Source organism: Leptonotus elevatus, chromosome 5 (genome assembly GCF_054856555.1).
Source record: "Leptonotus elevatus isolate MCC_2025b chromosome 5, RoL_Lele_1.0, whole genome shotgun sequence".
In the NCBI taxonomy this organism is placed as follows: Eukaryota; Metazoa; Chordata; class Actinopteri; order Syngnathiformes; family Syngnathidae; genus Leptonotus; species Leptonotus elevatus.
The window spans coordinates 18,601,750-18,874,500 of NC_141243.1; the positions used below are offsets into that span (position 1 = coordinate 18,601,750).

Below are 272,751 nucleotides of genomic sequence, written 5' to 3' on the forward strand. Positions count from 1 at the left end.
TAACTTTTTTACAGCTGTGTCAGTCAGACAATTCTTAAGTACTTAATGGCTTGTGTCATATCTTTATTCTACCACCATTTTTACCACAGGGTGCTATTTGTAAAGTGGCTCATGTTGAAAATAATAGCAATATTTTGTCATATTTAGCTTAATTTTGTTTTAACTAGTGTGACGTTTTTGCTGTTGTTTTTTTTTGTTGTTTTTTTGGGGGGGGGGGGTGGCACATTTACAACAATATATTATCTTTGAGAACTTAGTTGAATCCAAATGTAACATTGTTAGAAAGAAATGTTAAATGTGAAATCAAAATGCAAAATCTAATTGTAAATATTAAGTAGACCTACACATGTTAATTATTAGTATAAAAGTATTATTATAAAAATAAATATAAATGCTAAAGCCAAATCTACGTTAAATCTAAACAACATATTTTTTTCCACCAGGGACTTGTTCATGGAAGAAAACATTTTTCGTGTACCATCAAATTGGCAACCATTTATCGTCAATGTAAGGTGTTTGGTTTGGTAGGTGGTTAGTGTATTCCCAAATCATATATATTCCCAAATGGAAACTAATCTATTTGTGCTTCTTGTCTTAGAACCGGTGATTGGGGACTTCTACGTTAGCCTAAAAACATGACAGATCAAAGTGAGTCCCCTTGTGGCTGACTGTTGTGGCTACAGGTCATCAGTCCCACATTTTTCATAAAAGTGAAATTCAAAATTCAAAACTATTCCACAAATAAAGTTTCTCCAAACTGGCTTTGTTAGGAATTTATTATTTGTATGAGCTATGTTAAATAGTCGATTTCCCCAAGATGAGATTGTTTCTATTCATTATCTGTCACTATAAACAAACTCTAACCTCACCAAGTTTTGATTTTTGGTACTTCTGATTACCATCATCTTGAATAGGAATGGGAAATAGAATTTTTTTTTAGAGCGATGACATTGCATACAATAACTATACGTTTCTGAACTTTTTCAACATGGCATCAATGCAGACAACAACAACAACGTAGAACCACTCTAAAATTTGACTATATTTCATGCAGAGATGATACTGGGGCTACTTGCAACACACACAAAAACAAGTGACTTGATGAAAGCTTGGCCACTGGTGAAGCCGACCTGTTCTCGGGTGGGATTTAGCTAATGCAGTAGAGGTAAGTTGGAGTGAGGGAGGGCGCTAGCATGTTGTCAAATTCAGATTTTTTAAACTTTTTTGTTAAATCTGACCTTTTCATGTTGTCATTCACTATGAATGGAATGTGTCTGTTACGTGACATGCACATACTGTAAAACTCAACGTCGAGTGATACGCATTGGAGCAAAGTGGGAGACATGGAACAGCAAGTCACGTGGCACACTACAAAAATTAATTTAGTCCCGCATGTAGCTCTCATTCTTGATAAATTTGTGGTAATTTAAATGATGTTGTGCTTAAAATGACCTTTTTTGTCAATATTTGAAAGAAATTGCTCTTATGTGTAAAATATTTTTAAAAAATGGACCAAAAACAAAAGGGTTACATTAATATTTTTGGTCACTATAATTAACCCTCATTGTTCAGGGATACTTTGGTTAATGAAACAGTGGAAGAAAGAGTATTGCAAACTACCTGAATTCTGTGCAAGAGCAGAGTGACTACACCCTCTTTTCACAAAAATGGCACTTCAGAGACTGGCATTTTATTCACCTGTGCCTTTCACAAAGAACCCAACAAAGAGGGACATTTCTGCATGTCTGTGTGTGCACTCACAGAGCAATGTATGGCAACATCTGCGTCAGCATGCAGTGCTTTCTGTTACAGTACAATGGCCTGAGCCCTTTGTCGAAGAGCAGATATTTTACCAATACGAGTCTATGTGAAGAAACAGAAGTCTTTTTGTAGTTGGTGTTCGTTCTTTTATATCTCTTTGGTGTGTGTCTCTGCCCTAAGGCGATGTTGGCCAGACTTGAACTGGGGCCAGTGCTGCTCAGTGTCAAGGCCTTAACTTCAGAGGGTTACTACAACAGATCTTGCGTTAAAGGATCAAATAGAAGAAGAAGTTAGAGAACAAACAGTTCAATAACCGTTAAATAGTCAGATAATTATGATTTTCCCCACTGAACATTACACTGTCTAATTATGGGCAGGACAGTGCTCATTGATAGTGGCTGGTGCAGTGGTTAATAAAATATTAGTGCACCACACAGTGAAAGAAAGACATCCAGCAATTAGTGTTCATAGTCCATCATCGACAGAGGAAGGGATGCACACGGCAGCCAGAGACATGGAACGATTACTATTCATCAACGGGGAGGCGGCGGCTGACATCCAGCGATTACAATTCATAGTCAATAGATGGCGGAAGACCACATGAGACCTTGATTTGGTTTGAACCCGGACTGCGCTCTGCCATTTGAAGATACCCTCACTGCAGCGCGCGGTTAACCATCAAGCTATAACCAGGCTTGGGGAGTAACGGAATACATGTACCGCTGTTACGTAATCAGATTGCAATTTTTTTTTAACTGTATTCCATTACAATTACAGGAAAAAACATGTAATCAGATTACAGGTACATTTATTAAAAATGGGGATTACTTTGAGGGATTACAATTTCTACGATGAGAGAGAGTGCCAAAGAGGGCGATAGAGAGAGAGAGAGAGAGAGAGAGAGAGAGAGAGAGAGAGAGAGAGAGAGAGAGAGAGAGAGAGAGAGAGAAGGACAGAACGCCCGCGAAAGTGGGACTGTTGCTACATGTCGGGGAGGTGGGAACGAATTAACTGACTAATCGTGTCTTCCACACACGGGCAGTTTGAAAAAGCTTCACGGACGGGAGGAGGAAATGGCGACCGGTATTCACTGGAACTTACTCGGAGCGAAAGTTTGAGTTGAGAGTCCAGCGGCATGCTACGCGCTGTAGCTTCTTGCTAACTAGCCCGCTAGCCTACAACCATAATCTGAGTTACACCTTCCAAACAAATCTTCCTCCCACCAATTCACTATTTAAACATCATACACAACATATACACGACTAAATTTGTGACTGGGATAAAAGTTAATTTTGCAGTTGATGTCACACATCGTCATCCTCATTGGATATTATCTATCTATCTATCTATCTATCTATCTATCTATCTATCTATCTATCTATCTATCTATCTATCTATCTATCTATCTATCTATCTATCTATCTATCTATCTATCTATCTATCTATCTATCTATCTATCTATCTATCTATCTATCTATCTATCTATCTATCTATCTATCTATCTAACTGTGAGGTGTGGTTGCTTTCAGTGACAGCAAAAACAGCATATGGCCTTCAATCAATCAATCAATCAATACCCTACATGCTTTTTAATTACACAACGATTTTTGCTATTTGTAGGCTGCCCGGGTCCCTATCACCCGCAAATAGCAGGGGAACATTGTATACAATATATATTGTGGTGATATTTATTTTTAATATGTCTTTATGAGCATACTCAATATTGGCGTAATCCAAAAGTAATCCAGTTATATTACTTTAATAGTATGATACTTGGATTACGTTACTAACAAAAAAAAATTAGCAGGTAACTTGTAACTGTAATGGATTACATCTTAAAAGTAACCCTCCCAACCCTGGCTATAACCCCCAAAAATACATCTCCCCCAAAGTGTTATTTGTTTGCAGCGAGGCATCAGACCAGCCGCCGCACTGGCCAGGTGCAATGTCGCAAGGCACAGTGGAGGAGATTTAAAAAACTTTCGGGGGAACCGGTACAATGTGCTGCTGTGGCCGCCTCACAGTGCATCGCTGTCAGCCACAATTCCTCCAACAGCCTGCTGAATTTCATTGCCCACAAAGGAGGGTAGAATTGTCCCTAGCCGCGAGAACATATGCCGCCTAGGACGGAGTCAGGATGAGCCAGCAGGCACATACTTGAAGGGCAGTTGAAGGTTGACTTCCACTGACAAACCCATGAAGTCATGCAGGTGGAAGGCAGGCTGTATTTGTCCTGATTTTAATTTGGAGCTTGATTTTTTTTATGCATAACTGATACCACAAAGGTGACTGTTGGTCACTCATTGGTCACGCAGGTTTGTCATCACTATGACCACACATGCAAATAATACATTTGAAGTACAGTGAGATTTGAGTCAGATTAGTCAAAGGTAGTATACTGCAAAATGACTGCAAGGAATGTATTAAATGTTGTGCTTTTAGATGGGTTTGGTGAGTTCAAACATTAGCCAGCCCTGACCTTTTTTCTTGCAGTAGGGAGGGGTCATGGCTGCATGCGAAGAAAGCCTGTGCTGACCACAGCAGTGTCCTGGAGATGCAGAGCACCGAAGAGGTATCCCCAATGAGAATGCCATGTGATCTCTGGAAAGTCAACAAGGCTTGGTCCACAGCTGGGCTTCCGGAGAACACAAAGCCCACACATAGCAACACCCTCCTGCTGTGAGAAGCCTAAAAGACACAAGATTCACGGCCAACATTAGATTCTATCCACTGCAATTCTACCCTATGAAATGTGAGCGGACGGAAGGGATCTCCCACAATTCAATTTTCATCACCAAATATGCCATTCCTATTTTTAGCACTTGCTTAATTTATTTTTGTATATCATCATTGTGGTATTGCTTTTACACTGATACAGCAGTTTTATAACTCTTCCGAAAACATTTGAAAAATAAATTGACATCCAGAGTTGATAGATTCTGAAATAGTTTTGGAGCGCCTCCATATAGGCAGGTACATTTGTTAAACAACATCGCAAAGCTCACCTCATTACACTCTCCTGCTCGTTTAAAAAAATTAATAATAATAATAATTTAATTTACACAAAAGATTAAGCTGCCTTTTGCATCAATTTAAATGTCAATAATTATGTGAGCTCCTTTTCAAAAGCATTGGCTTTGAACAAAAGTGCAGGAGAAGCGTCACTAGCAAAGAATATAAAAAGCACAATGTGGGAATAAAACAGGGGGGAGTTGAGCATCAAAGGCAACCATGCACAGCAGGACTGGCATTGGTGTGAACTCCCAACTTAGGACACTCAGCATGCTCTTCACCAATCGCCCCCTTTAGATCAGTCCTGGGCAGTAATTAAAACCATCATTCCCACTGCCTCAGTATCTCATTAGCCACACGACCTCAGGCTTTCATCCCTGCTTTTCCAAAAATATCACTCCACACCAGCAAAGATGAGACTCTCACAACCAAAACACATATGTGAGTATACTGTAAAGCCATGCCCACATTGCCCACATATGCACGTTTATTTCATTGTATTTTTTTTTTGTAAATCAACAAATGTGTTAGCCCGCTAAATAAAAGGCTGTCAGGTGGATGAAGTAATATTGTAAGAAACTAACAAAAACACCATGTTAGTCTATCAAAAGCCTGACATAAAATGGCTCCAGAAAAGTCACCTGTGTGGACTGGAATAGATACAAGGGGGTAGCAAGTAAGGATTTGAGCTTTGTAACCAAGGGTTTACCGTTTTAGACTCACTACGGATAATATAAATTAGCTTTTGGTGAGATGCTGGTCTGCATCCTGACTGCCCTACATATGGAACAGCTGGTGTCTCAGAAAAATTCAGCTGGCGGTGAACACTGGTTACGGCAAACCATTATGTTAAATATCGAACGAAAGGAGCCGATTCTATGTTTGTAGGTAAATAAAATTTTGGAAAATGCTAGCTATGCTATTTATTCAGTATATAAAGTTTGATGATGTTTATACGAGGAAAATTTGCCTAAACCGTTGGGCTAATGTTAGGTCTTGTTGATCAGTTGCTGTCGACATCAAAATGAGATCACAATTCACCTGTTTTCTGAAACGGAGACGTGATTGGCCAATACCAATGGCAAAGTGGCAAAACGGCTGGATAAAAACAGGTGGACTTTGCTGCTTAATTCATATTCCACAAACACAATATTTATCAGAATAGTGTGAGACTAGTGGTGTTGCATGGAACATATTATTGTACATTGAACATTTTGAGGTTGATTGCCCTTTTAAGCACATGTGAATCTCGAGACCTAAACCTATATTTCAATATCATTGACCCATTCATCTCAAATTAAGATTACATTAGTCCCCTCATATGGTGTGAAGGAAACAACAACAACAACAACAACAAATTGATGGAAGTTAAGTGGGTGCTCGACGACCGGGGCTGAGAACCAGTGGTCTATTTTATATTGTATTTCAAAGAGTGAAGAAAACTACCATGTAATTTTGTTGAATGTCATTTTATTATATTATAATTATGTGTATTCACAATTTCAACTTTAATAAGCAGTAACTGACTAACAATATTCCCACTAAGTAAATACTCCCATGCCATGACTATGAGAACTGCTGGTGAGTTCATTTTATTTGAATACATTTTCAGTTAATGAACCAATGGAGTAAAGGTATGCCATGGCTGTGTGAAACCCTTCCATCATTATGGCAAGGCTGTCCATGTAAGAACTGGATTGCCAGCAGATCTCTTGGGCTTTGGCATATATGGCTTGGTCCATGACTATCACCACAGGTGAGCATTCCATCAAGCCGGCAACATCGGATGCTGATTTTGTTAACGATTGACGAGGAACTTAGAAAAATCGACGGACTTAGCATTCCCCGAAGTGGGTTTTTGTTCATCCACGTATATCATCAATAACCGAACCAGAACATTCACTTCAACCACTCCACTTACTTCTTGTGAGTGGTGTGATGCATTCACTAGCTCTTGGAAATGAAACAGCCAAAGAGAACAGGCGGTAAAAGCAACATGCACAGTACACAGGTATACTAACGTGACTTCCTTGAACACTATCACCATTTCTTTTTTTTTTCTTTTTTTCAGGCTTTCAATCGATCTGTTGGGCCGGCTTACATTTGTAGAGGGTTATGTCCTGCTTTAACAATGTTGTAGGTGATCAAGAACTGTAGCGTACTCAAAGATTTAAGAACTACATAAGCAGTGAGCACGACCGTTCAGAGAGCGTTGGTGACATTTTTGCTGTGGTCTGAATGATGTCTGAGTGTGAGCGCTGCATGATATTTTATCATGTTGCATGCAATGTGACCCAGCTGTGTCTGCTTAATTGCCCTCAGATTCTCTGTCAGATGACGGGGAAGAGGAGGAATAGGTGGCAGCGGCAACTTCGTGAAGGCTCTCCTCGTCTGTCAGATCATCAACATGTACAAATACAGTGTCTATACAGATTTATACCCAGGACTGTGTCCTTAGCTCATAAAGCGGGCTCCGCAGTGAAGTACAATGCAATACCTGTGGACATGCCAATGGAATACGTTATGGCACTGCCCTCATATGTTCAACAGTAGAGGCATCATTAATTTTAATTGTGTACCCGGGAATAAATACTTGAAATATAAAAAGCAAATACAAAGTGAAAGGTAACATGAAAGAATAACCCCACAAATAGCAATGGCATTTGTTCAAAAGGAAAAAGCCAACAGAAAAACCAATCAGATTTGCATTGCAGCATCTGCAAGAATCCAGCAGTGTTTGCGACTACGAGACATTGAAATGAGGACAAACTGATACATTTGAAGCTCATACGCTTACACTATCAAAGGGAAGATTTTGAAGTGGGTGAATATCTGTTGCAGTGGTCAGATTTAGCACTTTGGCTGTAGATAAAAGGAAACCCGTCTTCCCATGTTTAATTCAGTGTGAACCATGACTAACTCATATGATACTGGGCTTCTGAAGTCAATTGAAGGCGCCTTCAGTCGCGTATGTTAGAATGTCTTTGTATCATGACAATGTTAAGCACAGGGACAGGGTCAGAACAATATAGAAAATCACAGTGGGTTCATTTCATTCTATATTAGATTAGTTTGACAGTGTAGCAGCAGTGCGTTGATATACTAAACCTTAATCCATTGCATGTCATTAACCTACTTGGCAGGGCTGCCAGGCTGTTTAGTGTGTTTGCTGAAAGAGTGCTAATAGAAAAAAGGATGTCATTAACAGCATCATTTGTACTTCATTCTGCGACTATCAGGCTTCTACCTAAATAAATTCTATCATGAAGGGCAAAAAGAAACTGAGAGAGCATACTCCATTTTGATGCATCGTAAAAGTCTTGTCAGTTTTGGGTCAAGGGTGACCTCTGACCTTTCTTTGCCACACTGATTTGAGATAACACTAAATTTGTATCTATGCCTTGTGCCAACAAAATTGACATTGATTTGTTGTGTTTCCTCCTCAGTGTCATTGTAAGTTAGCTGTTATTAAAAGGCAAACGCAAGCTGGTTCGCTGCCAAATTCAGCTAACTCTCTCTCTCCGCTCTGTTTCTTTGAGAAGCCTTTGATGTTAGCAGGGGGCTTCTGCACTTGCACTGATGGTAACGAAAGATACTTTAAGCGATTCTTTTTTTATCTGGCAAGCTTAATGAAAGATTAATGGGTTTGATATTTCCCCTTGTTTATATTTTATTCAGAAAATAAGCCACGGTCCTTAGAACCTGTTAAAAGCTTCTTGGTCATGATTTTGTGGCCCAGTGAAAGTCTCATTATTGTCATTGGCCTCAAAGACGATGTGATGTGTTGACTGCCATCTTGTTACCTTTAATTCACAAACACAGGGGGGGCTCATGCTTCAACAGATATTTGCTGATGCCTGGGGACATTTGGTGTTATTAAACAGCTCTAGAAGCTAACATTAAAAATGTAGAGGATTTTGGGGAGAACTGCTAGTTTAGCAAAAGGGAAGGGAAGGGTATCACATCGAACCCAGTGTGAAGTTCCAGAAGGTCCTGGGTCTATGGTGTTTCCTTCCTACACGGGAGATGCAACTTGAATTTGTATGACACTTTGAACACACCCTAATCTATTATCAACCTAACTCAACAATTATACATTTACCAGTTTTACTAAACACAATTTGTAAACGTGTCAGTGCAGGATAGAAAAAAAATATGACAACCTTTGGATTTTCTGACTGGTTGAACCTCCTTTGGCAACAATAACCTCAACCAAATGTGTCCTATAGTTGCAGGCCAGAATTTTACAATAGTCAGATGGAAATTTGACCAATTCCTCTTTGTAACATGTTTTCAATTAAGCAATATTCTTGGGAGGTCGGTTGTGAATAACTCTCTTTGCGATATTGCTACAGTATCTCACTCAGGTTGAGGTCAGGAGGCGATGTCCTGTTGCATCAGCCATCCTCTGTTGTGCTTCAATTGGTGGACAAATGGTATTAAGCTCTCCTAAAAAATGTCTTGATAAATGTGGGAATTCATTTTTCTGTTGATTACAGAACCCCGTCCAGCCTTTGAGGCAAAAGCAATCCTAAACCATGATGCCCCTGTTCACCATATTTGACACATATCATTCTGTGATCCTTTAAAAAGAAGAAGATGTTTTGTTCATCATAACATGTTTGTGATTACAAAATACATGACATTTTATGAAGATGTACGTAAAAGGGTAAACCGTCGAAGGCACACTTGAACACACCAAAAAAAGTAATCACTGAAAACAATTTTTGAAGAGTAAAAATAAGTAAAGCGCAGAGTCAGCCATGACCAAGGGGTTAGGATCATCTCCTCACCGGACTCGATTTCACGTCCTCTGCACTGGGAGGCGGACGGTGCTAACCAGTCAGCCACCATGCCGCCTGCTTTGTTCCTAATTATGTATTAATAAAATAATATGTAATAAAATATGCTTATTGTTATTATTAGCACCAACAACATCAGTGGTGAAGGTTACAAGCAGAGGGGTTATTGAGGGACTGGATGACCCCAGTCATGGAGGTGACAGTGTGGAGGTGGTGCTGGTCGTAAAGAAGAAGGAGGAGGAGGAGGGTGTGGTGGTCTTATTGGGGGAGAAAGAAGAGAATGGAGCAGGAATCAACAATAACCAGACTGGTACAGATGTGTGTCAGGCTGCTGTACTCAGACAGTTGTGTTATGCATAGTATAATATAAAAACTGATGGGCCCTAAAATGACTGTCACCGCTCATTGGTTAGTATCCAGGGCCTCACCACGCAGCACAAGCAAAAAAAAAAAAAAAAAAGCCTTCAGTCACAAGCACTGGGGGCCTCTCCATCACAAATTGCGAGGCTGAATTTTGGGCCCAGTTTGTCGAATCTCATTTTACCTAACACGCATGATTTTGGTGAGAAGGAAGAAGTTGTTGTACCCAGAGAAAACCAATGCAAGTACTGGGAGAACATGCAAACTCCACACAGGACGGACGAAGGCCGGATATAGCTCAATGAGTAAAAGTAGCATTCCATGTAAAAAAATATATAAAAAAAAACTCAAGTAAATGCAAAAGACTGCGATTGGCTGGCAACTAGTTCAGGGTGTACCCCGCCTACTGCCCGAAGCCAGCTGGGATAGGCTCCAGCGACCCCCACGACCCTTGTGAGGACAGCGGTTAAGAAAATGGATGGATTGATGGATAAATGCAAAAAAGTTTAATTAAAACTAATCTGACAAATACAATGTATCCAAAAAGTTACTCAAGTGGCTGTTGTAGCTCATTACTACCCTTCAAGCTCATAAGTCAATGTATCATGATATGACCCAAACGTGTCAAAACTGTATATTAGCATATGCATTCTCGTTTTTCAGGATGTAGTTGCAGTTTCATTTGTAGCACTTCTTCATGGACATAACAATAACACTCCTGGTTACAACTTGTTGACCTTTTTTTCCCCTGGCAATCTTTTAACATTATTCAAAAATGTCAAATGAAAACAAGCAAGTACAAGAACTGCATACTTTTCTAACCTGCTGACTAGAATATATGAAGTCATCAGTGTCCTTGGCAGGTTGCATTCCTTTAACTTTGCTCAACTTGTAGCACATTTTCCCCATTTTCTGTATTTTCAGCTTAGTAATGGCCTGTGTTATGTTTGTTAATAATTAAAGTTGTTATCTGTGCACTGGACAGCTTGTGTCAGTGCATGTCCTGCTAATTAGTAAAAATTGTGATTGCAACAGAACTTGCTAACACACTACTGCATATTTATCATTTTGGAAGTGGCTCTTGGTGTAATTTTCCCTTGATTAAAACAAATGTACGAGATGAAACTATTATTGTCTGTCATGCTTCAGATACAGATAGAAAACGGGAATCAGGTCCTCCCAGATGTGAATCTGTTAACACTCAGATCTCAGACATGAAAGTCCTGTATTCATCTTCCTGAAAATGCCAAGTTGTATTTCAAATGGTGCAAACACTATACAAAGCACAAAGCTATTTATGAATGTATTTAAACATAAGTAAGGAAGGTAATCATTAATTGCATACAGTCTGATCATTTATTTATCCCCCCCCCCCCAAAAAAAATGAAAAAAAAAATAATATATATATATATATATATATATATATATATATATATATATATATATATATGACGAAAAAACAAAACAAAACAAAACCATTTCAGTAATAGAGTTCAACAAATGGAAGTGTCTCTGTGTTTGCGGTTGGGCTTTGCTGCCACCAAGTGGCATCAAATCAAACTACATCCCTCAGACCTCCATCTACCCACTGTTCAACAGATTACTGCGCTGAAAAAAAGTAGTTCTGCAAACAATTTAGAAATAACTTTTTTTGTGACGTCCCCTTATACCACAATTGAATAATTTCAGAATAGTTGTATTTTGATTAAAAAATAAAGTCATATTTTATATATTGAACAGGGGTCTATTGTATATTGCACGCGGAATGATTTTGTGAGTTACAAGGCCAATTTAGCAAACTGAAATCACCAGCTCGATTAACGCAACGTGGGAGAAGGTCAGAGAAAGTTTCGTCGATAAAATACATTCTTTTTGTGTAAGTATGCGAATCAAATTATATGTAATGCTTCATAACTTTAAACATAAGTTCCTCATTTTTGTCATCCTCACTTAGTTTGTTATAGTGAGGAATCTATGTTGGGGAATTTTTTGGGTGGCCCAATAAGACTGTCAGATACTTTAAATTAAATTAAGTTACATACTATACAACTATATAACTATACATTTGTTTCCTCGTTTTTGTGGTATTCATTCAATTCGCTAAGGTCAGCAGTGAGCGCATGTTACGGATGATAATGAGCAGGTGCTAACAGGGGCCTACCAACGGCCACAGCTCGAACGACAACGGCGCGAACTTTCTCAAAGCCTCGAATTGTTTGGTCAAGTAATTATCATTTTGATTGATGCTCGTATTTGGCCATTTTGTTAAGCGTGTGCAGAGGACGGTTGTGCTGAATGGTAACTTTTAATATTTACAGGGAAGAAAAAAAAGGATTGAGGGAAAATGGCCAGTCGACCGCCACGCACAAGATCTAGAGGCAGAGCACGTGGCCAGGATCCTGTGGCCCCTGGGGTAAGCAAAGTTCAAATGTGGAACTGAAATAGACGCTAATGAGTGATAATTAAGTAATTCACGTTATAGTGTTCTTTCTAGAATAGCATTTTTTAATTTTTTATTTTAGGTTTTAGCCAGAATCAATATGAGAAAGTGGAGCCGTTTTCGAAGTCCATGTCAACATCGTAATTTAAATTCAGCTCAACAATAATTAAATGTAATGTACATATTTAAAAAAAATTATATTGTTTAACAGCCAGGCTGCTACTTGTGAATTTATCATACACTGTATGTTGTATTTAGGAAACACGTGACATATTAAAATTACATCACTAATGAGCTTAATGAACATTCACTAAAAACGTGTTTACAATGTGTGCATATTTTTGTATAAGGTCACTTATGCAGTATGACGGACAGCGGAAGGAAATGATTGTTGAATGGAAGTGGACGTGACCCAGAGCGACTTAGTGACTTAGTGACTGTTATTTTACAAATTAAAAGTTATTATTGCCCATCGAGCCATGGAATCTACTACTTCGTTTGCCTGTCAGTCGAAGTTGCACATTTAGTCAGGACACGTAGAGCGCGATATTTACTTAAGTTGGAGATCGCTAGTTTGAAAAAACCCACTTAGCTTCTGTCGCTTGCTGTTTTTACCAAGTTAATCAAATCGCCGACTTTGCCGGAATTCACATCGCACGACCTATATCATTATGTAGTCCATGCTGTCTCTCCTCCTTACACCGGGGCTTATTTAAAAGCTTGTCGCTGGCTGGGTCTCTGGGACAAGATGCCATGCTCTCACCGGAGGACATTATACCTCGTAATGCAAAGGTAAAACTTGCTTATCATGCTAACTGACTTAATTTTACACATTCCATTCTATATTGAAACGCTGTAATGATATGGTTTTGTTTTCTAAAGCTATAATTTTTATACTTTGATATTTTTACTCATCTCGGCTCATCATGCCTATTCATAAATTTTCCCTGGGTGTCTGTGAAAGTTGCTCCTTGCTCTGCAGTGCATGCCGCTTGGTGGTAAACCAAAAAAGCTGCTAACAAAAATTATTTTGTCATCCAGCATAATAAACATATCATTTTGGTATACATATGACTGTTACAATAAAAATGCAAGTAATTTAATGTAAAATATTGGGATGTATATCTCTTTGAAAATCATGTATTGGGATACATATGTATAGCGATTCGTATCATGTCATGACTCCTGTATCGTATCGTGAGGTTGTTGGCAATACCCAGCCCTAGTTATATACATGTATGTATCAGTGACGTGCAATGAGCTCTAGGTTTTGGTAGGCAGGCAGTCGCATATTGAGACGCACACACCAATTACAAATGTGTGTGTCGGCAAGCAAGTGTACAACGTATCTTAGGGTGACCATATTTTCATTTCCAAAAAAAAGGACACTAAGCCTAGCCTTGAGATACTTGATACTCAGATACAAGATGCCATACATTCAAACTATTTTAACATATGCCTCCTCTGTATGGGTAGAAAATAAAACCAAAAAAAAGAGTCTTACATTGAAGTCTTACATTTTTTTGCTCCGCCATCTTTTTTTATATATATCTTTTTTACTTTGCGCACTTGCCACTCGCAACACACACACACGCTAAAGTTCTGGGCCACCGTCACAGCCAGCGCGCAGTCTGCCAGCCACAGTAAACATTCCAGTGCACTCTGCCTTCCATTTGCCGCACAACGACAAACGGACAATTTCAAAGGCGCCCGGAAAGAATGTAATAAAGTGAATATCTCTCTGTCAAACAGCCTAATTCCTCACAAAATCAAGCTAGCAATAACAATGCCAAACACCATGTAAAGTGAAACAGCGAGTTAATCGAAACACATCCACAAAGCCAATCGATCCCTTTACACCATTCTTTGTGAAAAGTACGAATAATTCGTTGTCCCTACTTTGCTGAAGATCCGGTAGCTAAGGCGTTGGTCTCACATCCTTCAAAAGGATGGCGTTTTCCCTCAAAAGAAAGGTGTGAAAATAGTTTTATATTCTCCAGAGTGGCGTCGTCTTGCCGCTTTGCTGTGCACTGTGTGTTTTGAATTCATGAATGCACTGTGTGAACATACGTTCGCATAGGAATAATACAGCGACGTAAAAAGGCTGCGTAGCGATCTGCCTATTTGCGTAAAGGACTTTTCTACTAGGTAACTGACCAGTTACCAGATATGTGCGTGAACACATATCGCTACGCGGACAGGGCTGGGAAAAGCACAGTAGCGGGTGTGCCCTCAGGAGGATAATTTTTGCAGCATTTTTGCCTGTCATTTTTAATTGAGGTATGAAAATCATCAAATGTAGTTACTTTTAAACCTATAGGTAGTGTAGGCTTTTTAAAATGAAAGAAATAATTAAAATAAATAGAAAAAGTCAAACGGTTTCAACTTTCATTTCAGCCTGGGGTAGGCAATGCCTACCTTGCCTATCCTGACCGCATGTCACTGGTATCTATCTATGTATGTATTAGTGATGCACCAAATATTTGGCCACCAAGAATTTTGCATTTTCGGCATTCGGGCGAAATAAAATTCAGGCCGAAAAAAGATGTTGTGGTGACGCAAGCAAAAAAATAAAACACTGACCCCCGAGATAGGATAGGCCACCTCAGAGTCCCCAAACTGTGCTTCCTCAAAGGAAGACGTGTCGGTGGAATTAAGGTCTTCTAAGTATTCTCCCCACCGACTCACACCGTCCTGAGGCAGCCCTAATCAGTACAAATGATCAGGATTATTATTTTTTACATAAGTGCCCAGCCCTACTGCCAACTAGTTCATTGTGAGCCGGACCATTGTAAACTGAGGACCCCTTGTTTTTTTTTCTATGATAGGTAAGTATTTTGAGTGTGTGAATAATAATGGATCGAGTCCAAACGTCACATGGATCAGGAAACGTTAAACTGTCATGTCAAATGTTCAACTTTTAATACTCATTGGTCTTGCAAGGCTCAGGTACGAGAACCTGCACCAGAAGTTGAAGCAAAAGAAGAGGGTGGGCTGGTTGGTCGAGGGAGGCAGAAGAAAGGTTCAGTACCTCATCCTGAAGAAGGTACGTTTTCAAATATATGTTGTTGTTTTTTGTTTTTTTACAGGGTGTAGTCATATTGCCTGTTTCAAATCATTCAAACATGTCTTGCTGTGGAATGCAGCTGAGCTCAGACTACATGAAAGTAACCTGATTTGTATGTAGCCCGTGTCACTGAAATTGACGCGGTGCATATTTGCTTCGTGAACATTTCTGTGAACAAGCTCATTCTTGGATCAATGAACGATTTATTATCTCTTGTTAAACTACAAGGAGAAAACCAGGGTAACACTGTAAACAAGCCTTAAATGGCGCAAAAGGCCGTTATTTGACTACCCTAGCTGCCACCAACAGTCGCAAGCCACGTGTCATCAAAATGCGATGCGTGGTTGCTCAATGTTATTCGCGTGCAGTTGCATATGTGATTCTGCAGTCTTTAAGCGTCCTTTCAGGTCTTTAATGACACCCCTGTTGGAGTTAACTGTAAAACTAAACTCACAATAAGAATTACTCACATTGTCTATTCAAATACAAAACATGCTTCCTTAATAAAACATCGCTAATGTTTAAGTGATTGGAGGATTACATTCAACTGCTAATGATAAATTAGCCTCGACGTCTAGAGTGATATGCCTTCAAATAACCAATATTCACACACACACAAAGGTAAGATAACATAGAGCCACTACTTCCCCAATATGTGAAAAATGAGTTAGAGGTCAAATGCAACCTTCTTCTATGTCATTATAAGTGTGTACGCAATGCATGCATGGCATCACACGGCTGCCTCTAAAAGGCCAACATGCTCAGGAACAGTAATTTTCTTTAATTGCTTTTAATTTCTCCTTGTCCTTCAAATATATATTTAAAGTTACATTTCCAAAATTCAAGAAATGTTCCTTTCCTCAAAATACAATGGTACAAATATCCAAATATACACTTCCACATGGCATGGCAATAAATACAATCCCTGAGGTCCCAAGTTAGCCCACTTGTCAACATAAGATAAAATAAATATAATGAAGAGATAAGGGTAATGTAAAGCTTACAATGGAAAACAAAGGGGAAAAACAGCTTAAGGCTTTAATTTCACATGAAATTTAAAAAAAATTGTGTTAAATAGTGCAGGGTTCGACATTAAAGGGATACTTGACTCATTGAGCCATTTTCAACAGTAAGAAGATATTTTGTCTAAAATTAATGTGATAACTTAATTATTCTTCATGAACAATTAATACCTTTAAAAAGTCATTTTGCTACTTGCTGTCGACTGAAGATGACATCGCCTGTGCTGAGGAATAGGTAAGGACCAAACCCAGAAAACAGGTGAGCCATAATTGGTGGTCATCTATTTCCTCAAATCGTCCTTTTCTTAAATCTTTTCAGTCCTAGCAACCATAGTGAATGACAAGAAGTCCTTTGTCTGAACTCAGCATTGGTAAAAATAGTTAGTCCTCAAAATATGCTGATAGCTGAACTTGATGTACTTTAGTTTACCTTGTCAACTGCTAGTACTCACTGATGATCTTGTATTGCAGCTGCTCTTGAGATCTCAGCTGGATTTCATCAGATCAAGATAGGAGAAAGAGGTGGACGCAGAAGAGATTTCCATGATGCTGGTATTAACACCAGGCAGACAATAGAGCATGTCAAAGCTTCCAAGTCTGGTATGTCCCTATTCTAAACCCTCACCAACATTGTTTCATTGTTGATATTTTGACTGCAGACTACTAAGCCATATTCCACAGAGGTGTAAACTCGGGTTGGGTGATGGAGTTAAAAAAATACATCAAGATATTTCAAGGAAATTTGCGGTAACTATATTTTTGTCGATATGGGTAATAATTACTGAACAATATATATATTTGTGATTTGTGCTTCGGAATAAGAGCACTTTTATTGCAGCGCAATTTTTCAGCCACCTTTCTTTACCACAATTGAAATGTAACCAAAGCAACCGTAATGGAATGAAATGGAAATGGCACGCGGTCAGGCTCGCTCCGCGGAAGTGTTGGGATGGCGGAAGTGTTTGGGAGTGTGTGGACGAGTCTGTGGTAAAAGACAAGCGTGTGCCACAGCGGATATAAAAGTGTGTCAAAATCATAATAAACCAATACTGCAGTGCGACCCTCCATCTCCCGGTGGCTCCTTTTGTTCGACCATCGACCGAAAGTTTTGCGACATGCAACGGGAGTTTTCCGCAGAGGTGATTGACCGAAGGAAAAATCTTCCCTGCGGAGGTGACTGGCCGAGGGAAAAATCTCCCCCTCGACCACGGTCAGAATACCGAGCAGGAAAGGATAACACTGTCGAGTGTGCCAAAAAGGACAAAACTGAAGTTGCACAAGCGTCGCGGGAGGACTTAATATTGGAGCAGCGTTAATATTGGAGAAGATGGAAAAAAGGATGAAACGGTATTCACAACTTGCTTTTTTTTTTGCTAAAAAGGTAAGACCTCGTCACAAAAATGCGATAGGATCTATTTATGATAAGCAATGCACAATAAAACTACCACTAACGTCTCGGCACTCTGGGCGCGTGCACGTCGCTGGCTTCCATTTAGCTTTTCACCAAAAGGGTCGCAAATCTGCAAAAAGTTGGTAACTTGCGTTCGGTGCCTTTAAAAAACATAAAGCACATTTACTTAGCAAATAGCCTACAAAGTAAACACAAACTTTCTGAAGTCAGTGGCAAATTGCATGAGTCAAAATTAAGTCCATTATTTTCTCCTGTGTGATTGATCCTTGTGTTGTAGATGCAAAAAAATCCATCAAGGATACGGTAGCAGCCAGTTTGTGGCATCATGCTTTGTACATCGCAGATAAGTGTGTTGTTAAAAAAATAATAATAATTCCCCTTGCGATTGTTAAAGCAGTAGTTATTTTGCTGCATATTAGTGCCGTTATTAGATACAAGATATTTGCGAGCGCCAAGAGCAGCCCATTTAACGAAGGTTGTTTCTAACTTATGAACAGCGTTGTCGTTTGCGTGCAGGAGGCCGTTGCGCGCCGCTGCCCCCGACCCACAACATTCTGACAGCAGCGTGGCTAAGCACAATATTCACTACCGTGCAATATTTTGCTCCCGGGATACTTGGCTACAGTGGCTTGTTAAGACCAAAAAGGCAAATACGTCCTATCGTAAAGTTGGAGCGTATCAGCTGTGGTTTGTATTCGGACTACGAATCGAACCGCAGCGAGTGCGTTTGGAAGTGCACTAAGACCACCTCAAAAAGTGGGTCTAGTTCCGCTTGTTTGGTCTGCACCAGGATTAGTTTGTGTGTATTCAGATCTGCACAAAAGGTCCGGAGCAGCATGGGAAACGAACTGTGATCCGTTTAAAGAAAAACTCTTACTCTTATAACACTTATTATACTTTTTTTGCTGATAAACTGGTGTCTACAAATGCTGTCTACATGTCCTGGTCATTATTTTTACATTTTAGTACATGTTTGGTGTCGCATGACGCCACCCACCAGCTCATTCTCCTACACACCTCCTTAAATGGCTTCTTAGTGAGTTGCTGCTGTCAATCACAGCCAGACCACGCCCAACCCTCTCCCCATTCGCAACCCTACAGGCAACACCCCCTTTTGAGCGCCGATTTCAAATGTTAGTGAGTGGTGTAGCAAGAGTGACTTCCTGGTCAATAATCCTTTAAAGCGGACCAAGCAGTGCAGGTCTGAATACACCCTTGCTCTCATCCATCAATTCACAAACTCGGTGTGTTTTGCAAATACAAAACATCATTCACAAACTAATGCATTTTGTTTTGCACATAAGAACTGTAACTATAAAACAAATACACCCTGCTTCAGAAACAAATACAGCATGTTTTACGCATGCAAAGAAATTTCTTCAGTTACAAAACATGCCCTTCAAGTACAAACGAATCTTTCAAGTACAAAAAATATCCCTCAAGTACAAAATACAATCTTTAAAGGTCTCATATTATTCAACTTTTCAACATACAAAATTTGTTCTCAAATGACGTCTGTGACATGCATTCGTCAAAATTGACTTTAACTCTTTGACTGCCATAAACGTTATAAAACGTTTAGCATAAACCTAGGGAAGGGCGCCGAGGACGTTAAAAGACGTCCCCTATGTTTTTTTTTTTTTTTTTCAAAAACGGGTGCAGGAAAGCCTTGGGCAGCTGTGCTGAAAGTATCAGGCAGATCTGATTAGTCAAAGACTCGTTTTGGCCCCTAGAGGGCAGCGATGACTCTCTTTGCACAAGGTTGGATGGGCCGCCCACCGTGGGCGTCAGTAGAAGACGTGAGGCGGAGCTAGAGTGTTGAGGAGACAATGGCTGATCCAAGCCACAATGGCTTGACTAAGCAACCGGTTACAAGCAGCTCACGCTTGAGCATTTTTTTCAAAGACGGAAAGCATCAATCAATACTAAAAAGCGCATTGATGTCAACGATGATGATGACAACGAGCTCTACGCCAAAGTTGGAAGCTTTGGCGTGACTGTTATGAACACGTAGTAAGCCTCACCGGTAAGCGCGGCTAGCGCGGCTAGCGCTGCTAAGGCCGGAAAACGCGCACAATAGCCGGCCGGGTACTTCTACACAATCGGACATTCGATCGGGCGATGGAGAGTTGGCATCGACCAATGCAGATTGATGATGATGATGAGGAGGACTCCGAGCTCTACGCCAAAGTTGGAAGCTTTGGCGTGACTGTTATGAACACGTAGTAAGCCTCACCGGCTTAGCGCGGCTAGCGCTGCTAAGGCCGGAAAACGCGGAGCTGCACAAGCGGACATTCGATCGGACAATGAAGAGTACCCCGAGTCCAATGCATATTCATCGGAGGAGCGGGTACAGTCTGATCACGGAGAAGACACTGTTTCTGGACTACGATGCCACCATGAATGGAGTGGATAAAATGGATCAGAACATCTCCTACCACCCGGTATAGCAACTGAAGGACACGGGGAAGCGAGACGTAACGAAACCGTAACGTAACCGTAGCATGATCCTGATATTAGACTTGATGACACACTGCAGTATATACTTGCTATTCCCCGGAAAAAAACGGCCGGCAAGAAAGTGGCGCACGCGAAGAGGCAATCTGTTGTGCAAATGCTGTCGCGTCTCTTTGCACGCAGGAGAGTGTTACAAAAAGAAAAACTGTCGTTGAAACATCCACATATTTGTAAATAGCACCACAGTTGCACACATTTGTAAATAGTTTGCCAAATTGTTGTCAAATTGTTACACTGTTGAATGTAAATAAACGTATTTTGCTATCAAAAAACACTTTTTCATTCTTGGTGGTAGTGTTTTATAGAAGTAAAGCACTATTTAGGTGTTTGTGGCATCATTCATGGACAAAAAGAAGTGTCAAATTCACTAGAATGCATGAAATAATATCGTTTCACTAAAAGCTTGATTTCTCCGTATTTTGGTCCAACACAGGCGAAATTGGGTCAAACTAACCATTTTCTATTGTTGATTACTAAAGAACGGAATAAGGTAGAAACAAACTCTTTTTTTCTGATGAAAGATGAAAGTCCAATCTTTCATTTGGTAGTACGTGTGTTTCCATAGTCCAAACAGAACATTTTCTGTGGACCTTGAAAATCAGTCAAAATGCTTAAATCGGCTGGCACTGGCGGCATCCCTTTTCTGAAAACGTCTGGCAGTCAAAGAGTTAAATGTAATATTTTTGCTGTCCCTAAATCAGCCAAAAAGCGCTCTTGTTTAAAACAGCCTGTTTTAGGGGTGTGTCACTTTTATGTATATAGCTGCACCAGGCCATACATACCTTTTTCTCTTGAAGGGGCAGTGATTTTGGTCATGGTAGCCATGTGCTAATGTTGTGAATGGAAACGACTGGCCATGGGAGCAGAAGAAAAGAAAAGTACAAAAATACTCTTTTACACATTTGAGAACTATTTTAATATGTGGGAAAGTGGCATAACGTTTTACCATTAAAAAAAAAAAATAGCATAACGTTACTACAGAGACTATGTTGTAGCATTAGTTTGTGATTGTTTAGGCAATGGTTATTTTGCCGTAACCGGCAAATCTCCCGCGAATGTTAGTTTGCCGTGAATGTCTCCAATTTGCCTTGAATGCTTGTAGACATTTACAAGTGATTATGAATAACACAAGTGTGCACATTTAGGCCACTGCGCGGTCGCAACGTGCAAGCCGTCTCGTTGAAACCACTTAGCTGCCGGTTAGCATCACAAAGTCATGTCAAATAGGTGGCGAGTTGCCAGTCACGGCAAATTAACCACCGCGGATTGTGCAAAATGTTCAGACAACAATAATGTATACTGATTCTAAATCAGTTTTTAACATTCATAGTTGGCAATTAAGGATCATTTCACGATTTAGCAAATTTGTAACTATTCGATTTTCAAAATGTCGATTAATCAAATTAATTAGATTTATTGCCCAGCCCTACTATTTAGCTAAGTGAATGCTCGGCTCGACTGCCCCAGTTTACGTCGCCTCGTACGGCGGCCTCCAGACATGACATGCCGACAGCCATCCAAGGTCTCGCTGGTTGCGCCTCGCGCCATCTCGTCTGAAAGTGCAGCCGGTAGAAGTCGCTTGAATTCGTCAATTTTTACTGTATTCCATTTCCAATGCTGATTAAGTCCACACGCTTATAGTATGCAGCAAGGAAAGTAAAAGCAGCTTAAAACGAAAAAGGCACGGTGGCCGGATCGTGACCACTACGGTTTCTGAGCATTACCGGCTGCTGAATCTGGCCATCTCCGACGCGGTGCCGCAGACACCAAGTAAGCCCTCAGCTGGGGCTGTCATTCCATTTAAGAGAATGGGAGTCTCTGCAAGCGTGCGCTCGCAAAAACCTTTACTCCAGTTACAATATTTATTATAAATATTATAAAAAAAAAATGTTTAAGAGTCAAGCAGACTTCAGCTGGTTGTGTGTACACAAGCTATATTTTTTCCCAGTCGCCAAGCTTGACCAATGGCTAACAGTTTACTTTTCTTTATTTTTTTATTAAAGACGCGCACACACTCAAACTCACAAACTCATTCTCTCAATCAGTAAGCGATCCGGCGGGGCCTGCAGTCAAATTTTGAGCTATCGGACTGATAGAAATTACGTAATTTTTCCCTCCCCAATATCGGTCCGATAATTATCGTGCATCCCTAGTTTGTGTATATCAATTTACTGCTTTTAAAATACTTAACACATACTAGTGAAGGAAAACAAAGCATATTGGATAAATGGTAAATAGACATAAAAAAAAGTATAAATTTTAGTTGTGTTAAGCACAGTGTATTTTCCTAATTTTACTCATCTGATTTCACTACCTTCTAGAGTCAACCTACATTAAAAGAAAGGCTTAGTCCCCAACAAGAGGGAAATATAGTTTCATAATATTAGTGCTACTCTGCATAGTTTTTGGTTACATTTTAAAATGCACTCAAGATTTACAGCATCAGAGTATCACCATCAATTTATTATAAACATGTCTGAAATTATGGTACAAGCTGCAAAATGTAATCAAAGTTCAATGTACTACAATCTTAATTGTCTTCATTATATAATTTTAAAGAATTCAAAAATAGGGATGCACCGTGTTAACTTATTTAAAACTGTTGATAGCAATAGTGCTAACATTAGCTAAAATATTTAGCACGGCCACCAGAATGCAAATGAAAAGTGAAAGCACTCGAGGGGCTCTTAATCAAAGAAAAAAAGGAAGGCGCTGCAGGAGAAAGAGTGGCTCTTTTTTTCGACCTGCTAAAATGCTGGACAATAGTTTACCAAGCGACGCCCCTCTCCGGTGTGCATAATAAAGCTGCCGGTACTCACAAGGTGAAACGCCAGCGATCAGCAAGGCGGACACTCACCCCCACGTTTGGTGTTCAATTCAAACAGATGCCTGCTTGCAGCGTTTTTTTTTGTTTTTTGCTTGCGTCACCACAACATCCTCTTTGACCATCTTCTTTCGGCTTTAATTTTATTTTGTCCGAATGCAGAAAATGCATATATATGCTATTTTAGGCTGAGAATTTTTGATTGCCGAATATTCGGTGCATCACTATTCAAAATGTAAAACTAATGAGGGTTTTAAAAAGCAGCCGCTTATTGGGGTAATATGCACATATCGTCGCTGTCCTGTGAAAAACTTTTGTCATTTTTTTTTTTTTTTACGAGCATTTTAGGGCATTCTACACACTGGGCCATCCAGCAAAATGGATTAGATAATTTTAGCAGGCCGGTGCATGGGAGCTTGTTAGTACAGGGTTCATTTGTCCGGAAAGTTTTCTTTACCGTTTTTGTAACAGATAATAATAATAATATGGCGGCTGTGCCTCGGAATGTAGAGATGGTCGTTCAGTAACCAGAAGGTCGGCTGTTCGAACCCCGCTCTCCCCAAGTCCTATGTCGTTGTGTCCTTGGGCAAGGCACTTCACACACATTGCTTCCAGTGCTACTCACACTGGTGTATGGACGGTGCGAATGTTTGGTGGTGGTAGGAGGGGCCGTAGGCGCACACTGGCAGCCACACTTCCGTCAGCCTGCCCCAGGGCAACTGTGGCTACTAAAGTAGTTTACCGCCACCAGTGTCTGAATGTGTGAGTGCATGAATAAAGCAACCACTGTGAAGCGTCTTTGAGTGTCCAAAAAAGCGCCATATAAATTGAATGCATTATTATCATTATTATTATTATTATTAATAATAGTAATAATTATATAGAAAATGGATGGATCTTTATACTGGAATTACGTGCTGTAGTGAAACGTATGTGTTAACAATGAAAACATTTAGATTCCCTCCAATTTGATAATCAAATCTGTTGTAACGAGCGATGTATGTTGCTGCCGCCGTCGCGGCTGCTTATTGCGTCTCGTGTGTCGAGACCTCTGGGACATGTATTTCGCTGTCGTGTGTCGCCCTCCCGCGTGTCGAGTTTGACATGGGAGGCGACAAGGTACGTATTATGCTTTTATTTTGAAGTTGGCCTTCACAGCTCGTTCCGCGGACTATATACCACGAAAATTATGGCGCTTGATCTGTACGGATCACGGCTCAGACGATCATTTGTACTCGCGCCGCATAACCGGATTACATTTTTACCAGCACACAATCTAAAGTTGGCCGCATTTACAGGTAAATTGGTCGCAGTGTCGAGCCCTGAACAGGGAACGCACAGGGTAACTGACTTAATAATCGTGCAACATAACAAATCGATGATAACATTTGTTGCCAACCCTTCATTAACGATTTTAGCAATTTGTTTTTGCAGTCCTAATATCAAGATTTCACAATATGTTTATTTTCTTACCTGAAATATTTATTAATAAAGAAAAAAATTGGGATTAATAAAGTATCTGAGTGCATTGACTGTTTCAGGAACAACTGGCTCTCCTATTCAGTTGTCAGCCAACTTCTTTCGTATCCTATCCCGCCCTCAATGGGTTCTGTACCAATACCATGTGGACTTCAAACCACCGATGGAATCCCGTCGCCTTAGAACAGCCCTCCTATTCCAGCATGAGAAAGTCCTGGGCAACGCTCACTGCTTTGATGGAGCAATACTGTTTCTGCCTCAAAGACTTCAGGACAAGGTATTGGCAGTCACCACATTGGCAACATACATTTAGCAGCTAACAATCTTGTCCTTGTCGAAAATGGAACAGCTATTAACATTCACTCACACAAATGCATGTTATTTGTTCAGGTGACTGAGCTGTATAGTGATACAAGGAATGGAGAGAATGTGCAGATAACTGTCACCCTGACTAATGAACTGCCCCCAACATCACCAGTGTGTTTGCAATTATACAACATTATTTTCAGAAGGTAGGCTTCAAAGTTTGTTCGAAATGTGGTTAACTATTGCATGTAATTTTTCCACGGAACACTTGGCATAAAATCCTGTCAATACGACACATTTTTTTGCATAAAAAAATAATCTAACATATTTCTAGCTTCTTAACTCTTTGACTGCCAGACGTTTTCAGAAAAGGGATGCCGTCAGTGCCAGCCGATTTAAGCATTTTGACTGATTTTCAAGGTCCACAGAAAATGTTCTGTTTGGACTATGGAAACACACGTACTACCAAATGAAAGATTGGACTTTCATCTTTCATCAGAAAAAAAGAGTTTGTTTCTACCTTATTCCGTTCTTTAGTAATCAACAATAGAAAATGGTTAGTTTGACCCAATTTCGCCTGTGTTGGACCAAAATACGGAGAAATCAAGCTTTTAGTGAAACGATATTATTTCATGCATTCTAGTGAATTTGACACTTCTTTTTGTCCATGAATGATGCCACAAACACCTAAATAGTGCTTTACTTCTATAAAACACTACCACCAAGAATGAAAAAGTGTTTTTTGATAGCAAAATACGTTTATTTACATTCAACAGTGTAACAATTTGACAACAATTTGGCAAACTATTTACAAATGTGTGCAACTGTGGTGCTATTTACAAATATGTGGATGTTTCAACGACAGTTTTTCTTTTTGTAACACTCTCCTGCGTGCAAAGAGACGCAACAGCATTTGCACAACAGATTGCCTCTTCGCGTGCGCCACTTTCTTGCCGGCCGTTTTTTTCCGGGGAATAGCAAGTATATACTGCAGTGTGTCATCAAGTCTAATATCAGGATCATGCTACGGTTACGTTACGGTTTCGTTACGTCTCGCTTCCCCGTGTCCTTCAGTTGCTATACCGGGTGGTAGGAGATGTTCTGATCCATTTTATCCACTCCATTCATGGTGGCATCGTAGTCCAGAAACAGTGTCTTCTCCGTGATCAGACTGTACCCGCTCCTCCGATGAATATGCATTGGACTCGGGGTACTCTTCATTGTCCGATCGAATGTCCGCTTGTGCAGCTCCGCGTTTTCCGGCGTTAGCAGCGCTAGCCGGTGAGGCTTACTACGTGATCGTAAACACGTCCAGGCTTCCAACTTTGGCGTCAAACTCGCAGTCATCATCATCATCATCATCAATCTGCATTGGTCGATGCCAACTCTCCATCGCCCGATCGAATGTCCGCTTGTGCAGAAGTACCCGGCCGGCTATTGTGCGCGTTTTCCGGCCTTAGCAGCGCTAGCCGCGCTAGCCGCGCTTAGCCGGTGAGGCTTACTACGTGATAGTAACAGGCCAAAGCTTCCAACTTTGGCGTAGAGCTCGGAGTCATCATCATCGTTGACATCAATGCGCTTTTTAGTATTGATTGATGCTTTCCGTCTTTGAAAAAAATGCTCAAGCGTGAGCTGCTTGTAACCGGTTGCTTGGTCAAGCCATTGTGGCTTGGATCAGCCATTGTCTCCTCAACACTCTAGCTCCGCCTCACGTCTTCTACTGACGCCCACGGTGGGCGGCCCATCCAACCTTGTGCAAAGAGAGTCATCGCTGCCCTCTAGGGGCCAAAACGAGTCTTTGACTAATCATATCTGCCTGATACTTTCAGCACAGCTGCCCAAGGCTTTCCTGCACCCGTTTTTGAAAAAAAAAAAAAAAAACATAGGGGGACGTCTTTTAACGTCCTCGGCGCCCTTCCCTAGGTTTATGCTAAACGTTTTATAACGTTTATGGCAGTCAAAGAGTTAAAGGTGTATTCGAGGATCTTCTCAAAGTAGAAGCCAAATGTCCGTTTGTCACTTTTTTTAAAAATGCGCATGCCTATGGCCATCCCCCCAGCGCTCCTGCTCGTCCGGGCGAAACGCCCACTGCCACCGCTACCCCTTTGTGATGGTGCTCCCGAATTGTATTTATTTTTTTGCGGGGTGGGGGGGGGGCATTTCTCATGCAACGATAATAGTTTGCATGGCTTAAAGACCCAACCCCAACCTTTGCTTACACCACGGACTGGTTCAAATAAGTTTTTGCAGTTGGGGTGTTTAAAAGATGACTTGATTGCTGCTTTGGTCTGGTGACTGCACGGCTACTTAGTAGTGGCCAAACTACTAATAGTACGCCAGCAGCGTGTGCAAACCCCTCTCGCATTGTCAAGTTTTTCACATGTTGCTCCACTAGCTTGTTCTAATGAGTCAACAGGATTGTGGTGTTAACTGTTTTTTAGTACTTACTTTGCACAACGTCTTCATTTATTCCATGAGATACCGCACCAAAAGCGTCAAAGAAAGAACGTTCATCTTGTGGGAAGATGACGCCAAGTCATGGCTTGTTTAGCTACGCGTTCGGTCATTGTTTACTTATTGTTTCTTTTACTTTCTGTTTACATCATCAACTTGCAAACCGCAGAAGAGAAGGAAAACGTGCTCTGATTGGCACATTTCCCTCGCATCTGATCACTCGCTGATGCTGCCTGCTGCATGTTGTGATATGTCAATTCTTAATCATGTATCACGTAGCACTATTTATATTGCCCTTTGGAAAGTTATATTTTTTATGTAACTGACAATCACAATACTCGAAAGTGAGTTCTTCATGTGTTTAAATGAAAACAAACATAGTAATGTCGCATCCAAAGCATGCACGACGAGTGGTAGTTGTGGTCGTTAAGATTATCCACGCGGAAGAAACGGCGACAAAACATCCTTGAATACACCTTTAAGACTTCGGGTGGTGGCCCAGGAGCCAAATTGTGGTAGCCCTGCCAGAACCATCACTGGCCCTGTATATCGCTCCCCTTCAGCCGATACCACACATTAGAATTTGGTCAATTTAACATACCATTTACTCGCGACTGCCACCTCTGGCCCAAAGCGGAACTGCAGCATTTGTGTCAGGCTCGTCGTTCATGGTATGCGTGTAAGTACGTACACGTACTTAAGTGCATGCCACATGCCCTCTACTCCGCGGGGATGCGCATGACGTCACCCTCCACCCCTCTCCTCCCCAAATAAATTGTGCAGTGTGCCGGTATGCACACTCTACTATAAAGGGAAGATAAAAGCCGATAGATGCAATCAGAGTAAAACAGTCAGGGTTCTTCGTACTCATCTGGGCATTGTGGTGGAGCATGCATGATATAGAAAAAACTTTAATATTACCTTTTTATTTTTTTTTCTGGAGTAATATTACCTTTTTAACTCTTTGACTGCCATAAACGTTATAAAACGTTTAGCATAAACCTAGGGAAGGGCGCCGAGGACGTTAAAAGACGTCCCCTATGTTTTTTTTTTTTTTTTTTTTCAAAAACGGGTGCAGGAAAGCCTTGGGCAGCTGTGCTGAAAGTATCAGGCATATCTGAATAGTAAAAGACTCGTTTTGGCCCCTAGAGGGCAGCGATGACTCTCTTTGCACAAGGTTGGATGGGCCGCCCACCGTGGGCGTCAGTAGAAGACGTGAGGCGGAGCTAGAGTGTTGAGGAGACAATGGCTGATCCAAGCCACAATGGCTTGACCAAGCAACCGGTTACAAGCAGCTCACGCTTGAGCATTTTTTTCAAAGACGGAAAGCATCAATCAATACTAAAAAGCGCATTGATGTCGACGATGATGATGACTCCGAGCTTGACGCCAAAGTTGGAAGCTTTGACGTGACGTGTTTACGATCACGTAGTAAGCCTCACCGGCTAAGCGCGGCTAGCGCTGCTAAGGCCGGAAAACGCGCACAATAGCCGGCCGGGTACTTCTACACAATCGGACATTCGATCGGGCGATGGAGAGTTGGCATCGACCAATGCAGATTGATGATGATGATGATGATGACTCCGAGCTTGACGCCAAAGTTGGAAGCTTTGACGTGACGTGTTTACGATCACGTAGTAAGCCTCACCGGCTTAGCGCGGCTAGCGCTGCTAAGGCCGGAAAACGCGCACAATAGCCGGCCGGGTACTTCTGCACAAGCGGACATTCGATCGGACGATGGAGAGTAGTCGAAAAGCATCGACCAATGCACATTGATGATGATGATGATGGTCACTCCCGAGGTTGACGCCGGAGTTGGAAGCATTGACGCGGCCGTTATTCTCTCGTCATAAAGCCTCACCGGCTAGCGCTGCTAACGCCGGAAAACGCGGAGCTGCACAAGCGGACATTCGATCGGACAATGAAGAGTACCCCGAGTCCAATGCATATTCATCGGAGGAGCGGGTACAGTCTGATCACGGAGAAGACACTGTTTCTGGACTACGATGCCACCATGAATGGAGTGGATAAAATGGATCAGAACATCTACCACTCGGTATAGCAACCGAAGGACATGAGGAAGCCACAACGTAACATCACCGTAACGTAACCGTAGCATGATCCTGATATTAGACTTTATGGCAGCACACACTGCAGTATATACTTGCTATTCCCCGGAAAAAACGGCCTGCAAGAAAGTGGAGCTTTTGCACGCGAAGAGGCAATCTGTTGTGCAAATGCTGTTGCGTCTCTTTGCACGCAGGAGAGTGTTACAAAAAGAAAAACTGTCGTTGAAACATCCACATATTTGTAAATAGCACCACAGTTGCACACATTTGTAAATAGTTTGCCAAATTGTTGTCAAATTGTTACACTGTTGAATGTAAATAAACGTATTTTGCTATCAAAAAACACTTTTTCATTCTTGGTGGTAGTGTTTTATAGAAGTAAAGCACTATTTAGGTGTTTGTGGCATCATTCATGGACAAAAAGAAGTGTAAAATTTACTAGAATGCATGAAATAATATCGTTTCACTATAAGCTTGATTTCTCCGTATTTTGGTCCAAAACAGGCGAAATTGGGTCAAACTAACCATTTTCTATTGTTGATTACTAAAGAACGGAATAAGGTAGAAACAAACTTTTTTTTTCTGATGAAAGATGAAAGTCCAATATTTCCTTTGGTAGTACGTGTGTTTCCATAGTCCAAACAGAACATTTTCTGTGGACCTTGAAAGATCAGTCAAAATGCTTAAATCGGCTGGCACTGACGGCATCCCTTTTCTGAAAACGTCTGGCAGTCAAAGAGTTAAACAACACAACGCACCTTAAGTATCGTGTGCTAACTGCAAAGCTATTCATAAAATGAACATAGACAAATACAAGACTAATTGCTGAAATTGCTGCACAAATCATCAAACTCAATGTCCATGTCAGGCACACACAGCGAAGCCCGCCCAATTTGAAAGTATTTGCGATCAAAGCCTTTCATCTGCTGTGATCGGAACAGAATAAAGCTAGATGCTATGCTAACTGCTACATGTGTTTCTATTGACATATACAATGCAATGGGAGGGCTGAACGATTTTAGAAAAAAATGGAATTGCAATTTTTTTGTGTACAAATATTGTGATTTTGATTTAATTTGCAATTAAATTTTTTCTGAGCTTTTTACTCAAAATGTACAGTAACATTTGCAAACATGACTGAAAATGACATACCATCGAAATATTAAAAACTATTACTCGAATAATGCAAGAACACAAAAGAGGTAGTCCTTTAAAATGGTTCAAGTTTAGGCAAGACATATAGTACTACTTGGCGCCAAGTTTAAATGCAATTATGTGTAATAGTCTTTGTAACAATTTTTTTTTTCATTTTGTTCTAGTGTACATGTCATTATATGTAAATAAATATATTTCCCATACTCTCATATTTTTGCTATATATTTAAAGTGATTGTTTGTTGGGGTTTTTTTACATGATGAATCTGTATGGCATCCTCACCTACAGTGGTGTGCAATCAGCACTGACTTACTCCTGACAGCGTCCTGTGACCCAAGATCTGGTCCGGTTTTGGTCGAGACGAAAGTAGTCCGGCTAGTTGGCTGGGTTCACGGAAATAAAGCGTTTTTCTTCTAAAAACAATTTGTGTTCAAAATTTGCATCACAAAACCGCAAACTAGAAAAAAGTCAGACTCCATTACCGCCAGGCACTATTTTCTTGTTTGTATAACTGCGCGGCGTCGTGTCACGATACCAAAATTTTGACTTCGATACTATACCTGCATGAAATACCTCGATACCGGTACTGAAACGGTACCTCGACAAAACTCTAAAACATCAGCAAAAGCAGCAAAATTAAAACTGACAAAAGAACTTCAAATTGTTTATTTATTTATTATTAATTCAAAATATTGGGATGTATACATGTTAATTTATGTACTTACTCTATATATTTATGTTTATGCTGTATGTGCTTTCACATTGCATGCCATATTCTTGAAGTACTGTATTTGACTGCATTTGATGTCATCCGTTTTAAATATTGGCAATACAGTGGCACTCAAATGACTCAATGTAACGTTGCTTGAGTGTGCATGTCTCTGCTCTTCTCCATTCCGCTCCCAATTAGTCGAATGCGTAATCAAATACTACAAACTTGGAACAAAATAATTCACACTTCACTTATTTTTAAGGTAAGTGTCAAAAATGTGTCACAACCTGTGTCTGTTGCTCTGTCGGTCGTCTGAGCTTTTTCTATGCATTACTGTGACTTCCTACTGTGTGCCTGTTCATTGAACGCACCTTGAGTCCACTGCAGGAATGATTGCTGCTTTTTCTTCTGCTTCTCCGTGAAAAACATTTGCTCTTGTTACAAAATGTTTCCAAAACTGACAATTGAAAACCACACGTGTGTTCATGTGTTTATTGAAAACATGCGTAGGCAATGCCAATGCTGTCGCGTGGCTTCCACTCTGCTTGCGCGCTCCCGTAGAGCCTTAATTAGCGCGTCATACTACTCAACGAGGAGTGGATGGGCAGCGAGCGTTACGCTTGATAAGCTTAATTAGCGCTTCATGCTTCTCAACGAGGAGTGCACGTCCAGCGAGCGCGAAGCCATCTTCCTGCGCCCTCTCGCACACACGCTGAAAGAGGCCTGTCGCTTACTTAAGGCGGCCATGCGTGTATGTTTACCTGCCTTTAAAACAGAGTTGGCGGGCTATCTCGTATTTATTTTTTTAAGTACCGGTACTAAGAAAAAGTGATACAGAGCCGTTTTTTACGCCAAAACATCAAGGTACGGTACTGGTACCCCGTGCAAGACTAGCGCAGCGTACTGCATCCAGCTGACAGACTCGCGCAAATCAAGTAGTTTGAAAGTGTTTACCTGTTGCGAGAGAGCTAATGGAGAGCGAGAGCGATTGGTATTTAATGTTACGATTGTATAAACTTTATAAGCTAGTGTAACTAAGGTGTGGTTTGTAGGGGTAGGAGTCTTTGAATGTCTCACGATTCGATTCAGATTTTTGGCTGTGCGATTCGATTCAGAATCGATTTTCGATTAAGAAATATTTTTGATTCAAAATAATTTGATTGACAATGATTTTTGCTTCAATTTGTAGATGTTCCAGGAATTGTAATGATCTACTCCAGTCTGACTCACTAATGCTAGTTAGTGCCCTACTTGTGGCACTTTTAGCATTCAAAAGAACGGCTCCACGCTGCAAAAAAACAACTTTTATTGGAATAACTTGATCGTGACTTTTTCCTTCTACTCTCTAATGTGGCTACAACTACAGTGTATCAGACCGCGTGGAACCATACTGCCCCTAGGTGGCCAAATTGGGTACAACATGAACAGCGCTCCCAATAAAAGCACACACAAACAAAGGGAAGACAGTATAAAATAATTTAAATAAAATCTATTTTGGGACATTTAAAATCGATTCTGAATCGTACTAAATGAGTATCGCGCTTCTTACGAAAATCGATTATTTTGGCACACCCCTAGTGTTCTGTTCCTGTGTTGCACATTCTGTTTTGTATTCTTATCTCCGGATGGTAGTGAGCACATCGCACGTCTCGCGGTGGAAAGGGACTCATCCATACATTGTTGGTAAGGTGTGCTAATTCGGCTTGCAAGTAAAGTTTCTTGTGTTCGGCTGTGGCCAACAGTAGTTTGTGTGAAGACAAAAAGGTGAGGTTACCAACCACATCTGCTGGCAGCATTCTTTTCAGTCGCACTATATTATATTATTCTATATGTAAAAATAATGCAGATGCATAATTTTTGCGGGCTGTACCAATAAAATGTCCCTGAATCTCCGCACACTTTTCATCGCTTTTTGAGCACTTCAAACAAGTGCACCCCATTTGTCAGTGACAGCCACTCACTCTCTCAGGGCTCCAGCTGATGTGCCACTATCAAGTTGTATCACTTCTCTATCCTTCCTTGCTCTCTGTCTCTGCCCGTTCAAACTCCATCTGACAAATTTCGGCATGAGTATATTAGGGTTCATAAAGATACCCCCTTGGCTCATTGGTAAAGACATTGTCTTCGTTATCAGTGTCGTTGTCAGAGATGTTATCGTGAGTTTTCAAAGTTATAATTACGGTGGAACACGCGTCTGTCAGCTGGATGCAGCGCGCCTTGCAGTGATACGAACAGAAAAGTAATTCTCGGCGGTAATGGAGTCTGACTTTTTTCAGGGATTGAAACCACAACCTCCCAGTCTCAGGGTGGACACTCATCCACTAGATCCACTGAGCTAGTAATCCGAAGCGCTCGAAGCCCGTTATTGCCAACACAAACTTTTTCCACCAACATCGACACAGTGTCATCCTGAAGTCATGTACAGTTGCTTAAAGGTATAGTCCGACAGATTTGTTTTGGCCTGTCCAGGACGTTTCTGGGTGGGGGCGCAGCGTTTTACCTTCAGCCTAGCCGCAGAGGCAAGCGATCACCTGCTGATTTTTAGGCTCGTTTCGCGGACGGAGTTTGATTCATGTATCTTGTATGCATATGGAAATTCAGTTGTGCGAAAGCCCGTTCCTGATCAGTGACTGTTTTCACACTCTAATTGTTTTGTGTATTTCTTTTGAAGGATTTTGAGGATCCTTGGCATGCAGCAGATTGGACGCAATTATTACAACGCCAAAGATCCACTCAACATCCCGCAGCACAGGTACATACTGCTTTGCTTTTAGAACTATTAAAAAAAATTGCTTAATTGGGTTATGTAAAAACTCATTTCCTGGGTAATAATAAATGGAGAAGAGTTAGAACAGAATAGAACAATTGTGAGAATCCAGTTGTGTTTTGATTGAAATCTCTTACCTAATGTTTGAATATGTACATGATTCAGTACTGGGTAAGCACATAACGGTCACTTAGTGTTTTTACAAATAACCTTAAATTACTCCCATACCCACTCAGACTGACCATATGGCCAGGCTATGCCACAGCCATCTTGCAGTTTGAGTCATCCTTTATGCTATGCACCGACGTGAGCCACAAGGTGCTGCGTAGTGAGACCGTTCTCGACTTTATGGCAAACCTGAGGCAGCGGTGTGGATCGCATTCCTTCAGTGATGTTTGCGCCAAGGAGCTTGTTGGACTCATTGTTCTCACCAAGTAAGAAGTTTTTTTTTTTTACTACTCACATAATCAGCTGAAGTCAGCCATTACTAATCATCAATTGACATATGTTTCTTTGTTCTTAACTATTCTTTTTCTACCGATGCTCTGCCATTGCTAGATACAACAACAAAACCTATAGGATTGATGACATTGCTTGGAATCAAACACCGTCCAACACATTCAAGCGGGGGGACACGGAAATCTCTTTCAAGGACTACTACAGAAATGTTAGTTATACAAACTATTTGTCTGAATGCTCTGACTGCCGGATGTAAGGAAATTTAATTAGCCATCATGACGGATGTACCAAAGTGAATGTTCTTGGCCGAAACGATAGTCAAAACACCCCAAAACGTTCATGTCAGTGTGAATAGTATGATTGCCCTGCGGTTTTCCATTAACCTCATTTTGGGGCAGGCAAAAGTCTAGTCTGGGGCACAGCGCCGCTACTAAATGAATATACAGTAACGGAATCTCTGGCACGTTCCTACTCTTGTCATCTTCAACCTGTTAAAATATAAAAGCGATCGGCACAATATTTGGGACTTGGAAAAACAGAACTGCCAGCCGTTATGGATTGTCCGTATTTTGTTACGGAAATCAAAAAACGCTGACGCGTTGTGGCCATAACATGAATATAACGGATATTTTAAAAAGCCTCTAACTCCGGTGACGTAATCCGTTGCTGCTCATTAAATTCACAATGCTGGGTCCTCCGAAGGCCGAATTCGTCGGCATTACGCCACTTTCGACATGAGTTGACAACACGCACAAACTTGCATATGAATGGACTGTCTGAAAATGCGCTACTGACAAGCAGCATTGACAGTCCATAAACTAATTACAGCTACTATTAGTGACTAGTTGCCTAGCAAAGTAGTTGTTTGTGGCACCCCCAGAATCTGTAGTTTTTTTCATAAAGTGCAACTAATTTGGTTTAACTGTTTTAAAATGTTTATAGCAATATGGTCTGGAAATCATTGAGAGCAATCAAGTTCTCCTGGTCAGCCACGTGAAGAGGGTTGCCCCAGGACAAACTCCTTCTGGACCAGCTTTGCTCATCCCAGAACTGTGCTACCTTACAGGTACTCATTAGAAAATGAAAAATGCAGGTTATTAATTCCAAATTCAACCCTCAATTCTAGTGATAATTGAAAGTTCGTAATAATGCAATTTATGTGTGGTAACAGTCAGTGAATTAACGCTTTAAAAAAAATTGCAATGTAAGCAGAAATTAAAGGGGAAGCCCCCCCCCTGCTGTCGACTGAAGATGACAACAGTTGCTCAGGGCTCAGGCAACGACCAACCACAGTTCAATTATTTTCTGAAGCAGAGCTGTGATTGGTTGTTACCTGAGCCCTGAGCAACTGTTGTCATCTTCAGTCGACAGCAAGTGTCAAAATGGCTGCTCCCTGAGATGGATAAAAATGGCTGGATTTTGCTGCATAACTCCTATTCCACAATTGTAATATTCATCATAATGTCATGTTTAAACTGGTAAGGTCACATATAACACATTTTTGTCAAGACATTTTTAAGTTTGACTTCCCCTTTAAACTTCTTTGTCAAGGTCTGACTGATAAAATGCGAGCAGACTACACCATCATGAAGGACCTCAGTATGCACACCAGACTGGTCCCAGAACAGAGGGTAGGACGCCTTCTCAGATTTTCTGCTACCATAAACAAGTAAGTGTACACTATGGTGTCCAACTTGGTTGTTAATCTTGTGGCTACAAACTTCAAAGACAGTTGTCCTGTTCTACTTTGGAATGGTTGCCATTTGATTGCAATAACGCAGAGCTACAAACTGTGATTGTCTGTATTTTGTTGAACACTGCATCGTTACACCCGCAATGCTGATTGTTCCGCATTAAGTGCCATTGGCTATATTATCTGAAAAAAAGCAACCATGTAATCACCTTAAATTTAGACAAAAACAGTATTTACCGTATTTTCCACGACCATAAGGCGCACCGTATTATAAGGCGCAGTCAGTTACTGGTGCTATTTCTGTGTTTAACACACATAAGGCGCACCACACTTTTGGGCGCACGCACGGTTAAACATACACTAGCTCAAACCATATGGTAGCATGCTATTATGCTAAAACATATGCTAGTTTGTCAGTTATGTTTTTAAATGATTAAGTAAATATTTCAATCACGTACTTTTTCATGAATATCGTCCGATCATGATCGGTGACCGATCGATTAGAGCATCCCTAGTTGCCGGGGAGCTGGAGCCTATCCCAGCTGTCTTCGGGTAGTAGACGGGGTACACCCTGAACTTGTTTATTTAGTCAAAGTGTAATAAATGGTGATGCTTTTGGTCATGATAGTTGTGATATGACATTTTCAGGCTGCTTTATCTGTTCTGGGGAACTCTGAAAAAATGATAATTCTGGCTTTAACATGACTTCACAGGGATACTGCAGCACATGGTGAGTTGGAGAAGTGGGGACTCGACTTTGACAAGCAGCTTTTAAACCTGACTGGCAGAGTCCTCCCACCAGAGAGGATTTTCCAGAATGCAAGATCGGTAAAATGCTTCAGAGTTGCATGTATTTGTTCTTTTAAGTTTAAATTAATATTGACACATTTGTCCCTTAGTATGGTTACAACCCCAGGACAGCTGATTGGGCGAAAGAGATGCGTGGGCTTCCTGTGATTTCCTCTCCTCCTCTGAAAAATTGGCTACTGCTTTACACTCGACGAAACAGCAGGGAGGCTCAAAGCCTCCTGGAGACTCTGTACAAAGTTGCAGGCCCACTTAGGATCACCCTAGAAAAAGCTGTCATGTGAGGGCCATTAAGTGTCTTGATACCCATGTAGTTGCATGCATGCAGCGTTTGTCGTTAAATTGTTGCACCCGCACCCTCCATTAGGGTTGAGTATGAAGATCATCAGGAGTCTCTGCTGAGAGCCCTGCAGCACAGTGTCAGAGCTGAGACACAGATGGTTGGTGGAAAAAAAATTCTGTTGTGATTGTACATGACTGATTTACATACAAGTCAGTGTTTTGTTGTTTAAATGTTTGTAAATGATTGTGCTTCCTTGTAGGTGGTGGTGGTCCTCACCAGCAACAGGAAGGACAAATATGACAGCATTAAGAAGTACCTGTGTGTGGATTGCCCCACTCCCAGCCAGTGTGTTGTGGCCCGTACCATCAGCCGACCTCAAGCCCTCATGACTATTGCGACCAAGATTGTGCTGCAGATGACCTGCAAGATTGGTGGAGAGCTATGGAGTGTGGAAATACCTGTAAGTCACAGGCATCGCTACGACAAGATGTTCAAGAAATTTGTACGCGGTTCCCCTGTACCGGAGAAAGTTATTGTTTAATCATGGCAAATTTGTCTGGTTTTTCTGCTTGTTAGGATAGTGTTGTCACAATACCAACATTTTGACTTTGATACTGTACCTGCATAAAATACCTCGATACCGGTACTGAAACGGTACCTCGACAAAAATCTAAAACATTAGCAAAAGCAGCAAAATTAAAACTGACATAAGAATTTCAAATATTATATAAATATTATATAATTTTTTTATTAATTCGAAATATTAGGATGTATACAGGTTAATTTATGTAAATACTTAATATATTTATGTACATACTGCATGTGCTTTCACATTGCATGCCATATTCTTGAAGTTCTGTATTTGACTGCATTTGATGTCATCCGTTTTAAATATTGGTAATACAAAGGCACTCCCATGACTCAATGTAACTCTTAACTCTTGCTTGAGTGTGCGTGCACAGTGCAGACGCATTGCATACATATCCGATACAAAAGTAGCCCATGTCGGATTTGAAAAAATCGGAATTGTACTGTTCACACTGCATGAAAAAATCGATGGGTGTCGTGCTGCATATGGGCAAAAATCGGAATTGAGCTGCAGTGTGAACGTAGCCAAAGGTTGAGGCTAAGCAAGAAACAAGGAACGGCAAAGGAGCAGCTTCAGCTGCCTTTTAAGGCCCCGTCCACACGAAAGGTCCGTTTCAATGTATCCTCACAAGTTTCTTACCATTCAGGCCGTTCGTCCACACGAAGGCGCGGTTTCGGAGCTTGAAACCGATCACTTTTGAAACCGGGTTCCAGAGTGGAAAGATTTAAGAAAAAGAAAGAAAAAAAAAAAAAGATTTCAAAACGCTTCCGTCTGGACACCAAATGCAGGATACTGCTCCAGCGATGACGTAATGGTCACAGCTCAATGACGACGCATTGTCGCTGTTTGATGACGTATGCGCCAAATCTCGCATGACTGCGCGCAAACCGTCAGTCTGTCAACAACAATGGCGGATAGCCGTGTCGTAGTCGTTTTACGCAGCCTCCTTAGCTTGCTTATGTTTTTGCAGCAAAATATTTTGCCACTTTATTCCCACGTTCGGTGTTGTACTTAAATCACCCGCCATTGTCACTTCTCCTGTGTTCGTCTTTTTCATGTTGTCCATGTTCTGTAAAAGAAAAAAGTCCAAAAGTGTTCATCTTCTTCGCTGATTCGTCTACGCTTTTTCGTTAATTTCCTGTGGTTGCGCTAGCTATGTCTTGAAACGCCTCTGTGTGTACGAGATTTTTTGAGGAACGAAGCCGGCTTTGCTTCGGTCTGGACAGGGCCTCAGTCAGCTTGATTACAAATCTGTAGCAGGTGCGTCACTAGAGGATCTGCCCAACGTCACTCAGGCTGCACTGACTAAAACACAACAAGCCTGAGCGCAGACATATGACAAAAACAATATAATATGCCAATTGTTTTCACCGTGTAAAGGAAGCATTTGCATTGCAGAAATATCAGAAATGCGTGGTTGTTCGAAATTGTCGATTAGCATATTTGGAATTGGATTAATCCACAAGTAATAAATATTAGTGATGGCGAGAACCATTTCAGCAATTGGTTTGAGAAAGGGTTAATTTCTTGAAGCTTCATCTGCACACGAGAAACCACCTGCTGGCCACAGTGGCCAGATGTATAATGGCAGGCAGCTGTATCTTAACCGCACAATGTGTGATGCATAGATGATTTTTATGTTTGTTTTGACTGAAGTATTAAGGTTTAACTATAAATTTTGTCAACATGATGTATATAGAATTTATTAATTCACTCTGCGTGTGTACTTTCTTTTTTTCTCACCCTTTCACATGTACAAAGTAAACTTCCGTGAAACACAAAGACACCATAAATACAATCATGGTGAAAATTATATATATTTTAAATCAATGTGACGAAAATGATTTTGCTAAAAGTGAGGCTTGAACCCACTCGTAAACTGCACCGGTATGAAAGCTGCGTGTTTTATCGCTACGCTACAAATGCCATACTGTCTTGTAAGGATTCCTAGTAGTGCGTGCGTTTGCACAGTGCCAGATGACACTCGTTTTCTCTGCTCTCCAACTATCTCACTAAATTAAACGGCTAACACTACTACAAAACTGCAATAGCTTTATCCAAACAATGAGCTGGCGATGACGCTTCAAAAAAACAAAACAAAAAATGCACAATGGAGTGAATGGAGCTGCTGTTTGAGGGGTTCATGGCTCGCGTAACAATCGGAAGCATTTCCCGAAGCAGTCACGTGGTACAACAGCCAAGTGAGGCTTCGGATGTCATCATTTTTTGCTCCTCTCAATGCAAGCTTCGATACACACTTCGGGCATACGCCCACTACATTACTCAATACAAGCCTCGAAGCACCGGCACGTCTCGTAACATCACTAATACATACCAATGAAAAGTGCATTACTTTAAATATTTTGGTTATTGGATTGCATTGAAAAACCTAAAACATTAGTTAGCGGAATCATACTAATAGATGGCAAAACATGAAACTTGAAAATGGTTTCTGAACTTGAGTTATACAATCAAGAGGTCTTGTCTTCTTGTGCAAACATGGAATGTTAGTATTTGTTGTCAGTCAATAAATCCACAGTACTTTGAGGGCAGTAAGCTAATAACCACAAAACCAACATTGTTCCATTAACATTTTGTTGTGTGCAGCTGAAGCAGCTGATGATTGTGGGTGTGGATTGCTACCATGACACTGCGACTGGGAAAAGGTCCATTGGTGCTTTGGTGGCCAGCCTCAATCAGAACATGAGCAGGTTTGAGAATAGACCCAGGACAATGCATGGCTGTAACTGCTACAATGTGTAACTTTTTTTGTTGTTGTCAAGATGGTACTCAAAGGTCAAACTGCAAAGCAGAGGTCAGGAAATTATGGATGGACTGAAGATGGCCTTTGCTGGCAAGTTCAAAATTCAAATATTTTACCTTATGCAAAATCATAGAATGGTTAGTGCTACTATTAGTAAAACATTTCTTTGCAGGTGCGCTCAAAGACTACTACAAATTCAACAAATGCTTGCCATCCCGCATCATTGTGTACCGTGATGGAGTGGGGGATGGACAGCTGCACATTGTGGTCAACTATGAGGTGGCACAGATCATCGACTCCATTAAGTCTATGGGCCAAGACTACATGTGTGTGCTCCTTCAGGTGAGACACTTGAGTGAACATGACATTTTTAAAAACTTTTTTTGTTTTTTTTACTCAATTTGGCCAGGCCCAAGCTGAGTGTGGTTGTGGTGAAAAAGCGCATCACCTGCAGGTTCTTTGAGCACAGCAGTGGGAAGATCCTCAACCCACCACCAGGGACAGTCGTCGACACTGAGGTCACCCGTCCCGAGTGGTACACCGAAGTCTTTTTTCCACATTCAAAATCATAAATGTTTTCTTTGGAAGGACAAGAATGGTTTTGACCTTTATTTGCCAGGTATGACTTCTACATTGTGAGCCAGGCAGTCAACCTTGGCAGTGTCTCCCCTACTCACTACAATGTTGTGTATGACACCAGTGGACTGAAGCCTGACCATATGCAGCGGCTCACATACAAGCTGTGCCACATGTACTACAACTGGCAGGCAAGTCACCTTATTCTTTATATTTAAGACTTCATTCTTGACCCCTCAACAACAAATACAAACAATTACAATGAAATTGGGACGTGGATTAAAAACAAAATACATCCATCCATTTTCTAAACACGCTCATCCTCACAATGATTTTCAAATCCTTTTCAACCGTTATGGAATTGAATTCATTACAGGGAGAAGATATGTATCAAATGATCGATGAATTGGATAAAAAAAAAAATTATTAAAAGGTCTCTAAAAGATTAATCCATTATCGAAAATGTGACCATCAATTATTCAAGCAGGAAAAGTCCTCACCTTTCTGCAAAATTTGGTGTTTTGAAACCAAACTAGGTCACTTACGTGAATTGTGTAGATCCAATGAGAATTTTTTTTTGCGGGGGTGACGAGATTCCGTGTATCAGTGAACTCCGGGTGGGATGGGTACCCAATACGGCAGCGATTCACGTTAAATCAGACAGTGACATGTTTCGAAGCACGTCTTAAGTTGGGAAAGAGTGTGGACTTCTTGGTGCTGAGGCTGAGCGGCAGCTGAGATGTCGCCACCATCAGTTGGCCATATACGGGGAGCACCGCCGCGTCGCCCGCCTCTCCCCAGCGCGGACACGGCAGATGTCCAGCTTCAACCACTGATTCGAATCCTGGTGTAAGGGGTGTGGCCTTACCACCGTTACAATATATTATAGAATTTGAGAACAATACTTACCACGTACTTATACCATATTTATAATTTCATGGGTAGTTAAATCTTGTGGCCAACATTTAGCAGTAGCAAGCATTACATACCGCGTCGGATAATTACACATTAAAATGAGCTTGCCCCGGGTCCCAATTATTTTCATTGTCGTTCAAGTCCTCTTCTGTCATTTTTTGCAAGATGTTACCCCGCAAAGTTGGGTTCGAATTCATCGCGCTGTGTGGCAGGCAAGTTCTTGAAAATTTGTTTAAACTGCACAAGGAACCAAAATAACACTAATTCCATTATTTATCTTCTGTTCTTTTATTACTGCTTAACTTTGTTCTTTACGTTGTTCATTGTAAAGAACTTTGCTTCTCATTTTGTAATTTGTAATATTAATATATTTTGGTATTAACACTTTATTAATGCTATATCTTAATTTTATTTTTATATTTTTACTCAATCTTCTCTGGCTCGTGTTTTAAATTCATGATGTTTTATTGTTTGTCAGATTTTATTTAATTAAAAATAGCGGTTAAAGTGAATGATCTTTTATATAATTATTATTTTATTGTTAAATAAATTGACATTTATTACCACAAACAGAACAAAAGGACAAATCTGTTCAGTACCGGTATTGATACCCCAATACTGACAATTGGAACCAAACCAGTTCAAATGTGAAAGGTTCCCATCCCTACTTGAACATGCAGTTTTTTCAACATCCATCATCGTCCAATAAATGTGGCAAAGATGTTTGCATTTTCTTTAACTGTTTTTCTTGACGCCGTAAAATTTTAAACATTAAAAAAAAACATTTTCTTTATTATCTGGTTTATCTGTATGACGGCAAATTGGTCAACGATATCGCGCATCCCTACTCCCTTACTCCAAGTGCTTCTCTCCTTTTTTACCCGTTTTCATGCCTGATTGTCGTTTAATCATTAAATCTCTTTGTCTGCCATTTTCTGTCTTATGGATGTTTAATATGCTGCTTGCAGGAAAGTAGCAACATTTGTTTTCAAAATTTAATATTAATGAAATTGGGGTGGGACTTAATACGTTTTTCTTCCTCCCACATCTTTTCAGGCTAGGTTTAGTTGAGTATTGTCTGGAAAAATTTATAAATTATTGATTTTGATTGCTGCCTGAAATAAATTAACAATGAATGAATGAATATGCGTGGTTTTAAATCTGAAATCCAAAGCACAAGAACTATGAGGCAGACATGCTAACCAATTGAGCACCATGCTGCAGAGATTTGAAACAATTTCTAACTTGGCTCACGGCAGCTGTTTTCGACTGTCCCTGAAGGCAGCACCTTAGACAATTTCATCCCGTGAAGGAAATTAGATTTGCTAGCTTCATAATTTTTCAAACCTTCACTGCATGACCTGTTTGTTATAACAAGTGAAAGAGGAAAAACAAAATGAGTAATTTTCATTGACGCTCACAACTTTCTTTGTAAATGTTATTCAAAACAAGTCCTCCATTGAATATGATGTAAAAGTCACCATCCATTGGTTTTGAGTCACTTTTGAAACTGACCACTTTAAAACTGACACGTGTACAGCCAGTGGCCTGTGCCATTGACAGCAACAGTGGTCTGTGTAGCTACTGGATATTGTGACCAGTCATCCACTTTACTTTTTTCCCCGATTGAAAGCGGGTGAGTATTCGACTGCACCCTGCCTCTCCCCCATTAAAAAAAATTAATCCTGCAAAATAATCAAAATTTTTAGAAAATGTACCTGTAATCTATTGTATTTTTTTTTGTAACAGTATTGGATTAGTTATTTTTGTAAAATGTATATTCCCTGAATATGTCATGCCTAATAATTTATCGTTAATCCCCAAATATAAAATAAAAAAGTGAAATTAGTTTTTATATTTTTTTCTTTTCCTTTTGGCTTTTCCCTTCAGGGGTCGCCACAGCGAATCAGTTGCCTCCATCTAACCCTATCCTCTGCATCCTCTGCTCTCACACCAACTACCTTCATGTCCTCTTTAACTACGCCCATAAACCTCCTCTTTGGTCTTCCTCTAGACCTCCTGCCTGGCATTTGGAAACTCAGCATCCTTCACTATCTCTCCTCTGGACATGTCCAAACCATCTGTCTGGCCTCTCTAACTATCTCCAAAGGCTTTAACATGCCCTGTCCCTCTGATGTACTCATTCCTAATTCTATCCATCCTGGTCACTCCCAAAGAGAACCTCAGCATCTTTATCTCTGCCTCCTGTCTTTTCCTCAGTGGCACTGTCTCCACACCAACTACACCGCTGGTCTCACCACAGTTTTATAAACCTTTCCTTTCATTTTAGCTGAAACTCTTCTATCACACATCACACCTGACACTTTTCTCCACCCGTTCCAGCCTGCCTGCACACGCTTCTTCCCTTCCTTTCCACACTCTCCATTGCTCTGGACTGTTGACCCTAAATACTTAAACTCCTCCACCTTCTTAGTCTCTTTTCCCTGTAACCTCACTCTTCCACTCGGGTCCCTCCCATTCACACACAGATACTCCGTCTTGCTATGGCTAACATTCATTCCCCTCCTTTCCATGGCAAACCTCCACACTTCTAGGTTCTCCTCCACCTGTTCCCTGCTCTCACTACAGATCACAATGTCATCAGCAAACATCATAGGACATGGAGATTCACCTACCACTACTTTGCAGTACCTCCACTCTTGTAGGTCACCCTTATGTTCTTGCCTCTTCTGGAAGAAAGTATTCACGACAGCCATTTCAATTCATTTTGCAAAGTCAATCACCATCTGTCCTTCTGCGTTCCTCTCCTGGATACCAAACATGCCCATCACCTCCTCATCACCTCTGTTTCCTGCACCAACATGTCCATTGAAGTCTGCACCAATGACAACTCTCTCACATCTTGGGATGATCTGCATCATTTCATCAAGGTCTAACCAAAAGTTATCGTTTTTCCTCCTCCAGCTCACATCCTACCTGTGGCGCATAACCACTAACAACATTGATCATCACACTTTCAATTTGAACTTGAACCCTGCTCCTAAACTTCTAGCCTTGCTCTCTTTCCACCCTAGTCTCCTGAACACACAGTATGTCCACCTTCCTCTGCATCATGTCAACCAGCTCTTTTCCTGTCATAGTTCCAACATTCAAAGTCCCTACTCTAAGTCTTAGACTCTTGGTGTTCCTCTTCCTATGAACACACCTTGCTCCTCGCCTTTTTCGACCAACAGTAGTCCAGTTTCCACCGGCACCCTTGTAGGTCAACAGCACCGATGGCGGTCGTTGTTAACCCGGGCCTCGACCGATCCGGTATGGAAGTCATATATTTGATTTGCATGTTTGATTTGGCCAAAGGTTTACGTCAAATGCCCTTCCTGACACAACCCTCTGTATTTATCCGGGCTTGGGACCAGCACAAGAAGACACTGGCTTGTGCCACCTTGCGGCTACATTTAAATTAGTATTAATATATAATATTAAAATATTTTCCTGAAATGTTGTGCTCAAAGTCCTACCTCAAACCCCCCCCTGACACATAGCAGTAGTTTCCATCATAAAAGAAGCATACCACACTTGGCTTTTTGTGAGATTTCCTCATGAACTCTTTTTGTTTTTAGGGGATCATCGCAGTCCCTGCGCCTTGCCAGTATGCACACAAGTTGGCCTTCCTTGTGGGTGAAAGCCTCCACAGAGAGCCCAGCATGGAGCTGGATGACCTCCTCTTTTATTTGTAGAGGAAGGATGCCTGTTTGGCTGTTTGTTCATACGTTGTGCAAGCTACTTAATTGCATGACCTTTGTAACCTTGAGGTCTTTGTCTGAACCGTTGTAAACAGAGGACCTCTTCCCCTTGAGGTCTTCCACATTTGTTTTCCCTTTTTTTACATGGGCTATTTTCAAGAAATGTTTGCTGTGTAGAAAAACAAAAGACTCTAGGGTATCTGTCTCAGGCTTTTATTCCCTAAGTGTTCAATTTTGTAAGCACACCTAACTCAGTATTTTTCATCTTAGAGGTGGTTGATCTCTTGAGAGGCAGGATGCTTGTTCAGCTGATAAATATGTTATGTATGTAAAATGTGGATTGCCTTGCATTGCGTAAGGTATTTTTCTTTTTGAAGAACCTCGAGTGGAGGAGTTTGAACAGATGCTGCAATGTCTGCCATGTTGAAGAGTTTTGTTAATGTTCATTGAAAGCATAAAAAATGGAGAAGAAAAGTGTCATTTCTTCTCATTCAATCAAACATGTTAATGTTACAAAATATCAAATTTATTTAGAAAAGATTGCACATGCACCCACACAGTAGTTTGAATCCATCAATATAGGCTGATTATTCATATAATGAAGCGAGCTCACATTGCAAACTAAAAGGTCTTCACACCATGAGACACGCTTGCACTGCTTAATTATAAAGTGAATGTACAAAAAAGGCAGTTTGAAAATCAAGTATAAACATTTATAAACAATTTACAAAAGAGCAACAGTCACACAAATGTTTAGAAGCAATGTGGACTAAGCAAACTGTTGGGCTAAGTATCATGTAACACACGTTGACAAATTTCTGAACAAGAAGTGTACACATTTGTCAGATAGTTTTGCATACGTTTGATCTTTTGGCAGTATTTGTCAGCGTCCCTTTTGATGCATGGGGATGGAATAAGGGTTCAATGCTATGATGGTCATTGCACTGTTGTGGGTGGCAGCTAAATATGTTGGCTTTCAACTGATCATACATTCACTACACAGTATAAGGAGTGTGGCTATACAGAAATTTACAGTACTCTTATCCTGCATCTGGGTGTCAGGCTCAAACGTTTCCAATGAAGCGGGTAGAGGGGCTGTAAAGAGGTAGTAGCCTTTTTTCAGTTGGACTCCACTGTCAAGTCAAGCTCCAAAGGGTCATAATACTGCAAGTGCTAATTTTTACTATATATTATGCATATATATATATATATATATATTTCTTTTGGCATTTTAAATTCATCAGCAAAAGGACTCTTGGATGCTTAAATATAAAATCGAATTCTAAAAGGATATTTACCGTAGCCTGGACTTGGAATGCCATAAGATTTTCTAGACAACACAAATGAGACGTTTGCATGAACATGGTCATGCTGTTTTGACAAAAAGTAAAAATAAAATGATTATAAGGCAAGTATATGTACGTTTGACCTATGAGATGGAAGTGACGAGAGCCCCCTGTTGCTTGGACGGTGTGCTTATTTTGATAGGGAAATCCAAAGTTGACACGCTACTTGGGAACTGCTTACGAATGCACAGCAAGCAAACTGACCAGTGCCACACAGTCTGAACGAGCGATATCACATCCCACATCCCACAAGTAACTTGACAAGGCTTGAATAAATGCCACATGTCCACTGTCAAAAATAGGTCATGTTGTCTTATTAACAGCGCCAAGCAACAGTTTCTTCCCTTCGGAGTGCAGTCCTTTTGTCTTTTTGGAGGCGAGCATGTCCATTGGGGCACTGATAGGACTGCAGGATGTGCGGCTGCACTGTGGGAGAGCCTGCTCTTCTGGGCCGACCCCATTTTTCCCACGGAACCTAATGGGAGACCCGTAGGGGACAGTTGAGGGTGTTAAAAAGCCAGCTGTCGGTCACACCATCAGTGAGCTTAAGTCTAGCTCTAGAAGAAGACTAGAAGCACTCAGAGGCCCTGCAGAATACAAACACTGCTTTCTTGTTTCTGTAAGAAGCTGCCCGCAGTAAAGAACTAACTTCCACAATCAAGACATTCCCCAAATAATGGCAGCTCCTTACACAAATACATTTGCGGTTGGAGACAAGAGGGACGTCGCACATTCACTTGTTAGATACAGTACATAAATCTATAGAGACTAGTAGTGATACAACTGGGTGTACAGAGAAATGACTGGTCACGACTCATTTTCTGTAATCATAAGCTAAAAGGCTTCTTCAAGTTGCACTTCAGGAAGACATACAGGGTACAGGGCCGAGATACACTGTGGTCTGTGAGCTGCCGTGTGGACAAAAGTATCGAGACACCTCTGCATCACTTGAAGCTTCATTTTGCCAAGCCTTTTTGGATGACACTATTCCAAAAGTGTGGGAAATTCAGCTTAAGGTCACATTTCAGGGTGAAACTTAAAAGGCACCTAATGAAACCTCAAACCTTTGAAATGCTCATCGTGCTTGCCATTGCTGTTTGCCAAGACTATTTCTATGAATGTGTGGGACGGCCTACTGTGGGAGGGGTCATTGAACGCACCTCGAGTCAACTACTAAACGCGAGTACAGTACTTGATTTCGATGGTTGAATGCAAAAACAATTATTTTTGCAAAACCTTATTTATGAAGCAAAATATAAAAACACAGAAGTGTGTTCAAGTCTTTAAATGAAATTTATGGGTGATCCAGCCCCACTATGTGCGTGTCCCCACTTTGCCTCTGCAGACAGATTATTATACTGTAGTATTCACATGACATTTAATCACATTTTGAAATCAAAATAATCCTCACAAATCAAACTACACTCTAATGCTTTTCAATGAGCGGAGCGCTTGCATTCACAAAGACCACCATTTTGACTATTTGTGAAGTTCGGAATTGAACAGTTACATTTATTTTTAACTGTTTTATCGTATGAATCGCTATGAATACTGAGTGATTGACATACACATATGGCACTAACAATTTGCTTGGTGTCTGGACTAACAAAGAAGAAAAGAAAAAAGATGAGAGAGGTCACGTCACGCTAGCAAGAAGTACTGAAACACTAAAATGTTGGACATTTGCATTCAAAAGAATAGAGGTCACATTAAATTAATCTGTAAAGGTTATATTAGTGCATTTCAAGTTTATGAAATTTCACCTGAAAGCTGAATATTCTGTACTTTTGATGAGTAATTCCTACTGTATGCTTTCAACTTTGTGCAAGTTTTAGAAGCGTGAAAGTTAATAGCCACAAAGGGAAGACCACGTCCATTTTGTTTTTACTGCCTGCAGGTGTGATGGGAAGGTGTCTTGAAACTTTAGGCCTTTCAGTGCGACTTTCTTTCTCCAGAATGTTTGAGGGTTTTGTTAATTAATTAGCATTTGTGCCAATGTATAGTCGAGTTGAGCAGTCTGTAAAGCATCTGAGCACAATTTATAATCCATAACTTTTATAAAGTCCATTTTTGTATTTTTACAAAAGAAAAAAGAAAATCTTTGTAATTCAAATTCCTTTTGAGTTTCATTAATGTATTTGCATAGATGTAGGTTTTACTATCTGCTTCCTAACCCCTATTCTGGCGTATGTCACTGTAATGTGAACATATTGTAATTGCCAGGTGCAGTTTTATCTGTAGGGTTGTGACATCTGAGGGATGGGGACAGTGCAAAATTGCCTTTTAGCTTAGAAGGAGTTACAGCAGGAGACTCATTTGAGGAGACAGACACCGTCATGTACAACACTCGGAGGAGAAACAACTGAAGATACCACACGTCTTGTCTAATGCATTGGCTGGGGTTACTGTCACCTAGCAACGCACGGTCAAAACAGCATGTTGAGATTTTGGGCTAACCCGGGAACAACTCTCACCCTGCCTTGATGGGAAAACGAAGCTTCATGAAGCACTTTTTGACTCCTCTCGATGGCGCTCTTGGTTTAAAGATGCAGTGGAAATGTCATCAATTTCCATTGTTTTTAAACCGAGTGCCATCTAGAGGAGTCAAAAAATATTGCAAGTGCTTCATGAAGCTTCATGAAGCACTTGTGATATACTGCAAGTGCTTCATGAAGCTTCATGAAGCACTTGTGATATTTTTTACTCCTCGAGATGGCACTTTTGGTTTAAAGATGCAGTGTAAATGTAATCCACTTCCATTGCATCTTTAAACCAAGAGCGCCATCTAGAGGAGTCAAAAAATATTGCAAGTGCTTCACAAAGCACTTGTGATATTTCATATCAACAGGAATGGCAAATAAGTGTCCATGTTGCATACCAGAAACTAAGGGGACCCATGTCATCTGCATTAGACGAGGGGGAGCGTAATCTTGGTATCCTCAGTTGCTCACTTACGTGACGGAAACACAGCCTTTAAGGTGTGAAATGAACACTCTTCTTCTGTTTTGCCAAGCAGGTGAGGAAAAGAAATAACATGGTGATGGAATTTCAATAGTTGACAGAAAAATATGACTGCACCTATTTTTGAAATCATTGCATATTTGTTACATAAAAATAACATTTATCATCCCATTTAAAAAATATATGTAATGGTGACAGGACTACATTACAAGAGAGCAACCCCCCCCCCCCCACCCACAACAAAAAAGGCATTTAGAAGCATGTACAAAGGTGTTGTTTTTTTTAAAGAAAATGTTACAAAAAAATCATGCTTGTAAACTTTTAAATCATGCTGGCCTACACACTATGGGGTTGTTTTTTAGTACAGCAAAAGTAATCTTCTCAAAAAGAAATTTAAAACTGCTGTATTTGAGACATAGCAGAGCAATTAACAAAGTTTATACTTTAATTGAAAATGCTTTATAAATTATATATATAGATATACACGACTCACAAAAAGTTTGGCTTTCGGGTGAAATTTCAGGACGAGCCTAAAATGCATTGAGCTGAACTTAATGTGACCTTCTTTAAGCTTTTGAATGCACGTCCAACTGTTAAATGTTTCGGTACTTTTTGCACACGTTGATGTTCTCTAACGAGAAGCTTAACGGCCAAAATTCACGACAGGTGTTTGCTCCTTGAATCGGCCAACAAATGTCCTGGTTCAATTAGAGCTGTCGTCCTCATCACGCTGTTCACATTTTGACATCATGAGACCAAAACGACGCCCAACGATGCATCAACAGTGCTGCGAGTATTGTGATGCTTCAAACAGGATGTTCTCAGATGGACGTGGCCACTGAGCTCAGCAGGTTGCAACAAAGATACTGAGAGAGTCACAAAAAGATGTAGACGTGGACGCCCTTTGGCAACATCTCATGCTGACGACTGCTACATTGTAAACAATGTCTTGAGAAACCGGATGATGAAAGCCACTCCGGGCGTTTTGGGTGCCTCTCACCTCCCTTCTACTGTCACGACCAGTTTGCTCTACATTATTTATTTGGTTGTTACTAACATGTCCTACTCTCATGATATGTCACTAGCGTGAACTTTTGACATTTTCCATAAATAAATTTTACCTGAAAGCCAAATATCCCAAACTTTTTGTGAGTAGTGCATATATATATATATAGATATACGTACACACAGTTACAGAGTTTTCGACATAAACAAAAATAGTTCTGCCAAGTAATTAGTCTTAAAAGTTTTTATTGATCATACAACATCTATTTATTTACACCATCGGCTAAAATGTCCTTGCGCTATGATCAATGAGACACGCCCGCACACACAACAAAAAAAGGGGGGAGAAGAAACGGAAGCGGAAGAGTAAACATAATGACTGAGGCCTAGTACTGCGAAGGAGCATGTACCCTTTTGGTCTTTATCCGTGTGGGCGTGTCCTGGGGGTATCGTGATGGTGAGTCCGTGAGAAAAACCTCAACGTCATCAGGCACTTCTTCTAGAAAGTTGGAAGGAACAAGTCCGTTGTGTCCGTTGAGCTCACCCTAAGGAGTACAAGGATGGTGACAATGTTGAAGCGTAGTTATTTTTATGCTTCTCGTGGTGAAGATGCTTTTTTTTTCTTTTCTTTTTTTTTTGCTTATTACAGTGCTGCACTGTAGTAGGCCCGAATAGTTGGCATACGTCACTGGTTATAAATGTAATTAATTTTGCCACTTACTGTCGACTGAAAACGGCATGACGTGCTAAGGAAAACAGGTAACGACCAATCAAGGCTCAGTTCGCTGACTAAACCCAGAAAACAGGTGAGCCCTGATTGGTTGTTACTTATTTCCTCAGTACAGGTGATGGCAGCTTCTGTCGACAGCAAGTGGAAAATGTGTTTTTAATGTATTAATTGTAAAAGAAGAAAAAATTAACTCATTCACTGCCATTGACGGCTATAAACGTCAAAAATTCATTTGAACTATTTCTTTTAGTTTGATATTGTTTCCACTTTTGTTAACAAGAGTATAAAAACCTAGAATTGTTTTATTGTACATTTAGAACAGATATAAAATGTGTGATTAATCATGAGTTAACTAGTGAAGTCATGCGATTAATTACAATTAAAAAAAAATAATCGCCTGACACCCCTAATTTTAAATAACCTTTCCTTTTTTTTTTTTAATTTAAGAAGAAAATATTATAAACAAATAATTAATTAATTTAATTGTAATTGATCGCATGACTTCACTAGTTTTTTTAGGAAAAGATAAAAAAAAAAGATTATTAAAAATTAGGGGCGTTTGGAAAAAAATGGTAAACTAATAGAAATAATTCAAATGAATTTATGGCAGTTAATGAGTTAATTCTGGACAAAATATTAACTTCTTACTGCTGAAAATAGTCAAGTATCCCTTGAAGGTGTTTCAAGGTGTGCATTGTCCCAGTAGAGGGTGCTAGTGAGCTATAGAAGAGGCTTGGCATAAGTTAAAGCTGAAAACAATCATCCAAACATTTATACAATGATTTTGACTTTTGTCAACTGACTTTTTTGTGTTAATCAACTATCTGAAATAAAAGAAAAAGGAACGTTCTACCTTGTAGCTACCTTGTAGCTAGTTTTGTCAGTGGAAAAGCGACATCATTTATACTGGATGAGATTTCTCCTCTGATGAGACCAAATGTGTTTTAATGTGAAACTGTAAGAATTTCTAGATGTTTAACTTTTTTTTTTTAAATGGCAGTTATGTTTGCTACTTACATAATAAAATCCATCTTCATCTATTTCCCCAAAAACTGTGATGACATCCCCAGCACAGAAAGTCAATTCAGCCTGTTAGGAGGAAAAATCAGCACACACGAAACCTATTACACTTTTGTCATTACAAACTTTGCAAAACATCACGTCTATTTGGGCGGGGGGGGACTGGGAAGTGTGTGAAATGTGTCCTCCAGATTAATGTGAAGCATCATCACATTAATGGACACCAGTGTCAATTGGACTGGGACTATTGAAGAGAGGGTGGCAGCACTTCCGTGGCATCCTCCAAGTAGGACAAACAAGCTAAACAGTCATCGTACAGTATGCGGTGTATGTACAGCATGTCGCAGACAGGTTGACACAAAGACCACAGTGAGGAGGAGAGACGCTAGCTCAGGCAGTGTGGAGCGGTTTCTATTAGTGACCGCCTTGGACTCAGAGCTGTGAACGCCACCGTCTCCTTTGGACTCCAACACTTAAGGAAGGAAAACACACACAGAGCAGACAGCGATACATCCTCCTCGCCCTCACTCACCTCGTCATCTAGTCTGTTGCCCTCATACTGTGTCGGTGGGTGGGAGTGCCAATAGAAAGGTGAGAGTAAGTACAAACCAAGGGATGGGGGAAAAAAACAGTTTCACCTTAACCTTTCAAAAGGCAGATTGACTTGTGAGATTACAGGGTCAATATATAGTTTTCTATATATGTTAACTGTACGTAATACGCAGACCTGTTCAACAGCTTTTCAAGAATGATGTTTAAGTGCAAGTGGTTGGCGAATGTTTCAATACTAATGTCTTTAAAAACTTATTATGCCATTGAAAGCTAAACTATGTTGTTTTATAGACAGATGATAATGTGTGGTCAAGACAATGTGGACAGATTTAAGTGTAAAAAGCAACGTGACAAAATGGCAGTCAGCGTTGAGTTGTTGGAATGGCCACTTCAATCTGAGTATCCCCGTACCCCCCCCCCCCCCCACCACCAAAAAAATGAATAAATAACGCAAAGAAACAGTTCTTTTTTTTTGTCTGAAGTATAGCTGAAAGTGTTTGTTTTTTTCATTTAGTTAGTTTTAATTGGTTTTTACAGCAAGTTTGTTTAAAAAAAAAAGCCCTGTTTTAGTTTAGTTGTAACTAGTTTTAGTATTAGCTTTAGTTTTTTACTTTGTTGTGTTTGTCACACAAAAAAAACGACACTGAGAATTCCGTAATAAAGTAAAGTAAACTACAATTCTCAAACGACTGTTTGACCTTCCTTCTTCTGTATGGGCAATAAAGAAATAAATACTTTCAAAATGAACCCTCAGTCATGCAGCGCATATTCGATATTAATTGAAAAAGATGAAAATGAATGACATTATTGCTACAATTTTGGTTAGTTTTATAACTTTAAGATGCGATTTTGGTTCGTTTTAATTTCTGCTTTTATTTAACTTCATTTACGATTTTTTATTTTTATTTTAGTTTTGTCAACTATAATAACCGTGGGGTCGGAAGGAATAGCTTTTTGGGAAAAGTTTTGGTGTGACATCGCCAATTTGAAATCCAGTCAAAAAACACTTTCAAATTTTAATAAAACTTGATTCTTTCTCAACATATCTCTTTTGGTTCTTTCTGCTACTCAGACAACCCCTTCTCTGATTGGATGTAAGTCTCACTTAAAAATATCCGCCAATAACCACGGAATTCCAAGTCGACGCGTCAAAATATTTCAATATTTCAAATGGTGTCATTTGCGCTAAAAATGTAACTTAACGCAAATAGATCGTTATTTATGAGAAGATCAGCGTGTGCAGTAGAATAGATACTTTGTGTACTTTAGTCATTAATTGACTTTATTTTCTCCCCTGAATTTATTTGTTAAGGTGTTTGAAGTGCTGTTTATATATATATATATATATATATATATATATATATAGAGAGAGAGAGAGAGAGAGAATTCCGCAATGCTGTTGGCCTCTTATCACATTGCTACTGTATATGATGACAGTACCTCGATGTCAATGTTTGGCGAACTCTCTCTTGGGTCGTAGTCATACAGTGCTACCATTCTGCGGGTTGACATCGGATGCTGACGGCCACTCCGTCTGTTCCTCTCTGTGAACAAGTCGTTCCCCCCCCCAAAAAAAGAGCAGCATGAGGCAGTGGGTTGTACATTTGACCACACTATGGGATCTCAATACAGTAAACAAGTCAATAATGCTATCATTTGTGATGCTGGGATCGTTAGTGGTAGGATGTTTAGCAAATACAACAAAAAAAGTGTGCAAAAATACTGGAGGTCATGCATGCAGATGTTCTAACACAGATTTGTATAAACCAATGTCCCCAAGTGGTCAACCTTAAACATTTCTTGACAATAATATGTTATATGTGACCTCACTAGTCTAAACATGACATTCGGATTAACATTTACATTTATGTAATATGAGTTATGAAGCAAAATCCAGCCGTTTTTATCCATCTCAGGGGGCGGCTATTTTGCCACTTGCTGTCGACTGAAGATGACATCACAGTTGCTCAGGGGTCATTCACAACTCACCTGTTTTCTGAAGCTGAGCGGTGATTGGTTGTTACCTGAGTAGACAGCAAGTGACAAAATGGCCGTCCCCTGAGATGGATAAAAACGGCTGGATTTTGCTGCTTAACTCAAATTCCACTAACGCAATATTAACCAGAATGCCATATTTAGACTAGTGGCCCTGCATAGAACATAATATTGTCCAAAAAATTGGTTGACTTCCCCTTTAAAAGGAAGAAAATAGTCAAACTAAAGAAGAACAAGTAGGAAGCAGAGGGCAGGACACAGACCTCGCTTGGACTTTCTGGATCTGCGATTTATTGCGCGTCCATCTTTGAAACGATCACAGTTCACTTCAACAGGAAAGAAGAAAATGAAAAAATGGGAAAAGTTGAGGGAAAAGAAAAGGAGAAGGGTCAGCAGCACAGAATCAACCAAGAGAGGAGATCATAGTGGCAGTGTATAACGTTTCCTCACCTAACTTGTCCACAGGAGTGTTGAGTGGGAGAAAGCCCTGTTTGAGTAGCTGGCCCATCATGTTACCGTCCTCTGTTTGGATTTCAGAGACCATGTTACAAGGAATCAACCCCACTCGGTCTCGGATTTCTGCCCTGTAGAAGCCATCTGTGTCTTTATTTCCAAACACCTAAAGGGAAAAGATAGAGGACGGTGTAGGTAACATAACTGAATGATCGCAGAATCCTTCCATCTGGAAGAAAACTCAACTTTTATAACTTCGAAAGAAGTCAGGAATACTCTGGAATTGAATACATAATTATTGTTGCATGTCATCAAAAGATACAAATTGTAAACAACTGGTAGGGCCGAATTAGAATTTGGCAGAAAACTTACCATATACTTCCGTGCCTATCTGATGTTGTTTGGCATTTATCGGTGAAACGCTCATTAGACAGAAATGACATTTTGTGGCTCTTACCTTGATGACCTGACCCTCCTTGAAAGGAAGCTCCTCGTCAGCAGCATCAGGGTTCGGAGACATGGACAGCGGGTCGTAGTCAAATAGGGCCACAAAGACGCGCGTCACCTCGTCCGGTTCCAATTCCTCAAAGTAATCCATGGAGCGGCGTCCCCGCCCGTGCCTACGTCCGCCATAGCTGTCTGAAACAGAGAGGAGGCCTCTGCTGCTACTACCGGCCTTAAACAGCCACACTGGCTGCAGGGGCAATGAGAGCAGAAGATGTCTGTTTGTTAGAGCCGACAGGGGAGGACGTGACATGCGCGTGTGCAAAAAAGAGCCAAATTGACATTAGAAAGATTTTATTCTACTCAATCTGAATTTGAGAAGGAACAAAGTTGACTCTTTCCTCACACATATGTGCTCGGCTGTGCGCGGGACATCACAGGATACAGAAAAACACGTTAAGCAGCTTTCGGGTGAAGGGAAAACCGAAAGGATGTGCGATATGAGGACAAAACGAGAAGCAAAGCACGCTTGCTCATTGCTGTTTCACTGCCTTATCTCACAGCGGACAAGTCAAAAAGCATGCCTTCCTTGGTTTGGACATAGCGAGGAGAGCATTCCTACATCCAATATTGCTAATATCATGCTTGTGTGCCATGTGTGAAAACAACTGGAAGCAAAAGGGCAGCAGACACCCATACCAGACACAGAAAACACAAGAAATAGCCGAATCGGCAAAGGTTGAGTCAAGGTAACTGGAACATTGTTTGTTTGAATTGTGGCCATGAAAGAAGTGGAAAGAAAAGCAATGGCCTCCTAAAGGTGACCATATTTTGATGACCAAAAAACAGAGGACACTTGGCCTGGCCTCAAGATACTTAAATGATACTCAAAAGTTTACTCAAAGATATTTGAACGTATATAAAATAAAACAAAAAAACAACTCCTTATTCAAGTCTTACTTGACAAATAAATAAATAATGACATAATGATGTCAACCCAATATGCCAGCCGTGAATCCACACCCTCCGGTTTGGTAGCACAGAGCGCAACTAGTGAGCTAAAGTTCTGGAACCAAAACACAGCTCAGCACCTTATATGAACAGTCATTGTAAAACGCTGACATACGTTTTTCTTTGAAAGGAGAAGTTAACCTTACTTTTTTTTTTTTTTTTTTTTTTTTTTACTCGCGACTGCCATCTCTGGCCCAAAGCGTAACTGCAGCGTCTGTGTCAGGCTCATTCATGGTGCGCGTGCGAGTACGTGCATGATCTTAAAGCGACAGTTGACAAACAAAGACATGACTTCAAATGAGGTCAGAAAAACTCCGCCCCTCCCCAAAGAAATTGTAAAGGGAAGATAAAAGCTGATAGGTGCAGTCAGAGAAAAACAGTCAGGGCTCGTCGTACTCATCTGGGCATTGGTGGAGCATGCATGATGTAGAAAAAGCTTTCATGTTACCTTTTTAAACGGCACAATATGTTGTATGTGACCTCACTAATCTAAACATGACATTCTGATTAATATTACATTTCAACGCCTTCTTAATTTTTTTTCCAGATTTTTCAGGAAAAAAAACAATGACTGGCAATTACTTTAAAAGGGTGATGATTTGTGGAATATGAGTTATGTAGCAAAATCCAGCTGTTTTTATCCATCTCAGGGGGCGGCCATTTTGCCACTTGCTGTCGACTTAAGATGACGTTGCAGTTGCTCAGAGCTCAGGCCAATCACAGCTCACCTGTTTTCTGAAGCTGAGCTGTGATTGGTTGTTGCCTGAGAGTGGCAAAATGGCTGCCTTCTGATATTGATAAAAATTGCTGGATTTTGCTGCTTAAGTCAGATTCCACTAACGCAATATTAACCAAAATAGCATATTTAGACTAGTGGTGTTGCATAGAAAATATTATTGTCAATCATTAAAAAAAAAAAAAAGTTTTAAATATATAATAATAATAAAACGCACAAAGAAAACCCGTCTTTCTTTTTTCCCTAAACGCATCACAAATGACAGTCGCGGTAATTTTCACGAATTAATTATTATAATTTTTTTAAACAAAACAAACGGACAACTTATTCAGGTACCGCTATGTTGACGACACAGATTTGTTTACTGAACAAACCAACTCTGTGGATATAACGAAGAAATGGGAAGACATTAAACGGACACTTTGATGTTTTATTAACTATGAAGTGTGGGTTGGAAAGGACTCTAAAGAAAACCTACACCAAGCTACAGACCAGTATGCATACAGCTTGTCACCCACTGGATCACAAGCTAGGGGTTATCAGAACACTCGGGAAAACAGCTGAAAAAAATCCCCACAACAGACAATGAAAAACAGTACAAGCAGACTCACATGGGGAAAAGTCTAATTAACTGTAAGTATACAAACTGGGACTTTATTAAATCTGCCAATTGACAAAAACAGGTGGCGGAATGTGGTGGTCCCATATCACCAGACATCATCAGAAAACAAATGATTATTTTTTGGGATGCCTCACTGGGCAACAACAACAACCCCAGGGAACGCCTGCGTAAACAGAGGGACTCCTCACCTCAAATTTAGATGCGAAGAAGCCTTTTGGATCAAAGTGAAACGTCTTCAACAGACAAAAACAGTCCAGTTTCCTTGATTCAACCTTTGTGGATTACCATAACCTGGATGACTGAGAATCTACACAGACATTAAATAAACCCATAGAAGACATGAACCCTAGAAGTTCTCGATGACGGATATAGGACAGTGAGGGAGGGAGGGATGAACCTGACATTAGTTCTTCATGCTTCTTGTGAATTGTGAAAATTAATGAAAAGCCTTTTTGGCTGATGGAAAGAAATGATTTATTGATGTTGACAACTATGATAGTATAAGACTATGCAAGTGATTCTTTCCAAAAATGCATTATAAGTGACTTGAGACTGTTTCATTATGAATACAGTGGAACTACTAAAGTGCCGAATTTGGTATACTGCAATCCAGATTTTGAGCAAACATTTTAAGAAAAATAGGCCACATTTTCAACTAAGTCAAGGGTCACTTCACGCGAGAGTTCATTCTATGCCGCACAACAGGGCAGCTTATCAATCATTTTACTATTGATAGTGTAACCTAGTTGAACACACTAGCTTGACCATTAATGACTGAAATGATTCCTCTATCTTTAATAAACGACCACAACACTTGATTTCTAATTCCTTTACTATGGAAAAACTTGACCAGCATCTCACAACAGTTTACATTCCACCCTAGAAGTTCCACTGTAAACCAACAAGAGTCATGCAAAATTAAGACTGAAAAGTAGAACCTGATCCTGGGTGTTAGAGAATGGGGGGGGGGGGGGGGGGAGGGGGGTTAGAGAATGGGTCAATAAAAAATAAAACGGTGGTAGCATCAGTTTAGTTCAGCTTGTACAGTTGGGAACAGTTAACCCTGAATATGTCTTGATACCAGCCTTTCTAAGTGGCTATACGTATTATGTGAAAACATCGTGGAGAAATCAGTGTATTCAAGATAAGCAAAAACATAAGATGGCCGCCGTGCACACAAGTTGTTCCTGTACTGTGGACCAAGATTCCTTTCAAATTGAGCATGTGCAGAACAAAAACAAATGTTTTGTTCAATGGAGTTACCTATATTCTGGTTAGAAAAGGGGTGGTCTTTTTCACGTTTTAAAAAATTCGAATAAGAGTATATTGGGGTTTTAGTGCATGTTTACATGGCCTTTCAAAACCAGAATATTGACGATATTGGGGTTTTGAAAGGGTGATTGATTGCATGTAAATATAGTGTAACCCAATAATGAACTACATACTGTGCAATTTCTAGAGAAATTGTGTGTGAAAGCTGAATGTTTGGATGCATGTGGAATGCTTTATTATAAGAATAATGTCAATTGTCATTAAATATAATGGATGCTAAATAACTGGACAATGATTATTCTTTGAAACTTAAGTTGTAATAAATTACGGGATTTGAATTCAGGAACGGCGCTTATTATTCCTTTGCATTATCTACTGGACCATTGTTGCCATAGGAAAATCTGTGACATTGTATGTAATTGTATTGAATAATACATGAAAGCTTGCATTGAATTTGAACATAAGAATATAGAACAAAATAACACAGAAAATTAATAATGAGAAATGACATAAAATATAATGGATGTTAAATAATTTGACAAAGACTATTATTGAAAATAAAGTCTGGTTCAACCGCGATTTGAACCAGGTTCTCCACAGTGGCAGGCAAGTGCACTAACCACCGACTGTTTGTTGTTGAAAATCATGGCTCACTGCGTATAAATATTGAAAATTCATAAAAGCCATATAGAGCTAACATTGATGCTGAATGGGGATATTATGTGTTTAATCAGTGAAATCATATTGCATTTCTACTTGTGATAGTTAGTTGATATACATGTATATCACTTAGCATAATGGCCATGGATGTATTTATGTACAGTCAGAGGTGTGATTTGAACCCACAAACTCCTGGTTACTAGACAAGGCACTTTACCAGTTGTGCCACCAAGGAGTATCGAAAAGGTGGAAAGTGGAAGTGGGCGTGGAAAGTGGGACTTAGAAAAAGTTCCATTTCTGTCTCATTGAAAATTAGTAGGGAAAAGTTGATATTAAATTGTGCGAATACTGTAGGTAATGTGGAATCAGAAAATTAATTCCAAGATGACGTCAACTTTTGAAGCAAGTTGAAATTCGAACGGTGTAAAAAGCAGATGTATTATGTGGGATTACTACAAACCCAATTCCCAAAAAGTTGGGACACTATACAAATTGTGAATAAAAACTGAATGCAATTATGTGGAGTGTCCCAACTTTTTGGGAATTGGGTTTGTATATTTACTGGACACAAAAGTGAGGAGACGAAAAATAAGAAATAATAAAGTTTAGAAATAACGTAAGTGTGTCAGCATTCACACAATTATCAAAAGGATCTAAACTTCAATGTCTCTGAATAATGTGGTGCAATAGAAATGTGGTATTTTGGTATTAGTACTCTAAAAAATGTCCTAATGTATCGAAGCTGAACTAAACTATGTGCTCAGGGGTATTGCAATGCAGGTGATTGGGAGCAGTTGGGGGGGGGGATTGAAGGACTACAGATGGAAAGTGAAGTTGTCAATCTTTCCCTGTCCGTCCATTCAGTTATGCTAAGTTAGTTGAGTTAATGAGCCAACTATCCAGGAAAGAACACTGATTTTACGTTCTCTGCCTTTTTCTGGCATTGTCAAGGGTGAACTCTTGGTGAGAAGCTGCGCCACATACCATATTGATCCTCTGAGGACAGAGATGACCATATCCTTCGCCGAGCTACACTGCCATAGTAAACATCCTCCTTGACAGGTGAGAGGTTCCCCTCACTCCCCTCACTGTTACTGTCCATGGTGATCTCTACAGAAGACACCAATCACAGCAATATGGTCAGAGATTCTCCACACACAGGCAATCTGCTCTATCACACGGCCCACTCAATCATGCTGGATGAAGAAGTTGTCCTAGGGAAGGTTCTGGGGAAGTGGAAAACACAAGGCAATAGGGACTCGCTTTTTGAGCCGTGTAAAACAGCAATGCTTTGCACTGTTGCAGCGGCCACTTGTAAACATGTTGCCCTACTGTAAACACAGCTGAGAGGTGTAACTCGTATTTAACGTTCGGCCAGTCCAGCTCATGACGATGCATCGACTGCGAACGCAGACACCCAACATAAAGGGGCCCCGAGATGTTAATGCGCCATGAAAGTGATGTACAGCTTGGCTCACATGGGGAAGGCAGACACATGGTATTGATCGCAACAGACATCAGTGGCCCTCTAGGTTGGGATGGGACGTCTCCTCATTTGGTGACCTCACTAACCAATGGAAGGGATGGGCCGTCGCTGAGGGGGGGTGCCGATGTGAACCGGCCTCCGCCCTGTATGGTCCAGACGGTTGGCATTTCCATGAGATGGCGAGTTTCCAATGAGCTTTAGAATAAGAAGAGACAAACCGTTACAACAATAAGATAACTACATTAGGTATCATTTGAAACCATTAAATAAATAAATAAAAAATCCCACAAGTTTGTCAAAACAACTTAAAAGCCATAAGAGCAAATGATCCAGTCCATTTGTCCTTAGGAAGGCTAAATTATAAAAACAAAACAATAAACAAACAAGTAAATCAAATCAACCTCCAACATAGCACCATGGATTGGGGTTAGTAGGGCCACATGTTCAACTAAAGACCATTTGTTTGGTTTGTTTTGTTCTGTGCATGTCAGCTCCATGACAAGAAACAAATGATTCACGAAGGTGTTGCAAAAAATAACTCAAGTTTTGCTTTATCTTGAGCACGGTTACCATAGCAATCAAACAAGTACAACAGTATAACAAAATAGGAATGATGTTTTTTGTTTGTTTTAAATTAAGGTGGGTTAAGGAAAAGTCAACCCAAACATTTTCATTACAATAATATGTTCTACGCAGCCCCACTAGTCTAAACATGGTATTCTGATTAGTATTGTGTTTGTGGAATATAAGTAAAGGAGCTAAATCCAACCATTTGTATCCATTTTAGGGGGCGGTCATTTTGCCATTTGCCGTCGACGGAAAAATGACATCACAGTTGCTCAGGGCTCGGGTAATGGCCGATCACGACTCACCTGTTTTGTGAGTTTGGTCATGTGACATTCACAAGCTGAGCCGTGACTTGAGCTATGCTCAACTGTCATGTCATTTTCAGTCAACAGCAAGAGACAAAATGGCCGCCCCAGAGAGTGACAAAAACAGATGGATTTTGCTGTGTTAATCCGCAAACACAAAATTAATTAGAATGCTGCGGTTAGACTAGTTAAGGCGCATACAACCTATTATTGTAATTTGTAAAGACGTTTTTTGGGGGTTGACTTTCCCTATAAGGTGGATTGATTTGTTTATTAACGACAGGAGGACAAGCAATTGAGACATCTATCGGGTGTGTGTATGATGGCATTCTGCAATAATGCTCTGAGCACATGGTTCTGGTGCAAGTCATGAAATATGACTTAAGCAAAGCAGTTTAGCAACTGCTGTCTTTTTAAATGGGACCATTATCCATAAAGACATGACAACTCAAAACGTGTTAAAATGGCCTTTAGGTAAATAAAAGTTTGGCTGTATATAAAAAATAAAAAGCAGAACACCTGTCAGTCAGAGAACAAGCAAAGTAACTTACACAAAAGAACAGACCAACCATGATGAAAATGAAACCATCAAATGATTAGAACGGGAATAATCATGACAAAACACAGACAACATTCAGAAAGCAAAAATGGCGGCAGCTTGCTGATTGTAAAGTACAGCAAAAAGTGCGAGTCACACACCAGCGACTGGTCCCAGTGGAGCCTGGACAAAGACTGGGCCCTAGCCTCCCTGTGAGGGCCGTAATAGACTCTGTCCAACTCGTTCAGCATGGCCTCACTCAGGGCCCCCTCCCGGGAGTAGTTCCGTGGCCCAAAGTGTTCTCGGTTTTTAAAGTCACCGGTGTGGACTGACTTTGCAGCGGTCACTGGAATGTCAGCAAACTCCTCCTCTACACTGCACTGGCGCGTCAAAGTTCTCTTACGGCCCATGGCTAGCGCTCTCCTTTCTACCGGACCTTCACAGTGGATGATGCGCATGGGAGCTCCGTGGGTATAGTAACCTTGATGACCCCTGCCCAGAGATCCTTCTTCCTCACTTCCGCAGTCCAAACCACTGTCGGGACTCTTGGTGTTCTGGCGGCTGGGTCGGCCCGGGACGCGGTCGTCTGTATGATAGTAGTAGCGGATGTCGGCGAAGCGAGGCGAAGAGCGCTGGCGCTGCAAATGGCAAAGGTTGCGACTGGAGGTGACACGGTCGTGCTTGTGACCGTCATGGCTGTAGGTCCTCCGGGCAGTGCGCGGCGTTCCCGGCCGTCCGCCTTCCTCAAAGCGCAGGCGCTGGCCCATGTTGTCCACGCCGTCCGTCTCTTCCTCCACCTCCGGGATGCTGTGGAGACGCTTGCTACGGAGCGACTTTTGCTTTACGACCTCTCTCTGGAGGTCCCAGCAGTCTCTTTCCTCGGCAAGGTCCTGACGCTTATAGTACGCCTCCACGAAGCAAAGTTCCACACGTTTTCGCAGTTCAGTGAGTCAGTTCAAAAGGGTTCAGTTTAGTGTTTTGGAAGGGGAGTTGACACGTGTTTGAAGGTTTTAACACAGGCAGGAAACAACACAACATGTGAATAGAGTAAATGGGGGGGAAAGACAAAATAAAGACATAATTAGTTATTTGTGGCAGAAAAGCAACTCATGCAGTCTCATTCCGTGAAGAGGAAATTGCATGCTCTGAACAGGAATCTGTGAATAGATGGAGTGAAAGCTTACAAACACAATGTGGACAATGTGTTTTAATAACAAAAAAATAAAAAAATATTCATGAGGAATGTGAAATAAAAAAAAACAGGTTGGTGGAAAAAAGGGTTTACTTGAGAGGGGTAGAGAAGAGAGAAATAAATTGTAATAATAAACCAATGAGAAGTTGAGGGCATAGAAATTCCACTTAAGTATAGGGTGACCAGACGTCCCGTTTAAACGGGTCTTGTTTTTTTTAGCCTTGGGTCCAAAGTCCCGGCGGATTTTGTCAGCCCCATTGTTTTGTCCAGCTATTTTTCTCGTCCAGTCAGCAAGCCAATTGTTTGGGCCACCTGCATGTCAGTCATACAGTTGTCATAGCGATTCATCCGATAAACCAATTAAAAATGAATTGCACTGTTAAATCGCTAGCAAGCGTGTTTGCGTCATACCAGAACTAGAACTATAAGCGTCCATGTCTAAGAATCATAGAAAATGTCATCCTACTAGCCTATTGCTGTGGTTGCCAGTCAGACCCAATGCAAGCTAAACTTCACATTTCCAATGTTACAATGTGGGACCGTTGCGAAGTAAAAGGCTTCCAATAGCTGCCGGGACTGAGCAAAAAATAAATAATGAGAGAATAATGGTGAGTACGTTGATTTGTTTAGAACTGTTGAACTGTCACCCAAGGTAGCATTCAGCATTAGCTAAATGCTAAACGTCTTTCATCTATAAATGCTTCAAATATCAAAGCATAAGTCAGAATGAAAAAAAAGATTTGTTGGTTTGTTATAATTCTTTTATTGTTAATGTTTTATGTCATGTATTGTGCTCTGTAAACACTTTGTGACAGATACAGCTGTTTAAAAGCGCTTTATAAATAAAGATGACTTGACTAAAGTAATAACAACCAGATTGACTAGCGATTCATTTGTTATAAATAGTTCCTGCTTCCTGGTGATAATTTATTGCCCCCGGTTTTTAATTTTGAAAATCTGGTCACCCTACATAGTATGCACATATGTAGTAACAATATACATTTGTTATGTATACAGCAATTCCACCTGTGTTGTGACAGAATTAGACTAGCTCACCCCAGCCATTGTAATTCCAATTTGTTTAATGTACATGTAAATGGTAATAGCTTTCACTTCCCTCGTGCTTTGCTACCTTCAAGGAGCTGAAAATATTTTTGTAAGAAGGGGGAGGTCATCTACAACAGTTCGATACAAGTAAGTGGCAATGACAAAACAATGGTGAAATTTGATAGAAAAGAAACACAAAGTAAATACATAGATGAATAGGTTTCATGAACTTCAAATTATTATGCTATATTTTTGTTCTGAAGTTGGAGCAGTTTTCCTCCTGACCGCATGTAACATGAGATTTTGTGACCATTATGGTTTTACATCCACACAGAACAAATGAAGACAGAATTGTACTGATAAGGATAACCAGTGCCAATAGTCCAAATTAAATATTAAGACATGACAGACATGAGCAGAAGTGAATACAGTATTTACATTTAAGTGCTCACTTAAATGAGATTCCCATGTGCACTTGATATGCCATGACCCTTTGAACTTGTACATTGGTATCAATTTTGCTTATCACTCCAAAATGTCCTAAACTAGTCAAACTCAAAGCACATCGAAAATGCAGCGCAACCCAGAAATGCACATTGTTTTAGTATTCAGCCTCCATGCTATACAGATTATAATATGTACTGTACGCAGCCATTCTCATGAGCTCAGCCTTGCATTAAGCAGAATCGGAGGGGGTGGGGGGCAGGATGGCTTAATTCAGTTGAATTAAGGCAGTAGCACTCAGCCAGGCAAAGCCACCGTGGGCCTGGTTGTAAAAACCTTGGCAAAGTGCTGCCGACTACCCGCTACCCTTACCCGGCCATCCCACAATCTGTCCTGCACTGTGTCACTACAGACTCGAGGTGTGCTGTTGTACCTTTAGAGAGTTGTGAGAGTTGATGCTCCTCCTGCGGCCCTCTTCTAATTGCATCTCGGAATAGAGATCTTCCTCGTCCTCCTCCATGATGTCGGACAAGTCGGATCCCCGGCTGCTCTCTGTGTAGTACTCCTCACTGTGGCTGTAGTGGGGGTGGTGATGGTGGTGCTAAGAGGAAATGTAAGAAAAAAGAGCTTTTATTAAAAAAAAAAAGATTGTTTTCTTAATCGTTCTCTCCAGTTGACACAGGATACTCCAGCTAGAAATTACACTTTTCATTTGAGTGCTCAGACCTCTTTAGCAGGAATGATATGCAGGACAGATCCTAGGAACTCAAGTAGCACTATAGCAATAAAGTGAATGAATAAAACTTAAAAGGTTATGAAAGTGACTTTTGAGTTGCTTGTATGCAGGTAGTTGGCTCTCTGGGATGCCTTCGCACCCATCAAGTTTGAAATGAAATCAAGATCAAGCGAGCAAGCCAATCTTTCACTATCTGCCCATTTATGAAAGTTTGTGTGTGTAAAGATATGTGTTTGAATTAGCCAGCGATGGCTTGGTTCGTCATTTACCATATTTGTGTAGGCGGACACATCACTTGCTCTAGAGGGAGTCTGAAAGACTCCCCAAATCTCCACTAGCTGTACTAAAGTCACTATATTTGTTGGAATCGATTTTCCTTTTCGAGCCCAATATCGATTCAAAAAACCTTGAATCAATTATTTTAATATCTCTTTTCCCCATACATCCATAAGAAAATGGAATTTTAAAGGCCTTTTTTTGTATCTTACTGTTTTCTTGAAATTTACTGTTCACGCGAATTTAAAAGTATGTTCTTACATTCATGAAAGACTTGACTTATTGCACTTTAATACAATTCAGAGTCTTTTTCAATAATATTTACATTTATTGAATTAGAATTATGAAAATATTTTCATCTCATCCTTGCTGAATTTTTTAATTTGGAATTGAATGTTTGTGGAGTTTTTATCATGTCCTTGATATTTCAGAAGAATTGAGGTTTCCTAATTAATCTGTATTGGATCGAATCGAATCAGGAAAAATCAAATGAAATTTGTGACTCAAATCAAATCGATTGAGGAAATTAGAATCGATACCCGAGCCCTAGCAAAAGCATACTATGAGCGCACAACATACATGAGAGAGAGGGAATGTTAAATAGTGAAACACATGTACTTTCTCATACTACACTTTACATGAAAAGACTTGTAGGATTAATACCTGTCGTCCCAATTCAGAGCCTCTAAGGAATTCATCCACCGAAGCCCCTCTTCTTCTTGCATGAGGAGAATCATAACCGTCCTCCTCCTCATCAGAGTTAAGTGGATGCAGGGCGTTACCCCGCTCGCTGAAGATGTTCCTCTTCTCCACCTGATAAGAGATATCAGATTATGCTGTGTGTCAACTTGTGTGCTTTGTTTTTCAATAAGGTTTGAATCATTTTCTTTGTCCTTGTGCCGTCTTACTGATGTAGTTCAACCAATATGTGTATGTTGAAGATGACGGACTTGTCTCTTACCCTGTTGCCTTCAGCAAACACTCTCTGGGCAGCTTCCCTGGCCATGGCCTTGGCGATAGTGTTGGGGATGGGGACTCCCTGAGGCTGCGGCAGGATCCTCTGAGGAGAGGGCGAGCGCCGCGTCTGAAAGGGCGGCGGCTCCAAGTTGGGTCCGCGCATGGGAGGCAGCGGGGAGGGGGAGCGTTCCCAAGGCGGGCCGGGCCGCATGCTCGCCTCTTTGGTTTCTGGCTCTCTGGCACTTATGAGCGGTTTGGACTTGGGCACGGGCTGGCGCTGGAACTGAGGATTGGCGTGGGGCGGAGGGTGACAGATGGGCTGCGAGTGGGGCTGGGCTCGAGGCAGAGGCTGCACCTGTGGCTGGGGATGAATTGGTGGATATGTGGACGGATAAGGAGGATGAGTTTGGGAGAGAGCCGGGTGGGCCGGCGGGTGGGGTAAAGTGTGCGGCGGCCCGGTAGTTCGATGCGACAGGCGAGGTGAGCCCAATAGATTATGCGGGATGATGGCTACAGGTGAATCCTGAGATTCTCCTTGTGTTGATAACGTCCTTACAATGATCTCCCTGGCCTCCAGGCATTGGATTCTGTTTACCTCCACTGTCACATAGTCTGCTGTTGGGTACAAGACCTCTGCAATCTGCAAAAAATAACCACAGCGTCAACAATTTAGTTGACATTAATGTAAATTGTATCCGCCATTTTTTTATTTTGTCTCAGTTTTAGTCCTGTTTTGAGTATTTATCATAGTTAGCCAACCTCATCACGTCTTTATTTAGTGGATTTTTAGTCGACTACTGTTAAAATCTAGCATTTCAGTCTTTATTTTAGTCCAAGAAAACATAATTTACTTTAGTCATCATTACAAAAACTGTCAACGTTTTAGTCTAGTTTTAGTCAGGACAATCATTTTACCCCTGTATATTTTTTGTCAGCAGATTATGTTAATCATTTCGGATCTAGAACAATTTCAAATAAAACATAACATCTTTTTTGATGAAAAAAACCCGTCACGCACAAATACAGTAGGTTATATTAACAAGTAGTATATAGTTCCATGCTATGAGCTATTAAGTTAGCTCGCATTAGTTAGCGAATAACATTATGTTCGGATTAACATTATAGTCGGAATGTTATTCAAATTAATGTTACAATATAACTATTATTTACTTAAAAAATATATAAATAAAAATCTTTCACCGTGAATCCACCTCATCTCTCTGTCCCATGTGTTTGTGCATGTTGCTCTTGCGAGCTGCAGATTTGAAAGTGGGTGTGTCACATGACATCATATAATTTTCGTCTTATTTTTGTTCATGAACTAAAATGTCCAAAGATTTTAGACAGTTTTTATTATGTGAAGCACATTTTCGTCTCGTCTTCATTAGTCGACGAAACTGCAGACTGATTTAGTCCCAGTTATTGTTTATTAATGAGGGTTTTAGTCTAGTTTAGTTTTAGTCCGGTGAAAAATGTGCGTTGACAAAATTATTTTTTGTTTAGTTTTCACTGACGAAATTAAAACTACCATTTTGGGAGTAAGCTTTTGAATGTACATGCCCAATTGTTCAGTTTCTGTACTTTTTGAAGAACTTGCTTTCTCTGCCAATCTGAAATACAGAATTCACAAAAGAAGTTGGATAACAGTCCTCTTCATCATGTTTTCATGCCATTACGAGACCACAACAACAATTTAAAGTTGAACAACAGTACGTCGCCATTAAAAGGCTTCAAACAGGATGTTCTGAGAGAGAGAAGTGGCCACTGTGCTTGAAGTGTCACAGAGTGTCATTAGCAACAAGATACAGATTCTCCAGAAAAAAAAAGAAGAGAAAAAAAAGCAATAAGATACAGAGAGACTGGAAGAGCCACATAAAAGCTGCTGTGAATTTTGCACGCCAGCTTCTTGTTGGAGAACAAATAGCAAGTTGTGCAAAAAGATCAGACACATTGAATAGTTGTAAAGTTTACAGTGGAACAAAAAAAAACACATTTTAGATGATAAACATGCTAACATTATTTCCTTCGCCCACAAGGTGGCAAAAGAGCGCTGCCAAACATTTCACATATCCACACTCGAACAACTTCATCAACCCCCGGTACCTTTTGTCCCTTTGTGCATACAGCATAGCCAATTACACTGGCCCCGTTGGAAGTACCAGACGAAGTCAGTGGCGGGGGCTTCCATTTAACCTGCAGAATCCCGGGCGTCTGACCACACTGGACCTGAACTTCCTGTGGAGGGAGTGGGGGCCCTGGGGACCCAAAACAAGGGGATAAATAGTCTTAAAAGATAAAACTAACTTGTTAAGCCCATTCCCCTGATGAGTTGAACTGATGTGAGATAAAGACATAAATGGCCACTAGATGGTGCTGTTTTTCTTTTTATCAATCCATGGACTACTGGAAAAGGAAAAACTGCACAATATGCCGCTCGGCAGTCAATTGCAGGGTACATATAAAGACAGACAACCATTCACACCCACATTGACACTGTCACTAAGCAGGGACTGAACCCACACTGCCTACACAGAAGTTAATAAATGAATCACCGCACCATGAGTGAGTTCTTTCTTTCTAATGTGTCTTACATTTGGTACTGAGCCATGAGTGCTGTTAAAATACCATATTTTGCTACATAAATGTTACATATTGATATAATTTCTTCACTATCCTATACTCACAAAACTCCATGAAAGTTTTTCATTGTAATCACAAAAATACCAGTTTGTTCCTGACAGCATTGCATTCCATTGCATTGCATAGCGGATACACGCTAAAATACAAAACAAGTTTTTATGGCAGGAACATTGTGTAAAACGTTTGACGACAAAAGTAGGAGCTTTATGTATAACATTACGACAGGTTTTAAAAAATCCAGGCGAAAGAATATATTGTCGCTGTCAGACGGACTCCTCACATCAAATTAAAAACAAAACAAAAAAACTCATCACCTGTAATACTTCAGAAAAGCTAATGACTCTGGTTACATCATCTTTCCATCATCCTTTTCTCAAACGTCTCAGAGACATGAGTGATAGAATAAATTAAACGATGAGCTGACTAAGCTGTGTAATAGGTTTAAAGGTTTAACTTACCTTTGTGGTCGTAGTTTGCACTGAAGCATTACAGTCATCCATTTTTAACAAACTGTTTTTACTCAAATGCATCCGACCTAACTATTTTTGACTAAATTGTGTCAAAATAATTAAATAAATAAATAAAATGCAGAGTTTCAATCTTGAGGAGACATGTTGCGCAATAGAATGATAATTTAATCCGGCCCGCGAGATGATTTTCTAAAGTAGAAAAAAAAATGTAATGACGGACCAATTAATCAGCCGGCCACAATCAAAACATATACATTTGTAATTTCACAAACAGTCCTCAGATGAGCAATGCAACTTGTACACGGAATCGTCCTGGATGTCATTAATTTACAGACAATTTAAAGTTACAGTTTGTTTAAAAAAAAGAAGAAGAAGAAAAATTATAGACCGACATAAACGTGTTAAATACGACACAAATTCAATAACTGGTAACACAAATACATATGACAAGGATTAACGTCCTTATGACTTCATTAACTGTGCCACACAATGCATTCTGGGAACAATAATTATGCAGGTAGATTTAACACCTCCGGAACTCATATAGGCAAAGTGTTGCCGCGTTCCATTTGCATTTGTATTATTTTTTGAAACAATATGATTACAGTTGAGCTCCGTAATTTAGGGCTGGCCCACATATAGCGAAAATCTGTGTATAATTGACGGCAAGTGTTTTTAAGTTATATACCATTATTTTACCGATCCGGCCCACTTGGTATTATATATTTCCTCTATGCGGCCCCTGTGCTAATTTGAGTTTGACACCCCTGCTTTACAATGTTCAGGTTGTCATATTACTGTGACTGGTCAGTGCATATCAACAGTATTGGCAATATTCACAGTACTAAGCTTTAGTCAGATTAGTAAAGCTGAGACATAAAGTTTGAATTCTGATTTGTGAAAGCTTTAAGCAAATGTGCTGGATGTGAACGGCATTATTATGCTTGAACATGGCGCTGCAGTAAAATGTGCAACATATGCCCTGTTGTGGTTATGCTGCGTAAAAGGAGTTGAAAAGGCCAACTCTACTAGAATTCAGCAATCACAGCCAGATATCAGATTGCTTGGTTTAACTGTGAGACAAGAGAACACACAGTTGCTTTGCATGGAGGAGTAAGCAGCACACAGTGATTAGATGCACTTAGCAGTGCGTGTCTGTATGAAGCGACACCAGTGACAACACATTCCCACCCACAGACAAAACACAGTCTTGAGACCGGCGGCTTAAAGCACCTCTTTGATTCTATTTCAACTTGTGATATTTAAATTTCTTGTCAGAACAACAAATAGCTTCCCTGAGAGCACTAAATTAATTATTTTGTGCAGTTACTTTCACGAATCCCAGCCGCAGACACTGAATTTATGGCAAGAAACTTGAGGCTGCACTTGGTGACCAATTTTCATTTTCAAAAGTGCCAGTGTTCAAATTAATCCAGTAGCTGAGGAACACATGCCGAGTTTGAAAGTCTCCACAATTTGCCCAGACACTGTCCTCCTTCAACAAAAGTCGTCCACCGCACAGGGAGACCATTTTAACCGCCTCTAATTAAATTGTTCAATGGACGGATAATGTAATGAACTCACAGCAGGTTTTCTCATCAGATGCCAACAGAAAAAGCCCAGCGTGACGCCTCTTACGATTCCCCCTTCTCTATTCATCATCTTGTCATTTCTGCGCAGTATCCTGATTTTCAATCAATTAAAGCCTGGCCTCCCTCTCCTTCCATATCCAATAACATCCCCCTACACACGCATACACATCCCCAAATACGTTCATCTGACTCCTAATTGCCGACTTTCATGTATTGTACAATTTTGAACACTGTATCCGATGAAACAAATGGAAAAACTATATCCATCAATTTTCTATGCCACTTGTCTTCATTAGGGCCGCAGGTGAGCTTCAGCCTTTCACAGCCCAGGGAAACCCTTGACTGGTCGTCAGCCCAATCACAGAGCACTTACAGACACAACTATTTACATTCACTCACACAGTATGTATAATTCATTAGGGTTTGATTTATTAAGGATGCTGCGTGCAAAAACGGGCACAAACTTGATTGCGCATACAAACATGTGGAAGCTGATCTACTAACTGGGTCTGAATGACAGGCGGATGTTACACCTTTCCCACTCGTGTAAACAGTTTTTAAACCCAAAAACATACAGACACAAAAATATCATATATAATATCATATTATCTAATTAGCAATGCAATGTTGGCTTCTAGAGCCAGCCACAAGAAGGTGTCATGTCATATTAGCTGACAAAACTCCTTCCAACTCTGCATTTTCGTTTTGTGTCATTTCAGCGCACAGTGACTATAAGAGTGATGTGCAACCAATGTCTGCATTCGGCAAAACAAGACAAAGCACTTCACAATCACTGGTAGAGCCCTTTGACGGGAATACGCTGAAAGCACCTACAGTGTCTTTGTTTTACAAAAGATGTCTTTAGCTTTATTTATAATAAAACACAAGACACTATGACCTAAAAGTAATAAATAGTGTGAATGCTGTATGTAAATCACTTAGTAAGTTATTCGTTATAAGTAGACGTATATATGTTATACATTAAAGACCTGTATGTTATATTATGTTATACTATATCATACTTATACGTTATAACTATATGTATACAGTATACAATTATATCGTGTATACTATACACGTGTCCAATCTTTTGGCCTGTACTGTACGTAAAAGGCGTGTATGGTATACTATGTTATTCTATAGCACAGTGTTCCCTCGTTTTCTGCTGGAGTTAGGTTGAAAAAAATACGAGCAATGAATGAAATCCGCGAAGTAATTAGCTTTATGATTTACAGCTCTAAAACCCCTCACCCCATTGTTTATACACTTTTCTCATCGAGGCATTTATATTTTCTCACATTTCTCTCTTGTTTAAACATTCTCAATGTTCAAACCTTCATACATTTTATAAAATAAGTACATTACTGTAAATAAAAATTCATACAAAATTGCACAAGAAAAATCTGCGATACAGCGATGCCGTGAAAAGTTAACCGCGTTATAGCGAGGGAACAATGTATATCAAACTTATACGTTATAACTTAAGCATATGTATTAGTATATATGTTATATGTTATAGACCTGTATGTTATACTATACCACACTTAAAAGTTGTAAGTATACATATATGTTATAAGTTAAATACCTGAATGTTATACTATGTTAAACTGCATCGTACTTATACGCTGTAAGTATATGTTATATGTTAAAGACCTGTACGTTATACTATATCATACTTACACATCATAAATATACGTATATACAATATACGTAAACGGTGTGCATTTTATACTGTTATTCTACAGTATATCATATTTACACACACACACACACACACACATATATGGATGGATGGATATATATATATGTATATATATATATACATCCATCCATTTTCTTAACCGCTTGTCCTCACTGGAGCCTATGCCAGCTGGCTTCAGGCAGTAGACGGGGCACACCCTGAACTGGTTGCCAGCCAATCGCAGGGCACACAGAGACGAACAACCATCCACACTCACAATCACACCTATGGACAATTTGGAGTGTTCAATTAACCTGCCATGCATGTCTTTGGCGGCCGTGGCTCAGGGTGTAGAGACGGTCGTTCAGTAACCAGAAGGTCGGCTGTTCGATCCCTGCTCTCCCCAAGTCATGTGCAATTGTGTCCTTGGGCAAGACACTTCACACACATTGCCTCCACTGCATCATCCGTCGGTGCAAAGTGCTGTAGTGCTCAGTTGCTCACCCTGCGTTTGGTGTTTAATGTACCATTCGCCAACATGTCTGTGGTGTGGACGCATTTCAATTTATATTGTGCTTTGTTAAATAAGCCTAAGTATTATATAATATTTTTTTTAATTAATTATAATAAATGCCATGATAATAACAAATTTGCATTATTTTTTTTCGGCATTTCGGTTTTCAGCCAAGCATTTTTCATTTTCGGTTTCGGCCCAAAAATGTCATTTCGGTGCATCCCTAGCATATACACACATTAAAGACCTATATGTTCTACAGTACTATGTATATCATATATCATACATACAGGGTATTTTTTTTTTATTCATACCCACTATGCATATGTTATCCCACTGAAGTACAAAAATCCACAGAAAACTCACAAAACGTCGTTAGTAACTAATGAACACTTACTTTGGTGTGCAGAATAGACAGTACGGCTCATGGTGAGTTAATTTGCAAGCTCACCTGCCGGTTGAGTGCAGAACTCCACAGAGATTTCCCTCTTGTCCCTCTGCTCAGTTGGAAGCTGCCAAGGCACCTGGTGCGTCTGTGCCACAACCTTCACTTTGTAAACCGTCATGGGCTTCAGGTTGAAGAATTGGTATTTATACCCCCCGGCCTTTATCATGTCGTACTCTGCGCCATTGAGGAAGAGCGTGTGACTGTAGTTGCTGTTGCTGGGCATCCAAGAGAGCTCAGCTGAGCCCTGCGTGATGTTGTCCACCCGCAGGTAATACGGCGCCACCACCACGTCTTTTCCCACCAGCATTGTGCACCGCAACTCATCTGACAAGCCGCGCTCAGTAACGCTCTGCACGGAGATCCGGTAGGTATTGGTTGCGAGATTGAGTTTCTCAATAAGGGACTTAGTCCTGCCCCCGTAGGGGACACTCATTCGTATCTCCTTATCCACCAAGACATTGTAGCCACTGATGGGGCCCCAGCCGGGCGGAACCACAGGCGGATCCCAGCCAATGATGATACTCTTGGCTAGTTGTTTTATCAGGTTGATGCGGCGAGGATAAGGCACAATGTTTTCACCGACCTCGTCAATATTGACATCTAAGGTTCCCGTCCCATTGCTGGAGGAGCCCAGGAGGTCCACACCCAGGCTGCTGCTGCTGCTGCTGTTTAGACAGCCGTGTTTACTGTCCGACAGCAGGCTGCTTAAACCTGTAGTGACCCCCCTGCTGCCCCCCAGTCTCTGAGTTCCCAGGCTACTGTGGTTGAGGTTGCCAGGTTCTTTAGCTACTGAGTCCCTGTGTTGAACGGAGGTTGTCTCCTCCTGTATAAAATCCACAAAATTGGAGGGCACGAGCCCCCGTTGGCCATCTAGGAGCTCTCCTAAAATACAAAATGGGAAAGAGATGGTTGGCAATGTGGGTACAATTGAGCTTGTGGAGAATAAACTATATGAGGCACCAGACCTTCATAAAAGCCATCCTCATCCATTGTTCCGTAAACGTAGAGGTACTTTCCTGCCACCAGGGGGAGCTCTGCTTCTGGATGCTCATTTGGCCCATCATAAGGATTGTAACTAGCACAAAATAGGTACATTTCACTCAAATGCATTGACCAGAACAACTGTAATATTTCACACTAAAAGGTTAATTGATTTAAAGATAAAAAAAAAAATTGTGAAAAAGAGTGACTACTATTATACTATTACTGGGCAAGATGACTTGCAAAGTACAGTTAACAGTAATGTTACATTTACAATGTGCTCCCAGTAGCCACAGGCAATCACATTTCAGGCACTGTTAGGTGGTGGGGGTTGACAATATGACAGGCAGTCTGTGATTATGGATGCCTGGCCAGATTTTTAAACTGTCTCAAAATGTGCGACAGCAGTCACAATGCGGACGAGAAACCGAGTAAAATGGGGTCAATGAAACAAAACGTGACAGTACATAACACTGGTGTAAAGTTCTGACGTATATTTTCACTGGTTCTTTTATCTTTAATGCTCACTATACTAATAATAGCAACCAGGAGACTGCATATTCTCAGTTGGACTATTTACTGGATGCCAGAAAGATCGAGTACACAGCTGTGGAGCCTTTTTTGCTGGGTGCGGACAAAGTTCTAATCTGTACAAAGCCCATGTGAAAATGTGTGACCTGATGGTCTTAACAGGTTTCAACCAGAAAAGTGTGCCAGAGTGCAGATAGATAGGAGGACGTCATGCCAGGACAGGTCACAGCGAAATCAGCCTAGCTCAGGTCACCTGTCTAATCATTAAGACTGGTCTGCATAAAAAAAAAACCAAGGATGGTATCTCCTAGATCATTTTTTTTGCACTGAAAATAGTGGTACAATTCATTTTGCCCCATGTGATCCAGTTTTTCTGTTACACCCTACGCGCTATTTTTGGGGGCTGTCGTTTTGGTAGGCTCCGAGGTAGCGCACATGCCAAGCCACGCAGTTAAATGGAATGCTGCGCAGTAATAACTTTTAAGCTAGCTTCCAAGAACAATACCTGAACTGCCAAGGGAGTCATAAAACATACTGTATCTATGAGGCCACTCTAAAAGAGGAGATTTCACCTCACTTCGCTGCAAGGATATTTGCAATTTTTGCGGGGAATCGCTTTTGCTCACAGCCAGTGGCTTTGAAACAGGGTAACGTCTTAGGGCTGGGAAGATCCACTTCGATCCAATGCAGATCCCGATACCTTAATATACCGATACTTAAATATTACAATTATTAACCTTAAAATGTGTATTTAAAAAAGGGATCATCCTGCCAGGATGGCCCCTTTTTTTTTTTTTTTTTTTCTCAGGAAAGTGATATTAGCATGCATTTCAATTTCATCCATCTGTTTTGGAAATTCAGGGGAAAAAACAAATGTGAATTGCTTGACACGTTGATCATCGACATCTTGTTCTGAGTGTCCCATCGATCGAGAGCGGGGCACCCCGCCGTTGGAAGCCTCCCCCCGCTCTGTTCCTCCAAGTGCAGAACGAGCGCTAGTCCAGCCTTGCGCGCCTGCGGGGCATCTTGCGGATGCCAGTGGAGAAGACTCGTTCTCCCGCGCGTAGCCCGCTTTGCGGCTGAGGCGGCCACCTTGAAGCCTCTCCCACGCGCCAACCGCCTCTCCAACTCATCTCCCGCGGGGTACCCCGCGGCTGCCGGTGGAGGACGGTATATTCCCTTATGCACAGCCCGCAGCCCAAGTCGCGGCCCCCAGTCTTGAAACTTGGACGAGGCGGCAGCGGATCCCTCACACCGCTAACCGAATGAATGCTGAATTTAAGCACATTACTAACTAACCAATAGCGGTTCGTTTTTTGTTGTTCCTGGTCCAAGGCTAACATATTATCTAATTGCTAATAGGCTGTACTTTTGTTCATCTCTTTTTTGACTTGCCTCTAAACTTTGGTGGCGCAATGCTGCTCACCCTCTGGGATTAGCAGATTAACATATTGCTGGCTACTTGCAATGCAGCCGCGCTGCACGGCGGATGCGCTGCATGGCAATGTATGGTATCAATTTAAGTATCGCGATAGCACTTAATGGATCAATACTGAGGATCATGTGAACAAGTATGATGTATTCCCAACCGATGTAGTGTACAATCTGTTGTTTGCATCCAAGACTTTCTGGGGTTTAGTTGGCATCTTAAGGCATATTTTAGTGTGAAAGCATTTTTGATTTTTCCTGATTTGTGTACCAAAAAAAGATTTTCAAAAAAAAAAGAGAAAGTCCAATGGGAGCATATAAAGAAACACTATTGAGATATTCTACATTCGAAACTGCCCTAGAAAATATTGGTGGCTACTTTGTTTCCACAGTTTTATTTATTATTGGGGGGGTTTCTGACTGGTGTAATAAAGGCTAACAATACTTGGAGTTGGAGGTGGCCGATAGTGTGACAGTAAGCATATGTATTTCCCTGCCATCTTAAAGTCTGTAATGGGGTATAAATCCAGACCCGGCAGGGGAGCTTCATTGGAGTCTGCCGTGATAATAAATATTCTCCAAAGCTGCCCGGCGTCCACGTTTCATCTGTCTAGACCCCTTGACAGAATGTCAAACTTCAATGAGAATGTGAGAATGGTGAGAGACCCCATCAGAACGTGACGGACATCCGTGGTAAACCGGGAGTCGAAAAGTAGTGTACCTTTGATAGCAAGACTTAAATATGGGGGAAAAATGCCACGTCTCACAACGCTTTGGGAAAACTACTGTGGCCACTGGGAACCTAATGTTAACCTAGCATAAAGTGTTTGTACAGGAATTTATACCTCATCGTTTGTTGATGGCATTAACCCTCCTGTTAGGTTGGTTTCTCAGGAACAGCAATAATGTTCCGGGGTCAATTTGACCCCCAGGGCTTTAATGATAAAAACGTACCCCCAAACAAACCGTTTTGAACAAGTTTCATCACAAAATGTCGTTCTTTAAATTGGGTCAATTTAACCCAGGCTATGAATAATGTTCCATAAGCATTTGGATAAACATTAGTAAATATTTTAATTGAAAATATGTGAACCATTTTAATTGATGAGAAGCATCATTGCAAAAAATAAAATAAAATACTCATTTGTAGCTTCAACTTTAAAATGGGTCAATTTGACCTGGGCTATGTTAAATGTTCCAAAAGCATTCCCATAAACATTTAACATTAATTGAAAATGTGTCAAAGTGAATGATTGTAATTGTCTGTCAATGAGATGTTTCATGCTCATATTGATACTTTTTCAATCTAAAAACGTGTTAATTTGACTCTGGTTATGTTTAACGTTTAGCATGCCAATTAACATTGTTTATGAATTAACTGTTTCCATAGTGCATACATCAAACTTACCCATTCCTTAGTCTGTTGATGTGAGGTTTCATTAAAAAAAAAACATTGCTGGGTCAATTAGGTATATTCTAAATATTTGTCTCAATGCAGCAAAAAACAGCAACAAAAAGTTTCAAAAGCATGTCAACCATCTTCATTGCAAATACGTCGAAATCGACCGTTTTTATTCTCTGTTGGTGCCAAGTTTGATAGCGAAAAGCTAACATTTCTTCTTTAACTTGAAAGTGAGTCATTTTGACCCACAACATAACAGGAGGGTTAAGCAATTGGCAAACTTATATTGTTTTCTTTGATTGGAGTCAGTTTTGTAGTATGTTACTACAGCCCTATTATTATTATTATTATTTTTTTAACATACCTGTAGCGAGCAATACACAGACGGACCTTTCCTGTATACCGTGGTTTAGACCTGGTGGTCGAACCGAGCTCTTTGTCCATCTAAAGAAGAAAAATGCAGTTCTTTGAAAGACATTCTCACATGTATTAAATAGGTCAGTCAGTGGGTCATAAAGTGCAGATAATTGATATCTGGATTATAGAGACCAAGCACTTCCCAAATATGGAAACGAGAACTACTGTAGAGATGCCAGTACTGTGCACTGAACTTTCTAAAACATATTCTGTACATTCTCTCTCCTTCATTCACTGTCCACATGAAGCTGTATAATCTCCATCAAAAACCTCAGAAAGAAGCTTCCTTGCTGAACTGCTGCCTCGACTGCGAGTAAGGAATGTTGGCTTGACAGAGAGGAGCTCCGGTTTGTCTCCACTGGTCTGGAGTGGACGGATGAACTCCGATAACAAAGATCTGCTTAATGGAGTCTCGCTGCCTGCGGATCAAACAAAGCACGCCGTCAACAGCAGAGCTGATTTCACGCTACCTGTTCTAGATGAACATTTACTATTTTCTTTCTTGAATAATAATCATCACAGCTGAGCCTCACCTTTGCCTATGGGGGCTGCCAATCCATTGAGGAGCTGGGACAGAGATTTGTTGGGAGAAGAGGGAGATTCACACACGGTCAAAGGTTCAGTGCTGAGGATGTCAAACCCCGCCTGCAGACGAAACTTCTCCAGCTCTTTGGACAGCAAGTTGAACTGCTCGCTCTGATTCCGACATTTCTCCTCCAGCTCGCGCACTTTGGCCTGATGGCAAAGAGGACATGCGTGAGTCACAAACAAAAAGTTTGGGAAAAGACGGAGGGAGCAAATGGATCGGAAACACAACAGATGGAAATCTAAGAATTCCACACAATAAGAAAATCACATGCTGGACAGCACAACAATGTATTTCATTTCAGTCTCGCATGCATATATGCAAACAGTGGCATTCATTCTTTTAAAATCAAACAAGCAGGCAAACAGAACTACAGTTCTAAGTGCTGAAGCCTCATTTCCTCATTTTTCAGATTCTATTTCACAACGTGTGAGAAAAAAAACAATGTGACGCAAAGGTGTTGTGGATGCCGCTTTAACCACCATGGATTTTGTTGTTGTTGAGCATACCACAGTAGTTCCATGCTGTTATAGACAATTGTTCCACGTAAAGATAAGTACCACACATCAACATGCAGCTCTGTACACCTGTGGTGAGCAGGCACGACACAACGTGCACGTACAACGATCATAGCATCACTATTACATAATTGAGTAACGGAGTCGTAGAGTGAGAGAGTTCTTTTACAGGGCACTTCATTAGAAACACCATAAGAATCTGATGATATCCAATTACACTGTTCATCTTTTACAAATATTTTATAATGCTTAAATGGATTCGGCTTTAATTTAGGCAAGGCAAAAATATTAGTAAACAGCTGTCAGAATGATGCAGCGCAGCGTAACACCATTGCAAGCTCTACAAGCACAATTATAAATGATTAATAAATACATATCTGACAGTGTCAATGAAACATTGCCTTCGTAAATACAGCCCCCCCCCCCCATAAAGCTGTTCTATTGGATCTCATTAGACTGTGCAGGTGTACCAATGTTGCGCCGTGTGAGGTCACTGACGTCAGCCAACCATCTTTTCACTGCTATGAAAGTTTCATTTGTCAAATCTTTTCATCAAATATTAAGGAAGAAGGGCTGAATATTTCTCTGTGATCAATGCAAAGAGAAGTCTTGTTTATACTGTCAGTCATGTTTCTGAGCCGTGTGTGTGATGTTGCTTTGATGGGAAGGGGGAATGTGAGGTGGGTGGGCAGCAAGGTCTGAGGAGAGGCAGCTCACAAAACTAAAATCCTTCCAAATATAATCATAACATGTGTTTATGTCTTTTTTTGGTATGCCCCCCACCCTCTAGAAAGAACAAAATATGTTGCCCCCAAATCTCCGCCACAACAAGAAAGTAGTGGCTGTGCAATTACACTTTATTCTAGTATGGCAAAAAAAAAAAAAAAACATCCTGGGGTAACGCGCCTCCCTGGCATTGCAAAACGCTGCCCCAGGGGGGTGGGCCCCCCTTTTTGAGAAGGGCAGGTTTATGTGAACTTTACGGTTCTAAATCTACACTCAAAAAAAAGTTGGGTCAAAAAACGCTTTTTTGGGGGGGGAGTTATTCATTTAACCCACAGGCTTGGATCAACTACAAAACAACCTTATTTTTTCTTTCTTTGGGGGGTTGTCACCCCTTTTTTTTGTAGGTTATTCATTTGACCTAACTTTTGGGTTAAATGAATAACCCCAAAACGTGTGTTTGCTCCTTTTTAACTCAATTTGGGTTATTCTTGACCCAACAATTTTTAGCGTGCATCATTGGATTGTGTAATTATTTCAGGACGAGCTGGGACGTTGAGCCATTTGCTCTCTAAGTGTCTCAACTGCTGACAGACGATGTTAAAATATCCAGTACATCAATAAAAACAATTTTGAAAATACCTGCATGCTGTCCAGGTGGTTCTAAGCATCAACACGCACACGGTAAAAAAAAAAAAGAGAGAGAGAGAGAGAGAGAGAGAGAGAAAATGAATCACTCATGCACATATTAATAGGAAACCACCGTGAAAATTAATCTAAACTTTAAAAAACACAAAAAGTACAACTACTCATTTGGTAGTTGAGTGTATGAGCAGCTCGATCTGATTCTTGCAGGTTCTATCTTTCTGCTTGCTATACAAAGCCCTGCCCCCTCAGTCCAGAAGCTCACCTCTAAAAGATGGACAGCGCCCTCATGTTCCTTTTTAGCCTCAACCTGAGCCTGGAAAACACAGATTACAGTGCTTCAGATCAGGTCAACATGATTGCAATTAGTTTTCTACTCTTTGGTGCGGAGGGATACAATTATAAAATTGGAATTGAATTTAAAAATGTATAAAACAAGTCAACACAATCCATGCAATTCCCGACGTACATTTACTAACTACAATGTTTGTGAAAAGTTGAATAAGATCATATTATTCCAAGAATAAAATATAATAATAATAATAATGTATTTTTTAGCGATGTAAAAATGTCAAATTTGTGATACACGTCTTACAGGACCTCATCAATTTCTCAGGTACCAATCAGCTGACAGGTTTGTAAACTTAGTTCAAACTGTAAAAGTGTTCATGATGGTAAAGGGGAAGAAGGCTCACTATATGGATGAATAAGTGAAAAAGAGCTAATAAACATCTATCGCTCAATTTTCTATACCATTTATCATGTTCAGGGTCGTGGAGAGCTGAATCCTCTTCGAGCTGACTTCAGACAAAAGGCAGACTAAAACACGTAAAAGCATTCACACTCATAGTCACTCAGTGGGAATCGGACAAAAGATACACCAAAATGAAAAACCCGGGCCAAAACCGAAAATGGGGAAACGAATGCAGAAAAAATGTGGGGGTGTTCTTTAAAAAATAATAAATAAATAAAAAGAGCAACAAAAAAAAAAGCATTTTGCCAAATCTGCCTACGGTTATTAGGGTTTTTCCTGTGTACAAAATTCAGAGGTGGCCACCTAAATTGCTTGCCACCTCCATCTTGAGCCACTGATATCGCTCAACACAGCGCTCCAGCTGTGTTGATTGAGCTCGGCAGGAACGCATTTTAAATGCAGCGATGCGCCATTATAGCCGCTATATCAACAGCAACTGGAAAGATCTGAAGCAACAACAGAAGAAGAAGAAACAGCTTTCTTTTTTTTCTTTTTTTCTTTTTAACTTGAATGTACCGAAGAAGAAACAGATCATGGAGCAACTGTTGCACACGGCCATTTGCTGGTTGAGAGGCAGAGTTGGCGCGCTCCAGCCATCGTCAAAGTCATAAAAACACAGTAGCTATATACAATAAACATAATAGTGTTTTACAACAACGCTGAACTATATTTACAATTTAATATGTACTAGTGGATGAATTTTTAATGATTATAGTTGTATTTGTATTCATATAATTTCTAATTTCTAGTCCCTGATCGTAAAATGGTATCGGTCACCGCCGCGAGTACCGATACCTTAATATAAGACTGGTATGTATCTGATTTTTTTATTTACGTTAATGAAAACAGTCAACATTTTTTGTTTTTTTTGTTTTGTTTTTCAAATTTGACCCAAGCCTCTTTCGTATGTGGATAGAGTCAAACTCAGGAGAATGAAGCCACTGGCGGCCATTTCAAATTGCCACTTGCTAAACTAAGCTATTTTACTAAATGCACTGGTTTCTTTGTGGTGTTTTCATGTTAGTTTCTGTCTCTACGGTGAAAATGCCAACGTGTATGGCATACGGTTGGAGCAATAAGTCTGTGAGAAGCAATTTTCTCTAATATGGTATTGTCAGAACCTTCAACAATCAAATACAAGTAAAGAAACTTGTGTGCATGCGTGTCACTTCACGCATGCATTCCGTTTACATTTGAAGTCACAGTTGTTATAGTGATGTGAACGACTACATAAAAAGAAGGGAGTTAACAAGAAAAAATATATATATATATATATCCAAATTGGGCATCTTGCCCTGCAGTGTGAACATTGCTAAAGTGCAAGCTCACTGGGTCCTTCCGAGCGCTGCGTACGCAATCACGGCTGCAGGAGAAGCAGTACTCGCAGGCAGCCAGCCTTCTCCTCCCGGGCCATTGGCCGGCGGTGCGGCAAGGGAAATTTAACTCGAGGTTCATTTCCCCGTGTCAAGACACCACCTTTGCTCAGTTCAGTGGGCCGATGCCTGGATCATCTCAACATCTTGTTTTGCATCAAGCCTCATCAGTGACAAAAGTCAATTTGAAACCTTTTTTTGACAAACATTTTTTGCATCCCTAAATTGAACTCAAGCTGCCTGACTGAACAAGTTGGGCGAGTGAACCATTACACCATCAGTAATGATTGCTAACAACAAACAAAGACATTTTTCTTCACTCATAACTTTAAAAAGCAGAACAAAATTGTTTCATTCAAGCTCAGTTTGCTTTGTTTCCGCAACCAAACCCAAGACGTGTGCTAACATACTGACCTTTTAGTTCTCAGAACTCAAATTCAATTATTGTGTTCACACCTGACCAAACACCACACAAAGGAGAAAACAAACTAGACTTTGATCTAAAGTTTCTATTTTTCGAGGTTGGAGTTGTTCTGTTTTCGGAGCATAGTTGACTTTTTGCATTCAAGCACCATTTGGCTTAAAATAGCAATGAAGTGCTTGATAGCACTTCCTAATGCACACTTGTTAATGCACTTTGCTGAAGGCAGGTTGGTCTTGATACATGGAAGTGAACATTTCTAGGAAGCTGAATTCTGCTGGGCTTTAGTTTTGCTTTGTATCTGAGCTAGAGAGAGAGAAAACGGTTCTACAACTTGCAGATGTTAGCCATGACAAGCTATTTAGCTGTAATGAATTTCAGTGTATGTCTCTTTCTTCTGTACTGATCAGTAAACGTGTTCTAGGCTGTTAAAGCCTTAAGGGAGGTCATTTGTCAACAAAAATGATTGCGGGCAACGCAAAATTGGAACGGTCTTGGTTGTGTTATGTTTGTGTCTCCAAGTTGATGATGTTAGGCTATTTGCAAGCCATCAGATGTGGCAGAAAAGAAAGTACTTCTTTTGAGAACCGAGAACATCTGTTGTGAGAATATATGAAAGCATACGTTGACTTAACACTTTCATGAATCTATTTCGCAGACAATTAATTTAGGCGAATCCAGAGCGTCTGAAGGCAGATAAGGCAGTAATGAGCTTCTGCTAATGAGCGAAAACACAGCCTGTAAGTGGCCCACTGTGAAGTCGGCGCAACGCTACAGCAGCAACACTGAGCTGCACGCAGAAAGAACTGGTGACAATTATTATCACGTTCGCACTATCAACAATCTCAGCCTTTGCTCCACTCGCTTTGACATTAAAGTCAGCTCCGGTGCACAAAAACAAAAAGCCCAGTACCAAAACGGCCTTGGCCAGCACTTTTGTATAAGCAGGCCTCTAAAAGGTGTCATAACTACTTTGCAATTGGAGTGCACGATTTGCTTGTTTGTGACAGACAAGAATGGTCCTGAAATGTTACAGACAGGATTAAGTAGGGAAGAAAGAGCTGAGGGATGTGGGCACAGTGGACAGCTCTAGTAGTGCCAGGGATGACAAATTGTTGGAAAGATGCCTAGTGAGAGGACTCCTTTCAGTTGACTTTCACTTTTATTGCCATCTATCACGGCCTCGGCTCGCAGAAGAGCTTGTTGAACCCCATCGCTAACACTGACTGAGCAAAAAGGAAGAGCTGTCAGGAACTCTGCAGCTTTTACCTTTGAACAACCTGACTTCTCTTACCTTCTGAAGCAGGTCAATCTCCTGCTGCTTCGCATTGAGTACAGCCAAGGCCTCCTCATGCTCCAACTCGAGCTGCTGCCTCCGCTCCGCAGCCTCACGCATATGCTGTCCGCAGGGGATGAGAGGTTGGAGAAGCAGGGGGGGAGGGAGGGGTATTGTGTGGGGAGGGCATAAAGACGGCTAATGTTAGTGGTACTAAGAGCCAATGCAAAGTGCATCCCCGGCCTTCACTATGCTATACAAGTGTTGCATGCGCGCTCGCATCACACACACGCACAAGCTGGTTAACAGTGTACAGTGTTCTGACATAATTGACACCCGTAAGGATGAGAGCAACATAGACTACAAATTGCAGTTCCCTCATAAATTATGTGTGGATGCTGAGAGATGATGTATCCGAGCCAGAATGCCAACAGAAAACCATTAAGGATGATAATGTTGGTTAATACATTACAGCAAATCAGTCTGTAAGAAGTAGAAGGTAGGGTGACGAGACATTTGGGACAGTCCCGTTTTTTTTTGTTTTTTTTACCAGCCTCATTGTTTTGTCACACTCGTACACCGGTACCATTTATTTGTCTATTTTTTGTCCACTTAGCAACCAAATTACTTTAGGGTGACCAGATGTCTCAAATTACCTAAGACATTCTCAAGTCACAATTAGTTTTTTTAATAGTCCAGACAGCAATGCAATTATTTGGGCCTTGTGCATGTCAATAACACAGTTGTCATAGCGATTCATACAGTAAACAAATTAAAAAGGAATTTAACTGTTAAATCGCTAGCAAGCGTGTTTTTTCGTCATACCACAACTAGAACTACTTCCTGCTTACTGCTTTTGTGTCAAAGAATCATGGCAAATGTAGTCCTATTAGCCTAATGCTGCGGTTGCCGTGTCGGACACAACGCAAGCCGAGCTTTTCTGGCGGCATATGTCCAGTGTGGGCTGGCGCAAGGTAAACTGCACAGCTAGCTTCCAATAGCTGCCAGGTCCAAGCAAAAAGGTTGGATAATGGTGAGTGTGTTGACTTGTTTGGTACTCTCATTGAACTGTCAACCAAGATAGCATTTAGCATTAGCTAAAGTAATACACAACTAAAGATAACCAGATTGGCTAGCAATTATATTTGTTTAAAAGTTACTGGTGAGAATTTTAATAGTCCAGACAGCAATGCAATTGTTTGGGGCTTGTGCTTGTCAATAACAAAGTTGTCATAGCGATTCATACAGTAAACAAATTAAAAAGGAAATTTAACTGTTAAATCGCTAGCAAGCGTGTTTTTTCATCATACCAGAACTAGAACTACTTCCTGCTTACTGCTTTTGTGTCAAAGAATCATGGCAAATGTAGTCCTATTAGCCTAATGCTGCGGTTGCCGTGTCGGACTCAACGCAAGCCGAGCTTTTCTGGCGGCATATGTCCAGTGTGGGCTGGCGCGAGGTAAACTGCACAGCTAGCTTCCAATAGCTGCCAGGTCCAAACAAAAAGGGTAGATAATGGTGAGTGTGTTGACTTGTTTGGTACTCTCATTGAACTGTCAACCAAGATAGCAATTAGCATTAGCTAAAGTAATACACAACTAAAGGTAACCAAATTGGCTAGCAATTATATTTGTTTAAAAGTTCCTGGTGAGAATTGATTGTATATTGGTTTTTCAGCAAAATTGTAGTGTTCCCATTTTTTATTTTGAAAATCTGGTCATCCTGGTATAACAATGACTTCAGAACCAATCTTTTTGATACAACGCTAGGGCATCCTTGTCAAACCGTTTCTTGTCTGTCCAAAATCATGCATTTCATCTTATAGTAAAAAAATATGATGTAACCAAAACTCGACAGTGTATGGGCTGAGAAAAGTAACAACTCACTCACCCTTAACAAAGAAGTTAAGAAGTTGTTCTTAGACTGAGTTGGACTTGACTGAGGGATAATACTCCTATTGAGCAGGGGGGAGAAAAAAAAGCAGCTGCCTAATTACAAAAACACTGTTGATGATTTCACATAGCTGACTTGTGCAGTCGGCGGGAGATCGATGCTCTTTTTTCCCAACGACCCCGTGTCCCACTAGCAATCAGTCCACTGCGTGGGACACCTTTCGCCCAAGAATGCTCATCTCTCAGCATTCACACTGTTTATCACAGCAACCACTATGTGACAACAGTCCATACCAGGTGATCAGCAGCAGTAATCAGATCAATATTTGCGCCAAAGTACGTATGAATGAGGACAAAAAACATCAATACACATCAAGCCACGTTTGCTTCCCCCTTTAGGTAACACAAGGCCTGTCAGAAGTCTCATTACTTGCTATATAATTTGTATCTTCAGCGCGGAGTTGGGTTACATGAAAAGGGTGAGCAAATTCCAAAGTGTGCCTCCTTGTCTGTGATCATCCATAACGTCAATACAAAGGACTGAATGGGGTTCAATATACCTGTCATCCATTCATATGCACCCTCGAGTGAACGTTTGTGACACTATGAAGTGAAAGAAGCCAATGACACATGCGTGCCAGTAGAAGCTCAAGGATAATGTGTGTGTCTGTGACATTATCATCATGGGGGGTGACCCAGTCTTGCTATTCCACTCCGCCTCATGCATCAATCACATTCCACACAGTTGTGCTCTTATAGCCAGGTGAGCATTCATGACTGTAAACATCCCACCAATGAAGAAGCATTCAGAATGGACTGAACAACACTGCTTCCTGGAAAGACATACAGCAGCTGCGATACCTTTGAATTCTAGCGGGGGAGAGGCAAGTGGGGAGAGGGGATGGGAAAAACATGAAATATTGGAATTGAAGGGAGAAAATCCGAGCTTCTACTCTGTCACTGCTCCTGGTCAGACCTTCCAGCACGACACTAGGAGGCAACAGACACGTCAGGGACATTAGGCGAGTATAGCGTATGACAGCCAGAAGGAGCTAGTTTAACGCATTAAGGGGTCGTGCTGGAAAAAGGAAAGGTTCTCTTCAATTGGGAAGCTGAAGAAGATGTACTCATACAGTATGAAGCTGCTTTTCTCACCTTGAGCACCTGCTCTAGGTTCTCCAGTTTGCCTTGGAGCTGGTTTCTCTCCCACAGGGCTAAATCTCTCTCCTGCGTCACAGCACCAAGCGTATCTTTGAGTTGGGCATACTCAGACTTCACCTGTGCACACAAAGCAAGGAGAGAACAAAAGGTTTGACAACACTGCTATTGTCAGTTTTGTTTGTTTTTCCTGGAGAAAATCAATGTTTGGCATAAAGATACATTTTACTTTGGCCTTACGTTGCACTAAATGATCAATACAATGTGAAATGTGTCACTGAATTTTTTAATCGCTCATAATTTGGAAGTACTGTAAAAAAAAAAATACTAAAAATGCCAACATTTAATCAAAAATGTCATCCAAAATAGAATTTTAAGATGAAAAAATGTTTTAGCCCAGACACTTGAACTCACAACTTCTCTACAAATGGTCTTACACAAACATTGATTGCTTTTCATTTTATATATATATATATATATATATATATATAGTGTGTGTGTGTGTGTGTGTGTGTGTGTGTGTGTGTGTGTGTGTGTGTGTGTTAATGATTGGACAAACATGACATTTTGGGTGTTTTCTTGAAAAATGACAATTTTGGAGGTTCAAGGTTTCGGCCCAACACCAGTGATATATTACGCTTTACAACAATACTTAACCATATTGAAAACTACATATACACCAATGGATGAAATAGGGATTTAAATTATATATATATAAAAAAAAATTATTTGCAAATCGTGCACACATTACCAGGTCTATTCACTTGAATGAGAGTGAGCTCTCGTTCACTCAGCAACTCGCATTAATTTTTCTGAATTGCTATCACCGGTGGCATCCAAAGGCCTCTGGCGGCCGCCCCAAATCACCGCCCCCAAAGCGGGGGCCACAAACATTCATGCTAGGGAACAGCTGAGACTCGGGGCTGCAGCCAGACGCTCGCCGCGCGTTAAAACAAGCTTCACTATTTCAACCATTAGTAAATATGAAATTGTGAATATGGTTAAGTATTGTTGGAAAACACAAACATGTGTACAGCCCCAAAAATTATTTTGTTACTTTTTTGGAATGACTCTCTTGCCTGCTTAAAACCAGGAAACGGGCGTGTAGTGGCCTACATCTGTTGGCCAATCAGATTTCACTGATGTCACAGGCTCCTCGGCCTCGAGTTCCATTACGTCAACAGATTAGAAAATAAACGGATGGATGCTTGAGCACATTCAAATGAACTTAGCTTTTAACTTTATATTTTTTCTGCCTTTGAGACCCCCAATGAGTAACAAGGTGAATGCTCTGTGCAGCCATCCTGAAAGCAGCCACGAATATCTAATCAGCCCTTGTAGAAAAGTAAATCACTAACAAAAGCCAAGGATTGCCTGACCAACTTGTGGCGCAGAATGGCGAAACTTAACAAGTTTATGTTCTGACCCATGTGCAGAGTCACAGTTTAAGTACCAACACCTTGTAATCGGGTCCCAGGGGAGTTGCTCTTTGCTTTATCCAGAAGTAATGGGAATCACACCATTTGTATGGAATCAAGAGCCTGCCAAGCGCTTTCCTCACAATCAGCCACAATGATAACAATTCAGGGACAGCTGCCTCAAGAGCTGCCTCATGCACAGTCCCGAGAGAGAGGACATCAATAACCAGCATCCCACTCTTCTGCAACCCCAACAGCAACTATCTGCCAATAAACTCCTTCATGTAATTGCCTTACCGTCCATAGAGACTGAGCTTTTTTGGTTGATTTAGTAGCTCAGTTTTGTGTACTCACTGTAAAAGACTTTTAAGGTCGCTGGGACGAAAGAGAGATGAATGTTTTTTTTTAGAGGATCGGTTAGTGTCACGCGTCAGACATTGACTAGCTATTATTCTATACTGCCCACAAGGCCGAGAAAACGTTTACCATGTTCAGAACCTTCTTAAATAAATTGACATTTAGGAAGGCAGATTCATACCAAAATCTTTAAAATTACAGAAAATGTGAAAAGCTTACATTACATATTGATGTTAAACTCTGACTTTTTTGGGATTAAAATTCAATTGCATTAAATCCTTTTAAAAATGTACATAAGAAAGTTTCTCGCTTGTATGCATGCAAGTTCAACATTGGCCCATTTATAATCAGATATGACAGCAAGTGTTCGCCTCTTACCCTCTCATATTCAGACGATTTGTGACTGCCGTTGAAAAACTGGAGGCTTAAGTGTGTGTTCTCCTGGAAAAAGTCTTGAAGCTCATTCTCCTAAGCATGAAAAGGCAGAAGAAAAACGAATATAACAAACACATATATTGCAGTGCACTGAACTCAGATGCAGTTGTTTGTCTGCATACTGGTGTTAGAGACAGTATTATTACTCATTTTAATAACTGCTCAGTGCTCAGTGTTTCTCAGTGTTTTCTTCTTCTCTTAATTACGTTGTTATATCAGAGAATATTGTATCTTCTTTGGCAGAATAACTTTCAGGGACAAGAGTTAACCAAGATTGTGCCTGCGGGCACATCCTCGCCGGCAAAGAACTTGCTCATGCACAAAAACAATGTGGATAAGTTATTTAATTTTGGTGATTGTTACATCTTGTACAATATAGTGTCCTCATTTGAAAAAAAAAAAAAAAAAGGAAAAAAGAGCCTCTTTTGGTGTTTATACTCTAACAGCCAAGATTGTAGGCTATTTTATAACTTTTTTTTTTTTTATCCAAAAATGAAAGTTGTGCCACTTTCATACGACACTGTGGGGAGAATAAATAAAGAATGCTCAGCTGACATTGAGGCCCCCATGGCTCAATTGATTGTGTTGGTACGCAGTCCCTGGCAAGGTGAAACTTGGAGGACTTTCTACTCTGATGCCAGACGGTTGCATTTAAACATGGAGGATGATCTTTGGGTGTCTTTCACACATACAGTATGCAACATCTGGTGATTATTCAACTCTCCTGTCGTTGAATACAGGTGATTTTTTTTTATCTTAAAGAGACAGTGTGTAGGAAAAAAAATCAATGTTTATTTATTTGAAAAATATATTAATTTTAATAATATGCCCAAAATATGTTCTATCACATCAATGTACGTTTTTATTTTTTATTTATTTATTGTAGTCGCTAATTATATTACATAGGTTGAGCCTCATCTTACAGGAGGCTAAGGTGTTTCACCACCATATTTCTGCTACTGAAGGAGAAAAACTTAGCGAATGTAATGTTTGGTGGTAGGCTTGCAAAGTGTGGTCTGAGGTGGGCATCGTCATTGACTAGAAATGATGATTGATGGAAGTGCCCACCTCTTGGCGTGTGCTTCAGCACTTTTAGCGATTGCTTGATAATGCGAAGCCTTGAAAAAATGCACAGACTGAGCACCGAGTGAAGCATGATTACACGCGGTCCTTCTCAATCCGTGCATTTTTGTGAGGCTTCGCATTATCAAACATTCGCTGAAAGTGCTGAAGCACACGCTCAAAGGTGGGCACTTCCATCAATCATCAATTCTAGTCAATGACAATGCCCACCTCTGTTAGTGTGCATGCTTCAAAATGCACACGCTTCAAATGTAGGACATTGCATTCTTTTAGTTCACCATTAGGTGGCACTAAATTCTACACACTGTCACTTTAAACAGTGACGTGTTGCGCTCACTTGAATTGATAAAACTGTGAAGTGAGTGAAAATCTGATATAACTTTTGAGAAAGAATGCGGTTGTGTGGAGCACAAATAACCTTCATATATGAGCGTGTTGGTGTTTGACATCCAGTATGAGGAATAAGAAACCACGACTAAACGAAAGCCTGAGGACAGCATTATGTATATCCTCACATGTAAGATCTGCTTTTCCGTGAATTGAGGAGAACTCAATTTTAATTTGACCTGAATTAATTGAGCCTTTTATAGCTTCAAAATCCAAATGACATAAATTGCCATGCCTCCTCATAACTATTGATCCCTCAATTTAAAGGCAAGAGGTTGCAAAGCTCGGCACCCAGATCTTTATCAGGGACGATTATCATGGTGAATTCACAAAGCAAAACAGTGACGACGAAGACCATATAATGCGAGATCTAAGAGGAAATGGTTTTGCTGCGTGTTTGCCCTCTAATACTTGGACACATTGCAATCTTTTAAAATACACTTTTGTGTTGTATTGTGTTGAACCTCCATGAGTCTTCTGGGATTACTCAAGTAAGGCACAAATATTTGTGTAATCTACTGTTTTTCATCCTTTATAGTCTGTATAATTACATGAATAATAAATGTGATGCAATTACAGTATATTGGTGGAGTTGCTCCTTATTGTTTATTGAAGTGTGGGTTATGTCTAGACATGGCCTGACTCAGCTTGGTGGACCACAGATGTGTGCTTAATGTCAAGCAGACTGACGGATGACTCAGTGGTGCCATTTAACACACCAATAAAGCCAACACTCCGCTCTCTCCTCTCGCCCTCAAAAGCCTCATCTGCTGATGCTCTGTATGCGCATCCTACATACTTCAAAACTATCCTTATTTATCCTTTCCGTTGTCTTTACCAAATGAACTGGCGCGTCTGTCTGAAGGTTACCTGGGAACTTTACAATCATTGCACCCAACCTTTAGCTAGGCACTCATTGTAAAATGTGATCAATTGGAAAAGTGTGACATCCTCAGAGAGAACTGCAAATCTTCAGACTGAGGCAATTTAAGTATATTTGTGAGGATATAATGCATGCCATGAGGCTTATATAAAAGCGCTGCCAATCACACTTTGAACAGAAGGCGACGTGTTTGCAAACAGCTCGCCGTTGAGGCTAACAGGAACAAGACAGCAGGCCTCCAAGACAGCACAGAGACACACTGCACTCTCTCCACTTGTTGACTTTCTGCTGCTTGCCGCTATTGATCTTTGATTAGCACAGTACATATTCAAGTGTCACTTGCAAAGTTGCCATGGTAAGAGCTCAGACACGCTCAGCTGATGGACTCGAGTGGCACACTTAATTCCCACCAGCGTGGAGCTTCCAGATGGCAACGCCAGCGTTTACTGTCATTCAAACCGATGACGTATGCACACTGCCTGTAGATGAACTTGTCTGAACAGACAGCACCAGTACTTGAAAGAATTCATTAAATTCATCATACTTCTCAAGTCTACATATTACAGCGGAACTCAGAGTATGCTGTTATGCACACATTATAGCCACATGTCACACATTCCCTCCAGGAATTCTCCCAAAGTAATTTTCATCTTGAATGAAATGTTGCAAAATGTTGCATATACGCTCTAAAAAGTAGAACACTCTCAGTTTCAAGTCCTGCAGTGTGGATCAAAAAAGCTCCAACTAAAGTCAAAGACCCACAAATGTTGCAAAGTATGGGAACTGGTACTGGTTGCTGCACTATTGAGCAAGGCACCAAACTTGTAACTGTTTGGCGTTTAACACCATTTTTTGACATATTACTACCAAAATTGAATATGTTATACAGTATACCAGACAGGGTTGAGTATTGTATCATGATACAATGCGTATCATGATACGATATGTATTGCAATTCGTGTATTTCGATAGATACAAGATCTTCAAGGCAAAATGTATCCCAATACTTCACATTACAGACATTTTTTATGAAAACAGTCAAATGTATACCCAAAGGAGTTTTATTACGCTTGATGGCAAATAGTTTTTACTGCCAGCCCAGTGCCTTGTCGAAATGTGTGCACACTGCATAGCAAGGAGCAGTTTTTTGGGGGGAAACTTCGTATCGATACTACGTAGGCCTATTTAAAAAAAAGAAAGAAAATCCAAAAGCCCAAAACAATATTTAAAGGAACACACAAGGAACGAGACGTGGCAGCGACATGACATAAACAATGAACCAACAAGGACTGAAACAAAGCTGGGAACTCAATACACACACTAACGAGAAAACGAGAGACACTTGGACAAGACACACGCGGTCGAGGGAGCTGATTGGATGACCAGTCCAAGTGGACATGATAAAACTTATTGAGACAGACAATGGCAACTGGGACAAAAGGAGAAACATGACAACCAAAATCTAACCAAAACCAAAAGTAACTAACAGGGATCATGACACTCGCAATGATTTATTGCCGTATGGATTTTTTAAGCACACTCCTAATGTTAGGTAGATTTCAGAACTACTGCTTCTGAGTTGTAATATGTTACTTATCAATTACTTTCACTGCAATATCTAAAAAAAATCTAAAGTTTAACATTTCACTTTATTAATAACTACCTTTAACATGGCAAAAAAATCAAATTAAAACAATTTTCATTTACCTACTTTCCATTCAATGTTTGTATTAAAAAATAAAAATAATAATAATTATTATTATTATAATCAAACATTATTAGGTTACATTTAAAAAAAAATGTTTATAAAAATATTGGTCACTAAAAATTATACAAAAAAAATCTTGAAAAAAAACCACATTGTTAATTGGGATTTTTTTTGTTATTTACATTTAAGGTATTTTTCACAATTGTAAACTAGCTTGGAGGGTACACCTTGCCGCTGACTTTCATAAACAATGACGGATTGATAGATGTGCCAATATTTGCATTAGCTACTTGAAGACAGTACAGTCAGACCAAGCAGGAGGTGGGTCTAGACTAGAGGGTTGCAGGGTCGAGGGCCAACCCAAAACCTGAAAAAAACTATTGACTTTACCACCTTTAACAGAAAGCCTTGACATAGCAGTTATAATAATAAATAATAATAATAATAATAAATAAATAACTAATGGACAGTAAAATTGCTTGATTGATTTTACCGTCTTCAAAAAGTGAAATTAGAAGAAAAAAAATCTATATGTGCCCTTGCATCTATCCATTTTTCTGTTTGCTGCCCTCAAAGGAAAAGGTCACTGATTTACAGTATACAGTCTATCCTGTGTATCTCAATGTTCTCATTTCGGCCAATATGTTGGACATGTTTGTTTTTTCTCTCTCTCTCTTTAATGCCCCAATATCAGTTATCAACCCTCAAAATCCCATATCAGCTGAGCTCTAATCAATACACATGGGCAATTTAGTCTTCAATAAACCTAACATATAGGGCTTTGGAATTACATGGAAACTGGAAGGAGAACCCCCACACAAGCATAAGGAGAGCATGCATGTAAACTCCACACAGCAGGCCTGAGGTGAGATTCGAACCCAGGATCACTCAACTGTGAGGCAGATGTATCATTTTGTACTCATTTTCGTCACGGGCCCATCGTAGTTATGGTTTCCCTTGGAGTTTCGTTTTGACTGTGAACCTTATATTATCAACACATCCAGGGATAACTAGCTTTGAAGTCAGAAACCAGCAAATATATATATATATATATATATATATATATACATATATATATATATATATATATATATGTATTTATTTATTTATTTATTTTTTGTTATTTAAGTGTGACTAATAACATAAATACTTGCAATGTCTTTTGTGACATCTCAGTGTTGTTAAATGTGAAGTAAATTTGCCAGAAACATGAAGTGGTCGCACATGACTTGCCTTCGCGGGCCACATAAAAAGATGCTGCGGGCTAGCCCTGGCCCCTGGCCTTGAGTTTGACACCTGCACCTTGCAACATACAACCAGTAAGTAGACCAGCAAACATTTGTCGACAGTGGGAGGATATACTGTATACGCTCCACTCTTTAAAATAAATAAATCCCAAGTGGCCCATAGACTGGGGTTGGGGGTCACTCCATTACACTACTGCACTGCAGAAAAAAAAATATTAATGTAATTGTGTTATTTAGTGTGGTACTCTGTTACATGTTGGAAGTCTGTTTGTGTGTTTACTGTATAGGCATAACTTAAAAATTTAATATTTTCACCTGGGGCACCTGGTTGTTCTTTTAGTGTATAAAAGTTGTTTCTGGTACATGTCATTATTACATCCAGGCTTGAGGAGTAACGGAATACATGTACCGCCGTTACGTAATCAGATTGCAATTTTTTTTTAACTATTCCATTACAGTTACAGGAAAAAACATGTAATCAGATTACAGGTCCATTTATTAAAAATGGTGATTATTTCAGGGATTACAATTTCTACGATGAGAGAGAGTGCGAAAGATGGCGAGAGAGAGACAGAGAGAGAGAGAAAGAGAGAAACTTGGAACTTACTCGGCTTGCTCAAGGACCAAACATTTGAGCTGAGAGTCCCGCGGCATGCTACGCGCTGTAGCTTCTTGCTAGCTAGCCCGCTAGCCTACAACCATAATGTGAGTTACACCTTCCAAACAAATCTTCCTCCCACCAATTCACTATTTAAACATCATGCACAACATATACACGGCTAAACTTGTGACTGAGATAAAAGTTGATTTTGCAGTGGATGTCACGCATCGTCATCCTCATTGGATGACTCTCTCTCTCTCTCTCTCTCTCTCTCTCTCTCTCTCTCTCTCTCTCTCTCTCTCTCTCTCTCTCTCTCTCTCTCTCTCTCTCTCTCTCTCTCTCTCTCTCTCTCTCTCTCTCTATCTATCTATCTATCTAGTTGTGAGGTGTGATTGCTTTCAGTGACAGTTCGAAAACAGCATATGGCTTTCAATCAATCAATCAATCAATAGCCTACATGCTTTTTAATTACACAAGGATTTTTGCTATTTGTAGGCTGTCTGGGTCCCTATCACCCGTAAATAGCAGGGGCACATTGTATAGAATATATATTGTGGTGATATTTATTTTTATTTTGTCTTCATGAGCATACTCAATATTGGAGTAATCCAAAAGTAATCCAGTTGCATTACTTTACTATTATGTTACTTGGATTACATTACTAACTAATTATTTTTTTTTAGCAGGTAACTTGTTACTGTAATGGATTACATTTTAAAAGTAACCCTCCCAACCCTGATTACATCGCACATTTGAATGTGTTGTCTGAATATGACTGTATGCATGTTGAGGTCATCAGAAAATGCTGGTGTGTGTCTTATCTCTAGTACTGCCTGGATTCAGGATTTTGCTGGAATTGTGCTGTCGATGTCAACAGCCACAGCATTCTCAGTTTGGTTAGCAAATTGTTGCTTAATTGGTTCTTTATGTCTACAACACTGTAAGAAAGTGTATCGAGAGGGGTGCCAAAAGAAGAGAATGACAGGGCAAACTTCAGTTTGGACTAAACAAACGGTGACTTTCCTGTCAAGTGGAAGAGCTCTCAGTCATGTTGACTGCTCTGGTGTGTGTTTGTGTGGCGGTACTCAAGGCTCGGTGTAGGAGGAGATAAGTGCTGTACTGGAGAACACGCTGCCATTTCTACATGCCATTTGGGGACAGTTTGTCCTTTGGGGGGCGCGTCGCCTGGCCTCAGTGGGCTGACAACGGGCAGGAGGGGAAGTGCAGCTGTGGGCTGAGAATGTGAGAGGAGCGCTGTAAGGAAAACACTGCTAATGGAGTGTTTATTTGTGGTAGAGAACTACATACAAAGAGAGCTTATGAAAAGAAGAGGGCTTGAGAATGTGAAGGGATGAATTTATAAAGTGTTCTTCATATGACTGCTAAATATCCCCAAGCTGCTTTCTTGGAACCTTCTCTCGCCTTTTGATCCATGTGCTACTCCTGCTTCCTCCGGTTTAACAAAATTAACTTTCATGTATGGGCTTTTTAAATCATACACCTGTCAAGCCACTGAATATGGACTTCTACTAAATGTAAACAACAGCAGTGGATTCAACCAGGCTACCACAAGGCTGCCGGGACCAAACTTTAAGATCCACTATTGGAGCATTAAAGCAGCAGTTAGTCGCCTTCTCTCTCAAACTTGAGCATAAAACGTCTGAGCCAAATACACTTTATCCACCGTGTAATATAAAATAATAATAACAGAAAAATCTTTTATATCTATCTGACTCATGGGATTGACATAACTGCAGAGGTGAAACCCCCAAGATCACATTGTGAAGTTTATGATGTTGTTGTTGTTGATGTAGTGGAAAACATTCTTCACAGTAACATTCCTCTTGATAAAAGCTGTCCAACTAAGTCCAACCAAGAAACGAAAAATGTAAATGGAACGTTGACAATATTGAACAGTTGCTATTCGGTCCATATGTTAAATGCACTTGTAGAGACTCAATAAGGTACAGCTGCATACACAATTACAGGATCTACTGCACTAACGCTCAGTAATGGCGGTATAACGAGTCTAATGATTACATTAATAGATTATATATTTATTCCCACTTGACACAAGGCATTTTGACACAAACACTGCATAACTATATTATTCCATGTATATACACGGTAAAATCCTGTGAATAACATGCACCCATGTATAATACACCCCCTCAAAAGCACCCTTAAAAAGTTTTTTTTTTTGTCTTCTGTACTTGTGGATAATACAGTCCACCCGATATGCTAGTGTCCTTTATTATCAGAATAAATCATATGAATGAAGAGACATTCAAAACATACCAATCAAGTGTAAATGCTTTTAAATCCAGATTAAAAACTATACTTGAAAGTAATTTTTAAATTATGTTTTCTATTTAAAAAAAATTGGGGATGCCTCCTGGACGCCTCCCTGGAGAGGTGTTCCTAGCATGTCCCACTGGCGGGTGGTCCCGGGGACGAGACTGAACACTGAAGACTCTATGTCTCTCGGCTGGCCCGAGAACGCCTTGAGATCCCGCCGGAGGAGCTGGTTGAAGTGGCTGGGGAGAGGGAAGTCTGGGCATCCCTCCTAAAGCTGCTGCCTCTGCGACCTGACCCGGATAAGCGGTAGAAAATGGATGGATGTTTTCTATAATCTTGTTTTTGCACTTCAATTTTATTAAGCTATATATATATATTTAACTTTGCTATTAAATTTTGTTAACTGTATTTGTATATCAGTTGAATGAGCTGCTCTTGACGCTCACAAATATCCATTCCGTTCCGTTCCATTCCGTCTTCAATTCCGCTTATCCGGGGTCGGGTTGCGGGGGCAGCAGCTTTAGCAGGGAAGCCCAGACTTCCCTCTCCCTAGCCACTTCAGCCAGCTCCTCCGATGGGATCCCAAGGCGTTCCCAAGCCAGCCGTGAGACGTAGTCTCTCCAGCGTGTCCTGGGTCGTCCCCGGGGCCTCCTGCCGGTAGGACATGCCCGGAACACCTCCCCAGGGAGGCGCCCAGGAGGCATCCGAACCAGATGCCCGAGCCACCTCAACTGGTTCCTCTAAACGTGGAGGAGTAGCGGCTCGACGCTGAGTCCCTCCCGAATGACCGAGCTTCTCACCCTATCTCTAAGGGAGAGCCCGGCTACCCTGCGGAGGAAACTCATTTCGGCCGCTTGTATCCGGGATCTTGTTCTTTCGGTCACGACCCACAGCTCGTGACCATAGGTGAGGGCAGGAACGTAGATCGACCGGTAAATCGAGAGCTTTGCCTTTCGGCTCAGCTCCTTCTTCACCACAACGCACCGATCCGTCTGTCGATCTCCCGCTCTAACCTACCCTCACTCGTGAACAAGACCCCAAGATACTTGAACTCCTCCACTTGGGGCAGGACCCCATCCCCGACCCGCAGAGGGCACTCCACCCTTTTCCGACTGAGGACCATGGTCTCGGATTTGGAGGTGCTGATCCTCATCCCAACCGCTTCACACTCGGCTGCAGATCACGGCTTGAAGAAGCCAACAGCACCACATCATCTGCAAAAAGCAGAGATGCAATGTTGAGGCCACCAAACCGGACCCCCTCGACACTCCCGCTGCGCCTAGAAATTCTGTCCATAAAAATTACGAACAGAATCGGTGACAAAGGGCAACCTTGGCGGAGTCCGACCCTCACAGGAAACGAATTCGACTTACTGCCGGCAATGCGGACCAAACTCTGACATCGGTCGTACAGGGACCGAATAGCCCGTATCAGGGGGCCCGGTACCCCATACTCCCGAAGCACCCCCCACAGGACTCCCCAAGGGACACGGTCAAACGCCTTCTCCAAGTCCACAAAGCACATGTGGACTGGTTGGGCGAACTCCCACGCACCCTCAAGGATCCTGCTGAGGGTGTAGAGCTGGTCCACTGTTCCACGGCCGGAACGAAAACCACACTGCTCCTCCTGAATCCGAGATTCAACTTCCCGACGGATCCTCCTCTGCAGCACCCCTGAATAGACCTTACCTGGGAGGCTGAGGAGTGTGATCCCTCTAAAGTTGGAACACACCCTCCGGTCCCCCTTCTTAAAAAGAGGAACCACCACCCCGGTCTGCCAATCCAGAGGCACTGTCCCTGATGTCCACGCGATGTTGTAGAGACATGCTCACAAATATCTTGTATCTAATAATGCCACAAATGTGCGTGTCGGAATTTCACGTTTTCCTCTATTTCCGGGTTTGGTTATGCGTTCAGCCCTCGTCATTTTTGTCCAATGGCAGCACAGATCGGCACGAGGGTCGACGTGATTACGCAATATAGTCCACTTGCAAAAAGCGTAGTGTGAATATAAACCGCACTAAATGAAAAAGTCCGCTTTTGGTCCGGACCAAACAAGCGGACTAAAGGACTGTTCTGGTCTGAATACACAAGTCACTGGCACTAAGATGGAAAAACACGGACTATGGGTAGTTTTACTTTCAGTTTTACTTGCTTGTTTTTTGTTTGTTTGTTTTTACTTGCTTGTTGCTTCTTAAAGAAAGTAATTTAAGCACCTTACGAAACCCAATTAAAATAGCACATTACTTGAAGATCTTTGGCGTGTTATCTCAGAGCAACACTGCTCAAGTTCCCTCCACAGGTCTCGCAAATCAACTGTTCTTGAGTGTGCTGCTTGTGGGCACAACTAAACCTGGAAGTGAGAAGTTTTGAGAATTGTTTCTATGAGGGGAAAAAAAGATGCCTGTAAAGCTGAGTCCCTAATGATTGTTTTGTTCAATGGTTGTATTTTACGAAGATAGCTATTAGAACAGTCTTTGATGGTAAATATAGTTTCTCTTTAATGATTTTACTTTAATTCTAAGTAAGTATCGGTTACAAGCTTTGTAGAAGATGTAGAAAAAAGCCATTAATCGTGATGAATTAAATTTAAATTTAAATCCTGACAGCGCTAATATATAAACGTCTTTCATCACATATGAATAGCCAAGGTAAAATACGTATCTATGACATTGACTACCGTATTGTTATGCTAAAAATAACAAGCACATAGTTCAATTTACTCAACTATAGGGCAACAGAAAAAACACAGAGAACAGCACTTGCATACAGCTTGTCTGGGTCATAACGTCACACACTCGGAGTTAATTGCTACCATTTGTCAAATTCTGTCACCGGCACCTGAGAATCAAGCTATCATTACAGGGGAGTGAAACTCATTTGATCAGAGGGGATATTTAAAAGCCCTGAGTCACTTTTTGCCTGCATCCTTTAACGCTGAGGCTGGGGTGTATTCTTCACTTACCAAAGTCTGACATGTTTGATTTTTTTTCTTCACCTCTGCCTCAAGCGCTTCACACTCCTTTCTCTTGGCGCTGATCTCGTTCTCCTAGAAGTAGAGAGAAGAAAACATCAGAGGGCTTTTCGAGGGTCAATAACAGGGCAAAGGGAAATATTACTAGAGAAATAAAACAGAGAAATGAAGGGCAATGCAGTGCAAAATTCAAAGTAAAATTGTTTGGTGTTATTATGTAGGCCTTGTGTATGCCACATCCCCCGTTACCATCATCAGACATGAAGTCACAAAGCCAGATTGCACCTAAAATCCCCTGTTGAATTCATTTCATCAAGTGTTGGCGAGAGCTAAAGTGAAACGTCGTTCACCTCTTTCCACAACATAAATCTGCCTCACTTTCATATGGATGATGACTTCCTTAGTCTGTGTCAGCACCATATGCTTTTCTCTGGAGTGGGCTACAAAAAAAAAAAGAAGTGATGCTTCCATCAAACATGACTGAGTGTTCATTCCTGCTCCAAGGGGACTACATTCAAATACATTTCAAAGGAAGGCACATTGTTGCCTTTTTGCGCGTCCTTTTGCCCTCTGAGTGTCGGCTACGTTTAATAAAACAGGGAGCAGTGAGGTCAGACAACAGGGCGAGGAAGACGTGTGAGGTTTAACCCTTTAATGTTCTATAATCCGGAGCAATTTGCTTACAGGCAACCAACAGAATGGATAGTTGAGAACTGGATATTCACACATGCACACATGCACTCATATGTTTTCTGGATTTAAACTGTAGAGGACAGAGAGATTAGCACAATGTAAGGCAATAGATTTACAGCTCATTTTGATGGACTTAATCTGCGGAATGAAAAATCATCGTTATTAACCTGAATTAAATCTAAGTTGAATTAAACTTAAATGCAAAATAGGATCGTTATGCTGACAGATGTTCCTACAACTCGGAGGGATTATAAACAGCTGAACAACACAATCTAATCAAAAAGTACCCATGTGTACACTACAAGGCGCCATTATATTGAGACTAAATGACGGAGAATTGCACAGCGCCTCCACAGACAGACAGCTTGTCAGCTCCCGTGTGGGCTGGCTTCTAAAGTGAACAGTTTCCACAAGCAGGCGTCATCATCATCTTCATCATACCAATGAATCTTGTACTCGCAAATACGTCCACAAACACACAGCACTTTCGGAGACACGATTGTTCCAAACACATTTGCCAGAGCTCAATTAAAATTCCCTCTGATGAAAGATTCAAATGGCTGCCATTGTGAGTAATGAGCTACCCGCGTAAGTGAGGAGGCGTTTGCAGCACAGCAGATGAAGACGGATGAGGAAGACCATCTCCTTAAACTGGATCAAGCTGGCGCTAATGCAAATAAGGTACACAATGAGAGTGTACAGTAGTCCTTTACGCACAGTGTGGAACAGCAGGCTGAGTTTGTCTGAGAGGCACGTTTTTTTTCATAATGTCACAATCCAAGTTTTTGTACTGATTTTTTATGTTCCTCAGATTAATACGCCATCCTCCAGTGCGAGTCCAATTGTTTCTCTAACAAAACGTTATTGCTCAACTCAACCAGAATGACTTCCAAACTTAACAAAAATTTACAATAAATAAAAAAATAAGACATGTTTGACATTTATCTTGATTCGTATACACTGAGTTAGAGACCAAGCACCAATATGAAAACCCCAAAAATTATGCCACACCGAAAATTGTCTTTAATTACCCAAAATAAAACACAAAATGCACAATAAACTTTTATGCTAAAACATATTTACAACTTCAAACGTATCTTACAAGATTACCCATAAAAATAAATGACTTGCAGGTGATTTGAATTTGAAAAAATACAGCAAAAGCAATAGAACACTTCATAACCAGTAAAAATAGCAATTACTACATTCCTATTAACCATTTTATATGATGTAAAAATATTCTCTCTTTTATACATATTGTGCTAAAAATTGGCATCATCATTTCTTTTGGTGTTTCAATTTTCAGCCAAGTATTTCTTATTTTCAGTTTCGGCCAAACATTTTCATTTTGGTGAACACTTCTGGAAATGTTTGTACACTTATGCTGGCTTATGAACATTATATTAAAACTCTTAAGCAATAAATCTGTTTTTAGAGGGAGGTCGAGGACAGGTTTTCGGGATGTCAAAAAAGAGGCATTTATTTCCAGAAGAAAAACCAAAAGGCAAACAAGGACCTTAGAGTTGCAACTACTCAACTAACAAAAGACCAAAAGCAGATACAAAGTAACAAAAAAAACACACAAGGATAAGTTGGGCAAAGACAGGACAACTGACAAAGACCGAGAAACGCAAACAAATCCAACAAAGACTGCAGGTAAGGAGGGAACTAAGACCTTCGTTGTCACGTGCCCCTGTTGTCATTGTGCTCGTCATCCCGGTCCCTTGTGTCTTCCAATCAGTGCCCTCTGCCACTTGTCTCATGTCCAGGTGTTTGTCATTGTCTCGTTAGTTTGCTTAGCAAAGCCTCAAACAAATCTTGTACACGCAAAAGCATTTCAAGACTTGCGTGTGTCCAAAAGAAGACGGTGAGGACGTTTAACGGCTGTAATGTATATGCCAAGTCTACAGTGGCGCTATAGCGCAGCTGCAGGGAGTTAACGTAAAGCATAGAAGAAGAATCAGCAAAGAAGACGAACACTTTTTTCCCCTAACTTTATTGTAATCTACAGAACAAACATGGCTTTGCATGTATCAAAACAACATGAAAAAGACGAGCACAGGAGAAGTGACAATGGCGGGATATTCAAGTACAACACCGCTTGTTGAACGTGGGAATAAAGAAGAAAAATATTTTGCTGGGAAAGCAAAAGCAAGCTAAGGAGGCTGCGCAAAACGTCTACGACACGGCTATTCACCATTGCTGCATATGGTGTCCAGACGGACGTGTACGGGGCGCGTTTTGAAATCTTTCCTCTCTGGATCCCGGTTTCAAACGTGATCGGTTTCAAGCTCTGGACGAACGGCCTAAACGCTAAGAAACTTGTGAGGATACATTGAAATTGGTTTTCATGAGGATACGGGGCCTAAGACCTATCCAAACAAAACACAGATCATGATAGACAAAAGACAACAAAACAACAAAACTAACCAAACCACAACACAGTCAATCAACCCAATCAATGTATCAATGCCTTTATCGTTACTTCGCTGTTGGCCTTTAACGCCGTCCTAGCATGAAGGGAGTTTGCAAACTTGGACGTTGAACCAGAAAGACAAAGCATTAGCTAGGGGCAGTTCCAGAACACTTATGGATTTAAAACCAAAAGCCATAAAACGTGTTGGGTTCAGTCAAGTGGCCAGTGTACAGCAAGTAAATGAAAGTGCTTTGGACAACATAAGGTGACAATAAGTAAAAGGACAATGACAAACATGTCTTTGTTGCTTCGGAATTGCAACTGTGGTTCAAATGCGTAGCAACATTTTGTAAAAATGATGTTTGAGTTTGATCATTCTCGCAATAACTAGTGAACTCAGGAGGGCTTCCCCTTCACAATATCAGCCTACTGATCTTCAGTAGCTCTGAAAGCTCGGTACATAATCACAGGCGAGTAGGGGAAACCTCATTACACACACTTTGCCTGCCTCTTTCATCTCCCGTGTACAATATGCATAGTGTAAAAGAAAAAAAGGTTAATAATCCTGCCCGGGGTCAATTTGTGTGTGTGTGTACTTAAATGCCATTTTTTTCCACTGGGGGTGATTTTGTGATAACAACAGATATATTGTAATAAAGATCTCAAACAGGGATGTTGATCCACTTATTCCTGGGTGGGTTTTAAAAATTTAACCTCCACTAATTATTATATTGAAAGCAAATCCTGGCAGATGCATCGCTTGCATACTACAATTTAGCTGAGACGTGTTGAAGCATGAGCCAATTAAGTAGGCTAGCAGAGGGGCTACAAATGCCGAGTTGGCACTCCGTCAACAGGGTCTTCAGTGGAGGATTCCCCCCCTGTTACTCACTAATACCCATCACCAGCTCCACTCAGTCTTTAGTCACGTCTAACTGCTGACTACACAGCAAATGGTGCTGGGCCCGGCACAGCAGTCAAGTCCACAACAGTCAACAGTCACTTGCGGTTGGAGATCATTTGAAATGGCAGAGTATGTTACATAACCCCTGCAGCTTAGGACTGGGTGTGCAGCCACAGATGCTAACACTCCACTAATGCTTCACTGGCTATGCATGTATGTGTGTGTTCATCATGAAGACTGACTGAGTCAGAGATGGTCAGAAAAAAAAAAATCACACAGCAATTAATCACCGGCATTTTGTTCCCTTGAGTAAAATTTTACATTTCAACCTTTACTTTTTCATTAACATAGAACACAAAAATATTCATCTGAAGTTGTTATTGGCTATATAACGCTAAATTATTTGTTATTGACACCCTTGCCAACAAAAACAGTAGCTGGTGGTTGGGGAAAAAAATCTCACGTCCCATTACATTTTTTTTTCTTTTTTTTTCTTGAGGGCTCAGTATTATTCATTCGGCAGCCTTCCCGAGTCAGAATGTCATTATCATCATTGCTCTCTATTTTGTGTGCGTGCGTGTGAGTTTGTGCTCTTTAATTCACCTGAAACCTGTTATAAATCCCAGATCCTTCACCTTAACGGGATACTTTAGGGTACCGCCAGAGTTGTGAAGTTGTCAGGAGACCAGAGGAAGGATCAAAGGAAGGAAAGATCAAACTAAGTGAAATCCAACACCATACAGACACCACCTATCACCAACAGAGTTACAAAACCTGAATCTTTCCCCAACCCCAGAAACATGTAAATTCCAACAGATTAGGAGACCTCAAGAGACCAAAGGAAAGACTGAGGAAAGGAAGACATCAGCCTCCACCGATTCAACGACCAGTGGGAGAAGCAAATTCAGTTTGAGTTTCAGTAGATGCTGGTGTGGTGGATCTGGCATGCATGAGAACCTCCACCAAAGAGAGGAGCCGTCAACCTCGTCCCATTAAATCTTTCTGAATGTAATAAATAACTTCCAAAAGTCAACACATACAGACCAACGGACACATCCGCACAAGAAGAAAAGCAGGACAGAATTAAGTGACACCGTAAAAAAGAGACAAAAACAGATTCATGATCATGAGAGGTAGAAATAAATGTAGAGGTGGGCAGGATTCACCGTCAAGCTATGCATCAGTCTGTCACGAGTACAGATGTTTACATATTAAGTTGTTAATTATGAGTATCCTTGTACTGTATATTCCTTGCCCCTTTTCTTTCTGCCACTATCAGCGGGGTGTGACCTCTGAGATCCACCGTACGCACGACCTGCCTACTGATGTGTTTATGACTCTATCACACCTCAACGGGACAGCGCATATGCAGAGGAGGCAAAGGAACAGGAGCAGCTGTGGTGTAGAGCAGCGAGGGTAAAAAAGCAGATAGTGATCATGTAGGATGAAGCAGAACTTTGCCACCGCAATAAAAGGCCTCGACAAAAGAGGAACATGAAAAGGAAGGAAGAGGAACGGAGCAAAAAGGATAAACTGGAATCTAATAATACAACAGTGGGAAAATTAAATTGGAATAGAAGACTAATTTGAAAGAAGAGCGTGTGCATGGGGGTCTCGAGGGAGAGGACTGCAAATCTGATAATCCCACTGAACCAACACCAAGACGTCAGATGAGACTTTGCCTTAATAGAGGAAACGAGACAGTGACTCATTTTGCCACAGCAGACTGATACAAAGACATATGAGGATTACATTGACTGGATTTTATATTTCCCAATGTAGTACTGGAGCAGAACATGACACCAAGAAGGAGACCATACTACTATACTACATGATGAGAAAATATCTGCATTTACTCATTTTATTTTTACTGCTGTAACCATTTTGCTGACAGAAGGTCCACCGAGAACTGTTGACGATTGCTTCTGCGGCCAAGCAAATGTTGGGAGCCCAATGCTGCACTGCTGCCCACACACAGACAAGATTACTCATCCTCAGTTGGACTCTCAGGCCAAGCTTCTGCAGATGGTCATTAAGTTCACCGGGTAATCTTCATCCCTCCTGACAGAGCACTAAACTACGCTAGTTGTAAAATTGTGTATCACCTCAGCAAGCTTTAGTGGTGGCTGATGGTTGTAAAAAAATAAACATTTGACAAAACATCAAGTGCGCCGAGCACATTTGTGTTTGATGGTAGGAAGCATATTTATTTCTTTTTGGAAAGTAAATGTGAGGATTGACTCCCTACACAACAAACTAGTGGCGGTCGATTATTGTTAAGCTTTGCGAACTCTGGCTCAGACACATGCAATAGAGAAAATGCTCTAAAGCAGGGTTTCCTCAACTTTTTCACCTCATGACTGAACGTAAAAATAAAAAATAACTCAAATAAACTATTTGAGAAATTGCGTGGGAATGCTGAAAATGCTATTCGCTAAATGCTAACATTTGAATGCATGTGCTTAAATCATTACAGTGAAATTATAATCCATTTCCTGATATAATAGTCAGTTAGAACCAACATAATGACTCTATGACTCTTTCGGATGTCAATGTTGCAAATGATATTATGTGATTGATGTAAACTGTAATAATGTGTCTGAAAGGAAAAAAATGAATAAAACAAAAACAAACATATGTATTATATTTATTCAGCATTCCCACAATGATGTGTTCCCAAAACCTTGGCATATACAGTATAGAGGTTTGGGACTGCCATAGTCTATAAGGTGGGCTTTCAGTAATGAAGTCATAATTGCGGTAAATTTATGTATGAAAAACACTTCTTGGCCAAGAATGAAAGCAGAGTACATGAAAATGTTGGCCTTCAAACTCAACATGGAAACTAATCCTTCTTTTGTAACCGTGACAAAAAAATGTACTTAAAAGGATTCCATGAAGCTGAATACACTGCAAACACAATACACGTAATAAACTACATTAAAGCATCCGCACCTTATAAACATCATACGGAGCTTTCAATAAACTGCTCAACAAAATATTCAATCATATTTTGCGGTCATTACCAAAAGGTTAATGGAACGTGGCACATGATAAATGAATAATAAATGGGGACATTCCATAGGTCAGACGAAAGAGCAATTGGCCCAGCCACATGTCGGGAATACAATAGCGTGACTTATTATTCAACAGGGTGGCACTGTAAAAGATACAATTCTGAAATTCATTATTTTGTTTGAGACAAACTCAGCATTGACTACGTTTAAATGCAGGCAATAACACTTTTAAAACCGGAATATTGGCAATATATCTAAACACACACAATAAATGGAATATGCTCTTGTTTTTAAAAACCAGAATAAGCCCCTTGGGTTACTACCCCTTTCATAACCGGAATACTGGTTCACATAAACGCAATCGGAACACCTTGAATCAACTGCAATCAATTGCTTTTCGTTCTCTCCTCTTCTTCGTCTCCTTTTCCTCTTCTTCGCTTATTTGTATTCGCAAGGAATCTTGGTCTTTGTAGTCACGACTTGTATGAGCAGCGCCGTCCTACTTGCTAAAGGACCCTCCCTTGAATACATTGATTTCGCCGCTCAGTTTCCACATTATTTTCTATCTCTACGGCGAAAATGCCACAGTTTGTGCCTATATACACATACAGTAAATACAATTATTTCTGGCGTGTAACCCACCGGAAATACTCAAACAGGATGCCCAGAAGCAAAGAAGCACACTTCTGGAGCGAAGAGGAAACCCGACTACTTTATTTAGCGTGGTGAGTGGCATAAATATGTCTTTTATTGAACGCATAGTACGTTAAAAGCGGAAATTAGTTTTTTTACGTAATTACGTTGTCCGCGCGGGGTATGCCAATCGAGCACAAATGAGCATGTAAACGGAAGTAACTCTGTCTGGCACGCATGTAAACGTGTTACCTCGATTGTTTTATAAACCGGAATTCTGACCTTAACCCGAATATTGGCTGCATGTAAACGTAGTCAATGTGAAGAGTAAAAAGGAGCAGTCACATTTTCTTTCCTTCTGTCATGACTAGCTAAATCACATCTCTGTGATGCTCAGTCAGAGGCCAGCACAGAAAGACTCCAAAACATGCTATGATCAAATTAATTCACAGCAAAGCAGCCTGCTTGGACCACAACCAGATAAGCTGATTATCACACACACGCACGCACGCCCACACACACACACACACACACAAACACACGCACATGCTGTCCTATTTGTTCTGATCCAGTGTTATCACAATGCCCAATCACTGACCTATGGAATGTTAAGACAGATAATTATAAAGTAGGCATGATGACACAAACTGGTGGGCCAGAGATGATTAATTGTCATTTGATAATAATAATAATAATATAATAATAAGAATAATAAGAATAATAATAATTTGGGGTGTGCAGTGATTAAAAATTGTAATCGCATGACTTCAATAGTCTTCATACTCGTGTTAACATAAAAGAGGAAAATTGTTAAACTAATAGAAATATGGCAGCATATTTTAATCATTGATACAATAATTTCATATTTCATAAAATTTAGTTAAAATTTAAAAGATTGTAAAAAAAATAATAATGTGATATTGATATGTGCTGAGGTCATATTTCTGTCACTAGATGGCATAATTGCATTTATAAGGCGTTGGTGACAGCTCAGTGCACTCTTTCTTTTCATATTAAGAGCTATCTCAAATTGAACGTGAACTTGTGAAATTCTGCAAATTTTTAATATTGTAAAATACAGCTTGACCCCAGTCTCCACAAATATATGCATTATATTAAATGTATTACTGCAAATTTTTGACGTGGAAGTGTCTGCTGCGTTGCAATTGGAATTCCCACAATACAGGCTTTCCAGGTAAGGGGCCATTAACTCATTGAATCCCAGCCATTTTCATTGGAGCAACCACCTTCAATACCAGCCGTTTTACTGGATTTTGACTGATTTTGCAAGACCCACAGAATATTGTGTTCTTTTGCAATATAAACATGGAATTAGACTCTCTTCTTTCATCAGAAAAAAATGTATTTCTATCTTTTTTCGTTCTTTAGTTATCAGTGTTAGATTATAGCTAAATTTTGTCTAAATTCCAATTCCTGAAAAACAACGTAGAAAAAGAGCTTTTTCTAAAACAAACATTTCAAGCACAACTTGGACTTAAACACTAGTATTTTTTCGTTTTTGACACCTCAAACATCTAAATAATGTTTTTGTGCAATAAAACAATGTTCCAAAAAGTGCTTTTGATAACAAAATAACATTGTATTGCACATAAAAATAAACAATTGACTGGTCTAACTGCAGCTCTGCCGCAGCATCCAATGGTCCAGGGGTCGACGTGACCGGCAAAACAAAACGTTAACCCGGCGGATCATCGCTCGACGGTTGCTCGTTGCGTTTGCTCGACGAACGAAGCGCCATTCCTTGACGTACAGCAACTCCGTCATGCTTTGATGAGCTGATGAGCATGCTTTTTTTAAGATAAAAGCAATCCTGTAGGGTTAACTGTTTTGTTCTGCCGATCGCTTATTTTAACTAACACGCTAGTAGTGACAGACGACACTCCCAGTCCCAATCTACATCTTCTTTTACAACAAGATCCTTGCGTGATACTGGCTGATCTTATACTTGCTGCCACCTGCTGGCCGTTTATTTTAAATAATATTGTAGTCAAGCCTAATCCTTCAGTCAGAACCTGCGCCAGAACCTCCTGTACACTTTTGCGTAAAAAAAAAAGGTTATGAAGTACTGATACGTCATTGGTATGCGCCGACTATGACGCTTATGACGTATTGATGCGTCATATGTATTGAAAGAGTTAATCGTACGTAAAAAAATTGGGTGGCTACTCAAAATGAACACACTCATTTTGATACCCCTAATAATAATATTAGAAAACAGTCCACCAACTGGATTAGCACCTTCGATGCGACATGTGATCTAAAGTAGCAATGATGTTATTTTTCTTCAGTGTAAAGATCGTTGTGAAATGTGATGAGGACACCTTTGCACAAACACAAACTGCTTATTTACCGTCTTCCCACACCCATACAACACCGTCTGTTGGTGTCATCAGCTATGGTGGCTTGTCGTCACCCACTTTGATGCTTTGCCAGAGCCAAAGACTTACAGTATGTTGCTGCATTCTGCAGGGGGGAGCAACTGGATGCAGGAGATGGCGGCTCTCTATCGCCTTTCCATTCATTAAGCGCACGTCAACAGCTGGTGACCAATTAGTGTGTTCTCCAGATGGCAAAACCAAAATACAGGGAGCACACCTTAGCTTTGCATTTCTTAACATTTCCAAGCATGAATGTGAAACCTGGCTTTGACATTGCTCCGTTTAGCTTGACTATAAATGTTTGCCAAGAGCTGAATGACCGACACGGAAAAGACCAGTTGATTACCTAACAGGCTACCTCTGAGTAAAACGATCATAAAGACTCACAGTTACACATTCAAGTGTGGGTAAATAAATCCTATAGGTCATAAGGGGAGGCAGGTGGTTCCCAGGGAGAGATAAAGCGTAAAGCTTTCGGCCCATGGGAAGTTTGGCACAATCAGTACAGAAAATAGATCCCTTCACTTTCCATCTGGGATGCCACTAACAAAGACTTCCAATTTGCAGGCCTCTATAACAGGTCACTTCCAGCGCCATGGAACTTCATGGAACAATCTAATCTGGATCACGTTTTTCTCTCAGACTAGTTAAAAAAAACAAATTTATATTGAAAAAAACTATGGAAATAGAGATAATCCACTCCAGGGTAAAACTGCTGCATAGTGGGTGATTGTCCAAAAAGTATGAAAATATGGTAACCACTATAATATTAAAGGCTAAGAAATATAAAACACTCAATTTAATTGATGCTGTAATCCAAAGGTCACCACACCACAGATGTGATTCACAGTGTTCAGTAACTTTCTTAACAGTGTCAATATATATATATATATATATATATATATATATATATATATATATATATATATATATATATATATATCAATGGAATTATAATTTTTATAACGCTGGTTTTATTTGGCCTTGGACATTCCACTGTACTATGAAAGACCATGGAAGTTGAGGAATGCTCAAAAACACCTTTTGGAACATTCCACAGGTGAACAGATGAAATGGAAACAAGTAAGTGTCATGATCGGGTATAAAGAAGCATACCTGAAAGGTTCAGTTTTTAACAAGCAAGGAAGGGGCGAGGTTCACCAATTTGTGAACAAACAGTGTTAGCAATTAGTCCAACAGTTAAAGGATGTTTCTTAATTTACAATTGCAATGAATCTAGGGATTTCAGCATCAAAGATATAAAATCTCAAAACACTGGAAAAATCACTGCATGTAAGCAGCAAGGCCAAAAACCAACATTGAGTGCCTGTGACCTTCGATCCCTCAGGCGGCACTGCTTTGAAAACCAGCATTACTCTGTAAACGATATTGTCACGTGAGCTCAGGAACACTTCAGAAAACCATTGCCAGTTAAACACAGTTCTTTATTATATCTACAAATTTAAGTTAAAACTCTAGCATGCAAAACGAAAGCCACATATCAACAACACCCAGAAAAAATAGACAAAGTTGAAAAGTGTATTGTGGTCTGATGATTCCAAATTTCTAATTGTTTCTGGAAATCATCAAACGTTGTGTCTTCCGGGCCAAAGTGACAAAGAACCATCTGGATTTTTATCAGCGCAAAGTTCAAAAGCCAGCATCTGTGATGGAATGGGGCTGTGTTAGTGCCCATAGCATTGTAACTGTGAAGGCACCATTAATGCTGAAAGGTACATACAGGGTTTGGCGCAAGATCATCATTGCTCTCTCTTATTTATTTATTTATTTATTTGGAATGTGCGGGTGTGTGTGTGCATATGTGCGTGCGTGTAAGTGTGTGCTCATTAATTCACCTAAAACCTATTAAAAATCCTACACCGTTCACTTAAACCGAATACTTCAGAATCCCGCTAGAGTCGTGAAGTTGTCAGGAGACCCGAGGAAGGATCAAAGAAAAGAAAGAAAAGTGAAATCCAGCACCAACCAGACATCACCTACTACCCACTGGGTTACCAACCAGAATCTTTCACCAACCCCAGAAACATCTAAATGCCAACAAATTAGGGAGACCTCAAGAGACCAAAGGAAAGACTGAGGAAAGGAAGACATCAGCCTCCACCGATTCAACGACTAGAGGAAGAAGCAGATTGTGTTTGAATTTAGGTAGATGCTGGTGTGATGGATCTGGCATGCATGAAAACCTCCACCAAAGAGGGGAGCCGTCGACCCCGGCCAGGACAGAGCAAGCACAACCCCCCAGGTCCCCCAGGCCCGAGACAGCGCCAAGGCACAACCACCGGCCAGAGAGCAAACCCAGGTTATTAATTAATTCATTCATTAACAGGTAGTATCTCTGTTGGGTTGTGCCCATAGAATGAGATATTGTAGCTGGTTAGCTAAATAGTAGTGCATCAAATTTGGTGCCTCTAGACCTCCTTTGGATTTACTTTTCTGAAGAGTAGATTTTTTTATTCCAGTAGAATTTTGTAACGGGCGAGTCCAACGACTGGAACAAATTAGACGTAGGTTTGAATGGAATCATTGAGAAACAATTATTTTTTTGGGTAAAACTTTCATTTTAATGGTGGCCATTAGAGAAATGTGAAGAATATTCCAGCGCTCCAGGACGTCCCTGCTTATTACAGCAAGACCATATATGCGCAACATTCTGCATGTGTTACAACAGCGTGGCTTCAGTAAAAGCATGTGAGTACTAAACTGGCCTGCCAGAAGTCCAGACCTGTCACACACTGGAAATGCAATATGAAGCACAAAATATGACAACACAGATCTATTGAGCAACTGAAGTTGTACGCCAAGTAAGAATGGGAAATAATTCAACTTGCAAAGTTTCAACAATTAGTGTCCTCAGTTCCCAAATGCTTTGTAGTAAATATGCCTCTGGCACCACCTTTTATGGAATGTGTTTTACACAAGGTCCCAATTTCACCGCAATCTGGTTTTAGAACACAATCACACACCTTGCTGCTTTACTGCAGTAAATGTGAAAGAGTTTGTCATGTCACATGCAAGAGGATCAGAGTTTTCGGGGAGTGGGTGTTTTTCGTCTGGGAGTGATAGAATGCAGCATTATCATATAAACAGTGTGAGGTAGAAAGCTGCTGCTTCATGAATGTCAATATCCTCGCTTTTCCTCATCCAGGGATCAGTCACAAACTGCAAGGACCTCTGCACATGCAGGCTGATTAACTGCAGAAAAATAAACACTCCATGTCAATCACTTCACTCACTTCTTGGGCCTTTTCCGCCCAATTTGATTATATAGCAAGTCACCTATTCTCACGATTTGCTTTTGTGTTAAAATTGATAGTGTGAGTCTGTGAGCTATCTCCAAATTGTTCAATTTCCCCTCAACAGCTAGACTGCACAAGATAGACACATATGGCTGTTCCGACAGAACAACGTTGATAAAACTACATTGCTTTTGGAATGGATGAATCAAGCTAACTATAAATTGCTGGAATTTCCCTCCCAGAGACCAGTCCTCTGCCCAGTCCTGTGCCTGGAAACTAACATTTCAAATGAGCACTTCCAATTCTGCTCAAAACAGTGATCAAATAACCAGATAGAATTGTGTCAGAAGCTTTTGACGGCTTCTAAAAGCATCTGGTAACAGTGTCTTGCTAAAGAATAGTTAGCCAAATATTAGTGGGGTGTATGTATATATTTGAACCTGTATAACTCCAACCCTGCAGATAAGGGTGCAACGGTTTCAGATGTTGGTGTACGATTATAGTCTGAGAAAAAACAAACAAAGTGAAAATAATAAATCATAAAATATCAAATTAGGGCCTGGCCACTATATGTACAACAAGTGCACGGTATGTACCCTCTTTTTCTTTCATCTTAAAAAATAAATCATCTTTTTCTTCATCTTTCAATGTCTTTCAATTTCAATCGTACTCACAGGTGAAATGTTCGTCCCATAGCCTTTAAACTGGCGATTTGTGCAGTTTACCGCTACACATGTAGGCATTTTTGCAGCCAAATGCGTATGCCGAGATACGTTTCTTGAGAGTCCCAAGATGGCTGCCCCGCGGCTCCAAAAGTCTCGGGCCGAATTTGTCGGCTGCATGACGTCACTCCCGGCGGGACTCGACAGCACCCACGGACTTACATACGAATGGATTGTCAATGCTGCTGGTCAGTAGTGCACTGACTAACAATCCATTCATGTGTAAGTCCGTGCGTGCTGTCGAGTCCCGCCGGGAGTGACGTCATGCAGTCAACAAATTCGGCCTTCGGAGGACCCAGCCTTGTGAATTTGGACGCAGGCTCGGCCTATGGTCTATCCAGTAAGGTCGAGCCCTGTGTTGTTGTGCGCCCGCGTAAATGGGCCGTGTGGAATCAGAAGAGCTACGAACTATGCCGCATGGCACGTGAGTTTAAACTGACGGACTGTTGTGGGCGGAAATAACCGGTGTTGAATGGCTGCGGTTATATAATCCTGATGTTTAAAAAACACAATTAATTGTAAAACCAGTTAATAGCTGCACCCCTACTTGCAAATTAGACGAAAGCCAAAATAAATGTAAATTTCTGCACCAATTTTGTATTATATGTATTTTGTATGTATAATCACTGTACCCTGAAAAAGAACAGTTCAAATGACTCATAAAAAGCTCAAACAAAAATAACATCCATGCCAATGATGAGTGTTTGTATACTTTTGACCAGATATGTGAATGCTTGTCTGTCTCTGCACTGTACATCAAGACTGCGATCTTACTCTCACTCTCAAGACTCAGCTGGGATAAGTCCCAGATCACACATGACCCTGAACAGTGGGAAATGAATGGATGGGCTCACTTTAAGTACTGTAGCATTATCTCATAGACATGTTGATATGATATCATTAAATTATTGTCATCTGTGCTAAGATTTTCCAGATGCAGTCACAAGAAATTCTGCAATGCTGATACAGATGCAGTTGAATCATGTCATCTATAGACTGGCCAGCTGGTCTCATTTGAGGTTTGGAATTGGGTATGCTAGAAAATTAAGTGGTTGTGGGTCAACAGCAATGAAGGTCAAGCTTATTAACTTAGAACCATTTGATGATGGGCCTGGTTGTACCAGGCACAACTTCTTTGGTAATATCCATCATGGGGCATGGTACAAGAAGACTTGTTTGTTTGTTTGTTTGTTTTCTTTTATGAAGTGCTGGCGGTGGGTGAGGTGGGGGTTCCTTTTTTTTTTTTCTTGCCTGGGGCCCGAGGGGGTCTAGAGATGCAACTGCCTGCCAACACCTGCACAGTACAAATAGACACTTTGGAGTCTGAGCCCGATATCTAGTGGCAGCGATCCACATGTGACAGCAGCGAGGCATTCCTCCACATTGGAGGATGTAAACAGCAGCTGTCCTCTCATCAAAGACGGTGCAAAAGCAACTTGTGAGGATTCAAAGAAGGAAGAAGAGAGGCAACTGAGGAGTTTTTTCCACACACTTTAAATAGTATCTTTTTTTTTAATGTTGGGGGGAAATCACCAGCGATTTAGAGTATTTCAATTAAGAAGGAATCCTTCATCTTTGTACTTGAGATAAAGATCAAATAGTGTGCCTCGTTCTTTTACATGCACTCAGGGATGTCATATTGAGGGTGCAGCACACAAACAAGTGCACTCAATAGGGCAATAAAGCCTCAAATATAGTAGATAAACTAGAAATACGAACACCACACAAAAAGACAAGCGACATTTTTTGCATCAGACATACAATGAAAGTTTCGTGTCTTGTATTTAAACGTCAACAGTTTAACATATGCTGCCATCCATCCATCCATTTTCTATACTGCCTTATCCTTATTGTGCTGGAGCCTATCCCAGTTTGTCTGTAACCAGGATTACACACAAAAAAAAAGTGTGAAGTATCATTCTGCAATTTGATGTGGGAAGTCAACGTTCTCAGATTAAGAGATTACCTTGTGGTGAAAATGAGTTCAAGGTCACAAAATGGTGTCAGAATCATTTTTTGGCAATGATTTCTGTCACGATCTCATTCTTTGTCATTGTATTGAGAGAGAAAAATAGAACAAACTGGAGACCAGCATAGCCAGCCAGATTCCAGTCAAATAGTGGAAGTCAAGTATTTGGATGTGAAATAATCCGGGCCTTGCTTGGCCTTCAAATGTATTTTATTTTTTGCTGCATAAATGAATGTTACAACTCATGCTAGTGCACTGGCACTTCACAAATATTGCATGCAATAACATATAAACGGTCAGGAATTAGGATTTTAACACAGGACACGGAAGTTGAAAAAAACTTGAGTAAAAATACAAAGTAACAACAGAGAGCAGGGCCGGATTCCGATGGCCTTGAAGAAAACACTTGAGTGAGAAACCTTGACTGAGAAACCTCGATGGAAAGATCAGGGCTGGATGCATGGAAGCAACATCAAAAACATAGAAGAACAATTGCATGGAAGAGTTGGGACAGGAAACCTCAACGAGCTGAGAGAAAATGTCGACAAACTGACAAAAGTCTCACTCAGTAACTCCCGCTAGGGCAAGGCACAATTCTATATGAGAGAATAAAGGCCTATATGACAACATAGGAGTGACTAATAAATCATCATCATAAGGGACATAGCAACTGCATAGCAACTGACAACATCCTAACACAATGACCCCATGACCCAACCTAAAAACAGTCACATATCTGTCCCAAAACATTGTCAAAACACAATCCCAGAACAGCACTGCACTTATTGCAAAGTCTGCCAACATTTTTGTAGTACCTGTATTTAATTTGTAGATGGTTGTTCATATTATTATTATTTTTAAAGAACATCTTTTGTTGAGTTGTAATACACAATACTTAGCCTACTAGGCCTTTTCAAAACTTTTGCCCTGATTTTGCTTCTACTAAATATAACAATAATAACAATAATAATGATGACAATAATAATAATCCCAGTTGGGATACTTTGGTCACTGTTCTTGGCACCTAAGGCAAAAGCTTGCTTAATTTTTTTTATTTTTTTAAACAAGATGCAGGAAAATTGGTATGAGTGCTGTGGAGATTTGACTAATAATCATGTGATGTGAATTACATTAATTATTCAAGTCACAATGCACATTTTATTTGTAAGGCAACCGTGTCAGATGATGAATGCTTCTCTTTGAGCACAGTTAGAGGTCATACAAAAATACCGTGATGAATGCCTTACTATCTTGCTATCATGCTATATCGCATTACAGATAAAACCAAGAAAGCCATCTCCTCTATGTATACACCATGGGCAAGATATCCCCAGCTACTAATGTACTGCTGGCTCTTCACTTGCATGTGTACCAAAATATCAAACTATTAAATAGCAAAACAGCTCCGCAGCTTGTTCTTGTACTGACATAATGTACACCAACTCACGATACTTGCTTAAACATCTTTGGGTGCTGGAAGTCAGTGGACAGATAAAAGCCCAAAAATAATGTTGTGATTGTGAATTTCAATTATATTTTAAAAATATTTTTGAAAAATTGTGTTGTCACACTTCAATATTATCAGCTAAAGTCACATTTAGGCTCTCTTTCGAACCTGCCGAAAATCCAAGATCACATGAAGCATCCAACACAATCTTCTATTCACAGCGGCGCGCTGCTGACAACTAAGGGCAGATCATCCTCTCTTCTTGCGCCGGCCTCCACTGACCTGCCTTCACACTCCAGCAAACCGAGAGCACGCCAACAGCAACACATGCACGCGTTTACTGACTGCCTAAAACATGGCTGCAGCGATTTGGTATGCACGCAAATCAGTGCACGGCGCGTTCTGCTTTAAAAAGATATGACGAGGGGATCCGGGCAAAACAGAATAAGATGAAGAAGGGGGGGGGGGGGGTGAGAGGGAGAGCGATTGGTAACTGGCTGCCATTCTGGCCCGGTGGCCCCGTAGCTGATGCACAGCGTTGCGTAATGGCTCTGCATGCATTCAGTAAGAAGTAATGCAAACGGGGCTTAAGCACATGTAGCTGAATTGAAGAGAGCACTCAAGCCTTGTGGGGAAGCAAAATTATTTCTATGCGCACATGCATACGCGGCCGGGATGACGCGGCCATGTTTTGACACAGTGTGCTAAAAATAGCTTCTTCTTAAAACAAGAGGGGGGGGAAAATCCGGATGCCAGTCAAATCTAGACTGGCACAAGGCAGAGAGATCAAGCATCGCTTGGTAGACAGCCCAGCATTGGGAATCAAATCACACAATAACATATCCCACCTGGCACGTGCATGTGTGTGTGCGTGCGTACCTCGCCTCACAGGCTTCACAGCTGCAATCACACATGCACACACACACACACATTTAATGAATTAAAGCAATTAAGAATCTGCATGAGCAACTTTGCAGATCTGTTATGTAATGCTTGGCCTGTAGGGCCGTGTGATGGGAGATGGCGGCAGACAGGCCTGTTGTGTTTGCTGCTACACATACATGGCCATTAATCACGCTCAGGCTCTTTGCTCTTTTTCTACTTCCAGAGAAGCCAAAGCCTGACGGCGGCCAACCTACGGCGCTGCGGCGGCATGTGCAGGCCGGATTTCGGCATCGCTGAAAATGTCACACAATGTTTGCCCGGTGAATGGCGGGCGACCTGGAGTGACAGAATCGAGAAAAACGATAAATGCAAATTATTGAAAGGTTTCTGTGTTTTTGTTTACTTGTTGTTCCTTTTTAATAAATGTATTGATTTTGTTATGTAAACATGTCATTTTAGCTTAATAGTATTTTAGTGACTGTATTGGTATTATTAAGTATTTTATTCTTATTTTTGTTAGGGTGACACTTGTCTGTCAAGCAATCTCGTATGAAAGACCAAAAGTGCCAAAATAAAAAATAAATAAAAGACTAAATTAATAAATAAGTAAATAAATAAAAGTGAAAATAAAAATGTATATATAACATTTCATAAAAAAATTAGATACAAAAAATAAATATAAATGGAAATGAAAACAACAAATTATATATAAATCCATAAATAAATAAATAAAAGTCAAAATAAAAAATAAAATAAAAAACAAGATAAAAAAAGTCTAAATAAATACAAAAATAAAATCCAAGCTTATACATATATATATATACATACATGTGTGTGTGTGTTTTATTTTCATTTATTTTTATTTTTTGTATTTAATGTTTTAATTATATTTTTATGCATGCATTTATTCTCACTTTTATGAATTAATTCATTCATTTAGTCATTTATTTATTCTTAATTTTGGCAGTTTGGTCCTTCATAGTCTCGGGACTGCAGACGAAAATTATCCTTCTGGCAAATTCTGGCATATTTACTGAAATGTATAGTGATATAGTACTGTCCCTGATATAAAAAAATTATTATCTTATTATTAAATTATAAGGGTGCCTTGCTGTTTAAATCTCTATTAATCCGATACATAACTCAAGCACAAAAAATATATAAAAATGAGAGAGAAGATTGGAGGCCCAATGCAAAAAAATACGCTTGAGGGCTTAGCATTGGGGGGGAAGAAATTTGGGAATACTGATACATAGACTACTTGTATAACCAAGCACAGGAGACATAAACAGATATTATGTATTTGGGAGCAACATAAAATAAGGCATCTCTTCCCCTCACTCTTCCTCTCTCCTCTGTGCGAGAGGAGATTTCTGCAGGGTGTGCTGGAGTGTGAGTCATCATCAGTGCACATGGAGAAAAAAAAGGGAGAGTCATTCTTTAAGTGGACGGCTTATGGCAGCAATGCAGCAGCAAAATACTAGACACCCTGCCTTTAAATATGTCATTATAGTTGAATTCCAACACAGATTAGGAAAAAAAAGCAGCACAAGGACACCTCGTTGGTGTTAATATATGTAGTCAAGTGTTATGTAACAGTCAGCCAGCACAACTGCTCCAAAGTCTGAATATGGCATCAGGCATGATTGTGTTGGGCCCATACGTTATCTTTGAATAATAAGTGACTCTTGAATCTGCTCATCTCTCGGCAATGTTACCAAATCGCTACAAGTTAGCGAAATGGAGTAAATGGTAATTAAAAAGAAATCAGTGATGATATAATTAAATTTGTAATTCATTGGAGAATATTCCTAGAAAAATGTGTTTTATATCTGGTCATCTTAACATCGTTACGTTCTCATTCCTGTCATTTTAGCTTGCTTGCCTGGTTACCGTACAAACCAACGTTGCAGTACAGTCATAGTTTTAGGTCAGATCTTGACACGCTGCAGTCTGCAAAGTCAGCATTCAGCATTATATTTTACTGTGTTGGACTCCTCTTAAATTTATTGGTGTTGGACTGGAATGACGTCAGCCTACTATTATAGCTGATGTGGCTAGCGCCATTTTGCCTTGACAACCCCACAGTGTAAACAAGTCAGATAGGGAATACCTAGGGGTAGTCCCGTTTGAGCCTTGTGCCTTGAGTCCCGGCGCATTTTGCCAGCCCCATCATTTTATGGACAAAACTCACCGGCTGCGCACAGCTGCGGTACGGCAGGTCCGTCGCGGACAACTTCCCGCCGTGTCTCGCGTGATCGCGCGCGATAATGTGGCATTTAAAACAACAATAAACACACTTTTGTCTGTGCTAAACACAGAAGCAGAAATAGAGGTGAACTGGAACCTTTGATTTAACCTTTTTTTTTTGCCTTTTTCTCTTTTTGGTTGTCCTAATAAAAAGGATGTGCCGTGTCATATATTATTTTGTGGTTTTCCACCTCCAATATAAACCCTTCCTCGTCCATGTTCACTGGTGTTTAAACCGTGAATAAGCACTTGGCCCGTTGACTCCAGGCCTGGCTACGCCCATTCTGACGTTTACTGACATGATTGCGAAATAGGATCTGTCTTGTGTTTTATTCTGAAAAGTAACCGGTAATTTTATTTTGAAACTGCGTCGGTCTTCCTGTCCCGCTCGATGTGTTCTGTGCTGAACTTTCCAATGTGACAATACGGGAGGTAAACAGCACAGCCAGCTTACAATAGCTGCTGGGGCCGAACAAAAACAATTGGATGCTGATTGAACTGTCAACCAAGATAGCATTTAGCATTAGCTAAAGCAATAACACAACCACTGCTCACCAGATTGACTATAACTAACAATCGCTAATCACTACTTAACAATCGTAAAAGTGACCTTAAAGTGAAACCTTGTGGCACTGGAGGCGAATTTAAGGGCAGCAAATTGTGCTGTTTTAAAGTTGGCACCAAAATCTGGGCCCCCATACAACTCCGGTTCATGAAAGTCGGGGAAACACCCCATTCTCCCCTCACAGATCGATACCCCAGCTCCTTCCTTTATAGCCCCCTCCTTCTTGTCTGCACTCCACATACATTCTTCAGTCAGCACAAGCAAGCCACTTCCCGCCATTACTCTCGTCGCACCCAGCCTCACACACACCAATAATAATGCTTCATTATTGCTGCCTGTTTACATAACACTCAATTTAAATAAAAAAAATTAAGCATTATTATCATAGTGTAAAATTTGTATGTTACCTTCTCCCACACAGAGACAGTGCAAGACTGAAAGACAAGTTCCCTCATATCCAGACAAGTACAACGGGCAGGTCTTGAGAGGTTTGTCCTGGCGGGAGCCAATGTGGCCGCTTATAGATGAGGGTCATGCACCACACTAACAGTGTGCAACCCGATCCCCAAGACCAGCTCAAGTCCATGACGCTACCTGAGCCTGCCGATTCAATTACTGCACGCGAAGTGCCGCTCTCCCAATAAAGCACTATTAAACACTGTAGCTGATATGCAGCATTGGAAAATAAATTAATATGAAGTCAAGGCCAGCATAACAATAGTAGCAAGAGAATGTCAAATTGTTTTGTTTTAGCACCAAGCCATTTGACGATCCAACTTTCGATCCAGGTAATTGTACGAAATTAAAATAACAACAACAACACAAAGCATTTTCTAGTTGGTCCACGCACTAATAATCTTCATAGGCCTACTTTCCATTGAACATTTATTTTCCAGTGCAATTGGCTGGCGATCAGTCCAAGATGTCAGCTGGGATAGGCTCCAGCACACCTGCGACAGGCGATGGATTTATTGTCTCCAAAAATAAAACAATACATAAAAAAAAAAAATCCAAAGTAAAATACACAGAGGAAGGGAAAAAAACTAAAATAGGTATGCTTTTGTTGCCCAGTGATTTTGCTAGCATTGGCACATTCATGACTTTGATATAGAGGGGATTCTGAGGTGGCACTAATTTCACAGGCTTAAAATAGCTGAGCTTATTTAAAAATAGTCAAGCGGAGAGATGCGATCTAAGTAAATGACCCAGAAAGAAAAGCTTCCCCTGGTGAACTCCATAGAAACCTCGCAAGCGAGAGTCGTCGCACATCTGAAACGTGTCAAATCCACAGGAGAGTACATAAAACACAACTATGAGCTGAGAAGAAAAATTAAAAAAAATGAACAAACGTGAACAGAAAGCGACCTTTGGAGCAAGTGCGTCCCAAAATGTGCTGCATGTTTGAGTGGTCAGCTCCTCCGACTCCATGAGAAACGCTGTCAGCCACCGTTGGCCTTTAATTCCAGTCAGGCAGCAATCTAATTAAGGTTACTACTCTGAGCACAAACGAACACTTTCTGATTTACGAGACAAAGCTTTGGAAACAATGCTGGTGACCAGATCGAATAATTATGTAAATGAATGAAATGGGGAAAATAATATAGGGAGGTGCCAAATAACATACATAATGCAAAAAAAATAACAAATAAAGTGCAGTGGCAGATAAAGATATTGATCTGTGTTTGTGTGTGTGCAGCCGTGCTTAGCTCTAACACTGCGAGATTCAAGTATTTAATTTCAAAGAAAATATTGGCGGGAAATTGGCAAGCTTTATGACTACTATCGACTTTGTTTTGTTGCCATTAAAAGTGTGCTATTCCTGTTAACTACAATTGGAATTAAGAAGATCTGAGGCTTCATTGATTGAATTGAAGAGCATCATTGGGCTTCAGTGGATGAATTGCTGTCCTCTTAGCCAATTATATTTGGGTTTTTTTGTAGTGTAGTGTAGAGGATGGTGCATTTCAGAACTACAGTAAGTCTTTTTCGATACTTGCAAAAAAATATATATGAAAATAAACTGTCACCATCATAAAACCTTTATTAACTATGCACTATACACACAACTTACATCTTATAAGCAGTATTTTAATGATGTTAACATTCATACAAGAGTAAACAAAGCTATAGTACAAAGAGAGACAATCCTTTCATGATCATTTTTATGATCATGAAATTTTCTTTTGGCCTATTTTCCCCGAAAATATTGGTTGAATTAAATTGTACGAATAAAGTCGTGTTCGATTTCAGGGTTTTGACTGTAAGTATATTTGAAATTTATTTGAGCAATATACCACTTTAGGGACAGGCATCACAATTGTGCTAACACTTATATAAAAAATTAAAAAATAATAAAAAACCGCAAGCACTGATTTTTTTTCCCATTAAGTAACATTATTTCAATAATTTTGTCACTGTATCTCCATCAGGGGATACGTGCACAGACACATAAATTGTATACACCCACAGTCCGTTTAATCTATCTCTAGGAGAGAGCGTATCAATATTTATGCACTGACTGTGTCCATAAATACCAATGTCCAGTCCAAAAATCAATCTATGCCAGCTACAATATTTTCATCCCCCTATGAAGGTCACGTCACTCCAGAGTACTATGGATGGATGGATGGACAGAGAGATAGCTAGCTAGCTAGCTAGATAGATAGATAGATAGATAGATAGATAGATAGATAGATAGATAGATAGATAGATAGATAGATAGATAGATAGATAGATAGATAGATAGATAGATAGATAGATAGATAGATAGATAGATAGATAGATAGATAGATAGATAGATAGATAGATAGATAGATATGCATGCACTGTATGTACATACAACCAAATCAGTCAATACCTTATAAATGCAGGTAGCCCTGACCCTCTGTTGGTCCGACTAATTTATGTGAAACATACTCTGGATGAGAGTGTAAAAACAATGAGAGCTCATCCGACTTAAATGGATTATAGAAGCTGTCGCACGGGCCAAGAACATGCTGTATTTTCAGGGTCTGGCTCTGTGTGGAGTCACGTACATTATAGATGAAGCAGTGGAGAAGGGGAGTGTTCAGCAAAGTACTATCAGTTACCAGAAGACCAATCTAAATCATGATCAACCTACAGCATGTTTCAGAGCTGCGGGGGCAGAACAGCAACAAGCTCAGCCTTCCCTCCGCCTGCATGGTGCTACAAACTTGGACAAACCAGAATACTGTACATTGCAATGTGGGAAACTAAAGCACTGTCAAAGCAATTCTCATAACGCCGTATGATTTTGTCACTTTGCTAACAGGCTTATGAAAGTCAGATGAACACTTTACGATCTTGTTAAGACCGGTTACATTATTAAAAGGGCACGTTCATTGTGTGAGGCGGCAAAGACTGCCTGTAGCAGATTGAAATGTTAATAAGCTCAATGCAGTGGCTGCATAAACTTGGCCAAGATTTTGCTCTGGAATCCTACGGATGGGCAAAAGATGATTTAGTCCTATTGTATCACACATACACCCAAGTGGGTCAAAAGACATGAGATTCTGCAAACCTGTGGTAATCCTATTAAGCAGCTGACATTTATCAACCCCCCCACCTCACACACACACACTTTATATTAAATTTGGATTCAATTTAAACTTATTAAAGCACAATTTTTTAATAAATACAGTATAATTGTATTTGAAAAAAAAAATTGCAAGCATAAAATGTATAGAAAATTGTAGTGTCATGAATTTTTGAGTGTCCGTCATCGTCAATCCATCAATATTTCAAGCAGAACCGCGTTGTAATCATCAATTCGTCATTTGTCATTGCTCAGCAAAATGAGCGTCTGTCAATTTTTCCGTCATTCAAAGTGCACATCCGTCAATGCTCCGTCATTTGTCAATCCATCAGCAAAATGGGACGTCCGTCATTGACGGATTGCCCAATTTATTGACAGATTGACAATTACATTTACGGACCCCCTTCCAGCAGTGCTTAGTTAGTCAATTTTTCAAAGTTTCCCGTCAATCGACAATTGTCAACAAAATGGGCGTCCGTCACTGACGGTTTGATGGACCTTACGTCAATATTGACAGAATGCCCACTTCTACCGTGTGAGTGTGAGCGGTGGGATACAAAAGCTATGACCATCAGAGTGTGATTATTGCGCTTTTGTTCTTTCAGCATTCAATAAACAGCTGAAAATTGCATCACTGACTGTGGCTCTCCTTTCCCACATTACAAATTATCAATACCGCGATTTCCGCGATCGATAATTATTCAAAGTTCACACCAAAAAAATCACAGCACAATAATCCAAAGTCCAATAATGATGGTTCATCATCAAAGTCCAACAGAAAAATCGCGGCTACAAAAAATTCAGATTCAACACCATAATTGATCATTTATATGTGCATCATAGTTTGCATTCAAAACAAAGGCAATTGAATCAACTTCTATTTCTTTTCTTTAAGTGTTGTAACACAAAGGCTGCTGCTAAGTGTAACTTTTTCTCTATTGTATGGGCTGAGACCTCCACACTAAGTTGTTGGTCTAGATTAGTTCCACCTCTGCGCTTAGTTGTTTCGACCTCTGATTCCATGATGTCAAAGTTCGACAAAAGAGGCAGTCTCAGTCCTATTGTAAGCCACTCGGCAGCTTCAGCCTGCTCAGTCCCAGAGGGAGGGTTTTCTTCTGCCCTTGAGAGGGACATTGTTCATGGTTTTAATTCCCTGCCACTCCTCTCTGAGATTTCTAGTTGGCAGGGTGGCCTTGTTTTTTTTTTCTTATAGCTAAACATGTCACGCTGCATTGGACTATTCATCTGTCTCCGAATGTCCCTTCAAGGTGTTCTGCTTGGATTTCATCATTATCTTCATTTTTCTTGCAAACTTTCCAATTTTGTTGGACCCTCACGGCTTAACATTGTGAATATTTGTTAGTGTTTTTGTTGGAAGTACAATGGAATCTCTGAGGTCGACTACAATCAGTTACGGGATGCTGATCAACCACAGATTTCACACAGAAAATAAGGAAGAATTGTTTCAAACCTTTCAAACTGCCATCCTCATGAACCTCTATTGACTATAAAGTGACTTTGAAGTAATATTTCAACAATCTTAGACATACAAGTGTAAAAAGAATTTAATGACACACAGACGAGCGCAAGCCAGTGTATCTAAAAGGGAGAGTGAACACATCAATCGGCTCCTCTCATTCCCTTTAAATGTTGCGCACTAGTCATGCACTGACAGTCTTGATGCAGCGAAGCACAGACAACCAAATTCTTCAGAATTTATGTGCTCATCTGGGAGGCCGAAGCGCGCAACATGCTCATGTGCACTCAGGCTTGGGGAGTAACGGAATACATGTACCTGCGTTACGTAATCAGAATTGTATTTTTTTTATGCAACTGTATTCAGTTACAGTACAGGAAAAAAAAACGTGTAATCAGATTACAGGTACATTTATTAAAAATGGGAATTACTTTGAGGGATTACAATTTCTATGATGAGAGAGAAAGAGAGAGAGAGAGGAACCGTGCTACTGGAGCTGTACATGTCGGGGTGGTGGGGAACTGGCTAGTCGTGTCCTCCACACGCGGGCAGTTTAAAAAAGCTTCACGAACGAGAGGAGGAAATGGCGACCGGCATTCACTGTTTGGAACTTACTCGGCTTGCTCAAGGACCGAAAGTTTGAGCTGAGAGTCCAGCGCTGTCGCTTCTTGCTAGCTAGCCCGCTAGCCTACAACCATAATGTGAGTTACACCTTCCAAACAAATCTTCCTCCCACCAATTCACTATTTAAACATCATACACAACATATACTCGGCTAAACTTGTGACTGGGATAAAAGTTGATTTTGCAGTTGATGTCACGCATCGTCATCCTCATTATTAGTGCGTGCATGTGGGTGAAATGAGCTGCCATGGGGAATGTTGCTTTCAAAAGCATAATTCGTCCCCTTCATCCCTGTTCCACATTACAGCAACAAAAGCTTTGACTGCCAATTGAAAATCTGCTATATGGACCCATATAACCCCTCAACACCCCCAAAAGCCGTCCACCCAACCCCCAGCAAGCAAAGCGGAAACCACCTGTCAATGCGGCCCATTGCAGAAACCCAAACGACATACCTGAGGGAGGGCAACATCAAAGGCCAATACAGGACCCTGACTCGCAACAGCTGGCAAAGGTGACATGTATGGTTGCCACAGAGGGGACATCAAGTGATAATGCAGAAGACATTGGTTTTGAGTCTTCTGTATTTATATCCTGCACATATTCTATACTTTTGCAAGTTTAGAGATACATTTTCCTGAAACTCTTAGCCAAATTCCAAATCGAACAGCCTTTTAATTCAGAGGTTATACTGCATTCAGGGGCAGAATCAATAGGAGCACACTCCACAATAACCAGTTTACTAAACGATCGATCAAAGACCTGCCACAGTTATAAAGTCAAAACTCCACAGTAGAGTTTCATTGTGTCAGACTTCCACATAACTCCTTGGAGGATTGTGTCCTTCCAACAGTCTTTGATAGATGGGATGGAGAAAAACTACAAAGTGGGCTGCAAGTGGTTGAAGCAGGGATGCAATGTATTTAACAATACAGGTCTGTGCATGGTTGTATATTCTTGCATAACAGTTTTTAAAAAGCGACAAGAATGAAACTGAAGTTATCACGTGATTTTGCCTTTGGGTGAGTGATGAAGTCTTAGAGATTTTCCTGCCTACGGGGGAAGTTGTGATATGACCAAGTATGGAAGGCTTTGACATGAATTGGATAATCAAAACAGAACGACAGCTGAGTGAATCGTGTGGGGAGTCCCTGGGTCAGTCAGCAGCGTTTGAGCGTTAATAAAGAGGGGTGATTAAATTAGTGGATCGTGGATGCCTGTAGCGCGGGTGCCACACGGCTATAATTTCATTACAAGTGATGTAAACGTGAGGCCCCTCCCCCCTCCCCTCCCTGCGCAGGAGGACCCTCACCACATCAATAGATGTGAATGTGAAATCATGGGATGTGCCTTAAAATGAGGAGATGTAACTGCCTCATAACATCAGATGTACTGCCGGTGTAGATTTAATAATCTATTCATGAATGAGACGGAAAAGCTGCCCAATGCGGAACGTGATAAACAGTGTCAGCTGTTCATCATGTAAGCAAACCTCTGTACAGTAAAAAAAAAAAAAAAAAAAAAGAGACGGATGAGAAACCATTATGTCTTGGAATATTAATAAAGTGGATACATTATTAACCTGGGCAATTATGGTAGAGTGCAAAAGAAGAGCTGAGATCTAGTTAACTCAAGTTGTGTTTGTTCAGAAGAACATTTTAGCCCTGACACTGTCTAGACACTGTGTAGCCTGAAAATGACAGATTTTCCCTGTCTGCCTGGTTCATATTTATGATCATCACTAAAATGTGTCTCTGCGTGATGATTTACACCACCATCAAACCAAGTGCGGCTTAACGAAACCTGCAGGCTCAACTCTCGACCTGCTCTCTCACATGAATAGTTATGAGCGTAGAAGTTAACCAGGGAGGAATTGTTCACATCCATTTTTAAGCCTTGCCCCTTTGACATCACGGCTGCTCCAAGTGACATGTTCAAGAAGCCAAGTGATAATTGGACACTTCCTTAGTGGAAGTCTAAAAAGAGATGAGGATAGTGCCTGGAATACCGGTCGTCATTACTTGTCACATTATTTCAAGACGAAGAATGCATACTTTCAACAATTCCATCCTGCTGCGATTCCATGATTAATGGAAACTTAATCTACTATATCTTGCAATCCACATTTTTTCAGAACTTGCCTGTGTTTATCTGGTGGTAACAAAGGGTCACAGCGGACACTAAGCTTCTCAGTTAAGTCCACTAAGGCAATACATGTGATACATAGCAGATAACTTGAACATAATGTAAAGTGTACAGACAGCTGTGTAGGAAGAGACCATTACAAGGGTGTCTCCGTTTTGATGATTGCATCTCCGTCATAGAACAACAGAGCTGCAGGCTAATGGTGCTTGCTGAAGAAGAGCTCCATGCTCTGTCAGTTTTTCATTACCAATTCACTCATTCCTCCAGTACGTAGGACCATGCAATATTGGTAATTACTGACAGTACCCCAGTTTTTCAAGGTCCATAATCATCTATTTTTCCACTTCAGGGAACTAATAACATCACCTCCAACCCATCCACCCCCTCCTCAATACTGCTGTTCTAAGTAGACCATTTCCCTGCTGACTGAGAAGTGAAAAAAAAAAAAACACCAGTATAACAGCACAGCAAAATGCATGAGGGTATCCAAAACATTCTGAGCAACACCAAAAGGTACAAGGAAAATCAGTTCAAACTAATACATTTGTGAGTTAAAAATGTTTTTTCCCAGTTGTAAATATTATTCCAAGTATTAGTTTTAACCATGTTTTCACCATTTTTCAGTCTAAGAACACACTGTGGAGTTTGTCCACGGCTACTTAAGGACAAGACGAAACAATGCAGCAATAATGGCGTGACAATGCCAGAACGTCATCACACTTCTTGTCGTCCAATCAGGTTGCTCCAGTTTCATCTCTTGGAACATCCAATCAGATTGCTGTAATGTCATGCCAAACAGTGTTGACTTTTTTCTTTCTCTCTCTCTTTTTTTTGTGGTCATAGTTGTAGTCAACAACAACAAAATTGTTAAATAAAAATGACGATACGTTACTTTACTTAATAAGTTACTTATTTTAAAAAAGTTACAGCCAAATGTAATTTACAAATGTGCTCTACTGGAGAAAAAAAAGCTTAAGACACTGTAACATTTTGTATTTTGAACTTTTAATTGAGTGATTCAATTAAAACAACTAGAAGGAGCTCAAATGTCATTGTGGTACTTGTACTACTTTTTGAGAACTGCTGATCTAGTGAAGGTGATGCAATGACCTTCAAAAGGTGAATGGAAAGTTTACATATACCCTTTACACAATTTTTATTTTCGTTGAACAAATCAGCTTGTACTACAGCTTTTGCCAACTAAAGTGAGACTATTTAAATGACATTATAACTAAAACTAAATGACAATTTAGTCAAAATACTGACAAAAAAAACAAAATCAAAATTGCCTGATGTCTACAGTTGTATCTTACACTGACTGCAAATGCAAAGATATAGCAGTCAGTCTATCCCTCTTCTGCTTAAATGCGCTAGTGTAATGTAATAGGCAACGTTATGGACCTTGTTTATTTCTTTAACACTTTTGCCAACAAGTTTGTTCGTTCTATCGCTGTATGCTGTAGGTCAGGAAAATAAAGCGAATGTTTGTTGTGAACGAATTAGTTCAATGTCGTATTTTTACAAACACTACGGCTTATAAGTCACGTTGGTCTATTTGAAAGAGATGAAGATGAGCCGTGACAAAATGTTGACAAGCTAATCATCAAGTAGTTATATAACAAGCAGGTGGGGAATTTATAAATAAAACTCACACCAACCTCGTTTTTTGCCAACAGTTACAGTGAATGGTGCGAAGCTCACACGGCCACAGCTGGTGCAACGCAAGATGGCTAAAAAGTTTCAAATGTCGAGCTTTGACACTTGTGAAAGTCTTGCAGAAAATGTGTTCTTGAAACCTAACTTTTTGTTGAGAACCAGCCGGAAACATACAAAGATCATATTGATTGAGGTGTGAGCCACTGTGTTATACTCACATGTCCACAAATAGTTGTTTTTCCATCATTTTGGATTGTCATTACTATGACCATAACATAACCTAATGCAATGAGTTCCATTGTGGCAACTCTGTTATTGTCCCAAGAATGAGACAGATTCATATTATCACAGTACACAAGCACACGTAAACCCCTTTGCAAGCATTACACTGGGGTCTAATCGATTCTGCTCATTCATATTGCAGCACAGACGTGAAGGAAACCCACGAGAATTGCAAGCAGCCTGTGGAAAGCCTGATGAGGACAAGGACATGTTGTTTCTGTAAAGCTGTTGACAATCCATTACATTTCGACAACATGGCCACTGATGCCCTGAGACATTCAAAAACATATCACTATGTCACAGTTTTAAAACTTGGGCAAAAGGTTTCACCTGTACTGACATTGCTTAAGAATATAGAGACATCAGAGAGGACTGTTAAAATAAATAAAACTCACTCTAATTCAGTTTTCCATCATAAATGAGGCACTTTTTCTCATTGGTCTTGTATGTTGTATGTAGCATGGTTGCTAGGGTGACCAGATGCCGTGTTTGACCGGGACAGTCCCGTTTTGAGCGCTAGGAAGCAAGTTTTCACCAACCTCATTATTTTGTCCCGATATTACGCAGGTCACGTCCCGGTGTCCCGTTTTTGCCATGTGTATGTCAATCACTTAGTTGTCATTGCGATTCACGATAAACCCATTAAAAGCCAATTTAACAGTTACATTCCTTCCTATTTACTTCCAAATTCACAAATCCACATCTAATCGGTAGCAGGACTCAAACTGCTTCCTACTTTCGTATCTAAAAATCTTGTTTAGCGCTGTTGAACAGTCAACCAAGATAACATTTAGCTCAAGCGATTTATGCGCATGTCGGCCATCTTTCGTTGACAAAGATTGATTACAGATGAAATTTGGTGACATTTATTGTACATTATATCGTGTCACGGTTTTTAATTTTGAAAATCCGGTCCCCCTTATGGTTGTGGCAGTTAGCATTAGCGCTACTTGGCTGCCATTAGCGCTACTTTACACAGCTATGCCATATGACAGATGTGAACCGAACTGAAACAGAAACGAGCAACATAACAGGAGAGGGAAGAAGCAGCGCAACTGAATGTTGATGATGTATGTAAACAAACATGCATGTAAATAACCATTTATAAGTCTGGAAAACTACTATCGTGTCCATTTTATTCATTGAATATTTACTTGCTATGTCATGCAGCAGAGGCTTATCGCTTAGAGTGACGTTAACCAGACCGACGTTAATGTATTTCAAGCAGTTCTTGTTATCGGTCCAGTTTTGTTGATATCAGACCGTTGAATGTGACATTTTTTCCCAATATCAGTCTGATAGTTATTTGTCCTAAAGTTATCTATTATTTATTTATTTATTTATTTTAAATTGCTGGGCAGTCATCCAGGCTTGATAAGCTCGATCAATTAGGTGTTGGGACACTCGCCGGGATCGATCTGATACCAGGTCATGTACACGACCATTGCATGTAGTTTTCAATGTGAAATAAAAGTACTACTGACCATTCATGTGTGGATTTTCTGAGGCTAATGCAGTAGTGTTCTCCCTTGTCTAAAAATCGATATCAAAGATCGCGACAGAATGAGACGATATCAAGCCCAATTAATTTCAAACATGACACTAAGCAGACAGATTTAAGACCAGATTAAGCTAAGATCATTTCACAAACCAGGGAAGGATCACGATAACTTAACAACACTTGCTCTATTACACCATGTTTTCCATATTTTACACAAAATATTTATTATTCACTGTATTAGCATGGTGACCATTCAGGCCACATCTAACAATCCTGATCTTTAATCAGCATCTTGATGTGTCAGGTCTTTGAAAAGTGAAGCAAAATGTTGTGTGAACATTTCCCCTTGTATGGACTCGGACCCTTGCCCAGTCCAGTATCAACAAGCCTGTATCAACTTTTCATAAGATGAGCTCACCAGTAAGCTCTGTTTTAGCCTGTGGCTTCTCAGGGTCTCAGGGATGAGGCTCAAGGCTGCTCTGCTGTTCTCTAGAAGACAAGGGTTGTCCAAACGCTGTACACTGGGGAGCTGCGGTGGCACCACCTCATTTCTTAGTTGGACCTGGAGCGGGAATAAAGAGACAAAGTTGAAAATAAATCAATACTTCATTTGTGTATTCTCAGGAAATATATTTCTATATTTTTAGGCTTTTTATCGCTGACAAGGCACATTATATCACCAACATGTTTATGAATTTAAAAAACAGTAAAGGTTCACTGCTGCTGCAATATTCCACTGATGATAAAAGATGCCTTGCACTCCAATTTAGTGTGTAGGTGAGTGTTTGCGAAGAGCCAGCAGGTGGTCAGAGTGGACAAACACATCCAATAGCCGCACGTACACAAGCAGTCCTTCATTGATGTTTTCAAGTTCTACCTAAACAGACTGACGCATCTGCTGAAAACAGTTCAAAGTGAACTCTGGAAGCAAATTATTTAAAAATGTGTCTAACAACCAGTTAAGAAAAAAAAAGTCACATGTTTTGCTTGTTATCTGTGCATGTCATAAAACATCAGTTAATTGGGATAATGAATGGCTACCTTGTTTAAGTCCTATTTAGGTTTCACAGAGCAGTTATTTTTTTGTCTTATCACACACTTTTACACACACACACACAAACATCGGCCATGGATGATGCAGCGGGTCAGCAAAAAATTGGGCGAGCAACTAAAGGATTGGCAGTTCACGGATTCCCTTTATTAAGACAGAAAAGAAATGGCGCCACCACGCGTTACAATGACCGTAGCTTCCACTACATAAAAAAAACAAACGAACGAAAGAAGTGCAACACACAAAAACAAAAAAAAACACCACCCTGTGGCGCGGTGCCACACTGCCGATTGTTACAGTGCCGTGTGCAAATGAAAGAAAAATACTAATTTAATCACAATGCAACCCACGCAGGAACATTCTATCCCCATATTATGCCACTTATCCAGAAATGCTGATGTAACATCTGTAATTTTAGCATATTAATATTATAATAATGCAAGGTTTCAATTATTCATAGCTCCAGTGAGGTGGAACCAGATGCGGCTTTTGTGCCATAGTGGCAGAGGTGTAACACAACTCAAGCATGGCGAGCCAACTCTGCATGGAGCTCGAGTCTTGACGTAGCAAACATGGAAACTGCTGGGCCACACACAAAACACAAGATGTCATGTTACTTGCTCAGCTGCGACCATGTGACATCTCTGCCACCACACGAAGGTGCCCACTGCCTACACTATGCAGGCACTTAAAGTCTGAGCTTCCGGTCCAACCCCTGCTGGTGTGACTTTGGTCTGTTTCCTGGCATAGAGGACATGGACAGAAAACAACCTTTTTCGTCCATGCCATCCATTAGTAATGACTATTAATGCAATGTTGCTGCACGTGCCTGCCACTTATGGGAACGAGCAAAGATATTTTTAGGTGCGTGTCCCCAGCTGCACATGTCCAACTCAGGGCCAATGGGCAATTAGTGTTTGTCTCTCATAGCAGAAGGCAGTGCCGTAACCTTCTATCCTTCCTGCCCTATATATATATATATATATATAAATAAAATTATTATTTTTTCTCCAAAAGGAAAAATCTGTAATTCTCATGAGGCATTGCCATTCACATTATATAATTCCAAGAAATTAATAAAAAGTATAAAAAGTGATACAACTACACACAATAAAACACAACAGGGAGAGAGAGAGAGAGAATTATATTAATATTATTTTTTAAAAAATCAAAAATGCTTTTGAAGAGGGTGACCATTTTTTGATTACGCAATCAACAGTTGTTTTTTTTTATCGAGGGAGCGGGGATTGAACCCGCACACCTACCATATCTCTGGTTTGTGAGCGCAGTGTTACCAGTGAGCTAAAATATGGGCTACTGATGTAGCTCATCACCTTATTTGACCACTGAGGAAAAAAGCTACCTAAAAAGCTGTCCTACTTTTTCTTTAAAAAATGTCAAATATTTTTTATATGTATAACATTAATAGCATGCACACACAAAACCCGCCTTTTTTTCCCCCCTACATCCCTCACGATCGACTTCGGAGCAGTCAGTAGTCTACCAATTACGGCGCACTCTGCCTACAATTTGTCGTGCAATGAAAACAGGGGGTTTGGGGGCCGGTGGGGTGCCTGGCGGGCCTGCAGTGCCCCGTCCTGCTGCGTTGGGTCGGGGGCGCGGGCCGTGTTGGGGTGGGGGGCGCTCCTGCTCCTGGGTTTGCTCTCCGGCCGGTGGCCCTGGCGGGGCCCGGGGGTCGTCCTTTGGCGCTGCCGCGGCCTGGGGGGCCCTGAGGTGTTGCGCTTGCTCTGTTCCGGCGGGGGTCGACGGCTCCCCTCTTTGGTGGAGATTTTCATGCATGCCAGATCCACCACACCAGCATCTACCGAAACTCAGACACAATCTGTTTCCTCCTCAGGTCATTGAATCGGTGGAGGCTGGTGTCTGTGGATCTCACTCGGCTTCGTCTGTCCTTCCTTCCTTTTCTCGGTCTCTCCTTCGGTCTCTTGAGGCCTCCCTGATTTTATGTTTTTTGAATTTGTTGGGGTCTGGATGTTTCTTGGGTTGGGGAGGAGTTCTGGTGGGTGGCCCGGTGGGTGGTGTCTGGTCGGTGCTGGATTTCACCTTCCTTGGTTTTCTTTGGTCCCCTCGGGTCTCCTGACGGCGGTGTTCGGTTTAGGTGAACGGTATGAGATTTTTTCTAATAGGTTTTTGGTGAGCTAACAGGTGCACGCACGCACGCACGCACGCACACACGCACACACGCACACACGCACATACACATACTCACCCACACACAAAAAAATAAAATAAATAAATAAAGAGCAATGATGATGACATTTCCGAATGAACAATACTGAGCTCTTTATAGAAAAAAATAAAATATATATATATATATATATATATATATATATATATATATATATATATATATATATATATATATATATATATATATATATATATATATATATATTAAAAAAAATGAGTGTATGCATATGAGTGCATAGTACATGTTTGCTAGTTTACCTCGGAACTTAACAAATGGTGTTAAATGCTGATAGTGCCTTTTCTATTACAAAGTGCTCTGAGGTGGTGAAGCGAAAGACAAGAAAAGTGAACTGACTAAAGTTCACTGTTGATGGATGAGCGAAAAGAGAGGTTCTTACATGGGTGGAAGCGCAAAACGACTATGAGAGCACAGTTTCAAACTAAACTGTCCCGCTTCATTCAATTCTATAACGCAAGCGGTACGTTGTCTGTAGTGTCGTAGCTCTTCAGAAGACCAAGGCAGACTTTGATTTACTCATTTCAATGGTGCCTACACTGCTGGCCTATTCAAACATTAGCAATTGATCCAAGTAATATTTGGAGGAGGCTTGAAGAGCACCACAGAGACTTCTAGCATAAAACGATGTAGCATGCGCTATCACACTGCTAACGAAAACAAATCATTGTAAACGAAATAACAGCAGCCACAACATGCAGTACAGTAGAGGCCAGCTTTTCCCTGTTAATCCACTGTGAAATTCAGCTTGATCAGGACATTAGCATCAATTACACCCTCACATGAACACATAGCATTGACTCCAGAGCACATTAGCTTTCAATTAATCATGCCCAAAGTTAAAAGTGGGTTGGAGCAGCAAGTTTGCCTTGTATTAACTGCCCTATTCTATGTGTGCTGCCCTGCCTAACAATAATGTGCTATCAAAGAGTGCAATTAACCTCCAACAGGCTGTGTGAAGGGTGAATGGCAGACAAAGCCGGTGACATCAGAGGATGCTGCCTGCTCATATTATTTTGGGGTGTGAGTGAGACACATGTCATAGTTGCCCGTTAGCACGGTTTAAAAATGCAGAGAACAAAGCAACTTAAACAATCAGGTCAGGCTCGACAAGACCATGATTTACTAAAGTTTTGTGCGTGTAAACATGATTGCTCAAACAAACAAATGTAGGAGCTGATCTGCTAACCGGGTACAACCAGAATTGCATCTACCAAACACGCAAAATTAATTTTGCCGGCTCTTGGAGGAGTAAACGCATATAGATTAAGTTAGCATGCACAATGTGATTTAGCAAACCTGTGACCAACTCCGATGGCCCATCTTGAAATACCGCAGGTGTAAACTCCACAGCATTGCCAGAAGAGTGCAGACAAAATTACCTTTTAAACTCATGCAGCTTTTTTTTTAAATGCTAAGACTGAATATAATTGTAAAATATCATCTTTTTTGCAATGCAATTTCGAAGCTTCTGAATAATCTAAGGGCTGACTTGGAGACAGTCACAAGAAGGACTCATGCCATATCACCTATGACAAAACTTCTTTCAACACTGTCTTTATTTGCATCTTGTGGTGTATTTATATCAGAAATGTCATTTGGTCCGCTTGTTTGGTCTGGAGCAAAAGCAAACTTTAATTAATTAGTTTTTGTTTGGTGCGGTTCGTATTCACTGTACTTTTTGTCAGTAAACTATATTCTGTAAACACTTCAACACGTGTGACGATCTGTGCTCCCTTTGGACAGAAATGCAAGGGCGGCACACAAAGCAGAAACATAGAAATGGAGGAAAACATGGAATTCCTATGTGCTGCATTCCTGCTCTGCATATTTGTGCTGTAGATGCAAATTTACAAATAATTGTCAAGAGTGTCAAGAGCAGCTCTTTTCCGCAATGGTGTTTCTAATTTTGGAACAGCCTCGTTGATTACGTGCAGGAACCGGAAGGAGACCCCGACCCAAAAAATGCAGACAGCAGCTTGACTAAAGAGGAGGATTATGTATGAATTTAGTACAACATTCTCTAGCGGGCAGTTCACCGGGCAAGTCAAGTCGCAAGCTGTGGTGACAGTGGACAAGATAGACATCTATTGCTGGAGATCTCCAATGCAAGCTGGCGAGACTTCCTTGTTTCTTGTTCCCAAGGACCGCCCCCTCATTTGAATAACATTTCATCCTGACAGTATGGACCAAAACTGCCAAAATTTAAAATAAATAAATGACTAAAAATGAAAATAAAAATGAATATACAAAATATGATTCAAAAATTAAATACAAATGTATTTATTTCTGTATATATATATATATATATATATATATATATATTAGGGGCGTTGGATAAAATCGATCCGGCAATATATCGCAATATTACAGCACGCAATTCTCGAATCGATTCGATATGCGGCCTAATCGATTTTTAAACATCAATTTCTTATGGGAATATTCAACAAAACGTCTTACTTAGGGTTAGGATTCACACATTAAGCATGGAAGAATGTTATATTAATGGAACATTAAGCCTTAATATTTGATTTCAGTGCTGTTCAAACATGAAACAGACTGCAACCTGTTTGTTAAATGCAGTGGCTCAGTTATAAGCCTGAATTTTCAGATAAATAAATAAATACATTTTCATACAAATCTTACAGTGTACATGTACAAGTTTACTGATTAGTATTTTCTAAATTTGAGTTTAAAAAAAATTGCAATAATCAATTTATAGATTTGCATCGGGATAATTCGGTATCGAATCGAATCGTGACCTATGAATCACCAGGTACTAAGCAAGTCACACCCCTAATATATATATATATATATATATATATATATATATATATACACACACAGTGTATTTTGTATTTTTTTATATCCGTTTTTATTTTCACTTTTAGTCATTTATTTATATATTTAGTCATTTATTTATTTTGAATTAGAGCAGTTTTGGTCCTCCATAACAGAGGCTTGTTAAGCCCGAAAAAGACACATGTGGGCTGCAGTTGGTGTGGATCAGCAGTAGCTTGTATTCATACTTGAAGCAAACCGCACTGAGTCCGTTTGGACGAAGACTGAGATCCCCTCAAAAGGTGAGTCTCGGTCTGGTTGTTTGATCCACACCAGGAGTTGTTTGTGTGAATTCACACTTGTGAAAAAAAAAAAAAGGTCCAGACCAGCATGGGAAACGAACTCTGGTCCATTAAAAATGGACCAAACAGTGCAGATTTGAATACACCCTTGGTCATTTCAGCAGATGGAGACAATAGGGGCTGGGGCTCCCCCAGGGCCGTTACATGTAAGCTGCCTAAAGATCTAAACCCAATATTACACATGATGGGCATATACGTCCAATTGCTTTGTGCTTGTTGACAATCAAACAAAACGTGGCTTTTACGTTGCTCTCTGCTTTCCCTAAATGACTTAAGTATTTCTCAGTAATATTTATTGCCTTGCCACAACCAATTCCGTCACTTCAAACTTCATTTTGCTCTTGCAGTGCTCTCCCAAATGTTCCATGGTATAAAAATAAAAAAAACATCAGAGCTACCTAAAGCACAAAACACTCTTTTAAATAAGGTAGTCTCACCAGTTTTACACTGGTAATTATCTTAATCTTAGTAGATCAACATAACCATCAACTACCAACTATATTATGTGTGCTCAATATACTAGATTTAACATGCAATTTAGGATCTTAGTAAATCAGACCCTTAATGTTCTCAATCTTTATACCTATCTTGGTGTACAGTTTGGTGCAGAAAATATTGAGGGTCCAGACCTCAACTGGATCAAGTGCCTTTGGGATGAACTGAAACCAAATTGATCCACAGACGACTCCAACATTTGTAGAAATGCTTTTCAAAATGGTGGAAGCTATTATGCAATTGAGGCAAAATCCATTTCTTTCCATTAATGTTACTTTTATTTTAAGTGTGCTACTAAATTGCCAATGCCGTCACTTTCAAATACAAGCTTTGTAAATGTCGGTCATTTAGTCTTAGAGCAAACATGTTCAACTGATTATACAATGTCAGCATCACTCTCACAAATCCATGAACTCTCCAATCAGTGTTGTCCATCTGAGGGAATGAACAGGCCTAATCAACTTCAGAAACATCAATTATGAATGCCTCCAGATCCCTGAGATGACCTCTGGCACCGTCAGCGACAGTCTGTCTTGAACGTCGGACAGACTGCAGACATGACCCCCTGGCACGTGATAGCAATTTACAAAACACTTGAGCTTGAGAAGCAATTGTGCAAAACAAACATGCACTTAGTGAAAACAAACACACATTTATCTGTCATGTTGAAAGGGTGGATTTTAAGTGTGCATGGACGAAAAAAGCGTACAATTATGTTAAATGTGCTTATGCAGAAGACAAAGTTTAGAGGCATTGCAAATCAGAGCTTATAAGGCACAAACCGATGAATTTGCCCTTACAGCGAATAGCCTCAGGACACGAGAGAGTGTTAAAGCCTTGCTTGCGTTGTCATGCGCGGGACAGTCCGACAATCCGTCCAAGTGACACGGCTGCTAACGATGATAATGCACTTTCACTCTGCTGTCACGGAGCCTTACAGAAGGCATATCTGGAGCCATTTCCCAGTGAAGATAGTGTTACATAACATTGCGCGCCGGCCGGCCCTGCTGCTCATATCACTAAAGCCTCACACTGTGGCTCACGTGCTTTACTGAGGCCACATTCTGGCGCCAGCAGCAGCAGTGTTCCAGCTGTTACTACGACCAAGCTTCAAGTCACTTAAGACCACACTCAGCCTCAATCCATCCACACTCACACACACACAGCTACAACGTCCACTGATCCGCCATGTTCAGCCTCTTTCTACTAGGGGCTCTCCAATAACAAGGAGAAGGTCAAAATGCCAAGTTTTACATTGGCTACATGCATTACAGTAGCGCATTTGGAATGATACCAAATGAGCATTATGCACAAATGCACAATGCATGTACAACAACAATGACTCCATTCCATTAAATTGGTCCTGAGCTAAATAAAATGTAACCTTCACTTGTAATTTCTCAAGAATAGTACACATTTTTTGCTTAGAAAAAAAATCCTTCAAAATCAAAGGGGAGTATTATACATGTAATACACGAGATTTAAAATATATATATATATATATCACATTATAGACATTTACAGTACCAAGAAATTGGTTGTGAAACTGTGCACTTTCATTCCAGTATGGTATATTTAAGCATGTTTCAAAACATAAATATAGTAACCTAATTTTAATTATAACGGCCTCATCAGGCAAAATGAGTCAAAATAAACAAATGAAAATGTCTAAATATACTATTTTGCATGAAAATGGGTTCCCAAGACAGCAAGAAGTATAGTTCAAAGCAAGCGTTTTTCACATCGACTGTATTTAACAATGCTTTAACCTTGGACACACTAGGCAAACATCGGCACACATTGTGCCCTCATTCTTTTTTTAAATTATTATTACTTATAAGCATTGATACATAAAAGGGCTTCCTTTGTCTCACAACAGTAAGGGGTCAACACTGGTGAAGGCTTTCGTCAGGGTTCATAAAAGGTTGCAAATATGTTGCAAACAGTTTTTCTTGTCCATACAAATCAATTGTTTCGCTAACAGTGGCTAGCGTTTGCAAAATAGTCATAAAACTTAGTAAACTGGCGCAAGACATGTTGCTAACGTTCTTTTTTATTCGCCAATGCTAGAGACTAGGGGTGGGAATCTTTGAATGTCTCACGATTCGATTCCGATTATTGGGTCTGTGATTCGATTCAGAATCGATTTTCGATCAATATCTATTTTTGATTCAAAATAATTTAATTGACAATGATTTTTGCTTCTATCTATGGATGTGCAAGGAATTGGAATGATCTACTCCAGTCTGACTCGCTAATGCTAATTAGCGCGCTACTCGCGGCACTTTTCTCACTCAAAAGAACGGCTCCACGCTGAAAAAAAAAAAATGTTTTATTAGAATAGCGTGATCGGGACTTTTTCCTTCTACTCTCTAATGTGGCTACAACTTAACAGTGTATTAGACCGCGTGGAATCACATTGCCCCTCAGTGGCCAAACCGGGTACAACATGAACAGCGCTCCAAATAAAGGAACACAAAGACAAGACAGTATAAAATAATTTTAATAAAATCGATTTTGGGACATTTAAAATCGATTCTGAATCGCACTAAATGAGAATCGATTTTTGGGCACACCCCTACTAGAGACCACATGATACTGGTTCCAATATATACTACTTGAGGAGTTTGCATACGGTCCCAAAGGTTCTCAAACTGTGGCAAACAAGTTACAAATATTTGCTAATCTTCACAATACTGCCCCAAATTGTTGCCATTTGTTTGTCACAGACACTTTCCCAGACATTTGTGAGTTGTCTCATCGCTAAGCTGCAAATGAAAGAGTCGACCCCCTGATTTTTCAGCGCTACCTTTGCAACCATTTGCTGCTCTGTGATAACCACCATAAACAGTTGGGTTTGTCCAAACCATGCCTCGTGGAATGAACACGTGACACTACTCGGGTGAGAGGTGAAACGCCTTCCAAGACAAGCAGGGCAGTCTAGTTGCAATTGATTCAGAATCACTCGATTAATAAACACAAAGAGAAAAATCAAAACAACACGCACACGCTCCAGCTTTATGGATACAAACGCTTGATCAAGCTTTATGGATTCAACACACTGTACAGAAATGCTGGTGTGCTTCCTTCCATTCACTCAGTCTTTTCAAGGCTCTTCTCCCACACCAACAGCACCTTATTCAACCCATTTCATAGTGAAAGTTGAAAACATGAATGTCTTTCCTCTTTGCATAGGGAAGATAAAAGCCACTCGCTGGCAGCTCAGGGATAACCTGCGAGATGATGAATGAGCATGTGTGCTTGTCAAGGTGGGCAGGAGGAGCTACAGTATGAATGGGAGAAAACGTGCTCATATTTCAAGTGTACGTCCAGACTGACACCCCGGAATTGTGTTTTTAGGCGTTACATTGGGTGGCATGCACACAAGCGATAGCACTCTCATCGTAAGCTATGTCTATGTAGTCATGATACCACCCAGATTCTCTTGTGGCTGTCATCCGTGGTTGTATAAATTGTGGCAAAATGCTGATCATGCACAAATGCAATAATTACAACATTCAGAAGCGCTCTTCTCTCCAATGATTCTCTGCAACCTACAGTGTGAAATCGCAAGCCACGTAAACACTGAGTGACCCCCCCCCCCCCCCCCCCCCTGAACAACATGAGTAACAATCATGCTCTACTGGTCTACACCATTGATTTTGCAAGTTAGAATTGATATCTTCAATTTATGAATGCAACTTCTCTTTAGACTTAAGAGAGAATGCCTCTTGGCAGGCGAGGCGGTTTCAACTGGAGCTGACACAACCGCCCCCCAAATCACCTTATAGCATCCATGGACATAAATACAGCCAAGTATTATTTTAAACCCACTGCATCCAAATTTTAATAAGAAGGATCACAAATAGATGAAGTGAATCTGCATGCAAATGAAATGCAATGTCCTCTGGATCTATCAACAAAAAAAAAAAACACACACGTAGTGTTGAAGAGCCAAGTGAAAGGCAGACGAGTCATTTCAAAGAGTGTGAGAGATCCTTATCCTTTTAGCAGCAGCTCTGCCATTCTGCAACACGGCAAGCAAAACACAACCCGGGATTGTAAATAAATAAATAAATAAATAAATAAATAAATAAATAAAACACGGCGTGACAGCAGACGGCAAACGGTGCCATACCTTAGCAGCAGCGCTTAAAAGACCGGTGTCGTGGCAGGCGCTTCCCACAAGGCGACAAGGACAGACACGCAAGCAACAAAATGATGTCTATGGCAGCTCTGTAGCATAAAATGGTTCATCAGTGCACGGCAGCAAGAAGCACAGCCGGGCAGTGCACAGAGAGAGAGAGAGCGAGAGGAAGAGGAGAGAGGGAGAGAGTCAGCCATCGAGCATCATTCAGCTCACACTACCACAGTTGTGCAGCAGAGCACACACATCAACACGCCCCCTTTCTCCCTCTCCCTCTCCCTCTCGCTCACTTTCTCCGTCTCTCACACACATTTAGTCACACAGACTCGAGCATGCAGGGGTGCAGAGGCAGTGCAGTGCACGGCACCACTGAGCAGTACTCCGATACCAGGATGCCTTTCATCTTCCTGAATCGCAATTGCTCATCCTTAATTTTATGTTGGGAAGTCTCACACAATTTTGTCAATTCAGCCTTCCATTCACACTAGGTCCTCCTCAATTGTAATAGCCACTCTCATGACCAGCCATGATTGGGGCTCGCAAGGTCGTTTTAGGTTCTGTTTTGGTTTTGTTTTGTTTTTTATTGCAAGTTTCTACAGGGATTCCTTATGACTATGTCAAGGGTTGTCATGCCACACAGAGTACAACAATAGTCCCTTGAGGGTCATCTTGACAACATTTCATTCACTGATTGGTGGGCCAAATCAATAGGACCATTACAAACAATTGCAAACATCCAATCAAAGATCGGGAAATTAAGTGCAGAAGGGAATTACGAGGGATTATTTTATTTGTATATTCTATTTTTCCCACTGTGGGGCAAAGTGGAGTATAGCAGTGCACCATGACTGCCCTCTGTGGCTGACAAGACAACTGCATTTGTTGTGGGAAAAGCAAGGTGAGTGGCCCAAAAGAAATATGCTTTCCTTAGTGTGGATGCCTAGCAACCATGAGCCTTCCCTCCCCCTCCAGCGGGACCTTCTTAGCAATCTAGTTTAAATCATACAGTGGCCGTTTATCAGTAGATGCACCATAACAACACACAAGCTTGAGTGTGCTTGCTGAGTGTCCTCTGCCTTGTGAATAAACAAAAAAGGGGGTTGGGTGTTACCTAGTGTTGTTTCCAGTCATAGCTGCTTACTCTTTATTGAATGTGCATCCTAGATTCACTATAACCTTCAGCTCAATATGGACCCAAAGTAGAAAAAAGTCAGCATCTCCATCCATCCACTTTCTACACAGTTTATCCTCATTAGACTCGTGAGTGAGTTAAAGTCTTTCCCAGCTGACTTTGGGCGAGAGGTGGGGTATACCTACGACTGGTATGCAACTAATTCCAGGGCTCAAGCAATCATTCACACCTATGGACAATTTGTGGAGATGTGGAAGGAAGCTGGAGTACCAGAGAAAACCTACACAAGTCAAACCCCCTTCACAACTATGTGGCAGATGTGCTAACCACTATAACATCATGCCGCAAATGACTGAATTACAGCTCTGTAACTATCCCAAAATAAACACCTACACTGTAAAAATGAAATAAAATAAAAACAAAATAAAAAAAACAGTTCCCGTTTTTTAACGAGAAATTAATTTTCTATTATTTCACAGTATTTTTCTGGCGCCCCAGCAGCCGGAAAATTACCAGGGGTTTTTAACGAGAAAATCTTTTTCTGTTATTTCACTGTATTTTTGGGTCGCCTCAGCTGCCGGAGATGTACCTTCTTTTTTTTTTTTATGAGAAAGTCATTTTCTGTTATTTCACAGTATTTTCCTGGCGCCCCAGCTGCCGGAAATTAACCGGGGGTTTTTTACGAGAAAGTAATTTTTTGTTATTTCGCAGTATTCTTCTGGTGCCCCAGCTGCTGAAAAATTACTGGTTTTTTTTGGTAGAGTGTATATCTTTTTTGTCCTTTCAAAATAAATGTTAATACAATGAATGCTATCATCTATAGGACATTACAGAAATTGTAGTTATTTTTGGGGGGCGGGGGGTTTAAAGTTGAATTTTAAATTTTATTCCATTAAATAACAGACAAATATTTGTGAAATTATGATACATTTGTGAACGTATTTTAACAATCAATATATGTAGCTATTTCTGTTTTTTCTAATGAGTTTTTTTATGTAAAAGAACAGAAATATTGTGTGTGTTTTACAGTGATTTAATGTTATTTTACATTTTACATGTAAAATCAGTTTATTTTTGCAACAACAAAAAAGAAGTAAAAATTCTGTTATATTACAGGTTTTTTTGTTTTTTGTTTTTTACAGTGTATTGGCCCACCACAGAAAATTGGGTTCGAGAGCAATGTAGCCTATTTACACAAGGGAGTGGAGTGCATCATCTACTTTGCTTCTAGTGATTGTGTTTTTGTGTGATTTTATTTGTGTATGTGTTTTGTAATAATGATTCAATGCAGTCCTGCCCACCTTGGAGTCGGAGTCGAGATATGCAGCCAAACCTCTTCAGACAGCTGTCAAAAGGATGTCCAAGGGCGGAAGTTGAGCTGCAGGCATGTCTGAACTGAGCTGACTGAGGCAGGTTTGGAGGTGTGAACAACTGTTTTGACATTCCCTTTGTGAATGTTCTCGCTTGAATTAAAAAAAATAATTTAAAAAAAAGTTGAAGGTCACCTTCTAAGGAACGTTCTATGTTAGACTATAATTACACAATTATGATGTGTTTTCAAAAATGTTGTAGCCTAGCAGATCTTTTCTTAATGCTGCAATGTAAAAATAAACTAATAAAATATCACATTTAATTTAATCATAAAAGCCTAAACACCCTTACTGTGAGACAATGATCCCTTTACAGGAAGGACAAACATAAGGGTCCAGTCCAATGTGTATTGAGTGTATGGGTGGCAGTTGGGGACCGTGTCAATGCATATCTATGAGGGTAACGGGTTCCAGTTGTGTTGTTGAAATGGACTGTCAGCCATCTCTCTTACCAGCCACCAGCCAGCAATACTTAAAAAGGGGCCAAAAGTGGGGGATTTCCATCACATCATTGGCAGTGCCATTGTTTAGTCATTGATATGGTGCCAATGTCAGTGGTCTCCCAGGGGCCCCTTCAGCTGGGCCCGAGGCAATTGCCTAGGTTGTCTGCCCTATTGTGACACCTCTGCCCATATTGGCAATAACAATGTCACCGGGGGGGTTCAAATAGTAGTAAACATATTCCTCATTTGATCTTCTGTAGTGTCTTGTTATTGGACTTCTGCGCAAACCAATTTGTCCATAAACACCATGTTCCAACATAATCTTGTCCATAAGTGCACTTGGCACCAAGACACCCTCCGCCGCAAGTCAAGTATCGACATGGAGAAGCAGACATTAGCTAACAAGAATACCGAACGCAGAGGTGCACCACTGAGGCACACTGACTGCTCATTTGATGACAGTATACTTGATCACGTTTCGAACTTTGGGGGGGAAAAATGGTGAGAACTTTCGGGTGTTTTTCACTACAAATCTGGATGAAGAGTACTATTCAAATTGTACTGCAAGTCATTTGTGACATTCATACATCCAGGTACAACTACGCTTCCATGATTGTACAATATATTGAAGTACCGTATGGTATAGTGAGCCAGATACGCTAGTGCGGGTACATTACAGTGTAAACTATTTAATGATAACTTCAGAATGAAAGCATTCAGGTTTGACGTCAAAACATAATATGATAACATGGCAAATGTTGTCAAGCAGTTGTTTTGGTAATTCCAAATAATTGTACGGCGGTGACTAATGCTTGTACAATGGCTCTGATTGATTTTCCATCTTCTCTCAGCTTGGTTGTTCACACCCAAACGGTTATTTTCTTGTTGGTTAGACCTCCAAGTAGTGTAAATATATTCTGCTCAGGCAAAACCCAAATCTATAACTGAGTGCAGCCATTTTCCTGCCATTTAATGTATGCCGAATCAGTGTAATAGGAATTAAGATATATCACATCAGCCAAATTTTCCTTCCATTACTTTCACATGCTATCTTCTATATTGTGTTCTATGTGTTACAATACATTTGAAGGAGTGTGTATAGTTGGGATTTGTGGGAAGTCGCAAAATACAAATACGATACTTTATTACTCTACTAAAACAGATTTTTCAGGTATTTGTACTTTACTCGAGTATTTTTAATGACTTTTTACTTTAAAAACAGACATCTGTACTTTTTACTCTTTATTTTGTCGAATAGGTTTGTTACTTTTTTAACCTTGGCAGATGATGTGAATAAAAAAAAAGAAAGAAAGAAAGAAAAAGAGAGAAGTTAAGTAAGACAGTTGCAGTTGAGATCATTGATTGAAATACTGGGATCTTATAAGGCAGGGCGAAAAAATAGGAACAGCTATGACACAAAGGAATTTCAGTGGTAGGCATGCGATGCCTAGGCGGGAGCGCGGGACCTCAGGGTTTGAGTTTACAACTGCGAACGTCAACTGTTGAGCGTTTAGGTATTCCCAATTTTTATTTTACAGGCTTTGGTGAAATTGTTTAGGTAGACAATGTTTCTTCTAAATTGCAGCTACACTGCTCAAATCTGTCTGATTACCACATACAGTAAAGGTAGTTTTCTCACTACTATATTGAGTGACTCGTGCCCTTACCTTAGCAGATGGACAGAGATGACCGTGGTGTTAGTAGCTGCTATATGTGTTAAAATTGTTTGTTTAGCTGCTATAAGTTTTGTTTAAGCTTCAACTAGGTTGTGCCGTCTAGAATGTAAAAAAGTTTGAATGCAGGATCTTGAGGGATTTCAGGGTGAACGCTTTTTTTGTGTTTTTATGTTATGTTGGGGAAAAACAAAAACTGTGCAAGGGGCTTGATCTTATCTAATCTGCCTACTTGTTTATTTTTATTACACTAACTATAAACGAGGAGGAAAATCTAATTACAGTGTACATTTTGTTTGCACAGCACACGGAGAACCAGATCACACACATGCAGGCATGCAAGGAGAGATGCTCGAGGGGATGTTGGTGGTTTGCTCAAGGGCAATTCAACAGTGATTAGAAAGCAGACTAGCATCTCACCGAAAAGACAGGCAGATAGCTCTAAGAGAAAAATAACGCAGAATCCCAGTTTATTATCGTTTGAATGTAAAACGAGCAAATTAAAGACAACCGTCATTCAAAACCAGCGAAAGGGTGGAGAGAACAAGGATGAACTCCATCTCAAGCAAATGCCAAACAATACTGTAAATATTGTGGGATTTTTATCAACAACAACATAAAGCCATCTTTCCTCAGGGCAACCACACGTCACAACTTATTCACGTCAAATTCTACAGTGCTAAAAACGTGCAAACCTTCTCATGCGGTAGCAAGTCGTTACAATCGTAAGTCTCCCTGATTTTACAACCCATGGGAGAGCTTTCATCAGAGGTCAAAGTGTTAAGGACCATAGCAATAAACCTTCGTCCCGACATGACCCTTCCTTGCGAAGCAGTTGCAGCAGAAACAGCACACATGCAAACACACACACCACAATACAATGACAGACTGACTGCACATGGACACTAACAAGGCATTGAGGCTATGCACAAACCCAGCTGCATTTTGCAAATCTTCAAAATACCGCATAGTATTAGGCCTCGTGGTGTTTTAGAGCATTTATTTGTAATCAGAGCAATGTATTTTACCCCAAGCAAATACAAAGTCATGTTAGCGCATACAACACGGTTTCATTAGTTGGAGCCACGGAGTGCAGCACGAGGTCAGATTGTGGCCGCGGGCATCAACAAGTGCAGCTTGTGTCCAGACCAGACGTGGCTGAATTAAAAGCTCGTTCACTGAAGGCTTAACAGAACGCTGGGCTCACCTTGTCTGTGCCTTTCATCCGACTGCTCCTCTTCGCTGCAGGTAACCTTTGTCTCAGGCTCACAACGCACTCCCTCTGACACTGTTTCAGGAGTTTCTCCACCCTGCAAGTCTTCTCACAACCCATTGACCCCTGGGGTGAAAGGGAAGGGGTGATAAAAAAAAATAATTAAGCCTGGTCGCAATCATGTCGCAGAGTGACTACAAGTAACAACCTACCATGGCAGGCCAGTTTGCATGCCATCCCAAACGCTTGTCATGGTCAGCTGTGCTGGGTGGCCGGATGATGTCATAACTTCAGATTATAAATATCTGTATCCAGCAGGGTTACATAATGAAGGGATGTTGGATTATTGTCGGTACACACAGACAGCACCGACCGCACAGCTGGCACAAGACTCACATTCAAAACAAAAGCAAATTAAATGTTACATGGCTTGGAATATTACATCTGGGTTGTTAATAAATACAGATTTGAATGGAAATTAACCAATGCAAATTCGATTTTGGATGTTGCACACGTTGGGTGTTTTGGGTCATTCGTTGTCTTGTTGCAAGACTCATGATCTGCGATTGAGACCGACCGTTTTCCGACACTGGGCAGCACATTTCTCTCTGAATACCGTGATAGTCTTGAGATGTCATTGTACCCTGCGCAGATTCAAGAAACATTGTTCCAGATGAAGCAAAGCAGCCCTATAGAACATAACAGAACCTCATCCATGTTTCACAGTAGGGACAGTGTTATTTTCTTGGTGTGCGCCATTTTTGTGTCTGTAGATATAAACGTATTTACATTGCCCAAAAGCTCCAATTTTGTTTTATCTGACTATAAGACATTCTCCTAGAAGTTTTGTGAAAGGTCAACAAGCAGTTTGGATTTATTTGTTTATTTATTTATTTATTTATTTATTTATTTATTTATTTATTTATTTATTTATTTATTTATTTATTTATTTATTTATTTATTTATTTATTTAATGATCTATTTTCAACATTGGTGTTCTCCTTGGTCTTCGTCTCCCATTGTCCACTTTGGCTCAAACAATGATCATATTGTGATCATAATGTATTATCTGCCTCTTTGTTATACATTTTTTTCATCCAGCGAGGTTGACTAGAGTCCCGAGGACCAAATATGTGCAACTGCTGTCATAGGTACATCAAGCTGCTTGGAGATAGTGTTTTTGTCTTTAACTCTAAGGTGTTTGTCTATAGGTTTCTTTCTAATCCCCTGGGACAAGTCTCTCCTTTGCGTCCTCGTGCCCATGCACTCACAGAAATATTTCAAGCCTAATTTAAGATTTATATAATTTTTTTACATGACAATTTCCCATTTACTGTTTTTTCCTGTATAGATCATTTTAACACAAACCTACCAAATATACTTTATATGATACATATTCATTAGTCTAATAAAGCCTATTTATTTGAATCGCATACTCCTCATCTTTATGTATTTAGTATTAATAAAGTATAATTACAAATATATAATAATAATGAGATCATTTAATTAAAATACATAAAGTATATTGTTTGAATTACATAATAATCAGGTTACCTATATACACGATAAATATACTGCTATGTAAAAAACTAACTAATTGTTTACATTATTATGTTTTGGGGATTAAACTGAAAACGTAAAAAAGAAAAACGAATTGTACTTTACTAATACTAAATACACAAACCTGAGGCTTATGCATTTCAAACAAATGAAATGGGAAATTGTTATGTAAAAAAATTACATAAACCTTAAGTTAGGCTTGAAATATTTCTGTGAGTGTATAGTGTTAACACACCCTGTCACCAAACAGCACAGTTACTACTTGTCACCTTTTAAACAGGATGACTGACCACAAGTTTGAAGACACCTGTGATGGTAATTAGAGGATTCACCATGGTTGAACATGACACTATGATCAAATAATTTTCAAACTTTTCTAGAGGGATGCCATCATTTTTTGTCAAGGACTGTTCAACCACTTTTCAGAGCAATGTCTCATTTACATTGGTTATTTTTATTTTTATTACATTTTCATTTATTATTACTATTTCTTTTATCATCTTGATTGTTTGTTCGTTCATTAACAGAGAGGTACAAACAATTTTGTCTATGTGTGTATGTCTATACAGAAAATTCAGATTTGTCATGGATGTTTACTGTATGAAATCAAATAATGTAACAATAAGAGATTTATTGGAAATAAGCTTCAACATTATATCATGTTCATTTTTTGCCTACAGTCATTATGCTTCCCATCAATTTAGTGGAAGAGGATCACTCACGCAGGCTCGCAGCATTACAATAATGGAAGAATACGCCGTTATTGTTTGTTTGTGTTCATCCACATAATGAGTGTTTACAAGCAAGGCTGCAATCTGGTGATTACAAATGTTGAAAACCGTTTGAATGTGGATATGGATGCATAACCTGTAAATCTCACATTCCAGTCGCACTTTTAGATTTAGTTAGTGAATCACAACCAATATTCATTGTACAACATAGTGCCATGTTTTATTCACCAGCATGTGTCAAACAGGAACTGTGCAATTTTAAATTATGTGCAAAAAATGGATTAAAGAAAGTCAAAGAGCTGGCCAGGAAACATGATAGACAAAACAAAAACGTTGGCAAGCAGAAAAAAAAAGAAAAAAAAAAGACTTCACCGTAGCTCTCTACAAATTGATTTACTGTGTAACCTAAATGCATGCAGTGTGTTTATTGAAATTAATGATTGTCCTCAACATTTTCTCAGTATTATCACCCTTCTGAGATTGAGTTTATGATCTAATTCAGAGAGCGAGAACACTGTGTGTTCCTTCTCTCACTATCACTAATCATGTTAAATGAACTGAGATAAGCAATAAGACGGTTACTTGCAAACAGCAACCAGTTATTAAGGCTGTTCAACAATAGCAATTTAGTTGTTTTAATGTTTGTTGTTGTTCGAAGGTAGCAATTTCGGTGTAAGGGGTGGTGGGGGGGGGGGGGGGGTTGATAAGTAGCTTGCCGTGGTTTGGGGGTACTTCCCGCTCCCAAAATTGCATGGGAAGTCAGTGAGTAAACCAAATCGAATAAAAGTTATGCAAAGGCGAAAAGGACTTCAAATATAAACATACCCCAACCCTAATTTCTTACTCTTTTTAATACAACCGTTCCTCAACATACGCATTGACAGTATGCATGTTTCTGGAGAAAACCAGCTCCCCCACTAACCTCGCCAGCCAGATTGATAATTGTGATTCGCTCGAAGGAGTTCTTCACATTATCAATCTGGTACTTTACTAAGCAGGCCCGTTCGGGAAAGGCGGGGCTTGCTGTACAATACTTCGAGCTGATTGGACGATGCGGCATCTTTGCACATTTTGTTTTAACCAATTAAGGCAACGGATGAAAATCTCGTCTTTCGTTTCGTCTTAGCAGATAAAAATGCACGAAAATCCTCTCGCTGTTCAATTTCAACAAGGAAACAGTGAGTAATTCTGCGAGAACATAATTAATTGTAGCATCCATTTGACTGTTAGGTTTGTTAGTTTCCCCTCGCCATCGGCGCTTATTGGTTTCGTCCTGCGTAAACAACGCCTGATTGATCCGATCGAAAATAGATCGGCTGCAAACGTATCAGCGGGAGCGGTACAAGACATATTCTATGTGAACTCACAAATACCGCGAGAATTCATCTTGCTGGCAAGATTAGCTCCCCACAGTTTACAATGAGAATTAACAAAAATGGACATTGGTCTTGTCTCTTTGTTTTTTCTTTTAAATGAAACAAACAACATATTAAATATATTAACAGACATTAACTTAATACAGAATGTTTGTTATTTGACTGTAGTGTGGTATCTCGGAGTTTGAACATAATTCGTTCCTGCGAAGTGTTCAAAATCCGAATTATTCAACTTCCGAAACATCTTTTCCCATAGGAAATAATGTAAATGCAATTAATCCGTTCCCAAGCTCCAAAAACAGAAAATTTATATTTTAATTTCTATTTATGTGTTTTACATTTATACCCTGTACAGTATTTAAACAATAAAAAAAATACCTTACCTTTTTTGTTGTGGTATGATGGCATCAGTGGATGATAAATGCTATGTTAATGCTTGCTTTAGTTCACTGCTGAGTTTGTGTATTTTACATTGGGCTTATTGTTAGACTACTAAGCGGTCCTTGCGTGCGTTGTTTAACGTCAAGCACGTTGTTGACCATCTAAGGCGGGTCCTCGTGCCAGTATTTACAGAAGTAGTCACAGTAGTAACAATGGCGCGATAATCTCCTTCCTAATTCCGCTGTGGTTCGTAGCACTGTATGTTTTTCTTTGCTGCCACTGGCACTGTTGTCTTTTTTGGGCCCTTGGTGAAGAAAATTGTTGTGAAAAATCAAAATGCTTCATTCGGCTTCGCTCGGCTACCCGTTTTCAAGGTACGTTCGGCTTAGCTTGCTTTGCTTGGGTGTTTGAATCTGAAAATTAATTCAAACTCCGAGGCCTTTTTTACTTAGATTTTTGGGGTTGAAGTCCGATTTGTACGAGTTCCGAGACGTTCAAACTCCGAGTTTAGGAGTTTTGTTATATATATAAAAAAACATACACATTAACATACACATCAAAAAAGAAATGCACTTGAATCTACAAAATAATAATAATAATGCATGTACAAGTCTGTGCAGACACACCATATAAACATATTTAACACAACAAATAGACTTTTTGCGTCTGACTTTTTACATCTTGTCTTTAATACAAATACTTCAAAATGGAGCTTTTGTTTGCTGAAAAACAATCTTGTGTCCATGACCTACTTCACAAGGCTACTGTTTTCCCTGTGCAGACACACACCACGCAAGCACGCCACACACGTTAGTAAAATATAGACATCACTATTAACACTTGTTTCCCTCATTAGCAAGTAGCAACATGATCGAGGAGCAAAAAAAGCAGACTAGTAATGAAAATAAAAACTTTTCACATATCCTGGTGAAATTAAGGAACATTTTCACTCAACTAGACAGACATACATACCGTGACTGACTGGACTCGAGGAGGACGTCTGCTCCGTTCATCTTGCATTTTGCTGAAGCACCCCCAGAAATGGGCTAAAAATGTGTCTGGCTGCGGGTGATTATGCTACATTGCTTGGATTGCATTTGTTGTGCTCAGTAGTCGACTTGTGGCTGTTGTGATGGTACGTTGTGTGGTTTCTTCATTACTGTAATCCTTTCATAATGACTTTCTTGAGCAAAAAAAAATTAAAATAAATGAATGAATGAATTCATATGTATAACGGAACATATGGTGTTCCACAAGGTTCAATTTTGGGGCCTTTGTTGTTTTCATTGTTCATGCTGCCCCTGGTTGAAAACAGCGGTGGTTGTTTTAAAGTGCTCTGTAAATTTGAGAAAGGCTACTCTCTCTGTTCATTTTGTTCACCAGTAAACCCTATACCTATGTCTTGAATAAAAAAATAAAAAAATAACATTTATTTTTCAATCAATAAAGAAGGGTTTGGTGAATGTGTATAGGAAACTGGTGAGGTTAAGTACCTCCAACAAGGTTTAGAACCACTGCTATAAATAGTCATAGAATATTTGTGATAGGACCCTACTACTCACCCAGTGTTAGCGATGCACTAGCTATGAGGACAATGGATATATGAAATGGACAGATTAAGTAATATGTTTTAGAAATTATTTTTTATTTGTAATAATAAATTTCACACAAGTTTGATATAAAATCTAATTCATAACGTTCAAACAATACAAATAATTACCACGATGTGGCCCTAAAATGACATGAAAAAGAGATTTTCACAGGCGTATTTAAGACATCACAGTCACATTAAAAAAGCTTTTCATTAGGGATAGAGAAGGCACAATTTAGGCTTGGTTGTTGAAGTTAAGACAATAGTCATAAAGACAAATGATTATGTTTTAACACAATGAGTAAAACGTGTCCTTCAAATGACATCAAAAAAGACATTTTCACAGGGCATATTTCTGACATCACAGTCACAATACAAAAACATTTTTATTATGAATAGAGAAGGCACAATTCAAACTGTTTAAATATGCTGCTTTAGTCAATAGGAATAATGCTGAATCAAAAGTGGAAAACATGACACAAAACCTACATTCCGTCTTTTCCAAATGTACAGCAACGTCCTGAGATATAGCGCTTACAATCAGTTTACATGACTTCAAGTAAATAATTCATATTCAAAAAGATCAAGTGATCATATGAAACATTTAGGCTGGAGAATTAATTTCTCGTTTATCTCACAGTGGCAAGAAGTAAGCAGGACATCACTGCAGCTAAACAGCAATCTGGCACATAAATCTCATTGTTACAAATGTGTGGTGTTTTTTTTTAATTTTATTTTATTTTTTAGGTGGGTGTTAGTGAAGAAGCTGTGTTCTGCTGTATTCTTACAAAATAAGAAATGTTTAATATATTGATTTTAAATAAATCTACTATATCATAGTGTGCATATCCTTTGTTCCAAAATATCTGATAGGCAGTAAATAGTGATTGTATCACAGAGAGCTACACTCAACAGCCACAACATTAGGTACACTTGCATTATGTAATCGTTTAGAAGAGATGAACTATGTGGTGTTAAATTAATATCCGTCAAACAATGTTAAACATTTTACTATTGCATGACTTTTTTCAAAGGCAGAATTTGAATACAGGTTTCTATTTGCTAGATTGTGCAGTTGTACCTAATGTTGTGGACAGCGAGATGTTTACATGACACTTCCCTGTGTACAGATTTGTGCGTCGCGAGGTCTGTTGTTAGTGGTGCAAAGAAGAGCAGAAGACAACTTATCATACTTGATTGCGGTTCTCCCTGTAATGCTGTTACATGGTGAATGAGATGGCGCTGTTGGAAGCTTTATCACTACAGGAACAAGAGATTACTGTGAGGTTGTGACCCATGTAATCCTTCACCCGAAGGCACCAACTAGCGCAATGAGTAAAATGAGGACAACCGCAACTCCACACACAGCAGGGCAGAGCAGCTTCTGTTAAAATAAATAAAAATAAAAATAATAAAGACGTCAATATCTGGACCTAAGGAAAATGATTGAAAAGACGCAGGATGGATGACAAGCGGTGTGGATGTTATTACCTCCTGCTGTTATCAGTCTCAGGCAGGAGGTTTGGTTAGTCCAACAGACAAGCCAACGATCAAAGCAATGACAGCGAGCAGGATCAGGAGAGCAAAGGCAAGGATTATATATTTCTGCCAAGCAAAGAATATGGTGTTAATTGAACTTCAAACCTCAGTAGTGACAACAGAAAATTGATTAATAATAACAATGCCCAATCATGACACTGAGAGAGAACTATTAATATCAACAAGTTACATATAAGTCTGCTTATAGTCAGTGTCAATCCAAATTGAGCAATATTGTGTATGTCAAGGCAGAGTTTGATTAAGCTTTTGTATTGTTCTCATTCGAATGTGCCAGCAGAGGGCGATAGGTGTAATTATAAAGTAGCACTTACCCTCCTGGATTTTTTCTGGTATCTTACTGCTTTTTTGGTTTCTTCTTTAGCCCGACCAATATATTCCGCTGCATTGGAAACATTGTTCTCAATGTTGTTGACCATTTCGCCCTGTAAAAGAGATTATGAATAACATAGTGACATACATTGCTTGTCCGAAGAGCAAAGAGACAACATGTAAATCCACGCATCACAGGCTGGACTAAGAACCTAGAACCTTTCAACCGTAAGGAAGACATGCTAAATACTAGGTCAAGGTGCTCACCATGACCTTATACACAGAAAAATTCTAATTAAAAGCAATTGGCGATGTGGGTCAGCTCGAGTGCTACCTGAGTTTCAACTAGCATCGCCATGTCCATGAACATCGCATGAAGCTCTCGAATGCTGGACTCCAGTCTTATGATGTCCTGATGTCGTGACTCAATCTCATCCAAGGCCTGACGTGTGATCTTGGAGTCTGAGATGATCTAAAGGAACAGCAAACTACGGTAACCATAAAATCATACAACAGTATTTCAAAAAAACAACTTCTTTTTTTTTTTGCCACCATTTGATAATATTACAGTGTGTACCAGTCATGTGAGTTAGAAGAATGCTTACGTCAGATGTGAAGATAGATGGAATTCCACTCTCTAGCATGTCTTCCAGTTCTTCATTGGTGGTCACTCTTCCAGCTAAAATTATTAATTTTACAAATTAAAGTATGTTTTGTGACACCCAAATATTACATTAATTCTGATATGTCTGCTACACTGCTGATGAGGAGGTACTCCCCTTTCCTCCCATGTTCCAAAAACATGCTAGTAGTTGATAGGTGCTAAGCTAATTGAAGACTTAATTATCTAAATGTTTGAATATGAGAGTTAATGGTTGACTCTAAGTATGCGGTTAACACTGTGTGTACACTCCCACTCGCCCATTCCGTATATACAAAAAAATATATATATATTTGGAGAATAGTTACCAATCCATGACAATCATTTAAAATGTACCTGATGATTTTACGCAGTAAAGGAATTATAGAATAAAGGGTCAATTATACCTACATGACCTATTTTACATTTTACAAAAAAATGGGTCAAATTTACCTACACTATATGTGAAAAAAATTAGGGATGCTTGATGCCACTTTTTTTTCAGACTGATATCAGTACAAGTAGATGCCACTCTACTTTTGAGACAAATTTCACACAAAAACAATGAAAATTGATACAACAGATAAAACAGATCATTTTAAAGAAAGACCTATACGTATATCCGGATACAGCATTTTTCCTTTTAAAAAAAAAATGCGTGAAATAAATGGCAATTTTCTATTACCTTTTTTTCCATTTGTTCAGAAAATATATATTTTGTATATGTTCCTGGTCGAAAAAATGGCCACAAGAGAGGGGCCGATACTGGTGTCAGCCACCATCGCAAGTACCAATACCCTGAAATAAGACCAGGTATTGACCCAACCCTGGCTTCGGTACTTGCAAATCCCTAAAAAAAAAACACAAAAAACTATAGAATATAACCAATAAGAGTAGGATAATAACGTGCAGTCACCTTAAATCTTATACTGTACTTTGGATTAAGCCCTAATTCAAAAGCTATGAATTACATCCAGAAATTAAGTAAAGTATACCTCACATTTGTGATCAGTGGCCACACTCATAATATGATTTTATTTACATTTTTTAATATAATTTGAATTTACTATGCATGTATATATTTAAAATTATTTATATTATATTATTATATAACATATATTATTTAGTTATTTTATTATGTATGCAGTTACTTTAAATTTAATTTAACTTAATTTTCTATTATATTGAGTGAGATTATTATATATAATGCAATATGTGCAACAAAGCGTCTATCAGCATCTCATGGCTCAGTCGGTGGAGTGGCCGACTCCTAACCTAAAAGTTGTGGGTTTGATCCTCAGCACTGACCATTCATTTTGTTTAATAACTATAAATTGAAAAATCATGAGTATATTTTACTAAATGCTAATGAGTAATTATAGGTGTGGAATGTAATAAAAATCGAATTGATGCACGTATTTCACATATATTGAATTAATGTACTCTTTACTCAAAATATATTATTTAAATGTAGCCATTTAAAATGGATGTAAATTGCTACCATGTTGAGTAGATTCTACAGTTTTTGTTTTGTTTTTCTAATAGAGAAGACCACCCATGTACCTGAACAGGATAAGCGGTAGAAAATAGATGGCCAGATAGATTGCTGATACTGTTTGAAAAGATGACTTTGCACTAATGTAATAAAAGATGAGGTTTAACACAAAACACAGTGCAATCTGTTTAATCCCAAAACAACAGATTAGTGTGGTATTGTTGCGAAGATGCTCTGTGTACAGCCCACTGAGTGATGAGACCAAGGCACACTAAATTGCCTGGCGGACAGTCCTATGAATAAATTGCTGCCTTTCTCACATGCAGGTACAGTTTGTACTTATTTTCATTTCATGCAGCTGAAGGCATATATTATACTGCATATGCCATTATTGTTCTTTTCGTTAAAGGATCATGAGCTAACAATGTTGATAGAAAAACAAATTAGCTACTGATACAGGTGGTGCTTGTTGTTGCGTAACTTGACACCTACATTCTATTTTTGGCTCCGGGTTGCCCAAAAATAGACGTAAGACTCTGGAACCTATAGACCCTAACACCTCTCATAAGAGAAACAGCTGCTGACACTATTTAAACACAAAAGTTTTTTCCTCCCCCCCAAGTCATCCCTCTTGTTGATTAACCACTCCCTCCCTCGAGAGGAAAGTGCTTACTGGATGTCACACACCTTTTGTATAGACTTCTCCTTAGAGAGACTCAACCTAACACATCAAAACACGCCCCGTTCACATCTCATTGAAATGCAATCCATCACTATAAAGCAAAAAGAAAAAGAAAAAAAAAGGTCACTCCGTGCGATGTCACTTATTGTTAGGACTCCATGACAGCACTGTGTGTCGAAGCCAGGTGAAGAAGTGTTACACAAGCCGCCCTGCCCTCTTCCCGTTGTCCCGGCAACACTGACACAGTGCACAGCACAGTCTCCAGTATCAGCCTTAGCAGCTACAGTGCAAAGCTTCTCATTAATGTTGGCTGCAGGGCCTGGGGGAGCAGACCTATTTTTCACTATTGTCTGGTCTTTGTGGGGGAAAGACCAAACTTCTAATACACACTAGTGGTTTTAAAGTGGGGCATTCAGGGCGTCTTGAAAAACAATGGGGAAATGGGTTCATTTATGTCCACCTATGGAAACATAGTTAAGGCAATGGAAGCGCAAAAGCGCTCTCAGCCTAATCAACGACAAAAATAAAGCATGATTAATTCAAGTGCCAAATTTAGTTTGATGTAAAAATAAGCTTTGGCAGATTAAATAAGCCTGTAAAAAGTGAACACCCCTAATGTCTGTTTAGCAACAAGTTAGAGAAAAAGAGGAAACAGGTGGAGTCTGTTTCCTGGATCTTGTCTCACATGGATGTTTTTGCCACTCTTTTATCTCTGGATTTGATTGTCTCACATTCATAAATGTTGCTCGCACAACTACATTCATGAAGTGAACAAGCTCGAAAAATGTATGCACATGGTCTTGGAGAAGTATTGATACTATACATGGATGCACACTGACCTCACAAAAAGTCAAAGGTTAACATTTGTCACTTACTTATCTCCAATTGTCTTTGGATCCGTCCTTTGCTTCGCTCTCTAAAGGAAACTTGTGTCTCATTGTACTGGGTCATTACCTCCACAAACTTCCTGGACAGCACCGTGTGCTAGAGATGAATCGAGGGACAAGGACAGAGGAGGACATTGTTCTTTTCAAACATCCCAATTCCATGTTTATGTATAATTTCCTGATGTGGGATGAATTTAAACACAGTACAGTATTCAGAGTAATCAGCCAAATGAAGTACAGGAATGGAATACCGAATAACTAACAGCTACCTGTGTTTTCTGGATCCTGAAGTCAACAGAGGATCTGTTAGTCGCGTCATCTTTAGGCATGCTTTGCTCCATGGCTTCAGTGTGAGAGCAGCACGGCATAAAACACAGGAAACGTTAATGATGTGTACAGTGCGAGTGACAACACATTTGTAGTTCGACTCACATTTTAGTTTGGTTCGCACCACATTGGCATTGCCTTTGATTTCGTTGGTCAGTGCATTAAGACGATCTTTTGTTTCTGTGCACAAGAAGAAGAAAACAGACGTCTAACTTTTACTTAACAGGGGTTGTAACCATAAAAAAAATATATATAGTGCCACTCTGAACATGTGGTGAAATGATGAAATCATATTTTAAATACATATTTGCTATGGATCTCAACTATACCTTTAAGACATGTATAGACAAGATTAAGAAGTAAGGGATTTGTTGCCACAAATGTCAAACTGCAGTGATGTGAGCCACGTGAAAGTGTAACAGAACTTACTGTCATCTGGGTGCGGCGCAGACAGGATCATGCTGTGCATCTTCTTCACGTCCTCCACTTGGTCGTATATCTTATCAATGAGCCCTCGGACCTCTTCCACCTGCAAAGAGCAACATTTTTGGATCTTCCGAGGTATTGTACATTTGTTAGATCACAGCGACTGACCCTCCTAAAGAAGCCCTCCATGAAACCATCTCGGTCCACCGCGACTGCAACATCTTCCTCTGCCGATGTTCTGCTCTGTAAGAGCGACAAATGAAAATCCAAAGAATTACCGAAATGTTTCATGAAAGCAATAAAGGGCACTTACAGCAGTCAGCTCAAGCAGTCGATCCTTCATCACAATGGCCAGCTCGTCTCTAGAATAGTTTACTTTATACTAGTGTAATAAAAGTCCCTCCGGGTCATCCATGTGACAGATGTTCGCGTTCAGAAGCTCGACGCGTGTCCAACAAAATATAAAACGCTCCACGTAACGACAGAGATAAGTCTGATTACACTTGGATATTAATCGATGAGTCTCTCACACACAGATCTTCTCCAACTCTTCCTCGTAAACGCCTTTTTACGTCCCTCCCCCTAGCGGTCTCCAGAGATGAAACAAGTCCAACCTCAATCAAACAGTCAATATATTCATGATTAAAACCACCATGTTACATGTGAATTACTATATAAACCTATATTTAATATGTAGGCTATACTGAAATCAATTATACGAAATATTAGAGACGTTCACTGTCAGAACAGAGATGCTTCACTAAATAGATGCGAGTCAATGATCAAGGTGGCCACACGGTGTCGCTGTAAACCAACATGAAAAACGGTAACCCCCAAGAATGAGGTCTTGTCTTCTAATTTCTCCTCAATGGGAATTTTGTTGTGTATTGCCTTTCAAACAAGTTTAGAACGATAATATTATTCACCTTATCATTACCATTTTATTGGTACATAATTTAATATGGATAGCGGATTGAAATCAGTGTGTTGACCCCACCCCCCCCCCCCCCCCCCCATTTATGAAACCCAAACTTTTCAAGAAACAGCATCTTCTAAGTAAAAATAATAATAATAATAAAAAATCTCGATCGGACGCTGCATACAATATTTTGGTGGTAGTCCATCCCGCCACAGTGTACGCACAAATAACGTCATCTACTCACAGCTCCAACGCCCCTCCTCACAAGATCCAAAAATGACGTTTTCCCTTCCAACGTTCAGTCCAACAACTCAGCGAGCCTGCACTCATCAGCACGCCAGAACGACTCGTATATGTATATTGGAACACTCCTTGCGGATTCTATTATATTATTTTTATTTCTTCTTTTCCTATAATGAAAAACGATTTCTTCAATTAAACATTCTTCTAAATTGAGCTCTTCTACATTCTGGACAACTGGCCTCATCTAAAGTTTCTTGGAATAATGGGTGACTTCTGGATTACTTTTTACTTGTGGATTTAACTTTTACTGGGTTTTAATCCTACTCTGTTAGTTCCCCATAAAAAAAATATGGAGCTTTCTTTGGGAATTCACCTATTAACAGCTTTTGTTTCATGTGTTAAGGTAAGATATATTTTCAAACGTCAACAGTAGCTACTTACATATGATTGTGCAGGCTGTTCTTATGGTAATTGCCAACCAGTGTTAATATTTTTTTAATTTATTTATTTATTTTTGCAGGTTTATGCCCAAGTGGTGCATCACCTGGAGCATCCAGGTAGAGAAATGCAATTTTGCATGAGCGTATATATTTTCCTTGTACCACTGTGCTTAGTCGTTGCAAAACCATAGACCTAATGGATGTGCATTCGATTTTAAAGAACACATTTTTTGTTACTAGAAATTTCGATCCATCCATTAAAAAAAAAAAAAAAATTCCCATAGATTGTCCTCATTAGAGCATCCGAGTTACCATTCTACCGAGAGGCACATATTGACAAACAATCATTCACACTCACATTCATTCTAATGGACAATTAAGTTTTCAAAAGGCCTTATATGCATTTCTTTGGAATGTGGGAAGAAACAAGAGTACCCAGACAAAACCTACATAAGCAATGAGGAACATGCAAACTCCACACACACTGTATAAAGAGAATTGTTGACCAAGTATTATTAGGTGTAATTAATTATGAGTGAGGAAGGCCTGAACTGTATTCCGAACCAAAAACTTTCGACTACGAGGCAGTCATGCTAACCACAAGTCCACTGTGCTCGACTAGAAAATGTTATTCTGCATTATATAAACACAGAAGTGTCAGGATGACGAACATACAGCTGTATTCAACGTTGTCTCAGGAAAAGTCATATCAAATAATGGCAAACCGTTTGATTTAGTGGGGGTCGCTCTGGAAATCTATGTTGACCCCCGAACTGTTCCTCCCAGGCCTGCAGGTGTTGTCCACAGCCTCACATTATTGGCCTCTTGATGCTGTGGATGGGATCGACAGACTGTGGGACCAGATTGGAAACAGACCAGGTTATGTTAACGGAAGTAATATAAGTATGTGTATCCCTGTGCATCCGCAAGATGTCCTTTTCTGTTTGAACTATGCATGATCTCATTTGACTGTTTTCCCATCACAATCATCATGCCGTTTTTTTAAATGAGCTGATGTGATCCAAGCTCTTGAACTTACCTCAGGTGTTAAAGGAGCTAAACATGTGCACTGTTGAATATAATATTCACTTTAAGTGGTAAAACCATGACAGCAATTCCAAAATGATTTGTTTGACAATTGGGAACGTTTTCTTTCTGAGCAATGTCTTTAGCACATTTTAGCCCTGTTGTTGGATTTAGCAAAGAGATGAAATTGAAGAGGGATCAGGTATAGACTTGAGCACGATGTGTGAAGCCGCTCACACACTGAGGAAATTCCTCCTTTGAGGAGTGAATAGATCCGAGTCACTCAGCTCAGCATCACTCTGTCTTATACCTGCACACCATGTCCCTCTCATTGTCTTTTGTCTTTCACTGTCTCCTCTGCTATGTGTCCATTTAGGTGTGAATCACATCACTGTCTCTCCATTGTCTTTGTCCAGCTCTCAGAATCCACAAGCACACTGTGCTCCCTTCCTCCCATAACACTTCCTATGTGTATACCAATGACTCTGCCTACACTAACATTTCTGCAACAGTAGGTGAGGATCTGCCCGCTGCGTCACCCATGTGTACCGTATAACACCCATTGCTCTCTGTTGTCCTTTCCCTGATCAGTGCTCACTGTTTCCTTTGTTCACACGTGCAGCAAATATTCAAAAGTTGCATTGTTAGGTCAAGAAATAGTTGGACAGTAAATAAAATGAAGCATTTCAAATGTGATTGACGTCTATGCTTTCAACTTTAATTTAGGACACAAAAATATTTGGAGGAATTACAGACATTTTATTCAGAGCATCTTCATTTTCAGAAGAAATTTTTTTTTTTACTATGGCGCCACAGTCCAAATTTGTTCAGTTTCATATTTTCCCACAAATCTATAATGTCGGTCACTCTCCACCAATCTAAAGTGTTAATAAAGGCTCGCTCTCTTTGCTGATGCCATGTTAATAATAAAATTACATTTTGGTTGCCTGAAAAGTGATGGTTTTGGAAATGCAAGGATTGTGCCCAACGTCAGCGAAACAGAATGTTTTTATTACTTTGGTTAAAAGCCTTTGCTGTCAACAAATGGAGTGGCGTCCTATCATTTGGCTACTTCTTTCAGCATCTGTTAAACAACCGTTTTTTTTGTGAGAAGTTATATATTGCGAGGCCATAATGCTGCCCCCACCATAAGCTTTGCTACAAACTGTTCCTTCCTTTCTCCATATTTCTTTCTCTATACTTCATTTGGATACAATTTGACCTTGTGTAAATCTGTTAAAAAACAAAACAAAAAAAACTAATAAAATACATTTAAAAAATCGAATTGATTTAATTGATTTAATGATTCTCAACTGGTGGGTTGATACCCAGAAGTGGGTCACAGACTACAAATAAATAATAAATAAAAAAAATACACACATTTGTGTTTTTGGTGCAGTTCAGAGGCATACCAAGTTGCCACACAGAAAATATTAGGAAAGGAACAAGAAATGTTACTTCCTTGCGCTCCAGGCACTATTTTACTCTATAAACAAATACAGTGTAGCTAAGCCTATGGCCTTCTGACATTATGGTTTTGGCGGTAAATCAAACTTTCGAAACAGCCATTAATAGTATAATATGCCATACCATGTTTTCACAAGCTATATTAAAACAACAACATATTTGCTGTATACATAGAACTATATAGTTTTTTAACTTCTATAAAAGTGGGCTACAATTCGGCAGCAATAGGGAAATGTGAGTCCCACGGTCAAAACAGTTGAGAATAACTGATCTAAACGAACGAGTATATTGCCTAAATGGTAAGAGCCATGTTTTTGTGGAACAAAGTCACTAAGATAGACCCTTTTTTAAAGGGACAGTATGTCGAATTGAATCCCATCTGGTGGTGAACTAATAGAATGCAGCAACCTAAGTTCAAAACGCGTCCATTTTGAAGCACGCATACTACAGTTCCTCAGAGAGACCACATTTCGCAAGCCTACCACCAAATTCTAAAAAACACAAAAAAAACAATTCTACACACTGTCACTTTAAAGTCTGTAGTGGTGGTGAATAAAGACAAACTCATAAAACTAGTGTTGTTTTTGGAAAAATACTGAGCGATTAATAAAATCAAGTGCAGCATTTCCATGACTATGCCTAAATGCTAAAGTCCATTCTTGATTTTTGCCGCAGATATTGTTGAAGGAATGGTCAACAATGGCATTTTCCTAAATGGAGACCAAGGTGGTACTTTTCTCCACTTTGGAAGCTACCAGAACTCTTGTATTAGTGACCCTACGCTATGTGGCCCTGATGGTAGGTACTAATAGAGACAAGTTATTAGGAGTAAGGTCTATCAAATCATATGTCAGTTTATTCCATGTTGTCATTCCTTTTTTTTTTCTTTTTTTTTTTACAGGAATTACCTTCTCCTTTTTTTGGAAGAACCATGAAGCAGAATCCCGTTTTGCTGTAGCATCTGGAGGTAAAGTCATCTCTAATGGCTTCTCTGTCTACACCAACCCCCTTGGAGGATACGTGGAGTTCTACACTCGAGGCAACAACCACAGATGGAAAGTCAATATCAAAGTTCCAGGTACCACAAATTGGTTGAATGCGATGCAGTGTTCCTTCATTTTCAACCATACAACTTTTATTACGTACTTGCATACTCACGGTGCGTTTACATTGACAAAGGGCCACAACGATCACCAATATATATATTAAAAAAAACTTTCTCAACAATATAATGTAGCCCAACATTAGGTTGGAAATATGGACGTGTAAAGATTACAGTGCGGTCAGTCTCAAGAATTCAATTTCAATTTGTTTTCAAACTGTGATTCGGAAACCCGGTTTGGCAAAATGGAATAAAACAAAATGGACATTTATTTTGAAAAGCTTTGTTCTCACTGATATCAGATTTTTTGTTTTATGCACCATTGCGTCCACAATTCACTGTTGAATTATGTGTCGGGTTACAGCGGCTCAGTGGTCATCTGGTTGTCATCCAATATGACGTGGAATTTTCAGGAAAGGATGTCTTGTCGAGGGAAAAGGTCGATAATAGCCTTCAGGTGTCCTGTGACAGACCTTATTAAGACTCAAGTGTCACAGTGTATCATATATGCTTTCAAAGGTAAGAATTTAGATGGAAATAAGGGCTTGGCAGTGAGACACATGGTTTCAATTTTAACCGCAAAGGATGAGATATGGTTTGGTTTGACATGTTTCTCAGACAGCTAATGCTCTTAGCTGAGACTCTACTGTTGTCAATTAGGTTTGCAGAACAAAGTTTGGTTTAAAAAAAAAAAAACTGGCTGACGTCTGCAGATAGACATAGCGACAGAATATACAGTACATGACTCACTGATGGACACATGAGTGTTGCAGAGGGTAGAGAAAATGTCTCTGTTATTTTAATGAGCGATTGTGTACTTTCTTAATCATCCACGGAGCCTCAAGAGACTCCTCAAGATTTAAGGGATGATACGTTGATTTATCTCTACAGGATGACTAAGAATGACTCGTTTTCCTGGTGTACATATAACTGTTACTGTTTTAATTGTTTGCTTAGAACCTTTTAGTATACTGCCATAATTTAAATGGAGACTGAAGAATCAAATTTGTCCTTTGGCGTGAATGTGAGTGTGAATGGTTCTTTGTCTGTATATGCTCTGTGATTGGCTGGCGACCAGTCTAAGGTGTAGCCCACCTCTACAACCAAAGGCAAATGGGATAGGCCCCAGGTCCAGATGGACGGACGAATTAATGAATATAGCCACTATAAAGCATGTCGGCAACTGAGAATGTTTGGAACATGCTGCATTAAAAAATAATCAAATGTTGTCTTTTGAGCTGTCTAGCTTAACAGTCTGTCAAATTGACCCTCTGACAGGATGAACATGAGAGAAATCTTGAAAAGTGATCCTTCTCGTCATTATTTTTTGTCTTTCAGGGCCATATTGGACCCATATTCTCTTCACATGGAAAAAGACAGCGGGTCTGAAGGTTTACATAAATGGCACCTTTATTGCTGGTGACGAGACTGGCAGTATTTCTGAAAGCTACGGTGACCCCTACTCTGACCTTGTCATTGGAACTGGCAACGACAAGGCCTATGGCCACTATGTAACGGGGGCCTTTGATGAGTTTGTCATCTGGGAAAGAGCTCTGCTGCCCAGTGAGATCTTTCACTACTACAGTGCTGCTATGGGTAAGGACACCACATGCCAATGGAAAACAAAATTTATTTGTGTGGTATAAGAAATGTTATCCAGTATAATATAGCATTTACAATTTTACGACATTTTCTGTTGCCCTAACGCAGGGGTGTCGTAACTTTTATTTATTTAATTCTTTATTTGGCAGGGGCAATGCAGTTATATATTGTTAAAGCTAGCAGCTAATGTTGTGCATATAGAGCATAGGTAGTGCCAATTCTCGACTCCAGTCCCCATTTGGCGTCTTCTACAACATTGCAGTACAGTATAAAATGTAAAATATATATCAATTAAAAAGCCATACTACATACTGCAATTCAATAAACAATATTCCAATATTGCATTTATATGACATGAAGCCTTCACTTGAGATCTTTAAAATTAAATGATTTAATTATGCTAAAACCAAACCACAGGAACCACAGTATATGGATTTTATATCTACAAAAAAACATTTTTTTTTAACTGCTGTGCAAAGTAGAGGTAATAAGGGCAATCATTTTAGGATTAATTTAGAATTGTGGGTGGCTGGTAGTCTTGTATTCCACTCAAATAGACCCAGTCCTTGCACTGAGCTTCAGCTCAATCAAATCTTCACATTCAGAACAATAACAAGATACATCTGTAAGTAAGCCGATAATCTTTAAAGTAGTGTTTACTTGGGGATCATTCATGCTTACAAATTGGAGCTTGACACAGAACAGAAAGTGGAGCAAACCATTTTTGTCTTCTGAAAGGTAAATTATCCTTCAATATCTTTCTTTACCAACGGTTACTGTTTCAGTTTTGTATTGTTTATTTGAGTCTTAGCATATATAGAAAAGCTCTATATATTACCAATTTATTATTATTTTAAATAGTAGTAGTCGTAGTAGTTGTCAGGGGATAGCATGATATACCAATGGGAGATGCATTTCAAACCACCATCCCACTCAATACTGAAATACAGTAAGTGGACGTATCATTGTCAAGATCTACAGTAATGACAGAACTTCTTTAATGTAAATACGGAGGGTTTACGACAAGGTGCAAGCCACTGGAAACATTTAAGAACAGGAAATTCAGATTAAACTTGCCAACAAACATATATATTTTTTAAAAGTATCCAATGTTCTGGAACCTGATTATTGGAAGCGAAACTAAGCTCAACTTGCATGAGAATAATGGGAAACGAAAAGTTCAGACTAAGGAGACAGAAAGGAATTCTTCTCTTAAAAGGCTACATAAACAATGCAGGCCCTAAACATAATGTAAAAGCAAGACTTTTGAGACTTTTTGAAAGAAAATATATGTAATATTCTTCAATGGCCAAGTGGCCAGTGGCTTGATCTAAACCCAAGAGCAAAGGAAGCAAGAAACACAAACAAGCAACAATTGAAGGTGGCTGCAATAAAAGCCTTGCAAGATGAACATCAGTCACATATTGATTGTTTTATTTCAAATCCATTGCATATAAAAGTGAAATCCAGAAAACTCTTTAAATCCCACTTTCCTGCCAATAGCTCTTGCTGTCATTTCCAAGATGAGTGCCATAGTGTGCATTCTTCTGCCTTATAAGTGTTACTTTAGAAGTGCTTAAGTGTGGTGGATTGCATGAGTGAAGGTCATTTCATTTTATTTTCATAACACAGCAGGATGGCTCTTAAGCCTCATTCCATTGGAATAGAGCAATTTGTAGATACACATTTGACATGTATTAATTTTAAGACATAATGTATTACTGATGTTTGAGATGATTTGACAGCATTACGTTACATTTGAAGTACTCGATCAACCTAGATGACGCAAGACGCGCAACCCTCAATTGGGCCCATTGTGGAAACGCAAACTCCAATCACAGTATGTTCTAAAAATCGGACATATTCCACATATCATTACTCAAACAGTCTGACTGTTATTGTTACAAAACAGTATTTTACTTCCCCTGAGCACACATATAAAATGTTGCATTGAACCAAAGGAGAAGATGCAGGAATGGCTCAGACTTATAAGTAAATCCATATTTAAGCATTTTCGGGTAACTCTTTTTATAAAATGACTACAAAGACATACAATGTGTCTTGCGCTTGCAGAATATTATACTGCTGCTGTGAAAATTGTAATCTTTCCTTCGTGACAAAATATACACAAGTTTCTGGTTCTGCATGACAAAATCTGTTTGCCTTGCAGATGGTGGTCTTTAAATACAAATGAACACAATAATGATTTGCACTTTCGTGTTGAATTCTTCAGGTCATGCTATAGAGTCTGCCACAACTCCAAGTTCCTTCAAAGAACTACCTTTCACTACGACAACCGTGGTAAGTTCATTTTGTAATAAGAAAAATTACACTGAACATAGTGATCTATGCGTCACACTCGAAAACGGCACATGTCTCTTTATAAATGAGATCAAGATTTTTGCTTGAAAAAAGGGACATCTGAGTACAGACCCCTTCATTGTATGCACAGATTTAGATTTGGGCTCTTCTTTGAAGCCATTCAGAGCAAAAATTCTAATCATGAACTTCAGAACTGTTTTTTAGAATTATTGCCAAAAACGTCAAACTTGGTTCTAAACCAATGGCCCCCAACCACAAACGGACCGCAGGCCATTTGGTTGCCTGTCCAATTTAAAACCCAAGTTTGAGACTGCTGGCTTTAGATAAGACGCCAGGGGTCCAAGTCAACAGGATGCGATGTAGAGGGGCCCCTGGGACCAAACGCCATAATTTCAGTTTTCTTTTCATTGAAATTCAACAATTTTAGTGCCATCCAAACAGGACAAAAGTGGTCTGGAGAAAGTGTCCTTTTTGCATAGATCTGACTGTCATCCGCATCACAGTGAAATAACGACCATGCTTTCTCAAGCAGCAAATAAATGAAAACAGCAGGGCCCCCAAAATGGAACCCTGTGGAACACCATGACAATGGGGCAGAGTGGGACTCAGAGCAACTATACAAAACAAACAAATTATCTAGTTATGGTAATTTAGCCACAAAACATCTTGCAGGGTGTGTGGACCCTGTGGGAGCCCCTCAGCACCACACACAATTAGTGCATGTACACCTGTGGTAAATTGTTGCGTGGTATGCATTCTGAGTCATTTTCGAGAAACTCCTTGGTAACAGCCTTGTGATAGTAAATGTGATGCTGGTTGTTTCCTCAGAGAGCCATTGAAGTGAGTCCTCCTGTCGTCAGCAGTATGCATGAGGAGGTCGGGAGCTCCCAGGATCCGGAGTCGATGCCAGTTCTGGGCTTTCTGAAGGCTCTACCCAATAGGACCTTTCCTCATAACACAGCCAACAACCTCACTCAGGTCTCGAAACAGTCCAACACAACACGCTAATTGTCCATTTGTGAACCAACGATGCAAGTCACTTAACGTCATTCATTTCACTGCACCCAGGCTTTTCTCAAAAATGTGGAAGAAGTGCTCTCCTCTCCTGGGTTACCAGAGGTAAATGAGTTCAGACTGTGCAAACATGAAATCACCAAACAAAGCAGCAATGTGATGAATACAAATTCAAGTCATTTTGAGACCTCCGTGACAAAAGGTTATGATATAATAGACGACAGGCAAGAAAGTAAAAAAAATAGCACTTGTTTGCATAAAACACCTCCACATAGATATAAAATATTGTAGATGTGCGGCTTCATGTGCTATAATTCCTGGCTCAAACGTCGTTTCACATGCAAACATAATAGTGCCAGAGGAAACATTTCAGAACATTGAGTGTTCAAAATAAACGCGCTTGTTTTGGGTTCTGCGAACTGAAACAGATGTTCACACAGGAGATTGCAAAAGATGGTCTTCAATAAAGAGCCTTACCTTCTCTGGTCAGTCCTATGCGCTTTGAGAAACGTTGCTTTTTATCCAAACAATGCTCACAGTGCATTTTCAATGTCGATAAGATGTGATAAACAGTTTTAATTGAAACCATTTTCATATTGACGGCTAAAACTGCACACAAGGTAGAATTTATTGGCAAATTTCATTCATTCGCTTTTTTTTTTTTTTTTTTCAATACACATGACACATACTGGATATAGGCCACAACAAACACAACTTTTCCCAGATGCATGAAGGCCGGAATAGTGCTGTAACGTTTCTTTTTCAAGATTTCATTCTATAAGCTAATTAGTGTTTGTATATTGTATTTAATTAAATCCATATTGTTTGCCATAAATTGGTCATCATTCGCTGTTAGAGCCCACTTGTGCAAAATACTAACCTTGCTCTGCAACTCCCTTGAGTGAATCACAATATCAATCTGGCCAGGTTAGCAAAATGCTAGCACCCCCACAAACACGCACATACGCACGGTCATTTGTAAAATTTGACACTGTTTCATACATTGACATGAAAACGCCTGAACTAACAGTAAGAGGTTGTAAAATGACGCAAGCTTATGTGATGCAGCAGTCCGGCCCTGTGGTCAGCGGTTTGATCGAAACAGTGGATCGAGTAATGGACCGCATGGTTGCTAACTTGGAGCCCAGCCCAAACTCTCTCATCTCCCTGGGAGGAACATCATTTGTTGCAGGTCGGTACCATGTGAACTGTCCAAAAAGTGACTCACTGTTTGTAGTTTGTGTGGTAAGACAGTTGAGACAAATGCACATGGAGCGTCAAGCTGACATCATTGGTTTGATTATTCAACGAACAAAGGCAGGTCACAAAAATAGAGCTCCATCTTACTTTTTTCACCAGTGTGGGTCTTTTAATTTGCCACTAACATGTTTGTCACTACTTGCTCTCATGGCTCCCTGTTTTGTCATTACTGATCCACAGATTATTCTTTGATGAAATTGCCCCAGAGCTACAATTTGCCACATTACCGCTTCCCCACACAAGGAAAGAACTACATCTCTGTACCCGGGGAGGCTTTCACCATGCAATGTAAGTGATCTTTAATGTAAAAGTCACGGCTTATTGTGCTTGCGTCGGAATGTGTCATGCACTCAATCCTTCACTGATGTTATTTGCCTCTAAATTACTTAGTTAAGATTTAGAACTAGTGACATGCTATGGCTTAGAGTGTCAAGGATTGCCTTTGTTTGGCTTTACGGTGTACTGTAGAACTCCAGCTCTGACTCTAAGGCTAGTAATTACGCTTTCATTCAGAATGGCAAGAATAAGAGACAGCACATTTTCCCCACTTTCCTCTGTCATTAAAAAGAATGAGAAATTTAGAACAGCTATTACAGTGTGCATTTAAGTGTTGGACTTTATGTGAAGGTCACTTTCCCCTGCCTACACTTGGCAGCTGCACAAATTGTGTTGACCTACAAAGACATTTAGGATGGTTTTTAATTTTCACAGTTAAAGAAAGAATCCTATAGGAAATATGCCTGACACGGGTTAGATGTTAACCAAAATTGACGAAACAGGCTTAAAAGCCTTTGAAAAGAGGAAAAGGAACATTAAGGACTTCCTGCAGTGCCATTGTTTATCTTACAGCTTTAAAGTGGGACCATTGTGGTGATATGTCAGATTAGGGGAGAGTGACTCGACCCCCTGCTCTACTGGTGAAGTCATGATCAGGTTTCACAAGATTTCCCAACAACCACATGGCTTTCAGGCCTCATCATTTCACCACTGTGCAAATATTCTAACGTTCTATTTGGAGGTCCGTGTCAGCATACGGCAGCAAGGCAGTGTTAATTGACTTCTCTTCTTTATGAGCATTTTAGCAGCACTGCTTTACATTCTCCAACCTCATCCACTTAACTGTGCCCTATTTTCCCTTATTAGCTCAAACCACCATCGTTGGTCTCTTTTACCACAACATGCACAGCTACTACAAAGAAATCAGCCCCGTCAAGACCAGGTAACATGGCGTGCAAATTTGTTCAAACAACACAAATGTTTCTGTTGATTATTGCAGCCATTCAAGCTTCTAGGTTTGTACTTCCTGTGTGGGGGAAATCAGGTCCACTGACTCTAAGGCGCCCATGTTTCCTGAACAGCTCATGCCTGGAGCCGGGGTCTTATCTGTCCTCTTGCCTATCTTTCATCTCACCACTCAAACTCCACTGACTGATACACCCTGCTATTAGCTCGACAGCTCCATTACACCAACCCAAACCTTGTTTCACCCGCATGCCAACTGGTACCGGTGAAGTGAATTGCTTTTTTTTGTTTTTTTACTGAATGTGACATAACTGTGATCACATTCACTTTTCCCCACGTTCATATGGAATAAACTTATATTGACAAATAATATGTATAGGGAGGATACTCTTTCTAATATGACTCTTCCACATCCTGCGTTGATAAGTGATAACAAAAAAATTACGAGTGTGTCTTAAAGGGGAAGTCAATGTGTAACATTTATTGACAATAATATGTTATATGTGACCTTGCTAGTCTAAACATGACATTCTGATTAATATTACATTTGTGGAATATGAGTTGTGAAGCAAAATCAAGCCATTTTTATCCACCTCAGGGGGCAGCCATTTTGCCACTTACTGTTGACTGAAGATGACATCACAGTTGCTCAGGGCTCAGGCAACAACCAATCACAGCCCTCCTGTTTTCTGAAGCTGAGCTGTGATTGGTTGTTACCTGAGACCTGAGCAACTGTGATGTAATTTTCACTTGACACCAAGTGGCAAAATGGCTGCCTCCTGATATTGATAAAAAACTGCTGTATTTTGCTGCTTAACCAGAATGCCGCATTAAGACAAAAAAAATTTGGGGGTTGACTTCCCCTTTAAAGGGTTATGTCACATTCAGTAAAAGGGGATTTTTTGTACAGTAATATGTTCTATGCAGCCCCTCTAGTCTAAACATGGTTTTCTTATTAATATGGCGTTTGTGGAATATGAAATAAGCAGCAAAATCCACCGATTTGCACTCATCTCAGGGGGCGGCCATTTTGCCACTTGCTGTCGACTAAAAATGACATCGCAAAAAACAACCAATCACGGCTCAGCTTCAGAAAACAGGTAAGCCGTAATTGGTCGTTTTCAGTCGACAGCAAATGGCAAAAAGGCCGCTTCCTGAGATGAATACAAATGGGGGGATTTTGCCGCTTCACTAATATTCCACAAATACAGTATTAATCAGAATACCGTGTTTAGACCAGTGGGGCTGCATAGAACATTACATTGTTGAATTCCGCTTTTCTGCTGAATAACATTTGTGAATGGATCTATTTACCAGGAACTCAATAGTACTCAGTAATGTTTGTTTTGTTGTTCTTGTTTTACTTATCTTTACTGCATGACCAATTTATGCTCCATGTACAGCACTTTGTATACAGCAATGCTTGTTTTAAAGTGCTATATAAATAAAGTTGGGTTGAGGTCATGTAAAAGGAGTACATGCTATTAGTATTAGGTAATTGGTGGAAACTGGTGGATTCAAATTTGTCCATGGAATTGGATCTGTTCTTCGATGACGGGTTTCAATTTTTTTTTCTCCCTGCTAATGTCAACCATTTCATCTAAGCAATTTTTTCCTGGTACTTATACATACGTGCATAGATACAGTTTCATGGTCACGGGGAATATAATGATAATGATAATAATAATAACTTATCAATGGATAATGACTTCAGTGTACTTGGCTTGTCCATCCATTTTCTGTCATCTTAAATCAATTAGTTTCTTGGCCTCTCAGTTTTACTGTCCCCTTTCCTCATAGAATTTTTTTTTTCTTGTAGGATCAATGAAGCTGCTGATTTTAAGGATCATAAAATCCAGGTAGCGAGCTGCTTAATCTCTCTGAACGTGGAGCCATCACCAGCCCTGTCGGTCAACCTCTCCGGAGCACCTCTCATCAAGATCGTTCTTACCCACATCTTGGTGAGACTCAAACACAACACACCAACTGTCCTAGTTTCCTTGTTGTTGACTCACGTCGTGATGTTCCATTAACTGTGGGTGAGTCAGTCATACTGGGAAAATGCCGTGTTTAGGTTTTTCCAGTTTGGCAGATACAGATGTAGGGTGTGGGACACCCACCTTATCAAAGGGCTATGATTTTCCTGTGGTAGCAGTAGATGGATGTCCCTATTTGAAATGTAGCAGTTCTATTTCTGGTGTTCCTTTATGCAAGACAATTTGCGTAAACCACTGACAGACTAGCACAAAGAGTAAAACCTGTCGTAATTTGCATGAGCCTTCTTCACTTCTTCAAGAAACATATGGCGTCCAGAGGGTGAACTGATTATGCAAATTTGACCTGCAACCTTTTGGTACTCTGAGAGGAGCAGGAACTTTATAATGAACAACAGTTTCCTCACTACTGGAAGACAGTGCCAGATTCAATGGAAATAGATTGAAACTCACCACAAAATGTACTTAAAATTGATTGTATACAGACTATGGCTGTAGGCTGCTTACACGGACGGAATTGCGACAGCGAGGCTTCATAGACTTAAATCAATGACAACCAGCACCCGACCATTGGTGGCTATGCATAGACACTTCTCCATTGATAGACTTAAATCAATGTTTTTATCCTTTGTGGTCATTAAAATTAGCATGCTGTTTCTTCATTTGGTTCTATTATTTTAACAGAATTCAGGGCTTAAGCGCCTCTAATATAATTCTGCTCAACCCCTCCATAAAAAAGAAATACATTTTGTTTTGAAATGATTTATTGATTGTAAGAGAGCAAATGGAAACAATTCACCTTTGTTTAGAATATTTTTCCTTGGTGGGATAAATGTTTATTCAGCAATTATCTGGCATAATCCCAGTAACTATTTTTACGATATTTGTTTGAGCATACACTGTGCAAGAAGCCTTCAAATCTTCTGAGATGTTTACCTTTAGCCTTGTATGGTGTTTTTACTGTTGATATGACCTCTGATAGACAGATTACTAGCTGTAATGGTAAATATGGTAGGGTCTTCACTTTCCCCACGGGAATATTAAAGCATTTTTGATTCTCAATGGTTTGATGACTTAAATTTAGCTGACCTGTAATTTGGCATGTGCTTTGGCTGTGAAACTGTCCAGAGATTGTTGTTTCCATTGCACTGTTCTGGTGCGCAGACCTGATTTGGTAAAATACACCTATTTCTGGAGTCGCTGAGGCTGTCCACACCATGCCTGCAAGCCAAGCACAGCCTTTTCAAATGGCTGTTCAGATACTCATTGTCTCCTCAGATATTCTCTCGTGGCACCAGTACAGAACAACAGAGTTTGTGATTTGCAGCTTGACTTCTTTATTTACTGTCAGGGAGTTGACAAGCACCCGGCAACTTCATTAAAACTTAATAAGGTGAATGAATGTGTCTATGGCAGACATGCATCAGCTTTCTCGTAAGCCTTTCTGGTTGCTATGGTTACGGTTTGGTGGGTTGTCACTTGCATGGAGCTTAGGTTTTAGTTCTGAATGTCATCTATTTTCCTTATCAGAGTCATGTCAGGATTGGAATTACTCTATCATAGGCTGATGATGTCGCCAACCTTGTGTCATGGCAGGTACGACGCTGAATTCAACACTGTGTAGTTGGTGACCTTGCACTCTTGATTGATGTCAGAGCAATAGCGCAATGAGGTCATGCCATTGCCGTAAGGGTCAGTCATGCATTGCGTGGCACAGGGCTGACCAAGTTTAGTTCCCAGAGAAAATGTTATCAGGGCTCCAGGAGGCCCACATGCTTTCTCACGCCACTCAGTTTCAATGTTGATTAGAACCTGGCACCATCAGAGATTTATTAGCGCTGTCTGATTTGTTCAAATGGAGGTGGAGTCGAGGAGGTGGGGAAAGGGGAGTGGGAGCCTTTGGGCTCTGTAGTTAAACATTAATGCTTGAGTAAAATCACTGACACCTCCTGCATGCCCCGTTCTCCCTCAAAGCGGCAGGATGAAGTAAATACACGGAAAGACTTACGTATTTCATGAGCAAAGAAGATTAATGGGGTCAAAAATGAGAGGATTTGAAAATAGATTTTGATCCCTCCGTTATACATGCACATAAAATGGCATTAGTTTGGTGACCTCATCAAAAGGCCAAGACAAATGGTGAACAGGAGAGGAAAAGTGCAGATCGGCCTCACTCGGTCCTTGTGAATTTGCGATCTACCTGTACCAATGAAGCAAAGCCTTCTTTTGTCTTCTTCATAAACCTTTTTTGAGGGAAGGGCACTGTCTTGTACAAGTGAGCCGACGCTAACCCTACCCTAAATACTTCTGAGTAAATGCATAATACAGATTACCATGACAACTGGTGGCGGAGCTAGCCACAAAAACATAAAGCAAAAGATAGATATAGATATAGATATAGATATAGATAGATAGATAGATAGATAGATAGATAGATAGATAGATAGATAGATAGATAGATAGATAGATAGATAGATAGATAGATAGATAGATAGATAGATAGATAGATAGATAGATAGAAACCTTAAACATACAAACACAATAAATACAAGATAAAAAGTATTTTGAAAAAGAATGGTATTTCATTTTAAGAGCATGAGGTTAGTTAGTAGGAAGCCGTTTGAATGTAAGCCTCTCGCCATCACGACATGACAATTATAACATTTTCTCTTGTGAATGGGACCTAAACCTTACTCATATGTCATGTAATTCAAGGAGTGTATAAACAAACACCACTAAATTGCCCTGAATCATTGCATTGTTGAACAAGGAGTTTTGTTATTGGTACTGCCTCTGTTACAACCACCTCATTTTAACACGTCGTGTCCGCCCTAATATGTATGCAGTCAAGCAGTGGCCAATACAAGCATTTCTGTAAAATCAGGCTGTATGATTCCATATGTTCCTTATTCTCAAATGGCTCTGCCAAAGCTCAATGTGGCTTTACTTACAAAGGCCAAAGAAACACTACACTGGGCTCATACGAAAGCCTGTGGGAATTCAAATGAATTCATTCATGGAAAAGTACCAACTTGTTCATGCAAACTTTAGCTGTTCAAGAAATGACAAAATATGTTTGCCATATTTTTTTTCATTTCAAACCAAATGGACATTGTTATTGAGACCATGCACTGCAAATGTATCAAAAACAACTCCCACAGTCATTTTATTTAGCCAAAGTTTCCTCACTCACCACATGACTATCAACACTTCTTGTTTTGAGTGTCCACCTCAGAGACTGAGTAATAACCACAGCTGCATGTCTTATAATGTGTCCCCTGACACAATGACCTCACTTGGGACCAGTTGCGTCCCAGTGCATGCATTCAGATTGGAAGTCCACATACTGTATAAAGATTTATAGCTAACCCTTCACTGAAAATACATGTTATTATGTGCAAGACTGAGATTGGTTGGTCTTATGTGCACATTCGCCAAACCCTTCTTTAATGAAAAATAAAATATAGTTTGTTTTTTTCCAAATTCAAGACATAGGTATAGGGTTTGCGGGTGAACACAATGAACAGGGAGAGTAGCCTTTTCATTGAATATGGCTCTTTTCACTTAGAAGTCAGAAGGCGTTGTGTTCTTGTATTCCCCATCTCCATGAAGCTTAAGGAAGTATTCTTTTAGTTTTACTAGATAGCTAGTTGTGTTGGAATATAATTGGCATTGTAAATCTGCAGGACACTGACTCCGATCACTCAACTCAACTCTATCGAGCACTTTAAAACAACCACGCTGTTTTCTTAAAATGAAACCCAGGGGCAGCAGATACAATGAAAATAGCAGAGGCCCCAGAATGGAACCCTGTGGAACACCATACGTTCGGTTTTACATGTGAATTTATATTGCACATATTCATTTAACCGCTCTCTTTTTGTGCTCGACATAGTTAATAAGAAGAGATTACAATAATAAAGAAATCACGATTTACCATCATAACAGTCGAAAGTCGACTTCTGAGCACACCAAATTCCCTGCAGCACAGATAGGCCAAGTAAGTCGGGTGTGTGTCTTGACCTCTGCCGAACCCCTGAGACTGACTCACTAACCCAATTGCCAGATCTTAATGCAGTAATTAGACAACAAATCATTGCACAAATGAATCAAATCCTGCCCACATTTTTGACACACAATGAATATTTGCGCCAAAATTAAATTGTGGGGTTGTATTCTAAAGTGTGATTAATGAAAAGCCAAGTGGACAGATAGAATGACAACAAAAGATATGGTAGCTCACACAAAAAAAGGGAAAAAAGACAAGTTTCATCAAGATACATACTTTCTAAAAATTAAATTACTGTCGAAATGAAACATGACATTTAACGAAGATACATTAAAGAGGATTTTTCGTGTTAAATCTAAATTGCTGCCGGATGTGCAACTTGACAGAAATCTGACAGGCTGATACAATTATTTTGAGATAGCTTATGATGCTACAAACATACTTCTGTTTCCAAAGCAAATAATTCTGTAACGATCACTTAACATTTAACTGACCTTGTCATGTCTGTTTGATGTATCATTACATCATACTAAAGCAGCCGTCCAAAATCTTTTTTTTTTAAGAAAAAATAAGTTAAAAATGTGTGTTTCTGTCAGCACTTTTCTGTCAGTTGTGATCTCATGTGCTGGAAGAACTGTCATTTTTGTGTGCGTGGCTCAATCTGTTCTTGATGGTTCAGGTTTCAACAATCCTCTAGTGGCTCAATGAGTTGTGACTTAGAGACATTTATTGTCACTTTTGGGTGTTTTGAGTTTTTACCATTGCTGGACTCTGTACTGTGACGCACAGGCCGGAGAAGCTTGGTTTTACATTATTGCTGGGTTAGAGGTATAATCTAAGACTGTTTTTGTGATACATGATTGTGTTGCTTAAATCAAGCACATTCATTTGTTAAGTACTGTTCAAGTTGTATTTCATTTTAAGTACATTTGCATTTAGTCTTTTAGAGCTGTTTAAGTACTGTTTTATTTTTCCTATAGGCCTATATTTAAGTGCAATGTTAATATTTATTAGTATTAATGTTCATACTGAACTATGCATAATTTTACAATGGCTTGCAATATCATTTAATATAATTTTAGGATTACAATATATATACATATAGTATAATATATATAATTTTTTTCAATGTTAAAAAAAATCAATGTAAAAACAACAAAAATGAAAAATGTTTCAAAAAAAATTTGGTCACGCAACATTTGAAAGTGTGTTTCAAATTATTCATTTTCTCATCTTTCATTTGTCTCATTATGCATACATCCATTTTGTACTGCTTAATATCAGTCATGGTCACCTGGAGTCAGGTGACTTTCAGTGAGCGCCCAGGTACACCCTGGATTAAATGCCAGTCAATCAAAAGGCACATTAAGTAGACAAACAACAATTCCCGCTCACATTCACATCCGTGGACAATTTTGAGCCCTCAATTAATCTAATGTTTATTGTAAAGGGCGAAGACACAGAGATGGGGAACATGCAAATTTCAGGCAGAAATGCCCGAGTTGTGATATGAAACTTTTAAATGAGAGTCAGATGAGCTAACCACACGCGCCACCATCACGCTCATCTCTGTACTGCTTATCCTCATGAGGGTCATGGATTTATAACAATAGTTAAATAATACTTTTATTCTATTATTGAATTGAATAGAGTAGTCAAGACTTGACATCAAAGTAACAGCTGTAGATATATATCACTGTGGGTGACGACAATTGCATCAACAAAGAGAGCAGAGAAGCTTGAAAAGATGTTTGACAGATTGAGACTCTTCACTTTCCAAATATACTCTATTATTATCCTGTCACTCATTAGTGCCGAGTCTCTTTTTCATTTGCGCGCCGGTTTTTCTTCTTACAAGGCTCAGAGGAATTTCCACGATGGTGTTTGCTTGCCTTCTGTTGTTAATAAAGTGTTGGAGCAACCAGCTGCACTCTTGGCTGAGACGTACTGAGGCCTTATTGGACACCCGGGAACAAAGTGGTATGCTTGGCCAAATCTCTAAGTGCATTTTAACACTCACCAGTGACTTTCGTTTTCCTGCATCTTTGCTGGGATAACAACTCCAACCACATTCTGGATCCACCATAAACAAAGAGTTGCTGGGGGGTTGCTTGAGAGAAAACTAAAGCCAAGCAAAGCAGTACTTTCCACAAGTAGTAAAAGAACAGACGGGTGACAAATTAAAGGCGGAAATGTGAATACTTTGATATAAAGGAGATTTCCATACAGAACCCTGAATGGTTTAAGTTGTCACAATGGGTGGAGTGGGAACACAATTAAGAGCACACTTGCAGGAACTTCGAAGCTGACAGTTGATTAAAACGACAGGAAAAATGAACAAACAAACACGAATAATAATCACTGGGTGGAACAAAAGAAGCTGAAACTGAGCCAAGGAATGAATTGATCAAACAAAACCTTGAGTACAGAACGGGCAACAAGAGTACACCACTTGCAACAATGACAAGTGGAAACAACCAAAGAACCTAGGAGGGGGGGGGGGATTTTGTTTTTTTAAATCACTCAAACAATACATACTATACAACCCAAAAGGTCATATACTTTCAAAGGTGTACTAGTCTTTTAAACGCTAGCTATTACATTTTTTCGTATCAATCTATTGTCCATACCGCATGTGTTCATTCAGGGCATTGGGTTAACGGGGAGCCTATTGTTGCTGACACTGAACTGGTAAAAAAAAAAAATGCAATTTAAGATCACGGCATTTTTCATTCTCCAGGTGAGGGGCAACAGTTCCTTCATGAGTCAAACAGCAAAAATCGTGGAGCTGTATGTGTGTGCAACTCTGCGTTAATTTCCAGGCTATTTGTGGTTCATGGAGAATGATGTCAGACGTTTGGAATAGATGGAGAGGAGTCAACCATTTGCATTTTGGGGTTAGGGGGAAAGTTCCACTGCAGCTCAGATGGAAAAAAATAACACAAATATATTTCTCTGTTGCATTTTTAGCCAGACTTGTATCAAATTTAATCAATTCTTCCTCGGGCCAGACTTGTATCAAATGTAATCAATTCTTCCTCGGCACGTGTGTCCCCTCCACAAAGTTTCGTGGAAATCGATGTTGCTAATTGCTAGCAGGCAGACCAACTACAAGAGTCTATCAAAACAATACTTCTCACTTTGCTGTTAGAGCAACAAATTACTATATCGTATTGATGATGATTACAATTATAAAACCAATGATATGTGTCATCAAATATAATTTCCCTACTTGACAGTACAGTATACAATAGTTTAAAAAAGTCACTGTTTGAAAACTGCTAACATTTTCCATTAACATTGTGCAGCAGTTGCATTATTCTGAATCCCCCTGTTGTTTTAGGCAGGACCTGTTGAAAGATGATGTATGGATACAGCAGGCAGCCAATCGTATTGCAACGGGCTGGTTGGATCCAAAAGATTGAAGCGGTTCTGCAGATTGATAGAAGAATAATTTCACATTTAGAAACGCGCCACCGCAATAAAGATAATGTTAACGTATTACTACGACAACAGTCTTGAAATTAACATTTGCAATCATCTACAATTTGTGAAATTGACAGACTTGCTACCAAGGCAGATAACATGGCTAACTTGCATGGCAAACTTTAGTTCATGTTTGTGTGAGTGAAGAAAAGCAGAAAAGCAGCTCCTCATGTTCTGGGAAATCAGTATTTTTACTGTTGGAGTATTTTGGGATTTGTTTATTTTTTAAAGAACAAATGTATTGTTTATGTTTTTTTCGTGTTTACTGGTAGGAAAAGTTATTTACCCGAATATTTCAAAATAATACATTTTAAAGCTGTAACTGCTGTGAAAGTGTCATATTTTTGCTCATGGTTCTACCATCAGAATGCGAGGCCTGTGCCCAAATGAGGACCCTTTGACATTTTGAAGTTAATGGGTCTCAACAGTGTGGGAATAACTGCACCAAACCTGAAGTTTTTCTGGCAACTCTTGGTGACTTGACACCTCTCAAAGTCATTGAATGTTTCCTATATATAGAGTCACTTTTTCCGTGTGCGTTTGATCCTGAGAGTGGTGCACGGCTGCACGCCAAGGGTTTGATCATTACGGACAGGGTTTTCTTCAATGCTTGGTCTACATAATTAGTCTTCTTTCATTGCACTGCAATTGCGGAAAGCAAATATAACACTATAAAGTGAGTCTTACAAAGTGCCAATTACAGCCTGGCTCTGTTAAGTGTGATTTTATACACACCAAATAAGGAGGGGGAGCAGAGAAAATTCTCAGTAGTGCAGTCCCCCACAGACATACTTGAAGCTCCTCAAAGCTTGCTCTTGTGGACTAATAGGCCACATGAATATCTCTCCACGCAATCATCTGGTGTGTCACAATCGATCCGAATGTGCAGAACGGACATAATGAGAGTGAGAGTGGTCCCGCAATGAAGTCAAGGTGTTGCGCTATGCAATGTAATACGAATGAATCACTGGACTAACAGGCCAGAAAACGATCTGACTGTCAATTCCGCTCTGACTCGCACTTTTCCAGAAGGAAATGGTGCAGACACAGTTCATCTAATGATTTGAGTCTGAGAGTCAAGGCTGAGGGAGTAGGAAGAGATGAGAAATCTGAGTCGACTTGTGCATATTGGTGAGTAAAAGGGTTGTGCTTTGACCTAACAACAAAGTCAATTGCTGCGCCCCAGTCATTAGCTCATGCTCATTGGGGACTCCAAATTCTCTTAATTAAAGAGTTGTTTTGGAATGAGTGCATTCAACTCCAATTACATTCTCTAGGACAGCGGGATTTTAATTTTTTATTTATTGAGTGATAATCTTGTTTTTTCCTCCAAGCCTGTTTCATTTGTTTGTTTGTTTTTTTGCTGTTATAGATACTCTGGTTTCATTTTGAGGCTCTGGGAACGTTTTTACTTTTGTAATGTTCATTGGCAACATGTGTCTGTCACAAGCAGAGCTTCATTCATCCCTCGGCGGCAGTTCATAATAATATGTACTGTAGCACACTTCATGTTGCGTCCTTTGCTTTTGGGGGATAAATGTTACAAGGTAAAACAAGCACTTTTAATAAGTCCTGTATTATTTTATCTTTTCAGAGTGAAGAACAGCAGGAACAAGTGTTAAATCAAAGCAATAAAGTCTTCCTGTACTGTGCCTTCCTGGACTATAGGTGGGTGGGTGTTTGTGTGTGATTAACTGTACATGCAGCATTACTTCGCCAGGAAAATTGCAAGGAATTGCTCTGATTGTGAGATTTCAGCTTCATTTAATCGTAGAAATATCACAAATTTGAAAAATTGAGGTGTGATTTTGGTGCAAAGAATGTTTTGCATCAATATCCTTTCAAAGTATGTATAATATTTGGTACTGTCATCGGTTAGTCATGAAGAAAACACAAAAACATCATTCCAAAATTATGAGTGGCATAAGCATTGAGGTGGTTTGTTGCCTTGCTCGGGCTGCAGGGATGATTCATAATGTACATTCATGGTGAATCAAACAGTATCATTCTTTTCTTAGTCAATTTGCCATGTTTTTTTCCACACGTTGAAACAAAACCACAGAATACTTGTTTTCCCCTATGGGAGTATGCCTTCTCTTTTGCCTGTCTCTCCCTTAGTCACAAAGTAAAAAAATAAAAAATAAAAAGCGAACACAATAGGAAAGGTCCCTAATGAGTTCAAGTAAAGATAATTCTCTCTCAAAATGGATCACTGTGTTTGATCTCTGCAAGCAACAAAACGTCACCTAAATATGTTTTTGAGTTGTTGTTTTTTCTACTGCAACAACAAATGTTTTCTTTTTCAGTTCCAAGGAGGGGGTTTGGTCCAATCAAGGTTGTGTGCGTTCAGAGGGAAACATGACATACTCTGTGTGTTTGTGCAACCACCTCACCAACTTTGCCATTCTTATGCAAGTTGTTCCCTTGAAGGTATGCAGTTAATTCCACACATTTAAGAAACTCAAAGTTTGGTCTACTACCAGATCAGTATCAAGGAAATAGCTAAAAAGGCCTTAAAGAATGCTGACTTAACGCCCTATTTCTTCCAAACTCAAGATATTGGTACTCAAAACTCTTTTGGGTGTTTTATGATCACAAATTATAAATTGGTAATTAGAGGAATAGAAAAATGCCATTAATTTCATGTATTTTTAGAGAAAGTGCTATATTGGGATAAATATATCTTTCTTTAAAATGATCTGCCATTGTTTTCTTGGGGAACTTTTACGTATCAAAAGTATTAGTGGTATCTGTACTTGGTATCGGTATCAGTGACTACACAAGAGTTGAGTATTCATGCTGGTATCGGTCTAAAAAAAAGTGGTATATAGTCTTTTTACTTAATATTGCATGAAATTAAAGGCAGTGTTCTATTTTTCTAATTTGTAGTTCCTGATCGTAAAACAGCCACAAGAGAGTGGCCAATACTGATATCGGCCACTGTCGATACCTTGAAATAAGGCTGTGTATCGGGCCAATACTGGTACGTGGTATCGGTACTCAATAAGATGAATAAGCTGCCATAAAGGTCGTCAACATTATAAGTCCCAAAAATTATCATATTACATGACTTTATTTGTTTTACTTTTCCCCAAATATCTAATCATCATCATTGATAAAATGACATATTATACCAGTACACTGTATACACTGTCTGCCAACTTTTTGATATTGCTACTATAATGACCTTTCCGCGATTGCTACTCCTGGGATGAACAGCATTTTCCATTGTCTCTTTGTGAGGCATATGATGTCAATTTCATTTAAGAAAATGTATTTCTTTGGCCTGATGAAAAGCAACAACAAAGCAACAGTTGCATGGTTTGTCTGCTTGTCAACACAGAGTGAAGACATAGATGAAGCGCAGACCTACATGCTTGTGCTTGGTGGTAGATACAAACAAAACACAACTCCTATTTGAGAGAGAAATCAAAATCTGCTGCACATTAGCCATTTTTAACCTAATTAGGCAATAATATGTAAAAAGCAATCAGTTCCGCTCTAACTGGAACCACACATAGTCCCCGGGCCACTCTGGTGTTTTGCTATCTGAGATGCAAAACGCTTCAGAATGAGGAAGGGCGTGTCCTGTTTGACTGACATCAGACGACAGAGACAGGTCGGAAACAATAGACAAAACCACTGTGATTGCTACCAAACACGACAGACAGTTGAAGGATAATGATACACGTCATCGGCACAGACTTTGCAGGCTTTTGCCATTTTTGCATGCTATGTTAAGCTACTGACAGAGTGCATTTATGTACAACATGTTTTCAAAACTCTGAACACACTTTCCTCTACTTTGGAGGAGGTGCACTACTCAGTTAATTGTAGTTTAGCGCCTGTCCTAAAAGCCCCATTTGCTCGCCTGCTGCTCAGGTCTATCACAAGCAGGCCTACACAATCACTACGTTGGTTTCACTGCTGGTTTTCTACTGAACTACTGGAGGAAACCATGATTGAATGTGGTTTTTTGGGGTCACTACAACGGTCAATGGTCCAGGCCTCAAGGACCACAGTGCCATAAGAGGCCCATTGATGGGCATGAAAATCTACCGATCAAAATATGTGGTATACTACCCTAATCATGTTGTATTATTCGTAAACACACTCCAATATCTTAACTGTCGGCATCTAGTAAATGCTAGAATGCCAACACTATGTACAGTATGAGCCACTGGAGTATGGCCAGCAACTTTGCTTGTTCGTTTTAAATAGAAAACCACTCAGTGGCTGAGTACCGTATTTAAATGCAGAAGTCTATTTGATGCTATTCTTTCCCCTTAGTCACTCTATAATTAGTGGTTTGCCTCATCCCTCAGCTGCAAGGGAATGTACCACACATCCTTTTTGGGGATGTCTAAGACTGCTCTACTCTGGTAATGACAAGGCACATGCGAAGACAGTTAATAGAGAATCAAACCCAACCTCTTGAAATAGCTCGGACTCTAAAATAACATTTTGTGTGAAGGCCTACACCAGTGTATGAATGAAGTACAACTTCACTAAAACGCACTTGTTCCGCAACAATAAAGATAGATGTTTTACTGTACTCTTACAGAGATGGTGCAGTGTCGTTAAATATGTGTATTAATGCATGATGATGATTGACATGTTTATTGACAACCATGATAAAATATTTCTTAATTTCAGTCATTTTATTAAAGCTTCGTGAGTGTTAGTGACAACCATTCCTGAAAAGAAGAAGCAGTTTTATTGTGGGTGCTGCGATTTCCTAACTTGTGAACAAAATGTTGGAAGAAATTCCTTGCGTGGTGCATTTTAAAAGAGTGCATGTGTCTCTGTGCACAGCTCACCACCGGCCACCGGGTGGCACTGTCAACCATTGGCTATATTGGATGCTCCATTTCCATTTTCTGTCTGGTCATCACTCTCGTCACATTTGCAGTCCTATCGTGAGTATCAATATCATTACCTACAATGTTAATCCATGTATGTATCTTTCATACATATATGTCTAAATATCTCTCATATTGCATGTACACCTCTGCTTTTCACTTGGTTTGGGTCACATTAGCCCTGGTAATAAAGTTATTTGTTCTAAGGTCTATCCATGCAGTAAAGTAAGTTATGAATATGTGACTTTTTTCAAAAACGATATTATATTGTAAAGCTATCCAAATCAGCATATTCTTTAATCTACAGAGAAATTGAGCAAGTTACCATAAGTGACACAATAGGAATGGGAGTAAAATGTGAAATAAAAAAAATTATAATAATAAGCTTGAAGAAAAAAAAAGTCCAGGGTTTACCCCGCCTTTCGCTCAAAGTCAGTTGGTCATATACATACAAATTAAAACCTGTGTTACTTACATTATGCATGATGTTATGAATGAATAATCCATCCATCAATCTGCTGACCCATCATCGATCCATTCATTCAGCTACCCCTTCAGCAGTCACTACTCCTTCCATCTATCTTCTATCACTTATTCCAGCTAGTTTAGCCACAGGCATGTGTACACCCTGTTATGATCACTAGTCTATCACAGTGCAGACAACCTTTTCACACTCACACTTATAGGCAATTTAGAGCATAGATGGGCAACGTAAATGATGGAGGGGGCCACAATTTTTTTTCATCAGCACAAAAACAAAAACAGAGCAAAAAACACACATTTTTTATTTTAAATTAAATATTGGGAAAACATCTGCAAATAGGTTAAATCGTGGATGCTGTATGTGGGGGAACACTGTAATAGAAATATGTTTGTACTTTACCGCAGAATTTTTATTTTATGTTTTTATTAATTGTGGGGCACTCAGAGTATGGACACAAGTCACATGTGGCCCATGTGCCGCCAATTGCCCATCCTAGAGTCTTCAATTCACCTAACATGCATATTTTTACAATGTGACATGGAGAAACTGGTGAATTTTTAAATTAGTGTAATTTTGAGCGGTGAAGATCAAATATTCTGGTAAAGTATCAATAAGAACAGCTCTAACACATTTTATGTTATAGTATTTAATGAATAATATGAATTTGACTTCTCCCTATGCTGCACTGCAGGTCAGTGAGTACCATCCGGAACCAGCGCTATCACATCCATGCTAACCTGTCTTTTGCCATTCTGGTTGCTGAGATCTTGCTGCTCATCAGTGCCAGCTTCGACCCGGGAACGGTAATTATATACAGTATTGGTCACTGTGGTCGGTCATTGAGACAGTGGCAATGATGATAACACAACAAACTGACAACAACAATATGGATGTTTGACTTTTTGGCCAATATTTCTGTCCCCTGTGCCAGCTGCCTTGTAAAATCATGGCTGTCTTGCTTCACTTCTTCTTTCTGAGCGCATTTGCCTGGATGCTCGTGGAGGGCCTCCACCTCTACAGCATGGTGGTCAAGGTGTTTGGTTCTGAAGGCAGTAAACACATATACTACTATGGCATTGGTTGGGGTAAGTTAGTTATTGGTATATCATTAAGCAAGTGCCCTTCAGTTACAGGCTGCGCTCTAAATGACCCCCATTGTCTTTATTCCAGGCCTTTATTGTAAATGTGATTTGACTGTTTTGCTGGCCACATATGATTAGTGAAAGGCAAATCATGTTCTATACTGTGCACATCTGTTTTGAATCGCATTCCACAGTAACAATTGCCTTTCCGGATCTTATTCTAAAAAAAGACTTTGGGATATTTGTATACCATGGCTGCAGAGGAATGCCCCCTTCCCCATGTTGAACCCATTAGTGGCAACATTATGCTTTTTTTTTTTTTTTGCCGATGCTTCCTTTATACCACTCTAGAGTAGGTCTTTTTATGTGGCTAAATGTAAACTATGCTTGAAAGACTGGCCTGAGAGTCTACATTCAGTACAGTATGTACAATAAGCCTGCAGTACAAATTAAAGTGTATTACATTGAGATTATAGCGTTTTTATCTGGCTGATTATTGTTTGAACGTTGTGTACTGTGCAAAGAACCTTTGAGCTTGACAATGAGTAACAGTTAGTTTGTTGGACAATATCTCCTATGACATAACAAGCCATAGGGTCACAGCGGTTTGTTAACTATCTAGGAATATGCAATTAGAACAGTAAATCTAACTACTGTAATTCTGTGTCACCAAGTTCCTGGCAAATGCACAACAACTCAGATTTCAACATAGTGTGATTATACATTGAAATGTGTGCGTAAGTGGCTGTAAAGCAATTTGGACCGTATTAGGCAAGATGTTGTTGTTTGATTTTTTTCTTTTTTTTTTGTCAAACAATTGTCAAATTGATTTTTTTTTTTAAATAGTGTCAATGATGCCATGAGTACATGCTTTGTCATTGTTTTAAGCAGTTGAAGGTTTTTGTTAACTCAGCTATTGTTGTTGTTTTTACCAGGCTCTCCACTGGTGATCTGTGTGGTGTCCATGACATCAGCTTTGGGCAGTTATGGCGAGGTTGACAAGTAAGTGTAATCTGCATCTAAGATGGAAAAATTAACATCATTGAATAACAGCGAATTGAATTAAATACTCCATCATAACTTAGTGGCATTGCATCATCATCATTTGAAGGCTGTTGAAGAATTGCATTTTACACAGGAACACTCTAAAATAATAACATATTACAAGGCAACATAAGATGCCAGTTTTCCTCTGCCCTTGCTTTCTCAGCTGCTGGCTGTCCCTGAGGAATGGAGCCATCTGGGCTTTTGTGGCACCAGCATTGTGTGTCATTGTGGTGAGTAACATTCTGTCATTTACATGTGTTTTTTTTTTTTCATTATGAATCTGTATTCCATTTACGAGTCTAGTCTATCCCAGCTAGTAGAAACCAGATGTAGTTTTCTTTCATTGTAGTTTTTCTTAATCTCATGTGTTATTTCCTTTGTGATTTCCAGGTAAATGTTGGTATTTTGATATCGGTAACCAGAATAATATCTCGTATCAGTGGCGAGAATTACAAAGTTCACGGGGATGCCAATGCAGTGAAGTGAGTGTATCTCTTTTCTTTCATCAGGCTTTTCTTTAGTTACTGACAAAATACCGTTCAGTATATGGTACACCAAAACAAAAAATGTGGTTTGTCCTTTAAGGCTTACTGCAAAGGCTGTGGCAGTACTTCTACCTATACTTGGCATTTCCTGGATCTTTGGAGTTTTAGCTGTCAACACACACTCCTTGCCGTTCCTTTATATATTTGCAATTTTCAACTCATTGCAGGTACGTCTTTTTGCATTTCCCAAAGATTTGCAGTTGAAAGTCATCCTAAAATGTCTACGTTCTCCTTCCGTTACAGGGCTTCTTTGTCTTTTTGTTTCATTGTCTTCTTAACTCTGAGGTATGTTGCTTAACATGTAAAAAAAAAAAAAAATTCTGTCATTTGTGTATTTTCTTTTGTTCAACCTTGTGGGAGGCAAATCTCCACACACCCTCTAGCATTATTGAATTTGGCCAGAATGTCCAATGGTGTAATGTTGTTTCCTCTCTCTGTAGGTCAGGGCTGCTTTCAAACACAAGACCAAAGTGTGGTCTCTCACCAGCAGCTCCATGCGTAACATCAACGTGAAGCCCTTCAACTCTGACATTGTGAGACCTTGCGTTACAGATGGGCTAGACCAAAGAGCTGTGAAACTGCCTGAGCTAAATACTCTCCCACTCTCCTATCTTGTAGATGAATGGAAACAAGGAGGGTCTATCCCCCACTAAGATGAACACATGGGACAAAAGCACCAACTCGGCCAATCGTATTGACCTCTCGGCAGTGTAGGCCACCACGATGTCAGTGTGCGGACACGAGTGTAGAATAACATGCATTGACCTGAGAATTTCCACACGATTTCACGTGATCAACAGTCACCTCAGTGGAGTGAAAGGGGTGCCAAATGAGGTGACGTGTAGCTCCACCTTTAAAGACAAACTGATTCTAATAACTGTGCCTTATTAGTGTCTCAGTAATGACATAACGTGTTCCCGCAGATCGGGGTAGAGATTTTGGAAGTCAATGAGGTCACACTGATATAGCATTATTCATTTTCTGACTATGATACTCTGTGCAGCAGAGTGTCTACATTTGTATGTAGACTTGTCTATATGTTCACGGCAGTACATTTGGCTCAAGTTTATTTCATAGAAAGAATACAGTTTCCTGCTTTGAAACGCATTACCTTGATCAGACCATAACAGGGAAAGTGACCTAATTTTCTTTGTTGTTAGTTCCATGTCTTCAAAACAATAGCACGTAGCTTTTGGAGATGTCACAACACAATCAACTGCAAAATATCACACCACAAGACAGCAGTAAATCGGACAAAGTGTTATTCTAATATGATATACTGTATTTATTTCCTGATTGGAAGATCTGTTTCATGTCTTACTATGTGTAACAGCTCAACAGTGATCCTCTGTGTGCGTTTTGTTTTCACTCTTGAAATGAGCTGACTGGTATTTAGCAGTACCTCACATCCTGGCAAGATGCAGTATCGTATGTTCTCTTAAGAATAGCGAATACTTGTGTGTTTTGGACACTGTTCTGTGAAGTGTTAAAGTGTCCGTAACTGTTTCTAGAGCGAGATTTCATACTTTTTGTATGTTGAAAATTGAAATGTTGTTATGTACAACAGGTAGCACGATGGACGACTGCTTAGTACATCCACCTCACAGTTTGGAAGTCGTGGGTTTGAATCTGGGCTCCAGCCTTAATGTGTGGAGTTTGCATGTTCTCCCTGTGCCTGCAAGGGTTTTCTGCAGGCACTCCAGTTTCCACATTACAAAAACATGCATGTTAGGTTGATTGGGCACTCTAAATAGTCAGTAGGTTTGTGTGGTCATTTGTCTATCTGTGCCATGTGATTGGCTGACGACCAGTTCAGGGTGTACCCCGTCTCTCGACCAATGACAGCTGGGATAGGCCCCGGGCGCCTGCAACCCTCGTGAGTGTAAGTGGTTCAGAGAATGAATAGATGGATATTTACAACAGAATGCCATAAAAGGATTGTTTTTTTTTTTCCTTATAACTGTGAGAATGAAGGCAGATGATATCTACATGTCATTAATCTGTATCAACACTGTACCAACAACATCCTGTAAAGCAAGCACTCACATGTCAAATTAGAATTTTAATATTGCAGTCATTCAATTTTGTATCTGACTTTCATTGGTAGTTATTATGGTACTATGGTTTGTGCTTTCAAATATCTTTATTAAAAATGTTTGAGAGAAAAAACTGCGCCATATTCTATACCCAACTAAGTTTAAATAATGCACAGTAGGCCTATGTCTCCTTATCTGTAATAACTTACCTGTGCACACTAGATAGCAGGCTTTTGATCTCAGTGTGGTAATTGTTTGAGATTGATTATGAGCATTTATCCCTGCAATTGTAAATGCCTGAAATACTGCATGTTGCTGCATTTGCACAATGGCACTCCAACAACAGAAAGTACATCATCTGTGATGACACGGTTTTTGGGTCACTCATTCCAGAATTGGAGGACATTTGGGCTTCAAATTTCTGGAAAAATACATCTTCACTTTTCAGATTTTCTGCTACATATTCATCAATAATTGGTAATACACTATGACAATCTTGATTAGCTCAACTTACACATACATAGTACAATTTTTATTACAACCCTGTTAATGTAGCACAAACTTGTCACTCTAATCATAATAGCCTACCAGAAGAAGAATGTTAGCTTTCTTCCTTTACACAGTAAAAACAAACGGCGTATTGTATTGCTTTTGCCAGTGACTAGCATACAAACCAGGCAAATTGTTATAATAGTCAAACAACATTTCATCACATTTAAAAAATCAAAATAATCATCACAAATAAAAGCACAATGATCCAAAGTCTAATGCTTTTCAATGAGCAGAGAGACACATGTTCCATGGATAATAATAATTACTGTATTTAAAATATTATGTTCATTAAAACAAATATTCCCAAAAGTTACAAGAGACAGCAGTGAAACAAATAATAATAATAAAAAACAAACTATTTTAACTGTTTTATTGGGTTTTATTTTAGATTCAATGTGGTCATTAGGGGGTGAGTCAAGAGAATAAAGGCATTTTAGGGAGTAATCTAGACTTAATATCTTTAAAACTATTTTTCAAGCATTATTTTTCTCTTATTTTTTTTTATTTTTTATGATTTGGTCTGCAGGACAAGTAAATTTAATCAGAAACTGCATGTTTTAGTATTTTGTATGTGGATTATTTAAAATGTGATGTCCTACAATTCTGGAATGACCCTTTTATGTATACAGTTTATAGTCAACATTTTTGAATAACTATTTTTAATTGCGTGGAAAATGTAATTAGTCACTTCATTAATTATGCTCCAGCATAAAGACCCCTTTTTAAAGTACTATGGGTAAAAAATTGGAAGCGAAGCATGCGTTTTAAATGACTGTTTTTTATTTTAGAAATGCATTACCGGGTTGGTAAGTTTACATTCACGTGAATGCATAATTTACAAGGTGTCATTGAAGGTAACGCCGTCAAACAGCTGCTGTTTGCTGTGCGCATGCGTACTGGTAACATGAGTGACTGCAAGGGAAATGGGAGCGATAAAAGGTGAGGACGCCTAACAAGTTAATATATTATCTCTTTATCGCTGAATACAGATGGTTGCCTGTGTTTAACGCGTCTCTTTATGCGGTGTTGTGGGTTGTAGACAATCTCGTTTAAAACATTAAAAGGAAAGACATTCCCCGTACGATTATATACCTTTGTTTACATCCAGTCGCACGTGTTTTAACAGTTTGTTTGTTTTTGTCCAGTGAAAGCAACTTTGTAGGACTTACCATTGGAAAGTAACATGGTATTAATCGTTTCTAGAGAAGGTTCCGTCGCGCTGTGTGTGTGCCTGCCTCGGTGATTCATCCTCCTGAACCTGCCTGGATAGGCAACACGTACAAGATACCTCATGGAGTCTGTTGGGAAGTTTGAGTTTAACAGGAAAGACCTGATTGGTCACGGTGCCTTTGCGGTTGTGTTCAAAGGACGACACAAGGAGGTAACTTTAATGTTTGTGAGTTTCTGCATTTGTCGGCTTTAGCGTCGTATCTAATGCATTGTTTTGTTTGTTTAGAAACAAGGGTGGCAAGTGGCTGTAAAGTGCATCAACAAGAAAAACTTGGCCAAGTCACATTCTCTACTTGGAAAAGAAATTAAAATATTAAAGGTAATTACGAATTGTGTATGAATGTTAAGAGATTGTTAGCCACCTAAAATACAAAAAGAGAGAACTGTAACCTTGTGAATATCAAAGCAATCCCTAAATATAGACATTACACCCTTAGGTCCGAGCACTCTATTTGTAGAATTAGTAATGTCTATCAATGTCATTAAAGCATCAAAGTGCATCATCATGATTTTTGCGTCCATGACCTCACCTTTGAATGTTCATTGAAGTATTTTTTTTTATTACCTATTGTGAGAATAATAATAACCTCTCCATTTGATTTCATATCCATTTATAAATCATGCTTGTAACATTTGTATTGCAACCGCTTGGTTAAAACGAACACAACACAATGATGTCATTTTCTAAATCATGCACACTCTTTGGGTGTTTTTTTCCCCCCTCCAGGAACTCAAGCATGAGAATATAGTCAGACTACTAGACTATCAGGTGGGTTTGACTTTCTTTATCATTTTTACACAAACCACAACACTTCTTACCATTTTATGCTGTGTAGGTACAGTTTGCTGAAAAAATAGGAGCCACAAATACAATACAGAATAAATTAGTTAAGGTTTATATTCTAGTTTATTTTGTGAGCTTTTAGAAGTCGAGAAGTTTGCACAGTAAAACACAGGAAAAATAATTCCCATTTAAAGCAGGCCCCAGCTAGGAGAGGACATTTGCATTTGGGAGTGTCAGTCGCCTTGCTGTCACCTGCCAGGCAACCAGAAAGCTGTGAACTAATCTCTCATTTGTGACAGATGGACAGTTAAACAATGGCTTCCAAAGCATCAGCACGCACCAGATCCACACGAGCATGACTTAAGATTTTACACTCTGGGTCAGTCTGCAATACACTTTTTAGGACAGTGGTCATTCGTTTTTAACCTGCTTTTCTATGAGTTATTGACATTATTGTCATTCAAAAACATGTTTCGTTCTGGATTTTCCCATTAGCATTATGCTTGTGTCACAAATGACAAAGTACCGGTAGAGGCAGCTTTCCCCCCTCTCCATCTGCTCGCCCATGTGTCAGAAAGACTGACTGACACCTTATACTTGTACTATACTGCTCCAACTCACAATTTCACATCGCGTGTGACTTTCAGTGTCAGTGGACACAAGTGGTAATTTGGTTTGCGTGAGTTGGTGGGAGGAATGAGTTCAAGCAGCTGTTGGTCCAAAACTGTAACGTTGTTGGTGAATTTGAGGCATCTGTTGTTGGTGACTGCATGAAATGAAAGCTGAGGTACTAATGGTACTTGAATATATATATATATATTTTTTTTTTACGGATTAAAGATGTATTTGTTTTCATTCACAGGAAATAGGTGGGTGTGTGTATCTCGTCATGGAGGTATGTGTGAATGTTGTAAAAGAAAATGCATTCCCTGACATGGTTGCATTATTACTGTTTTTATGCAATGTCTTGTCTTCACAGTATTGCAGTGGAGGTGACCTGGCCGAGTACCTTCAATGTAAGTGTCTTAATGCAATTCATGTCACACTATTTTTCCAGCCCCGTGTTCTCAATGTATGGCACTATTTCAAGAAAAGGTCAGGCTTTGATTATTCTGAAGCATGTTACCAGCGGGTCAGTGTGGCCTTTAAGAGGCTTTGCTGTTTTCTGTGGCCTGCAAGTTGAGGATTAAATGCTCCCACAAGTTCACTAGAAAAATATCAATAGTACCCCAAAACAAGATGAACTAAAAGCCCAAGAATTGACTTGTGATGAGGTAATTTGTGTAGAAAAAGTAATTGACCAAATGTCCATTAATAATTTACTTCTTTTTTTTGTTTGTGTTGCTATTCTTGCCCTAGCCTTGTCATGTTCTATGTGATTTCCACCACATTGAAATTGCCAGAATGAACATTACTTACTAAAATTGTGCCCTTCATCAGGTTTCAAACAAGTATTGAGGACACTGCTCAGGCCACATAGTGGATTTTTCATTTGCTAAATTTAGCCAGTCAGTGTTTAAATGCTGATTTAAAAGTGCTAGTGTAATTCTGCCGGTGTCTCCTATTTTGAAGACTTGACTGTTTCGTGTCCCTGCCAGGGGGGCATTGCCAGCTATTTGCAGCACACCACACAGGCACAGTGGCTCACTGAGTGCTCATGTGACCTCACCCATCTGTCGCACACTTATCCTTGTCCTGTGGTGGAAAAACACTGCAGCCTTTAAAATTAAGCACCATTGTAAACAAAATTCTCTTCCACTAAGTGTGACGTTAATGTGATCAGAGTTCTGTTGCAATCATGCTGGTGTCTGTCGTGTGTAAACAAACTTGTGAAATCAAAGCTTGTAAGGAGTGAGATACTTTACGTCCTGAGGCAAGAGTTTGAGTGGCTTTAACACATTGCCGTCCAGTCAAAAACGGCAAAAGGGGTTTTTGGACCAGTTGTGTTGCCATTGCTGACCATTTACAAAACTCATATTAATTCCAAAATGAAAAGCTTGAATTTTGGATAAAGTGCAGTAGTTTTGCATGAAGCTCAGTTTTGATATTTTTTTTTATATTAAAAATTCCATTAAAATCCAGTATTTGGATTACAATGACACATAAGGATAATATCAAGATTGGTTCCTTTTTTGGAAAGGGGATACATGCTTGAAATTCTAAGCACTGTAACAAATGATTATCCAACAAAATATTTAGGTTGCTCTCAACAGAACAGAAGTAGTACATAACAGGTTACTGTGTTTCTTTTATCGCAAAATTCTGGCATCTGATGTGTCGAGACTTATCTTATCCACTGTATATAATTTTATACCTGATAAGTAAATTAACAATTAGGGGTATGAATTGCCTAATACCTGGCGATTCGACTCATATCACGATTCATAGGTCACGATTCGATTCGATACCGATTAATCCCGATACGAATCTATAAATTGATTATTGCGATTTTTTAAAACTCAAATTTAGAAAATACTATGCAGTAAACTTGTACATGTACACTGTAAGATTTGTATGAAAATTGATTTATTTATCTGAAAATTCAGGCTTATAACTGAGCCACTGCGTTTAACAAACAGGTTGCAGTCTGTTCCATGTTTGAACAGCACTGAAATAAAATATTAAGGCTTAATGTTCCATTAATATAACATTCTTCCATGCTTAATGTGTGAATCCTAACCCTAAGTAAGACGTTTTGTTGAATATTCCCATAAAAAATTTATGTTTAAAAATAAATTCAATCGAATCGATTCGAGAATTGCGCGCTGTAATATCACGATATATTGCCGAATCTATTTTTTCTAACACCCCTATTAACAATATTCCAAGGTGTTGGAAAAGCTTGGACGTTGATCTGGAAAGTGCTTGAAAAGCTTCAATTTGACTTTGGTCGTTGATGAATGTTTCGAAAATATTTCCAGACATTCCGTAGACATAATGGAATGCTGTTTAATTGTAATGTGTTCCGCTGTCTCAAAGAATTATGTATATATGCATTTTCCTTTTTCCGATCCTCAGCTAAGGGGACGTTGAGCGAGGACACAATCCGAGTTTTCTTCCAGCAGATTGCTCAGGCCATGAAGGTTCTACAGAGCAAAGGCATCCTCCACAGAGACCTGAAACCCCAGAACATCTTACTCTGCCACCCAAGGGGCAAGAGGTCCAGTTCTATCAATACCAGTGTTAAGATAGGTAAAGATTTGTCACTGATGTGTACTGTAATAGAAGAAAATGTACGGTATCCTCCCAATGTAAAAGCATGCAACACCGTATAATGTGCCGTTGACCTCACAAATTCTCTCAACTCCAACAGCTGACTTTGGCTTTGCACGTTATCTTCAGACAAACACTATGGCAGCAACACTGTGTGGCTCCCCCATGTACATGGTGAGTTTTTAAGGTCTTTGCATTGTGTACTTTGCTTAATTTTTGTAAATGGCACTGAGCTATTACAACTGTTTCTGGACACAGGCTCCCGAGGTTATCATGTCCCACAGTTATGATGCCAAAGCTGATTTGTGGAGCATAGGCACCATTATCTACCAGTGTCTAACGGGAAAAGCGCCATTTTATGTGAGTAACACCAAAAAGTCTATTTGTGAGCTTGTACAAACACGTAAGTCTCTGCTCTCCGGCTTACATATTGAAACAGCATTTGCTGGAGTCCATTACGTAATACCTCATGAATCTGCTCTGAGATATACACAGTTCCTAGAAAGGATATTCTCATAATTGTCAACGCTGAACATGATGCATCCTTTTGGAAACACAGAAACATGATATATAATGCACAAGCTGCCTGCCTCTGACACCCTCCCTGGTCTCCAGTGTAATGTGGAAAAAACCTAATGTTCATTTGGAAAAAGATCTTTGTTTACAAGGGTGGGGGCAGGCACAAATTGTTTTGAGCCTCGAGTAAATACTATTACACAACTCTGCTTTTACTTTTATGCTGCTCACATGGCTACTCAAATGAACCTGCTATTTCTGAATTGCTTCCACTTTTATTTATGGGTAGAAAGAAGCCCATGGCACTTGATTTTGAAACATGTTTCATATAGTTAGCCTTCTCTTTTTACGACGTTTTATTTTTCCAGATATTTAGAAGGGACGTTTTCTTTTTGGCAGAAAGTCAAAAGTCCAGACAGTGATGATGCTATCTAATGCCTGTCATGATGCTGTTTGTTTATCAAGCGTCAAACATGCCACTTTTTCTCCACACGAATTATCGAATACGTCATGAGTGGAGTACATGTTGCAATGTTATGTTTAGGTCAAAAAAATTTTTTAATTACCATTCATACACAAGACAGACGAGCTAGGACTGAGGAAAGGGTGCAGTTTTACATGTGACCATATGTCATGTGTATGAATGATCTACTTCTAATAAAGTTGTATTATTGTATAGGCAAACACGCCACAGGAGCTCCGCCTCTTCTATGAATGCAACAGGACCCTTGTACCAAGGTTGGTGTACCTATTGGACTGTACACAATATCTACTGTACATAAATAGATGTATGCATCCAACTGACAGCACACGTGAGTCACTCCACAAAAAAACTCCAAAGGGCTGTCTTGTTTAGCAAAAATTATGCTTTTTTTAAAAAAAATTATTACATGACATGCTTGACTTTGCCAGTTTTGTGTGGCTTTTGGCCGTGCTTATCTTACACTCTGATAAATCCAGTAATTAGCTGGCCAAATGTGTGAGGAGACATGGTTTGTTGTTTTCTTGGCGCTTTCTATATATAACCTTTTAGATCTGCCAGCTAGTGGTCTGCACTGCTATCATATTCCATGTAACCCACAAAGCGCCGCCTACATAAACACGCGTGCATGCCTGCAATGACTGTAGCCACTAGGGTCCTAATGCTCAAGGGTTTTGTCCTGAAGCTATAAATTAGCAAGAAAATGACACACTTTACAACTCATGTTATGTTCAAAAAAAAACAAATGTGACCTTTAACACTACATAAACACAGTAGTGCACATGTAAACACACTGGAGCATGAAATGCCAAACACTGTAACTCAATTAAGATTCTGCATGAATAAATAGAATAGGATGTTTTGATCCATGAATCGATGAATACAGGTCTTCTCTCTGGTCTATTTTTTTAATGTACCATAGAGAAGCTCTTTGTATAGGATACGGTTTATATTATTTAGCCATCTATGTTTATATAATAAGGATATGTTGTCTTTACTTTAGCATCCCAAAGGAGACTTCAAGTAACCTGAGACAGCTACTATTGGGACTTCTTCAGAGAAACCACAAGGATAGGATCAGCTTTGGTAAACATCCGCCTTATTAAAATTGAGTGACATTTTATAATTCTTTTTTTTTTATTATTATTTTTTTTTTTTTTTTTTTTTTTTTTTTTTTTTTTTTTTTTATAAGAGCTCAGTATTGTTCATTCGGAAATGTCATCATCATTGCTCTTTTTTTTTTTTTTTTTTTTTTTTTTTTTTTAAATATATATATATATATATATATACACATATATACATACATATATACATATATACATACATACATACATACTTTTTTTTTTTTTTTTTTTTTTGTGTGTGTGTGGGTGAGTATGTGTGTGTGCGTGCGTGCGTGCGTGTGTTTGTTAGCTCACCAGAAAACCTATTAGAAAAAAAAAATCTTATACCGTTCACCTAAATCGAACACCAGGAGACCCGAGGGGACCGAAGAAAACCAAGGAAGGTGAAATCCAGCACCGACCAGACACCCCCCACCAGAACTCCTCCCCAGCCCAAGAAACATCCAGACCCCAACAAATCCAAAAAACATAAAGTCAGGGAGGCCTCAAGAGACCAACGGAGAGACCGAGAAAAGGAAGGAAGGACAGACGAAGCCGCGTGAGATCCGAGACACCAGCCTCCACCGATTCAATAACCTGAGGAGGAAACAGATTGTGTCTGAGTTTCGGTAGATGCTGGTGTGGTGGATCTGGCATGCATGAAAATCTCCACCAAAGAGGGGAGCCGTCGACCCCCGCCGGAACAGAGCAAGCGCAACACCTCAGGGCCCCCCAGGCCGCGGCAGCGCCAAAGGACGACCCCCGGGCCCCACCAGGGCCACCGGCCGGAGAGCAAACCCAGGAGCAGGAGCGCCCCCCGCCCCAACACGGCCCGCGCCCCCGGCCCAACGCAGCAGGACGGGGCACTGCAGGCCCACCAGGCACCCCACCGGCCCCCAACCCCCGCCCCCCCACCACCCCCCGCCCCCCATCCACCCCCCGCCACCCACCCCAACCCAGCCCCAGCCGCCCCCATGCCCCCAATCCCCCAGACACCCCCCACCCCCAGCACCCCCCCACCCCGCAACCCCCACCACCGCCCCCCCCCAACAAAGCCGCCCCCCCCCCCCGACCCCACCCCGACCAACCGGCAGCCCCCCAACCCCCGACCCCCAGCCCCCGGGGACCACCCGCACCCAGGCACCGGCGCCGAAGAGGGGCCGGACAGTGGAGCGGAGAGGGCAGCCGCGCCCACCCCACCCCCCGCCGTGTGGAAGGACGGAACACCGGGGGCAGAAGGGGGAGATGGGGGCACCGGAGGGCGGCCGACACCCCCGAACCCCAGGCCCAGCGGGGGAAGGCCCCGGTCGTCACCCCAGCGTTCTTTGTGAAAATTAACCCCTGTTACTGAGTCCGCCAGCTCGCGGACTGGCGAACTCTACCCCTAAACCGTGAATGTGACCCCACCCAGTGTATATACAAGTGTGTGTGTGTGGTGCATTAAAATTAGGAGCAGGTGAACCGGAGCCGATGGAAATGATATTCCCACGCTCCGATCCACCCGCCACCCAAGCATGTTGCTGAGTGTATGTGGTGCATTAAAAAAAATAGATAGGGCGGGGGGGGGGGGGGGGGGGGTGGCGACACGGACAGGGGACCGCAGCACTGCTCTATACTGCGGCCCCCAACCGATGGCACCCCCACAGGCCCCCAAGCCCCCCCCCCCACCCACAAGTTGTGTGGTGTATTAAAATTGGAGGGGAGTTGTAGGGTGAAGACGGTGTTTCCACCCTACCCCACCCCCCAAAGTGTGTTATGTGCCCTATATGTCTATAAAAGTGTATTGTGCAAACCTAGTGTAGTGAGTTAAGAGGTGTGACCAGCGGGGCCCCCCCCAACCGGGCGGGGGCAGGAGGCGCACCGGCCCACCAAGCCCCCACCCACCCCACCAGGACCCCGGCGGGCATATGGGACCCGTCCGGCGGGGCGATAGGGCTCGCCCCCCGGATACTGGGTCCCGCCCGAGGTGTCAGGACGCCCACCGGAGCGGGGCGGGCACGACACCAAACCCCAGCCACCCCCGCCGGCCCCCATAGCACCGAGACCCGGGCCATGGATGGAGCCCCCGGCCCAGGGGAGGGGAAGGAAGGCGTACCGGGGAAGGGGAAGGGAGGAGGGAAGGGGACGACAAGAAGGGCAGGGGGCAGCGGCAGGGACGCAAGGAGAGGGGGAGAGGAGGAGGAAGGGCGACGAGGGAGAGGGGACAAGGAGGCGGAGGACGGGCGGGGAGAGGCGAGGAGGGAGAGGCAGCAAGGGGGAGGAAGGGGGAGGGGAGAGGGAACCACCAGGCACCCCGGCGGCCCACAGGCCCCGAACCGCGTCGCCGGGCCCAGAGCGACGGACCGCGCCGGAACGGCGCCGCCCCCGACACCAGGGAAAGCCCCGCAACGCAGCACCCCCCAAGAGACCCAGGGAACGGCCAAGACGCAGCCGCCACCCAGCAGCCAACAGAGGGGCAGACCCGCCCACTCCCCGCCAGGGGGGACAGCACCCACAGAATTAACCCACTGGCATGCCGTGAATCCGAATATCAACCCCTGGTGCCCATCGGAGGTGAATCCGCTCGATCCCGCTGGCAGCAGCCGGGTTCCTGACTATGGAAACACAACCATTAGTTACAAATTGCCTAATACAGAAACATCAATGCCAGTTATAACGCTGCTGTGGCTCTCGCTAACAGGCAGAATTAAAATCCAAGTTTAGGTTAAAAAATTCTATATACGTAGACCATGTTTCTTTAAATTTTGACATTTGGTTTTTATTTGAGGCAGATATTTTTTCCATTAAAATATGATTTATGAGGAGGTTAGACCATTGGTCGATATTCAAAGTTTGTTTATTTTTCCAGTTAACAAGAATTGTTTTTTTTGCGATAGTAAGGGCTACAAGTATAGATTGAAATTGTTTATGTGGTAAGTCAATTGTTGTTAAGTCACCTAGCAAACACAAGTTTGGAGAGAACGGTATCCTACAGTCCAAGACAGCGGAAAGTTTTTCTAAGACTTTAGTCCAGAAACACATAACCGGAGTACATAACCATAAAGCATGAAAATAAGTGTCTGTAGTGTTTTGTAAACACTGGAGACAAATGTCGGAGTCTGAGAGTCCCATTTTCTTCATCATATATTGAGTAATGTATGTTCTGTGAATAATTTTATATTGGATAAGTTGTAAATTTGTGTGTTTTGTCATTTTAAAAACATTTTCACAAACTTGAATCCAAAAGACAGATTCCGGAGCTATAGACAAGTCTGTTTCCCATTTTGAGATGGGTAAAGACGTTTTATCAGTATATGAAAGTAACTTATATATTTTTGAGAGTTTTTTTGTTGTTGTTGGAGAAAGCTTGGTAATATCTTTAGCTAAAACAGGCGGTTGGAGCGTACCCTGGAGTGTTGGAATTTGTTTCTTTATCATACTTTTAACTTGCAAATAATGTAAAAAGTTTCCGTTTTTTATTTTATATTTTTGGAGCAAGGATGTATATGATATAAACATATTATCTGAGAAGAGATGGTGGAGATGTGTAATTCCTTTCTGCTCCCACACATTCAAATAAAACGATTGGTTGTTAATTTGAAAGTCGGGGTTATGCCATAGGGGAGAAAGCCCGCTGGGCTCCACTTTGGCTTTTGTCATTTCTAGTGCCTTCCACCAGGCAGTCAGGGTGGCGGAAATCATTGGATTTTTAAAGCAGTTATGGCGCTTAATCGATGTTGTAATAAAGAGTAAATCTAGGAGTCTGAGGTTATTACAATCCTTCTGTTCTAGTTCCAGCCAACAGTTAGTATCTCTATTGGGTTGTGCCCATAAAATAATATATTGTAGCTGGTTGGCTATATAATAGTGCATAAAATTTGGTGCCTCTAGACCTCCTTTGGATTTATTTTTCTGAAGAGTAGATAGACTAATCTTTGCTTTTTTTTTTTTCCAGTAAAATTTTGTAACGGCTGAGTCCAACAACTGGAACCAGTTAGCCGTAGGTTTAAATGGAATCATTGAGAAAAAATAGTTTATTTTGGGTAAAACTTTCATTTTAATAGTGGCTATTCGTCCTATTAGAGAAATAGGAAGATTATTCCAGCGCTCCAAGTCACTATAAATGCTATCCAGAAGTGGAGTGAAATTTAAATGAACTAAATCAGTTAATTTAGGTGAGATTTTTATGCCTAAGTATTTTAAATTACCTATAGGAAATGAGTAGTATGGGTCCTGGCTTGCAGGGTTCCATGAATTTTCTGTAATAGGTAGAAGTGTTGATTTTGTCCAGTTAATAGAATAGTCTGATAACTGTGAGAATTTAGTTATTAAGTTAAATACTTCCCCTAATGAAATAGCAGGCTTTTCTAAATAAAGTAAAATATCATCGGCATATAGATTAATTTTATGTTCTGTTACCCCAGAGTGAATTCCTTGAATCATTCTTTCCTGGCGTATGGCTAATGCAAGCGGTTCAATAAATATTGCAAATAATAAAGGCGACAGTGGGCATCCCTGTCTTGTGCCTCTCTGTAGAGTAAAACTCTTAGATATAATCCCATTAGTAGTAACAGTAGCTTTAGGAGAATCATATAATACTGACACCCAGTGAATAAATGACTTCCCAAAGCCAAATTTATTTAAAACAGCAAAGAGGAAGGACCAGTTAACTTTATCAAAAGCTTTTTCTGCATCCAATGATATAATAACTGCCTTTTTATCATGCCGCTGTGACATACTAATAAGGTTAAAGAGCCTTCTAATATTATTAGTAGAGTGACGCTCTTTAATAAAGCCTGTTTGGACATTTTATAATTCTAATATTTCGGGAGGATTATTTACAACGGCCTAAACAATACCTACTACAGCTACCGCACTTTGGTTTTCTCATTCATTTTAAACTCACTACCATTTATTACAAAAATAAATGTCTTTTAATTTGCTTCCCAAAGCTTTTGTCATGTTCTGTATGTCAGAGTTAGTTAGTTAGCTTCACTTGCACCTACCTCTTTGCTTTTGCAGATGAGTTTTTCTATCATCCTTTCTTGGAGACGAGCTCGGCCTCTAGAAAATGTATGTACTCTATCACACTTGGTTTACCACATGAAATCAAGTACTGAACTCACCATTTTAAGACTAGCACATTGTTTTTGAACAGGCTCGCCGACTCCGATGTGCTTCTATCCCAGTTCTCCCTCAGGGAGCTCTTCTAGCAGCTCCTCCACATCCCATCCAGCCTCTCCTCCAGTGGGTACATCTCTTTAGACAGAAATGTTCTTTTAAAAACAGAACTGTCATGTCTTTATTTATTGCTCAATTCAATCACTTTGTATCTAATTTCTCAGCTTTCCATTGGACAGAAGCCTCGCCTTCAGACCAAATTGAAAAACTCTCCTGTGTCAGACACTGTTGTCTTCCAGTTGAAAGAACTATCTAATCAAGACATAAACACTTCACCTTTTCCAGAAGACTATGTTATGGTACACCCGGCGTCTCCCAGTAAGGCTTGCACTCACACAGCACCTCATACACCCACACAATTAAGACAACTTTTCCACGTCTATGTATTGTTTCGCTGCATCACAGATGAGTACATGTGTGAGGAAGACAACGGATCACCCATTGACAGTTGCCTGATATACACTGGGTGAGTCTGGAACATTAGATTCAACGGACTTGCTGTAGCCAAGTATAATTGAGCGCGAGTATGAAGAGTTAGAAGGCCACACAGAAATTATGAATTCATCCATTTATTTCATTTTCATTCATTTGGGGACATATCTGATGAAGCATGCCGAATAGAAATAATTGACAGCATTAACTTTTGATGTTTTCTCTCAGCAGAAGCCCACTCATGACAGAGAGAGTTCTTGAATCAGTTTGCAGGACACCTCCCTCCTCTCCCTTGCTAAAGTGTCACTCCAAGCCTCCTGAGTAAGCCAATCTGGGATGGGTTTTGTAAAAGTCTTCTGAGATGTTTGAATGAGTTATTCTTCATCCACTCAACTCCTTCTTTGATTGTTCCGTATATGTATTTTGGGTACACTTTCATCCATACAGGAAGCCTGTGCTGTGTGACCGCAGCCATTCCGAGCCTATTCCCGTCCCAACTCAGATCAAGAACTACCAGAGGATGGAGCAGAATCTGCAACCTTCAGGCTCACAAGGCTCCACCAGGTATATACAGTAGAGACACTCTTCTTCCTTTTCTCTACATATACTGTACACTCAGAAGATCTTTTCCCTGACTGTTTCACACATCTTCCAGGGTCCGCCACTGTTATACTGGCTCTGGTGAAAGTTCCTCACCATGCGGAGGATGTGGATTTAATGATTCCTTCCCTGCCACCTACTCCATAAGTCCATCTAGAAGAGGAGCCCAAGCACCCCAGTCCTCACCACGGGGTAAGAATCAATCCACTGCGTCGTATCTAAATTTCACAGATGATCGATTGACTAATTATTTAAATAATTCACTGAACAATTTTCATTGTGCATGATCCCTTCCATGTTCTGTAATCTAGTGGGAATTACCCCAAGAACTCCAGAGCAGACTCTCCCAATTAGTACAAGAACTGGATGGCCCATTGAGACTCCAAACAAGAGGGACAGCCCCAGCCACAAGGTCAGACTTGAGGCACAAATACAATATATTCTCTATAATAATATATATACAGCATACACTATGCAATATGAAGTTTCATTTCATCATGTGACATGATGCACACATTTTTTTTTAGACATTCAATGAATCAATTTGAAAGTAGCAAAAATGATTGTATTAATAAGTACTGTATCATGTAAAAGCAAAGTACTTAATTAAGTAATTAAAAAGATAAAAGGGCATTAACATTTAATTTATGTTGGTATGTTTTGTGTTTGTAGCAGGACAATTCATGCAGGTCAATGTCAGAACTGAGTAACCCCAGCCTTGCGCCCGCTTCCCACATCATCGATAGCAGTGTACCCTCTTACAAAAAGAAGCAATTTAAAAGGTCAGAACAAATGTTTGTTATTGTCTGTAGTACCAGTAAGAACAGCCAAGAGATTGTTTGGTTTTATAAATGATTGAATGTTCACTTTACTGCCTCTTTGTGTGTATTGAATGGCCAGATCACCGAACATTCGAAGGCTGTCTGACGTTTTGCTTAAAGCTGCATTCGGAGCTCAACTTCTTGAACCGAGAAGTAATGAAAGCCTCTGCTATGAAAAGACCATGGATACAGCAGGTAGTGGCCCTAATTCTAATTCAACCACAAAATGTTTTGTTGCTGTGGTGTATTCTAGGCACAATCGTTTTTGTATGTCCAACAACTGTCTTTTTGACATTACTGTTTGGCCATTTTGTCCTTTAAACTCAACTTACTCAAACTTATAGCTCCACCTACTGGCTGCCATACAGGATTTGCTTCATCGGGTAGCCCGCCAACTGCAGTCTTCTCTTTGGGTTCTCCATCTATTGGAAACACTCCTCCTGATACTATGCTCCCAAGGATACTGACAGGTATTGTTGAGTGAATTTTACTTTTTGTAATGGATGTTTGTATGACTTTGACCTATACACATAGGTTGGCCTCCAACAAAGTTAATCAACAAAATAAAGGTGCCCATTATGTGAATAGCTGTATTCCCCTTTTTCATTTTATTTATTTATAATAGTGTATTTTCACTTTATTTCTAACCACACATTGGTATATTTAATATGTAAATAAAGGTAAGTATAACTTAGTTTTAGGGCTGGAGCGGATTAATTGCATTTCCATTCATTTCAGTGGTAAACATTACCTCCTTTTTGTTTTTAAGTTTCAGGTTACAAATGAGCTCACAGAACCAATTTAGTTAATAATTTTAGGTACACATATTATATTTAGAATTATTTTTATGCCTTGAAATGACAAAGTCACTGTTAAACCTCAAATATGAGCTGCCGACTGTAATACATTTTCCTAAGGTAACAAAAATGTTATTCCAACTACAAGTTTTTGTTGTTTTTGTTTTGTTTTTATGCAGGCTCGCCCAACTGTATTGGCACAGCCTTGTTACTCAGCAGTCCTCTTCGCTATCAAAGAAGCTGTAAACGCAGTGAGACTGAAGCTATGGATTTTACTCCACACTGCAGTTTGCTCTTTCATCCTCCTGAGCTACCCGAAGATACACTAATGGAGGTACACATTTGCCTTTTGCAAATATTTGGAGAAAGGGAATGCTGCAAGTTATGTCACTCGGGTAGCTGAACATGGAACTGAGCTTCCTGTAGTCACAATGCGTTATGCATTTGATTATTCCACAGCAGGCCCATACAGATGCCCTGAGTGACCTTCAGTTCATATTGGCTTTTGTGCACTGTATCATCGAATTGGCTTCTTCAAAAAACTTGGTGCTGGATCCCATCAGCAGCCCTGAGATTTCCTTTATAGAGCACAGCCTGTTGACAGACCAAATCAGCCTCTTAAGTCGAGACTGGAGGTCAGAACATTAATTTTACTATTTTCTTAAGAAGCATTTTCTTACATCAACTTGTCCTAACAGCCTTTGTGGTGTTATGATCTCCTTGCAGCTATGCAGAACAGTTATTATTGTACATGAAAGCAGTAGAGTCTCTGTCAACAGCTCTGCACAATGCCAAAGAAAATATCCAGCAAGGTCGACTACTTCCTTCATCTGCAGTCAAACATGGTGAGAATACTTTTGGTGTTGTGACCTTCATTAATTTGTGTCAATTGGTTATGAATACTGTAGTGTTGTAAGAGTATAAGTCATTTAGTTTGCTTAGAATAATATGTTGCAATAACTTGTGTCTCCTGTATGCAGTGATCAAGAAGCTGAATGAGTTGTACAAGAGCTGTGTTACATGCTGTCGCTCTCTGAGCGACCGGCTGCAGAATTTTTTGACGGACAAGCAGAAGCTTATGGATTGCTTCAATGGACTCACAGCAGAGAAGCTCATCTATTGCCACACTGTGCAAATGGTGAGGTCCCGGTCACTCCCAAATGATGTCTTATTCGTGTTGCATCACTGTCTCAGCCTTGTTGCTTTCAAATTGTTTTCAGGTACAGTCTGCAGCTTTAGATGAAATGTTTCACTATGGTACAGAAATAGTCCAGCGCTACCATAAAGCTCTTCTGCTTCTGGAGGGACTGTCCCGATTCATCAGAGAGGAAAAGGACATTGACAGTATAGAAAGATGTATGTACGAACAATATTTTTTTTAATGTTATCTTCATTGCAATGTTAGTTTTCCAACAAGTCATTAATGCTGGGCCTTTATGAATTATTATAACTGAGTCTAATTATCTATCTCTATTTTCCCAGGCAAGCAGTGTATTGAACGACGCCTCTCTGCTCTGCAAACTTAGAAGTGTCCAAGGGTGTCCAACTGTGTTGTCATTCCTCATCCACCTCATTGCAATGTAGAGGATAGCTCCTCCTGTTGACATACACTAGCACTTTTATCTTTCTCAAGGGAACGACCACTGGAGCGACTGCTCCAAGCACACGGTCCAGCTTCTGAAATCCTGACATACTGTATATACAGAAAACTGGACTTCCTTGGGTCTGATCTTGAAGTGAGACTTTGTAATGTTTTGTTTGTTTGATGTTTGATGAGACCCATATTTCTCTCAGTATTTGTTACGTACCTTTTGTTTTTGTGTGTTTTGCACATAGAATTCTCCAATCGTAGGTCGTACTTGAAACAAAGGTTATCATTTTGAGTTTACTTAAATTAAAAGTAAAAAAATGCTGAATGATATGACCAACTGTTGTGATTGTGTAGCTATAATAGTGCCTTCTTCAAGTTGGATTCACACCCGATATGTCGGATAATATTTAGAACAATTTTAATTGCAAATGTGAATGACATGTTACTTTTATTATGACTCAAGTAATATTTATTATGTTTAGGTTTAGTGCATGGCAAATGTTTTTGTATGTACTTTTTTTTTTATGTGAGTTTGACCTCAAATATGTGCGGAAAAGCACTTTGCTAATATGCAAATGAACGTATGTATGATTTTTGTGTAAAAAGTGTGAGGAATAAAATACGATGTATTAGAGTTTGTATATTCTACTGTCATTTTTGCAATAGCAAGCTGTTAAAGCTATGATTTATTGTGAGGTGGCGGGGGACGCAACAATTTAGATTCACCCACGACTTTGTCATCGTATCAATATATTGATCACGTATTTTTTTAGTTTTGCGAAATTTCCTCTGTGATTAGACGCGAAATGTGTTAGCAAACACAAAATTGTACCCACCATCGTTGTTAATCAATGTATTTTTACTTAAACGTATGTACACAAACAGAACAGCAACAATTATACAGTTTATGCTCGTTCTCGACTTCCTGTAAAACAGGACTACAACCGGGTTAAGATGTAGGTCACTGCGGCCGCCATGTTGCTCAATGAAATTAGCTTCAAACATTGAATATCCGTTAGCAATATAGTAACGTTCATGTTCGCCGTATAACAGTTGTTACTACATTAGTGTTGTTACAAAAATGACGTAGGTAACATTAAACGACGAAAGAAGACCCGTACCATGTAAGTAATACTGTACATATGGATTAATATATTATTCGTAACTGTTGGCCTTCTAGCAATAACAAGCTAACACTCTTAGCCTTTGCTAGCACGCGTATCGTAGCGAGGGTTATTGTTTGGGATGAAATAGCACGAATAGCCTTGCAGCAGCAATGGCTATATATTATATACATGGTATATGTACTATTGTTAAATCCTTAAGACCTGAGTTGGCAAACATACGGGTCTATTAACTGAGGACTGTTGCATGTACGGCACACCGGGTTGCTACAGCTAGCGTTACGCCCCTGAGCGGTATCGTTATTTTGACAGGAGAGCTACCGAAACAGACTAACAGCGAAATTCTTTGTATCCTGAAGTCATTATTGTGTCCAGCCAGTTAACACCGATAACAAAAAAAATAATGTATTGTGGGCTATTGCAATTTTGGAAAGAAAAAACGTTACCTACATCACCTTGTAAGTTTATTGCTGTTAATAAAAATGACGCGACCCATAAATGTTACTCTTTCGTAAAGCTGCATTTCACATTACTATATTACACGTTACATCTACTTTCAATGAGACCCAATGAACAATGGGTACTACTACTGGGTATAATACGTTGGATTCATGCTGTAGATGAAGCAAAGCGCAGTTCTGGTTACAACAAAGCTTATTTTCTTTTTCTTTTTTAAGCATTTCTAATATTGAGCAAATAATTAAAAAAACATTTTTTAATTGAATTGATTCAACATGATCTGATATTTAAACTACGAGAATTACAAGAATATTTAAAAGCCTCACAATGTACATTTAGGAGTAAATTTTGTCTTGTTTTCCCTTTTCCACAGATTATTGAGATAGCTAGTGTAAGGGTGTCACGCAATGCACCATGGAAGTGGGTCGCAGAACATTCAACGACAACTCCAGAGATCCAAGTCTGTTAGTGGCTCAGAAGTTGAGGATCAGCAGCAGCAAGCAACCATGGCAGCTTCACAGCAACAAACTACAGTTACTCACCCTCAGTCTCCCGTGACTACGTTTTCTTCTGCTGCCAGCCCATCAGCTCCCCAATCTCCCAATTATCAGATAATCATGAGTCGCAGCCCAGTCACTGGTCAAAACATGAACATCACTTTACAAAATGTGGGACAAATGGTGACCGGCAACCAGCAGATCACCCTAACCCAGCTTCCTCTGCAAAACCCAGCATCCCCCGGCTTCCAGCATACAACACCACAATGGAGGTTTGAGCATGCTCCATCTTCCTACATCCAGGTCACATCTCCTCTACCCCAACCCATGCAGCCGCAAAGTCCCACCCAGCATAGCCCAGTCTCACTGCAAGGCGTCACAAGGCCTGGAGCCCCCGCAGCTGCTCTTGGTGTGCGTGGACAGAGTCCGACACGGTTTGTTGAGGCGGGTATGTTAGTGCGGCAAATCAGTTTAGGCAGTCCACCGGGAAGTGGTCATTTTGTCTACCAGGATGGAACAGGGCTGGCCCAGATTGCACCCGGGACACCTGGTCAAATTCAATTGTCTTCTCCAGGAGCCCCCGGCTCTGTTAGGGAACGCCGTCTTTCTCAGCCTCACTCACAGACTGGAGGCACCATTCACCATCTTGGACCTCAAAGTCCCGTGGCTACCAGTACTGCTCTTTCTACATTGGGCAGCCCTGGACACATAACCACTTCTAACCTACCTCCACAAATCAGCAGCATCATACAAGGACAGCTTGCACGCCCTTTGATATTTGATAAGACTACACATGGTCTCGTTGCAGCAGTTGGATCCACATCCACAGCATCTTTTAGTATACCTTCCACCATCCCACCTTCCAGCCCCTCCCTTACCAGCCCATCTCAATCAAATACCAACAATCCTCTTGCAGCCACCAACACTGCAGTAGGCACTGTTAAAAAACTGGTTCCCAAGAGGTTGGAGGAGATTGCTCCTTCTACGCCAGAGATTGCCCAGCTACGCAAGCAGTGCTTAGATCACCATGCCAAGAAGATGGACAATTTAAAAGAGGTGTTCAAAGAATACTTAATAGAACTTTTTTTCCTTCAGCATCTTCAAGGAAATATGATGGACTACTTGGCTTTCAAAAAGAAGCCTTGTGTTCCCTTGTATACTTACTTAAGACAGAATGACTTGGACTTGGAAGAGGATGAGGAAGAGGAGGAACAGTCTAAGGTTATCAACGATGAGGTATTGCATTAGCTAGTATTTAATTAATTTCAACTAAACACTAACCTTTAACCTCTTTCAGTAGTGCTTCTTTAAAACTTTTGCTTCTCTCAGGTAAAAGTTGCGACAGGAAAAGATGGTCAAGCAGTGACACCTGTTGCCATAGCAACACAGCTTCCTCCCAATGTATCTGCAGCTTTCTCTACCCAGCAGCAATTTCAGGTAAAATGCAATCTTTGCGTGAAACACTATCTGCAGTGGATTATCTATAGTTAACGAGGACATCTCCCTTGAATTTTTTGCATGACAGGGACTCCAAGGGCCAGCTGGCACGCTTGCTAACCCTGCAGACATGGATGCCTTCAAGAGGCAACAGGCTATGGTGCAAGCAGGTAGGGCGAGGATCGAAAACTTGTGTCTGTTGCTTTTTTCCCTCCCCCGTTTGCTTTGTGTTTTGTTCTTTTTCTTTTCTCCCTTTAATTGCTTCTGCTTTTAGATATTTGGCATCCTCTACTAGCGCTCTGTTGAAGTATTTTCTTCGAGGAAGGAGAGGTGGCCTGTGAGGTCTTCCGAAGGTCATTGCCCTGTGCAGAGTACTTTTTTTCCGTTATGAGGGTATTGTGTGTTTTAAATCCCAGATCAGGCTAAAAGATCCCGGATTGATGTTGGTCGCCATGGGATCATTTTCCAGCATCCTGGTGTAGCCCATTTAGGATCGCCTGGCGTGCCACTCCAACAGCTTATGCCAACTGCGCAAGGTAGGGGTGCTACAACGAGGCCCTCCTCTCTTCTTATGCTGCTGGATGCTTCCCTTTCTTCACATGAAGAAGATTTAAGTATCTGAGCCAAAACATTTCACCTTTGACAAATAAAACTCCAAGCAGCAGCAATCAACTGATCTTCAGATGCTGGGTTTCTCAGCAGTTCTTCCTCAGGAAATTCAGGCTTAGTTCTGCCAACACCGATTCTCTGTCAGGATGAAATGGGAAGAAGATTTTCCAACTGTGAAGAATAGTTGTGACGCACTGGGAAGATGCCTTGTCTTATCATTTTCCTTTTGTCGTGTTTTTGGCCATCCTTTATCATTTCTTTATTTCTTTTGATTAGTTATCTTTTCAACTGACCATCATGTAATGATGGCTTTTATTTTAATTATATATTTTTTGTGAAACTACAGTTGGATCAAAGAAAGTAAGAACTCGGTGGGAATGAACACACTTTCTTGTGGGTTTTCCCATTAAATGACTCCATTTGTTGTCTTTTGGTTCCCCATTGCCATTTCTTGTGCAAGTCGTTCACTCTACGGTTGTCCATGCATTATCAACAAGGTTTCTGAGTCATCATCCTGATACTTTAAGTGTTTTCATGTATCCCATGGTCACATTAAGTTGATTTCCTTTCATGTTATCTCATGGCATTTTGTTCTGACTTGGCTTCTTTCCCTCAGTCTAAGTAGGAGGGGAATCAAATGGAGGAGTTGTGTTCACCGCACAGGTTTTTGCGATTGAGATGGTGTGGGTGTGTGAGGGCCAGGTGTTGGTGGTGTGACGTGCAGGGAGGTAAGGCAGGCGCTGCTTTAGATTGCACAGCTCCGCTCAGGCCTGTTGTCTGCAAGACCCCATGTTTGTCCTTTCGCTCGACTCTGTGCTTTGCTGCTCTATGAGGCATTCAGATGCCTTCAATTTTGCTAGAATGACATCGCTTTCATGCATGCGAAACATGCTGTTTTTGTGTGTCTGCTTTATATTTTATTTACCTTTTTACTTTCGCTGTCTTTTTGTTGGTGTTTTCCCCATTTTCCTTTCCTTTTCAACATTTTTACTCTCTCAAAACCGCTCAATGCATCTATAGTTTTTGACATTTTAACCACATTGAACGTGAAATGCAATGTTTTGATTTTGCATTAACCTATGTAATGTTTTGTTTGAGAGACATGTAGATGACCACATTAATTTCATTTATTCTGTAATCATTTTGCCGTATTAGTTTATGCTATTATCATCAGGAAGTAGTATACTTCTGTTCAATCAAGTTCATCTACTTCATTTGGCACTGTTCTCGGGAGCTCCAATTAAACATTCAAGTATTATTAAATTTACCAATTAGCTTCTGTTATTCAGGGAAAGCTACCAAAAACCTGTATTCAATTAAAAGCCTTTATATTCTAACAAGACCACAAGACATTTACAGGGCACTAAGTAAATACAAGTATATCTGATGATTTTTACATCACCCCCTTGTTTGTCCTATAATTATTTTTTTGTGCCTAGGCGGGATGCCGCCTACACCTCAAGCGGTCCAGATTGCAGGACAGAAGCAGAACCAACAACAGTACGACCCATCCAAAGGACCTCCAGTGCAGAATGCAGCAAGCCTACATACGCCACCCCCTCAGCTGCCAGGCAGGTTGCCACAAGGAGCCCTCCCAATGACTGGCCTGCCAGTGGCAGTGACTCTGTCCCAGCAGGCTCATATTGTGGAGAGTACAGTCCAACCTGGTGGTCAGCTCCATGCACAGGTGAAAGTACAGGCAGGTGGCACAGTCATGGCATCAGTAAATCCCCACACACAACTCCAAGCCCAGCTCCAACAGCAGATGCAATCAGGTCTTCATATCCAGTTGCCTCCCCAGCAGCAACAAAACCAGGCAATGCTGCAGTCAGGCCAAGCGGTCAGTCTGCCTGAAGACATATGTGTGCATTTACATGTGCTTAGATATTGTCGTACAATCTTAAGATTTGTTTCCTTTCTCGTAGACGGTGACTCTTGGTCGTCCTGGTGCAGAGTCAACTCAACCCGTTCAAAGGATTATGACCAACTCAGTATCACTCACCTCCATGTCGTCTACTCCTATCCCTACTTCTAACTGTGTTCCAACCACTCAACCAACAAGTCCTCTGCGTCCTCTTGCTGCCAATACAAACCCAAGCACCCAGTCCAAACTGACAGGAACCAATGGTGTCTCTGGAATCAAAATGAGTGGCTTTGATCAAAGTGCGACCATGCAGTCATCATCACAGGAGAGTTCTTCTCAAGATAAACAAGTTGAGCAAGCTAAACTGGTAAGTTTCAGAATACCTCATCTGTAAACACATTTTTTAATTTCTTGGTTACCTACAAGTGATTTAGTCCTATAATTTGCAAAGATTATTTTAGATTACCGGTAGATTATTTAACCTTTATTAGTCCCACAAGAATTTGCATCTTTTCAGCGGCAACAGGGGTGACAGGAGTAGTGGTTACAAAAAAGAAAAAAGAAATGGCAAGCAAGGAGAAGACAGAAATGTAGGTTACCTATTGTGTGTTCAAGGACATCAAAACAACATGCATGAACCTGCACAGAAATGGCAGTGCTGCCAGCCACGACTCTGTAAATGGCAGCAGGTTTACATGCTGGAATACAGCACTAACGACCAGTGTTTCCGCTCCCAAAAAAATTCAGCAGCATGGGTAGGCGTTCTGGGGAACCATCGCGGTGTAAACAAATACCGTCTGTTTAACTTGTAAAATCTCAAGCTAATAACTTAAAGTTGACCTCTTCTCCGGTTGGTCATTCGCTGCTTTATTGTTTATTTGTAATTTGGTCATTTGCTCATCTGGCTCTACCCTGCCAGGTGTCAGCTGTCCATCTCATCGGTGCTTGACGCCCTTGATGACCGTAACCCCAAACAAGGGGGCATTTACTCGATGTGTGAAACGCTAGCGTTATGCAAATGAGCATGCACAAGTATATTTCCAAACTGAACAAGATAGTTATATGCATGCGTTTGTGCTCAACAATTAAAATAAATGAATAAATAAGGAGGGGGGGGGGGGGGATTTGGCGCTGAGTGGTGGCCCAAAAATAGAGGAAATACTGACTACTGCGTGTTTTTATATATTTCTCATTAAGAAACACATGAAAATGCTTTGTTGTTTATGTTTTGGGAGGCTGGAATTGATTAATGGCATTTCTATATATTTTAATGGGAAAATATTTGATATACAAGTACTGAGTTACAGGGGTGGTTAAAAAACAATTTGTATCTGAAAGCACCTCTATATAGTCTTTTTTTATGTGCATCTTAATTAGATCATTGATTTCAAGTCTGACTTGACCATCTAACAGCTAATTCTTCAAGTTGGTTAATCAAAAAATTGCAAATTTGAGTTTTTTATTTTATTTTATTTTTATTTTTTTAAATGCATCATATCTTTAGGAGAACCAAGTTCATCAACGCATCTCTGAGCTTAGAAAGGATGGACAGTGGTCAGCCAGTAGGCTTCCCAAAGTTGTGGAGGCCTCTCGTCCAAAGTCCCACTGGGACTACCTCCTGGAGGAGATGCAGTGGATGGCAGCCGACTTTGTTCAGGAGAGGAGATGGAAAGAGGCTGCGGCAAAGAAGGTACAATGAATGGAAAGAGTGAAATGTTTAAACGTCTAGCCTCCAAAATTTGATGCGTTAAGTCAGAATGTCTTCTGACTTTGTTTCAGCTGGCACGCACATGTGCACGTTACCATCAAGAGCAGAGGAAAAGTGAAGAGAGGTCAAAGAAAGAAAGGGAACTTCATCTTCGCCATATTGCCAGCACAATTGCCAGAGAGGTGGAGTTCTTTTGGTCTAACATTGAGCAGGTATGCTTCCTTAATTTGTTATAATCTGTATATGACAATTGCAACCAATTTACAATAAGATCCAATTAAAAATAATGAAATGTATTACTTTTTATCAGGTTGTGGAAATTAAACTTCACTTTGAAATTAATGAAAAGAGGATTAGAGCGGTTGGCTTACAGAAGACATCAGTCAAAGGTATGACTTGTTTAGATTTTGTTTTTCTGAAACAAAAAAAAAGCAGAATAAACATACAAATTAAAATTGATTATTGTACCAGGTCATTCTGTTGGAGAGAGAGGTGAAAAAGAGGTATGTTGTCTGCTTTGAACACAAATATTACAAATATATACAGTATGAAATCACATTTTACATCTTGTCTTTATTTTCTCCTTTAGGAACTTCACATTGTGCATAGAAAAAGAAAATCAAATTCACCATTGAGTTTTGAAGCTGGTAGGTTTGAAACAATCAAGTTTTCTTTTTTAATATATGTATGTTTTTTTTAATTAGATAGTGCTGTGATTAGTAAAATTCCTCATGTAAAACTAGTGAGTGCCTGTTTTTTTTGTGTGTTTTAGATGAAGATAGCACAATAGAGGAACAAGAGGTTATGGAGAGAGAAGCCGATTACAAAGCAGAGTTGGTTGAGCTTGCCAAAGATGGTATTACTCTTTTTGCCTCTGTCTAGAATCACCCAACGCCACTTAAGAGCACATTAACGCACAGCAGTTCTTGAGTGTGTGAACGTGCACGTTTATGTGTGACTTTTAGCATAATTACACTTACTTAAAACCAGTACATTTATTTGCTTTCTATTTTATTATTATTATTATGTATTTTTTATGGTAGAGTACTATTTTTCTTTTTAAATAAATCGTGTTTTTTGGGGTGCTAGAAACACATCATTGGCATTTTCATTCACTTCAATAGAGTTGATTTGAGGGAATAGCATGGTCACGAAATAAGTTAAACTTGTAAGTCAATGCGCCACTTTCCATATTTCTTCATCTTATGCTTTTTTTGTCATTTGCTCTTAGCTGAGTTGCCGCTGGATGCTTTAAGGAAGCAATATGCCGGTGCCTACGCTGATGGCTTTGAATGGCCGCAGCAGAGTCCTCAAAGTAATCAGGATGATGAAGAGACTGAAGGTGATAGAGTGATATACTGTATTTCTTTTGTTAGTTTTTTTTCTCAGTGTGATATACACATGCAGATGAAAAAACACAAAGATCCCTGAAATAACTAAAAACTGACGTGACTGAAATTTGCCCAAATCTATAATGACAAGCCAGGCACAAAACTTATGGGAGAGTGCCTTTTGGACAAATGAGACATATTTATATCAATGCATGTTTCTTATTATTTGTGGGGGTTGAGGATAATTCTGTTCTATTTTCAGTTTAAAGTATTTCATTGACTTGTGTGTTATTTCCCTCACAGAGGGTACCAACTACTTTGTGCAAATGTATTTGTCTTTCCGTCCTAAATTAGATTGCTCTGTGATTTTCAGCAATAATATATCCTGCGAGCAGTCCATCTGAGGCAGTGCTCATAGACTCTCTGCTTAATGTGGACCAGTTTCGTAGTCCCGACAAGACCTCTTCTTGCAATTCTGATGGGAAACCTGCCAGAGACATATCTGAAGTGGCTGCTGCAACAGAGCTCCTTCTACCGAAGGGTACCTTCAAGACCACTTCCTCGGTAAGACCCTTAAAATACATGAAGAAATCATTTTAGATCTGGTAGTTGTTCTAATCGTTTTATTTTACTAGACTCACAGTGCTGCACCATTTCTGCTACATGGCTCGCTGCGAGAATATCAGCAAATTGGTGTTGACTGGCTGGTAAACCTATACAAGAAGCACCTCAATGGTATCCTCGCTGATGAGACAGGCCTTGGAAAAACTGTCCAAACAGTTGCTTACATGGCTCACTTAGCTGGACAAGAGGGTACGTTTCTATTGGTGTTATTTGCAGGGTTGCAGGAAATACTGTCGGTATGGTGTAATCAATGTATTTTTTTCCAACAGGTGTTTGGGGACCCCACCTCATTGTGGTTAGGACATGTAAATTGCTCAACTGGGAAGTGGAGTTCAAGCGCTGGTGTCCTGGCCTTAAAATCCTCTTGTATTTGGGAACGGAAAGGGAGCGTAAATTCCAGAGAACGGTAGGTGTTTTGGGGGTAATGAATACTTTATAATAACTTTATAAACTAACTCGGTATCATCTGGTCTGATCTGATCTCCAGAGGTGGCGGGAAGCAAACAGCTTCCATGTATGTATAACATCGTACAAACTTATGATGAAGGACCGCAGCCATTTTCTGAGGCAAAAATGGAGGCACCTGGTTCTGGATGAGGTGCAGCTCATTAGAAGCATGACTGAAAAACACTGGGAAACCATATTTGCTCTTCGAAGGTGAACTTAAGTGATCGACATTTTGCCGATAATGCCATTTTGAGGTTTTGACATTCTTTCACAGTCACTTGAATTTATTAACCGATTTAGTAAGGCACAGCTTTGTCTGTTTTTTCCCCTCATTTATTATTTTTTTTTCATGATTTTTACAGTGAGCAGCGACTCCTTCTCATCAATACCCCACTACAGAATACTCTAAAGGAGCTTTGGACTATGATCCACTTCCTCATGCCAGGAATCACCAGGCCCTACTCTGACTTCCCTGTTAAGGCAGGCACTGACCAGAATCAGGACTACTGTCACAAGCTAGTCATTCGCCTGCACAGGGTAGGTATACTAATACTAACAATAACAATAACTACACACTGAAACTTACCTGTGCATAATATAAAATCCACTTCGTCTCACCACTAGATGATTCAGCCCTTCATTTTGAGGCGTTCCAAAAGGGAAGTGGAAAAGCAGTTGCCTAAAAAGTATGAGCACATCCTGAAGTGCCGCCTTTCCAGCAGACAAAAGAGCCTGTATGAGGATATCCTTACTCAATCTGGGTGAGATTTAATGCCACCTATAATTCACAAATTTTTTCATGTGTTTTTTAAGAAAAAATTCAGTGCTGTAATTGCAGAAGACATTGAATATAGGAAACTTTCAGTTGTGAAAATAGTTGATTTTTATTCCCTACAGTGTGCACCACTTGTTAATTGGAATATAGATTTTAGGCAGCTGGAAATTAGGAACTTATGTTCGTAAATGCACATGTCCAATGTTGTGTTGGTTATGTTTTTAGATCCCAGGAAGCCCTAAAGACTGGTCATTTTGTCAGCGTGCTTCAGGTCTTGATGCAATTACAGCGTGTGTGTAACCACCCTGATTTGGTTGTACCTCGAGAGACAAGCAGCTCCTACTTCTGCGCTCCTCTGCTCTATAACAGCCCATCACTCGTACTGGAAGCAATGCAGAATGACTCAAGCAAAGTATGCACTTTTATTTGTACTCTTATTCTCATAAAACACTTTCTCCAGGCTTTTCTAGTTCGTACGGCAGGCTAAAGATCCATTTATGTCATGGATTTATTCATCTGTATCTCAGCTCAGCTATCATCTTTTGAAATACTGCTCATATCGTTTTCCACTCCTGTTTATGTTCATCACCAAAACTGATGCACTATTATAGTATTAACAGTGTAGTTTTTTATTGTTCTTTTGTTTTGTTTTTCAGTGCAGAACTCTAAGAATTGCTTAAATCATTATATTACATACAATATGACACTATTTGACACGCAAACTTATTTACTTCTACCCTTTTCCCCGACTTTATCGTTTTAGGATGCAAGCCTATCCCGGTTTGATTTGATCAGTAATGAAAATCGGCTGACTCGCTATCAGACTGAAGAAGTAATACCCAAACTAAAGGTCACACAGAAACTTATAGAGGAGATCTACAGTGGTCCTGAACCACCGCCACATCCCAAGCCATGCCCAATAAAACCAATGAGGTTTGAAAGGGCATTTCTTTTTTCTTTTAATCTAATGTATTACAAGATTTGTCACATAATGATGGTGTGATGTCTTTCCCAATTAGATTGTTCCAGCCTGTGCAGTATGGGACAAAGCCAGAAGGGCGTCTAGTTGCAATTACAAGTTCTGTAGGACAAAATCCTCAAACAAGCTCTTCTGCTACGAACAACTCTGTTTCAACGTCAAACTCAGCCCAGTCGAGGGGAAAGTCCCCCGTCACCACTGCAGCTACTACAGCAACTCAAGGTAAAAAAAAAAAAATCACGGTCTATCAGTTTTAGCTAAATCTATAGTGTATCCCACATCCACAACCTTTCCTGTAGTCTAACAATTCACATTGCTTTTTGTCCTCTTGTACAATCGTTTTACCCATGGTTTATTAATAATATTTTGAATCTTCTTTCTTTCTTTCTTTCTTTCTCATTATTATGTGTCACATTCGGTTAGGTTTTCTGCTGCTGTGTCCATCACATATTTTTTTGTATAAAGAACAGATTCCACTTTTATTTGCAGTATGGTCATACTTTGGATAAATGATGTGGCGGCCGTGGCTCAGGGTGTAGAGATGGTCATTTAGTAACCAGAAGGACGGCTCTTCGATCCCCACTCTGCCCAAGTCATGTGTCGTCGTGTCCTTGGGCAAGGCACTTCACACACATCGCCTCCAGTGCTACTCACACTGGTGTATGGAAGGTGCGAATGTTTTTGGTGGTGGTTGAAGGGGCCGTAGGCGCACACTGGCAGCCTTGCTTCCGTCAGCCTGCCCCAGGGCAGCTGTGGCTACTTAAGTAGCTTACCGCCACCGCAGTGTGGATGTGTGAGTGCATGAATAATTGTATCCATTCCATTGTAAAGCGTCTTTGAGTGTCTAATTAGATAGAAAACAGCAGTAAAAATCCGATGCATTATTATTATTAAAACTTAGTCATTTCATTTTTGACAAAATACTGTGACTATTTTTCCATTGAAGGCGAAGTACAGCAGCTATGCTTTAATTTTGATTTCTTCCCCTTTCAAAAACGCTTCCCTGATCAAAAACTGGACTAATGCTGCCCAGCTTTAAAAAAAAAAATGTTCTTGTGCAACTGCTCTCTTTTCACTAATCAACCCACCTTTGGTTCATATATTTTTTATTTTTATATTATTCCTTCTCATTAAAGGAGGCGATGCAGTAAAAATTGCCCAGCTGGCCAACATAGCTGGCAGTCAGAATCGTATCTCCCAGCAAGAGACTCCCGTCACTTTGCAATTTCAGGGCAACAAGTTTACGTTGTCCCCTAGTCAACTCCGCCAACTCACCACTGGACAGCCGTTGCAGCTCCAAGGTACATTTGTTAATATAGTATATACCCAGGTATCACCATTCACATTGTAATTTGTGGTGGCCTATTGTTGTTTTTATTTCAAAGGTTCTATGCTAAAAAGCATTTATGTATTGTATTAACAGTGTAACACTCAAGCAAAATCATCACAAACTGATGTTACTTCTCAGCCATTGTCCTGAACCGATCATTTTACTTGCACCTGCTTCAGCCTTAACTGTTTCTTCTCCATAATACCAAACACAGTCTTTTATTTATTAAATGTTAAAATCAGCACCCATTGTAATTGTTCATACATCATGATTTTAGGAAACATTCTACAAATTGTGTCAGCTCCTGGGCAGCAAATCATCAGGCCCCAGGGTTCTATGGTTATGCAAACAATGGCACAAGCTGTCCCTAACTCCAATGCCTCAGCTTCACCCAGTGCACCTCACCCAGCTCTGCCAACAGTCCAACAAGGTGACTTATCCATTACCATTCCATATCATACATCTTGTCTGGTAAAGCCGATTTTCCACAACGCTTAGCAATAGCATGCAATTTGCAAGGACGTATCCTTCAGCTCATACAATATATTTGGACTAGGTGTGACGACAAATGCCACAGCAACCTCTAACAAGCTCACTACTGCTTCCTCACAGGTATGTACATTAATTTAGTGACAGCTACAGAATCTTCAATTTATGACAAAAGTTTTGTAATGAGTCTAAACATTTTGTGGCCTTGTTTACAAATCACTTTAGGAGTCTTCAGAAGAAAAAAGCCGTCAGGCAAAGCAACGGTTGAGCCTTCTCTTTGAAGCAAACGAGCGGCGCTGCAGCCGCAGAGTTTTATATGGGTCAGACCTGTTGCAGACATGCACTGTGAGCTCAGAGCCTGGTCACTCTGCTCTGACGGCTGGAGGCTGGATGTGGGTGGGTCGGGAGAGTTGCGTCAGGGCCCAGAACACCTGTGTGGCAACCACCACTGCACTGCAGTCTACCCTGCTCTCTGTTGAGAACCAAATGGAGGCTACCAATAGCATTGCCAAAAGGTGATTTGTGTTTTATCCCACTGTTAAAACTCTGGATTGTGTACTACAAAGTTAGAAAGCTTTTTTGAAATAAAAATTCATCCATGTCATGTAGTCCTACCTCTAAAAACAGTTACATGTGATCACAATGGAAATTGTATCCATTATCTGAACCACTTATCTATATAGTTTATAATTTACAGTCATGCTTTTACGGTACCTGTCATATTGATTTTAGTCTGAGAAACTCTCCCCTTGTCATCTTGTAGGCTGATTTGTGTGGTGCCTCCAGCTGTTGCACCGCTTCCTCAGTTGTATGCAGCCAATCCTCCCATCCCTTACACCATTAAACAGAAGTTACTCCACAGACAGTTGAAGGAAATTTTTGCTCCCCATACTTGCGACATGCACCACTTGGTGGCAAGGCATCTCTTATACTTGCCAGATCTTCAGCTAATGCAGATGGATTCAGGTGAGTTGGGTTTTCTTCCTGCCTGTTACGTATACAAACTGATGAGGTTCAGTTCTATCAGATGCTGTGCATTTTTTCCCAAGTGATGATCATGGAGGAAGATGATAAGCAAACATAAAATAATATTAACTGTTGTTTTGTTTTTCATCAAAAGGTAAGCTAGAAGCGCTGGCCATTCTGCTGCAGAAGCTTAAGTCAGACAATCGTCGTGTCCTCATCTTCACTCAAATGGTGAAGATGCTTGATATCCTGGAGGCATTCCTTGATTATAGGCAGCTCACTTATGTGCGTGTGGATGAAAGCTACACTCCAGATGAACGTCAGGTAAAAAAGATTAAGTTTGCTGTGATGGCCGATACATCTCTTGTAACATATTTTGTCATCTCTGAGAGATTACTGTTCCTTTAGAAATTGAGACCTCACGACGCAGTACAATGGTGTAAAAGCAAATCACAAGCGTCCATAGACTATAGTGGTTTGTTCAAGGTTGTTGCCTCCCCGTCTAACACCAGGACCTCCCTGTGACAGTGCAGAGTTCTGGCTCAAGGGGATATATTATTGTGCACTATTCCCTCCCTGTTGGATTATGTTCCTTACAGGGCCCGAAATTGTTGCACACATTAAAACAGATAAAAATCTCTGCCATTACTGCTGCTGCTGTCTGTGTGTGTAGAAATATATTTTTTCCACTCACATGCTGGTCTCCTTGCAGGAGACTATAAGGACCTTCAACAGGAACAGGCAGATTTTCTGCAGCATCCTGACAAACCACTGCTGCTCGACAGTTGGAACTTTGTTAGATGCAGATGCCATCATTTTCTATGACACAGACCTTAATCCTAGTATGGATGCTCGCACCCAGGAATGGTGTGACAAAATTGGGCGCACTAAGGATATACACATTTACAGGTGATATTTTTAGTTCAAACTCACCAATTCCTGTTTTACACATTTGTATATGTTTCAGTAGCTGTTGGGAGTTTACCAAGGTTTCCCCATGTTTCTATTGTCCAGGTTGGAGAGTGGGAACTCAATTGAGGAGAAACTATTGAAGAATGGAACCAAGGACCTAATCAGAGAAGTGGCTGCACAAGGCACTGATTATACTCTGGCTTTTCTCACACAAGTAAGATCAGTTCATCCTTATTTTGTTCTTGAGCCTCAGGACTTGTCATCAGTTTTGTATAAAATCCATACTCATTAGAATACTTGTGGTAAATGACGCTTTTCTGGTCTAATTCTAGCGGACAATCCAGGATTTGTTTGAGGTGGAGGCAGGCTCAGGGGAAAAGGTAGAGGAGTTTGTTGTCCTTCATCAGGAGCCATCTGCCTCTGAGACCATCTCTCCAAAAGTAGCTCGACCCTACATCCAAGCTCTCCATAGCATTAACTTGGAGGATTCACCAGAAGCAGACGGTGTGAAAATAGAGGATGTAGAGATGACAAGCAAGCAGTCTAAACTGGCTGATGAGTCAGAGAGCCAGACTAAAGAAGAGCCCGCTGAAATTGAGGAGTTGAATGCAGTTATGGAACAGGTACCTTCATTGATTGTATTGCATTTTTGATATTGTGATATTGTGCCTCTATTGTGAGTTTTTTTTTCTGTATTATTTCACACAGCTCACACCAATTGAAAGATACGCTCTGAACTATCTGGAGTACCTTCATATCAGTGACGATGAAATTGCACTGAAGGTAATAACACTTGCAAGTACTGCAAAATCATATGGCCCTTACAGTCACATGGTGTGCAAATAATGGTCTAATTGTTGTAACTGTGCTGACAATTCAAATTGTAAAAAAAAATGGACCAGACTTCAAATGCCTGTAAACGCCTTAATCAGACCGTGTTTGACTCTTTGGCTACGTTCACACTGCAGGTCTTAATGCTCAATTCGGATTTTTTTGGTCAACTCAAATCCAAGTTTATTTTTTTATTTTTTGTATTCATTCACATTACATAATTGTGACCAGCCTGTCTACTGTATGAACCATATGCGTCTGCAAAGTGATCCGCATGCGCAGAAGAAGAGACAACATTACTCACTTTATGCTTCATATTTCAAGTGGGATTAAATTAAAGTTAAATATAAAGTCACAACTGTTACTCAAAACAGCTTTGCAGATTCACGTATATCTCCCAAGTACTCCCCTTGCCCGCGCGGAGCGCATATTGGGCTTTTGGTGACGTATAGGTCGGATATATGCGACCTGGACGTTCAGACTGTGGTCGCATTGCAAACATTCGGATACGTATACGATCGAAGATCACATATGAAAAGTGAGATACATGTCGCATTTGGGAAAAAAACACACAATTTGAGTCACATTTTTCCTCCAGTGTGAACGTAGCAAAAGTGGGATTAACACTTGCCGACTGTTTGATTGGAAACCAAATTCCTATCATATGTACTGGAGCCAATTTTTAGTGCATGCACCATTCATTCGCGCCACCGCCTTTATATTCACAAGAAAAGAAAAATAAGCCAAATTTGCACTCCAACATTTTAAATTACATAAGGGAAGAAAAAATTTGTACAAGTGTAAAGGCCTTTATGAATCCTGTATTTAATAACGTGCTGCCAACAAACCTGTGGTGTCAACAAACTAGTTGCTCTGAAGTGCAAAACACAACAACAAAAATAACTGAACAGAATAGATAATTAAAAATCACAAAAACAAATATCTAAACAAAAATCCCGAATATTGACAATAGTCCCGCTCCACCCATTCACTCCCCTCCTCCCGCCAGTGCCTACCATTTCTAGTTTGCACTTCAGGGTTGCCTAAAAAACACAAAGAAATTAAACTCCCGGAAGAAGCCAGTACTAGTGGGGAGATGAGACTCATCAGTGACAGGACGAAAGCACTGCTTATAACCCACTCTGCCCACTTTAAAGTGGGCTGACGGCTTATAATCCATTTCCTGGTATTAAGTGATCGAGACTAACCTGGTTAGTTTCTTCTCGAGCCGTTTCGTGCCCTATTATTGGGACAAATTCCCTCCTTAGGTCAGTTTGTCGTCCTTGGTAAGGAAGGGGCAAAACTAAACAGCCTGATTCTCTTTGATTGTACTAGGCCTTAGCAAATAACAATTGACAACCTCCCTGTTGTAAAATCCCCACAGCTAAAAGCGCATCATTGCCACCTGGGGTTGCGGAGGTGGACATAGTTGGGACAAAGATCAAATTATGCCATGTACTTGTAAATATATGGAGTGAGTCATTCATGATATTTTGCCCAGGAGCGATTGGAGTGTTCTAAGAGAGGCTGGGAGCTGCAGCAGCTGCAGAAACTGAAAGAGGAGGAGCAGGACCAGCAGCTGATGGAGGGAGCTGAAGAGCTTTTCACCTACACAAGAGAGGATGCTTACAACATGGTGGGTGCTCATTGAATCGTACTTGTCACAACCTGTTATCTGCTATGTTCAACAATATTGTCAAATATTTGTTTTTATTAGGAGTATGTCTTCAATGCCGAGGATGGGCATACAGAAATCATGCCGGTAAGAGATGATGACATAATTTATGTAGGAGGTTTTATATTGTTACGGATATCTCTTTTTAAGATGGTATAATCTTCACCCTGGTTTTCTCTTTGTCAATTGTACACTGATTTGTTTTCTTGTAATTGTAACATAGGTTTGGACTCCTCCCACTCCACCACAAGATGACAATGATATTTACATAGACTCCGTAATGTGTCTGATGTATGACACCACCCCCATACCTGAGGCCAAGCTACCTCCTATCTACGTCCGCAAGGAGCACAAGAGACTGAAACTGGACCCCTCAGGTACTGGTCGGGTCGCTGTAATCAGGCTACTCTGCATCTTTGTTCATTAGAAAGCAACAAAAAAAGCTTACCACACCACGTTATTTGAGATTAATCAGAGGCCCTTTAAAGGGTGGCAGTTGTGTGGACTTGGATTTAACAGGAGTTAGTGCATTGATAGTGGGAAAAGTTTTTAAATTAATCTTAGTCTAATTTCTCTCATTTTTTAATGTTTCCCAAATACCTAGACTTTGAGCTGGGGTGTGTAGACTTTTTATATCCACTGTAGAAAGAAGAAACTTCCCCAGATCAACATTTTGCCCAAGCACCTCCTGCACCATTTTTGATGCCTTCTTTCACCAATAATGTTCCCCTTTTAAACATTTTTTCAGCAGCAGCAAGGAAGAAGAAGAAGGGCCACGGGGAAACAGTAATTCCACCACGCTCGCTTTTCGAAAAGGCCAGCATGTTGAAAGTTCGCAGAGAAGGGAAAGACCAGAAAAAGAACTTTTCTCTCAAGCAGCAGGCCCCCTTCGCCAAGCCTCTACCCTCACTGGTTAAACCGGCCACGGAGGCTGGCCAGGACAACCCAGAGTGGCTCATCAGTGAAGACTGGGCTCTGCTTCAGGTACTGACTTCACGATCTTCTTTCTTGAGGATATGTATGACTTGATGACGTCTTTGGTGAAAAACACTGAAATGTCATGCTTATTCAGACGCTAAGACTGATTGTTTGTTACAGGCTGTGAAACAACTGCTGGAGCTGCCTCTTAATCTGACGATTGTGTCTCCTGCTCACACCCCCAACTGGGATCTGGTGAGTGATGTGGTGAACTCCTGCAGCCGCATCTACCGCTCTCCCAAGCAATGCCGTAACCGCTACGAGAATGTCATCATTCCCAGGGAAGAGGGCAAGGTAGTCCAGCTTCTCAGTCCTGGTCTGCCAAACTAGGTTTTGAAACTGCATTTGATCTTTTTCTAACGAATATGTTACCATTTTCAGTTGCTGTATGAGGCAAACCCTAAGAAGAAAACAAAGAGCATCTACAAGGTGCTTTATCCTTGTTTTTCTTTCAAAAATATATCTGTAATGTTTGTACTTCTTGAATCATTGGGTTCACAAAACTTGTTTTTGTGTCGTGCATGTCTTTTCACACTTAGTCTAAGAATAGCCGTCCTCTAAGGACCTGTCAGATCTACACACAAGATGACAACGCCACTCAAATTCAACTCTACAACAGCCGCTTTGAGCTTATAAAAATTATAGCGAGCAAGAGGAGCCCACCCATCAAACCTCTGTGAGTACAGCATCGAGACAAATGGAACTTAAGCTATGTGTGATTAAATATTGGAGGGAAATATTTGATTTCAGATGAGATATTGTTCGACTGTATTGAAATCCACTTTTCTTACAGGCTAGGCATGAATCCATTCCAGAAGAATCCCAAACACGCCTCTGTTTTGGCAGAAAGGTACCCATTCTGTTGTCTTGTAACGCATGACTCCGTCTCCAACAATGCAGAGCAAAATCTGAGATCCGTTTGTTTTATACAGTGGGATAAGCTACGACAAGCCCCTCCCCCCCATTCAGGTGGCATCGCAACGTGCCGAGAGGATCGCCAAAGAGAAAAAGGTAATTGTCAGGATTGCTGATGGAAAATGTAAGAATTTTCAGTGATTGAAGATTGGGAAAATTGTAGGACCGCAACAACAAATCGATAAAAATCAATTATTGAATGTATTGGTAACAAATTTCATTACTGATTTGTTGGGTCGTGCATTTATTACATCAATTACCTCCTGCGTCGCCTGATTATTACACCACTCACCTGTGGGGTTGCTGTGTAGTACAAAGCAGCAGACACGATGGGACAGAGCGCCTGCTCTCATGACATAGTTTATGACTGGATCTTGATTAAACAATCCCAATGAAGTCCTGACGCTTTCAATGCGCGTAGTGTCTACGGAACCACGTACAGCTGAAGAGGTATGGCTGCAATAATGTGTTAATTATAGTGCTGTCAAAGTTAAAGCATTAACTAAGTAATTAATCACAAAAAAATATCGCATTAATCATATATTAACGCAGATTAATCGCACTATTAATTTTAAATGCAGATGATCCGCTAGCTGTCAGCGAATGGTTACGTTAAAGGTAGCACAGGTTGTGTTTGAGCAATAAACATAACTACATGCATTAAAGTAAAGCATTTAATAAATGTTTTTTTCCCCATTTTAAATTATGCAAGTAATTAACTTAATAGAAAAAGAGGGATGAGCGTGTGCAGTGGTTCAAAAATTGTTGAAGACGTTTTCATAACATTAATTAAATGTCGAAAGAATGAACACAACAGGTGCATAAAAGCCTTTTTAATTCAGCGATTAATCATGATTAATCAAAAATCTAAGATGTGATTAGTCTGATTAAAAAATGTAATCGTTTGACAGCTCTAGTTAATTATCAATCAATAATACATATGCTTATGCGAGCCATACAAAATTGCTGATTGATAATAATATACGGTATTTTTAAGTGCTGCAAATGATAATATTCAAAGTTATTTTGGTAATATAGCATGTAACTAAGTTAGAGGTACTTCATTTTCAAATGACCTGTGCCATCCAGTGGACATAAAGGGGAAACGCAGTGTAACGCAGCATTCATTGTTTATTGTCAGTACATATATAAATCAAATAAGTAAGTTTTTTGTAGGTGAAGTATGATGTCGACATTTTATACAGATTTATACAGGATCTTGTTTGGTAAATGGAAAGTTACCTGAACTCGACAAGAATCATGAAAAGATAAGAGGCAAGCTTTGAAACCAACTGTTTTTTTCTTAGTGTGTTGTTTTTATATAAGATTTAAATGGAACAGACCAAGAGGGAGAATGTGATTATTTTGTCACTACACAGGGACAGTGGTGAAGTTATGGGAAAGCCTGAAAATTTTAACATGGGAGTTGAGACTTAGGATACAGACAGTAATATGACGATGACAAAAACAATTCCCTTGGAGCTATTTTATACCATACATTTTTATGTGTTTGTGTTGTCCTTGGGCTATTGTAATTTGAGCTCAACTTTTAAAATCATAATTTTTTACTTTGAGAGCTCTGGTATGTTCATGCACCTTTCTGCCATGTCAATTTGAAATCATATCCGTATCCATATCGTTGTTGTTTTTTAATTAAGGTATGGATTTTTAAAAAATCCATTTCATTGATTAATCAATTAGTAAAATAATTGTTGAAGCCCTGGAGTATTTTTTTGTCACTGAATTCATGGTTTGCTTTTTATATGATTTAATGGTTTTTGTTATCTGTCAATTATTTTGACAGCCTCAGACAACAAACTAATAGTAGTTGTGCCTGAATTAATTGATTCCAGTAATTTCTGGACTATAAGCCACTACTTTTTTCACTTGCATTCGACTCTGCGTCTAATACAAAGGTGCGGCTTATCCATCAGATCACAAAGGTGGCGCACTATAAAGGAAGCGCAAGAGCGTCAGGCAGAGCAAAACAAACCAAGTGAGCCCAAATACAGTAGGAGAGACAGAACAAGAGCGAGACCATTTGCACCCTCATTATGGAAAAGAAAGTAGCCGTTACCCGCTGTGGTAACATTAAAACACCTGCGGCTTACAATCGGGTGCGGCTTATAAGGGTAACAAACTCGAGTATTCCTCGAATTTAGCTGGCGCGGCTTATAGTCAGGTGCGCCTTATAGTCCAGAAATTACTGTAATTTAGGCCCTTGTTGTTTGAAGGCATAGCTCTTATACAACTTAATTTCATGCAGTAAATAAAGAAATGTCTGCATAATCAGTCTTATATAAGACATCATGTTACCAATGTAATATTAGGGTACAATAAGGTAGTCTTAACACTGCATATGTGTGCTTGTAGGCCATGGCGGAGCAACAGAAGGCGCAGCAGCTGGCACAACAGCAGCAGGCTGGAGCTCCAGCCCAGACTGCATCTAACCAGACCCAGACCCCTGCTGCTGGTCAGGCTCAGGTGCCACAGGCTGCCACACTGGCTGGAGCTGCTGCAGTTCCTAATGCAGCTGTTTTGGTGAGACTCAATTCACAAGTCCTCCTTGGTTCTAAAACATGCAGCTGTTTGTACATACCTGTCCTTCATCTCTTTTTTAGGCCGGAGCTATCAAAAACGCCACAGCCGGCACAACCATACAGGCTGGTGTGTAGATACTTGGTTCACCTCGAGAACTTTTTTTTGTGTGTGCCATAGTGGATTTAATTGTCTTGGTCTGTTCTTGCAGCCGCTGTTGGGGGAAATGTGATTGTCAACACAGTTGCAGGAGTGCCTCCAAGTCCTTTCCAAGCCAACAAACGCCTGGCATCTCCAGTCATACCAGGCACCCTGTCTGTGAGTCATGATGAGGACACAAATGTCACACTGTAGAAAAACGTGTCCTAATATGAGCTGTGTTTGTTGTTCTACCAGCCCGCTGGTCCTGCCGCTGGAGCACAGGTGGTCCACGCGCAACAGAGAGCAGTTACCGCTGCTGCTGCCCCTGCTGAAGTGGTTGCCATAGCTACAGGGCAGGGTGTTCGAGCAGTTACCCCGGCAACCGCATCCACTGTAGTGTCAACCACTCTGAGTCCAGTCCAAGCTCAGACGCGCCCACTTGTCACTCAAGTAACACAAGGTAATGAAGTGAATTTAATATCACATTTTTAAAATGTTTTTTCCCTTTCAGTAGGGCTGGGAAATTAATAAATTTAAATAGTTTATTGCTTAGAGTGTGTTTTTTTTCTTTCTTTCACAGTTTAAAGCTTGTCCTTGCTGACTTCTAACATTGCAGCAATGGGCGCTATTTTACAAAAACACAGTGTTGCCAACATAGCAACTTGACGTGGCTATTTATACATTGCAAAAGCAAGTATATATCTACATATTGGACATTTTTGACCCAGGGTTTGTGCTTCCAAGCTACAAATATTTTGTGGATGTTACCTTGCCACGATGACTTGTGATAATAACATGAAAGAGCTTGCGGGGGTGCGGTCCTAGTCTTCGACAACAGACGTATGGACCTGCCTTGCCGTTTCTTGTAGTTTGATGACAAATTTTATGATGTTTAAATGGATTTTGCTCAAATTGCGGCCTTAAATGGCATTAAAAAGCATTAAATATGATGTCCAGAGTTATTACAATACAATTGTCGTTCATTCTTTATTTTACAATACAAAGTTGTGCCAAGGTGTCAAAATAACACAAATTAGGAATAATAAATGTGATAAAAGTACAGTATATGTATTTGTAGAGACTGGTCACTATTTTTAATTAATAATGAACAAAATGGTCTGCAGTCCAAGAACAATTTACGGTTCCTGTTACCAACATCCAACATGAAACACTAATGTCACCTAGAGGCTGGAAATTAGCTAAACACAAATCTATGATTTATTGTTTTACGCTCCTTTTAACTTTAACTGTTAACTGTAACTTTTTAAGTTGGTAAAAAAAAAAATATTGCCAATAAACTAAAAGATACAACCACGTTTGTATTTGGTAACCCTATTTGTTCATTTTTATGTTAACAACAGTATGAAAAACTTTTAAAATATTTTATTGTACATTTAGAACAGATATAATGTGTGATTAACTCATTTGCTCCCAAAAACGTATAAATAAGTTATATTTTAAATGTTTTAAGTGTCCCAAAGACGTATTTATACGTTTGTTATGCTAGACAAGAATCATGAACTGCAGAGAACGGGTGAAGACGTGGTAGTAATTACAAAAACGGCCACCTGGGTGGCAGCAGAGCAAAATAGATCAACCAGGGCCATGTTGAAAAAATGCTAATTTACCCACAATTCCAAACAGATTTGTGAATAATGATGAAACTTAGCTATATTCTAATGCTAATTGCTGCAAAACGGAAACAGATAATATACTTAAAGACTCTAATCTTTCTTTTGGTAGGTTCCATGTTTTTATAACAATAAAATACAATATTCTGTGGTCCTTGCAAAACCAGTCAAAATCCAGTTAAACAGCCAGGAGTAAAGGAGGTTGCTTCAGGGAAAATGGCTGGGAGTGAATGAGTTAACGATTAATCGTGAATTAACTATGAAACTCGTACGATTAATTCCAATATAAAATGTAATCGACTGACAGCCCAAACAGTATATGCATTATGTATGTATGCATGTCTATATGTGCGCATGTGCATTAAATTGGTTTTAAGTTGCTTGATTAATTTTTTTATGTCATTAAAATTAAAATATATATATATATTTGATGATACCTGCAGAAACTCTGGTTTACAATACAGTACATGTTTCAATTTATTTTGATTATCTGGGGGGAAAATGCATTATTGTATTATTTGTATTTGCCCATCCCTGCTTTCCAGTATTCCATACTCTTTGACTGATCTGAATGTGCTGTACTCTACCAAGCTGCAGGTTTGCAGCTTGCACAAGGAAAGGGCCTCACCCAGGCCCACCTGCAGATGCTTCGACAGCAACAGCTTCAGCAGGCTGCTTCCCCTCAGATCAAAGCCATAAACAAACCTCAGGTAAACCGTAAAAAAAAAAATTCTCACAGAAAATAAAACGGAGCTGTTCTTGTTTAGATTGTGGTGAAATGTATGAATATGAATGTATGCTTTGTTTCTATTATTAAAGATGCACAAACATAAGTTGCAACTGCAGCAGCAGCAGCAACAGGTTGCTGCAGCAGTGGCGGCAGCTGCAGCTCAGGGCCAGCAAACTGCGGGAGCCCAGCAAGCCCAAGTGCAACCGACACAGGCGGCTCAAGCCAATCCTCAGCTAGCAGCGGTGGCGGCGCCAAGACCCGGATCCGTTTTGACCGGCACCACAGTAACCAACCTGCAGGTGGCCAGACTGGTAAATGTTTCTTATTCTATGGTTGTATACCGTTTGTATCGTTATCACATATACTAGTCTAAATAACACACTTGCACATTCTGACATGACATCTTACATGTTGTTGCAGACCCGAGTACCCACCCAGGGTCAGATTCAGGCCCAGACGGGCCAAACGGCCCAGATGACCCTCACCAAGCCTCCAGTTGTCTCCGTACCAGCCGTGGTGTCGTCTGCTGGTGTCACCACACTGCCGGTCACTGTAGCTGGCATCAGCGTGGCTATTGGCCAGGCCCAGAAAACGGGTATGTTGCCAAAATGCTTTCCAAGCCTCAGGACACTCTCGCCAATCGTGCTTGCATTCAATCCCCCCCAGCAGCTTCTAAATCCATCTTTCTCTCCTTGGCCAGGTGGTCCTGTGCTGACGCCGTCCTTCCCGCAGATGCAGGTGCAGCAGCTGCTTCAACTGAAGAAGCAGCAGGCGGCCGTCCAGGCGGCCCAGCAGAAGGCGGGACAGACACAAGGACAGGCCACAGTGCAGCAGAAGGTAAACAAGGTGTGCATCAACTAAGCAACGTTGAATTTGCCTGAAGAGCAAACCTTGATTAATGATTTTAATTTCTTCCATGACCAAGCTTGTCACTCAGTTTTCTGTAATAGAAATGAATGGAAAAGCCATGAATCCGTCCCTTTTGGATTTTTTTATGTCACAATTTGGCAATTTCCTTGGCACGCAGCAGGTTACGGTGCAAGCTGCCCAGCCCAGCCAGCAGCAACAGAAGGTGACGTACACTACCACCGCTCAACTTCAACCCGGGATCAAGCCCCAGTTCTTTACCACATCCATTGCCCAGACCCAGAAACCTACAGGTCCTCAACAAATCCAGGTACTTCAGTAACATGTGTTAACAACTTGCGGTTTTCATGTTTGACGGTTGTTTTCATTTTTGAGCAGGTGTCAAAGCTGCCACAAATAGTGCAGCAGCAGCAGCCCACTGTGGCTAACATTCAGCAAATTGTGTCTTCTCCGCAGCAGGTAGGATCTTCATTCAAGTGAGTGAAAAAAAAATGCTTTTGTAGTAACTTTAATGCAAAATTAAAATGAATCTGATTAGTCGAATAATCGATAGATTCATCCATCGATTCTAAACATATTTGATGGTGACAGGACTAGCGAGTGGTTGTTTGCTCTTGTTGCCAGCACCATGTAAGCGTGTGTCTCCCCTCGTCCATCTCAGATCCAAACGCAACCTCAAACGGTGACTCTGACCACGTCGGCGCCCGCCCAGGTGCAGATGATTCCGGCGGGCACCACCACAGCTCAAGTTGTTCATCAGAAGCTGATCCAGCAGCAGGTGGTCACAGCGGCCGCCTCGCCGCAGATCCAGACCCCCCACAGCCCCGCCCAGCAAGAGTCCTCTGCGGCGCAGCCCGTTCAGTCGCAGCAGCCCACCAAAGGTCAAGCTCGCCAGGGTGGCATAAGGGCCAAACCACCCGCCAAGCCCAGCGGGGGGAGCAGTTAGGGGGAGAGTGAATTCAGTCCAAGTGTTTTCACGCAGTGCACATGGATTGCACTCAAATGTTGTTTTGCAGCCCACCACCAATAACAATCCTGTCAGTCAGCATATGTGTTCCAATGTTTAAATATCGTTTTGTCAGGAAGTCCACCCTGGTGGGATTCGAATTTCTTTGTTCATTTGTTGAAATTTTGAATGTTTAATTAAAAAAAAGAAAAGAAGAAGAATACCCCTACTCATAATAACTCATCATCTGGCCTTCAGCCTGACGAAAAGAACCTACCAGACAGCTGAGGCATATTCATTTGGAGCTGTCCAATATGTGTATTCTTAAATAGTTCCTTGCATGTCAAATTCCTTTGTTGTGTTTAGATACTGAGTAGTGCACGGTCCATCAGTCAATAGTTTGTTTTTTTATTCCAACAAATACACTGTAAACATGTACGTTAGTATTTTGGGTTTCCTCATGAATCCCATCTTTTTTTTTTTTAATCAATGTCAAAGAAAATGTAAATATCCATGGGGAAAAAAACATTTGTACTTGTAAAGTAGTTGTGTTTTCATTGTTTTTTTCAGCCTACTTGTAATAAAGTTCATTGTTTTTATACACAAACATCTTTTTTTTTTATTATTCGTTTTCCATTAAATCCATTATAAGTGCCAGGTAGTCTTGTGAGTTTTTACACCAACTGTAGCCATGAGATCAGAATCTGAAGTATTTTAAATAAATAAAAAACACACAATTTGTCTCCAGCAATTTGAGCCACGCTATAGTATAGTAAAAAGCAACAATAACAAAAATAACATTCATGATGCAACACACAAGTTGTTAAGAAATATAAGAATGCCATTACTGTGGTATTGTGGCAGTACCGAACATTGACAGCTGTGCAAATGATGCTGACATCCATTTAAAAAGGAAGTGACCAACTGAAATAATTATGATACGGTGACAGTTGTGCAGAGAATCATCACACAAATGAAAGTGACCAGCACAGTGCCATGAATGTAAATGAGTACTTAAAATATCCAGTGGTGTGCAATAATGAACAGCAACAGTTATGAATATGTTAAGAGCTGAAGCCACAACGATGAATACAGTAATACTGTCACACAGGATGTGCAAAATTGGCACGAGTAATAAATAAATAAATGATCAATTTAGGTTAATGAGTCAGATGTTTATGTACTGAATGGCAAGAGGGAATAATCTAATAGAATGTCTGCTGGTTATAGTGCGCTTTTGTCTGGCTGTTACAACCAGATAGTCTATTACTATGTTAAACTGTTGGATTCATTTTTTATATTATTTATTTATTTTATTTATTTATTTATGTATTGCTGCACTCCCGTACAGAAAAGAAGGGTCAAATAGTCTTTTCAGACTTGTAGTTTATTTTATTACACAATACTCGGTGTCCTTAATTTTATATTGCACTCGACAATACCCCATGTATTAAAACTACTACTACTACTACTAATAATAACTAATACTAAACAATTAAAATTCGAACTAAAACGAATCATTTTCAAGCAAATACAAACTTAGAAAATCTAACAAACCTGCTCTAAAAACTAATTAAAACCAAGCGAATTTAAAACACAATCCTAATCCTAATCCTAACCCTTGTGCACGGGTAGCACGACACACCCGTTTTAAGTGGTTTTATATTGCGTGTGTGAGCGCATGCGCGTTTTTTGAGCGGCAAAATGTGCGTGGAGGTGGTAACGGTTTTCCTTCTGGAACGTCCACACTAGGGGGCTGTCGTACCAACTTTATCCATGCTCTGCTCGGAAGGGAAGGGAAGGGAAGGCCATCTAGTGATGTGGATTTTCCAGCTCATTGAAATTTCCCATCTGCTTCTCAGCGCTCAACCCCCACTTCACTCAATATCCGGGTCACACTCCCCACTAAACGGAACCGTGATGTGTGAGGTGAGCTGGAAGAGGATTGCCCACATATAAACAGATGGTCAAAGCAGGTTCCTTCGGGCTGGACTAATTTGCGAAAATATCTGCTGAAGCTGATGAACCTCTTATAAGAGGTAAGGATTTATTATGACATGAAGCATTGGTTTAACAACCTTGTGCTTTGTCAAAGTTATTATTCCCTTTTCAATTTAAAAATGGAAACAAAACCTGTAGCATTGGAACAGTAAATGTTGAGCATGTTTAGCTTGGTGAGTTTGACATGACAAACCCATTTTTCCAAAATTTAACTTGGCTACTCTGACCAACCAATCAGAGGACAGACATTATTGTGGGGCGACTAACATAAGAGATTCCTAATCAGGGAAAGAACATCAGAAGGTGCAGTGAGAAATTATCCAAATGACTTTGTTTCTTTATCTCTGACTCCATCTCTGTCCATCGTTGTGTCTTCTTTACCCTGTCATGGTACCACATATGTTTCATTTAGTAGCTTAGCAACCAAGTGGACACAAACAACCATTCTCACCCACATTCACACCTATGGCCAATTTAGAGTCTTATCATACTATCTTAACATTCTTGTTTTGGGAAAGTGGGAGGAAGCCAGAGATTAAATCTGCAAAGGCATGTGGGAGAACATGCAAAATCCACACAAGAAGTTGCGATTCGAACCCAGAACCTCAGAGTAGCAATGATCGATCCATTCGTACCTTGAGATAAAAGTTTAATTTGTTCCATGACCATGCACGCTCATAACACACTCGCATCTCAAATAATTTTACCCCATTGGAATGAACAGAAATTCCATTAACGGCAATGGGGGTTAAAAAAAAATACTGTATAGCAACAGCATAGTTTGTGCTTTATTTAAAAAAAAACACATAATGTATGCCCTAGTTAATTAGAATGTAAACTGTTTTTGCCACATTTTTTTGCTTCAACTCGATGGACATTTTGTGGCTCCTTCTGGTGGTCGTGCTTTAGCCAGCTGGGGGCAGTACAATAAAAAAATACTGAAGTATAGTACTGTATATATGAAGGCAGTCTCAATATCCTCTGCAAGCCAGCAATTGTAGTGGTTCTTTAAAAAAAGGATAAAGATGATATGACCAGATGTGGCAAATGCAGGTCCGAAAAGTAAAAACCCTGCCACAGTATGGCTTTAGCCCCAGGTGCTAGCTAGCTAGCTCCATAGTGTTTGTTTACCTTTAAGGGAGCTAGCAAGCTAGAATCAGGGGCCAAACTGTGGTAGGGTTTTTTATTTTCTTGACCTGGATTTGCCACCTCTGTATATGACTGAGTAATTGTTATATTGTCTGTCTGCATGTTTTACTTCACTGTGTCAAATAGTCATCGCTTCAAGTGTTGAGAGATGCTATTTGTTAGCCCGTCACGACGCACTAGCATTAAGGTAGCATTTAGTTTGACCGTAAACTTCAACTGGAAGTGCCAATTAAGTGCTCCTTTTTCCCCCGTCTACATATTTCCCTTATACTCCAGCGTCCCATCTTTATGCTTTCTTGCAAACTGAAACTTTCACCATATGATTCCCCCCCACCCCCACCTCCCATCCCTTAAGCCCATGCAGCTGTTCCATCACAATTCCCTTTTTCACATCATGTGTGGGAAAATGTTACTTTCACTTTGGTTGTTTTCCAATTACATCGCTTCCTGGAAAACACGATGACTCAGAACTATTCACGTTGTAATGCCTTGGACAGCTCTCAAGCCAATTTTAGTCGTTTCAGCCATCTGCGTAGTTTTCATCTTTGATCAAGATATTTTCCACCATCATAACGTATGCAGAAAGTAGGTGAAATAATTAATTAAAGTTGTCATCTTCAACACAGTCATTGCCACTTTAATTATCCTCAGGAACAGTTAGGTGCTTTTTGACTAGTTGTGAAGACATCAAACACACATACAGTGACACAGCATAAAGTGGGTGTAAAACATGGAGGTCAGATTGGAGAAGAGCTCATTTATGAAAGCTGTCGAGCGGAACAGCTGGCAGAGCTCAAAGGATTCGAACTGCCGCTGTGTGATTATGGAGAGCGAACCAATCAGCGCACATTTCGAACGTGTCGCCGGCATCACACCTCCCACTCGGTGGGGTTATGCGTGTGTGTGTGTGTGTGAGTTGGAAGGCCTACAGGAAGGGCAGGAACCCTTGTGTAAACGTGCCATCTCTTTCCTGCCATTAACCTGATATTACACTTTACACTCGACAGTGCAAACATGGATCGTAAATTCCTGGAATTAAAAGTGGTTTGATGTTTTCATAATGGAAGTCAGATGACGGCTGCGGTTTCGCCAGCGCGCTCTTCCCATCGCTACTTATGCGAAGTGATTGACGGCCCCTGAAAACAGGGATGATGTTTTCATTTATGCATGTTGACACCGACACAAGGAGATTGTCTCCATGTTGCCTTAGAAACACGTCGAGCTGAAAGCAACACATGCAGAAGCCAGGAAATCAGGGGATTTGATGTGAGACGGAGAAGGATGGAGGCGAGGGGGGCGTGGGTTGGGGGGGGGGGGTTGTTGTTCAGCCTGTGGCATGACTGCACCTTGCTCGTGATCATAATGACTGTAATGGTCCACCATTCACTGATCACACAGCTGCTCAAGAGAAAGACGCAGGCCGTTTAGGCTGAAAGGTTGTCATGGCAACCACCTGTGACCCCCCTTTGGTGCAAATCACAGGGTTGGAAGGGTCTGTGTTTAATGAGCTTGTGTTGCAGATGATGTGGCTCCCAAAGCTGGAAGCATGGACTATTTAAATGTTGCTTGGTCTCCAGCGCTGTTGCTTTTAGATCAGATCAATCGCATCCTGATGAGATCTTTGCAGGAATGGACATAGCCTCATGGTTAGCATGTTTGTTTCAATCTGGACAACCTGGTTTCAACTCTATCTATCTATCTATCTATCTATCTATCTATCTATCTATCTATCTATCTATCTATCTATCTATCTATCTATCTATCTATCTATCTATCTATCTATCTAGCTATCTAGCTAGCTAGCTAGCATGTGAGGTGTTGCCTTAAGAGACAGTTCAAAAACAGCAATTGTTTCACATGGTCTTCCATCCATCCGCCCGTCCGTCCATCCATCCATCCATCCATCTTTCTGTCACTGGCACTGTTAGAGGTTGCCATCTATAAATGTTCGGCTTGTGTGTGCGTTTATTTAGTTGAGCTTGCCACGTGCATCACTCTCTTTTCTGAATGGCTTTAAAATTGGTAGCAGGGGCTATTCCAGGTCTCCGTCTTTTTTCATAAAAACACATCTCTGGGGAGCCAAAACAGGCTCACGCCATCCTCCCGATTCAGTCGCTTGGAGCACGCCCACTGGGCAGAATTTGCACGGGTAATTAAAAAAATCATACTCGGTTAAAATGTTTTGATTCGATAAGCCGCTCAACTTGTCGTGTATATTATATTGTTCAAAACAACATATTAAGATTTGTCCTGAGCCGACACATACACAAACATTCTTCACGTTCTTCTGGGCGGCAAAAGCCCAAGCCATCTCTCATTGAGTCAAACCCCTTCCTTAACAAAGGGCAGAGCAACTGCAAACAGGTTAAATGGCTTGAATTATTAATGATTCACGGCTTCTTCTCTACTACTGCATTTTGAATATGTGGGGTGGCATGACTCAGTGTTAGAGTGGTCATCTCGCAACCCTGAGATTGTGGCTTAGATCCCAGGCCATTGTGACCATGTGATATTTATGAAAGTGCAAATCCAGGAATCTTTTCTGTATTGACTTAAATGCTCAGTGAGAAAAAACAGCGGACAAGTTTCAGGGTGGTGTTGGGTGTTAATTAAGGTGCAAAATACAAAAGTGTTGGCAGCGATTCAGCTTTTGTGTACTGGTATATGATGGCGGATATTTGCACTGCTGCTTTGTTGTTATATATTGTTGTAACAGTTAATAATAACAGCATTGCATTGGACTGCTAGTCAGTCTCGCATTCACACCTATTGACAATTTCATTAAAGTCTTCAATGAAGTAAACATGCTTGCTTTTGGAATGCGGGACAAAGCAAAAAATAAGAAAAAAATGGCAAAATATTAAATAAGTTGGAATATATTGTTCTTTTTCCCTCCAATCAGACTTTTTCCCTGTACAATATAATATAAACACGTAATTTGTGTATATTTTCTGTTCACTATGCCTAGGGGAAAAAATAAATAAATCGCTATCCTCCCTTGACATATTCATTGAGGCTTGCAAGAGTGGGTTGTTGAGGCCGTTGTATAAAACAGAGTATTCCTCGAAATGATGAGTCACAGCTCTGCTGGATGATTTCACAGAATCACAATGAATGAATGAATGTGCGCGCGTGTGTGCACGTGTGTGTCAACACGGTGATAGAAAATGTCATACAGCACAGTGTAAATCTCCCACTGCCCCCATGCACCCCCCCCACACACACACTTTGAATCACTCTCCATCTCTGCAAGCTTCTCTCCTCTTTCTGTTGTCTATACCAAACGTATCAGCCGACTATGGTTCCTTTCATCTTCCACGCAAGCTTCTTTTGCAGTGCTGCTCATAAGCGGCTGGCTGTGAACCATAAAGGGGATTTCTCTCTTTTCTTGCGCATGCATAGATCCTCTGTCCACCTACAACCTGCATATAACCCACATAACTCATTGTAGTTAAAAACATAAACATATACTGTAGCATGCTTCAAGACAAATTTGAAGGCGTATGCACAAAAATGAGAAAAACGTAGAAAGTAATGAAATGAAAAATGAAATATTACTTATAATGGACATTTTGTAATTGAAGCTGAATCTGATCTCACCTGGGGAAGTTCAAAATTGAATAACATGGCAAAAATCATGAAACAGTGAATAAAAATTCAGAACAATTATCAGAGGTACTGATTATTAAATGTAAACAAATGTTGTGAAATGTTCTTACACAAAACCTGCCATGTATGAAAAAACGTTTTTTTATTCAGCAAAATTTTATGTGAACATGCTGAACAAGGGGTGCATGTCTGAGTGTGTGTGCGCGCCCCCATGTTATCACGGTTAACGAAAGCTAACAAAATAACGGAAAATTAAAATGGATTAAAACAGTTAATTAATTAACTAAAAACAAATACAAACTAAAAATACATCTTGCATTTATAAGACTAACTATAATTATCGTGTCCTTCGTTTTCAATTCATATCATACATGCATATCATTTTAAATGCATTTAGGCCAAACAGTCGTTTCGGGACTTTTTTTTTTTTTTTTAAATCATATGCATTTGACAAATATGCCTTATATTAAAAAAAATACAATGACTTCAATAGTTGACTCACGATTAAGCACCAATTTTATGTCTGTTCTAAATGTACAATAAAATGTTAAACTAATAGAAATGTGGCTTCATATTTTAGTCATAATAATTCATAAAATTGAGTTAAAATTAAAAAGATGTACTGTATTTTTAAAATTGTCTCCTTAAATATATGCATTATTACTAAATGTATTACTGCTAAATCTTGACATGAACGTGTCTGCTGTGTTGCACCTGGAATTCCCTCAGTACAGGCTTTCATTAATCGCGTGTTATTTAAAAAAAAAAATCTAAACTAACAGAACTTAAAAAGCAAATGTTAAAACAAAATAAAAACAATATAATATAATGAAAAATCCCAAAGTATCATAACCGGTGAGCCACCACCTGACAAGTCACGGATAACGTTCACCTCACTTGGTGTACTGGCCTGCCGCCTGCCGCCTGCCATTGCCAGGTGACGCCATCCGTGGTGTACCCCCACCACCAGCAGCTGGGATAGGCTCCAGCTTCCAGGCCACCTCGAACAGGACAAATGACACAAATGGAGGGCTAGGCATTTACATTCTCTCTCAATTGTGCTCATTGTATTCAGCATTCAGAAAGCCTATATTGTGATTAAAATAATTGTCCGTGTCTGGCAACATGAGTTTGTTTGGTTGCACTGACAACAGATTAACAATTTTCTTCTTTTAAATATTGCCCACTCTCAAAACACAGCTGTTCGAGGTAGTTTGAAAGGATTAATTTTAATTCTGTCTGTCAAACACACAAAGCAATGCTGGGGGGAAAAAATGGTACCTCACATTACCACATTAATGCTGGTATAAAAAAAAAAGAAACATGATTTTGTAATTACATGTAATTACTAAGTAATAACTGTAGACGGGGATTTAAATAAATAATCCACAGGTTGTCATGTTGGAGGAGGTGTGAATGCTTCAAGCATCTGCACTGCGTTACGTGACACGTTTTTTCCTTTGTTTTTTTCCCTTTTACAAATACACACTGCACAGAGCCATTTTGAATGGATAAATATACACATCCAAACCTCATCTGCGTTTTCCATCATGCAAATGGAGCTCGCACATGCTTGTAGAAATCATGGTGAGGCCACTGCTGGATGTAAAGCAGCAGCTGCTTCTTAAAGGTTGCTTGAATGAGAGTGAACGCACCACAGGGATGTATTTGACTGGAAGGAGACGCAGGCTGTATTTTTCACAATTGAGATGGTTTCAAGCACATTTCCATGCAGTTAGTGCTAGTGGAAAGTGAAATGGGATCTATTTTTCACTCTTGCTTCATACATTGTGCAATAAATCATGCTGTCTGGGTAGATCAACACACATACTTTACATCCATAGATGAAATATAATATCCATTGAATTTGAAACCCAACAGCCATTATTGTAAGGTATCTTGTGTTCTATTGAGCACACAAATCAAGAAATGCATTTGTCCAACAAACACTCAGCTTGCTCCTATTTTCCCACGCAATGGGAACATTTGGATATTTCAGCAGCAGTAATGCAACTGTGCAGTGTAAATACAGAGGAAATTCTTGACAAGAAGGCACGAAGGTGCTGAAACTTGCACTCCTGTGCGGTGTTTCGTTGCCGTTTTGAAAACGTTTCAGCACCTCAATGGAAATCAAGTGGGTCTTATGAAGCCATCTTGTTCAAACGCCGAGACTCTTAAAAAGTGTCAACATGTCAAGTAGACATGGCAGCTTGGCTGGCACACTTTCAAAGTGGTGAATTTGCTTCCTGTGAATGCAAAATCTGGCAGAAAGGTGACATGAACCTTTTTATTTTTTCAATTCGAGTGAAGCAGAACTCCAATGTAGCGCTTTGGGGCACAAGCTAATGCAAACTGATTGTGTTCGGAAAGTTGACCAATTATGAGTGTTCGTCGACATCCTTCATCCCAGACGCTGTAGGGCCAGCTTTTTGTTTAGATTCGGTAGCTTTACTGTCAATGTCACTTTTAGTGGACGAGGCGCAAAAAAAAAAAAAAGATAAAGAAAAATAATTCCAAAACCATTTACAGTGAAAAGGTACAAGCCCTCAGGTGCTGCATTAAGAAATTGGTGAAAGGAGGAGGAGGAAAAAAGGGCCTAGGGTACAGGCATAAATGTTAGTCAATCATCATTGTCTATAAAAATAAACATGAAAATAGCGCCATAACTTGCTCGAAACTTGGTTACTCCATTATTACATCTATGCTACCAAAGCGAGGCAAACTTGCTGGCTTTAATATAAAGCAGTCAGTCCAGTCCAGATAACTGCATAACATTTGCATAAATCATTGTTTCACATAATCACATTAATTAATGCAAGATAAGAATTACGCACTGGTTTAATGTAAACAAATATAAAGTAAAGGCATACTTTATTCATTGTATTTGTTATTTGTAGTTGTCTGTGAAATTTGGTTTATTTGTGGTGTGTTATTAAATATATATCTAAATATTTTATTAATGTATTTATGTATTTATTTATTTATTGCCGCGGGTGGTGGGGGTGTGTGTGTGTGTGGGGGGGGGGGGGGGGGCTATCTGCACCGAGTGCACCAAATCGCTTAGGGCCAGCCCTGGTTGTATTGATGGAAATAATATGTTCAAAAGGTGGTGAATGCTGATGAATACAAGACGCAATAACTGTGGAAGGAAAGTAGCTATGATTAGTAGTGATGGGAAAATGAAGCTTCATGAAGCACTTGTGATATTTTTTGACTCCCCTAGATGGTGCTCTTGGTTTAAATATAAAGGCTAGTGCAAAGGAAATTGATTACATTTCCACTGCATCTTTCAACCAAGAGTGGCATCTAGAGGAGTAAAAAAAATATCACAAGTGCTTCATGAAGCTTCATTTTCCCATCACTAATGATTAGTAAAGGGCAAGACAGACAGTGACTCATGGAGATGAAAAATGGGAAGGCAGTTTGTCCTGATGTCATAACTATAGCGATAGGGCAGTATCTAACTATGGAATTTTTTAACGGGTTGTTGAATACAATTCTAGAATAGCGCAGGAAATGCATGAGAGCTATGGCTATCGTGAGGTGTGCTAACCGTGTGACAGAGGAGTTTAGGGTGGAGGTAGGATTGCATCAGGGATCAACTCTAGGTCCCTTGCTGTTTCCAGTGGTGATAGATAGGCTGACAGATGACGAGGTTAGACTAGAATCTCCATGGACCATGATGTTTGCAGACGACATTGTGATCTGTAATGGAAATAGGGAGCAGGTGGAGAAAAATTAGAAAAGTGGCGGCATGCACTGGAAAGGGGAGGAATAAAGATAAGCGGAAGTATAGGAGTAGTATGTGTGTGAAGGAGAGTGGTGGAGAGGAAAGAATGAGGCTGCAGGGTGAACGATGGTGGAGGACATTAAATACTTGGGGTCAACAGGCCAGAGCAATGGTCTGTGGAAGGAGGAAACTGATCCAAGCTGGTTGGAACGGTGGAGGAAAATGTCAGAAAGGTGTTGACAAAGGTGGTGATAAGAGAGAAGATAAGCTTAGATGGAAAAGGATTACGCACTACGGCGACCTTATATGACTAACAAGCTGAAAGAAATGGAAAAAGTAAAACCTCCAGATGCATATTTTGGCACATAACTCAGATGCGAACCTCAACCAGTGCTCCCTGCCAGCCACAACAACAGCCGCCATCAATAATTTGCACAATCTGTGGTCTTCCGTTACACAAACTGCTGCCCCTTGACTCCATATAGACAATCCAACCAGAAATGCCAGGTCACACCTAAAGGAGACACTTCATGCATTTGTTTACCATTTAAAATGGTTCCCAAATGTCGTACTAACCTTTCGAATCAAGATCAATCATTTTTTGGCCCGGCCAATGATGAGTCTGAAATATTTAATTAAGTGTAATTTCACACTTGATGTTCTGTCTTGTATATTTTTTCTATGCAGACATTATAAAGAGAATTTTCCATAATTTGTCCCCTTCAAGACTTTTCCTTACTGCTGACATCCGAAAATGCCTGGAAAACTTTGCTGGCATTGTTTCATGGAGGTCACAACTTGCGCCTGCAAAGTCCAGACTGATTGTTTTGGCACACAGGTAAATATCAGCCAAGAACATCTGGTAGTCATTTGTAGCTGCTGCCTTTACTTGAGAATTTTGGCAGACACTAACGTCACCCCCATATCATCTCTGTTAACAACCTGCTGTGGCCATCACTACATACAGATTCTGACTTTTACCAGACGTCTGAACTTCCACCAACAACCCATTTGTTTGCCTTGAAGTGCACATTGTATTTTATTGGGAGTGACAGCTGGCATTTAAATGTTCAAATGTGTGTATATATATATATATATATATATATATATATATATTAGGGGTGTTAGAAAAAATAGATTCTGCAATATATTGCAATATTACAGCGCGCAATTCTCGAATCTATGCAATATGCGGCTGAATCGATTTTTAAACATCAATTTTTTATGGGAATATTCAACAAAACGTCTTACTTAGGGTTAGGATTTACACACTAAGCATAGAAGAATGTTATATTAATGGAACATTAAGCCTTAATATTTTATTTCAGTGCTGTTCAAACATGAAACAGACTGCAACCTGAATTTTCAGATAAATAAATAAATTTTCATACAAATCTTACAGTGTACATGTTTACTGTTTAAGTTTACTGATTAGTATTTTCTAAATTTGAGTTTAAAAAAAATCGCAATAATCAATTTATAGATTCGTATTGGGATTAATCGGAATCGAATCGTGACACGAATCGAATCGCCGGGTACTAGGCAATTCACACTCCTATAATATATATATATATATATATATATATATATATATATATATATATATATATATATATATATATATATATATATATTAGTGATAGTTAAAGCGTTAATTGATTAATTAATGACCAAAATATTATCGCATTAATCATGAATTAACGCAGATTAATCGCATTGTTAATTTTGACCATAGATTATCCTTTAGCGTGACAGCGGGTGGCTACGTTTAAGGTAGTGTTTGAGCAATAAACATAATTTCATGCATTAAAGTAAAGCATTTAATGAATGTTTGCGTATCACATTTAGAATATTCGTATATGTCAAAATACCGGGGACATTTTAAACTATGCGAGTAATTAACTGATTAGAAAAAGAGGAGGATGAGCGTGTGCAGTAGATCAAAAAATGTTGAAGACATCCACCTACACGTTTGCCTGAAGCTCAACTGCTGTGACTTGTATGCAATGCTACGGGGGTGTATGACAATGACAAGCGTCATTCTGCCTGCGCTGGTTGTGTTCACTGCATGAAAACAAAGAGGGATGAATAACAACTGACGATTTTAATTATTATTTTTTTTTGTTCTAGGAGTGGAATGCTGGTTATACTGTGCAGACTGTATAAATACTACACAGTCAATTCTGTACAGGGAATTTGACTATTTAGAGTGGAACCAACTATACTCAGTTTTAGAGTAGGCTAATATTTACACTTGGAAGAGAATAAACTAAAGAATTGAAAATAAATTAATAAATAAAAGTCACTCAAGGGTTGAGGAACAAACTCATTATTTTCAGCTTGGGAGACTGCCACACTAAAACCTGAGATATGACCCTTCTACTGTTTGCTTAAATCCAAGAGTTTTGGAGTTACGAAGATTCCAGCTGACAACAACCTTTGAGTGATTTTTTTTTAAATCTTAATTTTACTCTCTTCTTAGTAAATACTACACTAAAACGGAGTCTATTTGGTCCCAGTCTAAATAGAGTCAAATTTACTGTGTATGCCAAAAAAACATAATAAATCAGTCAGCCTAGTGAACAGATGGACAAATCAACACACATTGCGACACATTTGCTTCAACTTTGGCAGAGGTCTGTGCTCTACTGAGTGACATTTGTGTCATATTATATTCATCTTACAATTCCTCAAACAACAAAACAAATGATGAGCAAAATATAAACACACAAATCCATAATTTGATAGCACAAACGCCGTTTCTGTCTTTTTCAATTAAATCATTGAGATTACTAATGGCAGCCACTGTAGTGCTATATGTGAAATAATGTTCTTTAATTTCAATGTATTTTAATAACCACTATTAATAAATACTATTAGGGGCATAGTAAATATGAGAAAAAGAAAATGGGCCATCACATTTGTATGCAAAAACATACGCACATATAATTGTAGCGCGCCATTCAAAAGTAAGCATATTACATAATTTATGGCATTGTCAACAAAAGCTTTAATAGCAGTAGATTTCCTTGCAGTTGCATTACACTGTGCGCCGCAGAGAGAAAAGAACAGGCAGTGTGTCATTCATTTAGGCTAATAAATACGTCTGACATTTGAGACATAAAAACCCTTGCAAGAGTCTTTCAGGCAGAGCAAAACCACCATCTATAGTGACATGACATCATATAAAATTGTGTTGGTTGAGGGGAGGGTCTGTGCTAAAGGGGTAAAGGTTGAAATAAATATATATATTTTTTTTTAAAACAGAGGATCCATCATTCATTTACTCACGTCTTCCTCAACCCTCTAGCAAATCTCTGACCCCCCCCCCCCCCCCCACTGTCCACTGAGTCCCCACCCCCTAAACAAACTCGCACACATGTTGAAAGACGAATGTGCAACAAATGGAAGCAGGAGGTGAGTGAGGCGTGTTACGTGCACTATGGTCTTCAACCCCCCCCACATGGAGGCCGATAATCTAAAGCGGCCCAGTCGGCTGGGCTCAAGAGGAGGGACGGGGCGGGGGCTGTTTCACTGGGATGTTATTTATTGGCCTACTTGAAGGCCCCTGCTGCCTCCTGCACTCCTCGTCACACCCATTGATCTTGTCCTGATCCGCCCCCACTGATGTCTCGCCATCGTCTTCCTCCCCTCTTCCTCCCAACATGTTCACTCCAATTTGTTGGAAACTTGAGCGAATTAGACTTACACGAAGGGTCACGAAACATAGGATTTGTCATGGATTCGGAGTGAAAGGTTGTGACTGTGTGTTAGTCACTATTATACTCACCTCACTGTGGTTGATGAGGTGGTCATCATATTTCCAAGTATTTCATCCAAAGTGCTTCCGCAATAAAAAATAAATAAAAATGACGACCACATTTATTTCAGTCTTGGGTTTTGTCATTGCAGAGATTTCATAGTTTCAAATAATAACCACAATATTATATTATAATACATCTCTGACAGTGTCAATAAAAAATTATGTTATTTGTAGTCTAATTGATCAAAACTGTCATTGGAGTGAGTTTCATTAGATTGCAAAAGTATCCGTTAAGTGCAGATAAACAGACCATTCATGGAATACCCACCGCCAGCTGGGCATGTCGCATGCAAAAGTTGCATTCATCGTGAGGGATGCACAAATGTATGCAAAGACTTTTACACACTTTTCACTAAGATCCATGTCAACTAAAAGGGAACATTGTGACATTTTTGGTTTTTAAATTGCCTGTACCGTAGACATTTTTCGTTATAGTCTTTTGACTAAAATCGTAGTCAAAATGTAGTCATCTGATTGTATTTTTGTTTTAATCCAATCTTAGTCAACAAAAATAAAGAGCTAATTTTAGTCGATGAAATAGAGAGCAATTTCAGTTGACTAAATTGACAATTTAGTCAACTAATGTTTTCCTTCAGCATACATTTCAACTTTTATGCAGAAAATTACAACATAACGTAATAACCTATTTTAAACTGTAGTTTAACACGCAAGACACATTTAACACAACTGTGTCTTTATTCAACTTTGTTTCAATGGAACATGTTGAACTGACAATGATATGCAGTCTTAAAACTTAGTTTTCACCTAAATAAATAAAAAAGAAGAAGTGGATAATAGCCTATAATATTACAGCTGCCCAATGGAAACATGTTTGAACATTAATAAATAAAGCGCAGTGAACAGTTTCATTCCTTTTTCTGATTGGATTTTGTGAATTTTCATCACTGTGTTGTTTTTGTTTCCATTTCAGTCATTGACGAAATTGTCAGTCAATTTAGTTGTCATCATCATCTCATTTTTGTCTGAATTTGTTTTTTTCGTGATGAAAAATATGATAAAACGTTTCCGTTGACAAAATTATCACAGCTGTACACAATTTGTCGGAAAATTAAACATTCGAGTAAATCTGCCAGACATCTGTGAAAAGTGTCATCGATCACCCAAGCACTTAATTGCAGTGTTAAACGCGCTAGCCGTGTTAAGCTTAGCTTAGCGTTTAGCTTGGGTTCTCTGTCTTTTCTCGTCATCCCTTCCCTTAACAAAAAGTACTATACTTTAAGTACATAATATAGTACTTAAGTATACCTACGTATATTTCTCGAGTGTACTTATTCTTGTACTAAAACTAAACTTTAAGTAAACTCTTTGGTACTAAATTGGCCCATTTTAGAACACTTAAAAGTATACTTAAGTATATTATAAAGTATATTAATAAGTGTACTTAAGCATACTTTAAAGTATAATTTATAGTATATTTAAGTACACTATTAGGTATACCTAATAGTATACTTTGTAGTATAAAAATTTGAGGAATCAAGCTAGCGAACTCTGGCACCTTAGATAAGGTCCTTAACCTCCAGGCTATCCAGCCACATGGTGTTTAGGACTTTATAAATAAATCTAACCTATAATTGTGGTCCGTTACTTTGACAGTGAGTGCCTGAGAACCAGTGTATTCCATTATGTAAACTTTTAGTATATGTTTCAGTATACTTACAAGTACACTTAACATTTACCCGATGGAGTAAACTTCCAATAAGTATAAGAAAAGTAAACTAAGTATATTCTCCTAATTTTGAGTATACTTCAAGTACACTTAAATATACTTCTTTTTGGTAAGGGAGTGTGAGTATGACACTTGTAAGAAATGTGTCTTATTTGTCGCCACGGAGGTGATAATTACTGACTTAGCATAGCAACTGTACAAAGAGTTTAAGCACACTCGTAGCCAGCTGAAGCTGTTGCTATACTAGCTGCTTTTGTGTAGTCGCACTTGTGCAACTTACACAGAGCTTCTCAACCTCTTGCTACCCATAGATATCAATAAAGACTAGATGTCTTAAAACTCAGAATCCAACGTCCGCACGGGGCGGCCATCTTGTCACAGGCATGCAGTCTGGTCTGTTGACTGTGAGCGAAAGTGAGTGATCTGAACAAACGTAAACGCTGTTATCTCGCTTCAAACTTGACGGATTTACACACGGTTTGCTTTCTCACAAACTTTAATAAAGTAATAATAATTCTATGTGTATATGTATTAACTATATGGATCATTAATTATTAACAAGTATGTAGTATAATAACTACGCTTATAAATTAAACTGATAATCAGTTGATTTTTGGTAAACTGCGATTTTGAGTTATTCAAAAGAACATGTATGATAAAAACACATAGTAATGAATGAGAGAGGCGGAGCAAGGTGACTGTGGCAAGATGGCCGCCCCGTGCGGACGTTCGATTCCATTGGCCAGCAGCACGGACGAGAGATCTAGTTTTTATAGATATCTATGTTGCTACCCACGTTTTAAGTGGTTCTGCTTCTTTTTCTACTTTCTACTTCTACTTTGACGGTTGTTGGCATTTGATTCTTAGGTTTGCTATTGAATGTGTTCCGACCCACAATCTGCGATGCAAAACCACTTATTTAGAGCCTTGTAGGTCATGTTTTGAATCATGATTCAGGCCCGGCGATGAGTTGCCACTTTCAGGCGATGGTCAGACTGCACTGTCCGAAAAAATAATCACGTCAAAGCCAAAAGGTAAACAAGTAATGGCAAGCTAATAACATATTGGTAGCCCTTCATATTAATCAGTACCGAAGACCAAGCTCTCAGTTTCTAAAAGATTGGTGAACCTTTTGGATACATCAGTATTTACTTTTTTGTTCTATCTCCGTGTGCCTGGTACTTCTCACGGAATTCTAGGCAACGCCTGGAATGGGCCGACGGTGATTGAAAACATGTGTTTTGGATGAGGAGCTTGCCTTCCTGAGATAGCGGAATTCAATGTCAGACGACTCAGGTGCATGCAGCACACCGATCATATGCCTTTGCTTACATACGCCGCCCTTCCCCCACCTGAATGCATGCTCCTCAGTGTAAGTAACACAAGGTATGCGAGGTTGCGACACCTTCCCCGATGTGTATAACACACTTTCTCTCAGCGCGCGCACAAGCCTTCCTGAAATGCAACATTGATTCTGTGTGTTTATGGGACCTAACTCTTAAGAGTTGTTATTCGGGTTCGACCTCATTGCCAAATCCCACCCACTCCTCCGAACTGAGGGGTCCGACATACTGACAAATGATCTCATAGTGTCCCACTGTCCCTGATTCACGTAACATAAAAGGCATGCAGTCACAGTGAAATTGCTTCACTTTAGGAAGGAGGTGTATTTTTTACTGCTGCACCATTAAGAATCAGTTATTTTTTATGAGTCTAGCCGCCAGGCCAGTGTCATGTCTGGTCCTCTGCAACTTCAAGCCATTTTGAGAATAATGCACACAGGCAAGACTACTGTACCTACATGAAATTGGAAATTATTGTTGGTAAATCGATTATGCTACATACAATGAATCTGAGGTGGCGAGCGCCTGGTGGTGACCGGGTCAGCACCCATGGGGCCCGGCCGGGCATAGCCCGAAGAGGCAACGTGGGTCTCCCTTGCCATGGGCTCACTACCAGAAGGAGGGGCCAAAGGGGTTGGGTGCAGAGTGGGCTGGGCGGCAGCCAAGGGCGGGGACCGTGGCGGGCCGATCCCCGGCTACAGAAGCTAGCTCTTGGGACATGGAATGTCACATCTCTGGTGGGGAAGGAGCCCGAGCTGGTGTGTGAGTTTGGGCTCTGGTACCAGTCCTCTCGAGAGGGCTTAGACTCTCTTCCACTCTGGAGTTGCGCAGGGCAGGTGTGGGCATACTTATTGCCCCCCGGCTTTGCGCCTGTGCGTTGGAGTTCACACCGGTAGACGAGAGGGTAGCTTCTCTCCGCCTTCGAGTGACTGTTCATCTTATAACATCTTATATATAGGGTTAGGGTTCGGTTCTTCAAGTAACAGCAGCAGAGACAGCTCAGGGTGAGGTCTACACCAGGGGTCTACCTGAACAGCTTTCTGTGAGGCAAATAGTTTCAGATTTGAAAAGACTTTGGGCTGATCGAGACCATGTACATTCAGAACAAAAACAGGAGCAATCTATTATAAAACAACCATTATTACAGCATATACTTATCATTCATGTGATATGTTCCCAATTTGGACCATTTTATCTGATTATCATGCATGCCTAAATAAAATGATGTATTCAATGATATTATTATTCAGTACAAATCACTACATCATTGCAGTAGCGCTCAGCATCTGGCTTATCGTGGCAGTCCCGTTCAATCTTGGTGCCACAAGCATTCATTACAGCGCTCATCACGGCACCTCCATAAAACAGCATGTAAATGCCACTGTGTGCTGTGGTGGGATCAATACAAAGTGATGCATTGTACTCCACACTGCGTTACTGTGCACGGTATGCTGCTACAGTCGATCCATAACGTTCGCCATCAGCCGCGGCTGTTGCGAGGCAGCTGCTGGATTGCAGGAGTTGCTGCTTCGATGCGACTTGCAGCCTGTCTGTGAGCACGTCGATAACGAGCAGCAGCCTCTCTGACACAATCGTTTACCGCCTGGAGGGCTCCGAGACAGAAGTGGAGTGCGCATGCCTTCCTCTAACCTACTTAAGGCCCACGCTGCCCACATGGAAGTGTTGATACGCAACATGAGATGTCCTGGTAGGATTCCAGCCTGAAAGTAGTCTGACCAGAGTGAATGTGTGGGTGTGTTGTGTGTGTGGTTGCTTTATTCATTGCTTATTCATAGCACTTTAAAATGTGTTTACACAGCAACAGCTTTTTTTGTTGCATTATTGTAGCTATTTTTATACAGAGGAGAAAAAAAATTGTGTGCTGCAAAGTTATTCCAACGTTTTGATAAAGTTGTTCGAATGTACTACAAAGTAATTCAAACGTATTAATAAAATCGTTTAAACGTCTTGATAAAGTCGTTCAAACCGGTTGTTAATGTAGCGTAAATACTAAATACATTACTTTTTTTTTTTACCATAATGCCACAATTGCGCATGCGTAAGTCAATATCCCGTGGCATTGTGGTAATGTAATGTTTTTACCATTTAGCCTACGTTTTACCAATAAGTTCAAATGACTTTATCAATGCGTTGGAACGTTCGAAGCGGCTTTCCTTCTTACGCTTTTAAATCAGCGTAGGAGATGCATGCCGTCTACATGGTGGAAACAAAATAGACTTGCTGGAATCCCTGCAGGAGTACATTTATACAAACACGCACTACTTGAGCCTTGGTCAGTAGGGGATGCTTTAAAAATATATTAAAGATGATAATAATAATAATGCGGTTAAGAAAATGGATGGATGAATAATAATAATGCAGTCAACGATTCAGATGATGTCATATTTATGAATGAAATACGATAACATCCATCACACAGTGGGAGTGCAAGATCCGTCTTCCTGCGCCTGGATCCGAACTACCAAAATCATGTTACATCACCTGCACCACAAGTTAGACCTGGTTACATCGGGTGTAAAGTGTAGTCTCCATTTTCTGTCACTTGACTTAACGCCGGGGGAAAAAATGTGCCAGTTTTTAGGCCGAGCGTAAATGTGTCTATCTACAAAAATAGGGCTTAAAATGTAAACATGTAATCCTTAACTCATTCACTGCCATTGACGGCTATAGACGTCAAAAATTCATTAAATTTTTTTTTTCACTTTTGCTAACAAGAGTATGAAAACCTACACTTTTTTATTTGTAAATTTAGAACAGATATAAAATTTGGGATGAATCGTTAGTTAACTAGTGAAGTCATGTGATTAGTTACAATTAAAAAATGTAATCGCTTGACGCCCCTAATTTAAAAAAAGGGGCAAATTAAATTTTTTATTCGTAATTAATCGCATGACTTCAATTGTTGACTCACGATTAATCATGCATTTTATATCTGTTATAAATTTACAATTTTCCATAAAAAAATGAAATGAAATGGAAAAAAATGTTAAACTAATAGAAATAGTTCACATGAATTGTTGACGTCTATAGTCGTCAATGGCAGTGAATGAGTTAAAGAGCTGGTTTTGGGCAATGATCCTTAAGCCCTATGTTCGAGAGCTTGACTGGTATTTGCCAATTGTACCGGGCAGTCTCATAATAAAGCTCTATGAACTCTGCCTCATAACAAGTGGCCGCTCATATAAAAACACCACTGCAAATGAATCATATTGCCGTGGTTACAACTACAAGTGCATGCAGCAGTATAAGCAGAAAAAGAGGAAAAATAGGCTCTTGCTGGAAGAAATCCTGAGAGGCTCGGTTGTGTGCTTCCCCTCTAAGCCGAAGAGTACTAGCATAGTTTCAGTGACTCCAGTTGGCTCCTTAATTCTATTTGCCTCTCGGGGGAACATCCCCCAAAACCTCTCACACACATTTTCAGAGAGCTTTGTTGGGTAAGCGGGGGGAGGGTGGGGGGAGGCTCTATGTTCCCAGCTCCCACCGAGTCTGGAAAAGACACATAAATCTCACACACACACACACACACACACACACACACACACACACACACACACACACACACACACACACACACACACACACACACACACACACACACACACACACACACAGTCATGAGGCAATGGGGTCTTAGGACCAGAGGCCTCTTGCCTTACATTGGCGGGGGCTTTAGAGGAGGAAGAAGTGGGGTGCTCAAGAGGATGGAGGAAGAACTCATTCAACTTTACTGGTGTTGCATTTGTCATAGTATAACTATTTCCCTTTTACAATCTTTCATTCACATCACATAATTAAAACCACAATGACAAAAAAAAATACACAATATGGGCTGTCTTGCTTTATTGAAACGCCTTTGCGATGCACAGTGTGTCTAGTTCTGTCTTTCCATTATCACCGGGGACAGTTTGAGGTTTCACATTCTTGCGTTACCTTCTCGTCATGTCGTGGCCACCCTAAGTCAATTATGATCACATCCATTACCGTAGCCTCACAGTACCTCACCCATTGGAAAAAAATAAACGCATAAACAGAAAATGGGGCTAGATATGGTCTATTATCTGAATTCTGCACCCGTTGAGGCCAGCGAAAAGCAACGGAAATTATTTGTTGTCATTTATTTGAATCAACTAATACAACCAGTGAGTTGTGTAAATCACAAAATATTGTTATGACAGTTTTCTCTGCCACATTGCATTTGTTCTGTCCTGTAGAATCTGATCTTGACTAATGTGCACCCCCCCCCCCCCATACACATCTGGCATGCAGAGCATTTTTGAGTCATGATTGTTTCCAGCTGATGTATGGAAATCAAATATTTACTTTAGTTTTTCGGTTGTGTGTGTCTTCTAATTCAGGAGGAATCCAGTACTGTTGACTGCTAGATTTTAGACCCTCCATTCTATTCCTTCAAGGTGAATACATTTGATCACAGACCATAATATTTTTTCAACAATGTTAACCTTGGACTTTAGACTGTCTGAGTGAATTAAATACCATGATTTACGGATCTTGTGTAAATCATTCAGTGAGCCATCTTTGTCCAAGAGCAACGCTGCATATTCAGCCTGGACATAAAGTCAAATGATGGCAACTGAATTGTTGCAGGAATTAACTGCATGCATAGACAAGCAACGTCAAACCCAAGCAGCAAGTGAAGGACAGAAACAGATCTTGGCAAGTAAAATGGTCAAAAAGAGCAAATGGTGCATAATGTGCTACTTAATTATTCAAGTTATTGATTTGTGTTTTTAAGCTGATTCAGCACACTGTGGTTGTTTCATTCACACTCACACAGACCGCCCCTGCGGGCTTAGAGGAAACATTGCTAATATGCATCAAACTCTGTAAGTGTTCTGTTAAATTGCCTTGAAGACACATGACGGGTGTCTCACCCTTTTGTAGCTGACATCTGATGCCTGTTGCTTCCCCTGCTGCATTTTCCTCAACTCTGAAGCCATCCATGTGAGTGTTTTTTACTTTGCTCAACATGACAACACTTTTTTTTTTGTTCAAAATAATGTGACCGTCGTCCAGTTCCATTTGTTGATGTGGTCCCACGAAGAAACGTCAAAGCTTTCATGACAGTATTTTAAGATGCATTATATTGTGCCTGATAGGGATCCTTCTTTCATCAACATGAGTGTCATGCGCCTGTGCAAGATTGCAGCAAGCATTAAACAATGCTGAGTCCTATCCTATTGCAACTTACTATTGCAAAAAACATACAATTTTATCATGATTTTCAAGGAAAACGGTTCAGGGATTCCAGTATTGCCAGGGGTTAATGTTAAACAATAAAATGGGCCCTATTTTCATGCCAAGTACATGTCTGTCTTAGTCGCAGAATATCACCACAAATTTGAATGTTATGCTATTTTAACCCCTTCAGACCCGCATTTTATCTGCTGGGCAAATTTTTTTATTGTATTTTTTGTGTGTGATTTTGACTCTTTTCCCACATAAAAACAACTTGGATTTTTTTTTTTTGGGGGGGGGTTATCTCATGTTTTTAGTTGTTATAATGGACGCCAGGATAGTATGGCTGTAACGTGTTGTAAACTTACCAAGCTTATATGTAACATTTTTAATATGAACATAATGAAAATCAACTTGCGATTGTGATTGGTTAGCTAAGATCCAATCAGGAACCAGAAGTGTTGACATCATCCAAATTATGTGGTTTTATTGGTTTAGACACACAAATATCATCTATGGGTCCGAAGGGGTTAAGTGGGATGGTATTAAAATCAAATATGAGCTATAAAATATAAAATTTGAAGATGAAAAATGGTTGTGATGGTCCTTTCTAAGTGAGTCACCGTGCCCCAAAATGCAAGTAGCGTATATTTGGACTCACTTGTCACAGGCCACATCAAATGGGAAATAATCTATGCAATAATCAAATATGAATTAAAAATTTACACAAGAAAATATCACAAGGAGCAACAATAAAATAACCAAAACTTGTCTGATGATGCCTGAGAAGATGAATTGTAAGTTTAATGTGATCTTCAAAGTTGAGACTGATTTCATCTGTTGAGAGGTCAAATTACCTCAACTTTTAAAGGGTTAAAATCTTGGATGAGCTCGTTACCTGTGATTGGAATCGACTTACCACTGATATTTTAACAGTTCCTAAAAATTTCAGGTTAATATCCTAAGGTACTGGTTGCTATGGACATTTGAGAGGACCAAACTTTTCAACCTGTTTTTTTTTCTCAAAACTAGGAATTTCAACTTGCCAACATTAAAACTACTGTAACTTTGTCAATGTTTGAGGTATGTCGAAGTGTTATATATATAATTTGAAAGGAAATAAATTGTAGAATTGGAATACGTGAATATCAACATTTAAAAAAATTTGACCCATGAGGACCTTTTTCACAGAGCCAATTACATATGAGAGCATCTTTCTGCCACAGGACACTCGGCTGACTAATTACGTCAGCGTAATTATTCATTTATTTTTGCTATTTAGCATCCTTTAATTAATTGAACATGATTTTGGGAATGTGTTCTGTTGATATGGGCGACGACCGTTTGTGACGGCGATATAAACTGGCCCCAACTACGAATCAAGAGTCAAGAGAGCTGCTTTATGATCAGGAGCTAGCAATTAGAAGAATAGAAAATGGCCATTAATTTCTTGCAATTTTATGGAAAAATGCTGCATTGGGATATATAGGTCCTTCTTTAAAATTAACTGTCATTGGGTTTTTTTGGGGGGGGGCGGTGAATTTTATGTATCAAACGTACTAGTGGTGTCGGTACTTAGTATCGCTATCACTGACTACTTAAGAGTTAAATACTTGTACTGGTATAGGTATGGTATCGAACATCCCTAATAATAACTGGAACAATGATTTGATTTCTACAATGATTCAGAGGGATTGTCCCACACTGTTGTCATATTTATGAATAAAATACGATGACGTCATTCAAAACACAGATCCGTGCAGCACTAAATCTGTTTTATGACAACTTTGTCAACTTTGTCAAGGTGAGACTTGTTGCACACATAACGAAACCAAAACAAGTTTTTAATCATGAACTAAGATGTCTATTAACAGATGCTAAATGTGATCATAGCCAAACAGAAAAACTCATTTAGCTGTCATGTGCTTGCAGAATTTCTAGTGTCGTATGACAAGACGTCAAAGACGCATCATTAATTAACATGCTGTTATTATCAGAGCTGAACGTTGGCGGGGTGAAATGAATGCAACGAGAAGCAGGGAGTGGATCAAAGGTCACATCCTGTGTGTTAATACCCCCCCTTCCCCCGACCCCTGGAAGGAAACATAGTAGAATGGGCGCATTAGTGCCACCTGGCTGTGCACAGACCATTCCCAGGATGTGTGCACACCCAAACAGAGATGGCGACTGTATTGTAGACGGCAGAGAGAGAGAACGGATTAAGCATGCACACGATATAATAAAATACATCATACTCAATGCAGATTGTATTATTGAATATATTCATGTATGCAGATTGCAGCAAATGTCTTATGCTAGTTCAGGGATGGCAACTTAAATGCTGGAGGGGCCACCATTTTTCATGGTGTGCTACTGGGGGGCCACCGAGTACCAGGCAGGTCCTAAGCGGATGTTTGCAAAAATGCCATTTTAAAGATGGACAAAATTCATGTACTCTAAACATACAGTATTTCATTTTTCACAATACATAATGCATGTACAAAAGTTCTACCCTCCTAACCCAACAACAACAGGTTTGAAGCAAACAACAAAATAACCACATAGGGAAATCTCCAAAAATGCATAAAAACAACCCTTCAAGGATGACACAACAAACAGACTCAAAAATCAACTCACTCAAAGTTGTAATATTATGGACGTACTATGTCAAAATTCTAATGTAGGTGCAACTCTGCCATTTCTGCCATCTAGTGGTGAATGGTCATATTACAACAAAAAACTATAGTTCACTCATGCATATTCACATATGGGCTTAAAAAAATATATATATTATTTTGTTTAGTTTTTTTAGAAGAAAGAATTTAAAAAAACAATTCAAAAAATGTTATTAATCAAGGGCCAGCTGCCTATCCGTCTCTAAACGAAGTTTGCTGTAACAAGTTTTGTTCGGATCACCCAACAGCGCCAAAAAAATTAATAAAAATGCTGGCGTTAGCATTAGCTTGCTGGCCATGTGAGGATGAATTTGAAATTTGACTGGTTAAAGAAACAGTCTAATTGCTAACATAATATATATTATATGAACCAGCGTGACTGACTTTTATGGTCCTGCAAGATTGACAATAGTCAATCACTAATGTAATTTCTCAAATAAATATTTACAGGATATGAAAAAGCTTTTGGGCCATATCATCATTGGGTTAACAGCCATCTTAGACGAAAGCTTTTTGTTACCACCACAATGCCATCTTTGAATCCGGTGGCACACTGTCCTCCGTGCCCCCATTGCAAAATCGACACTCATTCTTATAAAAAGATCCAGTGAGTTATCATTGTCATGCTATTTTTATTTGAACATAATGTACTACAAATACTGTACACTACGCCCAGATTCTCCATACTGTCCATACTGGCAAATGCACACAAAGACCCGTGTTACTAACTCGTGGCATCCTCAATGTGAAAAGCCTTGAGGCGCTTCCAAGGTGGATGGATTCACAAGAAAACGCTAGCAGGCTGGATGTGTGCCTCTCGATCATATTTGTACAGCCCACACAACTCCCACTCTCCCACATCTGACCAGAATCTCTCAGATCGGATGTGACTCACTTGCTTTGGCAGTCTCAAGTGAAATTCTTCTCCTGTTAGTCTCCTACCACGGAGCTCCTTCCCTTTACTGCCTCACAATGGAGTCCAGTCACAATAGAATCCTACTGAAGTGCGTTGCCAGAGGAACAGACTGTCTTGCGTGTGTTACTCTAAAAATGAGATATTGATTGCACTCACCTTAGCTGTAGTGTCCAACACATCAATCTGTTTTAAAATAATCACCTATCAGAATAATGAGCTGTCACATAGATCATTTTCTGAGCACGCCTTTATGCCTGAGGAGAGACGGCCAGATCAAGCAGAAATAGGAACGCTGCGGAAGGGAATGCTTGGAAGCGGTATCAATACTTGCAGCGTTGCTTTTATTCTCATCGGAGCGAGTCAGTATTTCTGCATCAACACTTTCCAGGACACAGACGCTGCTTCGGTGCTTTTTTTTTGATAGACTTTCCCTCCTTCCCGGCCAGGGCTGTGTGCCTTCTGACCTTGGTGCCAGCAAAGACAGGCTGAAGCAACCGAATGAGATATCTGCCTCGTAAAAGGCAGCACATTCCTTTGTGTGTCTTTTAGAGATGACAGTGAAAAGGAAACTACATATATCTCTCTTCACGTGTTGAACTTGTTCTTATAGCTCTTGAATCTGTTCTGCACGGTGTAGTCATATATATATGTATATATATATATATATATATATATATATATATATATATATATATATGTATATATAATAAGTGCATCAAATCAACTCATTCCACTTTTAATTATATCAAGATACGTATCGAATTGTCATTTATTGGTCGGATATATCTTAAAAGGGAATGGCAAATTTACAGTACGGACAAGTTCATTCAAATGTATGTAAAATGGAAACGAAAAAGTCATTTATCATACCCTCTCTAAACTGAGCCGTACCACATCGAACCAAATCAAATCAACTCTTTTTTTTTGTTTTTTTCTTTTTTTTAAAAAGAGCTCAGTATTGTTCATTCGGTAATGTCATCATCATTGCTCTTTTTTCAAATCAACTCTAATATATATACATATAACTGCTCATACTGTTTATATATGTGTATATTGTTCTGTGAATATCACACGTTCCCCTTTCTACTTACCTTGTTTGTAGAGTTTTTACACAGACAGCGTTATACGACAATTGACTTTATTGTAAATGAGGCAATATTATTTAGACAAGTGGTGGCACTGACAGTGTAGTGCTTCACCCGCCTGGCAGCTTGACAACTCCAAGGTATTGACTAATTGTAGGCCAAAGTCAGCTGCGATATGCTCCAGCTCCCCACAACACTTAACAACATAAGTGGTATAGAAAATGGATGGATGGACAGTAAATACATTCTTCGGATTTTGGCAGTTAAGTGTTGCCTATAGAACAGGGGTGTGCACACTCGGTCCTCGAGGGCCGGAGTCCTGCAAGTTTTGGATGTTTCCCTTCTCCAACACAGCTGATATATGATCAGGTCATCAGCAAGCTCTGCATAAGCTTGGTAACGATCCTGTTGATTGGAATCAGCTGCGTTGCAGCAGGGAAACCTCCAAAGCCTTAAGGACCGAGTTTGCCCACCACTGCTATAGAATATTATATAATAATATAATACTTGCCCCAAAAGGACCCACAAGTGAGTCACGGCCATATTGTGTCCAAGTGACATACAGTACAGTCCTGCCACAGTTGATTCATGTTAAATATAATACCACCAAGGAAAGCGCCGACCTCCCTCAAGGTTGGACTGTTCACAAATCTGTGGCGTGTGTGTGTGTGTGTGTGATGGGGGTGGGGTGGGGGTGTGGTCTATGAATGCATATTTGTGTAACAGTCCGCAGTACATAATGTCTGCCTTCGATAATGTAACTAAGATTGGAGAAAATGGAGTTTGTAAATTAATAATACATTATGATGGAAAATATTTTTGATTATTGTTATTGCTTGGTATAGCACATCAGATTGAGTTAATTGCCCCCATCATCTCCCCCCTCGCTCCCGCCTCGGGTCTTTGTGAGAAGTTCTGAGAAATCAATAACTCTTGTGTCCGACAATTTTAGTGGTTACAGTCACACTCTTCATTCCTACAAGTGGAGCGGTGCCATTATTTTTAGCAACAGAGTTGAAAATGGGGACAGTATGTCCACTGACTGAACACAATGACTGCAAATGTTTAAAAAGACAATTTGACCATAACAGCTTTTAGTTGATATTCTTATTTTCACTCTTTTCCCACATAAGAACAACATGGGGGAAAAATGTGATTATTATTTATTTTAGTGGACGCCAGGATAATATGGTTGTAATGTGTTGTAAACTTACCAAGCTTATGTGCAACATTTTTAACATGAACATCATGCAAATCAACTTGCGATTGTGATTGGTTAGCTAGGATCCAATCGTAAACCAGAAGTGTTGACATCATCCAAATTATGCATTTTTATTGGTTTAGAAACGCAAATATGTCATGTCTACTGCTATCATCTATGGGTACGAAGGGGTTAAAAAAATTACTTTGTTGCTTTACTGATTACTCTCATTAAACAAGTATTTAGTTACTTTACTGATTACTTGCTTTAAAAAGTAACAACATTAGATTACCAGTCACTTTAATAGTTACAAAATAGTTACAGCCCTGTTTTAACAAAAATAATAATAATAATATGACACTCGGTTTTGCCACTTAATTGGAAGTGTGTTTTTAACAGTCATGTTTAAGAACACAATTTGTTTTAATGTTTAATCATAATAGGAAAAATAAGGAGTCTTTTCAGGGTTTCACTTAACAAATTAGCTACTTGTTTTTAATTTTTTTTTTTAAATATTAATAAGACAGTCGTACTAGACTTCACTGAACAAAAATGCATCTTTTAATAATTTCTAACATAAAGGCAGTCTTATTTACTTGACATATTTATCTAGTAATATAATGACAAAACACAACATTTAAAATGTGCATTGTAACGATTAAATTTAGGGACCTCCTACAGTCACACAATCTAGTGTGACTGTGAATGCATACTGATTTTTTATTTGTATTTTTTACAGCGTTATTCAAGCTATGTAGATAACACTCTCAACTAAACAGAGTGTTGCAACAAACCTTAAGATTTTTATATTTAGCCGACACAAACTCAAAACTAGTGACTGTACTTACATTTTGAAAATGTGAATCCTTCTTTTTGCTTTTTACGGACACGTGAGTCTCAACGCACTTCTTACTCAAGTTGATGAAATGCAACTGCTTGTAGTGGAGTACAAATGTTTGAAATGCTAGTATCTTTTTTCTGATTACTTCTAAGGTAAAATTAATACAGTAGATGACTTATTACTCTAAACTGTGCTTATTTCAGAGTAGCGCATGGAGCGTCTGCTCATCAAGGTGTGATTTCAGGTACAGTGCTTCATGTTTTATTACATTTGTTAACGTTCAACTTTGGGGAAGTACTGCTTGCACTGTGCTGTTATTCTACTGCACATAGTTATTCCTTTTATCTATTTATTTTTATTTTTATTTTTTAGAAAGGTAACATACTGCTTTTCTTGTTTTAGACACCTTGAGGCGATTTGACAGCACATCTTCACAGCCAAATCGACACTCTAATTTTGACACACTTAGTAATATCCTTAACATGATCAAAGTCTAACGCAGGGGTGTCAAACTCATATTAGCTCAGGGGCCACATGAAGGAAAATATATTGCCAAGTGGGCCAGACCGGTAAAATCATGGTATATAACTTAGAAACAATTGGCGTGCAGTGCGGTGCTGGGTTCGAGTGGAAATAAGCTAATATTGTTCCCAGAATGCATTGTGTTATCAGTTTAAGTTATAGGACGTTAATCTATGTGTTTGTGTTACCACTAGCATGTGTGCCTTATTCAGCATGTTTGATTGATATTGGTCTATGTTGTTTTTATGTTGTTTTTTTCAACAAACCGTAACTTTTAAAATAATGACATCCAGGTCACTTCCATGTAGCAGTTCCAAGTTGCATTGCTCATCTGAGGTTTGCTTGTGAAATTACAAATGTATATGTCTTGATTTTGGCCGTCTGTTTAATTGGGTTGACGTCACAATTTTTTTTTTTACTTTACAAGATCATCTGGCGGGCCGGATTAAACCCCTTTGCTGGCCTGATCCGGCCCGCGGGCCATGTGTTTGACACCCCTGCTCTAGCGTATAATTTGTTGACAGCTGAGTAATGCGTGGAAAGCGTGTTATTGACAAGGATTTGATTGTGTGTCTTTCGGGGGAGAAATTGAGCCGTGAGCTTCCTGCTTTTAGCTATGCAGCTGAAAATCTCGTCCCACATGGATGGCTTACTCAGCCTTGACACAAACACGGACACTCCCGAGTGATCTCCCTGCTACAAAGTAGATGAAAGATCACTTAAACGCACACACAAACATGTAGACAGAGGGAGGTGTGTGACAGCGATGACTTGAATTACAGTATCTGCTGTTGCACTCTATTCTTATCTCTGCACTGATAACCACAGACCATAAAGCTCTGGTGACGTTTCACCTCATTTCGGGTGCAAGCGACTTCAAGCGTGCATTATCTGTGTCACATGTCTCGTGTTCTCTCCATTGCACAACTCGCTTGACATCTCACTCCAAGAATGATAATCATGCGTTGTACTCGCAGAGGATGTGATTGAGGACCAAAAAAAAAAAAGCATATGTGTCCATTTTCATGGCTTGTAAAATATAAGAGTGTTCTGGTCCGGGTGTGGAGTTTTCCACAGCTCCTTTAAAGTAACCCATCCCCCAACTGAGACATTTTTGCTCTGCACTTTCTGTGTAGGACTACATTACGCCGGCTTCCCCTCCCCCTGCCAGGAGAGTCTTCTGAGCCGGTCCCTTGGGTGGGTGTCGGTGTAGAAAGCAGGCCTTTGGCCCTGTCCATGGGATGTTATTGATGAAGTGAGGTAATGGATGTACCCGCTGTGCTCCCAGGGACACAGAGGATAAATCAGAGTGGGTAAGACTCAACCAGCCATCCCACCTCTCTCCAGACTCAAACACCATTTCATTAGCTTTATTTATGGGGGTTCTGCACTCTTCTGAACCCCTCCCCTTTCAACCTCCCCCTTAAAATGTCACTATTCTTCTGTTTCCTCCCATGGATAGTGTTATCACAAGCCCTATACATCCTTCCCCATTCCCGGGATTCCCAGTGTTTAGCCTGTCCCACACCTGGGAGCCGCTTACGCTCCAGTGGACAAAGACCTCATCTGGACGGATGATGATCTCCGAAGGGGCGAAACACTTAGTGCTGCCTCGGCATCTGGCTTATTATGAGCACTGCAGGTCCACCAAGGACGGCGTTTCTTGCACAGCCGTATTTGTGCTGGGTGAGCAGAGGCGAGTCGCCTCTGGACTCCTGGCGCAGGCAGTGGGCCTGAAATTGCAGCCAAAACCTCGTTTGTCCTTGCTGGAAAGAGAAAGGAATGTGTCTCTCTTTGAAAAGAAGATTAAGTCAACGATTGTATCACTTGAGATCAAATGTCACTCCTGTCAATTGTACTTGGAGTGTCTCTGTTCACCGAAATTTTCCATTCGCCTCGAACAAGATGAATAAGTACGACGGCGTATTACGGCCACGTATAAATGTAATTTTTTAGAGGGTAGGGGCAATATTCAGATTTTTTTTTTTACCACTTTATAAATTTGAGATTTTATAAAGTGGCAGATTTGAAAGAAAAAAAGTCAGAAACTTACGAGAAATACACGTAGCATACCACTCGGATGTGCCGATACTTTTCACTTTCAGTCTGTTTTTTTTTTTTATAAGGAGATAGTGATGGCTTTAACCATATCATGTTAAGCATTCGCACTTTGAAGCGTTGGGTACTGCCAGCGACAAAGACGCTTCGCTTTGCTAATATAATTTGTTAAAATAGATATTTACTTTTACATTTATGTTTCCAGAATTATTATTTACACATTCATACA

General features: G+C 40.0%; 6 protein-coding genes and 1 non-coding gene across 24 annotated transcripts; 5 read left to right on the plus strand and 2 right to left on the minus strand.

Moving 5' to 3' along the window:
* The first annotated feature begins 11,688 nt into the window (after positions 1-11,688).
* On the plus strand, positions 11,689-46,422 carry piwil1 (piwi-like RNA-mediated gene silencing 1). The gene is made up of 21 exons (XM_086076755.1): positions 11,689-11,811; positions 12,254-12,348; positions 15,319-15,421; positions 16,936-17,064; positions 24,758-24,972; positions 25,086-25,207; positions 34,063-34,143; positions 34,395-34,592; positions 34,717-34,825; positions 35,560-35,683; positions 36,169-36,286; positions 37,024-37,138; positions 37,210-37,397; positions 37,485-37,557; positions 37,660-37,860; positions 40,597-40,700; positions 40,773-40,843; positions 40,926-41,079; positions 41,163-41,288; positions 41,373-41,520; positions 45,826-46,422. The coding sequence occupies exons 2-21, from the start codon at positions 12,280-12,282 to the stop codon at positions 45,940-45,942; spliced, it is 2,565 nt and encodes an 854-aa protein (XP_085932881.1). The 5' UTR covers positions 11,689-11,811; positions 12,254-12,279; the 3' UTR covers positions 45,943-46,422.
* Positions 46,423-46,452: 30 nt separating this feature from the next.
* Positions 46,453-152,678, minus strand: rimbp2b (RIMS binding protein 2b). 2 transcript variants are annotated; one of them, XM_086076753.1, is made up of 29 exons: positions 152,648-152,678; positions 152,430-152,561; positions 135,960-136,103; positions 103,135-103,218; positions 91,907-91,996; positions 89,751-89,873; positions 86,722-86,826; positions 83,145-83,195; positions 82,877-82,897; positions 80,941-81,142; positions 80,678-80,826; positions 80,355-80,434; positions 76,614-76,723; positions 75,652-76,530; positions 70,407-70,558; positions 68,308-68,943; positions 68,010-68,159; positions 66,768-66,935; positions 63,813-64,559; positions 62,328-62,436; positions 61,740-61,865; positions 56,468-56,649; positions 56,008-56,176; positions 55,821-55,883; positions 55,003-55,106; positions 53,543-53,569; positions 53,008-53,079; positions 51,671-51,805; positions 46,453-47,769 (listed from the first exon to the last, which is right to left on the minus strand). In XM_086076753.1, exons 1-29 carry the CDS (start codon positions 152,648-152,650, stop codon positions 47,611-47,613), a joined length of 5,172 nt encoding a protein of 1,723 aa, XP_085932879.1. In that variant the 5' UTR covers positions 152,651-152,678; the 3' UTR covers positions 46,453-47,610. The 2 variants fall into 2 exon arrangements, with proteins under 2 accessions (XP_085932879.1, XP_085932880.1); XM_086076754.1 differs by lacking the exons at positions 89,751-89,873; positions 91,907-91,996; positions 103,135-103,218; ... (1 more) ...; positions 152,430-152,561; positions 152,648-152,678 and adding an exon at positions 89,457-89,497.
* Positions 152,679-158,107: 5,429 nt separating this feature from the next.
* Positions 158,108-164,942, minus strand: stx2b (syntaxin 2b). 2 transcript variants are annotated; one of them, XM_086075713.1, is made up of 11 exons: positions 164,714-164,942; positions 164,569-164,643; positions 164,404-164,503; positions 164,080-164,154; positions 163,917-163,990; positions 163,636-163,744; positions 160,549-160,622; positions 160,278-160,415; positions 159,946-160,056; positions 159,566-159,679; positions 158,108-159,458 (listed from the first exon to the last, which is right to left on the minus strand). In XM_086075713.1, exons 1-10 carry the CDS (start codon positions 164,741-164,743, stop codon positions 159,584-159,586), a joined length of 882 nt encoding a protein of 293 aa, XP_085931839.1. In that variant the 5' UTR covers positions 164,744-164,942; the 3' UTR covers positions 158,108-159,458; positions 159,566-159,583. The 2 variants fall into 2 exon arrangements, with proteins under 2 accessions (XP_085931839.1, XP_085931840.1); XM_086075714.1 differs by lacking the exon at positions 159,566-159,679.
* A 693-nt stretch (positions 164,943-165,635) lies between these two features.
* Positions 165,636-196,709, plus strand: adgrd1 (adhesion G protein-coupled receptor D1). Of its 4 annotated transcripts, none has more exons than XM_086076076.1 (26): positions 165,636-165,965; positions 166,083-166,119; positions 166,789-166,905; positions 167,445-167,543; positions 169,171-169,293; positions 169,397-169,573; positions 170,936-171,193; positions 173,433-173,500; positions 174,350-174,499; positions 174,590-174,640; positions 175,604-175,727; positions 175,976-176,083; positions 176,939-177,014; positions 178,857-178,998; positions 188,121-188,194; positions 188,833-188,956; positions 191,342-191,445; positions 192,564-192,675; positions 192,804-192,957; positions 193,890-193,956; positions 194,165-194,231; positions 194,392-194,483; positions 194,587-194,713; positions 194,790-194,831; positions 194,987-195,079; positions 195,165-196,709. In XM_086076076.1, the coding sequence occupies exons 1-26, from the start codon at positions 165,912-165,914 to the stop codon at positions 195,258-195,260; spliced, it is 2,736 nt and encodes a 911-aa protein (XP_085932202.1). In that variant the 5' UTR covers positions 165,636-165,911; the 3' UTR covers positions 195,261-196,709. The 4 variants fall into 4 exon arrangements, with proteins under 4 accessions (XP_085932202.1, XP_085932203.1, XP_085932204.1 ...); XM_086076077.1 differs by having other exon boundaries at positions 175,607-175,727; XM_086076078.1 differs by lacking the exon at positions 167,445-167,543.
* Positions 196,710-197,995: 1,286 nt separating this feature from the next.
* Positions 197,996-214,496, plus strand: ulk1a (unc-51 like autophagy activating kinase 1a). 7 transcript variants are annotated; one of them, XM_086076081.1, is made up of 28 exons: positions 197,996-198,073; positions 198,338-198,515; positions 198,591-198,683; positions 199,092-199,133; positions 200,011-200,043; positions 200,128-200,164; positions 202,167-202,340; positions 202,462-202,535; positions 202,620-202,721; positions 203,557-203,615; positions 204,362-204,444; positions 209,463-209,513; positions 209,599-209,687; positions 209,786-209,939; positions 210,027-210,087; positions 210,282-210,374; positions 210,501-210,617; positions 210,709-210,845; positions 210,965-211,065; positions 211,326-211,435; positions 211,554-211,669; positions 211,819-211,944; positions 212,451-212,605; positions 212,731-212,906; positions 212,998-213,116; positions 213,252-213,409; positions 213,492-213,627; positions 213,754-214,496. In XM_086076081.1, the coding sequence occupies exons 2-28, from the start codon at positions 198,426-198,428 to the stop codon at positions 213,795-213,797; spliced, it is 2,730 nt and encodes a 909-aa protein (XP_085932207.1). In that variant the 5' UTR covers positions 197,996-198,073; positions 198,338-198,425; the 3' UTR covers positions 213,798-214,496. The 7 variants fall into 7 exon arrangements, with proteins under 7 accessions (XP_085932207.1, XP_085932211.1, XP_085932210.1 ...); XM_086076085.1 differs by having other exon boundaries at positions 211,843-211,944; XM_086076084.1 differs by having other exon boundaries at positions 211,329-211,435.
* A 327-nt stretch (positions 214,497-214,823) lies between these two features.
* ep400 (E1A binding protein p400) lies at positions 214,824-241,319 on the plus strand. 7 transcript variants are annotated; one of them, XM_086075846.1, is made up of 53 exons: positions 214,824-214,986; positions 215,819-217,178; positions 217,272-217,379; positions 217,468-217,549; positions 217,796-217,915; positions 219,428-219,828; positions 219,914-220,219; positions 221,357-221,542; positions 221,632-221,772; positions 221,871-221,949; positions 222,032-222,063; positions 222,150-222,207; positions 222,333-222,416; positions 222,792-222,902; positions 223,265-223,455; positions 223,527-223,704; positions 223,785-223,921; positions 224,003-224,172; positions 224,325-224,499; positions 224,587-224,723; positions 224,963-225,149; positions 225,501-225,670; positions 225,757-225,938; positions 226,853-227,017; positions 227,324-227,476; positions 227,603-227,658; positions 227,761-228,050; positions 228,299-228,501; positions 228,656-228,825; positions 229,214-229,410; positions 229,516-229,627; positions 229,746-230,036; positions 230,122-230,196; positions 231,746-231,880; positions 231,962-232,006; positions 232,143-232,296; positions 232,668-232,903; positions 233,018-233,191; positions 233,279-233,326; positions 233,437-233,573; positions 233,691-233,747; positions 233,830-233,908; positions 236,186-236,353; positions 236,434-236,479; positions 236,562-236,668; positions 236,747-236,951; positions 238,714-238,832; positions 238,942-239,163; positions 239,273-239,447; positions 239,553-239,698; positions 239,880-240,029; positions 240,098-240,178; positions 240,381-241,319. In XM_086075846.1, exons 2-53 carry the CDS (start codon positions 215,853-215,855, stop codon positions 240,663-240,665), a joined length of 9,042 nt encoding a protein of 3,013 aa, XP_085931972.1. In that variant the 5' UTR covers positions 214,824-214,986; positions 215,819-215,852; the 3' UTR covers positions 240,666-241,319. The 7 variants fall into 7 exon arrangements, with proteins under 7 accessions (XP_085931972.1, XP_085931973.1, XP_085931976.1 ...); XM_086075847.1 differs by having other exon boundaries at positions 239,883-240,029; XM_086075850.1 differs by having other exon boundaries at positions 239,553-239,689.
* On the plus strand, positions 228,995-229,123 carry LOC147174022 (small nucleolar RNA SNORA49). The gene has a single exon (XR_015095258.1). It is a non-coding gene; the product is annotated as a small nucleolar RNA SNORA49 (small nucleolar RNA).
* Positions 241,320-272,751: the final 31,432 nt, after the last annotated feature.

Coding starts and splice junctions, on each gene's coding strand:
- stx2b (XM_086075713.1), bottom strand. CDS start 164,743: ATGAAGGATCGACTGCTTGAGCTGACTGCT. Junction 164,644..164,713: donor GACTGCTTGAGCTGACTGCT/GTAAGTGCCCTT, acceptor TCGCTCTTACAG/AGCAGAACATCGGCAGAGGA. Junction 160,623..163,635: donor CCAAAGACAATTGGAGATAA/GTAAGTGACAAA, acceptor TAATAATTTTAG/CTGGAAGAGTGACCACCAAT.
- ep400 (XM_086075846.1), top strand. CDS start 215,853: ATGCACCATGGAAGTGGGTCGCAGAACATTCAACGACAACTCCAGAGA. Junction 219,829..219,913: donor TGCTGCAGTCAGGCCAAGCG/GTCAGTCTGCCT, acceptor CCTTTCTCGTAG/ACGGTGACTCTTGGTCGTCC. Junction 220,220..221,356: donor AAGTTGAGCAAGCTAAACTG/GTAAGTTTCAGA, acceptor TCATATCTTTAG/GAGAACCAAGTTCATCAACG.
- adgrd1 (XM_086076076.1), top strand. CDS start 165,912: ATGGAGCTTTCTTTGGGAATTCACCTATTAACAGCTTTTGTTTCATGT. Junction 191,446..192,563: donor GTCACATTTGCAGTCCTATC/GTGAGTATCAAT, acceptor GCTGCACTGCAG/GTCAGTGAGTACCATCCGGA. Junction 192,676..192,803: donor CCAGCTTCGACCCGGGAACG/GTAATTATATAC, acceptor CCCCTGTGCCAG/CTGCCTTGTAAAATCATGGC.
- ulk1a (XM_086076081.1), top strand. CDS start 198,426: ATGGAGTCTGTTGGGAAGTTTGAGTTTAACAGGAAAGACCTGATTGGT. Junction 210,618..210,708: donor GGCTCACAAGGCTCCACCAG/GTATATACAGTA, acceptor CACATCTTCCAG/GGTCCGCCACTGTTATACTG. Junction 213,410..213,491: donor ATTGCCACACTGTGCAAATG/GTGAGGTCCCGG, acceptor AATTGTTTTCAG/GTACAGTCTGCAGCTTTAGA.
- rimbp2b (XM_086076753.1), bottom strand. Junction 76,724..80,354: donor CTGTGTATTGCTCGCTACAG/GTATGTTAAAAA, acceptor ATTTTGTGCTAG/TTACAATCCTTATGATGGGC. Junction 47,770..51,670: donor CACGGATAAAGACCAAAAGG/GTACATGCTCCT, acceptor GTCTCCCATTAG/GTTCCGTGGGAAAAATGGGG.
- piwil1 (XM_086076755.1), top strand. CDS start 12,280: ATGGCCAGTCGACCGCCACGCACAAGATCTAGAGGCAGAGCACGTGGC. Junction 15,422..16,935: donor AGTACCTCATCCTGAAGAAG/GTACGTTTTCAA, acceptor CTTGTATTGCAG/CTGCTCTTGAGATCTCAGCT. Junction 34,593..34,716: donor GGACTCATTGTTCTCACCAA/GTAAGAAGTTTT, acceptor TGCCATTGCTAG/ATACAACAACAAAACCTATA.